Source organism: Nesoenas mayeri (genome assembly GCF_963082525.1).
Source record: "Nesoenas mayeri genome assembly, chromosome: 22".
NCBI classification, from domain to species: domain Eukaryota; kingdom Metazoa; phylum Chordata; class Aves; order Columbiformes; family Columbidae; genus Nesoenas; species Nesoenas mayeri.
Window position 1 is genome coordinate 5,692,936 of NC_137572.1, and position 265,665 is coordinate 5,958,600.

At 51.6% G+C, this 265,665-nt stretch overlaps 15 protein-coding genes across 21 annotated transcripts; 8 read left to right on the plus strand and 7 right to left on the minus strand.

The window, feature by feature from the left end:
- Window positions 1-5,816: 5,816 nt before the first annotated feature.
- Window positions 5,817-15,579, plus strand: POU2AF1 (POU class 2 homeobox associating factor 1; the record flags this gene model as incomplete). The annotated part of the gene is made up of 5 exons (XM_080357915.1): window positions 5,817-5,832; window positions 13,200-13,327; window positions 14,042-14,084; window positions 14,175-14,449; window positions 15,268-15,579. The coding sequence occupies 5 exons, from the start codon at window positions 5,817-5,819 to the stop codon at window positions 15,577-15,579; spliced, it is 774 nt and encodes a 257-aa protein (XP_080214041.1).
- Window positions 15,580-17,907: 2,328 nt separating this feature from the next.
- Window positions 17,908-26,417, plus strand: LOC308048713 (NF-kappa-B inhibitor delta-like; the record flags this gene model as incomplete). The annotated part of the gene is made up of 8 exons (XM_080357992.1): window positions 17,908-17,915; window positions 18,049-18,202; window positions 18,793-18,939; window positions 20,993-21,044; window positions 21,441-21,607; window positions 21,987-22,103; window positions 25,751-25,915; window positions 26,346-26,417. 8 exons carry the CDS (start codon window positions 17,908-17,910, stop codon window positions 26,415-26,417), a joined length of 882 nt encoding a protein of 293 aa, XP_080214118.1.
- Window positions 26,418-29,984: 3,567 nt separating this feature from the next.
- POU2AF3 (POU class 2 homeobox associating factor 3) lies at window positions 29,985-36,702 on the minus strand (the record flags this gene model as incomplete). Its single annotated transcript, XM_080357993.1, has 5 exons — window positions 29,985-30,323; window positions 31,195-31,421; window positions 32,981-33,038; window positions 34,877-34,971; window positions 36,696-36,702. The coding sequence occupies 5 exons, from the start codon at window positions 36,700-36,702 to the stop codon at window positions 29,985-29,987; spliced, it is 726 nt and encodes a 241-aa protein (XP_080214119.1).
- Window positions 36,703-40,355: 3,653 nt separating this feature from the next.
- On the minus strand, window positions 40,356-50,458 carry POU2AF2 (POU class 2 homeobox associating factor 2; the record flags this gene model as incomplete). The annotated part of the gene is made up of 7 exons (XM_080357994.1): window positions 40,356-40,757; window positions 41,385-41,680; window positions 42,384-42,426; window positions 45,644-45,753; window positions 47,541-47,593; window positions 50,071-50,275; window positions 50,326-50,458. The coding sequence occupies 7 exons, from the start codon at window positions 50,456-50,458 to the stop codon at window positions 40,356-40,358; spliced, it is 1,242 nt and encodes a 413-aa protein (XP_080214120.1).
- On the plus strand, window positions 50,272-59,157 carry HINFP (histone H4 transcription factor). 2 transcript variants are annotated; one of them, XM_080357963.1, is made up of 10 exons: window positions 50,272-50,619; window positions 51,499-51,725; window positions 51,888-51,999; window positions 52,459-52,611; window positions 53,106-53,183; window positions 53,277-53,397; window positions 53,508-53,646; window positions 53,944-54,068; window positions 58,474-58,677; window positions 58,801-59,157. In XM_080357963.1, the coding sequence occupies exons 1-9, from the start codon at window positions 50,457-50,459 to the stop codon at window positions 58,643-58,645; spliced, it is 1,290 nt and encodes a 429-aa protein (XP_080214089.1). In that variant the 5' UTR covers window positions 50,272-50,456; the 3' UTR covers window positions 58,646-58,677; window positions 58,801-59,157. The 2 variants fall into 2 exon arrangements, with proteins under 2 accessions (XP_080214089.1, XP_080214088.1); XM_080357962.1 differs by lacking the exons at window positions 58,474-58,677; window positions 58,801-59,157 and adding an exon at window positions 54,753-56,062.
- A 3,854-nt stretch (window positions 59,158-63,011) lies between these two features.
- ABCG4 (ATP binding cassette subfamily G member 4) lies at window positions 63,012-69,897 on the plus strand (the record flags this gene model as incomplete). The annotated part of the gene is made up of 14 exons (XM_080358036.1): window positions 63,012-63,240; window positions 65,354-65,471; window positions 65,555-65,687; window positions 65,946-65,996; window positions 66,181-66,326; window positions 66,624-66,747; window positions 66,995-67,109; window positions 67,373-67,512; window positions 67,828-67,926; window positions 68,121-68,289; window positions 68,841-68,941; window positions 69,138-69,296; window positions 69,453-69,571; window positions 69,672-69,897. The coding sequence occupies 14 exons, from the start codon at window positions 63,012-63,014 to the stop codon at window positions 69,895-69,897; spliced, it is 1,929 nt and encodes a 642-aa protein (XP_080214162.1).
- Window positions 69,898-75,698: 5,801 nt separating this feature from the next.
- Window positions 75,699-81,034, plus strand: NLRX1 (NLR family member X1; the record flags this gene model as incomplete). Its single annotated transcript, XM_080358083.1, has 8 exons — window positions 75,699-75,813; window positions 76,014-76,074; window positions 76,497-76,594; window positions 76,797-77,413; window positions 77,880-79,294; window positions 80,129-80,215; window positions 80,319-80,570; window positions 80,716-81,034. Exons 1-8 carry the CDS (start codon window positions 75,705-75,707, stop codon window positions 81,032-81,034), a joined length of 2,958 nt encoding a protein of 985 aa, XP_080214209.1. The 5' UTR covers window positions 75,699-75,704.
- Window positions 81,035-81,847: 813 nt separating this feature from the next.
- Window positions 81,848-85,229, plus strand: NHERF4 (NHERF family PDZ scaffold protein 4; the record flags this gene model as incomplete). The annotated part of the gene is made up of 9 exons (XM_080357996.1): window positions 81,848-81,863; window positions 82,530-82,557; window positions 82,875-82,939; window positions 83,143-83,354; window positions 83,511-83,697; window positions 83,784-83,920; window positions 83,996-84,200; window positions 84,389-84,585; window positions 85,185-85,229. The coding sequence occupies 9 exons, from the start codon at window positions 81,848-81,850 to the stop codon at window positions 85,227-85,229; spliced, it is 1,092 nt and encodes a 363-aa protein (XP_080214122.1).
- Window positions 85,230-88,925: 3,696 nt separating this feature from the next.
- Window positions 88,926-126,046, plus strand: CBL (Cbl proto-oncogene). Of its 4 annotated transcripts, none has more exons than XR_013923157.1 (18): window positions 88,926-89,234; window positions 96,162-96,409; window positions 104,526-104,672; window positions 105,982-106,138; window positions 107,658-107,779; window positions 108,773-108,910; window positions 109,737-109,824; window positions 110,356-110,487; window positions 111,352-111,555; window positions 113,041-113,172; window positions 115,015-115,392; window positions 116,324-116,418; window positions 116,925-117,080; window positions 117,566-117,669; window positions 118,105-118,287; window positions 119,672-121,603; window positions 124,902-124,991; window positions 125,923-126,046. XR_013923157.1 is itself a non-coding variant. In XM_080357847.1 (16 exons), exons 1-16 carry the CDS (start codon window positions 89,088-89,090, stop codon window positions 119,950-119,952), a joined length of 2,712 nt encoding a protein of 903 aa, XP_080213973.1. In that variant the 5' UTR covers window positions 88,926-89,087; the 3' UTR covers window positions 119,953-124,524. The 4 variants fall into 4 exon arrangements, 1 of the variants encoding a protein (XP_080213973.1); XR_013923159.1 differs by having other exon boundaries at window positions 89,185-89,234; window positions 96,223-96,409; XR_013923158.1 differs by lacking the exons at window positions 124,902-124,991; window positions 125,923-126,046 and adding an exon at window positions 123,069-124,524.
- A 1,246-nt stretch (window positions 126,047-127,292) lies between these two features.
- Window positions 127,293-136,624, minus strand: MCAM (melanoma cell adhesion molecule). Of its 2 annotated transcripts, XM_080357848.1 has the most exons (15): window positions 136,535-136,624; window positions 132,284-132,411; window positions 131,963-132,173; window positions 131,778-131,848; window positions 131,596-131,683; window positions 131,232-131,411; window positions 131,024-131,151; window positions 130,673-130,835; window positions 130,462-130,583; window positions 130,011-130,149; window positions 129,774-129,895; window positions 129,536-129,671; window positions 128,770-128,911; window positions 128,242-128,359; window positions 127,293-127,424 (listed from the first exon to the last, which is right to left on the minus strand). In XM_080357848.1, exons 1-15 carry the CDS (start codon window positions 136,599-136,601, stop codon window positions 127,395-127,397), a joined length of 1,845 nt encoding a protein of 614 aa, XP_080213974.1. In that variant the 5' UTR covers window positions 136,602-136,624; the 3' UTR covers window positions 127,293-127,394. The 2 variants fall into 2 exon arrangements, with proteins under 2 accessions (XP_080213974.1, XP_080213975.1); XM_080357849.1 differs by lacking the exon at window positions 128,242-128,359 and having other exon boundaries at window positions 127,325-127,424.
- A 9,301-nt stretch (window positions 136,625-145,925) lies between these two features.
- On the plus strand, window positions 145,926-147,353 carry RNF26 (ring finger protein 26; the record flags this gene model as incomplete). The annotated part of the gene is made up of 1 exon (XM_080357900.1): window positions 145,926-147,353. One exon carries the CDS (start codon window positions 145,926-145,928, stop codon window positions 147,351-147,353), a length of 1,428 nt encoding a protein of 475 aa, XP_080214026.1.
- Window positions 147,354-154,763: 7,410 nt separating this feature from the next.
- C1QTNF5 (C1q and TNF related 5) lies at window positions 154,764-155,585 on the minus strand (the record flags this gene model as incomplete). The annotated part of the gene is made up of 2 exons (XM_080357832.1): window positions 155,366-155,585; window positions 154,764-155,281 (listed from the first exon to the last, which is right to left on the minus strand). The coding sequence occupies exons 1-2, from the start codon at window positions 155,580-155,582 to the stop codon at window positions 154,764-154,766; spliced, it is 735 nt and encodes a 244-aa protein (XP_080213958.1). The 5' UTR covers window positions 155,583-155,585.
- Window positions 155,586-158,636: 3,051 nt separating this feature from the next.
- On the minus strand, window positions 158,637-162,444 carry MFRP (membrane frizzled-related protein; the record flags this gene model as incomplete). Its single annotated transcript, XM_080357997.1, has 12 exons — window positions 158,637-158,861; window positions 158,945-159,072; window positions 159,211-159,345; window positions 159,581-159,711; window positions 159,895-160,043; window positions 160,171-160,247; window positions 160,399-160,524; window positions 160,672-160,802; window positions 160,897-161,140; window positions 161,289-161,411; window positions 161,805-161,970; window positions 162,391-162,444. 12 exons carry the CDS (start codon window positions 162,442-162,444, stop codon window positions 158,637-158,639), a joined length of 1,689 nt encoding a protein of 562 aa, XP_080214123.1.
- A 2,282-nt stretch (window positions 162,445-164,726) lies between these two features.
- On the minus strand, window positions 164,727-174,869 carry USP2 (ubiquitin specific peptidase 2; the record flags this gene model as incomplete). Of its 2 annotated transcripts, none has more annotated exons than XM_080357897.1 (12): window positions 164,727-164,814; window positions 164,932-165,052; window positions 165,249-165,356; window positions 165,461-165,539; window positions 165,694-165,774; window positions 165,848-165,951; window positions 166,045-166,109; window positions 166,261-166,371; window positions 166,452-166,563; window positions 166,866-166,989; window positions 167,278-167,328; window positions 174,144-174,869. In XM_080357897.1, the coding sequence occupies 12 exons, from the start codon at window positions 174,867-174,869 to the stop codon at window positions 164,727-164,729; spliced, it is 1,770 nt and encodes a 589-aa protein (XP_080214023.1). The 2 variants fall into 2 exon arrangements, with proteins under 2 accessions (XP_080214023.1, XP_080214024.1); XM_080357898.1 differs by lacking the exon at window positions 174,144-174,869 and adding an exon at window positions 169,978-170,118.
- A 7,491-nt stretch (window positions 174,870-182,360) lies between these two features.
- Window positions 182,361-183,674, minus strand: THY1 (Thy-1 cell surface antigen; the record flags this gene model as incomplete). Its single annotated transcript, XM_080357916.1, has 3 exons — window positions 183,617-183,674; window positions 183,145-183,480; window positions 182,361-182,473 (listed from the first exon to the last, which is right to left on the minus strand). Exons 1-3 carry the CDS (start codon window positions 183,651-183,653, stop codon window positions 182,361-182,363), a joined length of 486 nt encoding a protein of 161 aa, XP_080214042.1. The 5' UTR covers window positions 183,654-183,674.
- Window positions 183,675-265,665: the final 81,991 nt, after the last annotated feature.

The window sequence follows — 265,665 nt, forward strand, 5'->3', positions numbered from 1 at the left end:
TTGGTGTGCACAAGCTCTGGAAGCCAGCAAGTCACCAGACTGGTGTTAATGTAGGTGGGGAAGTTACGAAGATGCCTGCTCCCCTTAGCACCATCTGCTTTAGCAGCCACTTGGTGCCCTGTTAGAGCAGAGAGGCTGTGCAACTGCTCCCAGCACCAGCTCACCTAAGCTAAAGAAATTTAACAAGGGAAAGTGTAGAGTCCTGCATCTGGGCAGGAACAACCCCAGGTTCCAGTATAGGTTGGGAAATTACATATTAGAGAGCACTGTAGGGGAAAGGACCTGGAGGTCCTGGTGGACAACAGGATGACCATGAGCCAGCACTGTACCCTTGTGGCCAGGAAGGCCAATGGTACCTGGAGTGTATTACAAGGAGGGTGGTCAGTAGATCGAGAGAGGTCCTCCTTCCCCTCTACTCCGCCCTGGTGAGACCACATCTGGAATATTGTGTCCAGTTGTGGCCCCTCAGTTCAAGAAGGACAGGGAACTGCTGGAGAGAGTCCAGCGTAGGGCAACAAAGATGATTAAGGGAGTGGAGCATCTCCCTTATGAGGAAAGGCTGAGGGAGCTGGGGCTCTTTAGTTTGGAGAAGAGGAGACTGAGGGGGGACCTTATTAATGTTTATAAATATATAAAGGGTGAGTGCCATGAGGATGGAGCCAGGCTCTTCTCGGTGGCAAACAATGATAGGACAAGGGGTAATGGGATCAAGCTGGAACACAAGAGGTTCCACTTAAATTTGAGAAAAAACTTCTCCTCAGTGAGGGTGACAGACACTGGAACAGGCTGCCCAGGGGGGTTGTGGAGTCTCCTTCTCTGGAGACATTCAAAACCCACCTGGACATGTTCCTGTGCGACCTCACCTGGGCGTTCCTGCTCCAGCAGGGGGATTGGACTGGATGATCTTTTGAGGTCCCTTCCAATCCCAAACATACTGTGATACTGTGATCTGGCAAGCTAAGCTTGGGAGATGCACAGGCGTACACAATCCACTTTGAGCACCTAGCTGCAACAAGAACCTGCAGTGACAAGGACTGCAGTGTGCATTAGCTACACCATAGCATGCCCGTGGTCCCAGGCTGGCTTTATGAGCAAGCACAGAAGCCTAGGCTGGTGGGATCATCACCATTCTTGGTCCTCTTGCTGGTTTGGTCAAGGTTAGTTCACATCTCGCCTGCAGCTGCAGTACAGACACAGGGTTTGTTATGTGCTATTGTTCCCTTTGCCTGACTCAGTACCAGAAACTTGAACTAAACGTGACTGCTACTCATTCACAGACAAACACCTGAGTGTGTGAGGAGAATGGGTGAGCTGCCAGCAGACAGTGCTGAACACGCCGTGTGTGTGAGCAGCAGGAAGGCAGAAGCGAGGACAGGGTAGGTCTGAGCTTACGTGTGTGACCACTACAAACAGCTTGCAATATTTGGCTTTAAGAAGTGGTGCAGTGGTTTGGTGTTTTTTTGGTTTTGTGTGTGTGTGTATGTGGGGTTTGTTGTGCTGTTTGTTTTCAAAACTTTTTAAAGTGGGGTAAACCAGTCGTATCTTGAAGCTCAGGAACAGACCAGATCATCTCCTAAAGAGCACAAAGTACAAATAAACCCTGCAAAGGTTTGTTCTACAACTTAGTGTGTGTTAGAAAACACAAGTGATTGTCCATGGGAAGTTCTCATCTCTCTAAGTGCAGACATGGTCTCAGTGTGAGAAATAGGGCTGGCTGGTTTGTTTGCTTTGTAACTTTTACTCTAGAACTCAGAACCTTCTTGAGGGAAATCACTTACGCATCTGTGTGCAAAAGTTCTGAAGGGTTCCATGCTCTGTTTTGTGCTGATGTTAGGCCAGATCAGTATGGGACGTTTCTTTGTATGAAAAAATATGTGCAGTAACCTTAGAGTGGATGTGGAATGTCCCGGGTTCAGATCCTCACTGTCTGAGAGGTCATGAGGGCTATGGTGAGTGATTTACGCTGCCCAGACTTAATCTCTAGTGCTGAGCGTATGCGAAGGCTGCATCATTTGTTCCTTATCAAAGCTGAGGTATGAATCAACCTGTTTCGGAGGGTGAAGTGGGAGGTGTGAGGCTCACATAAGAATTAAAACAAAACCAACCCAAAACACAAAAAAAACCCCAAAACAAACAAACAAAAAACCCACAAAAACACAACACTGAGTTTATTGTACTGTACTTGCTCCAATATGTCTTGCACTATTAAAAAAGGTGGAACACCCCTCAGCAAGCGTGATTAATGAGCGGTCTTATACACAGGGCCATCCCCAAAAGTTTGGCCCCTTTTCTTCTATGACCTTGAGCAGAAGCTCCTATCAGCTGCCTTAGTCAGTGTTGCTTGATGTGTATACTTCTTCAGTTTATCCTGCTTACCTGCATTTCTGCAGTGAGGGGAACCAGCAGCAATAGGTTTCTTTAGAGGCCGTGCAATTCTGCCATTTGCGGTGGATTTTGGTGAGAGGGGAGACAGAGGCAGCCTTTGTAGTGTAAAAGAATAACGGATGGATTTGTCTGCAACTTGAGTGTTCAAATGGAAGTCTTGCCCGCTGTTTGGTGGTGGGTGGTTTGCCAGCAGGGGTTTTCTGAATGCTGTGGCTGATGGGTTGGTTTTCCAGCTGGTATTATCTGATAACGTACACATCTCATATCTTAATGAAGAAAACTGATGCTGGCCATCTCCCCTCTACACTTGAATCGTCTTGGCTGGAAGAGTAGATAAGGCACCTGCAGTCTGAGTCACGCTTGCACCCTGCTCTTACCATCTTCCTGAGATCAGCTGCAGGGATCCACTGAGATCTGCTTCAACCCTCGACTGGTTCTTGCGCATGTAGAGCCACCAGCCCTGCTTAGGAGAAATGCGTCTCACCGCAGGTCTAAAGAGAAGGGTTTCTGCTCTGTACACAGTGTACAGGTGCTCTGCGTGTGCGTTTCAGCTGATTTCAGGTTATGCTTTGAACAGCCGCGTGTGGCAGTCAGACCAAATCATAATGCTGTCTGTGAATCTTTTGTTCTCTGGACATGACTCCAAATGCAGCCACTGGGAACATGACAAATTGTACCCTGGCTCAGGGCAGAGATGTTCCTTGCCAAGCCAAGATTTGATTGACTCTAACAAGCAGCCTGATACAGAGCTTGCTGCTTTGGTTTTATGGTGAACAGGTCAAGGCATGACCATGGGCAGCTGGATTTGCATCTAGTCATCTAGTGGCAAAGGCTGCAGTTGATGTTCTGTGTGTCTCTTAAAGGTGCAGCTCCCTTTCTGCTCCTGGTGCTGTTTGATCATCTAACAATAGCCTGAGCTTTAGCCATATTTATAGACTATAAACTTGAATAATGATTTGCAAACGGTCGTCAGAGGAAGAGGCATACTTGCTAAGCGATGTTTTTCATCTTTCTCACTGTTTTGTTTCTTCCTTTGGACCTCATAACAAAATAGTCCTTAACCAAACTGCATTCTTTTTCTGTAAAATGCATTAAATGAGAAGCAGCTTATACTTGACAGAGCTTTTATTTTGCTTGGCATGGTGTGGGATCACCAAGCTACGCGTTGTACCCCTTTACATCTTAATGTGTAACTGTGAAGTTACATTCTGGAGAGTGATTCTTTGTTAGCATGTCCAAAGTTTATCTGGTAACTGTGTGTAAATATGGACACGGGTATCAGACACTGACCTAGTGCTGGCTGTTTTATCTGTGGAAAACATGCTCTTTTTGCAACTTCCTCATTTTAGATGTTTTTTACATCAAGACTTTATCTGCCTTGTTTAGTATTTGTGAAGCATTGATATCAAGACCTTAAAAGCAGTTTAATCCTGGGTGATTTCATGTTATCCACAGCTTTTCTAAGCACAATTAAAGCATAGTTAAAGGTGAGATGGTATGCACGTATAGATTATTTTAATATGAGCCTGTATATTTACTTTTGTGTATTATGCAGTCTGCCTTCATGTATACATAAGACCTGGAGCATACAATTACAGAATCACAGAATCGACTGGGTTGGAAAAGACCTCAGAGATCATCGATTCCAACCCTTGGTCCAACTCCAGCCCATTAACTAGATCATGGCACTCAAATTGCGCTTCTACTACTCTGCATAGCACAAATGTAGACAGAGTGTGTCCTCATACTTAAAAATCAGGTCTTATTCCTGCCAGAAATATGCCTGAATACTTGATTTATCATGCTCTGTGATGTCAGAATTCAGATATTTCCAGAAGAAAACTACAACAGAGCACAGTTCTAAACACTCCCTGACATGGTCTCATGCTCTGACTTTAACTAAACTCCAGAATCTTCTGCTTAAGATGGTTTCAGTATTCTTCCTCGCTTCATTTGGCTCTATTGGATTCTAGCTTACCTGTCCATCTATGAAGTATTAGCTAACATTGTCTGCTATTACTAAGCACTTCAACAGCAGAGAGGATGTTATACTGTTGGCTGGTAGTCAGCATTAATGCAGATATGCAAAACATGGCTCAACAATGCCCTTGTGCCTGAGGACTGAGGAGGTGTGTGCTGGTTTGGAGGGCAGCAATTTGTAGGTGCACATTCCTTATTTCTTCCCACTCTGCTTGCTGTGTTTTTCCATTAAGCGCAACACTAACGGTATGTTACGAAATGGTCCCCAGATGGACCTACTTGCAAGAGGTGAAAGGATGAACTTCTTTCAATAGGCTCCTGGCCAATGAACTGACCAGATCCTGCCTTGTTCTTTGTATGGGAAGACAAATTTGTGAGAGCAAACTGGGGTAATGAAAATTCAGTGGTTAGAAACCCAATAGGAAGAGAGGAATGCTGGAATCCCAAACATAGTGTGCAGCCTCCAAACAACGTTTCTCTGGGAATGAAGCTCTGAAATCAGTGTTACTTGTGAAAAGTCATCACGATGATCTGATTATTTTAGAGGAAAGAATTTTGAGAGGCTGAAGAGGTTATGTTCATGCAACAGTGTGAGTAGGCAGGATATAATGGTGCTGTTATTAGTGCTAAGAACTTATTTGAACTTGTATGGCAAGTAACTCTCAGCCTTGCTTTGGCTTTGCAAGCTATTTTGGAAGAGCCATCTCTTCTTCAGTGGGAAGTGTTGTATTTTGATAAAAACAAAACAGAAAAAAGGGTTTCTTTTTTAGCTGGAAGATGTCCTCGTTTAATGAGGCTTGAAGTGTTTACAGGTGTTTCCTCATAAGTTCAAATTTAGTGGCCCCAGGGAGTTGAGATTCTCATAAGGCAGGAGCAAACACTCAAGTTTTGTATTTTAAGCGTTGTGCATTTAAAGGGCCAGGCAGACACGGCACGTAGGCTGATTCGGTCCAGCCGAGGTGCACGGAGCCATCTGAAGCAGCAGAATTCTGCCTTATGTGAAGCAAGACCATTCTTAGTGCCAAAGAAGGTCAAAATCCTCCTAAAAGCCCCTTGTGTTTTGTCTGCCGTACAACCTTTTGACTTAATTCTGTAAATCTATAGTAAAAGCCCTACGAGTGGCAGGTTCAAGGTTTGATGGTGATATCAAGGTTTGATGGTGATATCGAACGCCTTTTGGTGCATAATACCTTCCAGAGCTCACTGCTCTTGAAGGAACTGTTTACCATGATGAAGAACGACGGAGAGCAAGGGAAAATATAGAAGTGGTTGTGGTTGGAGGATGTGATGACATCACAGGGTTCAGCGGGAACATGGTGCTTTTAAAAAGCTGAAAGAAACATCCTGACAGTCAGTTGTCACATCCCCGTAAAGGAGTCAAACACACGTTAGCTATTAAAAGGCAAGCTATCTTCATCAAGGAAAATAAAGACTCCGTCCTCACACAGAATATGCACTGGCAAAAATGTAAGTGAGCTCTGATTTGTTTTTCATAACTGCAATGAAAGCTGAAGGTTGTGATGTGTAAGTATTAGCATAGCATGGGAGACAATGCTTGTGAAGAGATGCATGGCTCAAGAGAGATAAGTGATAAGGTATGATGCTGATTTTCCAGCAGGGATATTAGCGCAGGGCGGCATCGCTGCTTTGCTGGCATTCATCGCTATGAATCAAATGGAAGACTATGATTCATAAAAACAATAACAGGATGCAGGTATTATATCAAAGGTTACAGTGGTTACATACCAGAAAATTTTCCTTTTTAAAAGTGAAACCTGTGAGAAATCTTATTTCTGTGACTTTTTTGATATATATGTATTTTTTTCAACTAATAAAAAAGATAAGGAACAGGGCAGTTGAGGGCAATACAGTTATGACTTTACAGGAAATCAGTTTTCTTGTTTTCAAGATAATTTCACTCCTCTTGGCCCACCTTTGCTCGAATATTTGCTGATCATAATACAGGTAGGTGTTTTTTTCTTGCAAGTTTTGCATTCTCACTATATGGATCTGGAAATGATGCTCATTTTTGCAACTGTACTGCCATCCTTTGCCTTTCACCATGTTGTTCTGTTAACCTGGAATAATACAATACGCCTGAATTGAAGAAGCTGATTTCTTAAGCATTGCCAGGGACTTATTTCATATGGAACTAACATTAATCTTCCTTATATAATAGCTTGCAGGTTGTTCAGAGGTTGGTTTGCTATGCATGTACCTTTCTAACCTTATTGGCAGTTAAGTCTGTTTTCTCTATTACACCTTTCTCCTATTTTTTTTTCAGTTGAATGCTTTGGAAGCCCAAATGTATATTTGTGCAATTATATTGTAGACTGTAACACCCTGTAGCAAGAAGCTCTGACTGTTTATTCAATCACGTTTCAATTTGTCTGACGAGCATTAAACAGCAAGCGGAGCACTGCGGCAACACACCTGGTTTCCCCCTTTATCTCGTGCTGTTTTCAGAATCAGTAGATGTATGATGTAGGGAATACTGTAAGATGATTCGATTCAAAACTGGGATCTAATCTTCCATCTCAGAAGTCCCTTATTTTTTTCTCCAATGACAAAGCAATAGTAACAACCTGATGTTTTAGGCAGAACAAAATTGCTGACTGAATTGGTATTTTTCCTTTGCATTTTTCTTTAATGTGTGTAGTGCTTTCAAAGGTGAGCAGAAATGAGAGAAGAGGTCAAAACCTCTATCTTGATGTGAACCATTTCCCATTGATATTTTATAGACAAGCCAACTTCTGCATGGTTAGGGTTCCTTTACCGACATGCAACTGTTATCTTCTTAACCCTGCTTCTTTTCTATACCATTACAATAATGAATGATGTACTTTGGCTTTGAAGGTAGACAAGAAGAATGTTCTGATGACCAGGATGTAGGCAGCTCGGCTGCAATTGCTGGAGATCTCCCCTGCGACTGTAGGTAGATTGGTCAGGTCAGTACAGGTGTTCACGTGCCAGGTCCCAAAGGCTTCCGTTAGGTTTCTCAGTGTCTCTGTAAGTCTCCATTTGGTGTCTCCGGTGCACCTACATTTCCTTTTGCTGTGACCAGCTGTGGCCTCATGTTTCCTGCACTGTCTGGTTCAAACCACCTGTGACCACATGGCTGCTCCAGTGCTCCCATGTGAGCTATTGCCTTGCTCTACAGCATAAACGGATGCAGAGGCTGTGTGGGTGTCCAGGGGGCTTGGTATGTGCTTGTATGAACCCTAGGCTAATGGGAGAGCATAACAGCCCTGCTTCGCTCCCTACCAAAGAAACAGAAGGAGCTTTCCTCTGCCATGCAGAGAGTTTCAGTATAGTTAAAACCAAAATTACTTATTCAGGTGTTCTGGCAACAGGGCATCCTGAATAGATGGCAATAAATAAGTCTGTGGGAGGCTTCTGAGGAGTGAAGATTTTCCCCCAAGCAATGGGATAAAGCATCCTATAGTTGCTCTAGAGACAGATGGCTTTAATCATGGCAAGAGCAACTGTTTTGTTTTGCGTGCCCTGTGGTACCGTGCTTACGAGCCAGGTAAATGAGACACAGGCTGACGCTCCCAGGAACAGGTATCAGGGTTTGATGTTTCTCACCTGGCATGTAAACTGCTCTCCTGTGATCTAAACTGCTGAATTATGAACTAGCCAGACTAGAGAGGCACATGACCATGTACTGGGGCACATGTGAGAGAGACCTTTATCCTGCTTGGAAATTATTTACTTGGATTAATTAATTAATTTATTTATTTTTAGCAAGATAGGAGGTTTCAAAAGGAATAGTATGATTCACATATGTTTTCCCTAGCTATAAAAATAAAACAACAACAAAACGTCAAAGAATAAAGATCTCCTCTAAACTGAGAGCCCAAGAGTGACTCAAGAACTCATTTAAATAGGTGCGACCTCACCAGAGGGCATTTCCCATGGGCGCTTTCTGAAGGGCAGATTCCCTGCTTCTTCAGGGGGTGCTTCTGTAGAAAGCCCTGCAGGAACAGAAAGAAAACTAACAGACCTTGCCCTCAGCTGCTATGGTCAGAGGCTCTTGTCCTCCAGGGAGACTCGCATGGCTGGCCCTGCGCTGGCGATCGCTCCCTCGGCGTCACGGCACAGTGCGCTTCTTTGCAGGAGTGGGGCCCAGAGCTTCCGCTCAGCAAAACCCCAGAGAGTGTCTCAGCCCGAAAGCATCCCCTCCCACGGCAGGAGCGAAGTGACTGGTTGGGGCTTCCCAGCTTTTGGCAGGATTCTCTGAATGGAAGCAAACCCACTCTGCAGCCCAGCAACCCTACAAGGGTGGGAAGCTTCTAATGGGCAGCATCAGCTGCTTTGCTCTCATGTGTCTTTACGCAGATAGTTACCTCATGTTGTATTTTGAAAACAAAACGAAGGTATCTTTCATGCAAGTGCTTTCTGGCACAAGAGGGTATGCAAGTAGGTTGAAACTCTGCAAGAGTTTCACATTTCGGTGATGCTTTGGACACTCAACTCCTGTTGCAGTCCAGTGGGGTGTCTGCATAGTTCTGCTGACTGCTTGGATTCCCATACAACTGAGATACATTAATTCGCACCTTTGAAAACCTCTTCCCAAATGCTTTTTACGTGCATAAAGCCCTTTCTGCCCACAACAGATGTGGGGCTCTGTACAGCTTTTTTGAAAGTATCAGATAATGAGACTGAGAGGTGAAACTGCGATACACTGCACCTTGTGAGTTTTAATTTTGGTAAAACCCCACTGGGAAAGATGGATAGTATGAAAGCTGAGCCCATCCATGCTTTACAAAGCAGGTGGCAGGCTCTACGAATGACCACATAAGCAATTAAATGGAAAGCTTGCATTACTAAAATGGAAAGAGTATTATGGGCTGAGAGGAATTAGGACATGCGGGTGAGACTTAAGGTTAAGACACTTTCTGTCTATCTCAGCTTCCCCTTTGTAATAGGGGTTCTCTTGTTCTGAAACTGATAACTTTTAGTAGCCCTCACCACTACATGGCCAATGCATCCAACTCTCCTTTGTCACTTAGTGCTTTGCATTTAACTAAATCTTTATTGAAATACCTACCCGTAGTGTGACAAACAGTATAGACAACGATCCACTTCAGTCTAGTTTTGCTTATCAGGCTTGTCTATAAAAAATAATGGTAACATTTCAAAGGAGATTTGGGATGTGTCAGATGCACAAAAAGAGCCGCCTGTTCAGTCCATGATGTACTGTAGAACATTATCAATGTCACAGAACCAGCTGTTTCGTTTCTGATGTCAGCTCCAATCACAGGATTCATTTCCAAAGCAGTGGCAGACCCAATATATCTTTACCAATGTATCTTTAATACATTTAAAGAAGTATTTTTGAAGAGTTCTGTATTTGAAGTCAACATAAAATGCAGACAACCATCATGAAATATTTAATCGCTTGCTAAATGGGCATTGATGTCTTATTGTAAGACTTTGATTAGAGCCTGAGCAATCAAGTAGTGTACACAAAGCTAAGCCGCTTTTTGATTTTTATTACCCAAAGTTTACTGTGTGCAATAAAAACGTTGGCAGCTGCCTAATGCAATTTAGTCTTCAATATCCAAGCCAGAAACTCACTAGTTTGTGAACTGAAATCTGAATTTTCCTTGTTATTCAAGACTTGACTGTTTGCTTTTTGCTCTTACTGCAAATAAGAAAAAAGTTTTCTATTGTGTTTCTTTTATTATTTTTTTTTTTTATTATATTGGAGCTGAAAGAAGAAAAGAGAAAAATATTGACACTGTTAACGCTGATCAGTTGATAAGCTTATCACACGTCAGTGTGCGAGCAAAGAAACAGTAAATCTTCTGAAACAAAGGCAAGTGTGTCACTTGCTCTTGCAGGCAGGTTGGTGTGAAAACTCTTAGAGACCAGCAGTGTATTTCGAACTGAAAATCGGCCTGATGGGAAATCATTCTGACTTGTTTGAGAGGGTGAAGCTTAAACTGATCTGCAGTTTGTGTGTGAAGGCCAGTGGTGCTCATGTGAAGTTTAGTGATCTGAAACTTGTCATGCTTCAATGCTTGCAGTCTTCCAAGGGCTGTTTTGCCATTATGTTCCCTCCAGTTGCAGCAATGGTTAAATAAACATGTAGAGGGAGGTGCGTTTTGAATTGGCTTGGTTTAATTGTTTAGCAACGTCTTGGCATGCTTTCCCTGTCTGATCTTCTACTTCAGACCAGAATTTCAGGGATGTTATTATAAGTAGGAATCTTTAAAAGGACGTACATTGATGTTATACTGACAGAAATCTGGGGATGACAAATACCATGTTAAAAGTGGATATTGTTGGCTGTTATGATGCTGTGGATACTCCTCAGGTTCTCCAAAGCACAAACAACTGAAAGGCAGGGTTTATAGGTTTATCTCCCAACACATTAGTCTGCTGAGCATTTTGTCCCCCTTTGGGAAGGGGTCTTGTGAAGTGTGTTGCTGAAGCTCTTGTCAGCCCATGAGCTGGGGTTGGAGCTGCTCCCCAAAAGCAAACAGCAAGATCCACACTGGCTGTGCCTGCTGTGTTCAGCACAACTTGGACCAGAAGGAAAACCTTAACAACGATACTGATGGAGTTGTCTCATCTTCATCCAGAGTTCACCGAACCTTCAACCTTGTCTGTGCACTCTGGACACTTTCAGGCTGAGTTGTAGAGTGGTCTGGAAACAAAAATCATGATGTGCTTTCTTCTGGTGTCATTTGATACCCAGAGCTAGTGGGACTACTGCATTTGGTACCTTTTCATTAGCTGGTGTGTTACCCATCCAATTTGAAAGATTACTGAAGTCTTCAAGGTTTGTGCTAGGCTTTTGTCGACGCTCAACAAATACAGTATGTGATAACATTGAAAGGAGCCTGAGTGTAAATGTACACCACAGATTGGTACGGCAGCCTGAAAATGGCATTGCAATGAGCTAAAATATATTTACACGTAGAAACTATTGCAAAGCTTCCTGCTGTTTGGATTAGATTCCCTCTTTCTTGACTTCTGATGCTTCATACTGCTCCATTTTCAGAGACCAGTTGCAAATCAAGGTCCAGTGCCTATTAAGGAACAGCATATGGCTCATGTGGTCCTTGAATTGCCTTAGACAAGCTGGAACGCAGTGGGCACTTGAGCACACATGTTGTTGCTTTTATTTGTTTGAATGGAATTTGGGCATGAGGACCTTGGTGTTTTTGCAGCTCATGACTTAAACATATAGTTGAAACTTAGTGCAAGTCAGGGTTCATAGATTATTAAGACAACCCTTGTATGAAGAGTTGGAGGCTACTAAACCCAGGAACCTCCTTGGCAAGGTGATTTAAATTGTCATTATTTCTCAAAACGTTTTTATTTTTCAATGATCATATTGCTTTAGTTTTATGAAGAACTGTAGACTGAAGCCAAAAGCAGTTTTGCCATGGTTCATGTGTAACGCTCAGATCTGCTGCACACATGAACAGTGGAAAAGCAGCTGTGCTGTCATTATTTTTATTTCTGGAGGTCAGCTTGGGGGAACCGAAATATGTTCTGCAGACTTTGGGGTTTTGTTGTTTTTTTTTTTTTGGTACTCTGCTTACACCGGAAACTCTGAATAGGTATATTTGTCAGCTTTTACAGTAAATTTCTTCTTTCCCATCCCCCAAACCTGGAGCCAGAAACTGCCATCCTTCCCCACCCTAATTCTGCAAGGAGGCCCTTTGAAATCAGTGTGATGACTCAGGGATAAGACACCACCCAAGAGGCAGATTGCTGCCTCTCGTGCCGTCTGTAGCACAGCTCCTATTCGCTTTGGTGGAGTTGATGCAGCACAAACAACAGCAGCAATGTCCGACTCTGAAGAGCTTTTCAGTAAAGCACAAATAGATAATTTCCCAATATAAACGAATGTCATCGAAGGCCGAGAACACACATTTGTGATGGTCTTCATTTCAGATGTCCTGCCTAGCATTCAGCTCCTTTTCAGAGTTCTCAGTACAGCTCATACCACAGTACTTCTAAGCACTGTCTATTGTTTGTAAAGAAATGAAAGATTTAATCTAGAGACAGTGGGAACACCAGCATTTATTTCTTACCTCTCTGTGTTTTTTCTTTTTGACTACCTAGTTGGTAAGTTTTTAAGTCCTTTTTCGGGTCCCTTTATACTGTATGGCTTACTACTACTCTTATTTTGCTTGTCTGTACAGTATGTCCCCATAGGGCAATGGAAGTCTGTTGATAGCTGTTGCTTTTAGGAATGGAGTATTCGCCGCGTAACAGCAGCAACAGCTTTTTCCTTATCATACATCCTCCCTGGCTTTCATAAATGTCTAGAGCAATACGCCTATTTATTTAACAGAACATGTTCATTGCACCCCGTGCCTGATAGGGCATGGCTTCTGCAGAACATAGGAACACCTGCTGGTATGGAAGGGAAACCGCCAGCTCTGGCTTGCAGGCCATCACTGCTCTCAGTCCTGCAGAAGCTCTCATGCTGTAAATCATATAAAATGCTCTTCTGGAGGCAAAAAAAGAGAAAGGGTGAGTTTCTCGGTATTGCTGCAGCTGTTTAACAGCTGGAGAGAATTGCAAGCATGCTTATTTCAGGTTAGTTTGTCCTTGCGATCCATCTATGTGATCACAGCATCTGAGCAGCAAAGGTGGAGGGAGGACTATGCCATCTGAAGTCGTATGGGCCAAAAGACACCATTAGCTAAGGAAAAAATGTTTATGGCTCCAGCCATATTGACTAGTGTGACTAGTACAGGCCACAGACAAGCAGCCTGCTGTGGAGACTTTGGCTCTCTGCAAATGGCAAGGAAGGGAAATAGATGTCACCTGTGTGTTTTGGTTTTGTTTTTTCCTCTTCTCAGCTTCTGCTCCAGAACAGCAGCCACAGCCCCGGCCCTATCAAGGCGTCCGAGTCAAAGAGCCAGTGAAGGAGCTATTGAAAAGGAAACGGGGAAACGTTCATAATGCCAGTGCAACAGCACCTACGACGGTAGGACAAAAAACAGAGATGGAAAATTCTCCCTGAGTAGCTACATGGTTGGCAAGCCCTGTCACCAGCTGGCAATACTTTGGCAATGAAAGAAATCTTTGCATCTCTAAAGCGCTTTGAAGGCAATGCAGCCTTATGTTACCTGCAGGCACCATTAAATACATCTTCACTTCAGACGGAGTGTCTTTAGGGTGCTGAGTACCTCCAGTTGCCATTGACTTAATGGAAGACTTAAAGTGCTTTGCACTTGACAGGAGCTAACTCCTAGGAGGAGAAAGTGGGTTGGAAGTTGAGCAGCTTGTTCAAGAGCACAAAAAGAGATCAGCCAGATCCATCCTTGGCTATCTGCTTCTCATTTCAGCCTACCTCTCCCCATCTGCCCTGGAGGCTGCAGTTTGACTGACTCCTCTCTGAGGAGGAAATCCCCCTGCAACACAAGGCTTAAATACTGTTTAAGACCCACTTGAGCCAAAGAGGCACTTGGACTTTGGCTAGGGCTGTGAACAGAGCTGGAATTACGTGTACTGGCTGCCAGGCTCAGTTCTCCTGGCCGTTCTGCAGAGGCAGGTGGGAACATCCAGGCACTGACATTGAAGTAGTAGCTGATGATCAGCTGGTATTAGCTAGTATGCTCTGTCCCACAGTGCTTCTCAGATAGGATTGAGTTTAATGCTTGTGATCTTAATCCCTGGACATTTTTCTTCTCTCTTCTAGGTTGTTTTGCCCCATCAGCCACTTCCTTCTTATTCACCGATAGGTAATGTTTCCCTGACTTTCTAAGTGTTTGCCAGCCCTGCTGCAGGGAAGACTATGCTAAACTGACCTTTAATCTTTTCCTGACTTTTAGGCCAGCCTTGCATTGATATGGATGCTGCTGCTACGCCTGCATTGCCCGTCACAGATGAAGGAGCGCTCTGTTCTGGCTGGATCTCCCAACCCTCTCCCACATCCTTACAGCCCTTAACTCAGTGGACCACTTACCCTGACTATGTGTCCCACGAAGCCGTCAGCTGTCCATACACAGCGGATATGTATGTTCAGCCTATGTGTCCCAGTTACACTCTGGTTGGACCTTCATCTGTTCTGACTTACACTTCTCAACCGCTGATCACCAATTTTGCAGTAAGTCAAAAAATACCCAGGTATAAATGACTGCAAATTCCCTACAAGAACTATGGGGAGTCACAGATGTAACTAGTATAATTTATTTAGTTACTATAATGTTATATGTCTTTGCATCTATGCCACGTGTTCATTCTAGCACTGGCCCTGTCCAGGGATCACATCTTCCAGGTGAAACAGGACAAACAACTTGTCAATAAATTTCTCAAAAATTGCTATTTAAGGATGGAAGACCAAGGCCAAAATAGGATGCAAGTGTAGCAGTGTGTTTGATTTCAGGTTGGACAAAATCCACGTTACTGACCCAACATGAAGGGCAGCAAATTCTATTTCAGTTGAACTCAGGCAGCTTATTTTCCTTTTAACATTTCAGTTCAGCTGCTGAACCCGACGCAGCCGAGCAGCAAAGACCCATCCTGTGGTCTTCACCGGTGAGGAAGGGCTATAGTTTCAAAGCTGGCAGGAGCTGCCTTCAGCCTTGATGCAGCAAAGTTGTGCCCATGCACCTTGCAAGAGAGACTGCCAAAGAAGGCAGTTTTCAGCACAGGGTGTAGCTGTCTCATGGGCTTACAGTGAGGGAACAGAAAGCTAGAGGGAACTTCATGTGTGAGCTACTGGCAGCAGCAAGCAGCTGGGACACCCACGGCCACCACTCTCATGGGAGCCAGCGTAGGAAAACTGTCACACTCACTATAGCGCTTTACCCAGAGAGACAGGAAAAGGGATGTTAAAAGTGAGACTGAGCATCCTTAGTGTTGTCCCCGCACCCTACCCGGCCAATTATTTTATTGCGTTTTATTTCTCTTCTATTTTAACAGCCCCGAAGCACCACCCCTGCCGTGGTGCCTCAGCTGGAGGTGGCGGATCAGCAGCCCCCTCTCACGTACTTCCCATGGGCTCAGCCCCTCTCTGCGCTGCCAGCCTCCCCTTTGCAGTACCAACCAGCTTCTTCCTCGCTTCCCGGGCCACAGTTTGTGCCCTTGCCGATCTCCATTCCCGAACCAGCCCCCCAGGAGCTGGAGGACGCCAGACGAGTCATCGGCACGCTGCCCATTGAGAAGCTGCTTCTAGAAGATGAAGACAATGATACGTATGTTTTAAACCACGCTCTTTCCGTTGAAGGGCTTTAAGTTGCACATCTGGGGCCTGATCCTCATCTACTCAATACTCCACCTGGCAGCACAGCGGGTTTTGAGTACAGAGGAAAAGCAGGCTGGAGGGTGGGGTGGGAACTCTATTTACGGTTTTGTTGCCCACCTCTAGCACACGATGACATGCATCTTGTGTGAAACTTGCTTTGTTCTGGGGCCCAGCACAAGATTTCTCTGCTGTTACAGTTTCTGCTACCTCTCCCAGGTAGGCTTTTGATAGTCCACAGTTCTTGTGCTCAGCGTCAGCACAAGGTGACTTTCATCCTCAGACACGGGGCATGGTCTCAAATTGACATCCTATAGCGTAGCCATGGTCAACTGTAGCATTTGGTGGGGGTACACTTGCCTCCAAATACTGGCAAGACCCAGTTCAACAGGACTGCTTTCCGGAGCTCAGAGTAAACGCAGAATGTTTTTGAACTCTAAAATATCCACCTTCAAGATGGGGGGATGGTTTTCTAGCTGGCTGGTAATGCTGCATGTTTTACCAATGGACGGATCCTGGTCCCACTGAAGTCAATGGGGGTTGTGCCTGAGTCATAATTGCAAGGCATGGCACTCTATCGGGAGATCTTTGAGGACACAGGGTCTTCCAAAATCTCGGCTTCAGTCTAACAAGTAATTCATGACGTTACTACCAGCCAGCAGTACTTTGATTTGCTGTGCTGAGCCAGGGAACCTTAGTGACCCCTCTTGTGCTCACTGCTATCAAAAGTTCCTCCGTGCTGTAGTCTCCCAGGCCTGCAGGCGCATACATTTTCCTTATAGCTTTCCGATTTCTTCCCTAGAGAATGAGCAGCTTTACCTTTTCCTCTGATGCAACTGTAAATATTATTGTTGATGTTCAGGAGTGCCATGCCACAGGCAAATATATTTGCAGGAGATATATCCCCTTCTAACTCTGTTTATTTGTTTTCTTAATAAACAAGGGACTCTTGGTGGGTGAACACAATTTCTCTGGGTTTTTCTGCTTTCCAAAGCCCAGGATCCTCAGGTGATTTTGTTATTTGCAAGACTATCAGTGAAATAATTCATTGCATTCTTATTGCCTGGTGTCCAGCGCTCCAGTTGCCATCCAGACAATATTTCAAGTGACCTTATGGTTTATGCCTGAGTGAGGTTTGCAAGCTCAGGTTGAAAGTCTTGAGGACTTTAAAAGCATGTTTTATTATTTAATATTCACAAATCTGAAAGACGTAAGCAATGGATCGTGTAAGTGATCATCAAGTTATTTGAATGCAGCAGTAGTTCAGGTGCATTGAAATTAGTGGCTTACATTTGCAGAAAAACCCAGCAAAGAAATTAATTAGAAGGAGCTTACTTTGCCGCTGCTTGTTCCAGTTTTATAAGAACAAAGATATTCAGTAGGTAAAACTGGAACAATGCAGTTGTGAATCAAGCCTGTGGTTGCTAAGATTGCTTTTAAATTTCTTTCACTTCAATGTATGTAAATTCTGTGTGTGAATATAAAACAATGATGAACTGTTTCAGAATTTCTTTCTGGGTTGTTCTGGTTAGAAAAGGACAATCTTTTTCAATAAAGATCTACAGTAACTTTCATATGCCTAGAGTGTTTTATTTCCTATCCAAGAGGGTAACCCAGCATTGGTTTAGCAATCAATTAGTTCGATAACATATGTACAGCCTAGAACCACAGATTAACTGTTAGATTTTCTGCTAATTTTGCACATTAAGGCACACTAAGGAGGAACTCTGATCCAAGTGTGGCCTGGGGGCACTATGAACTCAAGCAGTCCTCGCTCACAAAAGCACTCCTGCAGCTCAGGTGTTAGTTCAATCGCTGTTATCCTCTATCGGCATCCCTGGGGATGTGTGGATGTGGGAGGATGGAGGTGGCAAGTAGCCCTGTGTAATTCCTTCCAGTTCCAGGCAACCAAAGTGAAGCACTGAAGTGTTTTCCCCATAGTTAAGGGCCATGTCACCTAAGCCCATAACCGCTATGGGTTGTGACAACTCTTATGCGCAAGATGAGAAGTCGGTCCCTCTCACCAGTAGTTTTGATACAGAAGTAGAGCTTGACAGGCTCATTACAAATACACCATTTAGAAGAGGCTGTTTGTTACCCTGGATGCTGAGATCTCACTAATGCATACAAGGCTATATCACCCCCGAAAGTGATACATATATAATGATATGGTAGACTGGGCCCCAGCACTAGGCTTTGTGAAGGGCTTAGATTCCTCTAAGCAGGAGGGCACATCTCACTTGAAATAAAGCCCTGAAGTAGAAAGGAGACTACAGCACATCAAAGCTGGGGAGTGCTGAGGGCTCTTGAAAGCTGCAGTTATGTCAAGGTAGGAAGCCCTTTCCATGGGAGTGGGTGCTTTCAGGGTCAAGCCCTTTGAGGGTTATGACATGGTTTTGTGGAACACTGGGTCTAAAACCCCCAAAATAGCTATGCTACCCCATAAAATTGTTTGCTTCCAGAGTGGTTCACAGCCAAGCAGTGATCAGTGTCTTTATTTACTGTCTTAGAATTCTACATATTTATGCAGCTAAAGGTATGAGGGCGTATACATTGGCAGCTGCAGAGCGCATGAAATTGTTGCAAAGACTTGATGCCAAGGAACACAGAGGAAAGGTAATGTGAACCACATTCTCCTGCAAACAGTGGTATTTGGGATGGGCATGGGCTTTGCATGACTGAGAGCAACTGATGCCCTCGAAAATCCGGCTCTGTCTGTTACTGCAAAAAAAGCCTTGAGTGTTGATATGACTTACTTGGGTGCCCCTGGCAGGATCCTAAAATTAGGTGGGATGAGAATGATATTCTTCTCTTTTCAGCCCATGGTTCATGGAGTGATTTAAGACAACAGTGGTCGAGGAAAATATGAGTATGTGGGCAGTAGTCTTTGAGGCTGAAGGTTTTATGAGCAACAGATTTATGCTAGGAGTGACATAAACATTGTTTCCAAAATGCTGGGTTTGGGTTGTTGTCCAGATCAGGGTTGAAGAGAGTTCAGCAGGAGCTGGGAAATGCCCCCGTTCTTGTGATGCCATGAGGCTTAATACGTAGGATCCAAAATCTGCCTGTGAGCTGTTTCATTTGTGCACCACAACCCTTGGGATTCCAGATACTGTTCATCCTAGACTGCCTTTCCCTGTTCCTCATTCTGTGACAGCACCTGCTTCTCGACTCTCACATTTTATCTGTTATACTGCTATTTTCAGACTCCTCTGCTGGTGGCCGTCACTGCCCGGCAGCCAGCTATTGTCTATGATTTGATCCAGACAGGAGCAGATGTCAACGCTGTAGACAACAAAGGGCAGTCAGCTTTACACCTTGCTGCAACATACGGGTACGCCCAAGTTCTTCAGGTAGGAAAAGCTTTTATTGTTTTAGTTGCTAACGATATAAAGTAACATTAAAATCTCAGTATTGGTGTCTTCAAATAATCTGCTCAGAAGGCAATATGTCAGTAAGCAACGAAGGCTGGTCAAAGTCTCCTTTTATATTGTGCTGGGAATAAACTTCTGAGGTTGTTCCTATTTCAGAGCTATACTTGCAGCTAACGCCAACCTCCTGTTAGAGAGGAAATGGCTTTAATGTATCTGGGCGGGGGGGGAATAAATCCCTTGTGCAGATCATAGCTCTAAATCTGCTGATGGCAGCTCAGAGTGGGCTGGCTCTGGCTTGAGCCCCCAGTGTTGTATGGATGCCTGCATTGGATGGGGCTCCCCAGAAGATGATGAAAGCTGTGGGTGTCAGGAGAGGAAGCAATAATACCAGTGTGAAACCCTGTTCCTGATGTCAGTGCCATCCAGACAGAAGCAACAAATCGTGTCCAGAATCCAGCCAGCTGAAGAGAGAGCAGATGTGACTGCAGACAGAGCCAGCACAGGGGTAGCCTTCAAAATAAGACACGTTTTTCACGTTTAAGGCAAAACCAAAATCCATTGCAAAGGTTTTCAAGGGTATGAGAAAAACTAGGCACTTCTATACGGCCAGAATCTACTAGAGCTTTTGTGACTTATATGACCAGATCTTTGCTTTCCTGTTGCTTCACAGATCTTTCTATAGACATCTAAATTGTGTGCCCACTGGACTCGAACAGCCCCCAAGAGAAAATTAGCGCATTAGAAAAGTCACTGTGGGGACATTTGGAAGGGATTTCATAGCAGAGATAAGCATACTGGAATGTGTCTCTTAAATGCTTAGCTACTGGCTATAAAATGGAATTAATAAAGCGTGCCTCCCTTGGTTCATGTCAGGACTGAGTATAAGCGGTTTCAATGCAGAGTTTCCCCAGAGGGCTGGCACAGGGTCCTCTGAGGATGAGGGATGTGGAAGTGGAAGTGCAGGGGGTGCTTGGCAAGCCGGCGCTCCAGCTTCGGTACTGTTAGCTCTGCCTCGCACATGCCCAGGGTTAAGTCATGAGCAGGCAGTTAATGTGTAACATCACCAGTTCTTCGGAAAGCAGGTGTTACATCCAGTGGGGGAAAGTGTTTTACATCCTGATGATCCTAACAAACCCTCCCCGAGTGCCTTGTGGTGGTTTGTGGGGTTTTGTTTGGTTTGGGGGGTGTTTTGGTGTGTTTTTTCTTTCCCTTGCCATAGAAAGGGCAAATGCACACAGGCTTGCCCCTCTCTGCAGTTACAGCCATTAAATGCTTTAAGGTTTTCTTGGTCGTTTTTGTTGGTTTGGAGGTGTTATGTTTTGGTTTGTTTTTCCTAATAGATTAAACACCTAATCTCTACTAATCAGACAGCTCAGAGCTACTTGTTTTTTATCTGTATACGTTGTATTAATATTCTTGTTATGAAAAATATACAAGCCCGAGCCACTCTGATACTCTTTCAGCAGAAGGATTCTGACCTGCTCCTTGTCCAGCTTGACGAGGTTTTAAGTGAGCCACTACACTGCAAAACTCCTCAACCATGATGCTTTAATGTGAACAACTTGCTTTATTCAATCAAGAGCAAAAAACATATTATCTCTAATAATATAGACAAGGAGCCACAGGTCAAGGAGAGATTTTAATTTGCCTTTGCCGAGGATAACCCAGAACAGATATGAATTGGTGTTATTGGTGCCTTTGCTTAATTCCAGGTAAAAGTGAGGAGGCCAGCTCTCTTGTGCTGGGGGCAGTGACTTAATGTAACTGTTCTAAACTGAGAATCCAATGGGGTACCATACTTAAGTGGGTTTTAGCAAACTAGTGAACATGTTTGTCTCATGTATTCCTGAACGTCCCTGTTGGGAAATAGATTCACAGCACTGAAACCGAGTGTCAAATGAGGGCTTAGTTTGTAGTTAAATGCTCACTATCTGATCGTGCGTTTTGCTTTAACATGTTGTTAGTTTTGACTGATTCTGGCTTGGGCAGTATTCTGCTCAACTAAATGTTTTCGTTTCTCTGTTGCTTCTAGGTTATACTGTCTCTAGGCTTCCCTCTTGATTTAGAAATGAAGGATTTCGAAGGTAAAAACCTTTGCACAACTATTTTCTAGTGGTATTAAAAACTGAAAAACTGTATTGGCTATTTCATTGACTGATGCTTGTTGGTATTTGCTGGTGTGCTAGGAGGACAGAGTGGCCTCAGCAACTGCCTGGGGAAGAGTTGTTGCTGTCCACTCAAATGCCACAGAACTCAATGGTGCTGATGCTTCAATGCACGATTGGAACCGAGCACATGGTGGAGTGCCCCATAAAGTGTCTATACATCCAATATAGCACCTTTTGAAACCAGAGAAAGGCTTGTGTGTTCACAACACAAGCGCAGAGATGCATCAGTTCTCCCCACCAGCCCTCGCTTCCTCTCTATACATTGGTATCTTTGTTGAGACTGTTATCTTCCTCCTATACTTGGTTTTCCAGGCCATACCCCACTCCACTGTGCAGTTCTGGCCCACAACACCCTGCTCCGGGAGCAGGGATGCCGGATGTTGACAGAAGAGCAGCAGAAAGATCTTCAGCACCAGAGCAGAGAGCTGGAGTCATGTATCCACCTCCTGGTGCAGACAGGAGCCTCCATCTACAGCCGGGTGAGCCATCGGCTCAGTTATCCCTATGCTGAGTGATTGTGTGGGAGCTCTCCCTGCCCTGCCTGGTGCTTGTCCTGTGCTCAAACTATAGAATTGGAGAAGGAACAAACTGCTGGTAGAAGGACCAAGCCTGTTCCCCTTTCAAGGGACAGTGACTGGTCGCAGAGTCAGTTGCTGCCTTTTGGAGTTATTTGCTTGCAGTCTGAAGCAAACACTGGACAGTAAGGGGGCAAGTGAAGGGAAGAAGGTGCTCCACATTAGCTGCAGAGATGTCCCGGACTTTTGTCTGATGGATTTATATGACAACTTCAGGTTTTTCTGCAGAATGTTTCTGGTTTTGGTTGGTTTTTTTTAGGGTTTTGTTTTGTTTTTTCAATAGGATGTGAAAAGTAACAAGACAGTTCTTCATTATACAGTCCAGGATGGGAACATCTCCCTGCTCAGATACTTCTTGGAGCTGAATGCTTTCAAGTCCAAGGACTTTGTCAACAACAAGGTGAGTCAGGCCACGCATGGACAGGGTTTGCGTACACATCCACAGGTGGAGGAGACACCAAGAGCAGTGGGATGAGCTTTGCTGCAGTGGGATGCTGCATGTGGACAGAGGTGTTAGATCGTGGGGTCCCACAGAAACCAGTTGTTCTCATCCCACACACACGTTTTTTTCTGGAGGGAAAGAACAAGAGTTTGCGAATATGAACTTTTCCTCTCCCTCTAACCTGAAACTGCATTTTCTAGTAAATAGACACCTCACCTGGAAATCAGTGCCTGGCTTGAACTCTGAGTTGTATCATGAAGTGCAGTCCCCTCTCCCAGCAGACAGGAGCTGTCAGGGTGAGTGAGACAGCCAGGGAAGAGAAAAGACATGGGAAGCGGTTACTTGAGGAGGAACATGAAGTTTATTACATTAGGCTGAAGATTGAGAAAACAGATCTGCAATGATGCAATGATTTGCTGTTGGCAGCAACATAATACTGAAAGACTAGTTTAGGACAGCTGCATATCATATCAAATCATATCAAAATTGCTCTCTGCAGGCAGGATGAAGTTCCTATTTCACTTAAGGGAGATGGTGACTCTTTCTGCCTTAAATGTTATTTGCAAGCCATCTGACTCTATGCCTGGGCACAAACTGGTTATTGTGATGCTGCCTGCATGTTTGAACCTGGAGAATCAAAATATCCACAGGGCCCACCGAGCCCTAACAGCTGCCAGGAGCAATAACAGTATACAGACATGCACTACAGGCAGTGAACTGGCGGCTGACACTTCCAGGCAGGTGAACCATGGGGAAACCAGCTCTTTGAAGCAAGGCAGCATCCTTGCTGAGCAGCAGGAGCCTCGGCACCATGGCAAGTAAACCATCCCTGACTCTGAGGGCACAACACTTTAGGTATTCTATACAACCCTCCCTACTGAGCTGAAGTTTTACTAATGTTGGTTTCTCCCTGCAGGGTTTCTGGAGGCCCAGCCACTCCTGGCTTTGTATAAAGCAAGCTAGAAACTTTCCCAGTGCTGCTGTTGTGTTGCCCATCCCCTTGCTGCCCCTTGCTTCACCTCTGAGCAAATATCAAGCAGTGACACTATCTTGCAGATGTATCAGCTTCACCCAGCCTCCTAAGCAAAAATCCTGGCATTCCTGTGCCTTAGCTGAGAAATCGCTCTGTACCAGCACTCAGAGCTTTGGCTCTTGACCATCTGCCCCCTCGCAGCAGGACTTGGTGGGTGGTTCTGGGTGCTGCTGCAGAAGGGTATCCTGGAGCAAGAGAGGACGTCGAGGTTAAGGCTGTTTTGAGAGTGCCAATGCATTAGCTTTTCACGTCAACGGCTTCATTCTCTCAGCCTCGCTTGTGCTCTCTAGTGCATCCATGTGCTTGTGACCATCAGAAAGGAATCAAATATTTTCTATCAGCTCAGTTGCTCACTTGGGAAGCAGATTACTGGGCAGCTTCACATTTCTTTTTCCCCTACAGATTTCAGTTGGACTGGAGGAAACGTGTTTTGCTTTGTGCATGTGGATAATAACACTGTGTTTCTCTCTTTCTGTATAGTGAAGGACCTTATGCTGCTTTTTCACTACATTCTTTCTGTATCTTTTAAGGCCCATTAGGCAGGTGCTAGCTTGTTTGTGGGAGTCTACTGTTGTCTCTTTATCGCAATAGTGCGAGAGCTTCCTACCGTGATAGGATCACTTGGAGTCTTCGGTCTTGTTGCTGAGCTGTCTGGACAGTGAGAAATATGATGGCAAGGTTGTCTGATACCCATCCTGACTTTCTAGTCCTTTCAAGTATGAAGATGACAAAAAGACCCAGAGATGAAGAAGTCCATTATTTTGGCTTCCCTGGCTCACCCACTGCTTGTTGTGGTTGTCTCATTCCAAATCCATTTCCTTGTGGATTTCACAATGCAAAAAACATTGAGGCATTTGAGATATATTTCAGCCGAAGGATTCCTAGCACCCAAATATTGGTGCTCTGGACCATTGTCTTGCATAAGCCCTATTAAATTCAATGGGAGGCTTCAAGATCAGGCATTGCCAGATTGCCTTGTTTTCTTAGCCCCATGGAAGCTGTCAAGTGCTCTTGCCACAAAGATACAGCAAATGCAGATGTTTCCATTTCAACAAGAAGTCATATAAAGAGTTTGTAACTATCCCTTGACTCTATGGGATAGTAATACTGACAAGGATCTGCTTGTTCAGGGCTTGTAAAAAGCGCCTTGTCTGAGGATTGTCTGCATTGTTAAGATTTTGCTATTTTGTTTTGTGCTTTGGTGTCCCTTTTGTCTCGGTGGTAAATAGGACCTGAAAATCATACGTATTCCTTTAAACAACTGGAATAGTAAAGCACATTGAAATATGCGTCCAGGCATTCCAAGTTCATGACAAACCTGTGACGTTTCTGACAGAAAAAAATATACAGCTGCCTAAATTATACCTTTTGCAGACTAAAAAAATCTTGCCTTATGCATTTGCTTATTAGGTTTTTCTCATTTAAAACCGTTACCAGTCATACCTGACCAGGCAGGGGCACAGATTGCTACACGGTTCGGTGATAGCACGGCTTCTCTGCAACAAACAGCAGCGTGTTCTGTCCTGCGCCCTCCCGTGGCTCCACGACAAATTGGGTGTATCGTTTCTGTGCAAATCCCGCTACTGAAAAAGCTGGAGGCAATATATGTTTAAGTAGGCTGTTCACCTCGGGACTCTGCTTAATGACAGCGCCATGAAAATGAAGCCAAGCACTACCCTCAGCCCTCTGGGGGGGACCCAGGGGAAGGTTTGGAGCCCAGCGTGATTTATTTTGTGTGCTGCACAGCCAAGCCCTGTTTGGTCCACAGTACACGAAGTCACTAAGAGACATAGGCTTCTGGACCTCTGGCTCAGTTGGACCATTGGGACAGCTTGGTACCTTTCAAATCACCTCTTTAGTGCTACAAGTTTGGTGACTGGAGGGGACTCTTAAAGTCAGAGATGCCTGATATCCAAAAGAATCAGTCTGAGCCTGGCGTATAATCTATACACAGTTAGATCTGGCTTTCACTTGTGTCAGGGGCCTTTTGCAACTTTCTGGGACTTGCAAGTGGTTGTAAAAGGGAATAGTGGAGATGCATGGAGCACAAATGGGTCTGCAGTTGTTGATCCTTGCATAGCCCATGTGTGATGGGTAACGCATCATACTGTGTTTAGTGTCGCTTAGGCTGATGTAAATGTTTCCCAGTGAAGTAGCTCCTGTTTTTTCTACTGGATAAATACGCATGTTATGTGGCCTCTATCCTCCTCCTTTTCAAATAACTCCTCAGGTCTCTGAGGGAACGATTTAGCAGGGAGTTGCGGAGTGATTAGGGATGTTGCTGATATAGCACTATTTGTTAGCTGTTAGCCCAAGCATTAAAGCCACTCAATTTGTAGTGCTGTATCAGAGAGGAAAATCTAAATCCACAAATGTCCTGCATGAGTGGCCATACATGGGAGAAACAGAGCAGGGATACTCCCTCACCTCCCAGTAAGTAATCGTGTGGCTTCTTCAGTTCTCATTTTACACGTCTCCATTTCTAGGACAATTCTGAGTAGGTGGCACAACTTATCAGGGAGTTTCTCTTCCCTCCTCCCACCTTCATTTTCTTTTTCTTCCGTTGCATTAGGCACATGGCAACACAGCTTTGCATATGGCAGCCGCATTGCCTCGTGACAAGAACCAGAAGGAGATTGTCCAGTTGCTCCTTGACCATGGGGCAGACCCAAGCATCCGAAACTTAGACAATGATCAGCCCATCCATATGGCTCCTTCTGGAAAAGCTGGGGATCAGGTATGTGATCTGCATTGCTGCTGTTTCCTGATGTGCTTGTGCACACCACAGCTGTCTGTCCTTACCAGGAGAACAGTGAGGACAAGCTGTATGACACAGTTCTGACATTGCGGTGATGTAAGCTTGGGGGTTCCCTGCTTCAGTCAATCTGTAATTGAGGAGCACAAAGCAGGCATTAGCTGATACTCCAGACACATCTGGGGAGGTATCAATGTATAGTTCTTTCATAATGCCAGCATATCTCAAGGGTTGATCAGGTTTCTTGCCTACAGGTGTAAAAAGGCTCCTGGAGCTCATTGTAGTATCTGATATGTTTATATGTGTATTTACTTACACATATGCATGCATATAACTGTGTGTATGTATGTATTGGGGTGTCTGCATGCACAGTTTCAGATGGTACATTACGAACTTGTACATTTTTTGGCAGGTTAGGCATTTGCTGAAGAAAGGGAAAGTTGCATCCGCATTCATCTCCTGTCGCCAAAAAGCCAGAGCCTAGGTTGCCTGCAATTTCTGGGACAGCTTCACCTGATTGCGCAAGACCTCCTACAAAAACTGTGGGGATGGCTAAATGACATGTCCCTGCTCCTAGAGTCTTTAAACCAGAGTGGGATGACAGCATTTCTCAACCTGTGGACCACAAGTAGCACGTAAGACACCAAAAGATGAGAATGGTTGAAAACTTTATTTTCCTAACAAAGAATACTAATAAACCCCAAGCATTGCTTGCAAGCGAGGAGGCAAGCAAAACTAATGGCTGCTGCATAAATAAGGAAATGTTTGACGTTCAGCCAACCTTTGATTTGGTGGCAACTGAAACCCGCAGTGGTGACAGAACACAAGATGGTAGTTTGGCTGTAAAAGGTTGAGAAATACTGCCCTAAGACATGCTTGAACTGTGCCTCTTGTTAGGCCCTGTACAGAGGTATTGGTTGAAATGCCGAAGCCTTGGTGATGTGCAATTACCTCCGTTGTTCCTGCTAGCCTGGGGATGCAGGGGCTTGAGGTGAGGGAAAAGACTGGATGGAAGAGGACAAGTCATCCTGAGGGGTCATCCATGGCTATATTTCACCTGAGTGAACGGTCATCCCGACTCAAGAACCCTACATGACGGTTCCTGCAAGCTGCTACTACCCCATTTCTTAGCACTTTGTTGAAGAAAGCTGAAGCAGCTGTCCATTGCCAGAGTCTCTCACCCCACCCCAAGCAAAGAAAACAGATGCTTGTAAGAGCAAGTACATGGGGCAGGTTCTCAGGTTCGTGTGTCTCTTAAGTGTTTCCTAGCGAAGAGAGTCTGTTTTGAGACATCTGATGCAATCCAAGTCTCCAGCTCTGCTGGCAAAGAATAACTCTGGAAGCAGCTCAGAGTGCGGAGCTAAACCCTCACTTGAGCTAATGCCTGTGTAGGAGGCAGAGGCTTCCTTTGGATCCTTAAGAGCTTTTGGGCATGCACAGAGTAGGAAACCTCTGCAGGGTCAGAGTGCAGTGTGGTAAGTACTCTACAATTCCCATTCCTATCTTAGGGTGCATTTTAATAGATCTTTCTTATCCTTTCTGTGAAATGATTTGTGAATTGCTGTGCAATCAGTTGCCAACAGGATCTCTGCGGGGTCAATAGGATTGAAGGTGGATGCCTGAAGGGAGTGAAAGCCGTGTTTTGACAGCCTTTTCACAGAGAGTGTCTCATCTTCAGTCCACATTATAGTTTGCTGATTTCTCAATGTTGCACACGTTATTTTTTCTACCAGGACTGAACAATAAGATGAAGGGCAGATGTCTCAAATCACTGCAGCAACTTCCTTGATCAGCCCCACTGACTAACTCAAAGGGGTTTTCTAAAGCATTTGTCAGTCTCGCAGGCCTGGGCTGTTTGAACAACTGTTTAGCAAACTTGAACAAAAGCTCTTGGGAAATGCAGAGATCATCTCAGCTTTCTCAGCCCTCCTCTTTACTGTTTTGCTATTGCTTCTCACTACATCATATCTCCAAGCCTGCCAACATCCACTGACAAAAAAGCCGACGTATTTGCATGTGTTTGCATAAATTTGCATGTATCTGGGCACAGGCCAGCGAAAGCATGTGTTTTCTTACTTTTAAGGGTTGTTTTAACAAGCCCTGGATTGAGTGATAACTGCATTAGTGAGTTAGTACTGCGTGTCAAGACAAAATGGACAATAAAATCTTAATTTATTGTACTTGCAAGCAACAAACCTGTAAAACTACGAGCAGCATGTGGCCCTAGGGAAAATGTAAAGAAGCTTTTTGCCGTCTAGAAATGCCTGTGAGATAAGAGAATTCCTTTTGCAACAAGTGAAAAAAAATCATGAGTGGCTTATCTTGTTATTGTGTCATCTGCCTGCTGTCGGACATTTGATAGAGTGATGCCATCAGTGACTTTAGTCTATAAACATCGCCATGTCCAGAATATCGGTTTGGGGAGGGATGGATGTGGCTTCATCCAAAGCATCCCTGTGGCAGCCTGTGTTACTCAGAGCTGAGAGATGAGATTTGCAGAGGGAAGATCCCATGGTGGACCTGGGAAGGATTTGTTCTCTCTACAGGCACATCTGTGTTGAACTTCCCAAAGCTCAGACATTAGAGACCTGCTGTACATATTGTCTTTGGAGTGGATCCACGAGACAGCTGGAGGCTGCTGCTCCACCATGCATGTAAAGCACCTTTCCCCCTCCCTGTCAAGCCAGCCAGCTCCTGGCCTCTGTATCAAGAAACTCCCTTTTAAGTCTCAGAGGTGGCCTAAGTGCTAAGTCTCCTGCGCTGGGTTGAATTCCATTGGTTGGAGCAGTATCTTAGTTCACAGTTAACCTCCCATTTTGTTATGCCTGTTTCATGGGAAACGTACCTTTTATAACCTTAGCAGCACTGGCAATGTGTGATACCCCTTTATTTGCACAGTTTATCTCTTCCTACCTGTGGTTTTGGATAAGTTGCTAATAACAAAGGCATCTTATCACCAAACAAATGTCCTGAAGTGGTACCATAGAAAAGCAGCCAGTCGGCTGGCAAGGAAAGCTTTTTGATCAAACACTCTGTGCCATTGCTAATGAGTCTGAAAAAAAGAACCTTTTATTTTCTCTATAACTGCGGGCTACTTCTGGCTGCTTATTCATGGCGCTGGTGAGAACAGGGTGATCCTCTCTTTGTGTAAACATGTGTGTTACATAGGTCGATAGAACTTCACCTGGCAGGGACTGATGAAATGCCAGTATTTCAGTAGTGCTGTACCAGCTGGATTGGAGATAAACCCAATCTACTTTCCTTTAAGCTCCCCTTCCTTTTCGTTTTAAGAGTGGAGAAGGTGGGAAGGGAATAAAGGGGGTAAAGAAAATTTTCCGTATAGCCAGAAAATACACAATTGAACTTTGAAAGGTCCTCCGTCTTTTCTTTCCTTTCTTGTGTCAACAAGACATCACTGTGTCAACAGCCAGCAAGCTTTTACTTGCACTGCGTGTCACCTGGAGCTATTGACATAGAGGTGGGGATCAGTGTTTGAAACATGTTTGCAGTACCTAGCACAGGGGATTGCAAAACAACTGGAGAAAGAGCAGCGGAGAAATAGGAAGAGGCTGCGAGAGAGGGAGGACAGAGCTACTTATTGGAAGCTCTTGGAGTTCAGAGACCCCAGTGCGTAGAAATGCTGGAAATATCCTTGTCCCAACAGCAGCCATAGATTCAATAATGATCCTGGATCATTAGTAGAAAAATGCTGATATTTAGCACATGAGGAACGAACAGACTTCAGCATACATACCAAATTATTTATTTGTATCAAAAAGAGCTGGCTTAATCACATGTATTTGGTAAGGCAGCTTAGGATTTCTTTAAAGAACAACAACAAAAACAAAGAGAACGAGAAAAACCCAAACCACCACAATGACAAAATACCCCTGACCATACAAGACAGGAGGAGTAATGTAGTGACAATGTCGTGTAGAAAATGTGTGAGTAGTGAAGGATAAATGGACTGTGTTAGGCAGCTTAACTTTGCATAGTTCATGGGCAATTAATCTGATTTGGATACAGTGGATGTGTAAAACCACAGTCCCCATTAGCTATAGCAGATGTCACAGCTCCTATCGCTTCTGAAGAAGTCATCGGCCATGGCCATGGGCGGTAGATAGTCCATGCAGTCCGTGCTGGGGCAGTGGAAGTACTGCGGGAGCCTGTTGTCCCCGTGCTGGGAGCCGCAGGTGGCACAGCAGCAGGCAGAGGTGCTGTATGGGGAGGGGATATGGCAGGACCACTCCTCCATGGGGTAGCCATAGGTCTTGGTGTCCAGAGCAGAGGGTGGGCTGTGGGTCACTGGGGTGAAAGGAGGTAGCTGAGGAGGAGAGCAGCTATGGTTTAATGGGCTGGACAGGTCAGGTGAACTGGGGGATCCAGGAGCCTAGAGTTTAAGAGAAAACAAACAAAAACCCAGGGTGTCATTTGGGGAAATGTGGACAGCAGCCAGAATTTACACACCATTGCCTTTTTCGCAGGAAGACCAAAGGCATCCTGGGGTGGGTTAGAAGGGGGTGGTCAGTAGGTCAGAGAGGTTCTCCTGCCCCTCTGCTCTGCCCTGGGGAGACCACATCTGGCATCTTGTGTCCAGCTGTGGCCCCTCAGTTCCAGCAGGACAGGGAACTGCTGCAGAGTCCAGCGCAGCCACCAAGATGCTGCAGGGAGTGGAGCATCTCCCGTGTGAGGAAAGGCTGAGGGAGCTGGGGCTCTGGAGCTGGACAAGAGGACACTGAGGGGGGACTCATTCGTGTTTACAGATATCTAAAGGGTGAGTGTCAGGAGGATGGAGCCAGGCTCTGCTGGTGACAACCAGGGACAGGACAAGGGGCAATGGGTTCAAACTGGAACACAAAAGGTTCCACTTAAATTCGAGAAGAAACTTCTTCATGGTGAGGGTGGCAGAGCCTGGCCCAGGCTGCCCAGGGGGTTGTGGAGTCTCCTTCTGTGCAGACATTCCAACCCGCCTGGACACCTTCCTGTGTAACCTCATCCGGGTGTTCCTGCTCCATGGGGAGATTGCACTGGATGAGCTTTCCAGGGCCCTCCAACCCCTGACATTCTGGGATTCCTTGAGACAGTTCAGCCCTTGGAGGCCCAAACTCACAGGCAGCCTGCATTGCTGTGGCTGTACTCCGTGCCCCTAAAAGCAGTGGCATTTCCAAGTCAGCTTGTGGTGTTCTGCCCCAGGATTTGACTCCCATCCCCATGTTCCCTCTGAGTGCACCTGCGGCTGCTCCCTTCGACACAACTCTTACCAGGCTCTGGTTAAAGCAGAGCGGGACCGGCTGGAAGGCATCTGGGGTGCAGTGTGAGGACGTCTGGAAAGCACTGAAGGCTGGGTCTGAGGGCACATCGGTCTGAAGACAGGAATCCACCAGCTGCTCCAGATAACTAGGGCTTTCTTCACAGGAGAGGCAGTTTGAAAACTGCCATGATGGACAGCAGTTGGGAACAGAAGAGGTGGGTTCTGAATCAAAAGGTGCTAGGAGAGAAGGTAAACCAGATGGTAGCAGATTATTCAATATCTCTTCACAAAGGGCAAGTGTCACCCCAGGTCAGGTTTTAGTACTCTCATATGTTCAGCAGCCCTATGGATTTAGATAAGGAAAAAGGTCCTTCAGGTTCAGAGTGAATTTTCTAGGGAAGCAGACACGAGAAGGAAGATGCTCTAAAACAAGCAAATAACTTGGGAACTTCAGTCTGCTTAGAAAACTCCACAGGTCTTTAAACATTGCTGGAAACTCTTCTGGCTCCAGCCATTTTGGACAGGGATCCAGCTGTAAATGCCTCAGACTCTTCACCCTCTGGCTTCCCTTCAAACGTCAACTGTTTACAAGCCTAGAAACTTGCCATGCAGTGATTTATGTTTCACAGCTTGGCAGGTGCCTTGCACCCTTCCCTCCCCCAGTCTCCAGGTGCAGGGTAGCTACATCTGCAGGAAAAAGGGCAGAACGGAATAATAATTTGCTCTTTTATCCTCAAAACAGCCAGAGAGGAGACAAAATGGAGCAAGTCAGTAATAACGTAGCACTGTGTCCACATAGTGTTACTGGTGGAAGCACAAGTTCTTAGGGTCAGGCTGTCACTGTACTGCACTGTACTGCGCTGTAGTGCACTGTACGCTTGCTGTGGGTACAAAAGCTCCCAGTAGAGCTGACTGTTCTGAATTATCTCTTTTTGCTGTATTCAAATATGGCCAAAATCAAAGCTCTGTCCACACGGAAGGGCACAGGTCTGAGGGCAATAGAATTAAACATAGGTAGAGAGTCAGACAGCATCCTAATCCTTTGCAGGTTCAAGGTGGCAGTATTTAGCTGGATGTGGGGAGGAAATGAGAATCACCCAAAATACATAAACAGACTCTCCAGCCTGAAAAACCTTTGGTATGTCTCACATTTCTGTATTAACATAAGCAAATGGATTCCCAAATATTGATGATTTAATCATTTCCTCGTCCATACAATGTATATATTCACACTTGCCCCAACCCTTTAAGTCTCTCTGCTTTGGCTGCAGAATAACTGAAGGATCTGTGAGCCCAAAGTGCTATTTCCCCCACCCCTTTCCCCTTTCTTTGGATAGTCACATACAGGAGGAAGAATCTCTTTGTGTTGCTGAAAACCTGACACTCATCTCGCTCCTACGGATGCTGCTGGGAGAGCAAGAAGAGCCACCTCTGCTGGAGCTCTGCAGGGCGATCTGACCCTTGGCTCCAGCCGAACCCACAGACAACAGCCTGGATAAGGTGTTATTCCCTAGGGGACGAGGGTCCCTTCCTGAAGGGGATCTCGCTCCTTGCTGTGGGAAAAATAACCTGCACAAATGAGAGCATGTGAGCATGCTCCTGAACACGGTAATGTGTACCCTGCTGGCCTCACGGCATCCTCATCTGCATTTCACGGGCTGCTTTCAGGTGCTGATTGGCTGCATTGCCGGTTATCTGGTAGCGCCTGCCTCAACCAAGGGCTGGAAAGACTCCGGGCTGTGGGAAAAAATTGGGAAGGGGGTGGGCAGGGACATGTGGATGGGCTTCGTACCAACCTGGGTAAGGAGGAGACACAGACTCTGAAAACTGGATGTTGTTGCTGCCCCAAGAAACCTGACCAAAGAGAAGGGAAGGAAAGGAATTGTATACACTGTAACACAGGGGAGCGTTTTTCTGCTTGTTGAGGTAAGTCAGGATTTCGCTTCAACCTATTTGTGTCAGGTTGTTTTACCTCATGGCTGTGACATGGAAAACTTCCCTAGCATTGACAAAACAAGATTAATGTATATAACATGATTTTCCCCTGAGCCTGTAAGGGCACGGGAGGAGGACACCACCAACCTGCTGTAAAGCCACTGGCAACCTGGCTAGTGCATTCTTCCCCCTGCGCTGTTACTATTAATTCAGCGGAGATGTGGCTGCCTTTGAAACTAACCTGTATTAATTTCTAGGACCGTGACTTCCACACTGGAGGGATCCCAGAGAATTTGTAAGGATAATTTTGATTGAAAAGGAGTAATTAAAAAAGCAGTAATTCTTGAAATGTGGCTAAAGACAATTGCAGGAATCGCCATGGCTGGGCATCGGACTGGGTCACTGTGCTCAGTGTTGCTCTCATTTGACAACCAGCTCTGACATCCCTCCCCAGTGTAACGCAGCTACGTGCCTCTCTGAAGATGGACAGCACCATTTTCAGGGCATGCTGGAACCTGGAGCAGACAGATCAATCTGTTCTAGGAACCTCACCTGCTAGAGGGGGAGAAATCCAGAATAAAAGCAGTGGGAGTTTTGGTGCTTGTTGTTTGGGACCAGGATTTTACTCCGCAAACACAAATACTGGTGTGGTGTGGTTGGTTTCTGGTTGGGTTCCCCCCCCCGCCCCCCCGAGTTTTAATTCAGACAAACTTCCACTTAATTTTTCTTTATTCAAAACACTTCCAAGTTAGTGGCTCATTTCCCTAGCAACAGCTTCCTAGTACATCCCTGTGCATTTAATCCATTGAATAGCGCCTATTCTGGGCTGACGTGTCTGTAGGACTACCCCTTTTCTCTTTGGCTGTGAATGGGTAACAAGGCAGACAGAGTTAGGCCACTACCAGCAGAAGTTTTCGGGTTCAGCTTGTTTCAATGCAGGGAGGCAGCTCATCCCGCCAGCCCCAGCCCCCGGGGCCTCTCCAGAACAACCTGCACCTTCTGCAGGTCACAAAGGTAAACTCCTGCATTGCCACTTTTCATTCTTTCCTATGTGGACCAAACAAGAGCTGTGTAAACTCGCTGCGGGAGGTGAAAACCAGCTCCATGCAGCCCTGTGCCACCTGGCTGCAGGGACGAGGCTGCTTCTGTTAGGGCTGCAGGGAAGGAGTGACCCCGCATTTCCAAAGCCCAGCACTTTTGTGTTTGCCCAAGTCTCTCTGCCTGTGGCTTGCGGGCTGATGAGCTTTTTGTGCAATCAGCTGCAACGAGGTGGGAGATGAAATCTAAACACCATCCAAAGCTATAATGTCATGAACCAGGAAGAAGTAATGAGTTACCAGCCTCTTTATGTAAATCCTTAGAGTGGCTGGAGCTAGAGGGCTTCCACAAAGACTGGATAAGTGACTGAGAGCGTGCACGTGTGTGTGTGTGTACACACGCACAGATCTCTATTTCCTCCTGGGGCCAGGAGCTGCCCGGGGGGACTGAAAAATGTTGGAGACATGAATTTTTCCATGTGGGCCTTCCAACTCCAAGCAAGTTACATTTCTGGAGCACCAGTTCTGCTTCCTCCCTGCACTGATGGCTCAGAGTGTCACCTGTTCAGATCCCTGTTGCACTAAGCCTGGTTGAATATCCCTCTTTCCCATCCTCACCAGCCCGCTATGCTCAGTCTTTGGCAGTGTCCTTGGCCCAGAGGTTAGTCTTAGTGAAAAAGATTAAATGAGACAAAGCAGACCGAAAGATTTTTGACTTACTGCTGCGCTGGTTGCTGCTTGCCGTGCTCTTCTCTGCTGCAGTAACTCCTTCACTGTAATTTTTACTCTAACACCTTGATACACCTTAGGCTTTCCTGGAAGAAAAACATTTGACAAGATAGGAGACCTTCAGAGCACACAGCAAGCCCAGAGTGTTTTCAGGCATGGTCTATGTGGAGTCTGCTTAAACAGACGATTAACTGGTCACTGTTAAGTCACTTGTAATCACAGTTTATAGCTCTCTTCAACACCTGCTAGTCAAGGTCATGACAAGCAGGTATTTATGAAAAAACTTGTGTTGATTATATGTAGTAATCATACGTTTTGTTTTGTTCTTTAATATCTCTTTCTATCACACCCTCCAGGTCTCCTAATCGCAAGCTCCATTTGGTGCTACTGTTGAATTTGTTTAAATTCCTATCATATTTGCCACCCTAAGGACCTGAAAATAAATGTGGGAAGCACTTCATCTGGCAGATAAAGACCAGGAGTAAAACAATGGAAATATGTGGGCAGTCATTCAGAGGGCTAAACAAAACACAAATAAAATTACTGCTTTCATGAATCATTTCTTGTAAAACCTAGGTTATCTCATTTTGCTCATTCTGTACAATTCCCATTTATTTCAAACAAGCACTTAGGATGTCTGAAATCCAGCCAAAACCCATCAGCAATCGTCAGTCACTTCCTGGTGAGGGATTTTCGATACAGGAAATGGTAAAGAGTTTACCTATTCTGAAAAATCACTTTTACTTGCCATACTCACGCCAGAAGCCTCTGGCTGGGTCTGCCCCGAGGGGAGCTTGCCGAGCTGTGCTCTCAGCAGCGAGATTATTCATCTCATTTTTTAATGTTTTCTTTCTATTCGACAAACTGAAGATGAGGAAAACGAGTGGAGGGAAGGGTTGGGTTTAATGAGAACACGCTGTTGACAAGGCCTCCCTGTAGCCAAGGAAGTTGTTGAGCTAGAAGCCCCTTCTGCAAGTTCAAGTTTGTACCGCATATGTTCTCTAGGCTCTGGTCTGCACAGATTCACAGACAGTGCCAGGGACTACACTATGAGCAACTTAAAGACAAATTAGCAGGTGAGGTATGGATGCATCTCTAACTCCCCCACCCCCATTTCCCACGCCAGAGCATTGTGCTTCAAGAATCCTGCTCTTCTCGCACCCCGAGGCCCCAGGGCGGTCTGCGTGCAGCTGAAGCATCAAGAGCACGACCAGATCTGCCGAACCGCCTTGTCTGTGGATGGAAGGGGCAGGGTGGTGAAGCTGGAGCTCCTCCGGGTCAAGGAGCAGGATGGTGAGGGCGGGCTGGGGGTCAGGAGCAGGGTGACAAGGGCAGGCTGGGGGTCGTGGTAAACAGAAGGTCGAGAGCAGTCTGGCGAGGGCACGAAGAGGTGGGAACCAGCGTGCGGGGGTCGCGTCTCCCACGCTGCCGCAGGGCTCGGGACGGCAGCGCTTCCCCGCCGGGAGCCACGGGGATGGCCGCCGGGGCAGCGAGCGGCGCCGGGCCGGTGTGCGGCACCCCGGCTCCCCCCGCTGGCCGTGCCGCCGGGCCAGCCCTGCCCGCTGCGCCCCGCTCCGCTGCGCTGCGCCCCGCTCCGCTGCGCGCCGGCCCCGCTGGGGCCCCGCGGCCGGTCGGGGCTGGCACTCGGCCGGCGGGAGCGCGTCCCTGCCTCCTCCTCCCCTCCTCCCCGCCCTCCCCGGCTCCTCCACGCTTGGGAGGCGAGATTGCCTCACTCTCGAAATGAGCCCGGCGAACCCCGAAACAGCCCCAAAATAGGGTGACGGGGGACAGGGAGCGCGGCAGGGCTTACCGGACATCCTGAGCAGGAGCGGGCAGCACCTCGCCGGGCGCCCGGTGCAGCGGCAGGGGTGGCCCTGGCCCTGGCCCCGGCCCCAGAGCAGGTGAAGAGGGCAAGAGGAAACAGGCGTAAAATTTGGGGGTGAAGGGACCTGCTTGCCCGGTGGCAATGCCAGGTGGATCCCGACAATATTATTGTTTTATCCCTACGGGTATAAGTTTGAGTTTTTCTCTCCTAATGCCAAGTATTTAAAACCTCTAGAAACCAATGATTTGACAATCAATGATTGCGCGATACTTTCAATTTGAATATTCAAAAGCTCCACAAAATGGGCTATCTTTTTGTGAAACTGAGCACATTCCCATTTAGCAGAGGGTCTGGAGGAATAAGATTTGGGGGAGCCAGCCCCCCACACCCTTTGCTTTTGGGACATTTGCAGGGTTTTGTCCATCTCTCCCCAAACAAAGCAGATGCCTCACAACCAGCTCAGTATTTTCCCCTCAGTCGCGCAGGCTGGGCTCCAGCCCTCTCATATTTCATTTGCTAACTGCAGAGAGGACTCTGCAAGGGACTGGGCTGCTTTTTGCACTTTTTTTTTCACATTTTAAGGCTAAACACTAAAGTTTAGGGGCCAAAATGGCAGTGGGTGGGCGTGGCATAACAACAAGGCTGCCCTGGGCACCCAGGTAGCAGAAGTTACCTGAACCCCATTACTTTCCACAGCACTCCCTACCATTTGCCCAGATGCTGGCCTTATATTGGAGCTTATTTACATTCTCCCCTAATTCAGATTACTTGCTCTTGCTGCACAAATTGGCCCCTCTCTCCCTACATGCCTCAGTGCTGGCCTGCCCTGTATGCTGCAAGTGCTGGGGTTTCAGCGTATGGTAGGATGATACGGTTTTTGGGTAACCCTCCATCACTATACAATACTGATGTAGTTGGGGTTTTACATTGCATTTAAACTTTTCCCTGAGCACCACAGTCTCTGCTGTGCCCCAGGAATAGCTGCCTGAGGCAGAAAGCAGGCCAGGCTGTTAATAATCTACTAGCAGTTCAGTTTGGCTATTGTCACAGCTGAATCTTTCCTTTTCCTTTCAGTTGAACAAACACACTTGATTTCTGTGGGGAGTGGTCGCAGCAGCAATGCCATTCCTTGCACTGAATCGTGCCTCTGCAGCTCCTGGTAGGCCAAGCCTTGCCCTGTGCTTCCCACAGGCTCCTTTGGAGAGGAGCTCTCTCCTCCCACCTGCAATGCATCAAGAAAAGGAGCATGCTGTGCTGGGGCAGTTACAGGGGAGTACACAGCCCTGCCTGGTTTGGGACCTGAAGCCGTAGTGTTGGTGGAGCTGCTTCCCACTGAAACATTGGTGGTGGGTGGGCAGAGGGTGCTGATGCCACAGGTGCTGTGCTGGGGAGCCGGCACTCCTGGGAATAGGGTCGTGTTTACCTCTGTAACCAGAGACCACAGAGCGGAGCATGCAGGGTGCTCAGCTTCAGTCGTGACTGAGCTGTATGCCTAAAGAAAACGTGACGCACCCGTGTTTGGGGTGTTTCTGCGTGTCCTGGATTTTGGAGCATTTTCAGACTCACAGAGACCCCGCCTTGGTTAAGAGCTGATTGCCAGAGTGGTTCAATCACTTCCAAGGCAACTCAAAAGCTTTCTGTCCTTGCTTCTCCCTCAGAGCCTGATGAGAATACAGCCAGACTGACCCTGGTGTCCCCATCCATGCAAGGCCCTCGAAGAAGCTATAACCTAGATAGCTGATGGTGACTGTTTCACCACTTTGTCAAACAGCAGCTATGGACACCAATTCAGCCCAACGATGTTGTCAGCTGTGGTGTGGAACAAGGCTGCAGGCTCGTGCAGTCCTCAGGTTTGGGGGCACAGGGGCTGGGTATGTGGCAAAGAGACCTGCACACACCCCGATATTCTCTGGGGGCTCCTTGCGTTGCCCTGGCCCGTGGTCAGAGAAGCAGCTCTGGCTGAGTGGGTGCCAGCCTGGGATGCTCCACACCTGCTGCTCGATGGAGTCTGAACAGCCAGGGAGGTGTTGTCTGAGTTGGGCTGAGCAAGGGGCTTGTATGGTTGCTGCGCGCACACCGAGGTGCAGAGACACTCCTGGGCTACAGGACGGAGTGTGCCAGCATTGGTACTAGGTGGTACACCTCTAAATAAACAGTTTTGTGTAGAGAACTGACCTGTCTCACTTCTTGCTTACAGTGGCCTGATATTGCTGCCTGTTTCTAGGTCCAGTACTGCATCCCCATCCACCTTCCCTCTGCAGAGAGGTGCCTGCACGCAGCATGGCATGAAAGTGATGCTCTGGGCCCGATCCTGTTACCCTGGTGCAATTTATGATCCCTTTAGGCTGTTGAGAAGGCTCCAAATGCCCCATCAGCCCCAGGATTTGAGGACAAAAGGCATGGAGGACCTTAAAACATCTCATCACTGGACACTCTCAGGCCCTGGAAAGCTCCTGTTCTTCCTCAGCGAGGTTTTTGCAACAATAACTTCTGTGGTTGCTTCTGTGGGTGCCGGGCTGAGGGACAAGATAGGGCAAAGGGGGTACCCTCTGCCGGGAATGAAGGCAGCAAGGGACTTGGCTGCATCTGCGAGGGTTGCGCAGGACGCCCGTGTGTGTGTGTTGGTGTGTGCAGAGCTACCTCTAGTGGCCATGGGGACCGGCCTGGCACTGGGACTTCAACTCAGCCTTGTTCCCAATCACAGCCCCAGGTGGGTGTCTCTCGGCAAGGGGCTGGGAGCAGTCTGCCTTGTGCCCACTGACACAAGGCTCTGAATCGCATCACTTGTTCTGATCTGGGGTAGGAAAGAGGGGGAACAGCTCTGTGTTTTCTTCAGGGCAAGAGGGCAGCTGGGGAGGGTGTGTTTTGTGCATTGCAGGTGGGAGAGATGGTGAGGCTTCCTCATGTGCAGATCAGCAGGCAGGATGGTGCCCTGACAGCCCCTGGTATAGTATGGTGAGCTTTATTTGGTTGTAGCCTTCTGTGTGGAAGGCTCAAACGTACCATGCCTTTGCTACTCTGGTCATAACTGTTGCCCCAGACAATGCCATGTTCACAGCACACCAGTGGTAGGGATGTACGTTTATGCCACTGGGTAGCCAGATACCATTATACAGACTCCGTGCTATCAAGAAGGGCTTCCCTCAGCTCCTGCCTTGCTCCCCTAGCCTTCCCAAATCTCTTCTGGTAATGTCGCTTTGTAGATGTAGCTTAAGGTTCAGAACAACCTATTCTCTCAGCATCTGAATAGAAGTACCTGAGATGCTTATTTGTGGGAAATAGATGTAGATGTAGCTTTGTAGATGTAACTTAAGGTTCAGAACAACCTATTCTCTCAGCATCTGAAAAGAAGTACCTGAGATGCTTATTTGTGGGAAATGCCCATAGAGTGCAGACATTTTTCAGGCTGTGTATTTTACTTGTAGCACAGCGGGACTGTGAGCAATGACTTTCATAAGGTGCTAGAAGACATCACTATAAGCTAAATGTGGTAAATCCAAGTGACTGTATTTCTAAACAGAGAGTAAAGCATTGCATATTGTTATCATCCTCTGTTCGAAGGACCAGTTCTAGGAAAAAGCATACAAGTAATTAATTTGCTTCAATAATGGTGCATTTTTCCTTTCCTCCAGCTCTTATCTCCCGTCAATAAGTTCTTCGGCCTTCATAAGCCCCCCAGATGGGACTTCCATCCTCTTTTGCCCAAGCTGAGTTATCATGAAGAGGCAGCATCTCTGAGGACTGCTCTGGTGAGAGGTGGCTCATCCTGGAGATAACCTCGTTTGACATAGTCATGAACGGTGAGAAGGAGTAGGGTGAGGTGGCAGCATAGCTGGGCGAGTAGTGGACATCTTCAAGAGGACGCAGAGGGCAGGGCTGTGCTCCGGGGATGGCTGGGGTCCAGCCTGAGCTGCGGTGGGGGGAAACACCTCCGGACTCCTGTGGGGAAAGGCAGCTGGCGCTAACAGGCAGTGCTTGCAGGGGGTCTGAGCACACACCGTCCGACTGGCTGAGACTGTCGGGTGAGGTCTGCTCCCATGGCTCTCTCTGCGTGGAAGTGGGGAGAGAAGGCAAGAAAGACTCTTAAGAATAAAAGCTTGTCCTGGAAGTAACAGCATGTCTAGCTTGGCTTCACTGAGCCAAGTTATCCCCAGAGCCTAGCTAGGAGCACTCAATAGTTTCTGTTGCTCTGGAGCTGTATTTGGTGTTAAAACTGTTGAAAGGAAACATCCCTGCTGTAAATAGTGGTCAAGGCTGGAAATAGGCTCCCATTGGGACTGACCAGCCCTGACCCTGCAGGGCTCAGGAGCTCTGTCCTGGGGGTGTGAATGGAGCTGGCTCCCAGGAAGCGGCAGAGACAGGGATAGGCAATAGCCTGGAGCCGGCAAAGGACGTTTCTAGAAACTTAAGGAGCTCTATGGAGTAGCTGTTTTGGGAGCAGGAGGGACGGTTAATTTAGGAGCTCATCTCCAACAGAAAGAGAGGACAATTAGATGGAGGATGGGAGCAAAGAGAAAACCAGTTCTCCCCCAGCTCGGGCCCATCTGTTGTGTGCTCTGCTGTGGCTGTCCCCCGTAACAGCCACATCCTTCCCATACAAGTCCCCTTGACTTAACCCCAGCTTTAAATTGGGTAAGCTCGTATTGAGTGACTGAGAGCTGTAGACTCACTCACTAGTAGGAAGTGCGCTGTGTCGTTAGGGAAGGATGGCAGGAGAGGGGGCACAGAAGAAGGGCTGAAGAAGGAGCTGGTCCCAGCTGTGAGGGGAGCACGGTAATCCCCATACTGGTTGGTGAGGTATGGGTCCAGAAGTGTTGGGTAGTCCTGTGTGGCAGAAGAATCACAAGAGAAGGGCTTGGACCCTAGAGGGGATGAGTAGACATCACTGACAAACTGCTTTGTGTTGTGAAGATCCAGCTCAGCTGTGAAGGATCTCTTGATGCCGTAGTAACCAGCCATGGTAGGTGAGCCTGTGGTGGTCAGAAAAAAGGGTTGGCTATAGGGAAACCATAGCAGCAGCACCTGGGGAGCCTCAGAGCTATTGGCACCTCTGCAGGTGCACAGTAGAGTCCTTTTCTCTCTAGCATTGCCCAGGGCATGAGTCAATCCCATCTTGGAACAGGTGTGTTCGCCCAAGTGCTTCCAGCATCTCAGACTGCCCTGATCCAGCTGATGACCTCCATCCACAGCAAAACAAACGTGTTTTGGGAAGCTTCAAGTATGAGGCTGGGCGATGGAGATTAGCTTTGCTGATCTTTGCTTCTTCATTGCTCTCTGCTACAACTCCTGGGCAGGAGGATGGGGGTACAGCTGCCAAACCACCTGCCCCTGTTCCAGCCTCACTCCCCTTTCCCTGAGCTTAAGGAACAAAACAGGGCAGCTCCTGGTTTCACACTTTCTTTCTTCATCTCCAGGTACAACTGGAAGCGGCAGAGGGAAAAGGAGGAGTTCTGTGTGGCACTTCTATCAAAAGAGGGGAGAACTGCTTTGATTACCTCTCTTTCCTCTCTTTGGCAACTTCACACAAGGCTACAGGAGCCTTTCTTCTATTATTGCTATTTCTGGTTTGGCTCTTTCAACTACTTTCCTCTCTCTGAGGGGTGGCCAGAGACAGGAGCAATGTCAGTTCTCCAACCTGCATTGAAGGTATTTATTAGGGGAGTAAAACCTCACCTGGCATTTGGGCAAATGGTGACTGTGATGTGCTGGTGCTGCCCTGCAAAACATAAAGACATGTTACAAAAGTGTCTTTCCGAAGCAAGGCAGCTCTCTAAGGCTGTAGCTTGGGAAAGTGTTTCCATAATTCAGACGCACTATTTCAGCCTTGGTACCATGAATATGAAGAGCTTAACTACAACATTTCAAGCCTGAGGCCTCTGAGATGTTAGCAGATGTAGGCTGAGATTTTGAAGGTCTTGTGTAGAGCTGATAACAGTAGAAATATCAAGATAACTGGCTGCTTTCTCAGGTACTGGAGGGTTCCCTAATACAGGCATAATGCTGAACAGTCATTTTGGTGTTGGCATGAAACACATCTCAAAAACCTGGTATCTAAGTCCTTGGCTGGTCAAAACAGTCAGAATCTGTGTTCCTGTGTTGTAGCCCAGCTCTCCTGCCACAAAGCTGCCTTATGTCATTTCTAGCTCCTGTTTTGGTGCTATAGCAATACTGATAATAATAATCTCCTCCTGGTCCCTAGGCAAGGGAGAATTAGCTCTGAGTGACCCATGGTGGCTAATTCCTTACGAAGCACTGTGGCAAAGGCATCTGTTCCTCTGGAACAAAGCTTGTACGTGGAGTTTCATTGAGTTCTATCTGCAGACCCATAAAAGCAAAATACAGTGCTGCATTTACCTCAGCTGTGCTGTCACCCTGGCCAGTGACGGTGGCATGCTACTTCCAGTTTGCATAGTGCAAACAGGAGGTTCCTACCATAGCAAGCAACCAAATTTAGAGGTTTAGATTTGAATTAAATTTGCCAATACTAGGACTTCCTTTTACTGCCGCGGGAGGTTTGCAGCTGCTCCCTGCTCAGTCATGAAAATGAGCTCTGAGCCCACACAAGTCACACGGGTTTGGGAGTTGTAGGAGGTGTCAGGAAGGAGCCCTTGGTTTTGCAGGCAGAGGAGAGTGTTCACATTGCAGGGTCAGGGCTGGGGCCTGCACTCATCTCTATCTGGGCCATTTTTGGCTGCAGACCTCAGTTAGTGGGGATCATCGCTGGTAATGCACGCTGCCCTGCAAAGCCGAATCCTCCACATGCAAATCTGGTCTCAGCAGACACCCCTCTCTCAGCATCCTCGTCACTTTAGTATTATCTTCTCCTCCTTCAGGCTCCTTATCAGGTGATGAATTGCTCAGCTTAATTTAAGCCCATTAGTTAATTTCCTCCCTGCATTACTTCCTTTCAGTGCTCTGGATCTTCTGCAACACATCGGTGTGTCTGTTTAGCATCACTTGAGCCCACAGCATATTCAGCTGTCGATAAGCTTGGTCTGTGCCTGCCTCACACATGACTGGGCAGAGATACTGGCTGGGGCTACTCCAGAGAGATGTGTTGCTTCACTGCCTTGATAACCCAGGAGCATCGTTCAGCTTACAAGGTTGCGTTGGGGGAGTAAATGCAAGGATCCAGGTCAAAATAATAACATGGTCCTGCAAAGGGAACGTGTGATGGGCTTTAATCAGACTTTGGCTTCAGTGTATCTCCTCTCTGGCCCAATCTGTAGCACAGTAGCTGAAATAATAAAAAGTAATAATAAAAAGAAAGCTTAATCTGGGCAGGGCACCTCACTGGTTTGCTGACAGCAAGTTTGCTGAATGATCTGTCCCTGGCTCTGAGTGCTGCTGGGCATAGTGATTCATCTGTGTATCTATCCGTTTTCTCACCTGAGAAAACAAGATAATCCTTTTACCACGCAGAGGGAAACTGCTGGTTCATACCTACATGGTTGATAAACCAGAGGAGATAATGTCAGACCCTTACTAAGCCCAGGACCAAGTCTTTCTGCCCCACAGCTGGTGGGAACTCAGAATCCTGAGCCCTGTGGTTTTTCATCACGGTACGCACTGGTTTACTACTATTTAATATGTGCCTGCCTGGCTATCATGAGATTTCTGCTCTTCTGCTGCCTCATTAAACAGCCCAGCAGCTCAGCTCTGATGGGCAATGACCTTTCCATAGCAACACAAACCTCCTCCATAGACCTCCCCTTGCACAACAAAGGCTTAACTGATTTTGGAGCAACTATCACGTTCAAACAAAAGATGCGGCTAAATTACACTGCATCATACATATACAAAGGAGTGTTCAGTTATCTGCTGTTTGCTTTGATTCTGGATTATATTATGCCAGATAAACAGAGTTCTGCTTATAGCTGTTCTTTTCATGATACGGATGTTTGCGCTGCACAATAATTTTTTATCTTTCATAGGGAATTAGCAACAGGGCTGGCTTTGATTAGATAGACACACAACTGCTAGGCTTTGGAATACAAACCAAAGGGCAATAAAGCAAGCAGCAGGTCTTTCACAGTTCCTAGGAAGCCATTGCAGCTGCTGCCATTGAAGCAGGTAGAGCATGATAGTCATCATCATCGAGGATGTGTCTTCTCAGTGAGTGCCAACACAGCAGTTGCTTCCTGCAGCTGCCCAAGCAGTTTTCCAAATGCCTGTGTGGTAAGAGCATATGTTTCCCAACGACTGCCCATGGCTCAGGGTGTCCTCTACCTCTCTGCATTAGCTGGAGGCCCTGGAGAGGTCTATGGCTAGGTCTGGCTTTGTTTGGTGGTGCCCATGCTATTCTGCTGCCTGTTTTGTTACACAGAGTTAACATGCATGACAGAAACAGTGAGAAAAATACTTGTAAATCCCTTTGAGGTCTCTTTGTTCTGCTAAAGGCAAAAAGCCTGAGGCAAACGGCTTGTGAGGAGAAGAGCATCAAAACTCCTAACATGTGCCTTCTGCTGCCAGTAATTCAGGTCTCTGCTCCCCGCTCTTTCCTTTCTGGACACAGTTTTGCTTTTCTGCCTAATAATTGAGAAAAAATAATGTAGCATACTATAATTCAACTTAAGTTTCCTGTTGCTATAGAACCACTTTAAAAAGTAATCATCTCTTACAAACTGGTGCTTGGCCTCTTTCCAGACCATAACATCACCGCATCTCCCCTGGCGCTCTACTATGCCAGAAAGGAGCTGGAAAGAGCACAACATTCATGGAACAGCATCTATTTTTGTGGCACTGAGTTGTTCGAGTGTATCTAGTGAAAAAGGAAGTTGACTTGGAAACGTGTCATCTGCAGGATGTGAAAGGAATGAGAAATTTAGCATCAGTGCCCTGAACTCAACATAAATGCACTTTAAATCGGAGGATTACATGACATGACTTTCCTGCTTAAAAAGGAGAAGTGGGGGTAGGGGGAAGCGACTTACACTGAAGCGGGAGCCACTGCTCTCCCTGGATCGTTTCTCAGCAAGAAGGTCTTTGACCGTGTGTTTCACTCGCACTCCTTGGTACACCCGTTTGCTAAAATTCGTAGGGACTGAGGGAACGAAATGAACATTAGAGGAGTTCAATGACAGCACAGAGCAGCTGGAGGAGGTTGTCACACAAAAAGCAAACTCATCGCCTTTGTACACCAAGTTAGGAAGGAGGCACATAAGACTGCTGTTATGAATACAGAATCATCCCTTAGGAGCCCAACAGTGAAAGCTGCTCATCTGCATAGAACAAAGACTGAGGTGCCATGTGGCTTCTGTGCTAGATATGGCTGGCTGATGGTTTCTGGCTTTTGTTTTTCCAAGAGGGCTCTGGAGGATCCTACAATTCCCCTTTGGGCCAGCACAATTTGGTTTAACCATACAATCCCTATTGCTTTCAGCAGGGATGCTGTGGTTTAGCCTCTCCTTGCCGTCCTGGAGCCGCTGGCTTTCAGCACATCGCTCTGCGAGCTTTGGTTTCAGTGCAGCAAAGGTGGAAATACCCCCGATGGTTAGTGTGGCACCTCTGAAAGGTGACGTGCATTGCAGTGCGGATCTCAGGAAAGGAAAAGGAGCTGACTGCTCAGCCTGCTTTGTATCCACAGCAAACACAGGGAGGTACTTGAGAACTCTGTTGTTTTATCAGGGTTATGGATGAAGGCACAAAGAGTGGTACAGTGTCTTAGCCATGTCAACAGGAGGCTGATGGCAGGCCTGGCTGCATTTGCTTGACCTGCCTGGAACACAGCACAACCTGTCCATAGGGTCTGTGTGATTTTTGGTGTGAGCCGTCTGTTCTTTTCCTCTGCCTGGATAAAGCTTTACAAGATCTGCCTTGTGTCCAGACGTTTTGGCACAAACGAGGGCAGAGAAGTACAAGGTACAATACCAAGCACACCTATTTTCTCCTGACTGTACCTGAACAGAGAACTTGCACCTGTGCAGCCAGAGAGGAGTGTCCATATGGGCTTTCATTGAAACCTCCCAGAGAATAACTCAACTTTGAAGCTAATCTCTTGGAAAACATGCAGCCAGATTCTACCAAGGGAAAACAAACAGCCATTCCACAGCTGATGTGCTTGATCTCTAAAACCGTGATCTATTGTTTTGCCCTTCTGCTTTTTGGGATGTGTCACTTGGCTCAATGTATCACTCGTTCATGTGGCGTTGTGTCCCCAGGTGTACATACACATGAAGAGATTAGAAAGGGAAGAGTTTAATAGTACAGAATTTAAATAACACAGGTTTAAATAGCACCGAATCTCAGTGCTGGCTTGGGGTTACCCCAAATGTTTTTTATTGACCTATAGCAATTGCAACAAAGAAATCTGCCTCCTATAGTCCCTTTTCAGGGCTGTTCTACAGAGTGCAGCTGGAAGCGGGGTACCTGGGGTGCCTCTGTCCCCTAACCCTGTTTCTAACTTAGCAGTCCAGCCTCATATAACTAAACCTGTTGCTTTCATTGAGTTATTCAGCAGGATCTGATGCTGAGGTATTAAAACTCCAGATAATTCTGCTATTGGCAGCATCGGGAAGGGAACGCTAATTTAGGCCTGAGCTCAAGCAAATTAAAGCAAACGGAATAATATTTCACACCACTTTGATCTAACTGCCTTTTGGAAAAATATTGCATTGTGAAGGAATATCGTTTCAGTCTAGAGAAGGCTGAACATGCTAATAGGTATTATTAAATTATTGGGACATTAAAGATGCCACATTGATTTTAGACAATTATTTCTTCTGATTTTTTTTTAATCTGAGCCTAAGGATGGCACAGCATGTTCTCGCCCTGGTATTTCCATGAAGATGCATCTTTATAGTTGTGAAAAGTCAAGGTGCTGAGACTCACCCGTTTCCATTGTCGTCACTGCTGACGAGTCCCAGTTCTCAGATTCTGCAGGACTTTGGAGAAGGAGCATCCGTCATGAGTTCCCGAGCGGAGTGAAGTCAGTGCTCATACTGCACTGGAAATTCCAGCTGAGCCTGATGGAAATGTGTTTTCTATGAATTTAGTGATGTCTCCATGATACCTGTTTGGAATTTGATTAAATGCAAATCTTTTGATGTGTGTTCCACTCCAATTTGCATGGTCAGTACGGACCATTCCCAAAAGCCTCTTTCCTGTCTGTGCTGACATTTCATGGATGAAAACTGAGCTGAGGTTGAGGTTTACCAACAGAAAAATCTTTGGTTAACGTGAAAGGCTGGTAAGTGTTGCAGTGACATGCCATCTCCTTACAGGTGAGGAACCTAGTTAGAAAAACAAGGTTTGAGACAAGAGTATCCTCTTGTGTAGGTGTGAGATGATACTCATGTGCTGTTGAAGATGCACACAGCAGATGTTACCTGGGGGGTAGCACTGTCTCTCTGGGACCCCACAGGCTAGCTTGTGCATTACACAGTTAAAACTGGATCTTTGGACACTGTGAAACCAGGAGGCACCTGCGGGGAGAGGAATAACGCTCAGCCAGGGACAGACTGCTCATGGGACTGGCAGGAGCACCCTTTAGCAAACCCACGTGCTTCTGGGGGGCCAGAAATCCCGGGTTTGGGTCTCTGCTATCAAGTGACGTGTCCCCTTTCTGAAGGTCTGGGGTTAGTCTCCAGTGAGGTGCCAGGAGAGGACCCGTTCTTACGCTCCTGCTGGACCCAGATTAAAGGGAACTTTGGTCAGGTTTGCTATAGCCATTCCTCTATCACCAGCCTCCAAACGGTAGCAAGTCTCTTCCTGCAATATCTGAACCAAGAAGCAGAGCTAAGCCTTTAAATTCATCTTTAAGCACTGTAGCTTATACTCTGCTTGTGAAACATACGCACATTTGCACAACCTATCAATATCTCTGCAGTGTTCTGTGTACAAGCAGAGCAGGCTGGCGTGGAGCATTGCTGTGCTCATCTTAGGTGAGCAGGACAAGACTGACGCCAATACGTTTCTCATAATTAAATATTTCTCCTCTTGTGGAGTCTGCTGCCAGCTTGCGGGTTTATTAGGTAGGATCCATCTCTCTTTGTAATTCTGTGTGCTTTCCCCAGCATCAGCCCAGAGATTAATTTGGCCTGTCATGTGAACTGCCTTTCTGGGGAAGGCTATTGGGGTTGTTAAAGTGTAAATACTCTTTTCCTTCAGAAGAAAAATAAAATACAAAGAGCAGCAGCTGGCAAAAGCTGCATCTGCTCAGGCCATTGAGGCAAGTGGGTAAGGCAGAGCTGAAATCACATCCTGAATAATTCCCGATATTCTTAACTTGCAGAATGACTCCAGTATTCTGCCTGCTCAGACACAGAGCTCAGGACCAAGAGGACACTGCACGATCAAACTCATGGATGACTTGAGCTCTTGTATACAGTCTTTCACCGTGTATATGTGCCCTCTTATATAAGACAAGTCCTATTTTGGCTTATCCATTCCTGGCCACCCCCTCCTGGTCCCCACAGGTGTCTCGGATTTGGCTAACAGGTAATAGAATGGGCAGGTCGGTGAAGTGTGGGCAGGTGTAGAGTCACAACAGAAGAGGGCAGTCTGTGCTTTGCCAGCAATAGGCTTAGTTTGCCACCTGTCTCCTGGCAGGCTTCCCGGATGGTTTTGTCTCCTGTGCTGGATATTTATGTACAATACTTTTGTTAGAATATACCAGTTAAATCCCAGCCTTATTCAAGCTAATAGCTTGGCGCTCTCTAGCCAGTCCAGGTGTTTTCCGTACTGACTACAGAATAATCACATTGAAAACAACGGATCCTGCAGAAAACAAGTAAACAGAGATGAGATAAAAACTCAGTCTTCTTTTAGATAAGATCTATCTCTTACCTTACATTTTCATTTGAAAAAGCATCAGACACAGATTTTCCATATAGTTTAGTGAATTTGGGTGTGTGTTTTCCATTCACATCAGGGGGGAGCCGGTGTGTATGACAGGAGTTACAGTAATAATGGTGTACTGGCAAGGCACACTTTGTGGCACATTTCATACAGCCCCATTTGGTTTTAAAATGGCATTTATCTGTGCCAAAACAAACTTTATGAGAATTGTTTCTCTATTTTGTGTTACAAAGGCCTGGAATAGCAGTCATAATAGTGAATATATATTTGTTTATTCCAAGCTGTCATTTCAATTTGTCTTCTCATTGCTGAGTAAAGAGAACACGTTGCATTATCTCACAGAAGGAACCACAATACTGACGGACTTTTTGTTCTGTGCTTGTCCAGGATGCCCAGTTGCGTGGGTTTGGCTGCAAGGACTCTTGTTTAAGTGAGAAGCTGTTCTGCAGGCACCAGAAATTGACATAGGTGGCAGTGGCAAAGCTTTGAGCTCCGGCACCGCGAAGCCAGGTCCCATGCCCGCTCCTATAAATAACAAAGGCGGTCTGGGCTCCTGGGATACGAGTGTCCGCAACCCGAGCGCGACTCGCTCCCGCGGGCCAGCCCCGCGCAGCGTGGGAACCTCCGTGAGCCGGCGCCGCTTCCCGCCGGCGCCGCTCGGCCGCTGCACGCGCGCAGCCGGCTCCTGTGCGGGGATTGGTCGGCGGTTCGGCGGCCGCGGTCGCTATTGGACGAGCGGGCGCGGTCCGTTGGGTTCCGGCGCCCCGCTGCGGGGCAGGGGCGGGTGCGTGGGGCGGGCTCCCGTGGGCGGCTCTGCCCGCGGTCCCGCTGCCCCGCACGCCGGGTCGCTGCCGCTGGGCCCGGGCTGGATCCGGGCAGTGGGGGACTGCGGCGGTGCGGGGAGCCCGCGGCCCCTCCGAGCCGCCCTTCGGGGCCGGCAGCCCGGCCATGGCGCCCGGCAAGGCCGGCGGCAAGGAGGCCTTGGTGCTGCAGTGCGAGTGGGACGTGTGCACCTACGTGGCCTCGAAGATGGAGGAGTTCTGCGAGCATGTGTCCCAGCACCTGCAGCAGCACCTTCCCGGGAAGCAGGAGGACGAGATGGACCCTCTCGGTAAGGAGCAGCCTGGACTGCTGCGGCTCATGAGCCCTCCGGGGTATTTAATGGTGAGAGAACCGGCTCTCCCTGAGCTGAGCGGCGCTGGCTCCCGCAGGGCTGGAATCTCCTGGGGGTGGGGGGGTGGAAAAAAGCCACGATGCTTCTCTGTCTGCAGGAACCTGAGCTTCGGAGAGTGCCCATCAGACCATTATGGCCTGTTGTCGAGGGTTAAGATTGCGGGGTGACAATAAAACCCTGGCAGATGTATTGTTAACCCCCTCTCCCCCCCACTTCCCCCTTCTGCCCCTCCCTCTCCCCCCTTCCCCCTCAGGAGAGGCGATTGGGAGGAAAAAAAAAAGAAGGACAGAGAGAAGAGAGTTGGAAAAAATTAAAGATGTTTTACTAATGCTACTAATAAGAATAGAGAAAATAATACAAAATATACAAAACCAGTCTTGAAAGTCTCAGCAACTGCAGAGCCAGCACCCAAAGTCCTGGATTAGACTCCACAGCCAACCGGAGCTGGATTCAGTCTCTCACTAGGCCTCAGTTCACAGGGACGACTAGCAAGGTCCTCTCCTAATGTCGGCCATAGGGAAAAGAGGAAAAAAAGGGACGAGATCCTCATGATCTCTTATTTTATATGAAGTATTCACGTGAATGGAATGTTATACACAGTTGGTCAGTTGTTTCTCGTCCCCCCTCTCGCGAGATGTCCATCCATGCTTATCAATAAGTTTGCATTCCATTGCTAGGTTTTACCAAAACATGTGTCTGGTTCTCCAGGAAAATGCAGTTAATATGAAGGCTTTAGCTGACAGGCAAAATTCACTGAAAGAGAAACTTGTTTTTAACAAAACCAGGACACCTGTGCGTCTCCTGTTTGTGTTGCAGAGGAATACACGTGCTTGTGGCAGGAGTGTGGTTTCTGCTCCCTGGAGAGCTCGGCTGACCTCGTTCGCCATGTCTATTTCCACTGCTACCACACCAAGCTGAAGCAGTGGGGGCTGCGGGCCCTGCAGAGCCAGTCAGATGTGAGCCATTGCCAGCTGGACTTCCAGAGCCGAAATATCATTCCTGAGATCCAGGAAAACTTTCTGTGTCTGTGGGAGTACTGCGAGGTGAGAACGGCTCGCCTGCGTGCCTGCCTATTGCTGTGTTTGTACCTGCGTGCCTGCCTATTGCTGTGTTTGTACCTGCGTGAAGGCATCTGATGTGCTCTGGCTGAGGCCAGCTCGTGCTGATCTTTTCACCCTGTTCTGTCTGTCTCTGCTCCCCAACAGAGATCCTTTGATAATCCTGAGTGGTTCTATCGACACGTGGAGGATCACAGCTTCTGTTCAGAGTACAAGGCAGCAGGGAAGGAGAACCACGTGGTCCTCTGTGGCTGGAAAGGTTAGTGGGTGCATGCAAGGCCACCTGCAAAAGTTGTATGGTAGAACTCTGCAGTCCTTGGCAGGGTTTCAGAGAGCTTCTTGAGCTTCAAAAATATGTCTGTGTGGTCCCAACAGTGAAATATTCCTGTAGAATTTCCTTCAGAGGATCCAGCTGAGTGCTTAATATTGAACTTTTCATTTATATTTAATTAGTACCTAGAAGAAAATGCTCCAGTTTAATATTTTGAATAGTTTCTCTCTTCTGTATTTGTGCAATTACCTGAGCTGCTTGCAGTGCGGGGAGCCCGTGCCGGTTGTACACTAGTGATCTCATCCTGCTGTAACCCTGCTCTGTGGGCTTTCTGGAGCAGGGAGTTGATCCTTGCTGGTCAAAACAGAAGAAGCCTGTATTCAGTCAGGCTGTGGATCGTGGCCCATGTGTGAAGGTTCGTAATGGTGTTCTGTTGTTTCCCTTTAGACTGCGATTGCACCTTCAAGGGGCGCTGCAAACTGCGGGAGCACTTGCGCAGCCACACGCAGGAGAAGGTGGTGGCCTGTCCAACCTGTGGGGGGATGTTCGCCAACAACACCAAGTTCTTCGACCATATCCGCCGTCAGACTGCTCTGGACCGTAAGCTCCTGCAGGCAGGGGGGTAGTGGGTTGTGAGCAGTCCTCTCTCCTGGGTGTTCTTGGAAATGGTCTGGCTGCTCTGATGGCTGGGAACTCAGACGCTGATGAATCTCTGAGTGTCCTCTTGCAGAGGCAGCAGGGTTGAAGGCTGACAAGTCTGCACAGGGTTCATACTGTTGCAGCCAGAGCTGTTCCTCCTGTAGGGACGCGGGGCTGAAGTCAAAGAGAGCAGCTGGGCAGCTGCAGCAGCACTCAGATTTGCTTGTTGAGTTCCCTTGTGCTGCGCTGGCAAGGACTGTGCACGTGTGATGGTTGCTCCACGCTTCCTGCGCTGGCAGCGCAGGGAGGGAGCGCGAAGGGGAGGCAGATTGGTCTTTGCAAGTGATTTTTGTTTGACTTTCTAGTCAGTGTTTGCTGCTCTTTTTGCTGTTCTCTCTGCTTTGATCTATTTTCTCACTACCCTCTCCCCTTTCTCCCTGGCCCCGATGATGCAGAGCAGAGGTTTCAGTGTTCTCACTGCTCCAAGAGGTTTGCCACAGAGAGGCTGCTCCGTGACCATATGAGGAACCATGGTGAGTAAAGGCCTGTTCTCCCAGGTGAGGCTGTGAAGAGCGTGTGCTGTCTCCTGCTTTATGGTGATGTTTTCCACCTGTTCTTTTGCACAGTGAACCATTACAAGTGCCCTCTGTGTGACATGACCTGCCCACTGCCCTCCTCCCTGCGCAATCACATTCGTTTTCGGCACAGTGAGGAGAGGCCATTCAAATGTGACTACTGTGATTACAGGTAAGGAGCAGGGCTTTCTGTCTTCCCAGACTGGTGATGGAGGAGCAGACAGAGGTGTGTGTGCGTGTGCTGCACAGTATTAAGCATTTTTCCTTACATTTTCCTTTTAGCTGCAAGAATCTCATTGACTTGAGGAAACATCTGGACACGCACAGCAAAGAGCCAGCCTATCGCTGCGAGTTTGAGGCTTGCAGATTCACTGCGCGTTCCCTCTGCTCCATCAAGCTGCACTACCGCAAAGTCCATGAGGTGGGAGGGGAGCAGAGGGCTATTCTGCTTTCTACTCTCTCCCAATGAGGCTGAGAACCACTAAGTGCAACGTGCTGTACAGAAGCACGAGGAAGAAAGCTAAAGTAATGTGAAGTGCCCAAGACTGAGGAGGGCTGTAAGAATGTGAGGTCAGGTTGCATTCCTGTCTTACTGCTGCAATGATACAGCATGGCAGTCTTCTCAGAGCACCTGATTCTTCCTTTCGTGCGTGTGCGTGGGTGCCAGGCCCTCTGATCAGGCTCATGGAGTATTCACATCCCTCTCTCTGCCCTTCAGGGTGACTCAGAGCCCCGGTACAAGTGCCATGTCTGTGACAAGTGCTTCACACGTGGAAACAACCTCACTGTCCACCTCAGGAAGAAACACCAGTTCAAATGGCCCTCGGGGCATCCTCGCTTCAGGTACTGCTTCTCCTTATCTCTTTACTACCTCCTCTCTAGTGCAAGAGACAGCTGGAGCTGCATCTTGCTGGAGCAGAGACCCGGCAGTGCTTTGGCTCTGACTTTTGCCTGTAATGCACTCAAGACCCATTTCCCAGTGGCTGGGAGGCGCTGCACAGAAAGCGTTTGGTGGGGTTTCGCACAGTGACAGTGCAGTGCTGGGTGGCAGCTCCCACAGTGTGTCAGAGGTTAGGGCAGCAGTGGCACCATCGTAACTGCATGTGGTGGGAGGCTTCTGAGCTTGGCTGGGGCAAGGTCCAGGTGTCTCGCTGTAGAGAGAGCTGCTGCAGTTCAATCTCTTTACAGATACCTCTGCTTGCTCCCTAGGAAACTGCAAAGTGTTTCCAGGGCCTAAAAGCTGGGTTGGGAAGAGCATAGACATCAAATGCACCCAGTGAAACAGAGTGGCAGAAGGAGATGGTCTTAGGAGGTGATAGAGGCCTTGGAGAAAGGTCAGAAACCGCCACAGTATGTAATTTTAGGGGTAGGGCTGAAGGATTTTTATCTTATTTGCCCGGTATCATCTGGGCATTGGAACTCAGAATATAGTGCTGCTTCCTTAGCTGCTGCTTCAGACTGCTACCTGTCCCTTGGGAAGGGGCTGCAGTGTGACTGGCTCCAGCAGTTCTGCCTCTCTCTGCTCAGGTACAAAGAACATGAGGATGGCTACATGAGGCTGCAGCTGGTGCGTTATGAGAGCGTGGAGCTGACAGAGCAGCTACTGAAGGACAGAGAGAAGCGGGGAGAGGCACTGGGTGGCTCAACAGAGTGCGTGGTGCTGTCTGAGGGAGAGGGCAACCTGCAGGGCATCATTCTGGAAGAGGCTCCCCTGGTGGAGAACAGTATTGCTGAGCTGCAAGGGGCCCTGCTGCGCCCAGCAACTTGCTCTGCTGACAACCCCGAGCCAGCACAGCCGAGTGCCGTCCCAGGAGCAGCACTGTCATCAGAGCAAGAACCCAGCACCCCAGCCAACCCCATCATCCGTGTGGTGAACCGGACTAATGAGCACGGGGAGAGTGAGACTGTGTATTATGTCATGGCTAGCACATCTTTAGAGGAGCAGGTAGCAGCACCCAGTGGGCTGACTACAGAGCAGGAGGAGAACGTCATGGACCGTCTGCAGAAGACGGCTGAGGAGCTGGGCATCCAGATCGTGTGAGCTGCTCACCTGACTCTCTGCATGTAGAAAACTTGGGCCTCTGTGGGATGTAGCGATGGGGAAGGTTGGGAAGTGACTGGGGGAGAGGGCTGGCTTGTCTTCACCTACCTGCAGCTGGCTAGCTTCCCCCTCTGCTCCCCTAGCCTCAGTGGCTGCTGGTTCTGGTCAGCATGGCGAGAACGGGAGGACTCCCTCAGTTGTGGGTCAAGTGATCTGAGATGGAAAGAGCTGTCTGTCTCCTCCCTTTGGGGATTAGGGACTAGCAAGCCTCCCACCCTTCCAGGAGGTTTGGCCTTGGCCTGGCACAGGCCTTCCTCTCTTGGTCACTCACTGGTGTTGTGGTCCCTGCTGCTGTGCAGCGAAGTGGTGAGCCCCTGCTGAGCCAGCTCCTCAGCTGGGGTCTGCCAGGCAGGCTGATGTGCTGAGCAGACCCAGCAGCTAAAGCGTTTTCCCTGGAGAGATGCGTGGCCCTTAGCAGGCCTGCTCTCCCCCATCCTTAACTTTGCTCTCCAAGGGATGACACGCTCTACCTCTGCCTTCATCAGCACCTCCCTGCACATCATCTTTCCTGGGTTGTTCAGCTGGTGGCTGTTGGTGTTTGCGCCACTGATCTCTGGGAGGAGAGGGCTGGAGGTGCTGTCCCTTGCAGGCCACCGCTACCCTGCAGCACTGGGGGACTGGGAGCATCTTACTGCTTTTGTCCTTCCCTGGGTTTCCTCCCCACATTGGGGCTTGGGTTCCTAGTTGGGCAAAGTGTACTTTGGCAAGACAAATAAAAGTCAGACTTCCAGGTCAACCCGTGTTTGGTGTCTGTTTATGCCCCATCCCCGCCAGCTGCTGTGGTGAGAGGATAATACCAGGTTGCCTGGGGCTGCATCATGGGGAGTGGGCACTGAAGAGCTGCCAGGATCTCTTGACATATCCTGCGGGCAGCTGCTTGGTGTAGCAGGTTACTGCTTTGGAGAGCGTGGTGTTCCACGTCCCAGAGGTGGTACTGGAAGGCCAGGTTTAGCTCTAGCACTCTTGTTCCCTGCTGCCCTGATGCAGGTTTGATTTTTGCCGCTTCCTTCAGGACGTGAATGCCAGCTGCTTGCAATGTCATTTGTTTTTAATATAGAGAATAGCCTGGCCTTGCGAGCAGAGCCAGCTTGCCCTTCATCGAGTGATTTGGATGAGAACAGTGTGAAGCTGGTGTCCCTGGGGTGACACTCAGGCGCTCGCTGCCTTGTGCATGGAGGTGATGCGCCCAGAGGGAGGCAGGGAGGCACCCTGCTGATCTCCTGGGTTGGACGCAGACTTTTCCCCCCTCACTTCCTTTCTCAAGCAGTTCAGCAAAAGCTGTTGGAATTCCAGGTTAATGGGGGAAATCACTTTATGCTAAACCCTTGGCCATCTGCTCGCTTTCTAATTACAAACACTGTGGGTGTGATTTGTGGCTGTGCCCTTGGGATGGGGTGAGGCAAGGTGGGAGGCAGCTGGTTGTCCCCGCAGCCCTGACAGTGGGCACTGCAGGAGGATGCTGCTGGCTCTGCAGGGAACATCCCTGGGCTGTCAGCATGCAGCGTAGCTGAGCCTTGCCCAGCCTTCCCTGTGCCTGCCTGGTCCTTGCTCCCTGGTACTTGGCAGAGCTGGGCCAAGGACATCTTGGAGAGAACAGCCTCCTGCCAGGTTTGCCTTCGCAGCACCTCCAGCTTGGCCCTCTTTCCAACTCACAGGCCCCCGGCCTCTGCTGCCAAAGCCACGCTGTGCTTGCGTTATCTGGGACTGCCGCACTCCTGCTCTACGTGAGTGCTGGGTGTTGGGACCGCAGGAGAGGCTGTGGTGGCTGGGAGTTGTCCCTTTAAACACGGGGTCCGGGGAGGGTAATCTGCCAGAGATTATCTGATGGGCAGAGGATTGGATTAAAGGGAATGTCTCCTCCCTTCGCCCGTGTCCTAAAGCATCCCCTGTCCTGTGTGTATGGAAACCAAGTTCACTTTCTCCTGACCGAGCAGAGAGTGGGGCCTTTTGATTTGAGGGCTAAGGGGAGGAGGGCAAAGTGTGCGCTATGGGACTGGCCCTCCTCTTCCTCGCTGTGCTGGCCACGCTGATCTCCTGTGAGGACCCAGAAGGTAATGGCGTGTCTGGGGGAAGAGGGGCTTACAGGGTGCCCCAGAACTGCTGGCATCTGGCTGGACGGGTCTGCCCCAGCAGGGAGAAAGAGCTTTATCATGTCCCTGCACCAAGGCTTGCGACACCGAGGGGCTGGCTTGCAGGAGGGCTGGGGGCTGTTAATGGGCACTGCCCTTATCACAGCAGGGGTGAGGGAGGAGGCTGAGATGAGCCGTCACTGGGCTTGTACCACCTCCCTGTGGGTCTTTCGGGGCTGGGGAGCTGCTGGGAAGGGTGGTCCTTGGCCCCCTGACTCAGGCCAGCCCTGCTCTGCCTTGCTCCCTGCGGCACCAGGAGACCTGGATACTTACTGGTCTGGCACAGCACCCATCTGCTTGGGGGGCTGCAAGGGGAAGCACAAGGAGCTGAAGAGGAGCCAGTGCGGGAATGGCAGCTGCTGCTGGCTGGGCTACAAGTCCTTCTGCAGAGGTACAGCCAGAGCGGGGAGACTGGGGCAGCCCTGGGGTTGGCTGCAGGGCTTGGCACAGCCAGCTTGGGGATGGCTGGTTTTGTGCCACGTGTGTGCAGTCCCTCCAGCAGCCGGGTCCCCAGGTCACAAGGGGATGCAGCCCTGGAGCACCCACAGATTCTGCCCAGTACCCTGGTCCTCACCCAGGCCCCACAACCTTGTCTGGGTGCATTCCCTTGGGCTGCCATTCTGCTGAGCAGGCTGTGCAGGGTGCTAGCCCCATGCTGCCCACGGGAACCTCCCTGTCCCCAGTGAACTGCGGGCGACCCGAAGCGGACTTCAACTCAGTGGTGTATGGCAACGACTGGTGGGTTGGCTCAGTGGTGCGGTACAGCTGCCGGCCTGGATTCCTGCTGCTGGGGGACCCGGCCAGTGCCTGCCAGTCCGACGGCCGCTGGACTCCCAAGCCCACCTGCCTCCGTGAGTATGGCTGGGTGCCATGCGGAGCCTGAGGTGGCACCCTGCTTGCGTGGGGAGCACGCAGGAGGGCTTCAGGTGTACCCTGGATGTCTCTTTTCCCTCAGCCCACTGTGGGAGAGCTGTAGAGCTGGTGGGCACCCTGCAATTTGTGTCCACTACTCTTACAGGGATCTGCTTGCGAGGTCGGATCGAGATCAGCGAGCGGGACATTACTGGGAGGTGCTCATCATCATGCAGCACCCAGGCCCACTTGGGAGCCTTCCTCAACCGTGGCTGCATCAAGATCTCAGCCTGTGTCACCAAGCACTCAGGCTGGGCTCGCTGGTTCCTGCGCTGTGACATCTGTGAGTGCGACTGCCATGTCCCGTGCGGTGAGTACCAGTAGCGGCTGCCACCTTTGGTAAGGGCCTGGCTCACTCTTTTGTGGGAAGGGGTGACCAAGAACTGGGGGTTGCCAAACAGCTCAAAATCTGCTGCTCTTGCTCTCCTTACAGGTTCCTCCAGGTAGAGCTGGGCGGTCCAGGGCTGTGGCCACTGGCCCCATGTCAAGGGAGGCTTCCACCCTGGATGTCTGCTCCCTTTGCCACATGTCTCCGGTGCTGCACTCCTTCCATAAACCCAGTTCATCCCAAGGTGTCATCTCAGAGGAGATGTGGACTCACTCTCTCCCTTCCTGCCTGGCCCCATCCTGTGACTCCCCAGCAGCAGGGGATGCTCTGTGAGCAGCAGGCGCTGGGGCGCTGCATGTGCTTCCTGCAGCTGGGCTTGGGGACTTTGGTGTCTCAGCCTCCATTTGCCCAGATACTTCCTAGAGGAGGCTTATATCCCCTTTTAGCGGGGAGGTAGCATGTGTGCCTGTTGGAGAAATATCTGTACCGTCTGTGCTGCAGGTCGTGATTTCCCCCTGGCCTGAGAGATAGACCTTTCCTGTGTGCGTGCTGCAGCTGTCAGGGCTGGAATGCAGGATCCGCCTGCTATCCCCACACCATGGGCAGGGCACACAGGGCAGAGCAGCCTGGCCAAGGCTACACCACCTATTGCTGAGGAATCAAACGTTACAGTGGGACAAACCACCCTACAGCCTCCCTTCCCTAAACTCTTTTTTCTCCCCATTGGCCCTTCACTTCTCACTGGGGAAATGATCACAGAGTTGCACTCATGTTGATGCCAGTACCTGACTCCAGTCAGGAACAACCTGGTGCTCCCTGGGGCTGCCCTGGCTCCCTCTGAGGCAGCAATGGAAAAGCCAGGCTTTGTATTCCCCCAGAGAAGGAGAAGGTGGTCTGGAGCATGTATGATGGGATTTTCAGCGGAGCTGGAGGACCAACAGTACCACCACGGGTAATTAAACTATGCTTAGAGGAAATCACACAGGTTTTCCAGTCATGCAAAGAGATTCTGTTGGCTGCTCTGTCCCTAGAGTCCTGGACATAAATAAAAGTGCCAGGACAGGCTCCCTCTGCCACTGATGCTCTCCTGAACATGTGAGCTACCATGGGGACACAGGTATGGTCAAGGCCACCATAGGAAGGTCCTAGCTGGGGACCACATGAATGCTGAATGTGCCCATGGGCACTGGACTGCTTTCTGGGCACCGGAGTCCCATGCCTGCTAGCTGTTCACCTCAAAGTAACTCCACAGCAGGAACTGCTAGTTGCTGTATGGCCACCAGCTTGGTCCTGACCCAGTCCTGAGCAGCTGAGAAGGAAGTGACTTTAGCATCAGGTGGGTTTGCTCCCAGGCCCTGTTTGTGCTCATGGGGATGGGAGTCAGCAAACTGGATTGGTCTGGTGTGCCTTTTTCTCCACGATGACTTAAGATGTCACTATGGAGCTTGGCTCCACAATACCTCCTTGTGCCCTCCACGCGCTCAGCCTGCGAGCTGCCCTGCCCCACAGTCTCTGCTCCGCCAAGGGAGCAAAATCACTGCCCTGAGCTCTGTGCTGGCCCAAGGCTGGCTGTGGGAGGGGAAAACTTTCCTTGCCTCAACAGATGGTTTTTTAATTAATACTCCTGTTAGTGCCACCCATTTCCATATGTCTTTCATGTTTAAGAGCTGTGGTGGGTGAGAGGTGTGAGTAACAGCGAGGATGGAGCCAGGCATGGTGCTGCAGAGGGTGGGGGTGCAGGGGGATGGCAGGTCCCCCATGAAGAGCTGTGGAGTGTATACTGGGGGCAAAACCTTGATAGGGGGGGCATGCTCCTTCGTTGCCAGCTGCAGCCCCACCAGCCCTGGCTCTTGGTCCCTGGTGTGGGCTTCCCAGGAAGTCCTCTGCATTGCAGCCCTGACTTCACATAGCTTGTGACCCATTGGGGTGACTCTGTGGTGGTGCAGCCCCTGTCCCAGGTCAGTGCAGGGCTGCGCAGGGGCAGGACCACCCTGGGCGGGGGTATATTTAGGGGGTGTTAAGCCCACGGGGTTTTGAGTGGAGGTGGCAATGGAGGGAGTTGCAGTGGGCTCTGCCTCGTATGTGTACAGGAGCAGGCACTGGGAAGGGGTCCGGGGGGGCTGCAGACACAGGGCTGGTGAACACCAGGTTTGTAGGGTGGGGATGCTCAGGGCCTTCTGGTTTGCAGGGAGACGAAATAGGGCCGGCCCCTTTAAGAGGATTTTTCGCTGCCTGGCAGTGCTGCCTGCCTGGGCAGCCCATCCTGCCGCCCTGACAAGCAGCAGCAGCAGCAGGGACAAAGCTGGCGGAGACGGCCACCGCCGGGCAGCCGGGCTCGGGGGGCTGCTAGCCGCTGCTGGGCTGGGGGCACAGAACCCCGCTCCCGCGCTGCCTGCCCAGCCCAGCCCAGCCCGCTGTCCAGCCCAGCCCTGCGGAGAGATGGGGAGCAGACCCCGCCTGGGGACCCTCGGGGGCATCGCCTAGCCTGGCTCCCGCCGCTGAGGACCGACCGGCCGCCACTGAGCCACTCCCTGCCCGGCCGAGGCTCCGGGCGCCGTCCCCCAGCCCCCGCCGTGGGCATCGCCCCTTTGTCTGCGGAGGAGGGAGGCGGAGGGCGCTGCGGCGGAGGCACGGCCGGGCGCTGGGCGCGGGGTGGCTGCGGGGCACAGTCGCTGCCGGCGGGGAGAGGAGCCGCCGCGCCCGCAGCCTGCCAGGTGAGCCGGCGGGGGGAGCCTGCGGGCGCCCCTTCCCCTGCCGAGAAGGAGCGGTGCGAGGCTGGGGGCGTCCGCGGCGGCCGGGGATGAAGGCAGGGAGGGAGGGGGCCGGCGGGGAGCCAGGATGAAGGAAGAACATCCTCGACAAAGCTGCCTTCCCCACCCTTCGCATCGGGGACGGGCTAAGCCGGGGAGAGCGGCTTGCGGGATTTAGCGCTCCTTGTAACGCCCAGCCGAAGGAGTCAAGGTGAGCCCGAGGGCGCTTTGTGCCTGCTGCCTCCTCCCGAACCCCCGTCCCCGCTGGCCCGCACCCCGGGGCTGCGCGCCTCGGCGGAACGCCCGTGCCGAGCCGAGCGCGCCCCAGACCTCGCGGCTGCGGAGATGGGGGATCTGAGCGCTGGGATCCCGCAGCCCTCCTTCCCACCTCCTCTTCCCAAGGGCTGGGGCTGGCCTTCTTCCAGCCGTGAAAGGGATCTGTCTGCAACGGGGAGAGGGCTGGGAAGATCTCGGTGCAGCTCCTCGCGAGGTCGGTTCCCCTTTCGGGGAATTGCGTGTGTGTGCATTGCAGCTGTAGCGAGGAGCTGCCTGCAGACTGTGCCTCAGCAAAATGTAGGTTAGCAAAGCATTAGGACCCCAGTCCCGGAGGTGAGGTGCGTGCTGGGCCCAGCCTGCTCAGGCGCTGCTTATGTTCCTTTTGCTGGTGCTGTGGGGATCCCCAACCCCCTCCCAGTCTTTGGTGCTGCGGTGGGACCTGGGGTTAGCATACCCCCTAGCACTGCAGAGAGTCCTCAAGCCAAGTGGAGATGCAAGGAGCTTGAGTGTGCTGCAGCCAGCTGTGGGGAGGACTGCAGGCAGAAGATAGTGCCTAGCAGGAGTGCATTTGGGAAGGTGTGTGTATTAGCATCATATACTGGCCTGGTCTCAGAGACTGTGCTGGTAAGAGCCAGGAAGGTGAAAAGAGCCAAATGAGGCAGAGAACAATTAGCACTAGCAGTGCCCACTCTGTGTTCTATTCAGTCTGTCCCAGCAAGCCCATGGAGACCCTGGGGACCAGGTGAGTGTCTAAGCTAGCCAGGGCTGCTCTGCCCCAGGAGCCTGGGTGATGCACGGCATGCTTTGTCCAAGAAACTGGCTGGAACCATCTGCTTGCTTGGGACCCCACACCTGTGTCCTGCAAACCCTGGCTATGCCAAGCATTCCACCTCCCATCCTGCACCCACCACAGCAGGCAGGAGCAGGGCAGGGGACCCAGCAGCAGCAGCGCCGGGGAAGATGAAAAGCCTGCCGGCTCTGCAGCCAGAGCTGGACCCAGCAGGGGAGGTGCCTGAATTATTGACTGTGGAGCTGATCGGCTGCTCCTTGCTGTGAGCCCCTTGGTGCAGGCTTGGCTGCCCTGGCCGGGTCCATCTGTCCATCCAGATGTGACTGCCAGACCACAGCTGGGCAGCGTATCACAGGGCAGAGAAGGGCAGTGAAGCCTGGAGCCAGAAGGAAAGGGTGCGAGAGGACTTGCTGTGGCTGGACCCTGGTCCCTGCACTCTCTGGCCCTGAGAGAGGGGCCCACTGGAGTCAATTCACGTGCGTTTTCCACAGATCAGCAGGATGGCAGAGAAAAGTATGGATCCCGCTTGTGTCTCCATTGCCCTGGAGGACACGGTGTGCCATGCCAGCCCCCCAGATGCCCCACTCCTCACCACCCACTTGAAGAAGGTGGAGAACCACATCACAGAGGCTCAGAGGTTTTCCCACCTCCCGAAGCGCTCAGCTGTCAACATTGAGTTCATTGACCTGTCCTACTCTGTGCGTGAAGGCTCCTGGTGGAGGAAGAGAGGTAGGAGCTGCTGGCTGGGGAAGGGAAGGGGAAGGGACCTGCAGGGCTATCTCACCCTTCTCCTGTTCTGCATCCCTTGATCTCAGCCAGGTCCCCACCTGGCCAGAGCTGCATGAGGGTGATGAGGCAGCTGGGATGGATGAGTTTCCCCAGTGTTGTTGTTTGGGATATGATGGCTGTGTGTGACGTGCCAAAAGCAGGAGACTCCAAAGGGTGCCCCAGCTCAGAGCTTGGCAAGGAGAATATGTGTGGTTTGCAGGGGATTTCCTCTCTAACCTCTCCCTGTGCAGCTGAGGCCATGGTCCCCTTTCCTGTGTGTGACTCTGGCCGAGAGCTCAGGGAGGTGAAAAGGGAGGAAGATGGCAGCTGGTGGGTGGTAGTCTGCTTTAGTTAGCTCTCTCAGTTAATGGGATGCCAATCAGGCAGCCCTATGAGATGGAGAGGGAGCTGATCTGCAGAAGCTGAAGGCAGGCAGGGATGAGCGGGGGCCTGGAGTGAGCACAACAAGGGCACAGGGCTTGCTCAGTGCAATGCCCTGCCAGTCAGGAGTGCTGGATGCGGCCTCTGACCCTGCCCCAACCAGGCCCTGCAGCTGGGGAAACTGAGGCACTGAAAGACAGTGGGACCAGCCTTGACATCCCCCTAGATGAGGTCTGCCTGTTTGCATGGGATGCTGAGGAAGCATCCCAGGAGGAGCCATGGCACAACCATGAGTTCCCCAGGGCACAGAGTACTGCAGCACTCAGTAGTCCTGCGAATTGCTTGCTGGTGGGCCGGTGCCCTGCACGGAGGGAGGGGGAAAGGCTCGGGTAGCTGGACCCAAGAGGAGCATGCTGAGGGGCGCTGGGGTTCCCGGGTGGTAGTGGGAGGGAGGCTTCTCTCCCCTACACCAGGCACAGGTGGAGGAGCTGGCGGGGAGCTCCAGGTGCCTTTGGCTACAGCCCCCAGGATCCGGCCAGGCTGCCCTGCTCTGCTGAAGCAGGAGGTTACTGGCAGTCAATGAACGCGAGTAACCGCTGCGCAAGCTGCAGTGGCGCCGACGTGAGCAGCATGCGCGGTGCTGGGTGCGTGCGCGGTGCTGGGTGCGTGCGCTCGGTGCCGGCGTGTGCTGGGGGGCGCTGCCGGGCACGCTCGCTCCGCTGTCGTCACGCACAGTCCCCTGCCCTCCCCTTCCAGCCCTTGCTGCCCCTCTGGCAGTGGGGCCCGTGTGTGGGTGCAGGGTGCCTGACTCTGAGGGGTGCAGAGGAGGAACTGGGAGCTTGCGGTGCTGGATCCCCTGTTCTGGGGATGGGCAAGTCAGAGGAGCTGCACCCCTAGTGTGGTGGGAGGTCTGTGAGCTGGCCTGGCCCGGAGGCTTGCGCCAGCCTGTGGGCAAGGGATGGATGTGTTGCCCTCGCCCAGCAACAGCTGCTGGCACGGGGGGGGCGAGGGGGGACATTTCCAGCAGGCAGATGCTCAGACTCGGTCTGTGGTTCAGCATGGTCCAAGTACCCTGTTTGCCATTGCTGTCCTGCCATGGCTGTGTTTTGGGGGCAGCTTCTGAGAGCCTGGGGCTGTACCTGTTCCCTACTCCCAACACATGATTTTCCTTCTGCCATAAAATGCTAATCAGCTGCATCTAAAGCAGAGATAATTCTAGGTCTGATTAGCAGTGGCTGCTGCTGGTGTCACAGCCTGAATGCCAATGAAGGCAACAGCTGAGCATCCGGTGGGCTTCGGGACTCATGCTGCCTTGCTTCTTGCTGCCCTTGTCCACTGGCCCTAGGGACTGGGATCTGACAACATGCCCAGGACCAATGTCACATCCCAGTAATCTTCCTCAGCAGCTATGTGCCCTGACCCAGGGATTTCCTTGGTCTTTGCTGTGATCTGGGACGTATGTCTCTTTGGCACTGGAAATAGGTGGGGCCAGCCAGGGACCGGGGTGAGGGATCATGCTGGAGGTGACAGCTGCTGTGGCTATAGCCCAGGGGCCGCTGATGGAGACTGTTTGCAGGCACATGCAGCCCTTGACATGATGCATGGACGTCCTGGGGTCCCCCGGGTGCTGGGCTGGCATCACAGTCCCTGTAGCACTGCGGAAAGTCAAACCTGTGCTGCTCTCTCCCTCCAGGCTACAAGACTCTTCTTAAATGCCTGTCAGGGAAGTTCTGCCAGCGGGAGCTCATTGGGATCATGGGGCCCTCAGGTGCTGGGAAGTCCACGCTCATGAACATCCTGGCTGGCTACAGGTGAGACTGGAGGGAAGCCAGCGGGTCTGGAGGTGCAGGGCTCAGTGCCCTGTGCTGCATTCCCCTACGTCTCTTTCCTGCAGGGAGACGGGCATGAAGGGCCAGATCCTGGTGAATGGCCGGCCACGGGACCTGCGTACCTTCCGCAAGATGTCCTGCTACATCATGCAGGACGACATGCTCCTGCCACACCTCACTGTGCTGGAGGCTATGATGGTGAGTGCTGAGGGAGTCAGGCAGCCTGCTGTGCTCTTTGGGGCATCCTGTGGCCTGTGTCCTCAGGCACTGAGCCCACACCGACATCAGCCATTTCCAAGGGCTCTGGGACATGGGTACAAAATCCTGCTGTTCTTGCTCCCTTCATGCTGAGCCACCATGCCCAGCCCTTGGCTGGTCAGTGATGGAGCCACAGTGCAGCCAGTTTTGTTCCCTACACCAAAGAGTTGTGTCTCCCTGCCCATCCTTTTCCTGCAGGTCTCTGCTAACCTGAAGCTGAGTGAGAAGCAGGAGGTGAAGAAAGAGCTGGTAAGTGCAGAGGAAAATGGGCCCAGGCCCCATGATCTCTCCCCAAGGCAGAGATAATAGGGAAGGGAGGGTCCTGAGGGGACTGGGGGTACCAGCGCGCTCCCAGTGATGGAGGTCTGAAGGGAGGTGGCAGGGATGGGATGAGGGTCCATGGGAGCCCATGGTGAATGAAGCTGTCTCGCAGGTGAACGAGATCCTGACGGCCCTGGGGCTGCTGGAGTGCTCCTACACCCGCACGATCTCGCTGTCGGGGGGCCAGCGCAAGCGCCTGGCGATCGCCCTGGAGCTGGTGAACAACCCTCCGGTCATGTTCTTCGATGAGCCCACAAGGTGAGGCTGCAGGGGCTGGGGCTCCTCAGCACTGCCTGCCCAGCTGGGGGGCACCAGGGTTTCTGGCACCCTCTGGAGGGCTGCGAGACATGAGGGTGGGATGTGACTGTGCCCACCAGGGCTCCAAGAGAGCTGGGGCTGCAAAGGGATGGATGCTCTTCTCCATTGACCCAGAAGGAGGGTGCCCACAAGGGGAGGCAAGTGGGGGCATCTTTAAGATGCATTTCTTCTCCTCCTAACTCTCCACGTCTCTCTCTGCTTTCTCTTTCTCCTCCACCCCATCCTGCATGATCACAGCGGTCTGGACAGTGCCTCCTGCTTCCAAGTGGTTTCCCTGATGCGGTCCTTGGCTCAGGGTGGGCGCACCATCATCTGCACCATTCACCAGCCCAGCGCCAAGCTCTTTGAGATGTTCGATAAGGTTTGGCCTGAGCTAGGACACAGGATTTTTCAGTGGTGTGGGGTTCCTCTGGCCCCAAGACCCAGGAGAAAGGCCACGGGAGGGATGGGCTGCAGGCATTTGACCTGGGGCTAGTGTGGCACACAGCCCCTATAGCTGGCATCTGGCAAGGCTGCCTTTTGTCACCCTAAGGTGGGGAGGTGGGGAGGAGCAGGTGACAATACCCCTGGCTGCTCTGCACCTGCCATCTTCTGGCTTTTCCTTGCAGCTGTACATCCTGAGCCAGGGCCAGTGCATCTTCAAAGGCATCGTGACCAACCTCATCCCCTACCTGAAGGGTCTTGGCCTCCACTGCCCGACATATCACAACCCTGCCGACTTCAGTGAGTGGCCCTGCCGCAGCTGGGGCCGTGGTGGGGAACAGAGGGTGGCAAGGTCCAATCCCAGTGCACAAGCCATAGGGGCTGCATGATGTTCCTGTGGGCTTCCCAGGGTGCAGAGCTACCTTCCCGTTAGGTGGGGTATCATGGGGTGGCGGTTGTGCTGGGCTCCTACCCCTCTGCTCCACAGTGTCATGGTCTTGGCCAAGCAGAGCGATGGCGAGGGCTGGCTCAGTGCCTCTCAGGGGTCCTGTCTTCCTCCACAGTTATCGAGGTGGCTTCAGGAGAGTACGGAGACCTCAACCCTGTCCTGTTCCGCGCTGTCCAGAATGGCATGTGCACCATGGCTGAGAAGAAGAGCAGCCCTGACAAGGCAGATCCGTCATGCCCGGCACACTGTGTGACGGTAAGTGCAGATGAGAAGGGCCTTTGGTGGTGACAGGGTAATAGGGTGCCCATCCAGGGACACCTCAGTCCTCCCTGTCTTGCAGCACATAGATACCCTGTGATGCCTAGAGTCTCTTGGACATGGTGAGGAGTATGGAAGTGTTCATTTGCCCTCCACTTTCCTTGAGTGACAGCTATGTGCTTGTGGCTGGCAGTGCCACTTCTCACCAGAGGTGCTCACAAGGGGCACCCTGGGAGCATTTGGGTGCCGTCCTAGTCGGGAGCCCCTGTTGTGAACTTGACCCATGTCCATGACTTGCCCATGGTCTTGCAGGATGTGGACCACATTGAGAGCCACACGTTTGCCACCAGCACTTCAACTCAGTTCTGCATCCTCTTCAAGAGAACCTTTATCTGCATCCTAAGGGACACGGTGAGGATGGGGGTGGCTGGGCAAGCACTGAGGGTGGGGCCTCTTGGTCACTGGGAACAGGCAGAGACAGGAGTTGAATTGAGGATGGCATGGGGCTCACCCTTGAGGGGCATGCAGGCTGTCCTTTGCTCCCCTGGGATGCTCATGGGATGCAGCCCTGCCTCGCTGAGCCCCTGTACCCTCTCTGCCTGCAGGTACTGACCCACCTGCGGTTCATGTCCCACATCTGCATCGGAGTGCTGATCGGGCTGCTCTACTTGCACATTGGCAACGATGCGGGCAAAGTCTTCAACAACACGGGCTTTCTCTTCTTCTCCATGCTCTTCCTCATGTTTGCTGCGCTGATGCCCACCATCCTCACCTGTAAGGAGCTCCTTCCCCCAGCACCCATTCGCTGCTCCCAACCCTTGGGGCAGTGGGGTTGCTCCAGATGTGTGGGGTGGTGTAGGCTGGGGCCAGATGAATTGGACAAAAAGAGGGAAATAAGAGAGGAGAGAAAAAACTTCTAACAAAGAAGAGGGGGAAAACTTCTCTATGGCTGTATTGCAGCGTTACCTGTCGTGGTTGAGACGGACAAACGACAGTTACACTTTATTTAATGTTGGGCTATAACGTACTGCTGAGGAAATGTCTGTAAAGCTGCATTTTCAGCTGCTTCACCCCTCTTCCACTTCCTCAAAAAGTTTGCCTGAAAGCCCCCAGCCAAGCTGACTTTTCCATGCAGGAAGTTCCCACATAGGTCACCGAGTTTTCCCCTCGGTGACGCTGTGAGCAGCTGCTCATGGTGCAGGCAGGAGGATGGTGTTCTGCGCCAGGGCAGCATCGCGTTTGCCCGTGCTGAGACAAGTGGGAGTATGGGCTGGAGCAGCCCAGGCCAGGGCACTGCTGGCTGCTAATTTCTTGTCTCCACGCAGTCCCCCAGGAGATGTCTGTATTTCTGCGAGAGCACTTGAACTACTGGTACAGCCTGAAAGCCTATTATCTGGCAAAGACCACGGCAGATGTGCCCTTCCAGGTGAGCTTTCAGCTGGACTAAAGTGTGGCCCCGATGTTGATGTGCCTTCCTTGGCACAGCCAATTGCTCAGCTGCCCCAATACCCCAGTCTGGCCTTTGAGGGGTCCCTGCAACCCTCCACCCCCCAGGGAAGGTCTGTGGGGTGAGGGATGGCCGTGGGTCCAGCAGAGCGGTCACTTTGTTTGCTCCTCTCCAGGTGATCTGCCCCATCGCATACTGCAGCATCGTGTACTGGATGACAGGCCAGCCACCCGAAGCCGCACGATTCCTCCTCTTCTCTGCCCTGGCCACTGCTACGGCCCTGGTGGCCCAGTCCCTTGGCCTCCTCATTGGAGCTGCTTCCACTTCCCCACAGGTCAGACGGGCCCCCAACTTTACCTGTTACGTGGAGATGGGGGAAGAGTTGCAGAGGATCCCATGACAAAGAGGGGTAGAGGGAAGTGTTGCCCATAGGCAGGTGTGTGACTGCCTGGGGACAGTGATGTGACACCTAATGGCCTCTGCTCCCCAGGTGGCCACCTTTGTGGGACCCGTCACTGCCATCCCTGTCCTGCTCTTCTCGGGCTTCTTCGTCAGCTTCAAGACCATCCCCACCTACCTGCAGTGGAGCTCCTACGTCTCCTATGTCAGGTGAGACTCCAGAAGCTCTCTGTCCTGGGCTCCCATGGGCTGGGGAGAGGATGGGGCTACCTGGGGCACACTGTGACTCTCATGGTGTGCTCTGCCCTAGGTACGGCTTTGAGGGTGTCATTCTTACCATTTATGCTATGGAGCGCGAGGATCTGGAGTGCCTCGAGGACTTTTGCCCCTTCCAAAAACCCATCAAGATCCTGCAGGAGCTGGACGTGGAAGAGGCTAAGCTCTACCTGGACTTCCTCATCCTGGGCATCTTCTTTATCATCCTGCGGCTCCTGGCTTACCTGGTCCTCAGGTACAAAGTCAAGTCAGAGAGATAAAGGAGCCATGGGACCCCCCTGGTGCTGTTCCCGGGCCTGGCCTGTTGTGAGAGACATTCTGCAGAGGGACACAGTGCTCCCAGCAGGTCACGGACAATGGTGGAGGCATCGGTAGGTGCCAGTCAGGTCTGGCTCAGTCGAGAAAGGTTTTGAGACGTCTCGGAACTGTTTTAACCTTTCCACACACTCTTCATTGCAAAAGTTTTGTACAGCCCTGGCATGTGCCATCCCCTCCCCAGGACTGCTGAACCCCACGGAGCGCAGGTCCCTTCTTGCCACCCCTGCCTGGCACTGACCTTCTCCACCAAACACGTTGGGACACCAGGGACAGTCCCGTGGAGGTGGCTGTCTGCCGAGCAAGACCAAGAGGTGCCAGCTGCTCTGAGCATCACCCTGGGGCTGCCTGAGCCTGAGGCTGAAGCCGGAGGAGACATCTGCATAGCTCGGATCAGCAGCGCAGCACATGGCCCCGTGGCTCGCCCTGGCCAGCAGCATGTGTGTCAGTGCTAAGAAGAGCCCAAAGATGCAGTAGGTCAAGTTGCACAAGGCTTTAGTGTTTCCTGTCTCTGTAGCCACAGAAATTGCTTCATCCCATTTTTCTTGCTGCGTAAATCCTCCATTTTTTTTCTTTTTTTTTAAATTTATTTTATTTTTTTTAATGATCCCCAGTGCTTCCCACTCTGCATGGAGTGGAAATGGAGCCAGCAGGCAGAGAAGGACTTGGGGCTTTGTCTCAGACTTCTGCTCAGATGCCGTCCTCAGAGATGGGATCTTCAAACCTGGGGATGTGTCAGGGTCTGTGGGAATGGGACAGTATTCTCAGACCTTAGCAAGTCTCACATTCAGTCCCTGTTGTCTTTGGGTTCTGAGCCAAGAGGATAAAATCAACAAATGTGGAGAGAAGTGACTGGTCCCTCTAAGTGCTGCACAGACTGGGGAGGATTTAGGCCAGTACCAGGTGGCTGAAAAGCAGGGCCGGGCTCAGTCGTACCATCACTGGACCTTCTGCTGGCCCTGAGCCCTTCCCTTGCACCATCTCCCTCCTCACTCCTCTCCCCCTGGCACAACTGTGTGGCTGTCTCAGCAGAACAGCGAGGATGAGCCTCACTCAGCACCATTGTTGCAAGGAGGGGATTCCAGCCCCAGGGACACCTGGCCTTGCAAACCTCCCAGGGTAACGCTGTGCACAAGAGGGTCCCAGCAGCACCAGAACTGGAAAGCAGCTGAAATCTTGGAGCGGTATTTTGCATTGGGTGACTCTGGTTCAAGTGCAGTCTGTGAGACGCTGCTGCCGGCAGGCTCTGAGCAGCAGAGGGTTGCAGGGCAAATGCCAAATGTCAGCAAAATCCTTGGGAGACTCTTCTTTGCTTTTACTGGCTTGTGTTAGGACTGTTCCACACAGCAGGGTCTGGCTGGCCTGCACATGGATGGCAAATGTATTGCAGCACTGATGCTGGGCATTCAGCAAGGTTGCTTTTTCACCTGCCTGGGCAGCATTGCTGAGAGGAGCTTGGGGGGTCTCCTGTACAGAGGGTCTGGGAGCAGGACATGCCCTGATGCCCTTTCCGTGCTGAGCACTGGGGTTTTCCTCAGGGGCTCTTGTCTGACGTGCTGCTGTCCCCCACAAAATTCCCCTCTGCTCACAGATCTTCCTTCACTGACAGATCTGCGCCGTGGTCTGCAATGGAGCTGGGCCAGCCTGGGGAGCTGCAGTCTCCTGGGCATGATGCTGCCAACTTGCAGCCGCAGGGGCACAGAGAAATACCACGGGACAGGCTGCTCGAGCTCGGTGTGGCCAGGGGGAGACTGCTGGGGCAAGTAGCTCTGCGGGTGGCTGCTCAGACCAGCCTGTCTGGGACAGGGCAGCTGGCAGCACCTCCAGGATCTCCAGGGCGGTTCAGCACAGCCTGTGCCTCCTGTGCCAGCGAGTGCATGGGTTGCAGCGTCCCAGCTGACCAGGTATGTGGGGCAGAGGACTGGGACAGGCTTTGGAGATGGAGGATGGCTGTGTCCCTCAGAGGAAGATGGGCACCAAGCTGGGCTGTGGCAGGACCACTTGGCAATAACACTGGTTGTATTGTGGTGTGGGGCCAGGGGTGCTCAGGCTGGGTCTTGGCTTGTTCTGAATGGGTGGGCAGCACCCGTGTGCTGTGCTGGCACGCAGCAGTGAGGATGCACTTTATCGGAGCAGGGGAGCAGGGCTGCGGGTGCTTCTGGCTACAGGAATCCCACCAGGGAATGTGTCGGGATAATCGTGAGGAGCGTGATGGAGGAGAGCAGGCTTCTTCCCCCACACCTCCTCTGCCCTCCTGCCCCCTGCCTTCCTTCGCAATGCACTTTGAATGGATGGTGATGTGGTTGAGGCTGTGGCTCCAGCTCCCTGGGAGCACTGGTTGAACCTCAACCCATTTGAAACTTCTTCAGCCCCTTAGCCTGGCTCCTTCAGCCCACAGGCATGGTTGTATCAGGTACTGCCCCTCCCCGACACGTGCTGTGAATGCAGGTAGGCAAGCAGGGGTATGGCCTCTCACCTCCACGCATGTCCAGGCCACCTTTGTCACACACATGAGAAGCGCAAATATATCATCACCCAGCTGGTGCTAGGGTTTGCTTGGAGGGGAGACTGAGCTAGTGCAAACAGGGGATGTGGCTTCTCCCAGGGTTTCACCCCTCTCTCAAATCAGGCAATAAACCAGTGTTTCATTCTCGCTGTGTGTGGACACCATTTGTCCCGTCCCTTTGCCATGGCAGTTCCTTGTGCCACGGGCAGCCTGCAGCTGTCTGGGATCTCTTCATGCACCCCTGCCATGCTGGACCCTGTGGTTTTCGAGCCTTCACCCTCTCCACATGTTCAGAGGAGGTTGTACCACGGGTTCCATGTGTGACATGGGACAGGGGCGGACCGTGTAGAGAGGCGCAGCTGTTGAAACCCGTGCTCCCACATGACTGGAGGCGAGCTGCCTTTTTCCTGGGACATTTGCCAAAATAAGATGCGGATAACAGCTCAAAGGCCGAGGGAGTTTGCTCGCACAGCCGTAGCTCTGCCGCGGTAGCCACGCGTGGGTAGCGTGTGCCTGAGTCCTTCCGCCTTGCTGGGGAGAGGCTGCGAAGGTGAACCAGGGCACTGCTGCCCACAGCTGCGGCCTGGGGGGGACCAGGCAGAGTGGAGGTGAAGCCCCTGGGCTCTGGGAGGAGAACAGCGCTGCTGGCAGGATCCTGATGGCTCTCAGGGCTGTGCTGCACATGCAGGTAAGTGCCCTGCAGGGACAGGGTGCCAGGTCCCAGCTTGCTGCTGGTGTTCGCCGGTGTCTGGAGACCCCCAGAAGCTGTTGAGCAGGCAGAAATGTTGCAGCTTGTTTCAGTCTTTCTGAGATGCCAACTGTACTCGTTGGATTTCACACATCAATAAAACTTATATTTATAGTGTACTGCCTGGATGCCTCCCCTCCATGAGCAGCCAAAGAGCATGCATGCAACAGGACGTGCATTTCTGGGTACACCGACAGGCATCCCTGCCTCAGGGTGTGAAAGCGGGTGTTGGGGGGCAGCACATGGGCAGGTGGCTACACATATTACGGGGGACAGGTGCTGAGTGTGTTGCAATGCGTGCAGGGACATGCATGCCCCTGTGGGTTCTGTGCAGGTCTTTGGGGTGCAAGTGTGGTCTCTGGGATTACCCTGTGTCCTAGCAGCCCTGGCTCAGCACTGGCTGGGGTGGGCTGGCACTTTCCAAGACAGCCCCCAGGGACTGAGCAGAGTCCGTGCAGCCACACAGATACCACTGGCTCTGGTTTCAGCACCGTCTAATTGTGTTGCCAGCACGGATCTGCAAGCTGCGAGAGGGTAGGTGTATATATGTGTGTGTGTGCACGGCCATGTGAGTGTTACACAGCCAGGCAGTGCTGGGCTGCCCTGCCAGCACGGCTTCCTCCAGGCTCTTTTCCCGGTGGGTCTGCCCTTATCCTGCTCCCTGCACCGTGCTCTGTGTGAGGTGACGGGAGCTGAGCACAGAGGGGTTCACTCTGGAGCAGCCCTTGTCTGTGCGGGCTCTTGTTGCACAGCCGGGCAGCAGCTGGGGATGCAGAACCACCAGATGTGTCTGGAGGAAACGTCCCCTCGCAGCACTGCTGGTAAGACCCCCAAGACCCTCCCCGTACTGTGTGTGTCCCTGTGTTTGGGGGTGTTTTTCCTTGCTGCCGTGCCTGTCAGCCCCTCTGGTGAGACCCCAAAGAGGGGCCGTGGCTGTTCTCCCCACGCAGCCTGGCGGAGGTTGCGGCTGCTGTGCGCAGGGCGTGATGGGACAGGACGGCGTTGCAGGAAGTTACGGCTGCAGAACAGCCGCCTCCGGAGAGGAGCCTCTACCTGTGACAGGGATGGAAGCAGGCGGCTGAGCACCACCGAGCTCTCCTGCGCAGGTTCAGCACCTGGCAGCGCAAGCACAGGGAGACGTGGGCTCACCCGCCCTGGCAAGGAGTCCTGCTGGAGGTAACCCCGCTGCTTTCGGCACAGCCGTTGCTCTCGCCTTGCTCAGCGCTAGCCTCCCCATTGCCCTGTGCTCCAGGTTCCCACACCACCAGTGCTTCAGGCACCGTGCTGTCCCTGTCCCTTCGGACTGGGAAGCTGGGGAAGCTGGGAGGGGGAGGCAGTAACCAGAGAGCGAGGGTGTGTGGGCCAGTCATGCAGCAGGGGTCCCTGAAGGGGGACCCCAGCAGGCGTCAGCGCAGGACCCTCTGCTTGGCGACATGCCCTGGGTGGCAGAGGGTGCTGTGACCTGGGCATGGGACACATCGGGGTTCGCTTGCTCCGAAGGCCTCGAGGCCAGGACACCCAGGTTCAAGGTCAGCTCCACTGTGCTCCACCCCTGTGCCTTAGTTTCTCCATCTGGATAACACGATGAGGGACTGCAAAAAGCCCGGGCTGTGGGAGGTGTGAGCAAGCCATTGCCCTGCTTGTACTCTGCTGGGGGAGGCCAAGCGCAGAGAGATTTGCATGCTGTCCCTTCCTAGATGCTGGGGATTGCTTATACCTTACTGCTTCTGTGCCTCAGTTTCTCAGGATGTTGGGGGCGGTGAGCCCAACCCGTGCTCCCGAAGGATCATCCTGCTGAGCTGGGATGGGAGGATGAATCATCTCCGGCACAGCCAGTTCTACCAGACTGGACCGTATCGGTGCAGGTAAGGCTGGGCAGCACTCTGCTGTGCTACATCCCTGGGGATCGGAGCTGCTGACCCCGTCCCGAGCCTGCCCTCTCCCCAGTACTTTTGCTGTCTTGGTTATCACAGTTGTCATAGCTGTGCTATTACAGCCGAGTCTAGGTGAGTGAGTTTCGGCTGCTAACAAGGGACACCATCCCCTGCCCCTTGTGCCCCCAGTGGATGAGGTGGCTGATCCCAACCGAGGCACTGGGAGGTGGTTTGGAGGGGCGGTTTTGGGGGGCAGGCAGGCGTGCCTAGGAGGGTCAGTACCCCCTTGGGGCTCTGCTCTGCTGCCCTCTTGGCCGTAACCTCCTGGCAGCAGCCAGGTAGGTCTCTGAAGGGTGCTGGATGTGGAGCCTGAGGTGGGACGTGCTCCTGCCACCTCCGCTCTGCTCCGGCCACCCTGCCAGCCAGAGCACCACTGCTTCCCATGGCCAGTGGCTTTGTGGGGTCATGCGTGGGACTGGGTCATTCCTGATCTAGGCATCCCTGGGCTGGAGTAGGTACAGCCTAAGGCTGCAAAGCTAGGCTGGAGCGTGGAACCAGCAGGTCCAGGCACCCAATCTGCCTTAGGGCTGTCCCCTCTCTTTCAGGCAAAGGATGTCATGGGCCATGCAATGTCAGAGCTGCCTGCCCTGGGGCAGCTGGACGCAGCTGCACCGATCCCTGCCAGGGAGCAGGGGGACCCGGAGTGTGTATCTGTGTGCTGCTTCAGTGACAGGTGAGCTGGGCTCTGTGCCTGTGGGATTGTGACTCTGAATCTGCCTTGTCCCTGGTGCACATCCCTCCTGAGTTGCACAGTGGAGCCTGTGTAGTCCGTGGGTCCCCTCTGCAAGATGTGAAGCCAGCGAGCTTGGTGGTGTCAGCTCTGCTGGGCTGGAGAAGGCCATCCCTGACCATATGAATTCTTCTTCTTGCCAGGTACTGCAGGGAGCTACTTCCTCAGGAAGATCCTTTGCACAAGCAGCATCTCCCTCCCCAGGTACAGTGCCATACGGATGGGACCTGGTCCATTCTGCCCTGTGGCTGTTTGCCATGGGACCTGGGCAGCTGAACTGACTGCCTTGGGACCATCAGGGCTCTGTGGGCAGAGACACTGCTTTGCCTCCACATAGAAAATAACCCAGACCCAGCTCCCTGCCTACTCTGAATTCAGCCCAACGTCTCTGCTTCACCACGGGCTTGCTGGGGATGCACGGCGCATGGCTTGCTGACCTTCCTTCAGTTCTCAGTCGTTGCCCTTGTCCCAGCCCTGCGCCCTCCCTTGCTGTTGGGAAGGAAGGGGTGAGCTGGCTCTACTCCGCGCTTCCCATGGCACTCACTTGTGATCTGCCCACCCTGCCCCAGGCAGCGCTTGGAGCTGCTGCCCCTGTCCTCCTTGTGACGCTCTTCCTCCTCTTGCAGGGGCTGTGTTCGCTTCCATGGGGGGTCCCAGGAACACTCTCTCCAGCCCAGATCCTCTCGCCATGGCTTGTCCCAGCTCAGGAACGTGGCCTCTTCTGGTAAGCTTATAGCTCTGTGCTGAAGTGGATGGAGGGTCCTACATGGCAGGCTGAGGGCAGCTGCTGTCCTGGGCAGCGTAAGGGTTAGCAAGAACTAGATTCTGTCCTCCTCTCTGCAGCCACCTCACTGCAGTGGCTTGGGGCATGCAACGTCCACAGTCCCCTGCCAGTGAGGTCTTTTCCATCACCTTCTGCTTCCCAGATGCCATCAAGAAACACCAGAAGACCCTGTCTGCGTGGTTCAGTCACCAGCCCAATGAAGAGAGGCAGTTCGGCCCTTCCTTCTCGCTGGACGCCGTCCACGTGGACCCAGTGATCCGGGAGAGCTCCCTGGAGGATATCCTGAAGCCCTCACCTGACCTGACCATCCACAATCAGCTCCAGCAGCCCTGCAGGCAGGTTATCAGCCTCCAGAACCTTTTTGATGTAGATGCCTGTGGACGGCAAGTGAAGAACGTGGTGCTATATGGCACTGTGGGCACAGGGAAGAGCACACTCATCAAGAAGATGGTGGTGGACTGGTGCCACGGTCGCCTGCCCCGCTTTGAGCTGGTGATACCCTTCTCCTGCGAGGATCTGTCCCATAGTCATGCCCCCATCTCCCTGCGGCGCCTCATAACTAAGAAGTACCAGCACCTCCGGGATGTGGTACCGATGCTGGGCGCTTCCAATCTGAAGGTGCTTTTCATCCTCAATGGCCTGGAGCGCCTCAACTTGGACTTCCGTCTGGCTGGTACGGAGCTGTGCTGTGACCCCAATGAGCCAGTGCCTCCCGCTGCCATCGTGGTCAACCTGATGCGAAAATACCTCCTGCCAGAGGTCAGTGTCTCCCTCCAGCTCCTTCATGCTGGAGAAAGGCTGGGGGTGAGCCCTGGGGCAACGCAGGCATGGCCATTGTGCTAATTGCTTGTAGTCCAGTTTGGCCGTGAGTGAACAGGCAGTCTCCACTTCTGGAGGGACTCACCAAGGTGGCCTCATGTCAGTGTTACTGGTTTGTCTCTGTGGTGTCTTTGGGAATCCTGGTAAGGCAAAGACAACAGTCTGCTAGGCTGTGATCTTCCAGACTTGATATGTGTCTAGTAGGAGATGGGGACAGCTCTTCCATCCTCTCCGCTTGGGCCAGATTTGAATCAACAGCCTTTGGGCAGCAGCTTCTTGAACCCCAGCCTCTGGGTGGTAGGATCCTTGTGCACCTGTATGTGGGTTATGTGCTTGGGACCCTGCTGAACTTAGCTCAAAGCCACAGAGGGAGCAACTCCAAACTCACCCAGCTCTCTGCTTCCAGGCCAGCATCATTGTCACCACACGCCCATCAGCAGTGCGCCGGATCCCTGGCAAGTATGTGGGTCGCTACGCTGAAATCTGTGGCTTCTCTGACACCAACCTACAGAAGCTGTACTTCCAGATGCGTCTCAGCCAGCCTGGCTGCGGTGGAGAGAACAGTGTGCGCAGGAGCTCAAGTGAACAGGAAAACTTGGTGGAGATGTTGTCGAGGAACTTGGAGCGCCACAACCAAATAGCAGCTGCCTGCTTCTTGCCTTCTTACTGCTGGCTGGTGTGCACCACATTGCACTTCCTCTACTTCACCAGGACGGTGCCTCCCAGCCAGACCCTGACCGGCATCTACACCAGCTTCCTGAGGCTCAACTTCAGCGGGGAGGTGCTGGACAGCACTGACCCCACCAACATCTCCATGATGAAGTATGTGGCCAAGACAGTGGGCAAGCTGGCCTACGAAGGGGTGATGTCCCGCAAGACCTGCTTCTCAGAGGACGACCTGCAGCAGTGCTTTGAGGTGAAGATGAAGACTGAAAGCGAGCTCAACCTCCTGGAGGTCTTCCGCAGTGATGTCTTCCGCTTCTTCCTCACTCCATGTGTGCAGCCAGGGAAAGAGCACACCTTCGTCTTCACCATCCCTGCTATGCAGGAGTACCTGGCAGCCCTGTATGTGGTGCTGGGTGAGAAGAAGACCCTGGCACAGAGAGTAGGCAAAGAGCTGTCAGAAGTCATTGGGAAGGTGAGTGAAGATGTTGCTGTCATTCTGAGTATCATCTCCAAGGTCCTACCCTTGCGCTTCCTGCCAGTGCTCTTCAACCTGCTCAAAATCTTCCCTCGCTACTTTTCCCGGCTGAGCGGCAGGGACCGGGATGCTATTGCCCACACCATGGCAGAGGAGATGTTCAAAGAGGAGGACTACTACAATGATGATGTCTTGGACCAGATCAACTTCAGCATCCTGGGCGTGGAGGGCCCCATGCGCCACCCTGATGAGGCCCCTGATGATGAGGTCTTTGAGCTCTTCCCCATCTTCATGGGTGGGATACTGTCCCGCCGTAACCGCGCCATCCTGGAGCAGCTGGGATGTTCCATCAAGAACCTGGCAGCCTTTGAGATTGCCAAGGCCATGAAGAAGACAGTCATCAGGAAGAGCCGCAAGGGGCTGCCCCCCTCCGAGCTGATGGACTACCTCTTCTTCCTGCATGAATTCCAGAACGAGCGCTTCACAGCTGAGGCCATCCGCTCCCTCCGGACTGTCAACCTCTCATCTGTCAAGATGACCCCTCTCAAGTGCTCTGTCCTGGCATCTGTCATGGGCACGACATGCCATGAGGTGGAGGAGCTCAACCTGACCTCCTGCAACCTTGACACGAGCAGCTTGAGGATCCTCTTCCCCGTCTTGCTGCGATGCAAAGCGCTCCAGTGAGTACCACCTTCTTCTGCCACTAGGCAGAGCTCAAAAATTGGTATTTCTCTCACTTCTGCCCATCACAGGGAAACACTAGGAGCCCGAGTGTGGCAAAGGAAAGGAATGGCATACATGCCCTTGCTTATCTTCAGTGCAGACTTAGGGGAATACAGCTTCCAACATGCAAAATTCCTCGAGCAGCCCTGCTAGGGCACTGCATGCTGGGATTTGCATTCCCAACGCACCCTCCCATAGGACTCTTTGGGCAGCTCTCTGCATCTGGTGCCACCGGCTGGGCTGCCATCGCCCCTGGCAGACTCAGGTTCTCCCATTGCTTGGCACTCAGCATCGCCCTGTAGCTCTCTCTGCTGCTACTAACTCAGTGTAGGAGATAGGCAGCCCACGGGTGGGAGTCTGAACCGTGCAAAGGGCTGGGTTCCACTCCAGTCCATTTGTGGAACTGCGATGTTCCTGTTGCCCAGGGGGTGGCGAGCCTGCTCAGCAGAGCTGGATTCACTGTGCAGCAGGGCTGTGCACCATTTCTTTCGTCCAGATGCTCAGGAGGGCTTGGTGGGCTCCTGATCCCTCCTCCTTAGACCTTCACCCACCCACTGTGGTCCCTGCACCTCCTTTCCCTCCCTGGTGATGGCTCTGGTGGCGATGCTACCCAAGCTCTGGTGCAGTTTCACTGTGCTTCCTTTTGGAGAGGAAGCGTTGCGTGGCTTTATCTGGGGAACCCGGGGAAGGTGGTGATAGTGAGGGCCAGGGAAAATGGAGAAGGCAGGGTTGCCAGCCCCATGGGTAAAGCCATTTCAGTCCTGCCACCCCCATGTCTCACTCTGCATCAGTCTGCAGCTCAACAGCCTGGGCTCTGACGCCTGCAAGGAAATCCGTGACCTGCTTCTGCATGACAAGTGTGTGGTGAGCAGCCTGCGGTGAGTACTGCCTCTGTCCTTGCATTAAACTGCCCCTGCTGCCTACCATGTGCCCAGCCCCCCTGTCCAGCCTTGGCATCCTCCTAAACTCCTGTGTCCACAGGTTGGCAAATAACCCCGTGGGCGAGCAGGGGGCACAATACCTGGCTGAGGCTCTGGCGGGCAACCGCTCGCTGACTCATTTGTCCCTGCTGCACACCGCACTGGGGGACCAGGGTGCCGAAGTCATTGCTCAGCACCTGGCCAAGAACCAGCACCTCCAGGAACTCAACCTGGGCTACAACTCCCTGACGGACACAGCTGCCCTGCATGTGGTGGAGGTGGCCAAAAAGCACGCAACGCTGGACAAAGTGCAGTGAGTTCACTCTGCCCCATCTCTTCCCTCTTGCAGGCGATGCCCCTGAGCAGGTGTCCCTCCCCATGGCAGTGAGTGGGAAGTCCCTCTCTGCCTCTACATCCCGTCCCCAGCCTTCACAATGTCTTCTGTTCCTTTTCTGCAGTTTGTACTTCAACGACATCAGTGAGGACGGCAAGCGGGTGCTTCACAGCCTGCGCATGGACCGGGATGGCGTCAGAGCACTGGTCTTCCTTACAGCAGGCACCGATGTCTCCGACTACTGGTCCAACATCCTGAACGTGGTGCAGAAGAACCTGCCTTTCTGGGATCGTGAGCGGGTTCGGCAGCACCTTGCCCTCATCCTGCAGGACCTGGAGAGCAGCCGGAGGCAGACTGCCAACCCCTGGAGGAAAGCCAAATTCCTACGAGTCGAGAGTGAGGTCAAGAAGATGCTAGGGAAACTGCAGCATGGGACCCTCTAACCTGCTGTCCATGCACCTGGCCAGGGAGGGAGCAGAGCTGCTGGGGAGAAAACAATAGAGTGTGTCCCAGCAGCACATCCCCTGTGCCCTTATCTGCCCTGAGTTGCCTAACGATTGAGTGCTACCAAAGTGGGCAAAGGTGCTGAGTATGTGGTGCTCAGCCCTCCTCTGCGGGCAAGGCTGAAGTGTGGGACAACTGTCCAGAGACCATGCAAGGAGCAAATGGGACTTGTTCTTCTGGGTTTGAAGAGACGCAAGCCCTGCACGCTGGCCATACTGGCTCAGCCACGAACCACAGCGGTAGCAGAGGGGCAGGACTCAGACTTGCTTGTGAAACCTTTTGTAGCATTAAAGTGCACCGCTTTGTTTCCACTGAAGCACACGAGTGCCAAGACGTGATCTCCCCTGTGGGTCCGTCCTCGGGGGAGGAATGTGGAGGCACCTGGTGCTGCCGTCCTTCCAGCAGCTGGAGTGGAGGACTCTGGCCCTTCCCCATCTCACAGGGCTAGCATGGGGCAGCCTGCTTTTGCTCCAGCCCATGCCAAACCAGTCAGTCTTCCCCACCATGGGCTGCCCTTAGGGGCAGCTGAAGGCTGGGACACCAGAATCTGTTCCCAGGCTGGGTGTCCCAGGGTGCCGGTCCCTGCTCCCAGCTCTGCTGGGCAAGGGCTGGCAGTGTCCCGGAGCTGGAAGGGCAGGGGAGACATTGGGGCTGTTTAACCATTAAACCTGGGGCGTCTTGGAAGAGGCGGGGACACTGGCTTCCCTGCCACTTCACCCTGTACCTTGCTCCCTCTCGCATTTCCTGGAGCCATGAAGCAAACAAAAGGTATGTGCCAGGGCAGAGGGGCTTCCTCCTGTGGAGACCCCTCCCCACATGCATGGTCCAGGACCTGCTTCTGCACGGAGCAAGGCAATGTCCAATCGCAGGCCACAGAAAGGAGCTAGAGGCACCCAGGAAAATGCAGATGGACATTGTGGGGGTGCTTGGCAGGAATTCCTTCTCCTTGGTTTTGGGGATCCTTGTGCTTGGAGAGGTGGGGAGGGGTTTTGTGGGGAGATGTGCAGCAGAAGGCTCTGCCCCCATCTCCCGACTCCAGCAAGCTCTCTGGGGCCCTGGTGATCCTTCTTATCCTTCACTCAAAAGCCCCAGGACTAACCTTGATGTGCATACCACTGCCTGGCCCTACTTTGCCCTTGGTGCTACAGGACCCCACTGGGCCGGGCAGTGGGTGCTTGTTGGATCCAAGCAGCGGGTGTCCTGCTGCTTTGAAATGCAAGAGGACACAGGTATCAGGACCAAGCTCTGAGCTGTGCCTGGCCATGGGGTGTAGCTGGGGACAGAGAGGCCAGGGGAGCTGCATGGACTTGGCAAAGCCATTTCACCTGGCGTGGCATGCACAGCCTGCGAATGGCCAAGCCCTGAGCGCTCGAGAGCACCGGCTCTGCTCCCAGCTTGCCAACATCTGCACTGACCTCTCCTCTCACTCTGCAGGGCTCGAGGGTGACAAGGAGTCCATCATGTAAGTGCTGAGCTCCCCCTGGCCGGGGGCTCGTGGCCCCAACACGGGGCTGCGCTGGAGTACATCCTCAGCTGGGATGGTGCGGGTTGCGGCTGTCAGTCCCAGCCGTGTGCTGCAGGAAGGTGTTCCCTGAGCTGTCAGCTCAGCACAGACGTGGGGGACAATTCAAGGGAGAGATCTCCTCCTGGCTTTCCCCAAGGAAGAGGAGACACTGGAGCTGTGGCCCTGGCTGGGCTTCTCACAGAAGGGCTGGGGAGGGTGGGAGGAAAGCCACGCTGCTGCACTAACGTGCTCTCTCCTGCCCTTTATCATTTCAGAAAATTTGAGTTTAACCCCAAAGATGGGATAGACAACCCTGCCTTGTCACTGTCTGAGGACACGGGTAAATACCCACATCACCCCAGGGTGTCCCTGTGTCAGCATGGGGTTCTAGCAGCAGGGCATCGCTGGGGTCCTGGGCTCTCTCGTGGCGAGGAAGTGAACATGTAAGGCAGAGGAGATGGGGAGATCACAGCCCAGGATGGGGTAGAGAAACGCACGTTAGGATCCCTGCCAGAACTTACTCATGGGCTGTGCCCCATGCAGATGGCGAGGGTGTGTGGGAGCCCCGCTTCTACCTCCTGAGCAAGGACAGCACAGAGACCTTCGGCTTCTGCCTCCACAAGGAACTGGGCTGCGAGGGCCACATTGTCCGGCAGGTCAAACTGGGGGGGCTGGCTCAGCGAAGGGGGCTGCGGGATGGAGACCGGCTCCTGCAGGTCAATGGCCACTTTGTGGATGACATGGACCACCACAAGGTAGGCTGAGAGCTCCCTGAGGCTGTGGGAATGCCCAGGTCCTCCCCAGCTGGGGGCACAGAGGGTGCGAGACCCTGCTGCCCTCGGGGCTTTGATCCCACAGGCTGTGGCTGGAGGGGCTCCCTGCCTGGGGGTTCACAGCCTGGGTCCTTCCAGGTGGTGCGGAAGATCAAGGCCAGTGGGAACCAGGTCCTGCTGGCGGTGCTGGATGGCAAATCCTATGAAGCAGCCAAAGCCCTGGGCAGGGACCTGTCCCAGATGCTGCCAACCGATGTCCGCCCACGCCTCTGCCACATCGTGCGGGACAAAAGCGGTTTTGGCCTCAGTGTGTCAAGTCCAGAAGGTAAAGCAGGCGGTGGAATGCTGGTGCTGTGAGCTTCCCCGACACAGTACCATGCTCTCCCAGACTGCTGCTTCTCCATCCTGCAGGTGTGCGGGGCACCTTCCAGCTGTCGGTGCAGCAGGACGGGCCAGCAGCGAGAGCAGGAGTGCCACCGGGCTGCTGGCTCCTGGAACTGAACGGGGCCAGCGTGAAGAACTACTCACACACACAGCTTGCGCGAAAGGTGTGTGGTCCTGGCACACGTGGGTGGGAGACCAGGGCCGGCAACATCACTGAATGCCCTGCGCTTTCTATCCAGCTAAAGCAGAGCGGCAGCAAGGTGACGCTGTTGGTGGCATCCAGTGCTGTGGAGGAGTTTTACCGCCTGCATGGCCTGAGGGTCACAGCTACCTTGGCAGACACCTCCTGGCTTCCCTTCAAGGTGCGGGAGCTGCACATGGTGAAGGGTCCAGCTGGCTACGGGTTTCTGCTCAAAGAGGATGACTGCAGCTCGGGGACCACAGGTAAGGGGACTGAGAGGGGCAGTCTGTACCTCGGCAAGGCTCGTCTGAGGGTTGGGAATAGCCGCAAGCCCTGTGCACACAGCGGGACCCTGCTCCTACCTGCACACAGGGGTCAGCAGCGCCAGGTCCCCTCTGGCTGAGTGCCTCTGTGAGCATCTCCCCACCTCCCCTCTGTCCCGCTGCGGCAGGCCAGTTCCTGTGGGACGTGGATGACGGGCTGCCAGCCGAGCAGGCAGGGATGAAGGAAGGGGACCGTCTCCTGGCTGTGAATGGTGAGAGCATCGAGGGGCTGGACCACCAGCAGACAGTGCTCAGGATCCGTGCTCGTGATGACCAAGTGACACTGCTGGTTATCGACCCTGCTGGTGATGAGTTCTACCAGTCGGTAGGTTTCGGGGACCAAGCATGGTCCTGCCCTGGCTGGGGAGCCCCGGGGTGCTGCAAGATTGGATGATGGGACAGGTGCCTTGTCTCCAGGACTGCACAATGAGGTCCCCAAGGGACCTGGCTGGCTGTGGAGGGCCAGGAGCTGTACAGCTGCCCCTCTTCTGCTCTTCCAGATTGGGCTGTCCCCTCCGCTGTTCCTTGAGGACAATGACCTTGCCTCAGGTTCCCGCACAACCTCTCTGCCCTCTCCCAATGGTTCCCCTGGACTCTGTCCTGTTGAGGTGGCACCAAAGGGACCTGTCTCCTGGCTGATGTCTGCTGCCAACAGTATAGAGATCACACAGGTAATCCCTCTTGCCAGGCCCTCATGGCAGTGCTGCTCGCAGCCCAGAGCTGCTCTGGGTGCTGGCACCCTCCTGTCCTGCCAGTCCTAATATTTCCCTGGCACCTGTGATGCTGGAAAGAGGGGGCTCTGCGGTCCCCTGGCCATAGGGGCCAGGCAGAAAGACCCCTCCAACCTGCCCATGGGACAAAGGTGGACTGTGGTGGGGTGGGTGGACGTGTGCTGCCCACAATGTCCCCACTCTGTCCCCGCAGAGCTCACGCCAGGTGGAGCAGAAGAGGCTGCACCAGGCGTTCTAGCAGCCCAGACGTGTCCTGCCTCTGGCCAGGCTCCCCCACATAGTGCCTTGACCCAGGCCACATCAGCCCATCGTGCCCCCCACCTGGCTCCCTGGAGAGCACAGCGGTGCCCAGCACGGCCTTTGCACACACAGCTGCTGCGTCTCCATGCCCACGGCGAGGCTTGTGGCATCACACCTCCAAGAGAGTCATCTCCACTGGCCGAGCTTGTATTAACTGTGGTGGTGGCTTCTAACCTGAAGACAGATCTGTGTCTTTGCTTGCCCGGCTGCCTCTGTTGCTATGTAGGGACATTGCACTGAAGCCCTTGCCCAGCTCCAGGCTCTGGGAGATCTCAGGAGAGCCAAGGCACTGCCCTCCACACCATGACCCAGAGAAGGGGGAGCCTGAGGCTTGGCTCAGCACAGGGCTGGCCATATGGCTGCTGTGTGAAGGGCAGGGGAGCAGCAGAGGCCAACAGAGTGCTGGAGAAACCCCTCACCCCTCAGCCTGTTGGCTCAGGTCTGCACCTGCACGGATGTCTCACTCGTGTTCCTCCTCTCATCCTGTCTGTGAACCTGGGGGCAGCGAGTGTCTGCTTCCCACCATAGCACTGTTCCCGTGTCACCCACTCGGGGTGCGATTAAAGGACAAATCCACACTGTTGCTGGTGCGGGTGATGTTATGGAGGGGACTGTGACTCAGCAGTGCATCCCCGAGCTCTGCAGCTGAGTGATGGTCCTGTCCCTCTCTGCTAGCGCCTGGGTGGCAGTCTCCTGGCTCTGCTGGCTTCCCCAGAGCCCAATGGCTGTCAGGTGCAGGGACAGATGCAGGGGATTCTGAGTACATAGGCACGGGAGCCTGGTATGGCAGAGGGCTCTGGGACAGGGGCGGGATCACAGCATCGCCTGTACAGTCAGCATCTCCCAAGGTTGGGGATGACCCTGGGAACCGGGTCAGGCTTTGTTGTTCAGCTGCTGCTGTGCTGAGAGCACAGGGTGAATGAGTCCCATCTCCCCTCACTCCACCCGAAATGCACTTTGCTACCCTGGAGCGAACCCCATCCCCACCCACCGGAGCGGGGCAGGCATGTTGGGGAGCCCTACCAAGCTGTTCCTGCAGACTCTTCACCTTGACCTCCAAGCACTGGCTGTGGGCTGCTGTCTGCTTCTGCAGCTCCTGGTATTGCTGGGTCCTTTTGGGAACCAGGGAAGGGAGAAAGGGACAAACGTGGTGACTGTAGGAAGCACAAGCAGGTGGTCCCTGCACTCAGAACCCATCACCTGTGTCCCGGCAGGGGCTCCAGCAAGGCCTGACCTGAGGGCTCCCTTGCAGGGTGACGCATCAGAAGCAACGGTGCGTGCACCCTTTCCCTGGTTGGCAGGGCTGTGACAGTGCCGGGGTGGGGGCAGGAGGGAGCCCTGGAGGGAAACTTTTACCTCTCTGTTGAGCGTGGGAGAGTGAAAATGAGCACGGAGTTTTGCATGTGGCGAAGACCGCAAACCTCTGGCTGAGGTTTTACCTCTCCTAAAATCAGCCCCTTCTTGAGCACTAACGGAAACAGTGAGGCAATGACTTTTACAGGCAAAGAAGGCTCTGATTCTGTGGTCTCCTCTGCCTGTGCTGAGCGCAGGCAACTGGGGTGCATGGGACTAGCCAATGGCAGGGTGGTTTAGGGCTGAGCAGTCAAGGCCAAAGAGAGAGGTGAGGTTCCTGGGGCTGGGCCAGGGACAATGGTGGGGGTCAATCCGCTGTGTACAGGCGCAGAAGCTGGCGTGCAGCTTGTGCACACCCATGCACACGCATCTGAAAGCGCTGCCCCGCCACGCAGAGCTGCACAATCAGAGTGTCAGCGTGTGTGCGGGCCTGGCAGCCGGCTGACAGACACTGCGGGACACACAGAAGAGAAGGGGAGCACACACCCCAAGCAAAAGCAGCCTTTGCTTGAAGTCTCACACATAAATATAGCCATGACTTGGAGTGAATCGTGCCCAAAGAAGCAGATAGTTGGGAATGTAATTGCTCAAGCATGTTCCTTGATCCCTCTGGTTTGGGGGCATGGTCATTTTTACTTTTGGCTTGACAAAGCTGGTGTAACCCTCCCAAGCTCACTCCCCAGGTACTTGTGGTATTCTGGAGCTGGCTACGGTACCCTCCGGTGGTCAGTTTGGCTTGACTATTAGCCAGAATCCATTAGCATCTAATGGGAAAAGCCTCAGGAACACAGCCTCAATAAATGTTGACATATTTGAGGTCAATATAATCCTTAGGAAAATTTGCCCAGGTAATTAAAGCCAGACAAGGAATCGCCCATCCCAGAAATATTTACCAAAGGCAGTAAAATCAAAACAGAGTTTTATAACCAATCTATGCCAGACTGCCTTGCTATACCTAGTGCTGCATGCTGCTTCCCACTTGTCCGGCTCATCTGACACCTCAGCAGGCTGTGTGCTACACAGGAACCCATCATGAGCCATCAGCTAACAGAGCCCAGGTCCCGAGCAGAGATTTGTGGAAGAAAGCAGCCCTGGAGCCGCTGTGGTGTGGGGCAGCACAGTGCTTTACCATGACACAAGCAGGTCAATGTATGATGAGCACACGCAGACGAGGCAGGAACAGGAGGAGATGGTGGCGAAGGGGAAGCAAAGGGGTTCATCTCCCGTGTGGACCCCAGCTCCCCAGATGCTGAGGCTGTGCTGTCCAGCTTTCAGTCTCTGGGCGCCTACACTCCCCGAGGTGTCACTGGCGAAACTGTAGTATTTGCCAGTTTGTTTTCTTTCCTCCTTGAAGCCTGTGCTGTGAGACGGACACAGCGCTGTACCAGCCTCGGCTGTTTTTGCACAAATCAAGTGGTTTTCTGCCTGGTAAAGCGGCTGGAAAGAGCAGCGGTGCTGCAGGAGAGGGCTGCGCCCCCGCAGCAGGGCCAGTGCCCGGGGTTCTGCTGCGCCCTGCACCGCAGCAGCGCGCTCGGGGTGCTGCCCCGCTGGCGCCGGGCTGGCTCGGGGCCGGTTTCTCCGCAGCGGTGGCTGGCGGCCCCGGGGCCGAGGGCTCCCGTCTGGGGTGCTGCCCCCGCCCCTACGGGGGTTCGGCTCTTGGATTCCCACGGCTGCGGCGAGTGAAGCGGTGCAGGGCGAGGACGTTTTGCCGACCCGGTGCGGGGGAAGGGCAGGGGCAGAACGCAGTTCCCGGCGCCGCTTCCCCGTTTTCGGGCTGGGCATCGGCCGTTCGAAGAAAAGGGAACCCAGCTGCTGGAAAGGGGAAACGACCCTGTTTTGCAAACCTCCGAAACCGGCGCTGCGGGCCCGCGAAAAGGACTCGCGGGCGGGTGCTCCGGCCGAGCGATCCGCCACCGACCCCGGGTCTGTCCCGCCGCGCTCCGCGCCCCGGCAGATCGGGACAGCGCGTCCCGGGCGCCGCCCTTCCCATTCCCATGGCGACCCCGCCCCACCCCGCGCCCCGCCCGCCCGCACCAAACATGGCCGCCGTGCCGCCCTCACCGCCGCCGTGCGCCTGCGCTGGCGCGGCGGGACGGAACCTCGCCGCCGCACCGCCCCTAGCCCCTCTACTCCCCCCTCCAGGAGAGGGTGTCGACCAATCGGCGCCGGCTCCTCCCCGGCGGACGGGGCGGTTCCGGGCTCGCGGAGGGGCGGCTGGCCAATCAGCGCGCGGCGTGGCCGGGGCGGAGGGCGGAGCGTCGCTGTAGCCGGGCGCCCCCGCCGCCGCCACCGCCCGTGGCTCCCGCTGCCGCCGCCTGCCCGGCCCGGCCCTGCCCGCGGGAGCGCCCCCACGCCCGCTTGTCCTGCACGGCCGCGGCCCGGTGCCGGACGGGGGCGACGGGCTGGGTGAGGGCGCGCTCACGGCCGCCGCCGCGTCGCCCTCATGTCGGCGCCGCTGAAGAAGGGCCCCGGGGGGCTGATCGGGCTGATGAAGGACGCCTTCCAGCCGCACCACCACCACCTCGGCCCGCACCAGCCCGGCACCGTGGACAAGAAGATGGTGGAGAAGTGCTGGAAGCTCATGGACAAGGTGGGCCCGGCGGGAGCGTTGGGCCGCCTCGGGCGGGCGAGCAGGGCTGTGGGGCGGCTCTGGGGAATCGGGATGGGGCGGCAACAGGCCCTGTGTGTTCAGGTTGGGCTGGGGCAAAGGGCTTCGGGCTGGGTAGAGGGGCTGTTGAGGGCCTGGAGTCGTGGGGGGCTGGGCTGAAGCACTTGGGGAGGAAGGGTCGGGATTGGGGTAGGGCAGTGAGGGGCAGGGTGGATAAAGCTGTGCGGGGTTGGGGTAGGGGTGGGCTGAAGGGTGCGGGGCGATGGCGAGGCCCTGTGGGGTAGGGTTAGCCGGGAGCTGCAGGGTTCTGCAGGGCTGGCTGGGGGAGACAGAGCTGTATGGGCCGGGGTGGGGCTGGGGTGAAGTGTTTGAGTGGGGGGGCGAGAAATGTAGGGGCAGAGAATAGGATGCAGCGTTTTGGGAGGTAGGATGCCGGAGCTCGCGGAAGGATGCACAGTGGAGGAGAGGCCAGGGGCAGGGTGGGAGTGGGATGTAAAGATTGGAAAGCGTGGAGGGTGAACAGCAGCGCTGCAAGGGATGAGCTCTGAGCGGGGCTGGGGGGGGAGCAGGTTGGAGAAAGAGGGGAAGATGCTCAAGAGGATCTGGGGTTTGTACTATCATATTCCTGTAGATACTGGGGTGGGCACTGGTGGTGCTGGTGGGGGAGAGGCTGGCTATGGGTAGAACGTGCTGGGGAGCTGCAGGTGCATCCTGGTAGCATCAGCAGGTCCTACCTGTGTATGAGGGAGGAATCTAGGACTTGCTTGTCTGAAGATGAGCCTCAGCCTGCAATAGACCCTGGTGTGTGGGTACGGGATGGTGAGGCTGAGCATGTGCCTTGTGGCAGTTCAGATCATTCGTTTCTGAATGAATAAGGATGTATTACTGAGCTCAGTACAAAGCCTTTCCTTAAAACTGGGAGCCTGGTAAAGGTCTGAATAAAACCCTTTGCGTATAAGAAGTACAAAAATCTGATGTTAAACAACAAAAAACTGTGGTATGGGAGTTGGAAAGGCCATCTTCCAGTCCCATGCCTTCTGCGGGGCACTGCACTCTGGGGTCATTAAGGCTGTCCCCTCCTCCACCTTTTAAAACGCCAGGAAATGGCTATTGCCGGGGGCTGGACACCAGACCTTTTGGCCTGGTGGTATGATGGGATATGGCAAATTATTTACTAGCCTGGCTAGGTGTGTTGGTAAATCCATTGTTTTAAGAAATCCTGGTGAGCTGTAGTGGATGCTAGCGTTATTTATGGAGTCATCCAGTAAGTGGGCATAAAATAAAAGTCTTCTAACGTTTTTCACGGGATTTGGATTGATTTTCTAATGTTATTACTGTTCAGCTCTGAGAAACGAGGCTAGGCTTGACATGTTGAATTCTGAAATGTGCAGTGCTTGTCATAATGCTGGATTCAGGGCCCTAAAAGTAGTACAGAGTTAAGAGCATTGCCAAAGGTGCCTGCAGCCCTTGGGGCATGTCACCTCCTCAGCTTCTTCCCCTCTGGGAGCAGAGCAAGCTGGGCTGGTGGGCATACATACCTCATCCAATTACCCTGCAGGCTTATGCATTTCGACTTTCCTTTTGCTTTTCACTGCATTGTTTATGCATGCAGTGTCTGAATCTCCTGCAGTAAATGCTAAAGCAGGCAGAGTAGATGACTTTATAAAAGACATATTAAATTATGTTCATGCCAAGAAATCACTTTGTGTTGGCTGGCTCAACAGAAGACATGGTTTATAGTTGTGCCCTGCTGTGCTTGTGATGAGCTTTGATCACCTTCTACAGAGTGAAATTGGGATAAAGATAAAAGTCCTTTGAGAAGTGCCAGTGGCCCTCTTGAAAACATTGAGGGCAAGCATAAGTGCGAATGTGGGAAAGGTAGTTTGAGCGTGGAAACGGGATCCTCTTGCACGTACAACTTGTAAGAATGCACATCTTCATTCTCGTGCATGTGATATAGTTGTGAATGTCAACCTGTGTTTGACCTCATAACCTGATCTGTTCAAAGGAAAAGGTCGGCCTAAGTAAAACTTGGATTACCTTGCAGTGGGATGGTTTTTGGGGGATATACTTTCACAGTTTCAGATCTCCATAGCCCATCTCCACCATGGTATCACTGACAGAAAAGCCACGGCCACTATTGTATTTGTCACAAGTTAAAGTAACCTCTTTTAAACATGCACTGACTTCATAGTTTTGCTCATGGGCAGCGTTCAAAAGCTTTTAGATGTAGGCTTAATTTTTGAGGTTTTACAGAGTTAGTTATTGAGTCTCATTTGTACAGGAGGAAAGATCTGGCTGTGAAAAGCCTTTCAGATTTCAGTTAGACCTTGGTTATGCTTACGCACACTTAAGAGAACGCATCTGAATCAGATATCTTTTAGTAGGGTAGCAAACTGACAGGCAAAACTGTGCTTGTGAAACCGGTGGTGAGAAAGGCTAAAGGAAGTTGTTGAAAATGGGTTAGTTTTCTGGGCCAAGTAAACAAAATTACAGTTGCAAATAAAAAACGCCACTCGTGTGCATGTTTAATAGATGATGTGTTTGCCTTTCAGAAACGTGTGCTCTATCTGTGTGCATACGGTACCTTCACAACCTGATTGCTTAGTCTGTGTAATTAGCTGGTGTTGTCAAAGCATTTGTGCATCTCTGTTTTCAGATGTGACTGATGAGTTTCCTATGCAAATATTTTACCCATAATGTTCTCCATAAGCTGCCTGATATATTCCTGTCTTCCAGATTCTTTCGCCTGAGGTTCTAATTTTTGTCAGTACTAACCATCCTCTCTGCAGTTGCATGTGGTCACATATATTATGGACAAAGAATAGGCCTTTTCATCACTGTGCAGCAGGATGTTCACCTTATGCTGAATTAGGTGACATTTATGTATTTATCCACAGAATAGAGCTGCACATGTTAGATGTCTTGTGAGCCTGTTAGCTTGCAGTGACAAACAGCGAAGTCATTTACTTGCAGTGTCCTAATCATAGTAAAGTGTGTAGATTGCTTCAAGTAGGAGGAACTGCTCTTAGTTTGTTTTTATTGTGCTTGCTCATCTTATCGCTGTCTTCAGCAAATAAAGCACTGCTTAGTATGAGAAAACATATGATGTGTTGGCTGGTGAAAATGATGAGGATGAGATTACAAATCAGTTCTTGCAGATGCGATGTGGGCAGCAGGTGATGCAGACCACTTGGCTTTGCTGCTGTGGATGGTATTTGAAGAATAGGTGGTGCAGTCCTGAGCTGCTCAGGATGAGGTTATAAGGGATGGAGCAGGAGATTGGCAGCGTATATGTAGTGAGCCATGGAGGAGGAGGATGAGCTTTGACATAAAGCTTCTCGAAACAGCCTACTGATGCTGTTCAGTTTCCAAAACTGCTACAGAGAAATGCCACTGTAGGTCACCCTCACTGTGAGCAGAAAAGAGCCCAAATACAAATTCAGCAGGAGGTAAGAGAAGCTCAAGTTGATTTTCTTTTGCTGTTGGCTTAAGATGAGATGAGATGTGATTTCAGTGAAGAAGTTAGCTATTTTTCCTGAATGCTTCTTCCTTGCTTCTACTAACATGTACCTAATCCAACTACATTACCTGCCTGCAGTATTTAAAAGGGGTTCTTGCTCTGTGTCTCAGGTTGTTCCTGTGACAGCACTCCCTATATCGTGTCACTGCTTTCCTACGCTGGCTACCCCATTCCTCTATTTGTGCAAACCTGATGAAACGGTGCTGAAGAGAAGTATTTTAAATTCAGAGATCAGTCAAGGCAAGCTGCGGAACCTTGAGGGCAGAGATTTGATTCTGGGCCTAGAAATTCTGTGTAAGATACGAGAAAACGGTTTATTCCTTCAAAACTTAGGGAGGAAACTGGGGTTTGATTGGTTTGTCCTATTGAGTTTGGAAAGTGAAAATTAGTGAAGTCACTTTTTAGGGTTCTCCACAGGCCGACCTCTTAGAATCCTTGTGCTAAGCTCGAAAAGCTTGGTTGGTATTTCCAAAAGCCCAAGTGTCTCTGTAAAAGGCTTGTTCCGGAGGGAATGAAGCATAAGCCAGGCCAGCTTTAGGTTTGGATAAGAGTTTGGAAATGCGGATTGCTTGTGTTTGTTGCCATCACACCTACTCAGAAATATTTGCTGCTTTTTGGTCATTTTCCTTCCAGTTGCCGGTCTGTGGAGGGCAGGGGAGCTGGCAGCGGGTCCCAGGCCTGGGAGCGTTGCTTTTGATGCTGATGATGTGCTGCAAGTGCACATGGAGAGAAACAAGCACAATGCGCCTCTTGCTGCTGTCTTACAAACCAACCAAGTTCGCTCAAGAGGCAGCAGTTCCTAGTTGCGTGGTTTAAGCGCTTATCTTAGCTACTTTTGGTCTACTTGGTAAATAAAGCAGCTCATTTGATAATCAAATGACAGCAGGTTTGGCCTTGCTGTTCATTGTTAGCAGGTCGCTTCTTGGGAAGTTATTTACAGAGGCTGTGAGAATGAGTGGTTTGCAGAACTCGCTGCTGCTGTGAGGAAGTGCTTCTAATTGTTATTGAAGTTCGTTATGTTACTGACACAGGCGAGTCTGCTGCTTCTATAGCTGGATATGTTCAAAGGGTAACAGCCTAACTGTTTTCTGTTACAGCTGACTGAGAAGCGCATACTCTGACTTCTATGCTTGATTAATGTGGCTTCCTCCTCAGAGCTGACTGTGTTTTTATTAAGGCTTTAAACTCACCATGCAATAAACAATTTCTGTTGAAGAAGGGATTTTGCTATGCATAACACAGTTCAGCTGCATCTGGGGAGGATGTTTAGAGCCTGTTTATGCTGCATAGTGAAACTTGTTTTATTGGGGGAACAAACGTGTTGACTCAATTTGTTGATATGGTTCATTGTACAATGTCCATGGGCTCCAAGGAAGCAGCAGTTGAGGCATCAGAATCAATTGGATAAGTCAGTTGGCTGATGATCCATCTCCTTATCTAGACCTTCTAATCCTTGGCAGTCTCTCTGAAACGGAAGGAAAATTCTGGTAGTTTGTTTGTTTTGCCCATGTATTCTTGCGGAGGCTTTTTTGGGCATGTAGTTCTTTTAATGGCAGTCAGATTTTTCTGCCTGAAGTTTGATGCTCTGGGCTGCCCTTCTCTTCACTGAAACAGAGTCTTTCTGAGTCAGCTCTTATTAGAAGCTCTACTGTAAGTCAGGTGTAACTGGAGATGTCACTTAACTGACAAGGTTGCTTTTTGCATATAGCCTGAACGGCGGAGTTAAATGCTAAGGCACCGTTTTAGAATAAATGACTTTGTTTACCATCAACATGTATAAGGGAAGTAGGTTTTTAAGTGTACGTTGTAGGGAACTGGTCGATTCCTCTTGAAGGTTTCACAAGATTTTGTGGAAGTGATGCGCTACAAAAGGATGTTAGATTATTCTTCTACCTATTGTTATCCACTTCCCTTAAGCTTTGCGTTCTGCAGTAGTACTCTTTGATACCCATAATACCTTTATACCCAACCGTGTCGTTAGCTTCAGACCCCATTCATGTGCTTTTATAACTGCCATTTTTCGATTGCCACTTGGCCGTTGTATCTCCCTCTTGTTTGCTCAGTCTAGATAATGGAAAATTTTGGCTATGGTGGATGGTGAAGTGACTTCCTTTATTGTCCCCTATCTTACTTACTTATCTAACTTACTATCATGAACTTTTGGCACATAAGCTCTACATTCATGTACGCTAAAGACCTACATTACGTTCATCCTGCGTCTTGATTTGTTCGTGTGCAGGTATAACACTTGTATTGTTAGTGAGATCTGAGCAGGAATCTTCTACTTGTTATTTGTGCCTTAACGACGTAATGCAAAATTATTAAATGCCTAAAAATTGAGCTATTTTATTGATGATCCAATACATTCGCTGTATATGGCAAAAATTTGCTTGGTAGATTCAAGGTCTTTGAGATTATGTGATCTCGCTGCTAAAATAATAAATAGAGAACATGTCGATGGGAAGGAAGAGAAATTAGATGTTTAGTTGTATGCCAAGTGGAAGACAGGTTGCGGTCATCTAATAACCCTTTAATCTAATTACTAGTGTCACTGTGGATGTGTTGTTACTACAAAAACCCCACAAGACACAACAAAACCAAAACCACAATAAACCCCCAGAAATTATTGCGAAGAATCTAATTTGTTATGAGATTTATCTAACAGAAGTTAGAAGCAAAGTTGACGTGTAACTGGGGACACAAGTTCTTGTGCACTAAACTTTCACCCCGACTTCCCTCACTGTTCCCATTGTGCTACAGCTTATTTGTTTCTCTCGCACAGAAAAATGCCTTTGCATTCATTCTTTCTCGATGGTTATTGTCATCCATAAAATCCATGGTTCCTCTTAGTCCTTGTAGGTATTCAAGGAGGAAGAAAAAGAGATTCTTGTAGCATTGTTGCCTTCAAAAGATTTTCAGCCTGGGAACATTTACTAGCATCACTAATATCTGCAGCAGTGGGCATATTTGTCCCAAATACATGGGTTGCTGGGAATAGTCACTTTTGCAGCCAAAATCGGGGCAGCTGGGCAGGTAAAGTTCTGTCTATGGGCATGTTAAGAGCCTGAAATGTGGTAGGAAATGCTAGACGTGTATGTCCTAAGTTACTTCCTTGCCATTCACAAACTCCATGTTGAATTTTCCCGAATTCCGTTTTTGAAAATGCACTTGGAGTGAAACGCGACCTCGTGAAATATAATATGAGCGTTGAGTTTCGTCAGTCTGCGTGCGCTTCGGTCCATAGACTGGATGACGTTATGGTTGCTGGGCTTAAACAACACACGCGGATTGCTGAGAGTGAATGTTTCAGTGTGTTGTGTTTAAGTGACTGATCACTACTTGCTGTTGTTAAGTTTTCAAGATGGTGTTTTCTTCGTTAACCGTAGGTGGTGCGTTTGTGTCAGAACCCGAAACTGGCATTGAAGAACAGCCCACCCTATATCCTAGACCTGCTACCTGATACCTACCAGCATCTCCGAACCATCCTGTCACGCTACGAGGGGAAGATGGAGACCCTGGGAGAAAACGAGTATTTCCGCGTGTTCATGGAGAACCTGATGAAGAAAACCAAGCAGACCATCAGCCTCTTCAAGGAGGGCAAAGAGCGGATGTACGAGGAGAACTCTCAGCCTAGGTAACGGCGAGAAATGTGTTCAAATATTTACCATATAAATTGATGTGAACAAGCGCTGGAACAAATATCTGCTGGTTGTTACGTTGTCTGTACATGCAAACAGACTTTGAAGAGATTTAAGTACAAGTGTAGAGTTTTAAGTAAACTATACTTGGCTATATTGAAATCTGAGAGCAGAGTAAGTGTTGAAAGCCTGTATAGCCATAGCTGTTGCGTACATCAGGTATGCTAGGTTAATATAAAGAAAAGTCTGCTGTGAAAAGATTTTGCAGCCCTTTGCATTCTCACATAGAAAATGCGTTTGGAGAGAGGATGGAAAGGTTCAGGATGCTGATTTTAGGCAACAGGAGAATATTTCATGTTACATAGCAAAGCAGTTGTCCAGACCAACATTTCTTGTTGAGGCTTTGCAGAACTTTTTCTGGAAATAGAAACTGTCCAGTATTCTGGAGGGGGCCCAGGAAGTGCCCTTGTTTTGTGGGAATAAAACACCTTACTAAAACCCTGGAACTTTCATACATTGGAAGCTTCATATTGAAGGTAAATTCTTCATTGTATTCCTGCAAGGTGGACTAAGGCTGAACGGGAGCGCAGCTGCAGAGAACACGATGTCTTGTAGATGCTTGTACTGCTTGGAGAGTTCGTAATAGCTGCGAGACGTGTGTCATCTAGCGTGGAGTGGTTTGGTTCGCTGTGTTGTGTATGTGCTTAGTAGAGTGTGTGGGAGTATAATGCGGATGCTATTTGGTGTTTTCTGTAAGGCAGGCAGTTTAAAATCCAGTAGTACAAAACAAGATTGCAGTTGCCTGTTGAGTGTTTAAAGGTGTACCTGTAAAGAAAACATGCATCTTGATTCACTGACTTTCAAACTGTGCTGGAGGAGCGGAGGTGCTGAGAACAGGGTCGGGAGAGGCTGGTTTGACACTCTATGTGGGTGAGAGTTTGTTCCTTAACTTTTAAACTGGTAGCAGAATCCCAGAGTGTCAGGGGTTGGAAGGGCCCTGGAAAGCTCATCCAGTGCAATCCCCCCATGGAGCAGGAACACCCGGATGAGGTTACACAGGAAGGTGTCCAGGCGGGTTGGAATGTCTGCACAGAAGGAGACTCCACAACCCCCCTGGGCAGCCTGGGCCAGGCTCTGCCACCCTCACCAGGAACAAGTTTCTTCTCAAATTGAAGTGGAACCTCTTGTGTTCCAGTTTGCACCCATTACCCCTTGTCCTGTCCCTGGTTGTCACCAGCAGAGCCTGGCTCCATCCTCCTGACACTCCCCCTTTCTATATTGATCCCCAGCAATGAGTCCCCCCTCAGTGTCCTCTTGCCCAGCTCCAGAGCCCCAGCTCCCTCAGCCTTTCCTCACACGGGAGATGCTCCACTCCCTGCAGCATCTTGGTGGCTGCGCTGGACTCTCTGCAGCAGTTCCCTGTCCTGCTGGAACTGAGGGGCCACAGCTGGACACAAGATTCCAGGTGTGGTCTCCCGAGGGCAGAGCAGAGGGGCAGAAGAACCTCTCTGACCTACTGACCACCGCCCAGGTACCAGTTGAATTTAGAGGCTCAGTGGTTACGTTGGAATACGTTATTTCTGCTGCAGAAAGGTTTTACTTCTCCAGGCCTCTTCCTTGCACACAAGAGCTGTCATTCATCAGTTTTGCCCACTACATACATTTCTCATTGCAGCAGCTCTTTTGCAGTTGTATAAATACCTTATACTTTATGTGGCAGGACAGAAAAATAGCCTGTTGATCAGTAGACAGGGATAGGACTTGTCCGTTACTTGAGAAAGGATGGGTTAGCCTCAAGAGTCCTTTTTCTCACCAGTGAATCAAATTTACTGCTTATGTTAAAGCAGTTTATTATGAGGGAAAGTCCAGAAAACTTATTTTGGAAATAAAATCAGCCCACTGCGAGTGTTTCCACATGAGAATGCAGCAATGGAAGCTGGCGGGTCGGGGTTAGGTGGACGGGTGAGGAGAATAATCGCTGGGGATGTGGACTGGATGCTTAGGAAACAGCACAAGTGATTTTACTCGTGGAAAGCAAACTGTTAACAAACCTGCTTAACAAAACTAATGTGTTGAGGAGAAAACAGGGATAGGCAAGGAACCATCGCTGTAGAACATGGAGTTGCGGAAAAGGTTTGGGAAGCTGGTCTGTATTTAACTGTTGTCTTTCTGACAATAGCCTCATGGGATGCTGGCTCAGCAGGATTTCACATTCTTCTCCAGCTCCAATGTGAAGACTTAGTCATTTACTCAGGAAAAAGCTACCAATATTTAATGTCTACTGGAAATGAGCACGCATATCTCTAAAGGGGAAGGAAATGCATGAAGAATGTCTTGGGGGAAAAAATATATATATGTATATTTTTAAAGAGGAAAAAGTTGGAAAACACTTGTGCTAGAAGAGCCCTCTGGGAGGAGGGGGGGCGGGGATAGTGTTCTAATCTCATGTTTTAGAGTGCTTGCACGTACTCCTGTCCAGTGAAAAGAGACGGTATGAGCTGTGGGGCTCGGGCGGTTCGTGGTCTGCGGGTCCTCTGCGGCACTTCCTTCCAATACAGCTAAGACTTGGGTTCTTTTTAAACAAAACCCACTAGTGTGGAGTCTACATCTGCATTTAAATTAGAACATCATAAAGAAAAGACCAGGCTCCAAAGCTGCCCACAAGAAAGGTTTCCTTGCCAGGCTTCAGCATATGAACACTAACTAACTGCTTATTACCCAAGCAGAAATTCATTATCATTTAAATGTTGTTGGGGAGAGGAATGCGAATTATTTGTTTTAAATTTGGCTTTAAATTGCTAGTTGTGGAACTTAAGTAACATTTAGCGTAATTGGCATAAGCTCGCACTTATTTTAGTTTCCTTTCCGTGAAAAATCGCACCACTGTCTTGAAAATCAATTAATGGGCAATGTACACTTTCGGATAATAAAGTAGTACGATTTTTTTGTTGTTCTTTGCTCTCAGAGCCTATAAAATTGTAGAGGTTTATGGAGGACTAACGCTATGGACTCTGTGGATGTTGTGGATGGAAGTGCAAGTGTGCCATTTAGTTTGTAGTCATTTGAAATGTGGATACATTTCTCCATGCTGGCAAAAATGCGTTACTGCTTGGCGACTGTGCCGTGTTCCTTGGGTGCTTGGCTTGTGTATTAAGGGCCAAGATGCCGTGTTTTGGAATTTGAAGCCCGCATTCATGGCCTTTTCAACCAGAAAACAGGTTGTGTTTTGGTGCCTGGAAGCTTTTTTGAACTATAAGGTAGTGTTGGAAAGCTTGCTGGAGGGTACTGAACAAAGCTCAGCCAGCTCCTTCCCAACAGTTTGGAGCAATATATCCATCCGCATAACCATATGAATATGCCGAAGGTTTCTGGCTGTTTGTGGTCTGCTGTACCTTTTGTGTGACACTTTAAACTGATTGGCATTTACTTATAGAACTCAAGGTATTTAAATACATAAGTGTGTGAGTTGAAAAGTGCCAGGATTCACAGGAGTGTAAGGAAACGTATCTATTTTGTGTAATAGTTCTGTCCTGTAATGTCTAAAGCACTGATGAAGGAATTAGCCTATAGAATTTCTTGCTTCTTTAAAGCTATTAGAATGGAAAGAAGTACTGCATGCAGCGAATGCCTTTCACTAGTTTACTACATTTTTGGCTGTAGACATAATTAATTGGTAAAAAAGGGTAAGGGAGGGAGTTGGCAATTAACAAGAGGTGATAAACGTTATGTGCTTATTTCCTTTTTCCCAAAGGACGAGCTGGTCTACAAAATCCATGTAGCATTAGCTGATGGTGTAAAATTCTTTAGTACCAGCAAATTATTTGCTGATTCTAAAATGTCTGGTTTGCTGTTGTTCTGCTGTATCAGTTGGCTTGTGGAAGTGCTGTGGATGTTAGGGAGCAGCGACCCTGCGTAGCAATGTGAGGTGACTTCTGTTGAGCCAGTAATAGTTAAATGGAATTTCATTCACTTCCTGTGTTGCAAGTTTTGTTGAAAGTAGTTCCGCTGTTTCTATTTTTAAAGCTGATTACTGTGTGTAGAGGACTCCGACGCTGTCTCAGAGTCACAAAAGACATCTTGGTGTCACCTCAAGTGTTTCCACTTACTGCCTATATGCCTATGCTGCAGTTTGATGTGAAGATGAGGAGCGTGCAGCAATCTTCTTGCTGATGCAGTAGCAGGATATAAGATACAGTTCTTTCTGGAACCAGATGCAGCCACTTATCTCCTGAAATTGGGTTGAGCTGCTCATGTCTGCTGCGTAGTTCGTAACATCTGAAAAGCATGTGTTGTATGATAACCTCACACCTTTGTGGTTTCTGAAAGGTGTGTTTTACTTGTTGGAGAATCCTTAAAGGAGCTGATTTTTCTCTTTTGTTAGCTCTTAGATCTTTGAAATGTCAAACTGTAAAGTAGTTACAGGGAAGAAAAGTTCGGCTGTTTGCAGGACCCAAGAACTATGACTTGGGGTGGTGGTGTTTTTGTTTTGCTTAAGTACCGGAGCTTGCATTTACCTGTGATGGATGCTGACCCCGTCACCTAAACTTCATCTTGCAGAATCACAGTGTCAGGGGTTGGAAAGGACCTGGAAAGCTCATCCAGTGCAATCTCCCCATGGAGCAGGAACACCCAGATGAGGTTACACAGGAAGGTGTCCAGGCGGGTTGGAATGTCTGCACAGAAGGAGACTCCACAACCCCCCTGGGCAGCCTGGGCCAGGCTCTGCCACCCTCACCAGGAACAAGTTTCTTCTCAAATTGAAGTGGAACCTCTTGTGTTACAGTTTGAACCCATTACCCCTTGTCCTATCACTGGTTGTCACCAGCAGAGCCTGGCTCCATCCTCCTGACACTCACCCTTTAGATATCTATGAACATTAATGAGGTCACCCCTCAGTCTCCTCTTCTCCAAACTAAAGAGACCCTGTGTAACCTCATCTGGGTGTTCCTGCTCCATGGGGGGATTGCACTGGATGAGCTTTCCAGGTCCCTTCCAGTCCCTGACATTCATTCTGTGAACGTTGCCTTGAGGTAAGAAAGGTAAGAAAGGCATCTCAGCCGTGAAGCGCATTATGTGCTGTATGACTTTGTAACATGAATTCATTTAACTAACCATGTCCATGTAGCTGGAAGAGGCAAAGCTCTGATTAAAACCATGCTCTGCTGTTAACGGTTTAGCAAGACTGCACCTATACTGTGGAAAAAAAACCACTTTTGTCCAGCAAACAGGAAACTAGAAAGGGAAAAAAACCTCTTCCCTACGTCTGGAGGAGGCACCAGCACCAGAAACCCAGCTGGAGCGCGGCCCGCGGGGTCTGCAGCGAAGAGCTGCCGATGGAAGTGCCTGCTCGACCTTTCGGCTTCCGCTGAGACGTGTGGAGCAAAACCAGCCGTGGAGCAGGAAGGAAGTAGCACAACCACAGTGGAAGGGGCACGGAGGAGGGAGGCCGAAGGAACATGCCTGTTCAGCCTGAAGAGTCGCCAGCGGCCCCGGCCCGGCCGAGCCGGATGATTAATAAGCACTGGGTAACTGAAGAAACAGTCTTGCTTCATGCTGGTTTTTGTTCCCCAAAGTGGTTGCTTGAGACATGCGTCTTTAGAGCCCTGTCAGTAGCGCAGTTTTGCAGGCGGATGTAATTGCAGTTGGTGATGTTTCTGCGCTGTTAAAGAAACATTTCTCTGTTGACATTGTGCGTACAGAAGGAATAATGCCTCCACAGCTTCTGCAGATGTTTCTTAGTAAAAATATTTGCTTACTGTATAGAGTGGGAAAATATTTGGCTTTCTAAGCTTTCACTTTTTACCTATGTTGTTGATTCACTAATAATAAACTGAATACTTTGCAGGTATGTGTGAAAGCGCTCACAGCAGAGTGAAATCAGACTTGATCTGTAGCTGTTGCTGTGCCTGTGGATGTCACCACCGAACACAAACATGCCGTCGTTTTTCTTTTGAAGCTGGTGCAGGTGTTGCCTTCAGCTCAGTTCCAAGCAGCAAGAAGAGCCGACTGATGTGGCCTGTGCTCCCTGGGCAATGTTTGCCCAAGTGCTTATGTGACAGGTGTTTAAATTCCACCGACTGCCGGTGGGGTTTAGGTGCCTAAGCCAGCGATTCCCAAACTGTGGTTGGCGTTCCTCTAGTGCAACTCTTGGTAACAGTATTTGTGTTCGTTGCTGTGTTTAGCTAAAAGTTTGAAACGGGGCCATCATAGTCTACATAAACTTGGGGGATTGCTGGAGGTCTGTGGCTAAAACTGTTTGGGAATCGCTGGTCTAACTCACTTAAATGTTCTTGGAAAAGATCACCCTTTTTCCCTGAGAACACTTGCTTCTGTTTGGTTGAAGCAACGAAGATGAGGGCAGTTGCTGATGTTACTGAAAATAAAACGCAATCGTGATCACTGAACTTTGATGTGCCAATTAAAAATGTTCATCAGATCTGCAAGCTTTATTTGGTCTCTGTTAATTTACAAATGTGCAACCTGGCTTTTTAAAATAAAGGAGTGCGCTCATGAAAGAAAATGTTCTGTTAGCACAGGATGGGTAACTCGTTGCTCTATGTAAAAGCTGGTTAGAAACGAAAATATCCTGCTCTTCATGTTCACTTCCTGTGTTTTTGCTGTTATTTACCTACGATACAGCTGAATATTTGTAAAAGAAATTATTATGACCTTAAGAATTGAAAATGTTGTGTCGGAAACTATTGGAAATGCATTCCCTCAGCGCGTGTGTGAAATCATTTGTTTATCCATCCCTAAGCCTGCGGAAGTTATTGCTTCTCTCACAAAATGATCCCAAAACTCAGCTATGGCAGAAGTGATAAGCAACTGGACTGAGGAATCTACCTTGTCTTCTTGCACTAACTGCTTTGTGTAAACCATGCGCTTGCTCCAGGGCCAGGAATGCATTAGTGTGTTGGTCATACCCATATTTTCACAGCAATAGGAGAGTATACACCTGAAAAGACTTTCCTTCCACCTCCCACTATTGTAGATATTAGTTTCAAGCGTGCTTAGAATTTTTCCACAAATAAGTCATGATTTTTTGTGTGCTAGCAAGTGCCCGCCAGCCTGTCCCATATACCCGAACAGCTTTAGCATTGCTGCCTTTATGGAAGCCCCTTGGCATTAATGTACAGCTGCGGGATGCCACTTTACCTGCTAAGGTTGCCCACTAACCCTTCAAGGAAATGATGCAGAATTTCTTACCTGTTCATTCCATGTTCGTGGAGTAAAATAATGAGCAGTTTTTCCTCAAGCCTCCGTTTTTATAAACTCAGCAAAACCAAATGCTGTCTCTTTTCTGCTTGAGCTGTAGGTGGGTTAAATGATTCGTAAGAGCGTGGTCTTGGCTTTTTTCCCTTGTGCTGCCATAACCCGTCATCATTTCTGTCATTTTATGGACGTGAGGGCTTTGGGAAGGTGGTTTGGGCACCAAATCTCTGATTTGTCGTTTTTCTGGTGTTTGTCAACCAGTGGCATTGCAGGGACGGGGTGGGAGCTGGGTGTGAGTTTACAGTTAAATCATCATCTCTGTAGGATCAGCAGTGACTGTGCCTCTGAATTCAAGCCTTCCCCTGGTAAATGCAACCATCTCAAGCCTGTCCAGCTTAACGTAGAAGTTGTCCCTTCCCACATGATACTAGTTCCCTCTTTTACCTCAAGTATGTGATGTGGGGGTGAAAAAAACCCTCTGGCCTAGAAATATCCCTGTTTCTCTTCAGGAGCTCCATGTTCCCAGCATCTGGAGAATGTAATGGAGTGGAGGAAAAGAGGCTCAGGCTTTGTTTGGATAAAGGAATGAGAGAGGTGCCGCAAGTGGATAGATTTTGGTTCTCATTTCCAAGTAGAAAACAGCCTCTCTAGTGTGTGATAGTGCTGTTGTTTGACTCTCAAGTAGGACGAGTCTTATTTTGGTGTTCCTGTACTGCTACAGGCACGGATGCTTTGAGCTTCCCAAGGTAGCTCTATTTCTGCATAGCACAGTTATAACATAGAGCTTTACTTAAACATAGAGCTTTAGCACAGCCGCTAAGACTACGAGTGTGAAAGAAGCGAGTTTTTCCTAAAACTGTGTTTTCTAAAAGAAATGTTTGGTTTTGCGGTCGTTTGCAGGCGTAACCTGACGAAGTTGTCCCTGATATTCAGCCATATGCTGGCAGAACTCAAAGGTATTTTCCCAAGCGGCCTGTTCCAGGGAGACACGTTCCGGATCACCAAGGCAGATGCTGCAGAATTTTGGAGAAAGGCTTTCGGTGAAAAGTGAGTTTCAAACTGTGCTTAAAAATAGAGATGTGGGGGAAAAATTGTACATAGCATTCAGTATTTCTAAAAATTCTGGTTTGTGGCTCAAATGGGCCTTTGTCAGGTTAAAATGGAATGGTGGGCGAGACCTACCAGTCATTTGGTCCACTCTCTGGGATGAGATACAGGATTGTTCCTACATTGTATTTCCCACTTCTTTGTCCCGTCTTGTTTTACACGTGTCAGGTGCTGAGTCTTTCCCCACTTTCCCTAAGAAACTCTTGTCACAGTTTCCCTCGATTATTCAACTTAAATTTTTATCCCTTTAATTTAATTCCTTAACTCGTAAGCAAGCTCCACAAACTATGGAAAATAATTTGCTTTCTTCTTCCAAAGGTTGCTGTGCCCCCAATATTAGTTGCCTTTTAGCTAAGCCATTATATTAAATCCTTTTCATCTTCCCTTCAGTTAGTCTTCCCAACTACGTAGTCACCTTTCTTAGGGCTTCTCTGAACTTCCATCAGTTTGCATAATGGGTTTGTTAAGATACAATGGAGACGAAAGTGAAGTGCGAGGTATATTTGCCTCTAAACTGTTAAAATGTCAGCTTTCATTTTTGTATCTAATAAAACGCTGACTAAATGAACCGTCGACGTGTTCACAACAGCGTTGGAGGATTGAAGTTCATGCAAATGGGCGCTGCTTTCTAACTGAGGTAACTAAGGTACTTGACCTAAAGAGTTTAATTAGTAGCTTTCAGAACAAAAAGCAATAAGGTATTTACTCATGAATAACACAGTTGTCTGGTTAGGCATGTTCTTTCTATGTTTCTATTCCACTTGGTACTTTAAAAGAGAGAAAATATTCCTTTAAACAGGAGCATCTCTTTTGGCTTCTGGTTATCTTACTTCTCCGGTTAATCCCTCTTCAGAGAATTGTTTGCAGCTCTTTGTTTTTACTGTCTAGACCTCTACTAAAAGACTTTCTGTTAACTCCTTCTCCACCAGCTGCAACGTTATGATATTCTTACCAAGTGCTGGTGCATTGACATGACAGGACTGCAGAAAAGGGGAAAGGAGAGAGCAAAGCTGGACTTCACGTTTCAAAATTTTGCATATGCAGAGAAAATGGTCTAAAGTTGATTTGGCCGCTAATTTCCTGCAGTACCAAGAAGTCCTTTGCTTGCGTAACATGAATAAATCTGTTGTGGCTAGTTTTTATTTTCTTCTCTTCCATTATCACGAGGTGCATACTCACCAAACAGCAGTAGAAGGTACGTACATGGTGGTGGTCTTCAGACATATCATATTTACTTGGTTTTCCTCAGGACTATCGTTCCTTGGAAAAGCTTCCGTCAAGCCTTGCATGAAGTGCACCCGATCAGTTCAGGGCTGGAAGCCATGGCCCTCAAGTCAACAATCGACTTGACGTGCAACGACTACATTTCAGTATTTGAGTTTGACATCTTCACGCGACTTTTTCAGGTAAGAATTGAGGAATGTGAATCACTTGAAATGTGTTTCAGTGCTTCGGGTTGGACTCTTTTCCCAGGATAAACTATATTTTATGCAGTAAGATGATACGATTTGTGGTGTAAGGGATTTGATCGTCTTGCCCTTCATCCCGTGAACACCTCTAGTAATACTTAGGATGCAATATTGCAGTAAAAATGTGTGATACTTCTGTTTGTAGGGGATGAATTGTCTGCACTGCAGCAGTAAGGCACGCTCAGTATGCTCCCTGGAATCGGTTTTTCGCTTTCCAAGGTCACTTTTAGACTGAAGTTGTGGCACAACTTCTGTACGCCAGGAAACGTGCAGCTGAGTTTATCAGTCTGTGTTTCCTTGTCCTTTTCTTTCATGTCAGATTTATTTTCCATGGGGCGGGGTTTTTCAGGACAGAGCACAATCATGGAATTTCGGGCTTCCTAGCTTTTGAACTGACACAGAGAGGATATTGTGAACGTGTCTGTGTTCGGTGCACAAGAAATACTTATATTACTGAAGTGATGTTAACAGTAGGTAAAACCCTAACCCAGGGACTTCAGTAGTGCTAAACTGAAACACGCAGCTTCTGGTGGTGCAGTTGGGTATTTACAAGAACAAACACTTACTTCTTTGGCTCTGACTTGCCTTTTCCCATGTGATAGGGTGGGTTGTAATTAAGATACGTCTAGATGAAAAATTCCTATGTTCGGTGTTGCAATGTAGCTGATCTCATTCAGTACTTTTTCCAACTGTAGTACACAAAGAGCAAGTTTCGAGTCTCAGCAGTTTCCAAGAGATGCAAAATTCTTAGGGAGAGCCGGTATCTTCCTTTAGACAGATTGAGAAATTAGGAAAAATGGATGAGATTTAGACACCCAAGCCCTTCTCAGGATTGAAAGCGTTCAAACTGTTGTGATGACTTCTTGTGCATCATTTTAAGGAATATTTAATGTGTATGTGCTGGTATATTTATTCAAATCTCAGACTAGCCAGCAATCCTCGCCACACCCAAGTGAGGTTGGGTGGTTAAGAAATAGTCATGAGCATCTTACACACGATGAAACCGAGACAGAGAGGGGAGGTCACTTTCCTGAGGCTATATAGGAAGCTGGTGTTAGAGATCAGACTAGCTATGGTTTCTGGTCCTGTGCATAACCTTATTAAGCTCCTGTCTTTATCCCTGCCTCAGGAATGAGTCATTTTCTCTGCAGAGGCAGCACAGATCAGTAACTATTATTGAGCTGTCTTTTTGTGACCTCAGCGACGTCTCCCTTGGCATTTATTAAAGGAGTTTTGATTAAGGTCTGTCTTAGGTGACGTTTCTATCATCAATAAGAAACTCAAACGCTAATGTTGCTGCGTGAGAATGTAGGGTTTCGTTCCTCTACTGGATTTAAGGTGGGATAATAAACTTGCTTCTTTAACTGCAGAACTGATCCCTTTGTTTAAGGAATATTTGGTGTGTTGATAACTTTTAGAAGTGCATGGTTAATGTATTTCTTTGTTGTTTCTATAGCCATGGTCCTCTTTGCTCAGGAACTGGAATAGCCTAGCGGTGACTCATCCTGGTTATATGGCATTCCTAACGTATGATGAGGTGAAAGCCCGGCTTCAGAAATTCATTCACAAACCTGGCAGGTTAGTGCTCGGCAGCATTGGCTTTTTGGATCGTTCTGGCTAACGTTGCTGGTTACTGCGCTGACTGAGGAGATTGGTTTTGTTTTCTCTCTGTCCTTTGTCCTTGCTCTGAAATTTAAACTGTGAAAAAACAGAGCTTGCCCTGTATTTGGAGATGATCCTCCATGTGGTGACTTAGCTCCTGCTCACCCCACAATTGTCACAACAGCTTCCTCGGGCATGAGCAGAGCATAGGGGCAGACACCGCCTGTGAAGGAGCGAAAGTATCTATAGGTCCCATGACTCTCCTGGTTTTAGGCGTATACACCAGAGCTGAGTGGATTGCAGCGCCCAGAAGCAGTATGTACATTTGAAGCCAATTTTGGACAGACAAGGTAGCCGACCAGTGTTTGCACTGGCAGAAAGTGCCGTAGTAGGCAGAGTAGGCTGCAAGGTAACGCTGCACGCTGGGCAGACTTCAGAGGCTGTGGGGAGCAACACAAGCTTCTGGGGGGCCTGTAGACCTGAGCACCTTTGGGCTGCCTTACCTGGGTAGAACTTGGCCCAGTGCAACAAGGCTAACAGATTTCTCTCTATGCAGGAATGGCCAAGTGTTCGTTTCCGGAGGCTGTTACTCTACTGTTAGTTCTGCGTTGGTTTTAAGAAAGGAAATCCTGCATAGTCTGTTGGTTCTGTTGTTTGTTGGTTTTAATTTTAAGTTAATTCGAACAAGTTATTTTAAGGATGCTAGCTTGTCTTGATTTGGATTCCGGGTTTAATTTCACCTGGAGGCCAGCGCTTGGTTGCTTTTCTCACTTCGTATCAGATTACAAGGCTCTCCTTTGATCTGCCTGGGGGTAAACTGAGGAAAGCTGGTATAAATCATCAAGTTATTCCTACCAGTTTTTATTTGGTGTCTTGAGATAGCCAGACAGAGGGCTGCATACCTGACATTCAATCTTTCCTGTCTGTTCCGGTCCAAACTCAAGTTTCTTTTCCTTTGTGTTTTTTCAGTTATATTTTCCGATTGAGTTGTACACGACTCGGTCAGTGGGCCATTGGCTACGTCACTGCAGATGGGAACATTCTCCAGACAATCCCCCACAACAAACCTCTTTTTCAAGCACTGATTGATGGCTTCAGGGAAGGCTTGTAAGTAACTTTATCCAAATGAAGTTTTTGCCCTTTTGCCCTTTTTCACGGTGGGTTTGTTTTATAAATCTTAATCCTGTGGCGAGGTCTTTAAGTCAGTTGAACGGTAAAATATACCCTCTGGTTTCACCACACGTTATTACTTCACAGGGGAGGCAGCATGTTGCAGAGGTCAAGCAATCACTATTGGCATCACTGAGCCCCTTTTGAACATGTCTCAGCTCTTCCTTTTTATTTTGACCTTGACCCAGCAAAACAGTTCAATCGTGTGAATAGTCCCATTGATGGCAGTGGGATCCTTCATGCACGTAGCTGTTTTGGCACTCGAAATGCTCAGACATCTCTCTTTTGCACTGGAGGGCTGTACTGGCTTTTGCAATAGCAGACAATAAGTATGGATGAGTGTTCCCCTTATCACAGATCCTTTTCCAGTCCAGTCCTTAATTTGAGTCACTGCAACTGATATTATGGCATTAGTTTTCTTACTCTGGGTAGTACCCTCTCACTGTAGGATGATTTAAGAAGAGTCATCTGGGACCGTAACATCCTGTTAAAAATTAGAGTTGCTTCCAGGAAGAAAAACAAGCATCTTTTTATTTAAAAATGACATATCTGATTTTTGTACAATGGTAACATTTTTCCAAAACTTTGTTTGAATTCAGAATACCTTGGATTCCCACCCCTCACTTCTCACCATCATTCTTTCTGGCCTCCACCATCCCCAAAAGAAACCTTATGTGTGCATGTGTGTACGTGTGTCTGTGTATGTATGTATGTGTGTAGATGCACATACAGAGAGAGCTTTCTTTTCCCCAACTGCTTATAGTTATTTATTTCCTGATGGCCGGAATCAGAATCCTGACTTGACTGGCTTGTGTGAGCCCACACCTCAGGACCACATTAAAGTTACACAGGTGAGCAAAGCATTTTATCCCATCCAACTCGCTTTCTCCCTAATTTCTAGGCTCCTTAGCTCTTTATAGAATGTTGTCATACTTGGTATCCCCATGGCTTGTTTTTAAGGCTGATGTATTGTATTTTACAGGAGTTGCAGAAATGGTAAGAATGGGCAGAGGAGATTGCAAAGGTTAGCTAAAGCTTTATGCAGAGCTGACAGATTTTAATATTTTTTAGAATGTTCTGCCAAATATTCATTCTTTTTTACTATCCAGCATGTCTTGAGCCTTGCTTTCCTAGGCTGTACCTGGGACACCTAAATGAAAACGTGGGATGACTTGAGATCCACTTTTTTCAGAGCTTGACAGGTGTATCTAGTACATAACATCACAGAGAAATCTTTGCAGACTTCTGTTCTCCTTTGCACTGTGTTCTTTTGTTTGGAATTCAGTTATTCCTGCAAATCTTGTGTTTGGTTCCTTGTAGCTATGACTAATGATGCTTGTTATTTTACAGTAATCAACCGTGTTTGTCTGTCTTTCCCCAAGGAACAATACGAATTGTATTGCGAGATGGGCTCCACGTTTCAGCTGTGTAAAATATGTGCTGAAAATGACAAGGATGTGAAGATCGAACCGTGCGGCCATCTGATGTGCACGTCCTGTCTCACTGCATGGCAGGTGAGGCCTTGCCTCTTGTTCATCTCTCTGATTGAAGCTAGTTGCTCTGTTACAGAAGCAGTATAGAGTCTTCTCAACGGTTCAGTTTCCTTCAGGTGTGGATAGAAGATAGTCCAACGGTAATATCAGGTTTACCAGCATAGGGAGAAGCTGGTTAGATGCCTGATCTCTTAATCTAGAGATAGTCAAGAAGTGCGAGGATGTGTTAAAAGCTGGTTTTCTACCTCAGAGAGAAAATGTTCCATATTCATAGCACAGTTTGCCTTTCTGTCTTCCTCTCAATTGAAAAGTACCTGCCAAAAAGCAGGTTTAAACCTCTTTGCATATTAACTATGTGTTTCATTTCTGCATCTTAGTGGCTCTTGTAACATCTATTAGAGTCATCAAAGAATGGTTTGGGTTGGAAGGGTCCTTTGAGGTCATCTATTTCCACCCCCACTGTGGAGAGAGCAGAGTAGAGGGGCAGAATCACCTCCCTTGACCCGCTGGTCATGCTGCTTTTGATGCAGCCAAGGGTGCGGTTGTCTTTCTGTCCTGCGAGTGCACACTGCTGGGTCATGTTGAGCTTCTCATCAACCACCATCCCCAAGTCTTTCTCCTCTGTGCTGCTCTCAAGCCATTCTCTGCCCAACCTGTATTTGTGCTTGTGATTGCCCCAGCCCATGTGCAGGACCTCGCACTCAGCCTTGTTGAACTTCATGGGCCCACCTCTCAGGCCTGTCAAGGTCCCTCTGGACCTGGATGGGATCCCTTCCCTCCAGCGTGTTGGCCGCTCCACACAGCGTGGTGTCGTTGGCAAATTTGCTGAGGGCAACCTCAGTCCCACCATCCATGTTGCTGACAAAGGTGTCTTCGTTCCTGCAGGAATCGGAAGGCCAAGGTTGTCCTTTTTGCCGCTGTGAAATCAAAGGCACGGAGCCAATCGTAGTAGACCCGTTCGACCCCAGAGGAGGAGGAGGATTGTCACGACAAGGGGCAGAAGGAACTCCCTCACCTAATTACGACGACGATGATGACGACAGAGCTGATGATTCCCTCTTCATGATGAAAGAACTCGCTGGTACCAAAGTAAGGTCACGAGAGTAGATGTGGCAGTATGTACAAAGACTGCATGTTCTCCATCAGTTTTCTGTGGTCTTAGCGATTTGTGCATGTGAGGGTTGCCAGACCTTGGAACAGGGAAGATTTTCCTCAATGTGGAACGTGGGGATTTAGGTTCAGTTTTGTCAAGTCGGTTCACACTGTTAGTTCTATGAAGCAATAGTGATCACTACTTGGAAATCTTTGCTCTTTTGTGCGTTGTCTTGGAAGAATCCTTAGAAGGGTGAAAAGGCTGGCTTGACCTATCGGAATGTAAGATCTAGGTTTATAACACTTCTCTGCATGCTTAGCAATGCTGCTTTTGAACCACAGTTCACCCACATCAGCAAAAATTCATCCATTTTCCCCAGGGATGAATACAGCCAACGACATCCAGTCTTCCCAGGGTCCTGATGACTGGGCAGGCTGTTTTGCTGAGGAAATCAATTTGACTGTCATGTTTTTGTAAGGTGTCTGATAAATTTGTGTGATAACTCCCTGCCATTAGTGCTACTTCCTTCCAGGAGATGTGTACAAGACAGGCTTTCTTTACGAATCCCTGCAGGTTTCTCCTAAAAACGTGTTGCTGCTCTTGAACATTTGCATTTAGCATTGTTTTACTGCATAGGGAAACAGGTTTGAATTTGCCTAATTTTGAATAGTAGGATTCACTAAAGTAAGCTGCCTTTCCTGGTCAGAAAGAGTCCTCTACACTGTTTTACCGATGGTCATGTTTCTCTTTAGCTTTCACCCTGTGAAATAGTGTACTAAACAGTAAACCACATTCCTTTAGGTAGTTTTTGTATACGTGGCTTGGGGAAGCAAAGCAATTGCCCTCGTATGACATCCTGTTGTGGTTTGCAGCAGGCTGGTACTCTGTTGGTGGCAGGGAGTTCAAACCCGTGTAAAGCTTTTCAGAGTTAGAAAACACTGGACTCACTTGTAGACATTTACAAAAAAAACATTTATGAAAAAGAGAACAACAGGCGCCGTTCCTGTTTGTTTGGTGGAAAAACAGCTTTCCAGGGACAAAAAATTGAGGTTTTGGTGCACGCTAGTGATGGCTGCAACAGCCATGATGCTGTGGTCAAGGTAGTTTGCAGCATTTGCAGCAGATCGTGCCCTCTTGTGTCGAGAAGAAAAGCAGCTCGCTTCTGCTCAGGGCCCAGCGAGGCAAGTTTGTTACTGCAGCCAAGCTGCTTGTCTTCTATTGTGTCATTGATACATGTGCATTTTCAGTTGTGTGCCATAGCTACGTCCATTGGTGGTCTTCAAGGCGTGCTGCATGTCAAATGCTGCCGTGCTGTGAAGTCGCCTTCATTTACTGGTGTACGATTGTTACTAATACAGTAGTTAGTTACCCGTAGCAATATGGAAGCCAACACAAGTCATAGAGCTTGAAAGGCTCTCTAGAGAAAAGGAGTTCCGCTGGATTTTGTCATCTGTTGATTTTCCTGTTCTTTTCTTTCTCAGGTTGAGCGTCCTCCTTCTCCGTTCTCGGTCGCTCCGCAGGCCACGCTGCCTCCCGTGCCACCACGACTGGATCTTTTGCAGCAGCGAGTGTCCAATCCGCCTGGGGCTTCCAGCCCTGGGACCACTTCAAAGGTCGAACACGGCTTGCGCTTTCAGCTGTGATTTTGGCGGGGCAGGCAGGACGAAGGGCATTCTGGTTGTCGAGGGTTTTGATTGTGGGGTGACAATAAAACCATGGCAGATGTATGGTTAACCCCCTCTCTGTCCCCCCTTCCCACTCAGGACAGGCGATCGGGAGGGAAAGAAGGACAGAGAGAAGAGAGTTGGAAAAATTAAATATGTTTTACTAATGCTACTAATAAGAATAGAGAAAATAATACAAAATATAAAAAAACAATCTTTAAAATCTCAGCAACTGCAGAGCCGGCACCCGAAGTCCTGGACTGGACTCTGCAGCCAACCGGAGCTGGATTCAGTCTCCCACTAGCCCTCAGTTTGCAGGGATGACTAGCAAGGTCCTCTCCTAATGTCGGCCATAAGGAAAAGGGACAAGATCCTCGTGATCTCCCACTTCTATATGAAGTATTCACGTGAATGGGATGTTATACTCCGTCGATCAGTTTCTTGGTCACCTGTTTCTCGTTGCCCCTCTGGCGAGATGTGAATCTGTCCTTATCAATAACCTCACATTCCATTGCTGTGTTTACCGAAACATGTATCTGGTTCTCCGGGAAAATGCAGCTCATATGAACCTTTAGCTGATGGGCAAAGAGAAACTTGTTTTTTAATAAAACTAGGACACTGGTGAACACCACATGTTCTCTGTGACATCCCAAAGTACTTTCACAGATGACTTTTTATCCTCACTTTTCTGTAGTCCTGTTAGGCCACTTTCCTTCCATTCCTCACAATAGTCTGTCCTGAATGCAAATGCTTCCTCTGGAACCCATGGTAGGAGAGTCCCTTTTTGCTGATTAAAGGGCCCATCTTTTCGTCAGATTCATCCACGCAATGCTAAAGAGAAGCTGGTCCTGAGCTACGTCCACTGGTGGTCTTCAAGGCTTGCTGCATGTCAAATGCTGTCGTGCTGTGAAGTCGCCTTCATTTACCGGTGTACGATTGTTACTAATACAGTAGTTAGTTACCCATAGCGATATTGAAGCCAACACAAGTCATAGAGCTTGAAAGCCTCTCTAGAGGCTCTTTGTGACTGCCGTCCTGTTGAACTACTAAGTTATTGTTATTACCAATATCTCCACTGGTTTTCAGCCTCAGCCGCTGCTGCCCGCGTCCTTTGGGCTGGTATTTTGTTCCAGCTGGCAGGCAGCGTGTGAGAAGGTGTCATATTCCTGTCCAAACTTGTCTTCACAAATTTTTCCATCGAGCGTTTTTTCAGGTAGAAAACTAAGGAAGGAATTGGAGTGTGTGACTGAGAAAGTGGTTTTCTGATTGACTGGCAGGAGGCAGCAGTGCGATCTTGGTGGAATTTGGTCATTGACTGTTGGGATATGGCAGTGGATCTTCAGCTGGTTTGGATTAAGTCATTAAATTATGCTTGAAAGTTCAGACAGAAGAAAACATCCAATTCTATGAATGTTCATTGCTGACTGATGAATTGTTAACTTGCATAAGTAACCCACTATTTAATATTTTTAAAAAATTGTGGGTGTCCTTTGTTTGGAATCCAAAGTGATGCTGCTGTAAGCTTGCTTTTCCTTCAAGAAAAATAATCTGGGGTGTTTAGTGCCCAGCTGTAGCTGCACGTAATTACTGTGTTATCTCTTCAGGCCTGTAGAGAAGGTGTCTCTGGGGGCTGGTGCGGAGCATTATCTCCACATTCTTTGAGATAATGTCTTGTAAAAATAGATAAAACGAAAACCAAAACTCACCCTTTCTGCCACCCGCCTCCCTCCTTTTTGTTTTGTAGCTACTCTGCCCTCGTTAAGCAATGTTTTACATTCTTCTGCCTTCCAGGCTGCACCTGGGACTCTTCACAAGGATAAGCCTTTGCCGATCCCACCCACGCTCAGAGATCTCCCACCGCCTCCACCTCCGGACAGGCCGCATTCCATAGGGACTGAAGGTCGACCGCAGAGGCGTCCCCTGCCCTGCACGCCGGGAGATTGTCCTGCGAGAGAAAAGCCACCCCCCGTGCCCTCCAACCGTCAGGCGGATCTGTGGCCATCCAGGCCGATCCCAAAAGCCCCACCTGTGGCTCTCAGCCCCGCTGACCCTTGGGCTGGGAGAGAACTGTCAAACAGACACTCGCTTCCCTTTTCCTTGCCCTCGCAGATGGACTCCAGGGCCGACAGCCATCGGCTTGGGAGCACGCTCAGCCTGGACAACCCAGTGGTGAGTAGGCATGTTGGAGGCGAAGGGAATTTGTGAGGAATTAAGTCTTCCAACGTGCCGTCTTCTTATAGTTTACATCCGAATAGGGTGAGCTCTTCCCAGGGGGAAGATGGAAAGGAGCTGGTGAGCGCAGGGCAAAGGGGAATAATGGGAGGACTTCTTAGGGAAGCGCTTTCGTGCCTCTTGGGAGCAAGGCTAACATACCAGTTTGGGCAGTCATGAGCCACAATTGCATGATCACTGTTGACCTTCAGTTTTGTAAAACTGAGGATGTTTTGTATTGGGAGCTGGAATGCTGCAAACATGTCGTTTACTCTTCTCAGTTTGTAGTCCTGTAAAACCTGTGCTAGCTCTGATAAGTTTAACCCAGTAAATCTGAGTTAAATTTGGATCTGTTACTATTACCAATGACATGATGTGTAACTTAGTAGTCCAACATATTGTTGCCTAAAGGAAATCCCAGGCAGTTTTGCTTTCTTTTGTTCCATCCCCCTAATTTTTCCTTATAAAACCTCCAGCTTTCTAAAATTGAAAGCAAGCACATTTTTTAGCCAGACGGGCTAAGAAAACGGCACTTGCATGGTTGTCATTCTGTTTCTGTGTGTGTGTGTTTGTCTGCATCCTGTTCTTCTTGTCTCTCATTAACATTTTGGCTTTCTGGTCTGTTACATCTGAATTCACCAAAGCCGTTGGAGTCTCAAAAGATAAGGAGTTCCTGCAGTTTTTGTGTAGACAGGAATTTGGCTACAGAAGAAGAACCCTGCTTGTGCCCTCACTGGGGAAAACTCACAGACCTCCTGGGTTTCTGAGGTGCTTCAGAATAGTGGAGATGCTTCATTCCCCCAGAGGACATATGGAATGACTGATGGCTTTGCGACTGTGCTGGTATATGTGGTGGTTCTGATTTCTGGTCTCCAATTTTTTCTTTCAGAATTTAAACACTGCTCCACCAACAACCCCAGAGTGCGAACACCCCAAAATTAAACCCTCCTCATCTGCCAATGCGATCTACTCCTTAGCTGCCAGGTCTGTTGCTTTCTAGCAAAAGTATTCTTCAGAATGGGAATTATAGGGTTCTCTGCATACTGGTGCCAGGGGTGGAATTGGACCCAACTCTGTCAGCCTTAGTTTCAATCTCTGACAGATTCAAAATATACAATGTAGAGAAAGCAGGTGAAATCAGCATCCCAGAGATCTGTGGTTAGTGGTGGTAGTTACCCTTACCTGTAGCACTAAGAAACAGGCTACAGTTGCCATTAGCTCTCCTATGAATTCACTTCTGAGTTCGTCTTTATGTGAAGTAGGTGCTACAGAATGTGTATGATATTGTCAGCTTCCTTTTTGATAATGGTCAGTGTGACCTTGCAGTTGGGCTGCTGAGCATCCCGAAAGCCACATCATTTCTTCAGACAGAGTCACTGTAAGATGACTGCTTGCTACGCACACTGTGGATTTTAAAAGCCACTTTGATATTAATCAGATTTGGTGTAAATTACTTTCTGATGTTTGTATCTTCTTTCTTCTGCCTGCAGACCACTGCCTGTACCAAAACTGCCTCCTGGGGAACAGTCTGAAAGCGATGAAGACACTGAATACATGTCACCATCTTCTCTGCCTGTGGTGCCTCCAGGTCCTGCTGTACAAAAACCAGAGATCAAAATGCCTTTGGAAATGACTCAGAGTTTACGGTGAGATTGTGTTTGTATGAACTGTGCTTCCTGTCACAGCTCTGGGAAAGCACATTTGTTTACTAAGGTGGGGATTTTGCTCGCTCGGTTCGCTAAATCTCCCCCGGTGATATTCACCAGATATAAACTACCACAGCCAGCTGAAAATGAAATGTGGCCGCTGCTCTTTGGCAGAATCCTTATACACTATTGAAGGAGTCAGTTAACCACTCCTGCCTCTTTCTGCTGGTAACCTGTTGAGAGCAGCAACAACTGAAATTCAAAATTCTTTTTAAAACGTGATGTTCTGGTGGTACCAATTAAACTCTTTAAGCTGTTATGCTGTATCGTGATAGAGCATTTTCTGGAACAAATATTCTTTCCGAGAGCAGTGGTGATATGACTTTGAAGCAGGGATCTGTGCAGTCTCACTCACAGGGAATAGGTGGCGGTGATGCTTGACCACTGTCACTTGTCAGAAGGGAAATATGTGTTCTCTCCCTCAGAGTTTCAGACTGCAACCAGCAGACGGACGGCTCTATGTATGAAGCAATGTACAACATCCATTCCCAAGCAGCATCCTCTGCTTTCGAGCCTGTCAACAACGCCGGTGAGTGAGTGTGCTAAAAAACAACTCAGAAACTGAGGTACAATGAATCCATCCCAGTTGGAGCAGCACTTTAGGCTTGATTAGCTGTTACTTGCTTTCGCTGTTAGAATAGCTAGGATGTATGTGGAAACATCTGGGTCTGTGTGCTGCACACTGCGTGTGGGGATGTTGTTGAGAAGCCCAGTCGGAATGCACTGGAAAAATAGTCAACAGTTGTTAAAATATTGCTGGTTTTGAATTTTTTTGTGTGTGAGGCAGTCGTCAGCCCACATCTAATACCACCTTCTGGAAAGAGCTTCCACTGAATGTGGAGTGCTGGCAGCAAAACCTTAGTTCTGTGTCCTGTCAATGTTTGCGGACTACAGGAGAACAGAGTGCCTTGGGAGACAGAGGCTCTGTTCAGCCCTGCAGCTCACAACGTGCCTCTTATTCCAGATGAAGGGGATCTGGCAGCAGCCGCTGCCAGCAACGGCCCCGAAGAGTCAGAAAATGAGGAAGATGGTTATGATGTCCCCAAACCACCGCTACCAGCTGTTATTGCTCGTCGCACACTGTCTGATATCTCCAATGCCACGCCTGCCTTCAGCCGAATGTCTTTGGAAAACGACCCTGTAACAGGTTAGAGAACACCTTTACTCTTCATGTTGTAGCGGGTACTGATGGCTTGCCATGCACGCTCAAAACTTCTCCCTCCGACTCAAGGTTTTGTATGAAAGCTGTAAAATCAGGTTTACAAGACAGACTTACACTGGTTCTTAGTTGTTGAGTTTGGTTTACAACTTGGAATGCACTGCATTGGTGCAGCAAATCACATTTAAATCACAGCTGGGAAAACCTTTCCTTAGCTTAAAGGATATTCCTTAAGCCGCTGTTTCCTGCACGACATGGCACACCGTTCATACCAGGGCGTGAAACACAACTTCAGAACGTGACTACCTATCCCTGTTCAAGCCAAAGGTGACGTGGCTGGCCTTGCACAGCTCCTGTCTCAGTCTCAGCTGCAGTCATTGCCAGCAGATGGCACAAGTGAACCGTTTGGTGCTGTCAGTTCCCTTGAGCAGGGACCCAGTGGCTCAGCAAGGTCAGCGTTTTGTCCCTGGGGAGCAGAGGACATCTTGTCCTTCGGGCCGCAAGGCACATTCTCTGCGGGAAAACCCAAATCCTCACCTCTCCAAGAGCCTTTCTGAAAAACACTTGACTTATTTCCTACAACTACACAGCAGCTCTGAAGGAAGCTCTGAAACTCTTCCTTTTGGGGGGTTTTCAGCATGTCTGAACACCCTGACAATTTGTTAAGCAAGAGGAGTGAGTTTCTTATTCCTTCTCAGCCTCCTATACCCAGGACCACTTGTCCCAGTGAGTCTTCTGTTCACCTGCTTCACCATTTTCCCTTCTTGCTTGCCCTTCTTTGGAGCTCGCTAGTACAGAGAGGTTTATTAGCTTTGGCACTCCCTGCCTCACTCCACGCTGGTCCCTCTGTCTGCAGAATGTGGCAGACAGGGATAAGAAGGGGCAGAAAGAGCTCACACCCTGCTCACAGGTAAAGTACCGGGCTTAATCATTGACCGTTCCTTGTTTCTACAGCCCTGAGGTAGCAGTACTGTTGCCCTGCTTTGTCACATTAGGAGATCTGCTCATGAAAAGTGCTGTGGAGGTGCTGATTGTTACTGCTCTGGGAACCATATGCTGTCTTCTGAAACACTGGGTATTGGCTACTGCCGAAGCCTGGTGCTGAGCGAGCCTGACTAGTATGGGATACACTTTGGCAGATTTATGTTGTCACGCATTGTGCGCTACAGTTTAGTTTCTTAATCATTTACCAAAAAAGCTGTGATAGTAGTTCCCCTTGCAAATTGACCCATGGTCTCTGAAATTGAATCAATTTCAAAAGACAGTTGGTGGGAGAGAAGTCGGTAGTCCTTTTTCTCAAATGGCAGTCTAATGTCTTGCTTTGTTCCAAGCAAGAATCACTCTTAAGTGATGCATTGTTGTTTCCTTCCAGGCTTTGCAGATAGCTCCCAAGCTCCAGAAAGGCCACCGAAGCCACTACCACGGCGAATAAATTCCGAGCGGAAAGCAGGGAGCTGCCAAACAGGCGGAGCTGGCAGCGGGACCAGTGCGGCGCTGCAGCTCTCCAGTGAGATCGAGAACCTAATGAGCCAAGGCTACTCATATCAGGACATTCAGAAAGCACTGGTCATTGCACATAACAATATTGAAATGGCCAAGAATATTCTCCGGGAGTTTGTTTCCATTTCCTCTCCTGCACATGTGGCCACATAGCACATTACCTCCACACCTTCTGTGGACCAACTGCCTGGGCAGCTGTAGCCCAGCTGTGCACCAAAGGGGAAGGGGGTTCCTTTAGAGACTTCGTGCTGAGGTCTGTCCTGCCTCTTACGAGAATCAGTTATCAGGTTTTTGTGGTTCCAGATTTCAAAGCAGTGGAATGAAATGGAGCAGAATGGTCTTTTATACAGTGTATGTCTTGGAGTCCTTTACCCCTACCTCTTGTTTGAGAGAACAGATTTATTTCCAGGGTGTTGGCAGAGAAAGGTATCGCAACAAGGGATCCCCGAGCTGATGCCCTGGAGGCTGGGGGGAGTGTTTTGTGCTGTGAATTCTAAGTGAATGCTCTGAGAAACAAAGTCTCGAGGTCAGTGTGGTGTGTCCTGTGGTTCATGGTACTGGGTCTGGATCTGTTTGCTGCTGTGTGTCTGGCTCAGGCTTTTTAGAGCGGCTGGGAGGTCCTTTTCTGCTGGGAATAAATAAGAGACCTTGGAAGAATCTTTTGGTTACTTCCCGTTTGCCGTGGCGTTTCCTTCTTGCCTGTAATAATAGCACTTACTGCTTATGATTCAAGTCCTCCCCTTTTGCCTGAGATAGCTTCTGTCAGGCATTTTGATCTTGGCAGTGCTGGGAGCTGGATTTCTCTCCCGTGTCCTCTTGCCAGCAGCACTGGTAGCACCAGATTCCAGGCAGCCAGACGTACTGGAAGTTTTAAGTGTTTTTGAGAGGTGGGAGAAGGTGGGAATCATTTGAGTGAGAGCAAAGAACTGGCTGCTGCTTCTCCTTTTTTAGCCTCGAGCATTTTGTGCCTCAATGCTCAGACTTGACTGTGGCCCTGCTGGGCTTGAGCAGCTGTCACTGGACACTCCCATGCGCTCTTTCTCTAGGAGTGTTGCACGTGGTAAATATAATACTTTATTTATCTTAATTGTTATAAATGAAGACAAGTCTTTGAGCCAATTGATTAATTTTATTAAGCAAGCAAATTTAAAGCAAGCAGTAATTAGGCAAAACAGCGCTGGGTGACCGGGGGAAGCTCAGTTCCACCGACGGCACACAACTCAACTTTTCGTATGTGCTTATATATGTTATACACTTGTTCACGCGCTGGGACACCCTGATGAGTTAGCTCCTGGTTGGCTAGTTGACCATGAAAGATGTTGCTGGGTGTCGCTTGGTGTTTCTGCCTCTGGAGTTCTGTTATCTATTGCACCATCTGGGCGCTCTGTTATCTGTTGCACCATCCGGCCATTGGCTTGGTTGGGGCCCGGCATCTGGCCATTGGCTTAACTACTATTTTTTACAAAATATAATGAAACTTGCACAAGCGCAATTACTTCTTACAACGATATGCATAATATGATTGAACCCTACTCGATTTGTTCGACAACCTTGACCATATCTATTACATTAATTGCATGGTGGCTGTCTCAGACTAGCGGCCTTCACGCACATTCCGTCATCTCCTTCCGAGAGCTCTTGCGGGAGCCAACTGTCTTTGTGCCGGGCTGTTTTGTGGAATCGGTAGATGCGGCTGATGTATTCGTTGGTGTCTTAACCTGCTTTGCAGTAAAAGAAATGCAGCAGTTCTCTGCACGGCTATCAAAACAGCATGGGGGGCTCTTTCCATTGCCACGACTCTAAGGTATTGCCGCAGCTTGTGTTAAAACAGATCTGGGAAACTTGTGTGTTTGTGAAATGATCACATGGCTTTAGAAATCAGTATTCAGCTGTTAGTTTGGAAAAACCTGACTTGCATACTCAGCTCCTTGACTCTGTTCATAAGTGCTTGAAGTGCGAGAAGTGCATGGCTCCTTTGGAGAGGATTTAAATGAAGTAGGGATACCTGCATCACAGCCTGACAGACAGACGGGTGCTCTGTGTATCCTGAGGGGCTATTAGCCTTTTGAGGCATGTCTGGCGTTATTTGCATCTAAGAGCAGCAGCAGTCATTAGGCAAAGAGTTGCAACTTGAAATATTGTTGGAGTGGTTATGGCAGTTGGATGCAGTTTGGCCTTTTAAAGAACCTCATAGCTGCGCCCAGATTTCAGAGAAATGACTTGCAGGTGGCAGAGAGGATTTAACAAGTATTAGCAAAGGGAGCTAAGCATAAAAGGCTTGGTTTGTAGGTTTCTCTCTAGAAATGTATAAATTGATGTGGTGGTGTCCAGGCAGTTTAAAAGCATGAGCTTTACTCCCTGCCTCTCTGTAGTAAATAAGATGTTCTCTGAAACTGTAAGGAGATCTCCTGCAACACTTCCAGGCCATCACCGCTGTTGCTATTTTGGGGTCAAGGCTGAAACTAAGCAATGCAGCACACTGGTGAGGTTGATGTCAGCGGGCGCAGTGCTGTGCAGTGCTGCAGGGGTCAGTCAGGCGCAGCCAAGAGCAGGGGCTGAAGGTGCTGAGTTACACAGCAGGTGATGCCAGTGCCTGTTGCACTCGAGGAAGAAGAGCTGTTCTTCTTCCTCGGCGTGTTGGTGGGAGCTTCCAGAGGAACCCAGCGCTGGTGCTGCAGAGGCAGGAGCGCGCGACGGCTCCGGTTGTTCTCTCAGCGCATCGGCACATTACGGTTGGGAGCGTTAGCATGCAGTCCGAGTGTATGAAACATATTTCCTGGCTTTGTCCTGGACACCCAGGTAAAAACGCTTTTGCGAGGGAGCAATATGGTTTTATTTCCCTCTTCCTATCTCCAGTGTTGTCTGTTGGGGTTAGAGCCACTTCGCTTCTCACTTGCTGTGTAAACTCAGTGCGAGTGTGACTGGTTCTCACAGGCAGAGGTTTCGCTGCCAAGGCTGTTTAAGAGCCAAGTCCAGCCAGCTAGAAAGCCTTAACTCTTGTCTTGCACAGTGTGTGTGATCAGAGTAGTGATGCCCTGTCCCTTTATTACAGGCTTGTTGTAATGTTAAGTCACGCCTAGAGCTGTTACAGGCCTGTCTTTGGGGTTTATGTGCCGAGAGATGTTCCTATGGGTATTGTTCCAGTTGTTAGTGATTAGAGAGAGCAGTCTGTGGCATGTATCACTAATTTTTCTGCATGTGTCCTTTCAGTGCACTTTTTGTGTCTCAAACTGATTTAAGAAACTTAAGTCTTGGCTTTTCTTCTTTAGACATACGTGCAGCAGAGTCCTGACCATGTCTTATGGCTGTGCTCTGTGAAGTCAGTCCAGGCACTGTACGGTGTATTTTTCTTGTTGTTCTTTCAGAAGGGTAAGCCTAAGATTGATTTATCCCTTTTTTCCCTTCACCTCCTTGATCTTTATTCTTAAGAAGTTAACTTTATGATGCTAATTTAAAAACATCCACAACCAACGTGTGTCTAGTGCCTTTCTTGAAGAGAATGCTGCATTGCTAGGCTGGATCTGAGTATCCACCCCCTGTGAAAATGATGAGCCCAAACTAGAGCAGCTGTAAAGACGCCTTTGAGTGCGAGACTGCTTTGGAAGGGGTGAAAAGAAGGGGCGAGAAAGATGGGCAATTGTCACTTCAACTAGGGCACTGTGTTTTGGAGTATTTCAGCTGTGGAGGTTCCTACTAACAACCACTGGTCTGGACTGATGCTGTACTAAGCTTGGCGTGAAGACAGTAGAATTGTAGGACAGGGTTGGTTTTGCTTGTAACAAAATACAAGTTCTGCTCGTAAAAAATGTCGGGTTACCCCCTACCTGTCAACTGGGACGCCAAGCAAGAAAAAGACATTTTGTACAGGCAGAGCCGGGCACAAAACATGCGGGACCAGCCAAAGCGAGCTGTGGAAAGCAGGCAAGTGTAGTTAGTCTCTTCTGAATGGGGTTTTTGGCTGCCTTGGTACATTCAGCGCTGCCGTAGCTGGATGGGAATCTGAGATGAGGCGTATCCTGGCAGAGTGTGGGGGATCCTGCCCAAACGCTGAGCTGGAGGCGCAGGGTGCTGGGAGCCAGCGGACCTGCTCTCGCTCCCAGCAGCTTTCCGCATGCCCTTCGCTGAGCCTTTCCCTTGGGGAGCCGCGCAGGCTCGGACTACAGCATGTCGCTTCCTGCACTAGACCGATTGCATTACTGCAGCTAATCCTGAGGCAGGGTCATTACTGTAAACGTCTTTTTTTGTTCATTTTCAGTTGAGCAAGAAACAAATGCAACTCCCAGGGCACTTTCTTAAAGGTGCCGCTTTAAAAATGAGTGGGGAATAAGGACCCTTATTTTTAAAGTTCCTAAGAGAACTCTCTTTTTAAATTCCCAGTGGGGGAGGAGCAGTTTTTCTCTCTCTTGAATGACAAATACCGATTTGTATGATATCAGTGTTAAAAATGTTGAGATTTCCACAAAATATTTTAAAAAAAAGTATAATAGTGTCATTAATATAAAATATAATAGCAGTATTTAATCCTTTCAGATCTGTAAAGAATAAGGAAAAACAGAAGGTAAATATTCTTACAGAGAGTAGCTGAGCTTTAAGGTTCACTTGGTTTAAAGTCCTCGTTTTGTTTGCAAATGCATTGTTAATGTTTAGAGGTTATACTAATGTTATTTATTAATTGTTTCCATTCTTGTATGCTGCCCACTAAGAGCTCCTTTGTTTGGGTTTTCATTCACCTGTGTCAGTAAAAAGAAAACAAAACAAAGTTTTATTTTTAAATAAAATTTCCTTTGTTGTAGCATATTGTCCGGGTTGCGTTGGTTCTGTTGCTTAGATCTGGCCACAATTTAAATGGTTAACTTGTAAAGCCTCATGGGGTCTTATGGCATCGATTGCTGGTGTATCTATATGTACCTATACTCTTGAGAGCCAGAAGGGTTGTACCTGGTTTTGGTGATGCCCTGTCTGTCCCTCAAAACATAATGTGAAAATCTGTTGAGGTTTAAACAGATTCAAACTCAGAGGTGGCAATAAACTGGGACAGTTGCTGATTGAGGAAAATGTTTTCGATTTTAAAAGGCAATCTTTGTTGTTTTCTTTCCCAAAAGGGCCTTTCGCAGGAGGGAAATGTGAGAAAGTTTAGACCAGCTCCTCTTGCTCTATTGCAGAAGTTGGTGACTGCTCCGAACCATGCTAAGGTATCTCTGGTATTGACCATGCTGCTCAGCAATGGGGCTAATTGCTCTAATGGCGGTAATTGGGGTCACATGAGGACACAGGTCTCAAATGAAGACACAGGGGTTAACTGAGGCTGTTGGAACCTCAAAAAGCTGTCACCATGGGGTCAAATGAGGGCATAGGTCAAAGGACACAGGGGTTGGCTTAGGTCATTTGAACACCTAAAAGATGTCACCATGGGGTTAAATGAGGACACCGGGGTCAAATGAGGTCGGGCAAACCCTGGTCAAATGAGGACAAGGGGGTTAAAGCAGTCAACTGAACCCCTCAGCGACATCACCATGGGTTCAAATGGGGACACAGAGCTTCGAAGGAAGATGAGAGGGGTTAAGTAATAGGAACTAGAGTCAAATGCGGGGGTACATGGGCTCTGCTGGTCTCAAGCCCCATCAATCCAGTTAACTGAAGCCAAAGCTGCCAGGTGAGTCACAGTATATGAATTACAGTTATAAACTATTCGAATTCTCTAAGGGGAAAAAATCCATTAACATCTATTAGTATCTGTAGGAGCTATCAATATAATTATCTGCTATAATGTCTTGTTATCTATCCGTTAGAATCTAGTGACAGACTTAGCTCTAAGTAGTTATTAGTATCTATATTAGTATCTATTAATATAAGTATCTAATAGATTCTACTGTTGGGCTCTATTAATTTCTATTGATAGTGCTACTCTTTTGGTATCTACCCTCACTAGTAATATAATTCTATATTACAATCTAATACTACAATCATCTATCAGAATACATTAGTAGATTTATTAGGAATGGTAGTTATTAGTGTCTGTATTAGCTGATAATATTAGAATAGATATAGATATTAGAATCTACAGACTTATTTACCAGCCATGGCAAATAGAAACATGGCATCTGATTGAAACCCGTGTCCTAGGTGAAAGTCCCAGCTTTGGTAACCTGCTCCTGAGGAAAGAAGCCTTGAAATCAAGCAAGGACAGCGTAGACATCCTGGTGGGACTGCTACTAGCGAGAACAAACTCAGAACCGGCTTTGATCTTTGTACTTTATTTTCACATATATATATATAAAAAAAAAAACCCTTGCAAGTATCAGACAAAACTTCTGGAAATTTACACACAATCCAACAAAAATATATATATAAACCAAAGCTTTTGCTTGGACAACACTTGTAGCTTATGAGTATAGCTCACCGCTTGTTAGGTCGCTGGCTGCCAGGCTGCTGCGTGCTCCCCGCCACCGGCGGAGGATGCTGGGGGAGCGCCAGGGGACATCTCTCCTGTCACCCGGGTTTGCCCCTTGCCCAAGGGGCAGCACAGGGCTGACAGTACATGACTTAGGGGGGTGATATCTCCAGGAGGAGGCAGGAGGACAAGGCACGGTTGCAGGCTGGGATAGCAGAAGCTAAAGGCAGGCTGCTTGTCCATCTCCCCTCTCCACCACTCAGCGGCTGTAGCGCTCTGGCTGTGGGGCCAAAGGCGCCAGCAAAGCACAGAAACAAGCCAGTTTTACCTGGGGCTGGTAATTATTCAGCATAAAAACAAACAGACAAAAAACCCAAACGAACCAAAAAAAAACACCCTGAGACATCGCTGACTGGCCCTGACATCATATTCCTTAAATTTGGAGGGGGCCTCCAGGACCTGCTGTTGCCAGCAGCTGTAAAGCCCTCCTAAAAGCAATCCAATTCCCTGGGGAGTGGGGAGACACCCTCCTCCTTGCAGCAGCAAGGCTACGCTGCAAACCAGTGACAATGAGCCCTTGGTCTGGCATGCACCCAAGACATGGGCACCCCTGCCCAGGTACTCGCCCCCCGTGGGATCACAGGTACCCAGCAGAGCCCCCTGCCCGCACAGCACTGCCGAGATACGCCGGGCTCCACCAACAAGACAAGAAACAGCTCAAAAGGAAAAGCAAAGCACTAACACCTCCCCAGCAGCTGGCAAACACCGCTCTAGCACACCACGGCCATTCTTCGCTCATCTAGCCTCACCACACCACTACATCTAAGGTGCCTGTCGCATCCCAAAGGTAACGTTTCACCAGCTTTTCTGAGCAAGTTCGGGTTAAAACACATCAAAACCTTACCACACACGTACAGGACAAACTTCCTGCAAAAGTCTTTTTCCGCTGGGGATATTTCTTTCTAATATTGCTGTTGGCTTCTCTATAGTAGTAAGCGAATCCAAGGCGCTGCTGCAACCTGCAAGCCCACGGTTGAGGTAACAGAGAGGTGAGTCAGTGGGGTGTCCCTGCATATCGGGGCTCAGCACTGCGACGCAGTAATTGTCTCTGGCTGTGCTCCCCAGGTACTGGAGCAGGAGTGGGACAAGGCAATCCAAGAGCAGGAAAGGCTTGAAGGAAGAAAGCACTTAGTAGATTCCCTCTCTAGTTTCTCAGATCGATGTATTTCTCGCTCTTCAGTCCGACAAAACAGAAAGGGAGGGGAAAAAAACAAAGCAGTTAGGGGTGAACATAAAACCAGGTCCTTCACTGCAGGTGTCTGCATGATGGGCAGCAATGCGATGGGGCAGAGCTGCTAGCCCGGGCTGAGGATCTGCCCCAGGGCAGGAGGCGCTGAGCAGGAGCTGCTTGGGCAGCAGGACCAGGAAGAGGTTATCTCTTGCTCTAAGGCAAAAAAACACCCACTGCAAGCTCAGGTGCCACATCCTGTGGCTCTGCAGGACACACAAGCCCTGCCTTAGCACAGTGACGGTCTGGCACCGATGCTGTGAGCAGCTGCTCAGGCCCCTGGCGGCTCTCAGTCCCAAGTGCAAGACAAACACATGGCCTGGGAGACTCATCTCATCCTGCACTGAGAGCTCAGAGATGCCGGAGCGGGGCCCGTTCCCGCAGCCTCCACTCCCATTCCGGCCCAGAGATGTTTGTATAGTTGTCACAGAGTCCCCTGGGGACCGTCTCTGGCTCCAAGGAGCGCGGAAGAAGGCAGTGCCAAGCAGAACGGCAGCGTGCTCCCGGGAGGTGCCAGGGGCTGGCACAGAGCAGAGCGGCACATGCGCAGGGGAGGGCTGCTCTGGGGAGCTTTGTCACCTCCCCTCCCTCCCGCGGCCCCTCTCGAGCGCTGATGGTGGATGATGGAGGCCCATGCGGGCTGGAATTGCGGAGGGGAGAGAAGCGTTACCTCGCAGCGCCCCCGTGCACTCCTCACCTCTGCTCCCAGCGCCGGGAGCAGCCCTGGCCCTGGGGAAGGGCAGCGCACGACGCTCTGTCCTACCTGGTCAGCGGCAGGTCTCTTCTCACTGTTGGCACCCTGCAGGAGCCCCGCCTCTTCGGAAAGTTTATCTGACTTAACTTCAACTACAATCTTGTCTTTACGTGCCTCTGGCTTTGTGCTAGGGGAGGGAGGTGACAATTTTGAGACATGTTTGCGAGACCAAAGAGGGCACATGGCCAGTTGAGTGAGGCCAAGCCCTTGGGGCTCCATCCCAGGGGATGCTCTGGAGTGGGGCCGGGGCAGAGAAAGGCCAGAGGAAGCTTTGGGTTGCCCAGTCCCGCCCCGGGAAGGAGTCCATCGGCTGCTCTACCACTCTGCTGTCCTCCTCATCGCCTCCCTGTGCGGACCCCAGGCTGGGGGAAGCTGGAAGCGGCTGCCAAGACTCCAGCACAGCGCATCCCCCCCACTATTGCATCCCCCCGCACTGGGCTGGGAGCAGCTGGTGCTATGAGATGGGAAGCATGAGTAATGGCAAGCACCTCCGGCCCCAAGGACTCCCCGGGAGGGCAGGCGGGCAGCAGTGCTTACATGTCCTGTTTCCCAGAGCGGCCACACGCGATCTTGCCTTTCTTGTGCAGGAAGTAGATGACAGACGCCAGCACGGCCACCACGAGGATGCAGACGATGATTGCCACAATGATCACCCCTTTGCTCTCCGATGTCTTTTGATCTACACACACGAAGAGTGGAAGAAATTAACACCTGATGTTCTCCAGCTTCTGCATTACCGCACCCCCTTAGGGGCAAGAGAAGGACCCCTTCCTCCAAAAAAGCACCATGGGGACTCCAGTTCTCGGTGCTTCTCCAGCGCCCCACAGGATGCAGCTGTCATTACAAAAATTCTCTGTTCGGGCAATTTCTGCATGAACATGCTTTGCATTCTGCTCGCATGCCATAGGAGGGTGTCTTACAGTGTTTCCTGCAAGACATCAGGCCACCCCTTTGCTTTTGTCCCGGGCTGCAGGAAGCTGCACTTGGTGGCCTCGCTGGTCTACAGGCTGAGGCAAAGCAGGCAGCTTCCGCACCGCTGCAGAAACAGGAGACAGAGTCTCCGTGGCTCGGCAGGGGGAGAGGAGCAGTGAGATGCAGCGCAACAGCCAGCAGGCAACGTTCTCTCCGCACCCGGAGCAGTGAGGGGACTGACCTTTTCTGATGGGCTCCACTGGTAGAGCAGGAAGGGAGGCAAAGAGACAGAGCTCAGCAGCACAGCACAGCACAGCACGGACTGTGCCTGTGCAAGGGTGACCAACGTGTCTCTGGGTTCCCGGAACAGAGGGCAGTGCCTGAGACTCACCCAGTAGCTGGATGTGCTTCTCGCTGAAACCCAGCGCGTTGGAGACCTTGCACATGGCTCCCGCCCGCAGCAGGTCATGGTTCACACGCACTGTCAGGTTGCTGGCAACGTGCTGGTTTTCAATGTACTCGTGAGCCTGCGAGGGGGAGATTCAGGAGCAAAGGATTCAGTGCCTGAGGCAATGGACCTGCACCCTCCCCAGCGCACGGCCTGGACCTGCACCCTCCCCAGCTCTCACCGTCCCGTTGACGTTCCAGTGGACAGAGGGCCTGGGGAAAGCGATGGCCTTACAGGTCAGGTTCACCACCTCGTCCTGCCGCACATACAGCGGGGAACTGATGTCCACAATCCGCGGCTTCCCTGTGGAGAGGGCACATCAAACACCCCCAGCTCTCAGAGGAGAACAGGACCGATGCTGGGTGGGCTGGGGCTCGCTCTGGCAGGGCAGCACACCCGCACACATGCCCGTTCTTACCCTGAACAGTCACGGCCACCTGCTTGCTCTGCTCCAGCCCTGGCACGCTTGGTGCCATCACCTTGCAGCTGAAGTTGCTGGAGGTTTCGAAGGTGAGGTTGCTCAGGAAGAGCTGGTTCCCTTCGGCGACCTTCCTGCCCTGTTGGGAAGGGATGCCCCCAGCAATGAGCCCCAAACACCAGGCCCTTCTGCACCCAGCTCCCCATGTTCTGCTGCCGTCCAAAGGGGCTCAGCCCGCCCTCCTACACACCGGGAGGGAGCCTGCAAGCACAAGACCTCTCTGCAGTACTGGCCAGGAGGTGAAGAGGTAGAGATGCACAACACAGACCCATGCAAGGGGGAATCCTACCCCTGGCATCTCTCAGGAGAGATGAAGCAAGCTCCTGGCTCTTCCCAGCTTGCTGCAAAGCCCCAGCTCACTGACCCTGAGCACGACAATATGCCTGCTCACCTTCTCATCCCTCCACTGGTAGTCCAGGGCCACGGGGCTGTGGGCACTGCAGCTCAGCCTCACGCTGTCCCCTTCCCGAGGGGATGAGGATGGCTCCATCTTCACATGGACCCCTTCAATGTCTAGGAGAGCGATGCAGACCAGAGCAGGGTGAGTGGGAGGGACAGGGCACCCAGCACGAGGGGCGCAGGGTCCCCCCGCTCCGCCTTACAGTTCACAACAAGCTCCACATCTTTCTCCAGCTGCCTCATGTCATCCAGATCCAGCGTCTGGCATCTGTACAGGCCACTGCTGCTCTTATTCACATCGTGCAGGTTCAGCACCCCGCTGTTGGGGCCCGTCAGCGGCGTCAGGTCCTGCCAGCTGTCCTCCAGCTGGAGGCAGCGGGGAGAAAGCAGAGCCCTTAGGCCCACACAGCCACCCTCCATTCCAGCCGCTGCAGCCCATGCCCCACAGCCACCCTCCATTCCAGCCACTGCAGCCCATGCCCCATGGCCCTCCGGGCAGGGGACAAGGAGCAGCCAGGACACAAGCTGTCTGCCCGGGTCCCCTCCAGCCTCACCTCTCTCTTTAAGAAGCTGAAGACAGGTGCTGGGTTCCCATCGGCCTCGCAGACCAGCTTCACGTCATCCCCTTCCTTCACTAGTGTTGAGGATGGCATGACCTGCAGCTTCAAGTGCTCCGCAGGGTCTGGGGAGGAGGGAGCAGGGAGGGTTGGCGCAGGGTCACGCAGCGCTGGGCAGCAGGCATGTCCCCAGCCCCCAACTCACAGAAGATGGTGACACTGACTCGCTGCGACTCCACGGTGTGCCTCTGTCCCCGCAGCCAGTAGTGCACGGTGCACTGGTAGAGGGAGTTGCGGTCCTCCCGGGTGACACGGGCAAAGAGGGTGCTGCTCACCGTGTACAGCCCGCTCGACTCGCGAGTCCGCGTGGCCGTGATCTTCACCACTGCAGGGGACACAGCCATTGTTCCCAGCGCACGGGGAGGCGAGGAGGGCTCTCTTGGGAGCACAGGGCTGCTTGGGGTGGCCGTGGGCTGCCAGCCCCCAGCTAGTGAAGGCCCAGACAGCTCAAGTGCCCCAGCCCCTCTCCCAGGCAGGCAGGCGCGGTTCCCCGTCCCCATGACACTCACTCTTGTCCTCCTGCTGCAGCTCTTGCCCGTTCTTGTGCCAGGTGATGTTTGGGGCTGGGAAGCTGTTCTTGCTCACGCACTGGGCAATCTGCGTTGGCAGAGAGAGCTGTGAGCACAGCACGTCCCCGTGGGGAGAGGGGAGCCTGGAACAGCTGGGAGCCCCACGCAGGGCCCCTCCTCACCTGCGGGATGTCACTGCTGTGCACGGAGATGCCCGCTGGGTTGGCCACAATCTCAGGGGCCTCGGGAACCTCTGGAAAAAGAAGCAGGCAAGGGAGGAGAGCCCATGTATTAGGAGGGATGGGATCCCCCGCCGGCCCCACAGAGCAGACGCACAGCCGCCCTGCTCTCCTGCCCCATCACTCACTGTAGACGTGGAGCTCAGTGCGGTTCTCGCCTGTGCCATGGCTGCCTGCCCCAACCTGGCACACGAAGGTCCTGGCATCCTGCGTCGTCACCCTGCTGATGGAGAGGGCCTTGTCCTCGCCCACCGACAGCCGCCCTTTGTAGCCTGCGTTTTCTTCCAGGATCTTGCCATCCGCGATGTGACACAGCTTCACCCAGTTGTTGCGGTCAATCTGCAAGGCAGGAGTTGGAAGCTGGGCTGACAGGGAGCCCAGGAGAAAGCCACGGGCTAGCCTGCACCCCAGCCCACCAGCCACGGCCCCCGCTGCCGGCCAGCACTCACGTAGAACCAGTTGATGTAGGTGTAGGAATCATTTCCAGGGATGTAGAAGTTGCACTCGATCCTGGCTGTGCCCCCACTCTCCACTTCCACCACCGCCGGCGTGGAGACTTCCAGCTTGCTGGCTACAGCTGTGGGACAGATACCATCACGGGTGGGAAGCACAGGGAAGCCGCCACGTCTGAGCGAGCAAGAGAGCTGAGCCCAGGCCTGTCCCGGTCTCCGTCCCCTGAAGGGCGTGGGACAGAGCCATGTCCTGCACCAGCATCCCCCAAGCATTATGTTCCAGCCCAGCGGGGGTGCCACCCAGGAGCACAGCCCCGCTCCCGCCACCGTGCTGCCTTCTGCATCCAGAGAACCCGCAGGCTCAGGCCACCGACCCTGTTCCCAAAGAGGGGCCAGGAAACACACCAGTAGTCTCCCTGGGACACCAGGAGATAATCACTCACCCCATTGCCAGACTTGCCCTCCCCATGGCACCTCAGCCTTGCTGAAATGGGCAGCTGGACCGCTCAACCCCCAAATCTTCCTGCACACCGCCAAGACAGGGAGCGCTGCACCCCTGGAGAGCGGAGCCTGCTCACCCCACCTTCCACCTTCCCTCCCGGCTCAGCTGCCCGCTTGCCCGCAGCAGTAATGGAGATCCTGGCCGTGCTCCAGAGCAGCAGGGGAAAGTAATGGCTATCGATCCAGGGCAGGGAACAGAGCAGCTTCCCAAGGGGCTGGCAGGAGGACACCCCAGCGGGGCGCAGCACAGACAAGGGCTGTGCCACGGGAAAGCTGGGAGTGCCATCGCTGCTGGCCCCGCGGGTAACAAAGCAATGGGCATCTGCATGCAGCCCTGCAGGAGGGGACAGCAGTCTGGCCCCCAGCAGCATGGTCAGCCAGCTCAGCACCCACGGCCCAGCGCAGGTGTGGGAGCTGCAGACAAGAGGCTGGAGGAAACCAGCTGTGTCAACAGCTCCCTTGATAGCGCTGCTCAGTAACAGCCACGGAGGATTGCAAGTGGGGCTACTTCAAAGGGCAACGCCGTGCCCATAAAATACTCTTTGTCTGGACTGGTTACGTGTTGCCACAGCCCCAAAATGCAGCCACGAGCGCTTTGCCCAAAACAAGGGTCCTGGCTCACAGGACTAGCAACCTCAGAACACCCCAAAAAGCCAGCTTTTGGCCATCACTTGTCCCTTGGGCAAAATGCAGTTGGCACCAAGTAAAGAGGGATGAGAAAAGTTCTGCACAGGAAAGGAGGTACTGGAAAAACAGGTGAAAGCCCAAGAGATAAGCATGCACTGGGGTCAGGAAGCTGGACTGAGTGTACACAGGAAAAGATAACTTTGCATCGGAGGTACCTGCCCACCTGTACAGCCACAACTTGGCTGCCTGGTACAAGCAGGAACCTGCGGATTTGGGCATGCCTGGGGCCGGGGTGCGCCCCGGCTGCCCCCTGTGTCCTGCCTGAGCCCTGACCCCTCTGAGCCGCAGGCAGCCAGGCCAGACTTTGCCCCCTCCATCATTTTTAGACCTTCAGCACGAGCCTCAGGCAGAGCTAGCCCTGGGGCAGGGAGAGTCGCTGGCCTGCCCCACCGACCTGTTCGGCATGAGAGCCCTCACCCAGGCAGCGAAGCAGCACAAACCATGAGCTCAGAGCTGGGGAATGGCTGGCATCTGGGGCTGGCATGAGGCGCACGTCCCTCCCACCCATCCACTGCCCTTGAGGAGCTGGACATGTATGCTGCAGCCCCCACTCTGCCTGGAACAAGGGCTTGCTGCTCCCCACCTCCTCCGGGGCAGGCTGAATACTAGCCCTGCCCGAGGCTGAAAGGAGCACCCAGAACGCCATGAGTGTGGCTAGCTGGAGGACGCAAAGCCCCCCACAACCCTGGGGACACAAGGCTTCCTCCTGCAGCTCCAAGACCCCACAGCCTGCGAGGTGTGCGGGCCGGCTAGAGAGGCACTGTGCACAAGCACCCCGGCATGGCAAGCTCTGGAGACATGGCAGTCCACCCTTGCACCCAGCATGACTGCAGCCACCAGTTTGTTGAGGGAATCTAGGAAGGGCTGGAGATCCACTGGCCACGCATGGAGCAGCCCGGCTGCAGAGCTGAGTTCCAGCCCGCTCTGTGCGCCCCAAGCCCCTGGCACAGCTCCAGCGGCAGACCTAGAGATCTAGAGAGGACGTCTGCAGCAAGCAAGCAGGGAAGGGAGGAGAGCTCCCGTGCCTTTCCATCTGGCTGGCGGACAGCCGGCCGGCAGCCAGAGCTCCACAAGAACAAAGATTTGCTTTTAGAGCCGGAGAAGGGGGTGGGGAGTAGCACAGCCCCTCCGCCAGCCTCCTGCGGAGCCGAGGTGTGCAGGGAGCGCGGCTGCGCTGGCGGCGCAGAGTCCCCAGCACAGAGCCCTCAGCACAGAGCAGTGAAAGGAGGGGCACCACGGAAGCCTAGAGCTGCACATGGGATGCCTGAGGTTTCCGAAGGTGTCTACTCCCCTCTCACAGAAACCAGCTGTGGCCAGATCCCTCCTGCTCTCAACATGTTCTGTGCTGCCCTGGCAAGGCCACCCTGCATAGGTCCCCCAGCTCCTGTGAAGTGGGATCACCTGCGCCCCTTCTTTCTCACAGAGAGAAGAAACAGGGCATAGAGCCCCAGCCCTGCAGCAACAGCACCACCGGCAGCACCCAACAGCCTCCGCCCCAGCCCTCATTGTGCTGAGGACGGGGAGGGAGCCAAGGCTCTGCTGCAGGAGGGGCTGGCACCTTGCACACCCAAACAAACTCTACCACTCCATCAAGACCCAGCCATGGGCACCGGGAGAGGAAAGGCTCACGAGCCCAGGCATGCAGCCGGGTAACAACACCCACAGAGACCCAACAGCTGGAGACGGCAGCGCAGAAGGGGCCAAGGTGGCACTGCCAGCGCCAGTGTGGGCTCAGCCCCCTGCTCCGGCAGCACAGTGAGCCCCCCTGCCCGTCTGGGGATGTCTTGGCTGTGGCCCCTCATTCTTCTGGAAAGCATCAAGCCTTTCACTGCGACTGGGCTTGCAAACACACCAATGCCGCCAACCAATAAACACCTCGCTCGGCACATGTGCTGTGAGGAAGGGGATCCCAGCGCGGGCCAGCGGTGGAAGCAGCCTGCCTTTGGCTTTAGTGTCCAGCATTCCCACCGCGCCAACGCCTTGGCCAGAGCAGGCTTCCCCAGCGCCTGGGGCCACCTCCGCAGCACGGCTGGGCAGGGACAAGGTGAGAAGGCGTTGGGGAGCAGCCACTCCACCGGGACAACTCCCTGGCCCCCGGCCAGGGGACGGCATGCTGTGAGGAGCAGGACAGGTCAGGAAATGCAGCTCCCTACACCCCCCCCACCCCTCCCGCCCGCCCCGCCCTGGAGGTGAAAATTGACTGGAAAGTGGATAAAAAAAGAAAGCGTGAAAAAAGCCAAGAGAAACAAAGCGCTCGGGGGAAAACTCCTTAGAAGGAAAGGGGTGGATGCTTCCTAATAACGACCAATTCACCCTGCTGCACATTGAACACACGTGGGGGCACCCCGGCACCCTGCCCCTCACACCCTTTCCTCTGCCCCACGGAGCACGGCCCCAGCAACCTGCCTTGCACCGTCCACCTTCCCCGGCCACCGGACCAGCCTCCCCGGCGATGCAGACGCCATCCCGCACCCTGCACTGCCTTAGGGGGGCTGCAAAGGGTTACCGAGAGCAGAATGGGGCACTCGCGGCTCCCCACATCCAGAGCCGCCGCCGCCGCGAAGCCCGGGGACGCACAGCCGAGGGCACAGGCTCGAGGGGCTGCTCAAACCCAGGCCCCCCGGCACCACAATTTTGGCATTCCTAGCCCTAAGCCAGGCAGCACCCCGAAGGCGTCAGCTCTGCTGGCTGCCTGGGCTGGCCCCGGGGCGGCTCTGCAGGGCAGCCCGCGCCGGCTGCACCCCTCGGAGCGCGCAGCGTAGCGCTAGGAAAGGGCCGGGCAGGGCAGAGGCCGGCCGACCCCAGCGGTGTTCGGCTGCAGCCCGGCGCCCCGCGGGGCGACGGCAGCACGGGGGAAGGGGCAGCCCTGCCCGGGGACTGCGAGGCCTCTCGCCCCGCCCCGCCGGCGGCTGCACCCGCCGCTCCGCAGCGCAGCCCCTGCCCGGCCGCCCCGGAGCGCTCCGCGCCGCCGCGCCCGCAGGTGCGCCCGCCCGCCCGCGGCACGGATCGGCACCGCCCGGCCCGGCACGGACCGGCCCCGTCGCGCCCGGCGCCACTCACCGCAGCAGAGCAGGAGGCAGCAGCCCCAGCCCAGGGCGAGCCCGGCCGCACGCCGCCCCCCAGCCATGCCCGCCGCCGGCCGCCCGCGACTGAGTGGGGCCGCGGGCTGACGTCAGGCAAAGGAGGAGGAGGAGGTGAAGGAGGAGGAGGAAGGTGCGGCGCCTGCCCACCGCCCGCGGCCGCTTGTCACCCCCCAGCGGCAGCCGGCCGGGCGCCGCCGCGCCGAGCTCCGCAGCGCCCAGCCCCGCAGCGCCCAGCCCGGCCGGCGGGGTGCGGACCCCGCCCCGGGCATCGCGCGTCGCCCGGGTGACACATCGCGCGTCGCGGGCGCCCGGCTCTGCCAGAAGGTCCCGTAACTCCGAGTTCCGAGCAAATGCTCTCCCCGTCTCGGTACAGGTCGTTTTCAGGCATTTCTAGCTCTGCTGGAGGAGTTCGCTCCAGCTTTACTTGCAGACCTGCAGTCTGCCAAGTCCTGCCTGTCCAGGCTTGCACGGGCTGATAGGAGCAGACTGCCGGGCGCTGGAGGTGGAAATCATTAAGCAGGGGAGGGGGCAGAGGTGTGGGGTCGACCCAGCTTCCACAGAGGCTTGCGGAATGCCAGAAAGGGGTCAGTCCCCAAGAGTCCCACTTCCAGGGGTCAGTGGATCTGGCTGGCAGTGCTTCAGGGCAGAACTGACCCACTGCCTTGCTCAGCCCTGCTCTGCCCCAAAGCCCAGCCACAGCTTCTGGGTTGGCTTTGAACCTGCAAAGGCAAACTCAAAAACAGGGGGACCAAAACACTTTTCATCATTGCCTGGGCTCTGAGAGACACATGGGGACAGTGGGGTCCCCAGGAAGCAGCAGGGACACGACAGTGGTGCTGTCTCAGGCAACTCACCAAGTTCTACAGGGCTTGCGCCCCAGGCCCTGCTCTGCCTTGGTTTCCCTGCATGTGCTGCCCTCAGCCCTGCAAGGACGCTCTCTGCAAAGCGCCGTCCCTGAGGCAGGGCCCCAAGGCACGGCCCCACTTTGTGGTGCGCAGCACCCCTGCACAGCTGTTGAACAGAGCGGCTGTGGAAAAGCCGTTAGTTGCGGTGGCCAGAGCAGCCCGGCTGGCTGGGGGCCGGCCCGGGGGCGGAGGGGCTCTCAGGGCTGCACAAGGCTGCTATTATCGAGGGGCAAACACCCAGCCCAAGCACAACGGTTCTCCTCCTGCAGCCCAAAGACGGGCCCCTATGCAGGCGTGGGGGAGCACAACAAACCTCCCAAGGTGTGGCGAGTTGCCCACAGCCAGCATTGCAGGACACCTGGGTTCAGTGCCCCTGCTCCATTGCAGCCTGGTTCTGCACCTGGGTTAATCAGAGCCGTGGGGTTGTGTTGGGGGACAAAGCACTGGCCTTTTCTTCTCCCTCAAAGCCCTCCTCTGCCTCCCATACATTCCCTATTCACACAGGACTCCCAAAGCTCACTGACCCACGTTCACCTCACATGAGGACAGGCCCAGAGCAGCCTCAGCATCTCCCAGGAGCAACAAGAGTGTTCTCCTCCAGCTCTGGGCCCAAGGACTCTGAACCTTTGCATATCCCCTTTTCTCCTCTGCTTGCTTTTCCTGCAGCATGAGCTGTGCTCTGGGTCCTGGGCAGCCTAGACTGCATCTCTCCAGCCACCCTGAGTCACTCCGGGGCCAAGCTGCAGGTTCCCCTGTGCCACAGCGTCCTTCCTGGGTGTCCCCAAGCACCTCTCACACTGCCAGCCCCAGCAACCCTGTGCTGGGCCCCAGCCCCACTCCCCCACCGGTGCCATGCAGCGGCCCTTCCCATGCCCTCCTCCTGCCTCCTTTGCATGCCTGGCCAGCCCCCCCCCCTCACTTTCCCAGCCAAATAGACTTGATGATTCATCGGAAATGATTACATTTTTTCCCCGTGAGATTACTTGCTTAAAATGGCAATGCTGGGCAGTGATAAGGCTCTTAGCCTCCACTTTGCTGTGCAGGAGGGCGGCCTCCTCCCGGGTGGTGTGTTTGCTGGGAGTAACAAGTGCAAGGGAGCTGTGCCATCAGGCGCAGGCTGCTCACGATCTGTTCTCTGGCCCCGCTGCTGCAGGGATGCTCTCACAGCCACAGTGGCAAAAGCTCCGTGCCTGCGTTGGGAGCAGCCACCCCTTGGAGCTGATGCCCCAGCCTTGGGGACCCCCTGACAACATGCTCACACTTTCCTCTCCCTCCGAAGGGGAGGATGCAGCACCAGAGGAGCCTCAGGCTCTGCTCCCCTTGAAGGAGGGAAAGGGATGTTCCATTTTGTACAAACACTGCAATTTAAGCCCCACAAATGCCACCCTGTGAGGCAGGTGGGCCCGAGGGGTCCTGCTTTCCCGCGGGAAAGTATCCACCAAGTCAAACAAACAAGTGGGAGAACTCAGATGACACAGCGCTCGCGCATTTTGTTCTGGTGCTAACTTTTATTCTGTGTTTAAAATAAAGCTAAGTGTTTCTAATAAAACCTCTGCAGAAAATTCCCAGCAGTTGGAAAGGGCAAAGTTGCTCTCTGGAGAAAAGAGGCTGGCCAAGCGCTGCAGCACGGAGCATGCCACCCTGAAATAGCTTTTTCTATTACTGCAACAGCCATGCCTCCAGTTGGTCGGGCTTCTGCCCTTCAGACTGTTTAGCTTTGAAGAAAACTCACTTTCCCTACCAAACTAATGTTTCTGGGGAAGATGGGCAGGATTTGAAAGCAAAGGCCCATTCCCCTCAGAGCCAGCATGAAATAGTCCCGTCACGCTGTGTGTGGCACCCATAAAGCTTGGGGTCTCTGCCTGGGGAGCACAGCAGGCTGACCAGCTTCATCTTTCTTCTCCGACGCTTTATCTCACGCCTTCTTATTTATTTGCTTGCTTAATGGATTTGGCTTCAGCCCCCGTTCACAGCTATGCAAACAAACAGTGTGGATTAGGCTCCCGTGTGTCGCGGTCCCACACACACAACCGGGGTGGGAAGGTCAGGGCACGCAGGTCCAGCTCCAGCCAAGGCACAGGGCTGCTCTCAGCCTCTAGCAGCTGGGAGAACACGGGCATCTGGACCGCCATGGCTCTCAGCACTCTTCTCCTCCGCCGTCCATCCACCTCTGGGGTCAGGGGCTCGCTGGCCCGATCAGAGCTGCCCCAACAGCCACTCTTCTCTGCTGGAAACATGGGGACCATGGGGCGAATCATGGGCACAGCCTGCCCAGGGTAGGGCTGATTGCCCACGCGTTATCTGAGCATCACCAGTTGCAGGCGCAATCTGGAAGCATGTAATTGCATTTGCCTTTCTCCTTTGGCTCCTGCTGAGCCTGGCTCTCCGCAGCCAGCGAGCAGAAGTGAGCGTGGGGCTGAGCACAGGCTGCATCACAGCACGCCCCTCGGCTCCTTCCACCTTTCCCTGCCCTCCCAGTGAGACCCCCGGGGCTGACTGGGTCCTGCTGGGGCTGACTGGGTCCTGCCGATGCTGCCGGAGCGAGTTGGCCCCAGTGAGGGCGGTGCTGTCAGGCAGCACTCCGCTCCCTCGCTGTGCGTGCTCCAACATGCTGCTCCGCATGCCCCAGACGGGGATGGGGGCCCCATGCCCTCCCCAGCCCCTGAGCATGCTGATGGGGCCCAGAGCAGCCCAAGTGGCTCCAGGTGTGTCTGTGGGGTGCCCAGGTACCCATGTGCCGGCTGCCTCCCATCAAGCCCCCTGCCCGTGCCGGTGAGCGATGAGCTGTCGCTCCCGCCGGCTTCCTGCGCGGCTCTGGGGTGGATGAAAGGCAGACGCGCAGGGTGGAAGGCGGCTGCCACATCCGCCCAGGCCTGCACCTCCTCACACAACACCGGCAGGGCCGAGAGGGGCCCCGTTCCCCGGGGAAGGGACGGGATGTGGGCCAGCACCGTGTTTTCCCACACTGCCCAAGAACAGCCCGCTGCTTCCCGGCCGCTGGGGCACAGCAGCGCTGAGGCTCACGGCCTCGGGGCACAAACCCCCGAGGCACCTTCCCACTGGCTCCTGGTGCCGCATTTTGGGGTGCTCTAGGGCTCACACAATGCGTCGTGCTCGCGGTAAGTACAGTGACCTGCCTGTGCTATCTGACCTCTGGCTCCCTGTTTCCTGGGCAGGAGACCACAAGGGATGTGGTATCAGATGTACCATGAGGGCAAAAGGCTGCCCTGGGGTACCTCCACCCTGCCCATCTCCGGGAACTGTCTTCGAAGCCCCTGTTCTAGAGCTCAGGAAAACGCCGCCTTCCACCCCCTCTTCCTCGCTGTACTCCCAGTGGCTTCTTTGTGTCTCCCCTCTCCTTCCTCTCCTCTTCTGCAGGGCCTTTATGTTGGGATTATTAACCATGGCTACGGAGCCTTTGTTTAGCGGGGGCCTGGAGTGGGAGCCGGGTGAGGGGCTGGGCAGGCAGAGGAAGGAAGGACGTGAGCAGAAGGGGGGAAGGAAGGTGACATCTGGATTTCTGCACCGGAGGAGCACAACCTCCCGGGGCAGCTGCATGGAGACGGCTGCGGGCTCACCAGATGCGGGGCAGTGGCAAGGCCCTGAAGAGGACCCGAGCTGCTGAGGGTCACTCACCCCCATGCCATCCAAAGCGCTGCCCCCAGCACCCACCCCAGTCATGGTGCCGCTGTCAGAGGATGGACCCAGGAGCCCCAGAGCTCCAGCTCCCCAGTGAGAAATGGCTTGTGGCATGCAAGCAACATCATAGGCTTGGCCGTGCTCTGCGGGGAGCAGCACAGGGGTGGCGAGGAAGGCTGTGGAGCCATGCAGCCCTCCCCTCGCACCCTGCTCCAGGGGCCTGGCCCTCGCTGTCTGCAGGATGGAGGGACAAGGACAGCTGCGGGGGCAAGCACTCGTGGGGAAACCTTAGCCAGCCCACAGCCACTGCCAAGGCTCAGGGGAAGGAACCCTCTGCTCAGGGCCTGTCACTTGACATCCCAGGGGTACAGACTCCCCACGTCCTGGAGCAGGTGCAGCCCTGGGACAGCATGCAAACACCCATGTCCTGCCCTTTTGCTTGCACGTGCTGGGTTGGCCACGTATTTGCCCCAGTCTCCTCTCCCAGCCCCACTGCATTGCTGCCCTGGTGTGGGGAGCAAGCTCTAGGGCTGGGTGGGATGGAGGCTGACGGGGCAGCAGGGGGAAGCTGGGAGCCCAGGGATGGCTATTTATAAACTGGCCTTTTCCTTTGGAAGACTTCTGAGCTCATGTCCCCCCAGCACCGGCCGGAAAAAGGTCCCATTGTCTCAGCGCCAGATGGGCTGGGGCCGGGCACTCACCCACACAATGGGGTGGATTATGCACCCGGCCAGCGGGGGTCTGGCAGTGGGACACCCCGGGAGGAGCAGCTGCCGTCAGCGCCCACGCGGCAACCCCACGACAAGGGCCGCTGGGCAGAGAGCGAGGCAGGCAGGGGTCCTGGCCTTGCTCATTCATCACCCCCGCTAACGCCACAGCCCTCGCGCTGCGGCTGCCTGGAGGAATTGGGAAGAGGAATGGGGAGGAGGAATGGGGAGGAGGAAAGGAATGTCCCTGCCCTGTGCTCTAACTCACCTAGCTTTCCTGGCTTGCTGCAGTGTTGCTGCCAAGGAAGGGAGGACAAGCCAGCACAGGGGCTTGGCATCACCCCCACGCTTGCTTGCAGCCCCAGCCAGTGAAGCCTTCCTCCCAGCTTTGTCTGCAAGGCTTGGGGCTCCCCCAGGACAGCTCATTAGGAGCAATTGCAAGAACGCATAATGAGAGATTAGCCTCAAGATCCCTTTGGAGGGGTTTGGGGAAGGATCCCCACTGCGGCGAGGGCACAGTGCCCATGTCACGTCCCCCTGCCACTGGCCCTGCACCTTACTCAGCACCACAGCACCGAGGACACGCCAGAGCACCAGGGCCCAGGGGAGCTGTGGGGCTGGCCGGACCGAGCAGGGATTTCTCCTTGCAGGACTTTCCCATGAAAGAGGAATTGCTTTTCCCAGGGCCGTCTGGCTAAGCTCCAAAGGAGAGAGATATCCCAGCTCCCTTTGTGGGGAACCACACAGCCCTCCAGAAACATAACAGGCAGCCCTCGTGCTCCCACTCTTCCACCAATCTGCAGGGCAAACAAAAGCAGGGAAGGTGCTCACTGCTGGGGACACTGGGAGAGATGGGCACCCTCCAGATCCCAAGACTTCCTATGGGCTCTCCCCAGCAGCCTCGACCATGTAGCACGCATGATGCCGGCTGTTATTCCCTACCAGCGGGGATGCGTGCAGTGAGGGACACCACCACCTTCAGCTTCAATGCTAGGCTAAGGCCAGAGGAAGAGCAACCCACGCCGTCCTGGAGCTGAGCCCGAGTGGGGATGGGGACTTTCCTGGAGCGGATGCACCGGAACAAGCTATTGTTCCAGCCTGCCCTGCAAGCATGGGGCTGCAGGCATCCACCACCACGCTGAGGTGTCTGCCCAGCCCTTGGAGAGGGCATCTTGAGGTGACCGGAGGTAAGGCTGCTGGCAGCGCCTAGGAGGACCACGCTGGCTGGCTTCTCCCAAGCAACGGGGCTGCTGCATGGTCTGGGGTCCACAGGCACCCTGGGGGTGGTCTCAGCTGTCTGGCCAGCTGCCAGCATGCTGGGAGCGCTGGTGTGGTGCTAGCAGGACCCAAACCCCAAAAACACCCTTCCTGCCTCAGGGCAGCAGCAGGGTAGGACGTGCCCCTGCAGCATCGGCCTAAGGATGCAGAGGAAGGTGCTGGGGAAGCTGCACATCCCCCTGGAGAGGCAGGGAGCCATGGTGGTCCCCAGCACCATCTCCCTGCTGTGCAGCTGCAGGCTGTGCTGCCAGCCCTTTGTTCACCTCATTTTTCCCATTCCTCTGCCACCCACAGCCTGTTCGCAGCCAGTCCGCTGGGACCTTCACACGGTGTGATACAAGGCAGCCCCAGCACTGACAGCCTGGCCCCAGGCTCCACACAGCCTGGACCCCAGAGCACAGGATTCTGATCCCACCCAGCAAGCATGTTGGGCTCCAGAGAGCTCCTCAAGCACCATGACACCCAGCCCAGGGAGTGCTCCCTTCCTCTCTCTGCTTCCAGCTAAAAGCTGCAAGGATGCAGCAGCTGCAAGGGCAGAGGCAGTCCTACTGCTGACCGCCCTGTCTCCCGAAAGCGCAGGGCAGGTGCCCAGCTGCGGTGAGCTCAGCAGCAGCAAGGCAGCTCAAAGGCGTGATGCAGCAGCCTGTGCTGGGCTCGGTGCCAGCACAGCCAGGACACTGCCCAGCCCCTGGCCACCAGTGGGTCTGCAGGCAGGGGTGCGCATGCATCCCAGGCTCCTGCACCCTCATGATGTGCTGTGGTGGTCCCAGTCAGCATCAGTGAAGCCCAGAGACCCATCTGCTCCATGCTAAATGGGAATTGAGAGGCTGATGAGCAGAGGGGGCACACAAGCATGGCCCACCCCGTCCTGCTGCCAGCAGCTGCCACAGGCACAGCTGGGAATACAGTGGCATCATGCCCAGACCTCCAGCAAGTGTGAGGACAGCTGGGGGGACCCTCCTCGCAAGGAGGAGTCCTGGCCATGGTCCAGGTGCTGAGCACCCTGGCAGGGACCTCTGATGCCCCCCACAGGGCCCCAGGGAGGCATTTTCCATCCCCGCACCACAGCTTCACAGCCCCTCCACCAGGAGCCCCATTCCACTTTGCTCCAGCCAAGTCAGTGGTCCAGCCTGAACCTGATCCCTTGAGTGCTCCCAGCCTCCTGCACCCTTTCTCGTCCTGTGCCGGTGTGCCAGAGCCCTGCGCCTCTCTTCAGACAGTCTGAATGCTGTGGAGCTGGACACCCTACAGCACAGGAGAGTGGGCACGGGCTCTCCTTTGCCCACCGGAGCACGGAGCAACAACAGAGAAGCCCTGCTATGGAGCTGTGACTTCTAAACCCTGCCGCTGTTCCTTGCCCCTCTGTGGCCCCACAGCGGGGAGCCTGCGGGGGCACGGTGCCCCAGGCATGGCAGAGACCTGGGCAGATGCTGGGAGAAGGGAGGGGGAGGCGGGTGCACAGGCGGAGGCAGCGAATGAGTGGAATACACTCAGCCTTGGCTCAGCTCTTTTTTTTCCTTCTCCTGTTTGCTAAGGCAATGAGAAATCCAAACATTACCATAAATGCTGAAAGCATCCTGGCTGTCACGTGAGCACAGGCGCACACACTGCCAGGGGGATCCAGGCACCCGCTGGGAGGGAGTCCACAGCCAAAACCGGCCAGGCAGGGAAGGGAGGGGGCTGGCAGAGAGCCAGCCGGCAGCACAGACCCCAGGTGGGCATGGACAGATCCCGGGCAGGGACAGACAGACAGACACACATGGATCTGCTGTCCTGGCAGCTCAGCCTGTGCTGTGGCTCAAGGAGAGCTAGATAGCACCAAGCAGCATCAGCCCATACCAACCGTGGCTCCTGCCCCAGCTCAGTGTTACGGGGGAAACACGCAGGGGATGGGGCAGGTGGCTGCAGGAGGGGGACTCCTCGCTTGCTGCCTGGCAGTGCAGCACCTCCCTCCTTGGCCCTGTGCTGGGCAGTGCCTTCTGGGGCTGCAGATGTCTTTCCCATGGATCATCTGCTCCACTTGCTCTCTGCTTTCTTAAAAAGCCCTGGGTTCCAGGGCTGGATCTCCCTGAGCTTGTCATCAGCATCAGGGCGGCGGGGCTGGGCCATCTCCTGGGGGCACAGCAGGGTGAAGGCCAGAGATGCTGGCAGCCCCACAGCCTGCCCAGGAAGCTGGAAGGGATGACAGGAAACGCTCTGGGCCCATAACCTTGGGCCAGGCCAGGGCCGTGGGTTTATTCTAGGACCTCCTGCAGGAAATTGCTTGGTGGGGTGAGAGCAGCGCTGCCCTGGCCTGACCCTGTCCCTAAGACTCCCCAGGTACCCCGCTAGCAAGTGCAACCTCTCCCCATGCCAGGGCTGAGGCTGCCACAAACTCACCACGTGTGCGGCTCCAGGGACCCTGCGGGTGGTGGGTGTTCCCTGTGCTGCTTGAGACCACGGGTGAGGTGGCTGCTCACCATGCCCCGGCCGCCCCGCTCTCCCCCCATTTCCTCCCGCCCCGCTGGGAGCGGGTCCGCACTGCCCCGAGCTCGGCGGCTCCGCCGGTTGAACGCGCGCCGCTGGCCCTTTAAATGCGCACCTGTGGGCGGGGCCCGTCCCGGCGGCGACAGCCAACCAGAGGCGCACCGCCCCACAACGGCCACGCCCCCAGCGGCCGCGCCTCCGGCGCGTCCTCCGAACCGCCCAATGGGCGGCAGGGAGAGGCACCGCCCTCGCCGCCGATTGGCCCGGCGTTGCGCGGCACCGGGCGACGATGGCGGCGCCCAGCATCGCGGGGCCCCGAGCCGTCCGCGGCTGACGGCGCCGAGCGGGCCCCGGCGGGGCTCCTGCGGCCGCCATGGACCTGCTGTTCGTGCTGTTCCGCGGGCTGCGGATGGTCCTGGACCTGCTGCTCCTGGTGCTGGACGTCAACTTCTTCCTGGTGTCCTCGCTGGTCTCGGCGCTGCTCTGGCTGCTCGCCGCGGCCTGCAGCCTCCCCGCGGCCGCCGCCGCCGGGGCTCTGGCGTGCTGGGACGGGCTGCTCCTCTCGCTGGCTTCCCTGGCGCGGGCGGCCTGCGGCCTGGCGCTGGGAGCCGTGCAGGGCCTGGCCGCCCTGCTGCGGGGCTGCTGCTGCGGCCTGGAGGGGCTGAAGGTGGCCGGGCACCTCCTGTCGCACCTGGCGCTGCGGGGCAGGGAGCTGCTGCACCGCGGGCTCTGCGGCCTGCTGGGCTGCGGGCAGGCCCTGGCCAGGCAGCTCTGTGAGGGCCTGGCCATCAGCACCAGCCTGCTGGCCTACCTGGTCAACAGCCTGGTCAACGTCTGCCTCATCGGCATGCAGAACCTCTTCACCCTGCTCGTGGCCCTGTGGGACTCCGTCGCCGGCCCCTTCCTCAGGGTCACAGACCTGCTGGCTGCTTTCCTCGCGCACATCTCCAGTGGTGCCATCGCTGTGTCCATCCTGCTCTGGTCGCCCTGCCAGCTGGCCTTTGAGCTCCTGGTCTCTGTCGCAAAGCTCTTCATCAACATCTTCTTTGTAAATATTTACGGCCTGGGCTTGTTCCTCCTCATTATTGCTGTCAGCACCGTTGTGTTCAACCCTGGGCTGCTCTGGACGCTGACAGGCTACGTGCTGGGCTATTTCAACACACTGCCCTCCTACCACCGCCTGCAGCGGGAGGTATGGCGGCTCTATCAGATGGCAGTCCTGACACTGGGTATGGCCATGGCCTCCCAGACCTGGCGCAGGCTGGTGGACTGGAGCCTGCAGGTGACCAACTGGAGCCGCGGAGGCAGAACAATGAACCGGGAAAGCAACCAGCGAGGGGCAGCCATCCCTGTCCTGAGAGCTGCAGCTCCTGGCAGGTTGCCGCTGGCGGGGTTTGGCCAGCTGCCAGCTGAGCATGAGGACCAGCCGGATGCGGAGCAGGTACCACCAGCGCGGCCTGCTCTGAGTCGAAGCGCCGCAGCAGGACAGCGTCTCCAGCCTCCCAGGGACGAGCCAAGCACTTCCTGGAGGAAAGCTCCGAGGAGACAGCAGCTGAATGCAGCAGCTGTGGATGGTGAGGACACTCTGGATGATGACCCCTGGATGCTCCTGAAAGAACAAGAGGAACGTAAGAAATGTGTCATCTGTCAAGACCAAACCAAGACAGTCCTGCTTCTGCCCTGCAGGCACCTGTGCCTGTGTCAGGAGTGCACGGAAGTCCTCCTGCAGCAGGCCATCTACCAGCGCAACTGCCCGCTATGCCGCCAGATGATCCTCCAGACGCTCAATGTGTACTTGTGAGCCCAAGGGGCGGGTGGCTTGGATCATTATTCCAGGAGCTCAAGGGCCCTGTCTGCCTCTTGCCAGGAAGCAGAACTTCCCAGGCCTGCCTTGAGAAGCTTCCAAAGAACTAAGGATGGTGCTGAAAGGGCAAAAGGCTGTTGGAGGCGTCTGCTAGCCACATTTGCTACGTAACCAGATTGTAGCTCTTGCTAGCAAGCACAATAACTGATGTCTGCAGCAGGCAGAAAGATTTACCTTTTCTTTGTTGACAACTTCTGCTGTTTCAGGGCCTGTTGCCTCGAGCCTGCAGTGTTCTGAGATCCAAAGCAGAGTGCAGATAGATGCTCTGGTATCTCCAAGCCAAAGCTGATGTGTCCTGGGAATCACAGGGGCTGGTGCAAAGCAAGGGATGCTTTTTTCCCCAAGGTCTGACCAGAAAACTACCTGGCAGACTGCACTCAGGCCTCTTGTTTCCTCCTTCTGCCGTCTAAATGGAGGAGCTGCCTGAGAAGGGAGAAGTGTGCCCCTTTTGCAAGGCTGTAGGAGAGCAATGAGCACACTCAGGCTTTTTAGGCTTTGCTACCAGAGGGCTGAGCCTGGCTCTCAGCTGGAGGAGAGCAGGGTTTCTGGGGTGCTTCAGTATCCCAGCCACCATGGCTTTGGTTTTTCAGCTTCCTATTCCCCTTGTCAGGACAATGAGGAGCCGTGAAGAACACGGGCTCCCTGCAGGCCGGCTGACTGCAGAGCTCAGCGTTGCTGCCGCTTCCACGCATCACCTATGCAAGACTAACAAGTACACATCAGGTTACTCGCATGGGGAGGCTGGAGGGAGTTACTCTTTGTGCTCTGGTGCTGTTTGGGGAATCTGAGGGGTGACTGGCTGGCCCGTGCTCGCAGCCCTGGCAGCAGCAGCACGCATCTGAGCCAATGCTGGAGAATCCTCTTTAGACAATACATGTTTTCTTCAGGTTCAGAGTGCCGTGGAACCGGGCGGCTCACAGCAGTGCTTGCTGCCTCCCAGGCTGGGCTCTCTTTGGGAGGAGATTGCACTCCCCAAAGCTCCTGGGAGCCCACTGAGACATTCCAGCTCCACACACAAGTTCTGCATAGCCCTGCTGTGGATCTACAGTTGTGTGCGTGGAGCAGTAGCAGGACCATGGCTTTGTTTAGGGCAGGGTTACATTGCTGTTCTGTCTTACTGTCTGTCAGAAATGTAGCTAATTTCATTCAAAAGTGTCCCCTGAAGTCTAATGGTGGCATCCAATCCTGGCTGGGGGGCGCCTGAGGTGGCTCATCCCAGCTTGGTCAACCAGCACCATTCCAAAAACATTGCTGGGCTGTGAGAAGGCCTTGCACTAAAAAGCTTTTCCTTTTCCAGCTGCTTGCCTGAGGTCAGCCACGTGCCGCAGCCCGTTTTGGCTGGAGCCAGACTGGAAAGAGTCTTGACTGCTGAACTGCAAGCCAAGAGCCTGAGGGCGGCTGGCAAGGTCTTCCTTCTCTGTTCTCCTTGATTAGTGATGTAAGCCAAAACAGAGGCAGCAGAGAGGCCAGGCCATGCTGGGAGACGCCTCTGTGCTGTAAACCTGAGCTGTGGCAAGATAATTTCTTATTGGAGAGTGGCTTTGCTCTGGGAGGCACCGCAGGGTCTGGTTCCCCCCCTTGTTTGCTGAGGGAGCCCTTGGGCCAAGCTGGGCTCCTCACCATGACAGGGTGTTACAGGGTCCTGGCCCCAGGGCTGTGAGGTGCTTTGCTCAGAACCAGCTCATGAATCTTGGGGTGCAGTATTTCCTACATGAATTACAGGGGGGGAAGGACACCTCTCCAGAACTGCAGGTTTTTTTCTCCAAACACTTTGTATATTATAGCAGTCACGCTTATTGTTTTAGGGCCTGTTTGTTTGCTGCCTGTTTATAAAAAAAAACAAAAAGGAAAAAAAGAAAGCTTTGCCTTAAGTTTAACTCCTTGCACTATGGGTTAGATACTGAGCAAATTAAAATCTCCTCTACCTAAAACTGCCTTCTGCTTCATTCTTGGGGAGGGTTTTCTCTGGAGGGATGGTGTCTTCTCAGCCTGGGATCCAGAGGAATCCCCAGATCCCCACCAAGGTTGGAGCTGGAGGGACAACACCACCAGCAGGCTCAGGGGTACTTGTCTGAGGGTGCTCGTACCCAGAACAGCAGTGCTGTGGGATGCCCCCGAGCCAGGCTGCTGCACAGAAAAGTCTTCACTCCTAATTCGTGCCACTTTGAGCAGTTTAGTGAGAAGCAAGAGGGGCTTGTACCCACAGCTTTGTCTTTTTTTGGAAGTAGTACCTCTTTGTACTGAAGTGAAGGGATTCATGCCCCGGTTCTCCAGAGCTGGAGCCCCCCAGGGCCTGAGCAGCTCAAAGCAGAGGGACTGTGGCTTCCCTGAGCATGTGCAGGGACATGTAATCCCTGCTCCCACATGTCCTTGGCACCTTGATGTCCCGCTGCTTCCAGGGGAAGGTGGTGGCAAGCCTGACTGCCTTGGGGATGCAGCAACCAAAGCACCAGGAGTTGAGGAGCAGCCGGCAGTATGTGGCTCAGTCTTGCCTCGCAGAAAGGCTGTGGCAGGCTCAGCTGTGCTGGGCTACTGATGAGCAGATGCATTCTCTGCACAATGAGTTGCTCCCTGGCCACAATCTGAGCTCTTGGCAGCTTGTTGTGTGCTTTTAAGCACTCTCTGCTCCTCCAGCATCCTTGTAAATTGCTTGGAAAAATGTTTTGGGACCCTGATGGGCAGAGACCCCAGGAGTTCTGGCTCACCCTGCCCTGAGCTCACCTGCCTTGGAAGGGCCACGCCAGCAAACTAACTAATTTTAACCAGGATGCTTTCACAACCTGGCTGAAAATCACTGTGTGGAGAAGGGGGCTGTGGAGGTGCCAGAAACAGATGGACATCTGCTGCAGGAGCACAGCTCATGGCTGGCACGACACAGGCACAGCACGAAGGGCAATGCCATCTGCCCCCCCGAGCCCTGTGGGGGTCTGGCTGCAGACGGGTGACAACTGGGGAAACTGAGGCACTGCTCAGCCTTCCTCTCTTGCTCCCAGGTTGTGAGAGCTGAGGTGGGCTGGGCACCCAGGGGCAGGAAGACGGGGCAACATCTGCCATCTCCTGCACAGGCAGGGTGCCCCCAGCCCACCAGTGCAGGACAGAGAGGGTGTCCAGCTGCCTCAGCCCGCTGCAGCTGAGCCTGCCGAGCAAGGACAGGATGTGAAGGACACAACCTTCCCCCGGGAGCCATCCTGCGTGCGCTTGGCTTGCTCAGTGGCCAAGCAGCAAGTAATTACAGGAGGAAAATGCAACTACCTCCCAGCTGATGGGCAGTGCATAGGGCCCCCCCGCCCCGAGACTGATGGTCAGCCGTGCCAGACTTGCCTGCTCTGGCACTGTGGCTTTTGGTGCGGGGCTGCACTGCCTGGGGAGGGTGTCCAGCAGCAGCAATGCTCACAGATCAGTCCAGGGCATGAGATCTGGAGTCTTCAGTGGTGCTCCCCTTTCAGGGCTTGCTTGGAAGCCTCATGTGTGAGTCAAATGGAATGGTCTCAGCCTATCACTATGCCAAGACCCTTCTCCCTTCCCCAAGGAGGGAGGAGCATGATGCTGCTAGGTTACGACAGTTTGGGAGCACTGGGGTGGTGGGGGCTGACAGCTTGCTGAAACCAGGGCCCCCCAGGCCCTGGGAAAATCCCCAGGATTCCTTTGTCAGCCCAGCTGCAACACCCCAGCCTTAATGAGCCGCTAGTCCCAGTCCTGGAAACAACAGTCATCGTCTGCCTGACAGCAGGGAGCTGGCATGAAAGACTCTCACTGCAGATGCACAGCAACACGAGCAGCTAATGATACCAGGCCGGCAGGGAGGGAGCAGGTGATGATCAGCAGCTGAACCACGGGGGGCCTTTAGGCTGCTTCTGCACGCCAGCTTTGCACCCTCATTAGTGTCTCAGCATGGGGAGCCACGCCGGCTCCCTGAACACGCTGGCAATCCCAGCACCCCAAAGCAGCAGCGCTGAGGCCTCAGGGACAGCGTGGCTGAGGCTGGCAGGGACCTGTAGATCATCCAGCACGGCCTCCTGCTCAGGCAGGGGCAGCTAGAGCAGGTTGCACAGGACTGAGGCCAGTTGAGTTCTGAATATCTCCATGGATGGAGACTCTACTGTCTCTCCGTGCAGCCTGTGCCAGGGTTTAACCACTGCACTATCTGTGTCCCTATGCTGAAGTCATCCCCCGCTTCAGTCTTGTTTTGTTGGTAATAGCATCCCAGCTGTTCACACCCCTTGAGCCCTTTTCTTGCCCACCCAATCTACCACATCCCCACCTGAGCGAGGATTGTCCCCTCTGCTGCCATTCCCAGTTTAAAGATCTCCTTACCAGGTCAGCTGGCCTGTTGGCAGAGTTCACCTGGAGATGGCTGTGGAGTGTCACGTCATCAGGAATCAGGGTGCTGAACCTATCCCATACCCACAGGCTTCTGAGTGGAGCAGGAGCCATCCTGCTGCCAGGAGTCACCAGCACAACACTCACCAGTGAGGACATTCCCACTTCCAAGCCTGGGAGGCACACTCTTTGCCACCATAGCTGAAGGTTCGGGCTCTACATGTTGTAGGGTCTCAAGAGATGATCCAGTTGATCTTTTTCATGCCCTTTCTGATGCCACACAGCCTAGTGACCTCCTCCAGCAGCTCCTGCACTTGGCAGCACAGATCTGCACAGTCACATACCCCTTGCAGGCTGCTGGCCAGGTGCACCAGCCCCACTAAGAGGCCTCAAGCACCCTCTACAGGTCAGGGCTGGCCAGGCTGTGTCCTCCAGCACTGCAGGAAGAGTTGCTCCAATGGCTTCTGGGGACTGTGACCTTGGTGTACCAAGGACCTGTGTGCTGCTCTGAGAAGACGTGCTGCCTCTTTAAAAGGCAACACCACCACCAAAATAAACAAACCCACAAAACCTACCTTCCTACACAAACTGCTGCCTCTGTCAGCTGCACTGTGAGCTGAGCCTGGCTCTTACGTAGGCTCCTCTCTCACACTGGCTAAGGGATGCTGGCTCCTTCCTAACTTGGGTTTAGCTGGAACAAGGGCTTTAAGTACTCTGCTCATGGGCAGCTGGTAGAGCTTGTCAGAAGCATCTGGGGCTTACTAGAACTTGCTAGAAGCCCAGGTCTCCTGTGGCCCTCATCTTTTCTTTATCCTCATCCCACAGGGGCAGCAGCAGGCACCCTCATGTTCCTCAGAGGTTTCCCAGCGGTCCCTCAGTGATCCCAGACAAAGTGTCCAGAAGAACGAGAGCATCTCAAGGAAAGCAGAGCGCAGAAACTGCTGTGTCAAGTGCTATGTCTGTGGCTGCCGCTGCTAGCTGCGCTCCCCCACATTGTGATAAGGACCAAAAGATGCTCTCACCCCCCCCTTCCCCCAGCCTCATCTCAAGAAAAGTCATTTTCCTCCTCCCGGAATAGACAGCACCAGACATCGATCTCCTCTGCAGCGTTGTTTGCCCCTGGGCAGCTCTGCTTACAGAAAAGGCCATCGACAACCCAAACAGACACTTCCACTGTAACCCAATCCTGCAGCTGGGGCTGGCAAGAGGAGCCTGCAAAGTGGCCAGCAGAGTCCTTCTGCGCCCCAGCGGGGAGCGAGGCTTCACTCTTCATGCCAGCACCTCCGCCTGCCCCTATGGGATGGGGGCAGCCCTTGGCACTGCTGGACAGTTCATCCTCCACAGTCACACACAGCCAGGCAGGTTGCAGTGACATGCCCTTGGCCCCAGGTCGCTGAATGGAGGCAGGCAGCCCCCTTTCGGTGTGGCACTGGCCCTCCATAGGGGCACACAGGCTGGCCGAAGAGCTGCTGCCAGCTCGCCCCAGCTCCCAGCCAGGGCAGGTGAGCAGGACTGCAGGGTTTGTTCGTCCCAGATGGGCACGGTTGCAGTCCTAGGAGCGCCATGCAGCACGGCTTGGGGAGCCGGCCCAGAGGAGAGGTGGCTATCTGGCTGTGTAAGGGGGGTCCCGGGCTGCTGAGCACCTGCAAGGTCCTGCTGGCATCATCAGGAGAGGAGCCCAGCCCAGCTGCCACGCCACGGTCAGGCAGAGCATATGCTCCAGCAGCAGGGCCCATTAATGAGTTCGGCCACTGGCCAAAAGCCCCCTTCCTGGCTGGTCCCCGCAGGGACCTATTTTGGGCAGGAACGAGGAAGCTCTTCATTCCCCTGCTAAAAATAGGGACCTTTCTCAGAGGCGGGTCACCGCGTTCACACTGGAGCGCGGAGCTGGCAGGGGGGCAGGCAGGAAGGGGGCCCCGCAAGCCCCGTCCCGGGAGCGTGTGGCCAGCGCTTCCCCCAGCCTTCGCTCCCCACCGTGGGGCCAGGGTCCCCGCTTCGCCCCGGGCGAGCCCGCTCCCACCGGGGTTGCCCTGGAGGCAACGGGACCCTCACGCCCAGCAAGGCATCGGTCCCCGCTGTCCCGCCGCTGGGAGCCGGGGCACCGCGTGGGGGGGTCCCCCATCGCCACTCCCCTCCCGAGGCTTTGGGGGGGGTGCGCGGGGACCGTCGCAGCGGCGGGTGTCCTCGCCAAGAGATGCCGATGCTTCCACCTAGCGGCTCCTGCGGGCTCAGCTGCAGCGGCCGGCGGCCCCGGACTGTCCCCTCCCGTCCCCCGGCCCGGGACCCCCCGCAGGACGGCGAAGCCTCGGCGGCACCCGGCACCGCCAGCACCCCTCGCTGCGCCCGCGGGCCCCCAACAACCCGGGCGGCCCTTGCCAGCCGGGAGCAGCCTCCCCAGAGGGGTGCCAGCACCCCGGAGAGCCCGGTACAGCCCCCCCGGCATCCGAGAAGCCGGCAAGACCTGGCACGTAGACACGGGCGCACACGCAGCAGGCACACGCGTGGCTGGGGAGCCTTTTATTGAGGGTGAAGGAGGAGAGGGAGGCGCTGGAGCTGCCGGAGGGCAGGGAGCGGGGTGACTGCTGGCCCTGGGGGATGCCAGGACGGGCAGACGGGCCCTTTGCCGTGCCAGCGGCCGGGCAGCCCGGGCGTTCCCTGTGCGCGGGGACAAGCTGGCAGCAGGGGCTTGGTGCCATGCCGGTGGGGCATGCTGCATGCCAAGGTAGCTATGGCGAGTAACATACAACCAGGTTATTGCGGCTTCCCGGCATGGGTGCCTCGCCCCAGAGGTGGGCGTACGAGATAATACTTATGTCTTATACAGCGCTGCTGAAGGGATGCTCCCTACCACCTGCGGGGTGGCAGAAGGGCTGTATTCCCACCCTGCGCTGGGTGGCAGCAGCAGAGCAGGGTGGATGTCCTGGGGTCCTGGCTCCCACACCGCTGGACCCCAGAGCACCATTCCCTGGGGTGCTGGTGACCGGGAAGGGGCACATGTCCCGGCTCCAGCCGCAGCTGAGAGCAGGCTCAGGCAAAGACAGCGGAGTTTTGCCAATAGGAGTAGACAAGGAAGCCGGTGAAGGTGCTGTCCGTCTTGACGCTGGCGTAGAAGCCGATGTAGTCCCCCACACCCACCTGCACCCACACCTCATCCTCGGGCTCCAGGCGGACCAGGCTTCCCCCTGAGAGTGAGGTGGGCTTGGGCCAGTTCCCATAGTACTGGAAGAAGGAGGCAATGGATTGGCCATTCTTCATGATGTCAAACTGGAGGCTGGCACGGTAGACAGTGGCGTGAACGGCAAAGTAGTAGAGGCCGGGCACCTCGCAGGTGAACTTGCCCGTGGTGGGGTCATAGTGGCCCTGCTCATTGATGAGCACCACATCGAAGCGGATGGGCTGGTCAGCCAGCGGAGGGCTGCGTGACTCGGAGCGCTTGGCGCTGAAGGCTGAGCGAGGGGCCACCGCACACTCACCCTGCGCCCCCTTCTCACCAGACCTGCCATCCACTCCGGGGCTGCCCATCTCCCCACGGGGACCAGGCGCTCCTGGGGCAGACAGGAGGGGGACAGGGTTACTTTTAAGCCACAAGCACTGGCATGTGCAAAATCCCCCTCCCCAGCCTTTCTTACCAGGAGGGCCCATCTCGCCCTTCTCCCCCGGCATCCCCATCGCCCCATCTCGTCCATCTCGTCCATCTCTGCCTGGCAGACCCTGGCCCCCATGCAGGCCTGGGGTCCCCGGGATGCCCGGCTGCCCTGAGCACAGCCCAGGGATCTTGTTGTCTTCAATCTGCAGGGAGCTGGTGACAAGGCCAAGGAGGAAGAAGAGGAGAAAGAGCTGCTTCATCTTGTCTGCCGTGCAGGGGCTGGAAGGGAGCAGAGAGGGGAAACAGCTCTGGGGACCTCAGCGAAGAGGGCAGGGAAACAGACTTGCAGTGCCCAGCAGGGAGTGGGTGCCATGGGTCGGTGGGGCACAGTTCCTCCTTTTTTTCTCCCTTGCTTTTTCGGCTGCTCCACACAGTAAGGTCTGACTGCTGGCTGCACCTGCCACAGCATCCCCATCGCCAGCTGTGCTGCTGCACCATCCCGCAACCCCCAGGCATGCCCTGCCATGGGGCGACTCGTGGGGTTATGTGGGACAGGGAGCTAGGGAGGGAGCTGTGGCATGTGTGGGAAGCAGCAGCTCTGTGCGTACAGATGCGGGCCGTTTAGCTGCCACATCGGCAGCATGCCGGCTATGGGCGTGCTGGCGGGGGACTGTCGAGGTGTCAGCCGGAGGGCAGCGGGTGAGCTGCGAGCCGTGCGTGGGGTGGGGTTGTTGCATCCGGGCGGTGCGTGGCGTGGCGGCAGCTCGGGGAGCACAGGGCTGCATCGTGGCCCGGCCCTTGGCAACATCTGTGTTGCCGGCAGCTCTGCTCCACACCCGGCCGGTTCCCTGGGGCACGGCTGTCTGGGCTGCAGCATCCCCGGCTGCGCTGGACCACCCTGGTGTCGGAGACCACCCTGCTGCCCGGGCTGCCCCCGGCCCTTCCCACATCAGCACAGCGAGCGCGGAGCCCCACGGCCAGCGCTGGCACCCTCCCCGTGGCCTTGCCCAGGGAAAGCTGCTCTCTCCCCGCTCCTGAACGCGACGGCTGCAAGAAAGAGGAAAAGGAGGAGAAAAAGTGCCTCTCCTCCGCCCAGGCGCCGCAGCCAGGACCCCAGCGAGCCCCAGCTCCCCCCGGCACAGGGCGGACAGAGCTGGGTAGCCCCACTCACTGCGATCCCGCGGCTCCTGCCTGGCTGCTCTCCGGCGTGAAAGGGCTGTGGCTCTTCCTGACCACTTTGCTCTGACGAAGGCCCTAGGAAAGGCAGCCTCTCCACCCCCCCTCCTCCTCACGTCTCTCCTCCCAAACTCCAAAGGAAATCAAGGGCCTTAGGAGCCAAAAGCTACAAGACACGGGGAAATAGAAAAATAATCCCATGGTGTCAGAAGTACTGTAAGCAGGGGGAAGGGAGAGCAAGGCAAACAGCCTGGCAAAGGGGGAGGAGGTATGAGCTTCAAACCACTTTGGCTGAACACGTCTGAGCACCCAGGCAGCAGGATGGAGGGAAGGAAACGAGAGAAAACAGGCAGCAGAGTGCAAGTGGAAAAAGAGAAAGGCCAAGGGAGGGAAACCCAGTGAAGACAGGGAGGGTTGGAGCAGCAGAAGGAGAAAAGGAGCCCTTGGAACATGCGGGTCCCCTGACTGGCAGCCTCAGGGCTGTCCCTGGCAGCAGGGCTGAGGCAAGGAGGATGGCAGGGCATGTGTGGGATGGCAGTGCCAGCCCCGGGAGCACCTGCAGGGAGCTGGAGGGGCCAGCTGGGGGTGCCCGGGGGCAGGTGCGGAGCTGAGCAGGCAGGGATGCGCTGGGCAGCAGCAGGCAGGTCACGCCAGGCAGAGCAGCGCTGCGGTCACGCCGGGAAGCAGGGCTAACCCTAGGGAGCCACAGGGCACACGGCAAAGCTGGGACCGTGCCGGGCTTTCGAAGGCACTCCCAGCTTGCTTTTAACTCGTTCCAGCACCGAGTGCATCCAAGGGACACGGTCAGGCGCTGGCTGGTGGGGCGGCGCTGTGGCTGGGGGAGTCCCCGTGCCCTGCAGCCGGCTTGCAGCAGCTGGACATGCAGGAAGCAAAGGAGCCCGGAGGGCTCGAGTCCCCTGCTCAGAGGTGGCGTTGTGCTGGCTGCAAGGGCAGAGTGCGCCGGCCACAGAGGGTCCTGCTCCCAGTAACCCTACTTGAGCACGGGACTTTCCCACAGGCCCGGGGTGAGAAAGGGCAGCAGGAAGCATTCTGGCGCTGCTGCCTTTCTCCTCCCTGTGTGTGGGTGACATTGCTGGCTGAGCATTCCTGCCCCAGATGCCCAGGGCCAGGCTGCACGCTGGCAGGGAGCTGTCTGGCTCCTCTCTCCCAAGGTGTGAAGGGGCTGTTGTTTTTGGCCAGCTTGGAGTTGGTTTGTGGCTGCAGAGTGTTGACAGGCTTGTGGCCATCAGGGTGGCCTGAAGCCAGCATGGCCAGAACTCAGCCAGCAGGGTCACGGCCCTTGCTGGAACAGGATCCCCTCCGTGCACCATAGGGCCACCAGCCTGACCCACTTTAAGACTCATCCATCTCTCTGGGTCCCTGCAAGCCCCCCAGTCCATCAGGGGCACAGCCAGCAGTCCATTCTCCACTGTAGCCAGGCAGTCTCTCCTGTGACCCTACATTCCTGCTCGGACCTCCCCATTTCAGCTCTGGCTTCCCTCCCTTGGCCCATATCTCAGTTTACTCTCAGATCTGGCACAAGCCACAAACAGACCCTCCCCAAACGAGGCAACTCCTCCATCTGGTTTGTCAGCTGCTCACACTGTTTATTCTGCTGGCTCTGGGGCTGCAGGACACAGGCAGGTCTGGGCTTTTCTTCTGCCTGCAGCCTGGCTCATCTCGGCCCAGCTTTGCCCCCTTTGGGGACCACTAAATGTTCCCCTGCTAGGCTAGCAGCTACCTGAGGGCTGCTGGGAAGAGACCGCACACAGCCTGGAGAAGCTGAAGCCGAGAAGTGGGCTGGGAACATCGCACACCTCTGGCCAACACACCTGGGGATGGCTGAGGATGGAGATACAGCGCTCAACCCTCTTGCCTCTGTCCTTGTTGCTTGGCAGCGGGACTTTGCATGGGCAAAGCCCCTCCAGCACAAGCCCATGGCATCCAGGCACTGAGCTGAGGGCTGAGCAGAGGGGCTGACCTCAGGGCAGGCAAGGAGGAGCCAGGCAATGGGGTTCCACGGATGGGGACAACCCCAGAAGCTGGGTGTCTGCAACAGGAGGATGGGATGGACTTTTGGGGTGGGGGGGTGGCTCTGAGCAGGCTGCTTCAGCCCCTGCTCTTCCTCTCTTGCTGGGTCAGGGCTGGAAGCACTCTATGGGGTCATTGGAGTCGGGCAGGATGTTGCAGTTGATGGGCCAGAGGATGCCGAGGAGGCCAAGGGACTGCTGGCACCGCAGCTCAGCAGCCAGGCACACCGCTCGGCAGGGCTGCAGGACACCCCCATCTGGGGTGCACTTGGGCACGAAGAGGCTGCAGATGAGGAGGCGGAGGTGCTGGTAGCAGGCGAGCTCCATCAGCGTCTGTGGGACGGTGGCGGTTAGCATGGCATGGCATGGCATGGTGTGGTGCGGGCAGACCCACGTGCAGCCCCCAGGCAGCTCACCTGATAGTCCTGCAGCACCTCAGCGGCTCCCTCCTGGTCCGGGATAGCCAGCCAGATGTTGGGGAAGGAGGTAGCATTGTATCCCAGCCCCAGGCACATCTCCACTTCCACAGGCTCACAGACAGATCCTGCCACAGGGCAAGGTGCTTCACTTCTTATAGCATCAGTGATGCCCAGCAGGTGTGCCTTGGGCAGACAGTAGCTACAGGGCAGGTGGGCTCAGGTGGGGCTGAGCGCTAAGCAGAGCACGCAGGGGTGGCACTCACCAAAGGGTGGGTAGGAGACCCCAGTGCAGTTCAGCTCATCGGTGCCATCAGGGCAGTCGTGCCAGCCGTCACACACAGACTCCAGTGCCCGGCACTCACCGTTTCCACAGGAGAACTCTGCAGGGCTACAGGTCTCTGTAGGATGAGAGGGGCCAGCACAGCAGGACGTGGGCTTGGGCATGGGGATGGACAGAGAGCAGGCTGGTCATGGCTGGGAGTCAGCCTGTTCCCATGCTGACCACCCCTGTCTCTGCTCTTCTTAATCGAGAGCATTTTTTCTGGGGCTTTATCCAGTCTGGCCCTGAAGACCCCCAAGGACGGTGCCTGCACAGCCCCTCTGAGCAGCCTTCATCCCCGCTTGGCTACCTACTCTCTGTGGCATTGCGGGCTTGGTAGGTGGCAAAGAACCCATCGTCTGCTACTCCCTCGTCTGCCACGAAGAGGACAGTCATGACATGGCGTGAGGAGGTCAGGGTGGGTAGCATCTGGTGGCCACAGAACCTGCCAGGGTTGTGGGGCAAGGGATGGGGCCAGGGTGGGCAGCAGGCTGACCAACACTTGCCCAAACCCTGTCCTCCCGTGGCTCTTCCTCACCAGCCCACATCGCGCCTCAGCTGAGCCACCTGAGCCAGGTGCACCCAGGTTGGTGCAGCAGGGCTGGAGGTAGCAGGGGTGCGCCTGTACCTGCCCATGAGGCTGGCGGCCCCTGTGCCTGCGCTGTCGTGCACCTCCACGAAGTCGAAGCTGCAGTCCTCGTGTGACTCCAGGCTGAAGTTGTGGAAGTGCAGGTCGATGACGTGGCCCACAGGCACTGAGATCTGCCAGAGGCACAGCTGCAGGGCAGGAGGCAGCCAGCGACACCCGTGAAGCCAGACAGGGGCACCCAGTGGGAGGTTGCCTTCCTCCCTGCCTGCCCGCACCCTCCTCCCACCTCCATCCTGCCCGTGTCCCTTCTCTCACCTGCTGGTGCGGGTATGGCTGGGGATGGCCTGGGGTGGAGAATTGCCCCTCCAAGGCGGTCAGCGGCCCCCCACACTCTGGAGAGACTCACACACATGCAGCTTTACCCCCTGCCCCTCTCCCTTCACCGTTTCCCCGCTCCCCTGCCCCTGCATCCCACTGCCCATCGCCGTGCCCTCTGGCCAGGTGCCGCAGGGGCTCTGGGCTGCAGGTAGGGGGCTGGCCCACCTTTGTGCTTCAGGCTGCAGTTGGCCTCATCGCTCTTGTCCGTGCAGTCGTGGAAGCCATCACAGACGAAGCCCAGGTGGAGGCAGAGGCCCTGGTCACACAAGTGCTCGTCCCAGGCACAGCTCTCTGCAGCATAAGCAGAGATGGCCAGGCTGGTAGTGGCATCCTACTGGGCAACTTCCCCTCCACCAGGTGTTATGGGAGACCCCCCGGTGCTACCCCCTGCCTGCCCGCAGCCAGGAGTCCCGGCAGCGCCTGGGTGGGGGCACTCACTCTCACTGGGGGCCACGGCGCGGTAGCGGGCGCTGAAACCCGGGGCACCCACACTGCTGTCAGAGACGAAGGTGACGCGCAGGTGGTTGGAGTTGGTGTTGAAGGTTGGAGGGGCCACATTGCCACAAAACCTGGGGGTACAACAAGGGATGAGACAGCTCACCCATGGACATGCTGCCCCCTCCCCACTGCACCACCATATTCCCTGAGTATCAGGAGCCCTACCTGGTTGGGCCCCCCTGAGCCGGGGTAGGATTCGTGCTGCCAAACTCCTGCTCTTCATAGAGCTCCACACGGTCGAAGAGGCAGGAGGCAGTGCCCTCCACGCTGAAGGTCTCCATCTTCAGCTGGATGGCGAGGCCAGGGCTCACCTTGATGTGCCAGATGCAGAGCGCGTCGGGTGGGTAGGGGCCGGGGTAGTTGGGGGAGCTGAAGGAGCCCCCAGGGCCGCGCAGGGTCCCGCCGCAAGCTGCACGGGGCAACAGTGTGGACATGAGCTAGTGCCGCGGGGCACTGCCATGTGGACATGAGCTAGTGCCGCGGGGCACCGCCATGTGGACATGAGCTAGTGCCGCGGGGCACCGCCATCCCAGCACGCTGACCCACATGGGACTTACCTGGTGCCGCCGTGCTGGCTGTGGGCAGCCAGCCCTGGGTTGGGATGGCAGCTGTTTTGGGGGCTGGGGAGTCCCCTCGGGTGGGTGCTGCGGTGGTGGCCGCAGTGCCGCGGGCGGGTAGGGCTGCAGCCGGGGCACTGGGTAGCTGTGGGGCTGTCAGCTCTGTGCCCAGGAAAGAGCAGGGACAGCTCAGCCCCAGCAGTAAGAGATGGCTGCAGTACAGTGAATGGGCTTTGGAAGCCCACCCAGCCCCATGTCCCGTGCTCCCACCCTATCCCACGCATGTGCATGTCCCAGGGGATCCCACGCAGCTCTCATAGGGGTCAGTGACCTTGCCACATCCTGGAGAAGTGGAGATCCCCCTTTCTCCTGCGCATGGGGGCACTATCTCATCAGGATGGGCAGACCCTAGGAGGTCCCAGGTAGGATGGACACTCTTGCTGTGCCCTTGTCCACCTCCAAACTGGTTCTGTGTCCCCTACCCCATCCCCCAGCTCTCCCTGCTTGGGCACTCACGGTGGATGACGATGCCCAGCAGGAGGGCGATGAGGAAGAGGAGGACGGCGCTCATCAGAGCCACGCAGAGCCAGGTGAACTTGCAGTCAGCACGGTACTGCCAGCCTGCCTGCCCCCAGAGCTGCTGACCTGCGGGAAGGCGAGGAAAGCAGGCAGAGCCAGGGTGCTACCAGCCTCACCCCCATGCTGCTTCCTCCCTGCATGGCTGGCTGAGCCCTGGCTGGACATGTCCCAACCTCTTGTCCCTGGGGTGCTAGTGGGTCCCCTAATCAGCCCCAGAGCCCTGCAGGGAACTTGTCCCACCACCCCACTCCCAGAACTCCTGGTGGCCCTGTGGACAGGCATGTGCATACAAGCCCCTAGGCGAGTACCGAGGCCATCCGGGGATGGCTTGGGGCTGGTCCTGTCCTTGTCTGGTGGGTGCTCCGTGCTTAGTGCTCCCTGAGGCTCCTCGCCCTCAAAGACAGGGTTGCAGAACTCAGTCTGTAGGAGAGTGAGCACAGGTGGCACCATGAGAAATATGCTGTGGGAACCTATGGGTGACAAGGTGGGGACCCCTAGGTAGCACCCCCACCCTCAGCCCTACCTTGCTGTGGTCCAGAGCCTCAGGACAAAGCGTGATTTCGGTGCAGTTTTTCATGGCAGCCGATGATTCCCAGCGCAGCCTGGCTAAAAGCCTCCCCAGCACACTCTGCCCCCCGGCACCGCCGCCTGCCCCACCACCTGCGCCCCCCCAGCTGCCCCCATTGCGGCTTGGGGTCCCCCACTCCATGCAGCAGGGCAGAGGTGGTGGCAGTGCCAGCTGTGCCTACACGTGCCACCCCAGTGCTGGACCCCACAGAGCCTCGGGAGCCATGGCCACCCTGCCACAAGTGTGGGGAGCCCCAGGAGGCTGACAGCCCCAGTCCCTTCTGCAGGCCCCTTCCCCCTCGCCCCGTTAATCCAGCTCAGCTGAGGAAGCCGAGGTCAGGCTCTGGCACGGAAAGCCAGAGTCTTAAAGGGGAAGGCATGCTCGCACCTGCCTCGCAGGGACCCCCGTCCCACCAGGGACCCTGCTTTCAGGTGCACAGAGGGGCTGTTGGCTTGCCTGCTGCCTCTGGGCTCCCTGCCAGCACAGGGTGGCACTGAAGGGGCTGTGTTGGGGAGCCTGGGCTGAACACGTCCCTCCTTCCCTTGTGCCTCCCCAACACCGAGCTCCTGAGCCCAACTGTCTGCACTCCCATTGCCCCTTAATGCCTCGGTGCCGGTCTCCATCCCTAAGCAGGGGAGAAAGGGGCCATTGTTCAGGGGCTTGGGGTGAAGAGCATGAGCACCGGGAGCTCTGCTGGGCAAGAGGAGGAGGAAAGGCTCCCACTGCACCTGGGCATGCGTGGCTGGATGAGACAGACTGCCACCCGCACCCACATCTCCATTGCTTCAGGCAAACTCCTGGGCGTGGGTGCCCCTGGACCCCCGAAGTCACGCATGGGCAGACCGCTCCGGCACTGGTGGTGGTTCACCTCGTGTTGCAGGAGACACGGTCACTCACCGGCCAACACACAGACAAGCACATGTACACAGCACCCTGTTCAAGCTAAAATTTATTCCTGTGTGAGTCTCACGTGTTTGAGACACTTCCTGCCCACCTTGCTTACACAGTAAACAAGCCAGCCGCCAAGCAGCAACGCTGCCCCCGTCCGGTACCTGCCGCGGGCAGCCCCTCCATCCTGGCCTGCCCTCCCTTGAGCCCCCCGGGATGCTCCAGGGGCGGTGGGATGCTCACGGTGTGAGAGTGCTCAGCCTGTGCCCACAGGGACAGTGAGGGCAAAGCAGGACAGGCTGCTGGATTGGATGTAGCTGCCTTGCAGACTGGGGCTGGGGTTGTGCTGGGTTGGGCCCATCTCTCCTCCCGCTGCACCTCAGGCAAGGCAGGAGAGGGAGGAGAATAAATTAGAGAAAAGGCTAAAAAGGCCACTGGCGTTTGCTAGCTAAAGGACAGAGAAGCTGGGTGGGTGGGGACGCACACCCCTGGGTACCCAGCGGGGCTCCTAGTTGCAGGGAGAAGAAAGCCCCGACTGCAGACAGTCCCAGAAAGCCACTGTCCTCCCCTCCCTCTCCTCTGCAGGATGGACACTCTTGTGCAACCCCAATGGCCTCCTGCTCCCCTAAATGGTTTAAGGCACCGTTGTACGAGGAGGCAGGTAAAAATCCACCAGAAGCACCCGCCGGCACAAGTCCCTGGAGAGCCAGGAAGCGGTGAGGCGCTCCAGGTTGAGCAAAGTCCACTATAAATACATGTAAATTCCACAAAATGTTCTCATCCGTCCTGTCTGTAGGTCTGGCCCTGAACACAGGCTGTTTGGAGGAGTGTGCGGGGGCAGCTGGTGGGGACGTGCTGCCTGAGACAGGATGGAGGCAACCGAAGGGCTGCGGTCCTTCGCCAGGAGGTTCAGAAGCGCCAGGAGGAGCCCAGGAGCAGTTCGTGAATCCTCTGGGATGGCCAAGCAGCAGGGGAGCGCCAAGAGGCCAGGAGAGATGCGGGAGGCTCTCCTGGGTCCCCAGCATCGGGTGCTCCTCCAAGGGAGCGGAGATTCTGGCTGTCAATGGGGCAGGAAGCCCCATGCCCGCAGAGTCCCTTGCTCAGTGTTTTTATTACACACTAACAAAACAAAAAAGAAGAAGAAACTAAGGTAAAAAACAAATGGCAGCAATCAGGAGGTGCCTGAGCTGCCCTGGCCCTGCCCTGCCACGGGCTGCCCTCCTCAGTTCGGAGTGGAGTGTCCTTGCCTGGGGTCTGCTCCTGGCCACCTCCAGCCTCCCGCTGCAGCCACCTCAGGTTCTCTCCTCTTCGCCTCCATCTTGCACCTGGGGGGGCAAATGGCCAAAACCTGGAGGAGCTGGCTCTGAGGGTGGTGCAGCGCGTCCCCAGGGAGGCAGGGCTGGCTACATGCGGGAGGATGGGCTGGCCAGCTCGTAGAAGAGCAGGTAGGCATCGCTGCTGCGGATGTGGCTAGACGACATCGGGGTAACGCTGCGGAAATGGGGAGATGTGCTGTGAGCAATAGGGACAAGGCGTTGGGATGTCTTTGGCAAGGGGTCTCTGTTTGCCCCAAACCTGAAGCTGCCCCCGTCCCATGCTCAGCCTTACCGGGAGTCGTTGAAACTGTGCCACTCGCTGGAGACGGGGTTCTTGCAGTAGGCAGTGTAGTGTCCTCCCATGGTGGTGCCCGAGTGGTTGGAGACGGCATAGAGGTTGTAAATGGCGTGGTCTGTGGGGAGCAAGAGGGGTGCTCAGCAGTGCTGGCTGCTGCCCAGGCGCCCCCAATGTGCCAGCACAGAGCTGCGGCCAGAAGGGACCGGCACAATGGATGTCTGTGGTTCCCACCCCCTGTGCTTCTGCCCCCTATCACGGGCTCAGCACCCTGGGGGGTGCGAGGAACACAGCCAGGAGACGCCAGCACTCACTGCAGCTCTGGGAGGCAAACTCCCGGAGGTCCAGGTCCTTCAGCTGGAAGTTAACAAAGGTGGTGAGCTTGCTCGTTCGTATCCTGGCCTCTGAGAAGCGCTTCAGGTCTTGGGAATCATGTTAAGGAGCCAAGGGACAAACAGGAGCCCATAAGGAACCACATGCCCTCCCCGGCACCAGCCCCTGGCCCGTCCCTCTGCTTGAAGGATACGAAGAACAAGGATCTTGGGGAACTTCTGGATGCTGAATTTCTTTGTGCACCTTGTCCTGGCTTTGCAGCGACAACATGTCTGTGGGAGACAAACAGCACAAGCAGGAAGGTGAGAACAGAAGCCAGTGCCACCAGGCATTGAGCCCACAGTCCTGGCAACACAGGTGTGGAGGGAAAGGGGCCCAGCCTGTACCAAGGCAAGCCCACCTGTCTCCATGCCCCACACCCCGTACCGGTTTTTCATCCCCATCCAGCACATCCTCTTTGGTGAAGAGCCGTAGGCAGTCCATGAGGGTCACCTCCCCGTAGCTTTTCTGTGGGAGCACAGTGTGGGTCAGGGACAGCGTGTGCGGGACAGGGGGACGGGGGTTGGCAGGCACCCCTTACCTTGGGGATGGGCAGGGAGAGGTCCCAGAAGGGGTCGAAGGCTGTGGAGCAGTAGCCACACTCACTGCAGGTCAGAGAACTCTTCAGCTGCCCAACGAAAAGGTCTAGTGGGGATGGGACAAAGTAGGGTGAGACCCCTGGCTCCCAACCTCATTCCCAGCCCAGCCCTGCCCTCCTCTTCTCACAGCCCTGCTCACCACTAATGCGGCTGTCCTCCCTCTCCTGGTACCTCCTCCACATCTGGCGGCTCTTCTCGTCATCACTGCAAGAAATTGGGAAAGAAAGCAGTACTGAGTGTGGCTCAGGGGATGCCAGACCCTGTGATCCATCCCAGAGGGCCCCATGCCTTGGCTTGCAGGCAGTGAGCTTGTGCATGGGGCTCGCCCACAGCCTCTGGTCCAGCTGTCACTTACGGGAGGTGGTCCAGGGTGTCTGTGCTGGCCCGTGGCCGCACAAGCACGCGGTTCACCTCGCTGTGCAGCCCGTCGAGGAGGAACCGCAGGAACTCCTGTGCATCCTGCTGGCTGCAAGACACGGGGCACAGCCAGTGAGTGGCGGCAGGGACCCGGCTCCCCCCTGCCGCCCCCACAGCGACAACACTTACTTGTAGCCAACAAAGCGGGGGGCATATCTCTGGATCTGTGTCTTGAACTCAGAGGGGCTCACGCTCTCATTGGGGGATGAGGTCCAGAGCAGCTGAATCAGCTTTGCAAACTCTGTGGACAGAGGGACAGGTCAGTGGCACAGCTATCCCCGGCCAGCCCTGGTGGCGTGTCCTCACCGTGCCCCCCAGAGAGACCAGCACTCTGCTCCACGGTCCCCATGGGACCCGGTCCTTCTGCTGGCTGGGTACACGCAGCACAGCGCCTGACCCAGCAAGGCTGAGGAGAAGCACCAACCTCTGGGTAGGGGTCCTCCAGGACACAGGGTGGCCCAGGGGATCAAGGGTGTGCTGCAGGGACGGGAGGCATGGAAGCCCTGCCTGGTTTGGAGCCAGGGGCTGGTGACTGACGGTTACCTGACATGAGCGCAGTGCGCATGCGGCTGTTGTTATTGAGGTCCCGCAGGTACTGGTTCTGCAGGCAGTAATCCCGCAGCTCCTTGGTATTACTCAGGCACTGCAGGATGGAGTTCATGAAGCACTGGGGGAGGCAGAAGAGAAAAAACCATGGCAACGGGAATCAGAGGGAGGCAGGCAGTGGCAAGGGGACACCTGGGGTGGGTGGGCAGAAGATGGGGATGAAGCAGTGCAAAGCATGGGAAATCCTTCCTCCACCAGCACCATCAGCAGCAGGGAGTTGTCAGGGTGAGAGTGTGGGTGCTAAGGGTGAGGCAAAGGGACAGGGCTCCCCACTGCCTCATAGATGTGCCCACAGAAGAGCACTGGGTGATCTGGGGCTGTGCAGCCGGGTGGCTTGGTAAGCACTCACCGTATTGCCAAGGTTTCGCAAGCCAGTCAGCCCCTGCACTGCCTTGGAGCTCTGCAGAGAGAGAGAAAACAGGACTGAGACAGTGCCCAGTGCAGGCTGGCTGTGCCTGTGGGCAGCCCAGCGAGGCCATGGTGCCAGGAGCATCCTCATGGAGCAGACCCTCAAGTGCAAGCAGAAGCCCTATCCCCTTGTGGGCATCATTGGCAGAGCCAGCACCACAGCTTCTCTCTGCACCGGCTGCATGCAGGACCATGGCCAAGGACCCGATAGGAAGCCATGACCGGCCTGACCCATCGTACTTGCACGGCTGCTGCTGCTGCTCAGCTCCCTGGTGTGGGACAATGAGCAGGGCTCAAAGTCCTCCCTGCCTGGTGACAGTGCTGCCCCATGCCCTGGGCTGAAGGCCAGGCCAGCCACCCCCACTGTCTCCCCTTGCCAAGCCTGCGTCCCAGGACACTGGGGGGTTGCAGTGCCTGATGCCTGCCTTCCAGCTGCAGCAGTGCCCCACCACTGCTCACCCTGTCCACTCCGGCTGTCCCCACACGACACCCTACACAAGCGCAGCCCAGACATTGGCACAGCTGTTTTGCAGGATAAAGTTCACCTGGGAAAGTGCAAGCCCAGCCCTGAGTCAGTGAGCCTGAAGGACGGGGCTGCACACCCAGCGGTGCCCTCCCAACCACCCTCTGACCCGCTGTGCTGCGCCTGTGCTGTGGGGCTCTTCCAGCTCCCCAGGTACTCCCTGAGCCACGCAGGATCACGCCAAGAAGAGACAGGCACAGGCGACCGGGCACTGGGGCCAGGAGGCATCGCCACCCTTTGCTGGAGACACCGAGAGTGCAGAGGGGTCTGAGGTGCCACACAGTTGCCCACCCGCTCCCAGTGTAAGGGTGGGGATGAGAGGTGACAACCCAGGGGTCCTGCTCCCAGCCCTGCGTGTGAGCCCATCACAGAGGACAGTGGTGGGGTGAATATCCATGGAGCAGGGTCCAGGGTTGACAGGGATTACGGGGTCAGACTGCTGATCACGCCCCTCCAGCTAACCAGGTTTTAAGGATCCTCAGGCAAACACCCCAGCTGCCCACTCCAGGCACAAGGAGGGGGAGGAAAAGAGGAGGGGAGGGGTCCCAGCAGCTCGGAAATAGCAGCAGCTGGTGCGTGTGTGGGAGGTGCTGAGCACCCAGCCCTGACAGCAGCCAAAAATAACCCAGATCCAGTTACACGTGCTCCTTAGCGACGGCGCAGGCATCACCCACCACACGGGGGACCAGCATCAACGGGGACCAGGCTGCCCTGTGTGGGCACACGCAGCTCTACCAGACCCACCAGGTGCCCTGTGTGCCATGCAAGTGCCTCTGCAGTGCCCAGCACACAGAGGTTACCCCAGCTATGGGCGGCTGCAGTGCTCGGTGCTAGGGGGTGAGCAAAAGTGCCAGGTAACCCCACCACCTATCCCCAGGCAAGGACCTCCAGGCTGGGGTCAGGCTCAGCTGAGCAAGGGGTGCCAGCGGGCTGTGGTGCCACAACATGGCTGGAGGAACTGGCCTGGCTCTGGTCCCTGAGCAAACAAAGCTGAGCAGGCACCAAGAGAGGTGGGTCTGTGTCCCAATCCCTTCAAGGGGCCATTCCCCCAAGGGCACGCTGCTCGTGTCCCCACACTCATTGCAGGGAAGGTCATGGTGTCAGGGGGGTAGCAGCAGCTCCTGGGAGCTGCCTCAATGTGCCACCGTCATCCCCACCAGGACACTGCTCATCTGGCTGCCCTGGTTGGGCGGCTCCTGCCATGTGCTAGGAGGGACTGGAGTGTCCCACCAATGTGGGTGCAAACCTCCCCACAGACCTGGCACTCACCCACTGCCTGGCCAGGCCAGGACCTAGGCTGCCCACCCAGAGCCTGGAGCAAGTCCAGCAGAGGGTGAGGGGAAACCAGGCACTCCCATATCAAGGCACAAACCTGTGTGCACTGAGGTCTTCTTTCCTCCCCCCCGGCTCCCCCGGTTTTCCCTTCCCTGGGTGACTCAACTCCAGCTAATCCCCCTCGCCCGTCCAGGGCTTTATCTAGGACACGGCACTGCTCAGAGGAGGAGAAGGAGAGCTGGCTCACGCGGCAGCGGCTGGGGAGTCCCTGAGGCTGCACTGCAGGAGGACGGGGACAGGGGATGGGGACAAGTGACAAGATCCAGACTGGCCTGCCCCATCCAGGTCCACATGCCAAGTGCCTGTTGGGGCAGCAGGAGAGCCCAAGCAGATAGATTTACATAAGTGCCCAGACTGTGCCTTCCCTGCCCCTTGTCGCTGCCATTCCCGCAGAGGGAGATCTGGCTGGCTCCAGGAAAAGCCAAGCTCAGTCTGGTGACACTGTCAAGGGGCTAGCGTGGCCAGGACCCCCTATCTTGAAGCGGGTAGGATGGGGCATGGGGACTTGGCCAAGGTCACTGCAGGGCAGGACTGGGAGAAGGACCCAGGTGTCCTGACACATGCTTTGACCTGCTCCCTGCCCCTCCTGCAGGACACTGGGCACCCCAGCCTCACGGCCAGGTGGGACAGGCACACAACCCAAGGCACCCCATCCTCCAGCAAGAGGGATGCTGCGAGGTACCCCTTGCTCCCCAGTGAGGACAGGGGCTGCCCCCTCCCCATGCCCCATTCTCTGTCCCCAAGCTGGAGGGCAGGGGCTGCAGGCAGCTGCAGGGCTCATACCTTGGTCTTGTTGAGGACGAGCCCAACGAAGGTGGAGACCAGTAAGGACCCCGGCATGGAGGTACGAGGTCGCAGTTCCTTGTGAAGGTCGGGGAGCGCAGGGGGCTCCTCGGGCAGCGTCACCGTGTAGGAGTCCCTCATGATGGCCCTTGCGGACACAGCCAGACGACAAGGGCCAGCCGCGATGGGGGAATGCCGGGGGTTGCCGAGCGGGCACCCCTTGCCTCGGGCTAGCTGAGGCTTGGGGCAGGGGGGTCAGGCTCCCCTCCTCGCTGGGGCAGCGCCGTGCTCAGGCGTGCAGTGCCGGAGCCGGTGCCGGCTCTGGGGCTGACGGCACCTGAGCGGCGCTGACATCAAATGGGTGGAGAGGCGGCAGCCGGGCTCCGTGACGGCCAGCCCCCGCCGCACCGCGTGGTACAGCCGCGCCGACGGCTAAGGGGGCCCGCGAGGGGCGGCGGTGCCCGCGGCCGCGCTCCCCGCACGCCGAGCCGCTGGCGGCAGCGCGGCCCCGGCCCCGGGGGGCTCCGGCGAGGGCGCGGGCGGCGCGCCGGTGCAGCCCTCTGCCCCCTCCGCCCCACCGGCGCGCCGCAGCCCGGCAGCTCTCGGCAGCGCTGCTGCCCCGACCCCCGGGCACTGGCACCGCGCTGGCGTCCCGGGGCCGGGAGGGCACTTAGTGCAGGGCGGACAGCCCCCCATGCCACGCACCCGCCTCCTGGGGTGCAGGACTGATGGGACTGGCTCCCCGGGCCCGGGGAACGCTGCACCGCCAGCACGGTGCTGGCCCGAGAGATGAGCGGGTGCTTGGCAAGACACAGGGTTTGCCTCAGCCGGGGCTCGCTTGCTGAAACTGGCTCAGTAAAAGTGGGACACTCGCACAGCATGTGGGTGACTGGAGTGCCTGTAACCAGAGGCCGATGGCTGTGTGAGAGGGATGTGGGGCTCTCAGGCACATGCCTTCCCTATAGCGCTAGTGCCAGGCTCCCAGGCAGTGCCATTTTGAGGGAACTGATCGACAGCAGACAGCGAGTGCATACCCCCCCTGCTCTGGGGGGTGTATTTGCACCGAGCTCAGAGAGTATTTCAGTGCCTTGCTTCCTTCATTGGGGAAAAACTCCCTGAAAATCCTGCGTGGAGCAAAGACCCCATATGGTGTCTCCCCTCTGAGCAGTGGGTAAACTGAGGCAGGGAGCCAGCAGGGCTCCAGCTCTTCTCCTGCAGCAAGAGCAGATGTGAAGTCTGGCAGGGAGCCCGGGTGTCCTGCGTTCCAGTCCTGCATCTCCCTCTGTTTCACCCCTCTGACCGCAGCAGGGTGAGTGACGGAGGCTTGAGACTGCTCTGCATGCCCAGGTGTCTTACCCAACCCTGAGGGAAATTTCCATGGGCAGCCAAGGCAGGGAGTGCGGTCTGGCTGCTCCAAGGACAGCCAGAGCCTCCAGCCTCACTGAGGGACTGGTGGCACCGAGCAGAGTCTGCTTTTCTCCCACTCAGCCCCCACCAATACACCTCCAGCCAGAGCCAGTGGCTGCTGTCTGAATCCTAATTGCCGCAGATGCAGCCTCCCCTGTCCGCCGAGCAAGCTCAGCACAGCCAGTGGAGGGGCTGACGGGGCGGGGAGGGAGGGAGACTATTTTTGGAACCAGCAAAAATATCTGAGGAGGCATCTTGCAGCGTTATTCATCTGCAGGGCCACGGCTTTTTGCATCACAACGGGATGCTAGTCATAATCCCTGCTTGCGTGTGCATGCATGTGTATATGTATACACACCCTGTGGTGTGTACACTGTACACACACAGGGACACAGTGTGCACATGGGGGTGTGCACCCCACCAGCCTTGTGCAGGCTGCGTGAGTGCCCTGCAACGCACTCCCACAGCACCTGCAGGTCACATCCTGGGCCCCGGGGCCGTGGCACAGCTCTCCGGTGTGTGTACTGCTGTACCACTGCTGTGCACATCACCCAGGGCTCCCCCCATCCTGCCTGAAGCCTGATGGGTGGTCTGGGGGCGGATTTGCCCCGGTGCCCAGCCTGCTCTGAGCACCACGCAGGGTGCTGGTGCAGCACTATCCCTGGGGATGTACCATGCTGGCAGAGACAGTTCCAGGGCAAGAGGAGTGGTGTTCAGCTGAACCTTGTGCCCTGGTGACATTGGACGCCCTGGAACAAGGACCAAATTCCCCTTCAGCCAGAGCAGCACTTGAGATCTTGGGGCAAGGCTGGAGCACAAGAGAGAAGGGGAGCCCCAGTGGAACGGCATTGCTCAGAGCCAGCTCCCTGCCCGCAGCTGTCCCCTCTGCAGCGGTGACCTTCTGCCACGGGCAGAGGTTGCCACAGGCCCGGTTAGCACCGTGAAGGCAGGCAGGGCTGGGACTGGCTGCAGGCCAGCGATGTCAGCTGCTCAGGATGGGACTGCAGAGAGCACCTGGCAATTTTGTGGGTGGCTCTAGCCCTCTGACCCTATGTTCACCCAGGGTGTTTAATGGGGCGGCACAGCTCCGGTCCTGCCCTTCCCAGGAGCCAGCACAGCCCCGCATGGAGCCGGCGGCGGAGCAGGCATGGCCACTCACTGCGGCTGCACACGGCTCCCGCTGCCCCGCGGGACAGTAAACTGAGGCACAAAGTCACCGTGTGGGTAGGAACAAATGCCGGCACCCTCACCTCCTGGCTGCAAAGTCCTCTGGATGGTGGTTCACGTAATGCCGAGGCAGGAGGCGACTGGGGAAGAAGGGATGGGAAGCAGCACTGAGCCAGCGCCACAGCGCACTGGCTCCAGTGGGAGCGTGTGCTGCTGGCACTGCCCTCAGGGCTGGGTAATGGGGCAGAACCAATGGCAGTGCCGGGGCTGCAACCTGTGCTCGTTTCCGGCACCTGCCGTGACCGCAGGCACCCCAGTCTGCTTTATGATTGGTATGTTTGCTTCCTGGCTTGGGAAAGGAAGGAAAAAAAGCACGAGAGTGGAAAATAGCAGGTGCCCAGGGGCATGGGCCAGACCTCCAGGCTGCCACTGCAGCCGTTTCCTCAGGGAGGGATATGGGGCACTGGCTGAGAGGGAGAACTTCCACTCCAGCTACAGGGAAGCAGGAAAGTATCCACCAGCCTTTATTCTCCTGGTTTGGCGGATGATGGTGGGACAGAGCCACAGGGAAGCAAAGGGCAGGTCAGACCCTGCACCAGGGCAGACCAACCTCCACCGTAGGTAAATGAAGGCTGGCTGGAGAGTGGGACATAACACGAGCAGAGCCTGACCAGATCTTGGAAGGAAACCTGAGTGGAAAATTACCAGGCTGCTCCCCTGTGTGCCTGAGCTGGGCTGCATGTGTGATGCCTGCTCCTGGCCCGGGCTGAGGCTCTGCAGGTGGTGCAGCACCAATTCATACCTGGGGCACCAGGTGCTGTGCCACCATGTGTTACATGGTACAGAGCAGCCACTGCCATGCAGAAGCTGCTGCTGCCCTGGCTGTCCTGGGCCATGCTGGGCGCTGGGGCACAGGGCCCCAGGATGGCAGAGATAGACTGTGCCAGGCATCAAACATCACAGAGCACCAGTGAAAAACCCGACTGGCAGCTGGTCACTGTGCCAGACCCAGCACCAGCCAAACCAGCCTTCCCAGCTGGGTGTCTCCAGTGGGGGAAGTGCCCAGCCTGGCCATGTCACCTTCTCTAGCTGGGATGAGGCAGCAGGAAACCTGCTTGGCACGCATTGGGCTGGGGCCAGGAGGGAGCAGAGGGCAGGGGGTGTGGGCACAGCCAGCTGTGTGGGGACACGTCGCATGGTGTGCACCTGTGCAGGTTTGCATGCATGGGGGTGTGAGTTTGCCTGCGTGTACCATCACCCACTGTCCCACACGCATGCACACAAGGCACCCATAGGGACCCCCCTGAGCTGTGCTCCCAGTGAGCACAGCCCCTCCAAGGACACCCACCTGCCCGCACAGGACTGTCACAGCAGCTCTGGCTCAGCAAGCTGTGCCAGCAAGAGTAGCTCGAACGGTCAGCAGCCGCCCTGCGTGGCACAGATGCAGAAGCTGAGGCACAGAGCAATGCACCGAGATCCCCAGGGAGAGCACGCAAGGTGCCTCAGGCTCCCTGGCTCAGCACAAGTGGGCACAGACCAGATAACCCAGCACAGCGCGACTTCCTCCCGCAGCCCTAGCAGGTGTCACGTACCATGGGGTCCCGGGTCGCCATGTCACAGTAGCCGTCATTCCTTTCGCAGGGCTGGCTGGAGCAGCGGGTGCCCGAGGGCGGCAGGGCAGAGCCAAGGCCAGCTTGTGAAGGGCTGAGGGGGCTCATGGGGAGGTTGCTGGGGCTGTTTTTCCTCCCATAGCCATCCAGGTATCCGCGGACATAGTCAGAATGTGCAGCAGCCTGGTAGAGATCCTGCAGGCCACCATGCTCCTGGCGGTTCCAGGTGCTAAGGGGGCCAGGGGTGGGCACGTAGGCGCTGTCCGAAGCGTGCAGCCCTGAAAATTCCCGTGCCAGGTCCGAGTGGCTGATGGATTTACGACGGCTGAGAGACGATGCGGTGGGCAGGTAGCCTGTAGGGCTGCTGGGAACCCCGGAGAAGGTGTAGCATGCACCCCCGCTCAGCCCACCACCGGGTGACCGTGTCTGGGTGCGGATGTACGTGGGGCTCAGGTGGATGCTGGAGTCGGGGTACAGGGACAGCCGGCTGCTGTCGTAGCCACTGTTTAGGGGAAGCCCTGTGTGACGGTAGCGGGGGGAGGGCAGGTAGCTGGCTTTGAAGCCAATTTTGTCACTGTCTGCATAGGATGTGGCCAGGGTAGATCCATAGGTGTAGGAGCTGTAGCCACCGGGCACTTTGCTGTAGGTGGTCTCGGCATAGCGGGATGAGTCGACGTACCGCTTCAGGGTGGAGGAGAGCTGGGACATGCTGGAGGATGGTGCTCAGAGGGCGCTCCTGGAGGCATTGACTGCAAGAGAAGAGCCGAGGATCAGCTTCCACAGACCATAGTGGGCACAACGGGGTTCTCACCACCAGCGCACACCCAGTAGCTCCTTCTACCTTGCTCAGAGACCCTAGGAGGAGTGGGCAGGCAACAGTGGGAACCCAGGGGATGAAGGGTGCAGGGGGGCTGTGGGGTGCAGTATGGCCATGGCTCCAGCCAGCCCTCCTGGGGACCCTGGAACAGCAGGGCCCAGGTGGCACTGCCGTCTGTGTGCCTTCGGGTACCTTGTACTACAGAAGGGACCCTGGGGCACAGCCAGCAGCACCCAGCACACCAGCACCCCCTAGTGAGGCGGCTGCTGTGTCCCCGCCAGCCAGGCAGGACCAGCCCGTAGGGGTGGGTGACAGCCCAGCACTCAGTCCCCACAGGGAGCGGGTGGCTTCGGCTGCATGGCGCCCATATGAGGCAGGAGAGAAACATACAGGAGGACAGGGACAGAGGTGCCCAGAGCACATGTGGAGCCAGCCTGGGGCCAGCCCAGGGCAGTGTGGCAGCCAGCAGCCTCCAGTGCTGGCAAATGTGGGCTGTCCAGAGCCGGAGGAAAGTTTGTCCTTGGCATCCATGCGGGCAGGCTGATGGCTGGTCCCCTACCTGTCCTGGGGCTGCAGCTGGTACTGCGATGGGCAGGACCCCAGCGGTTCCTCTGTCCTGGTGGTGCTGCTTGGCTCCCTGGGTGCCTGGTGTCCCTTCCCTGGCAGGACAGTGGCTCATGTGGCTCGGAGAGTCTCTAGTCACCCAGGAGATGACCCTGATTCAGAGGTTTTTCCCAGCCCAGCTGGGCGGGCTCTGGCTCAGCTCCAAGCCGGGAGGTGACCTGGGCCAGCCCTCGCACAGCCCTGGCAGCGCGCAGGATGCATCCAGCCTTGGGGATTGGCACCAGATCCCTGTCAAGATGAGCCACCACAGCATTTCTCCCTGCCTGACCCTGGGGGAGACCCAGGCTCCTGCTCAGAGCCCCGGAGTCACCAGGCGTGCCCGCTCCCCTTGCCTGGGGGAGCCAGCAGGACCGCTCTGCAAGCGTCACCCTGGGGATGGGAGCTGCCCTCAGCCTCCCTGCTGTGGCCACAGCCTGTGTGCCAAAAGTGATCCCCGTGACACTGGAGTGGTGGGAGGGAGCCACACATCGTGGGGACAAGCCCTCTTGGCTCCACAGATCCTGGGGTGGGGGTGAGGTGGCTGCGGTGCCACCCTCAGCCGCCCCTGTCCATCTAACTCCAGCACGGAAATACACTGGGACTGCTCATAGAAGACAGTGGTGAGAAGCACCATCCAGCCACCGTGGCCTCCTGGCTGGCAGCTCAGCTTTCTGGCCAGCTGGATGCATCCCTGTTGCTGTTGTTACTGCCCAGGGAACAACCATCCCACACTGGAGAGGAAACTATTTACAAGCAAGAGCAAGGTAGAGTGCACAGACCTGTTTGGGAACGGAGACTGAGGGGTGAATAATTTGCTCCCAGGCAAGTACTCCATGAAACATCTGGCTCTTCCCAGCCAGGCTGCGGCCACCGTCACCCACACTGGGAGAGCCCAGGAGTGGTTCTGCCAGCCAGGATTCAACATGCACAGTGGGGAATTTTGCTCAGAGGGACGTGGGACCCCAGCCAAGGGCCTGGCACTCCCCACAGGTGCCACGGTGAGAGTGATGAAGCCCCTTGAGTCCCAGGGAGTCCACACCTGGCTGCCTGCCTTGCTGGGACACGCAGCAGCTTGGCACAGGGACTCTCTTTGGGCTGCTGCTGCTTTCCATCCCCAAAGCCAGCAGCGATGATCTGGGCTCAGGGCAGGCACTTCAGTGCCAGAACAGCCTCATGCCATCACCCACTGCCAGCAGCGCCTGTGCTCTCTGACGGCACACCGTGCCATCGCCCGCCGCCACGGCACCCATGCCCTCCCGCCGTGCCTACCACTGCTGGCACCAGCACCGGCTCATCGTGGCTGCGCACAGGGCACCTCTGCCCCCAGGAGAGATGGTGGCTGGGGAGCAAGAGGGCAGCAGGTGCTTTCTGGCAGCAGGACAGGTCTCTGCAGGGCAGCACATGCCCTGGGGACACGGGGGAGCTGATGGAGGGGGAACCTGCCCCAGACACAGCAGCTAACCCTTTAGCATTGTGGGAAGCGAGGTCTTACCATGGAAGACTGTTGCATCTGCTAGAACCTCCTGTGCTGCGGAGTCCCCATTCACATCAGAGCAGACCCCAGGGCTGTGGGAGAGTAGAGTGTGCCAGAAGCCAGAGGAGCTGACAGGGTGTGAGAAAACCCCGGATCCTCCCGTCCCTTCCTGGCCTGCCTGGCTCCTCCCTGCCCATAATAGTGCTGAGCTTTCCTGCTGCCTGGCGAAGCCCTGGGGCTGGCATGGCTGACTCAGGCCTCCTGCACCCTCGTCATCCTCCCAGGGTGTCAGGGGAAGCTGAGGCACAGGAATGTCCGGTCCACCATCACGTGGCCAGGCAGCAGCCAGCACCAGGACCGGGGAGCTGGATGGAGCACCGCAGGGATGTTAAGGCTGCTGGGGAGTCCTTTCCCAGCCTCCAGCTCCAGCAGCCTTCCCAACAGCAAGCTCAGCACAAAGCTGGGAGGCAAACCCTTCACCCTGGAGGCAGAGGAGCAGAGACCCCGCTCCTTTTCCAGCCACTGTCCCCTGCTGGAGCCCTCCTGGCCATGGCCCGGTGGCAGCTGTCCCCTCCGCGGCCGGCAGGCTCAGGTTACACAGCTCTGGCTCTGTCCAAGGTGTTACAGCACAGCTGCTTCTCGCTTACGCAGGCTTGGAGCCGTGTCCCCTGTCCCCTGAGACACAATGTCCCAGCACGGAGGTTACATGGGAGCACCCAGCCCTCTGCAACAGTGCGGGCAGAGGGGGGCACACTGTGAAGGACCTTGCCTGCTCCGGTCTGCAATGGGTTTGGGGTAGAGGGGCTCTGTGTCTGCCTGACAGTGCCAGAGGCATTAGACAGCCTCCTGCCCATTCCCCAAGGGGGACAAGGCAAAGAATCCCTCTGAGTATCTGCTTTTGCCTCTAGGAATGATTGCTCTGAGCAGACCTGGAGGGAATGTGCTGCAGAGCATTTCCTCCCTGCAAGGGACTGGGATCACAACGGGGTGCTCTTGATCAGCAGAGAGACACCCCAGCACCCCGGGGTGCTGCCAGCAACGCTTCTTGTGGCTCTGCTCCAGCACTCAGGGAGAAGCCACCCCGGCTCCAGCTCTGTCCCCTCGCTGTGTGCACACCCCAGAGCAGCAGGACCTGCCCAAGGTCAGGTGTGCAGCTGGACCAGCCCCTACCAGCCACGGGGCCTGAGAACCCTCCAAACTCACACCACACGTGCTGGCCAGGAGTCATCACCCTGGACTCCCTCTTTGCTGCTGACACATACCCACCCAGCTGTAGAATCTGCTACTCACCGCTCCCGCGCCACCCCCCAGGCAGTAAAACCCGACATCCCCAGGGAACCCTAATGTAAGACCGATAGCATGTTAGTGCTTTGAGGTCTGTGGGTGGGAAAAACGAAGGGACCCTGGGGAAGTGCCTGGGCACACATCTCTGCCCACGCTGGGGGATGAGGAAGGTGCTGGCGAGCGGGGCTTGCTGGTGCAGAGCTGCCAAGTTTTCGTTAATGGATTCTGAACCTGTTCTCCAGAGATGCAGAGCCTGCAAACCTCTCCTCCATAGTTTTACCCAGCTGAAGGAAGAGGGGGGTCAGTTTTACCAGCAACTCTGAGCCTGTGGTGCCGCAGTCCCCTCCTCAGGGCCAGCGTCCCCTTAGCACCCCTCCACTCACCTGTGCGTGGTTCGGTGGGACAGGTGGCCGGTGGCTGGTCAGGGCTGCGAGGCTGGCGTGGCAGGGGGTGAGCAGCTGGCCATGGGGTGATGCCTGCGGGGCTCAGTGCGAGGAGCCCAGCGCGCCACCACAGGGCACTTCCCCCGGGGCCAGGGGACAGCGAGTGATGCCGAGGGGCTGACAGCACCCAAACCCTTCGCAGGGGACAGGCCACCCCACAGCTCAGCTCCTCCACCCTTCAGGGAGCAGACGCAATGGCTGGAGGGGGCCGAGCTGGAGGGCTGTGGGGCCGCATAAAAACGCCGCCACAGAAATTCACGGCTCAGGTTACCAGCTAGATAAATATAGTGTCTTTATCTGACCTCACAGGGCGCCGAAATGCTACTCTCACATTCCAGCTTCAGGGAGGCTTAAAGGGGACGTGAACCCGAGGGGGCGCATGGCCCATGGCAAGGGGGTGCTCGGCGGGGAGACCACCGAGGTGGGCTGTGGGAATGAAGAAAGATGACTGAGGGTAAGCGTGGGAGATATTTGAGGAGGGAGATGGAGGTCCAGAAGAGAAAGGATGGACAGAGGATTGAGAAAGGGAGTGGTGTGGAACACAACGGGGCTCAGAGCGGCAGAACGAGGGGGTGCCCATGGCTGCCAGGAAGGTCTGGAGTAGAGGATCAAGGTAAGTGGAGAAGGTGGTCCAAGTTTTGCCCTCCCTGGGCCAAGCTGTAGGGAGAAAAACCCCCAAGTTTTGCCCTCCCTGGGCCAAGCTGTCGGGAGAAAAACCCCCTAAGCCTGCAGCAAAGGTGGGCAGGGGACACCCAGGATAATGGTGCGGGCGGGGGAGCACCCACCCCTCGTGGCACCCAGCCGGCGCTGCTCCCCGACGCCTGACCCACCCAGGGCGGCACAGCCTCGCGGTACGCTGGCACCTGGGCAGCCGTGACTCAGCGAGCACCTGCCGAGTATAATGAGGAGGGATGCAATCATGGTGGCATCTTCCTCCCTCCTGCCTGTCTCCAGTCCTGAAACAGGGAGGGCCACGTGAGGGATGCGTCGGTGTGACTCTGGGAGCCTGCTAAGGGGTCACCAGTGATGTTTGCGGGTGTCATGCCCTGCGGTTCCCAGCTTCTAGAGCGGCACCTTGATTCTAGGCAGGGGGCAGTGCCCAGCTGCCCTAGAGGATGCGGGGCCCCTTTGCAGCCCCACAGGCAGCACAGGGGTGTGCAAGAAGGACCCTGGAATGACAGGCACACTGCCCTGGGGCTGGGAGCTTCAGCACACGCACACATCCAGTCCTGCTCCCACACACACTCCCAGCCCTGGAAATTCCCTTCTCGGAGGACGGCTGGGCCCCAGGGTGCCTGCTCATACCTACCGTGCTGTGCCCCCCTGCCAGCGTGGTGGGCAGCCCTGGCCCTGAGGTCACAGTGGGAGGAGCTGGGGGCCCCCGCAATGGAGGGGGGGATAGAGGCAGCAATGGGATGGGGGCACAAGGGTCTGTGCTCCAGGTGGACAGGATGGGGTTGCCCCCCAGGGAAGGCACATGTTGCCCCTGTTGGCTTCTCTCCACAGGGCTCAGGATGCTGGAGGCCTGGGGGGAGGCATGGTGGGGGCTGCCTGGGAAGGGTGGCTCCCCCCTTCCAGAAGGCTGAAGGCTCAGCCCAGCGCTGCCGCCACACACAGGGGTTGCTGTAGCTCCAAAACACAACCCAGGGTTCTATCATGCAAACGGAGGAACACTCCTGGAGGATAGGGTTTTTTTTGTTGTTGCCTTTCACAGGGTTCTTTTTTTCCCCCCCCTCCCTTTAACAGAATTTCTTTTACAACAAGCTGTGGAAACAACTACAAATGTTCACAAAAAAATGAGACTCGAGACGCACCCGTGCTGTGCTGGCTGGGCTCCGCGCCTGCCCCGGCGCTCACCAGCAAGCCCGGGGAGCTGGACGCAGCCAGACCTCAGCTCTACACGGCCTCAGCAGCACTAGACAGCAAGCGAGCAGGCAGGGATGGGCACGGGGTCAGGAGGCACCTCGTGGTGTCTGGAGAAGGGCGAGGAGTGGGGAGCAGTTGCTGTGAATTGCTCTCAGCCATGGTGGCACAGCCCAGGCTGCTCAGCGGGACTGCGGTTCACCCCATGGACCTGCCTGCACCTTCCCCTGCCACCGTGCGCTCCCGCGCAGGAGCGGTGGCCCTCTGGTCTCTCTCCCCATAGCTGGCTGGGATGTTCCTTGCCCAGGAGCTGGCAGGTTTTGGGGATGCAGCAGCCCCCTGGCTCCTCAGGGTTCCATGGGCCATGGGGCAGGCTTGGGGTGGCAGAGGTGGGCTGTGCTCGGCATCCGTCTCCCCGCTCTCGCTGACCCCTGGGAATGTCCTGGGTGGCCAATAGCTGGGCTGGCATTAGGCCCTTTTCTGCTCTCAAATGGAGACAGGGAAATGCTGAAAAGGAGAAGGGAGGGGGCACACGGGCTCCTCCCAGCAGCATGGTGGGACTGGAGGAAGACTGTGCTGGCAGAAGGCTGCTGAGCCTACCCAGGGCCAGGCACTGTGTGCCATGAGGAAGGGTCAGAGCCCCTAGATGTTACCTTGGGGAAAACAGGGTGACGGTGCAGAGGGGTGCCTGCAGAGACCTTGGGGTCATGCTCCTCCCCACCAGCATGCCTGGATCCTGCTCCAGGGGCCTCAGGGAGGGAACAGGGGCAAAGGCAGGGCTGTGGCTAGCTCAGAGAGGCTCTGCTTGCCTCCACTCAAGTGGCTGCTGGCAGCAATTCTCTCGTCACAGCTAAGGGCTGGTGTCCGGGGAGAGCAAGTGGTGTCTTGGGCTTGAGCAGCCCAAAGGTACCAGCTGATGTCTGGAGGAGGCTTCACTTCCAGCTCAGCTGTGAAAAACAGATTAGGAAAAATATTTGCAGTGAGCCCCCTCCCAGGGCCCCTGAAGAGCCCTAAGGAGGCAGGGGCATTTGATGGGTGTCTCCCAGACCTGATCCCCTCTCTCTTCCTATCCTGGCCAGGCCCACCATCGTCCCACGCTTCCCTTGCTCCCTCTCTCTTCCTTGCTTGCTCTGAGACAGGACTTGCCTCACGCCCCCTCCCAGTCATGGCATCTCGGGGTGACTCAGGGTGAGAGGAGCAGGCTGAGAAATCAGCTTGCCACCCGACTAGTAGGCAGGGCAGGCTGGGGACACCAGCAGCCTCACCTGCTCCATGGGCTGTGGGCACACCGCACCTCTGCACGCTCTTGCATCACCTCTCTCTTACCTGCCAGTCCAGCTGTCTTTCCCCAGGTGAGAAAAGGCAAACCCCAAAAGTTAAGGGGATGGGAGAAGCGGGCTGTGTGGGGCTGAGGCTTCAGTGCTCCCAGCACGAGCAAACCAGCCAGCCTACCGAGCAGGGAGGCGCCATGGGAGAAGCAACACTGCCTAGCAAAGCCACCATGCTTCAGAGCAGGGCACGTGTGCGTGTGATGGCAGGTCTCAGCACAGGATGGTGGTTAGCATTAGATATACGGCTATATAGAGATAACACGGAGAGAGGTTTCACTTGTTTCAAACGGTTCAGCTTCTCTTTCCCGGGGCTGCGTTCTGGCGGGGAGGTGAGTTTGCTGGGGTACTCGGTGTGTGCGTGCGCGTGTTTGTGTGCTTTTCCTTTCACAGGGACACGAAGTCTACGGCTTGCAGGAGAGGCAGGGAAAGAAGAAGCAGCAGGAGCCATGAAGTGTTCTGGATCAAGAGGCTGAAGCCGGCGCATTTCTCCAGTTTGTCTGTGAGGACAGGGAATGGGGAGGGAGAGAAGAACCACAATGAAATCGCCCAGGAACGGTGACCAGGCTGGGTGTTATAAGGGGTACTGGGACTCAGCTTCCTGCCTTTTCCACAGAAATGTACGCAGTCCCATCCCCAGCTTGTTTCCTCCCACCTTGTGCCCAAGTAGCAGCAAAGCTTTTTGGGGCACAGAGACCCCTGGAAACATAACTCTGTGCCTGACTGAGGTGACAAGGGGATGGGCAGCAGGTAAGATGAAGTGCTGTGCTACTGCAGGACTGCTCCTGCGGGACATAAGTGTGGCAAAATCCCCACTGTGCTCCTGCCCCACACAACATACCTCCTCAGTCTTTCACCAGCAGACTCGTCCCCTCTGCTGGGACTGACTATGAACCACCCACCACCTTTAGGAGGACACCTGGGCAGTGCCCCTGAGGCAAGGCCCAAAAAAGGCAGGGTAAGCAGTGTAGGATGGGGCACAGTAAGTCCATCTTTGGGGCTGACTGCTCTGCCTGTAGTGGGAAGGGCACATAGGGGCTGGGAAATGTTTATGGGACTCAGGTAGGGCTTGGGGATGCCATAGGGGGTTGTGGATTTCTCTGCTGGCCCTGCCAAGCCAAGGAGCAGGTGGGAAGCAGGGGCTGAGGCCAGGCGCCACTGCCCGTCTCACCTTTGATGACAGTGATGTTCTTTATCTGGTTGCCAGTGTAGTCGTTGGTGGCCCTCAGCTCGCACATGTAGACACCCTCATCGCTGGTGGTGAAGCTCTGCAGGTAGAGGCACACCAGGTTCTTGTGCATGGTGACGTTGGCTCGGCTCCGGTAGATGTTCTCGGACACACTGATGGTGCTGTGGATGACGTGCTTCCTGTTGTCCTTGGTGATGCTGAACTCATAGGTCAGGGGGTTGCTGGTTTTGTTCTCATAACGGCAATCCACCCGGAGGCTCTGGCCCAGCAGGCAGGCACTCAGGTCCTTGATCATCTGGCAATTGGCAGCCTGGAGGACTGGGAGAGGCAAGGAGGGGTTGGACAGGGAACAGAGAGCACTGGAGATGCCCATGCAGCCTCCCAGCCCCTGCCCAGCTGCTCTGGGCTGAGCTCGCTGGAGAGCAGGGAAGAGATTTGCATCTGCCATCTGTACCTGTCAGGATGACAGCGATGCTGATGGTGGGGTTCATCTCTCTGCTGAGGTGCCCAGCGGTGGCTGTCACTGAGAGGGGAGCCTGGGCAGGGAGAGAGAGAAGCAGTCAGCCAGGCTAATGCCCCAGCACTCGGAGGCGGGCACCCGGGGATACAGGCACACATGGCACAGGCAGGCAGGCTGCCTCTTCTTGCACAAATGATGCTCAATAGCCTGCTCCTCATCGTGACATCTAATCCACTGGCCCTGCAACGAGCTAAGGGATCAGGAGCTCTGTGTCTCCCAGCATCACCTTTGCATCTCCCCAGGCCTGCCAGCCCCTCTCCAGCTCCAGCGGGTGAGCTCACCAAAGATGACTCATTGCGATGCAGTGAGGGAAAGGGGCCAAGGCCAGTGAGGAGGGACACAGCAGCTGGACAGGGAGCCAAGACTGCCGAAAGGTGGCACCATGTCTCCAGAGGCTGAGTGGAGCTTGCCCGGCCACAGGATGTAAGAGTTTTGGGGTGGCAGAATCCCACCTCTGCATCTCTGGCCCAGTGCCTGTCTCCCTTCAGGTTGCCTCCTGGTCTGTGTCGGTAAGGGGCCCGCAGATGTGCCGTGAAAACCCTAGGGCTGCCTACAGTCCAATCCAGCTAAGAGGAATCAATTAAAGGTTTGCAACCCAGCCAAGCAGCCGCATGGGGAATCCAGCCGCAGACATGCGGAATGGAGGGAAAGGGCGGGGGAGCAGCAAAGCAGATGCTGGGACTGAAGGACACGCAGACCGCCCTGCAGTTGGTCCTCCAGGCTGGGGATGTGGGCCAGGTCCAAGCCGGGGTGGTGAATTACCGCCCCTGTGGGACTCCAGGCTGGCAGAGAGAAGAGCAGACCCCCAGGTTTCTCCCTCTGAGCCTGGCTAAGCATCCAGAGAAGACGTAGGAACTGCCTGCACTGCAGCCAGCTGCATTTTTCTATTTAACATTTTTTGGGTCTTTCATATAACGTTCTAGGAGGAAATACCAAGCACATTTGCTCACCCTGGAGCTGTAAAAGATCCCTTTATCCAAAACCCCAAACCCTGGCCAGGAAGAAAAATATCTTTTTGTTTGATCTTGACAACCAAGAGCTTGCAAATGGGGGCAAAGGCACGATGGAAGAGATTACCCGCATCTCCTCTGGGTTCCTAGAAACTGGACCCTGTCCCTTGCTTTGTCATTTCCCAGCTCTGACCCACTCCTCTTTGAATGTTCTGGGACACAATCTAGGTCACAGCCAGGCTTTCCTCCAGAAGATCAGTGCAAATAACCTCCCAGAGAGGGGGACTTATTCCCATTTATATGCAAAAGCATGTGGGTCTTCTAGGCTTTGGGTTCGTGAGCCCTTGGATCACCTATACCCCTCCTCTCCTCCGGACAGTGGTGCTGGGAACAGAGCTGGCCAGGTAACCCTGGTCCTGCGTGATCCCAGGGGCTGTGCGCAGGGACAGGACTCACGAGAACAGCAGCATTAGGGAGCCTCCAGCCCTCGCAGAGTGAAGCTTTCTGGCATGGTCTACCACCTGCTGGGACCACGCCATCGTGCTACCTCTGTGCCCACCGCTGTGACAAGCTAAGGGTGACAAACGGGCTGCGGGGGTGGTGGAGGCGTCAGGGAGGAAGAGAGTCAGACTGATGAGCTGAAAGAAACCAAGAGCCCCGGAGGGGTCGGGGCACCAGCTGTCCCCCTTGCAGGGAGCGGGTACGCGTGTGGAGGCGCGGGGCGCGACGAGCGGGCTGCGTCCGTGCGCACAGGCGTGCCCACGGAGGAGGAATGCCGCAGTCCCGCTCCTAGGGAGGGGGGCACCAGTGCCCACGTAAAAAAATTGAGAGCGTCTCCCGCGCTGACCGCCGCCTCTAGAACCTCTTCCCGGCGCCCAGGGGCGGGCAGAGCATCCCGCCGCCGGGCGGGGACGAGAGGCTCCCCCGGCGCTGCCGCCTCTCCCGGGGGCTGCGGACCCTCCCCACGTCCTCCCGGCGGCCGTCCCGCGGTGCCGGCGGCATGTTCCCCCCGGCCGCCGGTGAGGCGGGGGCGGCAGCCCGCAGGGTCGCGCCGCAGCCCCGGGGCTGCCCGGGCCGGGCGGGGCCGTGCCTACCTGCTGGGCGCTGTCCGGTGCTGCCCGCTCTGCCGCCCGCGGGGCTGCCGGCGCTGTCCGGTGCTGCCCGCAGCGCTGCCCGCTGCTGCACGGCGCTGCTGCCCGGCGGGGCTGTGGGCGGTGCGGCGCTCCCGCAGTTTGGGAAGGGCCGGGCGGGCGGCCCCAGCAAATCAGTGCCGGGCGGCGTCACGCAGGCTCGGCCCCCGGCCCTGCGGCGCGGGGGGGGGGCTGCCTCTGCGGGACTGCCCCCACCCCCGCCCCGGGATGCTGCCGCCCCGACACCGGGGGGCTCAGCCCAACCCGGGGACGCCAGGGCCCGGGGAGGAAGGAAGCCCCTTGTTGGGGGGCATGGGTGGTATCGCCGGGGTAGCCCCTCAGCCTGGCCCGGCTGGGGCATCACCGGTGCAGTGGGTGATGTTTGTCCCCCTTGTTCCCCCTCCCCGCTTCGGTTCCATCTTTCTGCAGACTGGAAAGGGTGACAGATCCCCATTGCCATGGGAACACCACATTTTGCAGAAAAGCTGCCAGCCCACATCCTCCCCAGAAACGTGGGAGTTGTTTTGCTGGGAAAAGATGGTGTTTCGGAAGTGGAAAGAAGAGCTTGGCTTGGGCTTTGCTGAAGAGGGGGGAACTATTCCCTCTCCCCAAATGAGTAGAGCTCAGGTGCCCAACAAGGCCAGCTTGCACCAAGTCACCAAAGACCTGCGCAACATAGGTCTCCCCTATGTGGGAAACAATGCTGGGGATAGTGGGAGACACAGCTGAAGCTCTGTGATGCCACCGGCCACACACCTTAAGTTTTAGGCCCAGAGCTGGTGACAGTGACTATGCAAACAAGGGCTTGCTTGCCACAGGCTCTCATCACCATGGGGTTGGGAAGGAACTAAGCAGAGTTGCTTCTGCACAGGCAAAGTGTCTTTGGACCTGGAAAGCAGCCTGGCAAAAGGGTCTCTTACCTGCTCTTGGGGCAATGTGGAGATGACAGGAGAGGAAGGCAGCATCAGGGAGCTGCTCTCCCTGAGAGTTTGGGTCCAAAGGCACCCTGGGAAGCAGCAGAGGCACGCAGGATGGCCTGCCCTGTCCTCACCTCCTCCTACACCCCCTGGCTGGGCTCTGCAAAAAGGGCTGGCACCGTGAAAGTTGATATGAAAAGCCATATTCTGTTCCAGCAGAACCTGATCGCAGGTGATATTCAAGTGCTGAGGTTTTGCAAGCTGGCTGTGCAATGCGGTTTTGCAAGTTCTGCAAAATGAGGGCTCTGGGTGTGCTGCCCCAAACAGGACCAGACACCCAGGCTGGCTGGAGAGCCCACGGTGCCCAGGGAGCGTGCAGCAGAGCTCCCAGCGTGCTGCCATGAGGAGGGAAAGGCCTGACCCTATCTGTCATGGCATCTGGGTATAGAATGCACCCAGGCTGTGGGCTCATACACAGCTGCATGTGGACAGCAACACAACTATACTGATGACCCAGGATGGCACGGTGCTTCCTAAGGATGGGATTAAAGACATGAAAACCTGACACAGAAAGCCACCATTAAGTCAACCGGAAGAAGATCGATGCAATGCAAACAGACAAACACAAGAGATGTGTTGCCACATTGTCAGGGTGCAAAAAATCCAAGCATGAGATCCGGCATCCAAACACAGCTGTGATGTGGGGCACATGTAACCATGTGCACACACGTGCACACACAGGGCCCTTTTACATCTAGTCCTACACCTCCCCAAGCTGTATGTCCTCTGCATCCCCACTCTACTGCATAGGAAACCAGGGAATTTAAGCTCAAAGGACTGGCTTTTGGAGGCATGCAGTTGCTCAAGTCCCATTGCTAGAGATTTCAGATCACTTTAAATCTCTTTCTGGTCATGCTGTATAGGCAGGCATGATTGTGCAGTTTCTGGGCAGTGTTGGCAGCAAACATCCTGCCTAGGTATTTGCAGGAGGCTCCTTGCAGAGTTTACCCAGCTGAATAGTCCCATCACTGCAGATTGCAGCCTGGCTGCCATCCATAAACCAGAGAAAATCAATCCCCAAGTTGCACCTACTGCAGAGGCCTCCAGATAGTGGCTAAAGGAAAACAGTGGGGAGAGGAAAATCTAATAATGGCAGACAGACAGACAAACGGAGCGGGGGGACAGGCAACTTTTGCAGTGACCTCTGTCGGGCAGAGACAGGCAGACAAGCACAAACAGGGGCAAGGAGGTAACCAAACAGAAACAGTGCAGCACAGTAGTGCAGATACCAGCAAGTGTGGGTCGATGCAGCAGGACAGACAGGCAGAGCACAGACAGCCTTCTTAGGAGCTGAGATCAACCAAACTGCCCCCAACTGGGGTATTTGTGGAGTCCTTCTGCTCGACTTGAGTGTTTCGGGGCACCACTGCTCCCGGTAGCTCAAGAACCGTCCCCAGTAGCTGCAGGCGGCAGGCTGGGAGCACAGGCACTGAGGAGGACCGTGATTTGGGTGTCTGGTGCTGCTGCAGCTCTCGTGCTGCTGCAGCAATTAAAACCTGGCCTTGGCCAAGGACATCCTGCTGCAGGGAATGCCCTTCTTCTAGGAGGAAGGTGGGTGAAGATACTTCCCAAGAGGAGCATCTCTCCCCTGCTCTCAGCCTACCCCAAAACACAGAAAGAAGAGAGTGTCTCTTCCTCCTGCTCGTGAATCACTGCACAGCAGTACACTCTGGGTCCTGCCGAAAACGTGACAGCAAGATGCCCACACAGCAGCCGGTTCCTACCAGCAACCATTTGCTTCCCCACTGCTAATTGCTGGGGAGGGAAGACGTGAGGTCCCAGCCACCAGGACTAGAGGGCAGCAGTCCTGAGAAGAGACTCCTGGCATCCTCTCCAAGGCCATTAGCTTTGGGGAGTTACTGGACAAAGGAACGAGGGAGGGCATATGTGAGAATCGGTGTTATTGATCTAGTGGATCTGGCAGAGATCGCAGCTCTAGGCTTGACTGTCAGAAATACTCACCTGCCTCACAGTGCAGTGCCTGCCCCTTCACATCCCCACATCGCCCCACAGCCCCAGAGGTCCAGTTAGCAGAAGGGCTGCTAAGGACTCATGCTTCTCATTGCACTAAACCAAACCTGGGCCCTTCCCACCCCATCTTTGGGGGACAAGAAAGGGAGGCTGCAGAAGAGCTTTGCCCTTGTTTGGAGAGACAGAATGGCCTCTGGGAACCCAGTGAAGCCCCATGGATGCTATATGTAGCGTGGCCCAGATACAAAGCCCCTGGGCTTTGTGGCACCACTGCACAGAGCAGGGACGGAGGAGACTGCGTTCCCCTCCTTTCTGCATGCAGCACACAGGCACAGAAAATGGGGACAGGCAGGGCTCCTGCTGCAGCGCTGGCCTGGGGTCTGCTGTGCTTCGAGCAGCCGTGTTAGCCTAGCAGAGATGGCTGGCTGGCACAAAGCCCCAGCTCTGCCAGGGTGCTTTGTCTGCAGTGTGCAGGGCTTGTCCTTGCTACCCTCTACCTGTTTTATAGCTGTGTCCTGGGTACAAAGAAGTCCCAGACACTGAAGAGCTCAGTCTAAAAGGGAGTGATCCAGAACTAAGAAGTGCCAGTGAGGAATCAGCTTCTCTCCCTGCGGTGATACACCTGCCAACAGGAACATCCCTTCCTCCCTCCCTGTTCACCCACATGCTCTGGCTAGCAGAAAGCCCTGGCTCTGTGCTCCCCCCCAGTCATGCAAGAGTGCCTCAAATTGGAGATGTTATGCCCTCCTGCTTGAAGGGAGGCTTCTCTGGAAGACTGCTAGTGATACTCACTACAGCGTAGGATCCTGCACAGTAAATCCCTGTTTCATCTGGCACTGCTGCCTTGCCACCCTTGCTGGAGAGCCACCAGGCAAGATCGCAGCAGTGCAGCCCTCCTGCCCAGCCCCAGCAGAGCAATCATCCTTGCAGCCTGGTGTCTGCCTGGAGGAGTGAGGAACCATCTCAGTCAGCCTCTAGCTCCTCCTGCCCAGAGCCACGAAAATCTTCCTGCAAGAGACTTGGAAGTCCTTGTGGGAGCCAAGCAGGACATGAGGAACCAGCTCAGCCTGGAAGAGAGGGCTGACTGAGGCACAGAGCGCTCAGCCTGCTCCATCTGTTCCCAGACTGAGTGGGAGGGGTGCTTGGCTGCCTGCTCCAGCCTCCTCCCCATTGCCTCGCATTGCAACTAGTGATGCATCCTGCTGCTGCTTGGCAGGGGCTTGTTTTTATCCCACACAGTTCCTGGGATGAGAGAGCTGCTTTCTGCACCATATCCCGCAAACCTGATCTCTGCTGAGTTTCGGGGAAGACTTGTCACTTGGGGAAGGAAAAATCGAGGCAAATACCTACAGGGGCTAATGCCAGGTTGTGCAGTGTTAGAAGCCCCTGACAGGCAGCTGATTGCCAGAGCAACTTCAGAGCCCTTTGTTTTGGGGAGATTTAGCTGTGTGGGAAAGGAGAAGCCCCTAGGAGCCGCCTAGGAAGATGCTGCACAGGGAAATGGGTGTAGAGCACAGCACTGCTTCTGCTCACCATCCCTGGCCTAGCTTTCTCCTCTCCGTCTCAGGAGAGATAAATAATGCAAGCTACAGAAAATGGAAATAGCTTCCCTGAATTTTCTATTCCTATCTGCTGAGGCGTAATGAATAGAAACTGTTTATTAGCATTCCTTATTTAGGAAGAAACCATCAAGCCAAGATGGTTAACTCTCACCATACAGGTTCTTGCAGATAGTTCCATAGCAAAAGAACCACTAGAAACAACTGCCTGCAGGGTCCCTTGTGGTCCAAGCCTGCCAGAAAGATCTTCACTCTGGAGAGAGGCAGGTTAAATAAAGGCAGGCAGGTCTGCCCCTTTCCAGCACATAATAGAACCCAGATCCACACTGGGGCTGCAGACTGCCCGCAGGACTGGTGAAAGATGGAGGAGCGGTCCTGGCTCTCACCCTGGCAACGCTGGAGGGGCAGGAGCTGTCACTACAGCACACACAGTGCTGCCCTTTAGCAGCCAGCCAGCTGCTCCTCACGCTTGGGTTTGTGTCATCGGCTCTAGCACTTGCTCATCTCCCCCATTGTTAGTGGAGACAATGGGAGTGTGTACCCGCGCTGAGTGAGGAACGGCTTCCCCTGCTCCCTGCAGCTCATAGGAGCAAGCAAGGCTGTGGTGCTGGCACGGCACCACAGCCCTTCTGCCCCAACAGACCGGAGAGCCTGGGCAGAGTGGGACACAGCACTGCCCACTTCAAGCATGATGCCAGCTCTCCTCAGCACGCAGCAAGCCCTCTCTGCATTACCCTTCTGCTCAGCATCGAGCCACAAACACCAGCATCCCTCCAGCCACAGGTGGCCACGCAACCAGAGTCGTGCTGGCCTTGGCCACTCAGCAATCGCTCTCAGTCTATAACGATTAACTGTTTGGAGCAGAGCTTTTCAAGCACATCTGGAGCGGGTCCAGGGAAGAGTAACACGACTAGTGAAGGGACTTGAACATAAGACCTATGGGGAGAGGCTGAGGGAGCTGGGCTTATTTAGTCTGGAGAAGAGGAGGCTTAGAGGTGACCTCATCACTCTCTATAACTACCTGAAGGGCAGTTCTAGCCAGGTGGGGATTGGGCTCTTCTCCCAGGCATCAGCAATAGGACAAGGGGCCATGGGCTTCAACTCTGCCAGGGGAAACTGAGGCTGGAGATTAGAAAGCAATTCTTTACAGAGAGAGTGGTCAGGCATTGGAATGGCTGCCCAGGGAGGTGCTGGACTCACCGTCCCTGGAGGTTTTTAAACTCAGATTGGACATGGCACTTAGTGCCATGATCTAGTAAACGGACTAGAGTTGGACCAAGGGTTGGACTCGATGATCTCTGAGGTCTTTTCCAGCCCAGTCGATTCTGTGATCCCAAGCAGCTTTGTAGCCATTGTTGCCTGCTTCTGTTTGCTTAAAAGGCTGAAGAATCTTGGGTTTTTGGGCTCCTGAAGCAGAGCTAGGAAGCCAGAGTCCCCCATTCTCATCTCTTCTACAATCTCCTTCAGGAAAAGGAAGTGAGTCACTTGGTATCTCTCTGCATTGGTTCTACCACAGAAAAACATGTCCTGAAGATATGTCTTCCTCTTTTTTTTTGTCCAGACCAACCCTCTGATTTGAACTACTGGTCTCTAAGAGACAGAGAACCGATAACAACAGCACAGTCAAAAGAACCCACTGCACTTTCATAAGGAGGAACCCAAAGCCACAGATAAAAGTTAGAAATCAAAGAGAAAGAGAAAAATTGATTGTAGTAGTAGAGAAATTACTCAGGCAGCCTCTGAAGAACCGTGCTGGTGTGAGTGGTCTTCAGTTTACTCACCAAGTTACTAAAAGCACCAAGGTGACAGGCTGGGGCCCCCCAGCAAGTACAGACACAATCAACAGCAAGTGGTTTCTGGGAAATTTTAGTTACAGATTTAGCATGAAACTAATTAATTAAACCCATTAGTAGCCTTTAATTTCAGAAACCAACTCCCAGGTAAACTTCTTCTAAAAACTGCCAATAAAACATTTCATCCATAGTCAAATCTCAGGACCTCTTCTTGTACTGAGCACAAATTATCATTTCTAAGCATAAGCTGGCATCAAAATATTTCTTAACTCGAAGTATCATCATCATTTCCCTACAAAGATAAGCCTTACATGCCGTTTTGGTTTGCGTGTTAGAGAGATTAGCTCCCCATCATGATTTTGTCATCTTTCTCAGATATTGCTATGGTATCTAAAGCACTATTGACTGAGCAAGTCAACACTCACATCAAAAATGAAAGAGCTTGAATAAAGGTCACTGAAATGACACCAAAACCACTCCCCAAAGAGTTTTGTATCAGAGTTCTCAGAAAACAGTGGTTTTTCTTCCAAAACACTCGATATTTTTCCAGGGTAAAGCAGATGGATACCAGATGCTGGGAAAGGCCGAGCTGCTCAGTTTAGAGGATCTTTTCTGTTGTACTGACCCCTGAAAATGTATAGAGCTGTGTACTGTTACTACAAATAAACACGTAACACTAACACATACAGAATAAAACTCTGCAGCTTTTGAAGTCTTTATTGAAAAAGGTGAATATCCCCACTTCACTGGAAGGAAATCCCTCTCTGTGGCTTCTGCATATTCAGAATGAGAACCTACTTAACTCACTTGGCTAAGAATTTGTTCCCAATGGAGTCTGAGATCCTGCCAGTCAGCATGTGATTACAATTAACTTACTCTCCCATTCTTTTAAAATGAGTTAAGTGGTTTATTAACCTGTGTGTTGCTTCTAACAGCAACATCCAGTATGTTAAATGCACAGCTGAATATTTTTCTAGAAACAACCTACTTGGCAACAGGTTGTGGAATCATCAGCGTTGCAAAAGCATCACCTGCCTTGCAGCATATTCACCAAGCTCATGCGAACAGCTACACCTGATCCCAAAAATGCTGCAGGACTGCCAGGCAGCCCCCAAAATTGCCCCTCAGTTTTTGGTACGTTGTGATGTCTGTTTGGTAATGTTGTGAATCTCTGTTTTGAAGAGATTCAGATTTCAGTCAAAAAGTATGTTGGGCAAGATACTTCAAAAAGGAATGTTTGAGAATGTGACCACAATCTAGGCTAATGCTGGGAAAATATACTCCTTAAAATACATGTCATTAGAATCTTTCTATTGCTTAACTTAAAGGAAGCACTTAAGGTATTTCTGAGGCCACACATTAATAAACTGAAAACCAAACAAAACCCCCAAAGAAGTTATTTGCAGCCAAAAACTGGAAAGCTCCGTTGGTGAAGAGGAGACAGGGACAGAGAGATGGGCAGAATGAGAAAGATAGGGCAAAAATTAGGAGGAAAACACGTACCATCAGAGGAAAACACTGCCCTATAATCGTGCATGCAGATACAGGGGAAAGCTCTACTTAAGTGCAAACACCTACTTAACAAAAGGGGCATTTATTAAGCATTATAAACAATATAATCTGTTGCTTACTATACAACTAGTAAATAACTACTAGGAACCAATCCCCAGTATATTGTATTGTAATTCCAGCCTGTGCTGGCAGACCAGGGCTACATTTCTGAAAACATATCACAAATAAATCACAAAAGGCTGCATTCAAATGAAGCAGAACTTTCTAAATATGGATTAATAAAGTGTGAAAGACCAACAAAAGCTGACCTGAGGTCTCCGTGTGTCCTCCTCACATGAAGCAATTTCTTAATAGAGCTAGCCTCTCCCTCCAATCCCTTTAATACTATACTAATTGCTTTTGCTGTGGAGATACATGAGGGAATTTACACAGAAACCAGCTGAAAAGAATCAGAAACAGCTTTAATAAGGGGGGGTGGAAGTAAACAGCTCCCTGCTTTGTACAGGTGAGTGTGAGCACAACCTCTTACACCTTGCTGTGTGTAGTTGCTGGCTTTCCAGGGTAAAGCTGGTTTGCATTATTGGGGTGAGGAGGTGGGTTGGCGAGCACGGTTGGTCTTCTGTTTCCTTTGTAGTACCTTAGGGTGGTATGGCTCTCTCGACGGTGAAGCTGCATTCTGCAGGTATGTTGGTCTGTGTGGAGGGATGTGGGGAAGCAGCCTGGTGAGCACCCTAGCCCTGCAGCCCCTGTGTGAGCTGCGGTGAGCAGCAGCCAGCCTGTTCCGCAAGGCAGCGCCAGGTGGTAGCATTGCCTCTTGCTGCGCTCCGCTTGTCGGCACCAGCGTGGTGCTGCTGCTTTCCCTGCATTGTGAGGCTCGTCGGGGTGGAGGGGGCTGGATCCCAAGGTCCTGCAGTGGTGTCTTCTTTCATGTGATAAGAAATGCATCGTAGAAGGCAAAAGTCCTATGTTTTGTGTATGGACCGCAGTCCATTGTTAGGGTGGTGTTTGTTGGGTTTTTTTCTTCTAAACCATCCTTGGGTTTTCAGGGTTTAGCTTTGTCTTGGTAGGGTGGATGGGGGGGTGAAAGTGAGCTTTTTGGACTCTTCATGAGTTATACAGCTCTATTTTATGTATATTCTAGCAAGCCTAAGCTACTGAGGCAGAGCTTTACTAGAAAAGCACAGGAAGGAGTTATAGCATTGCTGGAAAGCCAGACTGGTAGTGACTCTCAACAGTGTTAAATTCTGCCACCTTTGTCCTGAGCTTTCTAGGGCCAGCGACGTTGTTGATGTACCTGTGCTTGCTGGTGAGGGTGTGAGAGGCTTAAAATCGGGAACTCGCATGGATTGTTATTCCAGGACTAATGTCTTCCTCGTTCTGCAGGTATGGGATGAGGAAGGACCCCAAACCTGTCTGGATGGCTGCAGACCTCAGTTGCATTGTGCTGGCTGCCTTGATGTATAAAATCATTTTCAGCCTCTTGCTAAACACGATCAGTAACTGTTCTTTGATCACGTAAATGTTTTGCTGTCTCCCATGTAGCCAAGATCTGTCTTTTTGGCACCATTTATGACACAGAAAAACTTCAGGCAGCAGAAAAGAAATTGTTTCATTGTTGCAAAATAAAAGGAAATAACACTTTGCTGCTCAAGGGACGTTGTTTGCCCTGCTGCAGCTTGGAGTCAGTTTTTATGGGCAGGTTATAAACCCCTGCACAGCAAGCTCTGTAATGTTGACAGACCTTTCAGTGTAGCTGCTTTAATACCTCTGCTCTGATAGCAACAGCACCATGCATCTCAGGGGATGGGATCAGAAGCAGACAGATATTTCCAGTTATTGGCAGGCTTGTGTGTACTTCGCAGAAGCCTTTCTCTTGCTAAGGAAGTCGAGACCTTTCAGTGTCTCTCGGTGAGGAGAGGGGAAGAATTCAACACAAACAAGGCCAAGCCATTCCAGTCCTGCCAGAGCTGCTGTTTTGCGCTGAGCCTTTGGTTGCCTACAGCAAGGACTGTGTCTGTGCTGTGGGACAGTGACAGCATCCTGCTGCAAAGGCAGCTGCATAATCTTCTACCCACAGCACAGTGTGGGATCCTTCTGTGAGCGGCATTAAGGGAAGGTAGGGCAGAGCTTAATGAAGCGTTTGTCACCTGGTTTCCCATGCAGTTTAATGGGATGCCTCATTAAATGATGCTGGAATGTGGTGAATACTTTCTTGTTTGGCCTCCTGCTTTAGATGTTGTGGAAATATAGCAGCTTTCAAGGTCACTTAGCAATACTGGCCAGTAGTTTGGGAGCTAAATGCTGTGAAGTCTGCAGTGTTAGCTCAGCTCTGACTAGGGGCAAGCACCTAAGCAAACTCTTCTGTGGGGTGAGGGAAATAGGGTCTGACTTACCCCTCGAGAGGCTCTTGAGGGGTAAGGGGTGTTAGGAAGGTGAGAGCTGCAGTATGTCATGCTCACATTCTGTATTGTTCCATCAGGGAGACTAAGGAAGCAGTGAATTCTGCTGGAGGATGGGGGGTTAGTAGCTGGCACAATATGGAGAGGGGCACCTTTCTCTGTGGGGGGCAATTTAGATCCCTGATTGCTGGAAGGTGGGGAATTTTGATGAAACCCCTTGCCCCTGGCAGCCTGCTGGTAAACTTTCTCCAGGGACATACCTTCGTATGATATATAACAGAGAAGGTGCCAGCAGCCAGGAAGCAATGGGGTGAACCTTATTCTAGAGCTGTCACCTGGCTGGTGTCCAGCCACTCGTGTCACAGCACTGGGGACCCGCAAACACCCCTCTGCGTTCTCTGTGCCCTCTCCCTGCAACTTTTGCTTCTGCAGCCTTTGGTTCTTCCTTATCGTAAATCCTCTAGGATTTAACTTCCAGCTACTGATCCTTTTGACATTAATGGACCATTAACTAACTAGACATAATATTGAAAGTGTAAATCCTTCTCCCTTGGGGAATTAGAAAGCGGGTTTAGGATGCAGGCCATGAAATGCAAGAGTTCATTGTAATCGCAAACAAGGCCTGATTAACTCGGTCTGCCCGGCATCCCCAGATCTGTGCCAGCTGATGAACAAGAAAGCAGAAGCTGAGGTTAGTGCTGCAGAACAATTTGCATCTGCTTGGGGAAAGCCTTTAGTCTTAGGGTTTAAGCTTGTTTATCCCATTGCCAGGGTCTTCCCTGTAAAACAGGAAGCCAAGTTTGGGCTGCTAAGGAACTATCTCCAGAGACAGGTGCTGACCCTGATTGCAAGCTTGGTGTGGGGCTTTTTGTTGGGATAGCATGAGAAATGAAGACCAGGAGCTTTGCTCACATCACAGGTGAGGGTGAAAAGCACCGTTTTCTCTGTCCCAGGGGAATGGCCCCATTGTCTCCCCCCAGGGAGAAGGATGAGGTGGTGCAGCAGCTCTGCAGGTTGGTGTGTACAAGTGCATTAGCCAGCACTTTCCCTGGGATCTCCAGTAATGAAAGAGGGCTCTGCTGTGGACCCGTGGGAGTGAGTTTGCTGTTGACTCTGTTCTCTGGACCTTGAGATCAGTGCCCACTGATTAAAAAAGTTAATTACTTTCCTTTTGCAGGAATGGTGCTACTTTCAAGGTCTCCCAGGCCTTTAATTAAGCATCTTCCTTTGAAAGAATTTTCGATTGAATTTGCAGTAAGCCCTCATTAGAGCCAGGATGGACAGGTCAGAGGGGGACAAGTTCAGAGACCTAAATGGGTTCTACTTGTGGTGAATGGAGTGGTCCTAAATTCCTCAGGAATAAGTGCCTAGACCAGAGAGAAGAGGGGAGAAACAGATTCAAAAGCAGTTTAGTTATGCAGAAACTAAATATCTTGAGCAGTCTGCATACCACCTCAAAATTATACAGGTTGCAGTAGAAAAACTAGCAGCATATATGGAGGCTATTTGGCATGGGAACAATGTGGGAGAATGAGAGGACCTGGCCTAGATGCAGTAGAGGCAGTTTTTACATTACTTGAGTGCTCAGTAATAAGTAGTTTGAAGCTTTATCTTCTCTGTGCGATGTTTTTTCTTCAGGGTCTGCTTTGCAACCACAGAGTAAGAGGATAATTTGCTCCCCAAGCGCAGGATTCTCCAGTAATTGCCTTATTGTAGAAGCTGCTTTGGGAGGGACAGTGCTGGCAGGGGGCTGGCAAGGTGCTGCATGGCCATGTTACCTCCCATCACACTGCATGTTGGTGCCTGTGCCATTCATCACGCCAGCAGCACAAGAGCAACCGGAGAAAGTGCCTGGAATTTATCACCTGTGGCACCCTGTAATAAAAAACCAAAACAAAACATTTTCCCCCTCCTCTCTTCTAGTGCTTTCCCCCTTCCCTTCTCTTGTTATTATTATTATTAAGAAGCTTAATGCCATATGTCTTGCTGTTTCACAAATAACTCTTGTAATCAAACAGCACTGGGTAAATGGGCAGTCCAGCTTGTGCAATTTGTTTGACAAAATGAATCCAGAAGAATATGAGTCTGTGGAGGAAAGACAAATCGAGCAGCTTGGATGAATGTGTTAACCAAGAGAAAAATGGCTTGGCAGAGTGGTTGATGCTATATTTATCCACACGAATGGAGTTCAGGGCTAATTTATTAAAAATAGAGTGCGGAGCTTGCCAGAACGGTCAGTGTCTCCTGGTGGGGACAGCAAGAAATGTGGCCCTGCTGGGGTCATAGAGGGGAGCTGTGCTCAGGCTTGGCCGGGGAGATGAGGTCTTTCTGTGCTGCAGGGAGGCAGGGTGCCCCTGGGCTGGTGGTCCTGGCAGCCAACTATCATCAGATCACAGAGAGATGCCACAGAGCTACCAACTTGAGGCTCAGCGGAGCCAGCTCCCAGCTGATAAAATCACAGAAGATGTGGGGTAGCCAGGATTTGAAGCTGTAGCCCTTTCTACTAGCTCTGTCTGGCCCTGGGGTGCGTTCCTTTTATCAAAGGGGAGCTTTGCCTTTCTCCTCTAGGCAAGGTCCAGACCCTGCATGGCTGCTCACCTTCCACTGACTTCAGCTGGGTTTTCCTAAAGCAAGGCCAAGGCTGTAGGTCAGGCTCCCCTCAGGTGCTGCTACAACACAGTATAGATGATGGCATTTCTGCCTCATTTCCCTCCAGCCACTTCCGATAAACAGCAAGCATCACGCACGCAACAGTGAAAGCCTTTTGCCTTTCTGAGAATTCCCCTAATGCTTCCACACGAGGAACTGGGCAGTGTGTGCACACAGCAGCAGCCCTTTGATGTGTCTGGGTTTGTTGGGAGGAGAGCTGTGTCTTCCTGAGCATCCCTGTACCCTGCTGCCGGACGTATCGGAGCGTATGAGTGAGCTTCTTGGGGCAGGAAAAGCTGAAATATGTCGTTAGTCGTCTCCTGTAAGGTCACATCTCGTAATGAATGCTATCTACAGTCTCTTCCAAGTGAAATCCACCCCATAAGCTAGTGAGAGACTGCTTTAGCCCGGGAAAAGCAGCAGCTTGGAGGAGAAATCCCTTCATACTGCAGCATGGCCATGCTGCTGCTTCACCATCAGGTGGCAATGCAGGCTCTGGTGACTGGCGGGGTTGGGATGCGCCCAGAGCCCAGATTTTTCACTGATGAGAAATATCTTAGCTACTGCTCCCTGCACCTCCCCTTCTACAGGCTTGCCCCTTGGCCTTGTCAGCTCAAGAGCTGAATTTTTCATCAAAGAAATGATCGTGCTTTTAGGCAAGAGGTATGTGTGCAGAGGGGGATGTTTTCCTACCTCCAGACCACCTTCCTGCCCTCAGAGCACCTGAGCTGTCTTTGCCCTGACTTTGCAAACACAACGCGGTCCTGCAGGCTTGAAGGGAAGCGTGTGGGATGACCTGCACGCTGGGATGCAGGGTGGGCGAACGCAGAGGCTGCTGCTCCTGCAGACCTTTGCTGGGCCTGAGCAGCATGCGGAGGGAGCGGCAGGCGAAGCTGCAGCGCAGGAGGCTCACGTGTCAGGCTGCACATCCACCGGGAGCGATGCTGGCTCATTAGTCAAGGAAACACCTCTCTCCTGTGTGCTTCCCTTCCCCTCCTCCAAGTAGGAGTTCAGCTCCCCCCCCCATTCATTTTCCCCTTTCCTGGTGTGTGTGAGTATTCTTTTTTAAGTGGCAAGCTGAATATTTTAAACAAACACTGCTTAAAATCTATAATTTATGGGCAAAGCTTCAGAAGAGGAGATCAGTTGTCTCTGTGTGCTGAGGGTGGCTCTCCGTCTGCAGCAGCCCCACTGCTCCGTTTCCAGTCAACTGGCATGGCATGAGGGGTTAGCTTTGGGCAGGGCAGCCACCTAGCAGCACCCAGAAAACTCCCAGCTCTGAATGAAGAGAAACTGGATTGTCTTCTCTTGCAGGCAGGAGCAATTCTGAGCCCTCTCCCAGCAAGCAGGCCCTGTCCTCCCACCAGCTCGCCTGGGAGCAGGGTTTGGCTTAGAGCTGGGCTATTTCAGCCTGTGCAGCTCTTGGAGCACAGGGTTGGGAATCCACAGCCCTCCTCCAGGCACTCTTGGTGCAATGTGTTGGATCCTGATTGGGGTGACAGGGACCCCCTGACCTGACACGGGACCTGAACTTGAGCTTAAAGGCACTGCTGGAGAGCAAGAGACCCATAGTCCCTGGGAACAGACCCTGCCTGTGCTCTTCTTCTCCCTTCTGTGCCCCAAGCTGAGCTGCCTGTAGGGAAAACCCAGGCTTGTTCGTTAATGGGAGTGGAAAGACTTTTGCTTCGATTAATTAATTTGCCGCTCTTCCCCATTTTCAGGACCATCTTTTATTCATGGCCAAGTGGTGCAGACACTGCTGCTTGCTGCCGTCTCAGGATGCTAACATTAATATTTCATCTCGGAGCCCGCTCATACTGAAGAGAGCTCATGTCCCATATACCTGCTTCTTCCCGCTGATGTGCCCTGGCCCAGCTCGCATTCCCCACTTCCAGCCCCAGACCGAGCCCCTCTGTCCCTTTACCAGCTCTAAAGTCTCTCCTCAGCTCACATTCCCTGGCAATTCAATGTGCCACACTTAGAGATGGGGCTTGCAGCTCGCTCTCTTTGCCTTCTGTGACACTGGGGAACCAGCTCTGTGCAGAGGGCACTGTGATTACTGTGGCAATAATGGGATCTGGGAGCAGCTTGTTTTGATATCAAGCAACAGGGAAGAGGAGCGACCCTTATTTTTCTGTCCTCCTGCTCCCTACCTGGACCTGTATTTCAATTGCCTCCTCTTTCTTCACCCCTCTCCTGGCTCCTGTGCATGCACTCTCAGGCATCACTTAGCTCTGCGGAGCTCCAGGGCCAGGAGCAGCCTTTGCCTGCAGCTCCATAATCCTCTTCAAAGAAAAAAGACTGAAATTTCTGTGCTGGATGCTGGTGGAAACCTTTGCATTCAGGCAGGTGGCACAAAGGAGCATCTCCTTGCCGGGTATAGGAGTTCCTGGGTTTGCTTGGGCTTTGTTATTTGATTATTTGTTTTCTTCTTCACTAGGAGCTTTCAGAATTCTTCAGAGGGCCTGATAGCTCATTCCTGGTTGCCCTCTTCAGGACCAATGTAGCCTGTGCACATTTTATTCGGTGCTCTCAGCAATACACTGGTCTCAGGCTGTTGCAGTAGAGGAGGCAGATTAGTTATGGTTACCTTTGTTACAGCTCAGCTGTAGTTTCCAGGGATGCCTTTCATTTCAGAGTGAGCCTGTGATGCTTTTGGAAAGTGCAGATGTGGCACTGGAGAGTCACCGTCCTCACATTTGTCCTATGGCCTGAGGAGCCTGGGAGAAGGCACAGGCAGAAAGGGGAGTCGGAAGCAACTGTTCTGCAAAGAGTAGATTGCATTGGAGAGCACGTGAGTGTGCATTTGTACATGTGTAGTGGGACGTGTTCAATTAAGGGAATGTGACTGCAGGTTGCAGGATGTGGAGGCTGCAAGTGGCAGAATCTCCACAGCCTCATTAAACTCTCATGTCCAAATTAAATGTCAGATTTGCATATCGGTTCTGTCTTTCCAGGCCCATTACACAGCAGCCAGGGGGAAGCGCATGGGTGGGGGCGTTGAGGAAATCCAGCAAGGAGTGCAAGCCCTGGTGTCTGCTGGATCAGAACACACCATGGCAAGTGCCCAGCAGGCAGGAGAAGGAGCTGGTGACAGAAATGTGTGCAGGGCAGTGGTGGGCTGCAGGTGATATTTGCAGGGAGGAGCAGCCTGTACTCTTCACTGGTGCTTTTCAAAGCAATTTACCAAGGAGGGCATGGGACCAGACCAGTTTGTCCATCTATGCCTCATTTTATATTTGGGGAAACTGAGGCACGGGGAAAGGACGTGACAGATTCACCTAGCAAAGCCTTTCTGGGGATAAGGCACAGGCCATAGCACGTCTATGAGTTGCCCTCACAGGAGAAAACTGCAGGGTGCTCAGCACTTCTGCAAACCAATCCTTCCAGCTGAAGACCATTTCAGTGCAGCATGGTCCTCTCCTTGAAGATTCTGAGGTCCAGCAAGCCAGTCCTTCCTTCTTCCAGAGAGATGTGCATCCTGGCCACCCCTCTGCAATGGGAGCACCGAGGATGCGTGGTGATGCTGAGAGCAAGCTCCAAAGCTGCCCAGTAGGAGCGAGCACCATGCAATGCTCCCCTGGTTCTAATCCTGGCTGAGGGGCTGTACAGGAGAGAAGAGATTGCTAGCTTGCTCCTGGGAGCCCTGCAAAGCCAAGCATGTGAAATTTTATGGAAAATGAGAGACTAAGCTTGGTTTTACACAAGTCAAGGCTTTCTTATGGCTACCTCCATTCCCATAGGTGGAACGGAGAGCTGCGTGTGATGAACAGTGTTGTGCTGAGACATCCAAGCAGCTCTGTGGCTATGGACAGGTTCTCAAACCAGCTTCTGTGGGTTTCTCACTTGCCCCTTTCTTTCAGGAGATGGAGAAAGGGCACTGCACTGCCTGGGCTCTGCTTGTAGAGCATCACCTCCAGAAAGCCCTTTACAATTTCCCCCAGGCTGGATTCCAGTAAGATCTCATTTTAATCTGGATTTAATTACCTGTAAAGACAGACAAGCCTCTTCCTTGCCCCTTGGGAAGCCCAGCCAGCAGGGTAGCTTCAGGTATTGGTACAAAGCCAAACTGCAGCCAGGTTGGAGAGCCCCTGAAGTGCACAGGAATATCCGCTGTGGGTGGAGAGGGATGAATGTGTCAGGAGGGTGAACTAAGCAGCACTCAGAATCAGAGATAAAGCAACTGAGAAGGGCAGATCCCCCTTCACAGGCAGCAGGAGGTTTCTTCCTTCAGAAGAAGACTCGTGGTTACTTGGGTACTCTGTTGTGTGTTGCCTCAGAGTCCCTGTTGGGACCCGAAGGAGTCAGGCAGACTGTGTGTTTTTGAGTTCCTGAAAAGAGATAGTGAGCAAGAAGGAGGAATTAGGTCTGTATTGCTCTGCAAAGCCCGTGCCTGCTGTTCTGCACATCTGCAAAGCACGTCGCATCCCTAATGGGCCAGATGCTGAAAGATGCTGAACATCCTTAGAAGGTCAAATTGAGATGACAGGAAACACTCCTGGCTAACTCTGAGACATGGAAGTGACAGGGCCTACTCGACAGGAGACGCCTGGAAGGCAGAGCAGTGTCTGAGTCAGCCATCTCCAGAGGAAGATCTGTCAATGGCTGGGCTAGTTTTCACTAGTTGCACAGCTGGTGGCGGTTTCTGCGCTTCATGCGAGAAGCATCTTGTGTGGCTGACATGCTGGTCCCTGGAGGGGAGCCAGGGGGCTGAGACCGCTCCTTTCTCACTGGGGGCTGATGCCTATGGACCTTATCCAAGCACTCTTTGCACTGCAGTAGCATTTCCCAGGAAGAAAAGTGATGGAGGACTGGGATAAAACTCCGAGATGTGCCATAGACTCCCGGGAGGACTGTAAGTCAGTTGTACAATTCTGTCCCCTCGCAGTTCTCCTGTCCATTAAAAGCTGGGCTGCCTCCTGCCGTGGCTATGAGGAATGCAAAACTTCCAGGGCTCAGACTGCTCCTGCTGACCATCACAACAACCGAGAGAGAATGGAGTCCCACATGCTGCTCTGCTGACTGCTCCAACCCTGGCCCTCGGCTGGCAAAACTGCCCATGGAGCAGAGCTCACGTTTCCCGTCCAAGTCTCCAGCTGTAAGACAGCATCCAACTCCCTCAGCCCGCAGTAGCGTTAACCAACAGCCTCTGCGTTCTCCTGGCATTCCCTAGTGTGTTCTCTTCCCTGCTGGGAGGAACAACAGCCACCCACCGCAGCAGAGCAGCAGAAAGGCTGGTGTGCTCGCTGGGCGGTGCAGGAGAGCATCCTCCATGGTGCACCAGGAGCAGTGAACCGGGGGCTTCTGCAGGTGGAGAGCAAGCCATGCAGGACAGCCGAGGTCGTGGGGCTCTGAATGGGAACAGCATCATTCTTTTATGTGCGTGATCTTTCATGCTTGCCTCTATTCATGCCGGGAAGGAAACTGTTTTTCCTGTATCCATCTTTCTGTCAGGAAATCCCTAGTGTCTGAATAGATTTACTCTCCGATCCATAAGCTGTTTAGCACCAAGCCTGTCTAATGGAAGGAGGTGAATGAGTCCGGAGGGCTTTATTGGCAGGATAGTGCTCGGGAGAGGAGGCTGGCTCGCTTGTTATTGATGGGACCCTTTGCTGGTGCAGAGAGCCTTGAAGATGGGGAGTCGGGCAATGATGGTTAGCCCAAGATTACAAACTTAGCTATAGGCTTGACACTAAGATCTGCCACTGCCCCTCTGTCCTGCACCCGCGGGCAAACCCCCAGTATCCACTTTGCTTCTGTAACACTTGATTTTCTGTAAAACACAGTGAAGTGCTCATCTTTCTCCATGGATGATGAAGCAGAAGTCTCTTCCCTTGTGTTTAAGGTCCAGAGCTACTCGACTGCATCAATAAGTAGACAGGTAGGCTGTGGAAAGCATGTCACAACGGAGTGCTTGCTCAGCCTCTGCTTTCTGTCATTGCAATGACGGTGTAGACAAATCCTTGGCTCCTCTGGCTGGATTCCCCAGAGGCAGTTGTTAATGCTGTTCTCCCGGCTCTTCCGCTGAGCTGTCTCTGCCTACTGCATTTGTATAATCAGAAGTTGTAAAGCCACTGACAGGTCCATAGACCAGAATGGAGATTACATGCAACATTAAAATTAAAAATGGGCCAGACTTACCAAGCTGTCTTCATTAGGCAGCTGTGTTTTATTTGTGGGTTTTATTGCCAAATAAATAATCTTTCAGGTGAGTTAGTTAAGCTGTCCTCAGGAGCAAGAGGAGGTGGGGGAGCAGAGAGAGTTCTGCATAGCCACTGGGGATTCTATCACAAATCAGGCAGTCTGGGGTCTACAGAACTGGTGTAAAACCAGGATGAAAGCCTTAAAAACCCAATACACCCTGAATCCTCAAAACTACATAGAACAATCCCTTCCAACCAAACCCAATGCAGAACAGGCTTTGGCACTGAGAGTAAATTCAGACATTTGAGCTTCTGTTGGTTTCATTTCTCTCCTTTTTCTGTGAGACTTATAGCTTTAGGAATGGTCCTAGAGAAAGCATTAAGAGAAGGCACCGTTGTGGGTAGTTAAAGGCAGTATTAGAAGGCAGTGTATTTGTGCCTTGGCACGCTCCAGGACTTCTATGGAGAAAGTACACTGGTAATACAGTCACCCAGGTTTCAGTGCTCGTGGGTTGTATTTCACACGGCTATGGCCAAAGTCACAGTTGCTGGCAGAAACTGCAAAGCATTAATCTCTTGGTTTGACTTTATATCAGAACCAGCTGAAGTCTTGTGTTCTGCTTTTCTAGAATCTTGAAAGGAGTGACATTTGTTCCCCCAGAGATCAGAAAGTCTCATGCAAGCTACTGCAAAATAAGAGAAGCAATTGTGCCAACACTGCCAGCAGAGAGTCAGGGTGAAAGGAGCTGAATTTCTCGTTTGCTTCCTGCCTGTTGTGGGCTGGGGCTCTGCCACCCGGACTCCCTGACATGCCTGGTCCAGGATCATGGATAACACAGAAATCCAGCCCTTCCACTTCTGCAGCTGGCACGTTGTGTCAGAAAAGCTCCACAGTACTAATGAGAGGAGATGAGATGTAACTAGGTAAGGTCAGGTATCCTCCAATTATCTGTTTCCTCATCAGAAAACTGCTTTAATGAAACTGAAATTCTTTGTGGAAAACACTATTAAAAATATTTTTTTACAAGAAATGTGATAACAAATATGTTTGTGGGAAAGAACAGTGAGTCATCCTGTTTTAACAGTTCCAAAATGGAAAAACTGTGCCACTTCACATTAGAAGACACCATTTTGCTCAGAAATGAAAGCTAACTGATATTACAAAAAAGATCACAAAGGCTGAGCTTGTATGGGTGTAGATAGTGAAGGAGCCCTTGTCCTCCTGCTCAAGGATTTCACACTGAGCTCAGCTGAATGAACTCTATCCTTTTAATACAAAGCAGGTCTTTTTCCAGTCCACCCTTAGACTTTCCAATACCGTTCAGTGCAAAACCATTTCTCTGAGCCAGTTCATTACACATTTTGCACATCACATCAGATAACAGGTTGAAAAATAAACAGTACGGGAAGTGGGGCCTCAGTAATCTAGTCCCCAGCAGAGTGGGGACCTTTCCCTTCGTGTGTGGCACAGCTGTGCTCAAGTAGATGTAGATGCAGAGGTCGACACTGTTGACACTGATGCAGGTTTGTTTCTAGGCCCTAGTTTTGTTGTTTAGATTTGTCTGTGTGTCTCATGTCCCCGTCTGGAAAAAATGGAGAAAAGCAACTCATGACACCCCTCCCCTAGATCACAGAATCACAGAATCAACTGGGTTGGAAAGACCTCAGAGATCATCAAGTCCAACCCTTGGTCCAACTCCAGCCCATTGACTAGATCACGGCACTAAGTGTGTGATAGGGATGCGTGAAGCTCGCGAGGAGCCCCCCTACAATATCAAAAGAGGTTATTTAAGCCTTGGAGATGGACGTGGTTTCACTGGCACAGATGTTAGACAATAATAAATCCACCATGTCGGGCTTGTGCGCTTCACACGAGGCGGACGGCGGGAAGGATGGTGCTGGGCAGGCCTGGCCATGCCCCTGCTCCCCATGCAGCCTTCCCCATGAGGTGCTGTGCACAGAGCCTGCCGTGGACACGGAGAGAACTCCCCCAGCTCTCACCAGCAGCGAGTGCCGAGGGCTCAAGTGTTCCCTTCATGCTGCTTTGCTCTGCGTGTGCCTATGTGTGTTGTTTCCCTACCAAAAAACCCTCTTTCTTGGCTCATCTGTCAGGCGTGAGGGAGTTCCCGCCTTTGCTGCGCGGCCTCCCCACGAACGGCTTGTCACCCCACACAGCACGGATAACTGTGCTTGCCCCCAGCTGTGCTTTTAAGGAGGCAGTACTCATTTGTGTAATGCCCTATTGTTATGGGATTCAATTAGCTGTGGTTTGTTCGCTCAGCAGACACAAATGAGGTTTTAATTCTTTGTGTATGGTTGCGAGGCGGTTTTCGTTGATCGCATCAGGAGCTCTGTGAGGACTCCCATGGCAGAAACTGCCTCCGAAAGGATGGGACAGACCGGACACAACTGGGATGATATTCCAGAAGTGGCAGCGTAGATGGCAGCTTTATAGGAGCCGGGGTTATTTGTCACAAACAGGTGCTCTCCCAGCACCCAGGAAATGCCTTTGTTGCAGAATAACATACTGCTGGGCAATGGGTGGCTTTGGAAACCTGTCCTCAGCGATGGTGCCGAAAAGATGCAGGTTTCCTAGGGTCACACACCATACATGTGCTGGTAACAAACCATGTAGACACACACTCAGCTCAGTAGAAAGCGCAGAAGGAGGTGCCCAGCATGGGAGAAATTCCTCTGGAAATTCGGCAGTTGGTTTCATCCAGCCGTATTTCATCCAGCAGTATTGGAAGAAACTTGTAAAAGCCGGTCGAGAAAGATGCAGTGTTATAAACAACTGCACAAACCTTTTTTTTGGTATTACTTTTGTCCTTTTCCTGCTTTCTACCTTTGCCACCTTCCTTTGCGTCTGCAGCCTTGCTGTCTCCATCAAAAAGACCCAAGTAATCCTTCCTCCCAGCAAAAGGAGAGTGTGTAGATGCTGAGAGGGGCTGGGGAGCAGTTCTAAGTCTCTTTAAAAGTTTCCAGAGCCTCTATTCCTTCTGCTTTACATTGTCTCTCCTCTCTTTTCAAGCACTCAGGAGCAAAGTGGAATTTACTTTGTTGCTCAATGTCAATATTTGCTTTCCTTTGGAACTGTCTGCTTAATAATAATTCTCAAGCACAGAGAAGAGGTGACGGCCTGGAATCAGGTCTGTGAGCTCAGACTGGGGGGGGTCGTGTTGGCATTCATGTTTTCTCTACTTTCTCTGGACAATGTTCTCCTGGGGTCGGAGCGGTGAAGGGAAAATGCCTTGACTATAGGATCCTCACACATGCTTGAGATAGACTCATTCATTTCCTGCTCCCGTATGTTTTTCCTCACTCCCTTTCTCTTTGTGATGAATGCTGTCTGCTGGACAGGCAGCTGCAAAGGGAGATGCAATTTTTCTTAGCTTGCCAGCCATCAATCTCCTGAACAATACTCAGCTAATGAAATGGCAATATTATCACAAGCCTGTCGCCATCAGTAACGGGGTGATCGTTAGAAACTCAGACCAGGCAGACAGAAAGCAAGAAAGATTTCACAACTTGTCTGCAGCGTGTGACTCCTGGTGAACTGCTTTGGAGGAACGCTGGGCACCCTTTAGCAGGGAACCAAGAGCCACCTTGTCCCATCTTGGAAGGAAATGCCTTCCTCTGTACTGCAAGAGAACAGAAGCGTCCACACGTGAACAGCCACCGTCCTTTATGACCACAATTTGTTTCCATCCGAATTCACAATGTGGCACCTGTGGTCACCTAAGACAGCACTTTCTTCTTTCTCCTTTGAGAATTAATGTCACCAAGTGGGACACTTCTTCCTTTGAAAAGCAAGTGGTTTTGAAGTGGACAGGCTGTGGACAAGTATCTGGCTGAATGAACACTGAGGAAATCGGTAACAACTCCAAATAGTGAGAAGTGCTAGAAATATAGGTTGTTATGTACTCACTCTTTCTTAGTAGCTTCTGTGTGTAGCAGGTGTAAGTTAAGAAAGTGCTGGGGGTGTCAGGCCATGCAGAAGCTAAAAACCACAAGATCCATTCAGCTAGTGCAAATCTGCTCAGTGCACCCAAGGTCAATGCAGCTCCCAAGATTTCTGCAACAGGTGGATCCAGACAAATTGCTTCATCCTTTAGAAACTGTGGTTTACATGACTTCTCCCATTATAGGTCTTGGCTGGGAGAAAAAAGCATTCTTTTTTTTTGTAATAATTGTCACTGAACACTGGAAAAAATGAGAAATGACCAGAATAGAACCCCATGAGAGTACTGGAAAAAAGTCGTCGTTGTTTATTTACTCTGGGAAAAAGAAAAATCAAAGAGAAGTTTAATAAGAAAGCCAAGGCTGCGATGAGAGAAAAACACAATTTTCTTTTTAAAGCTCTTTCTGATTTTAAAGTGACATAAGGAAAAGTATAAATGGTTCTAGAAAACTTCAACGAAAACAGAGAGAAAAGAAAATCACTACAATGAAGGGCAGTATATTGTGGGTCATATCTGCTTTCATCTCCTATAAAATAATATTTGCTGCAGCAGAGGCATGGATAGTTTAGTTATTTATTGTCGTGTCAGCTACAAAATATTAAGAAAATAAAAAATTATAATTTAGCCTGGCTGTAGTCTAGAGGCTGAGAGAACAAGGCTGCCCCGGAGCATCGTACTGGAATGCACAAGCGAGCAGGGGTGCGGAGAGCAGACAGCTTGGAAAGCCGGCCACACGCTGAAAGGAGCCATTGCTGGATGGAGTTATGTGGAAAGGAGTTGGTGACACAAGGCGTGGGGTGGTGTTGGAACGTGGGTAAACCTGGGTACCCCATCCATTGCCCGCATCCGTGGTCACATCCTTCCCAGCGCAGTCCTATGCAGAAAGCAAGTCCAGGGTCAGTTCTGGTGAAAAGAGCTTCTGAATGAGAAAAGAGGGGCTGGTCCCTCTTCTCCACCTGAAGCTGGTCCAGGGAGAACAGAAAGGTGCCAGGGCCAAATGAGGAAATGGATTTATTTAGAAAATGACAAGAACATTGTTCAGTTTACTCCAGGTTTTTGCTAATTGCTTCCACTTGTTTTCCCCACTTGTTCAGAGTCAGGGCGTCCTTATGGCTAATTTCTGCCTTTTGCTCTGAGTTACCATGCAACCGGTGGCATCAGGTGCCTCGCAAAGATGAGAATGGAAGAGACAGCTGTGGTGCACTTTGCACACCCTGCAAGCTGCTAAGCACAGTGTGGCACCCCATGCAAGAAGCTGCAACACCCCACCGCACTGCCGGACAGTGGCAAGAGGAGCCCCGGGCAGCACTTGTTTTATCCTCCTGGTACCTGTGCCCAGGACAAAGCCACAGTGCTGGTAACCTGGGAGGTCTCAGCTGCCCAACGGGGGGATTATGGCACTCCTGAGGGTCGTGGCCACCTCAGTGAGGTTTGTGGGGATCTGGAGGTGGCATAAGTGCAAGGAAAAGAGGTCCTGCAGAACAGGCACGGTGGCTGACAGCACCTGATGGGAGAGGGCTAAGCTCCTCCAGGCACAATCTCACCACAGATAGACACTGATAAGCGAGATTTAAAAGTGCCAGAAAGCCACCACCTTTTTCAAGTGAGTATGATGTCAGCTCTTCCTCATCCCACTTTGTGGACTGATTTTTATCCTTCAATCCAGCCTACAAATCATTTTATGTCTCCTCTTCACGCAGTTGGTATTTGTCATTAACACATTTTATTAGTCTTTGTTCCACACCCCCAGTAAAAAGAAAAAAAAAAAGTCTTAATAAAATGCCAGAACACACACTGAGCAGAAGAACAAATTGTTTAACATGTTCATTAAACAAATACACTTTTCCTCTCGTCTTTGGATGGAAATTAATTACCCTCCTGAAACCTCAACCTAGATGTGTGCTCTGATTGACAGCTGGAGGTGGTATCTGAATCCTGGTTATTTAGGGGCTGAAGCAAAGCAGGTTTTCTCTTTATCCTAGAAATGAATTGCCCTTAGACCCAGCCAGATGCACAACCCCGTGCACAGGGAGTTGTAGCACCTCTCTGGCACATCAGTGCCTGCAGCACCGGAGAAGCAGCTCCCAGGTCCAGACCCAGCATTTCCCACAGGGCCAGACTGGCCTCTTGCTACTCGCTTAGGCTGGTGACATTTGTAGGACGTGTGATTGCTCTGTCCCATGATATGGGTGCATTACTAGTCCACAAGCATGCAATAATGGACCTTTTAGCTGGGAGCAGAGAGGGGGAGAAAGAAAGAGAATGAATGAGCTAGGAAAGAGAGAATGACTGTGGATTCAGTTAGTTAATAAAGGGATTGTGGAAAGCAAGGTGAAGAGACAGTGGTAATTTTATGCACTGCCAGTCAGGCCCATTTGTCCTGGGAGCAGCTCCAATTTTTCTCCGAGCTGTTCCTTTTCCTTAGAAATGGAGCTGTGAAAGGGAAAAAAAACCCTGATTAAAATCAGCACCCAAACTGGCAGGGAAAAAGCCATTTTAATCTCTGCATCCTTAGGTGTATCTTCTCCCAAATAAGTGAAACAAAGGGGAATTTAGAATACCGGGCGGTCATACAGAGAAAAGGCTGAAGTCATCCAGAGTTTGGTGATAGTCTTGTCATGTCCCAGTCCTAACTATAACAGAAAGCCAATTTCATCTTTAAAACTATTAATTCCCGCTCATCTACACATCTGTCCACTCCACCCTCATTCCTTCCCCATTCCTTCATGAGCAAACCTCCATTAAAACTTATTAGCACTGTAACCTTGACACTACGACTGGTTCAAATCTTCTTCATGCCATTAAATATTCCCAGTGCTGCATCATATCTCACAACCCCTGCCTTAGCCTGAGCTGAACCCAGAGGAGGAGATGGCTGCTATTCTGCAAGCACCACACAACCGTGCCTCTATTTCTTTTAAGCTAACCTTTTAGCTGGTCTGGGAGCACCGAGGAGTGAGATGTATGTGATGGTGTTGCATAGAGATTCAGTTTCTGATTGAGGAGAAAATGAAGTTATTTGGGTAAGACAGCTAAGAAAGGCATTCTTGTGTTTAAAAGCAGGCATGGATTTTCCCCTGCAGTCAATGGGGGCTGATTGTGAAAAGGCTGGTTATACCTTAAGAGCACAGGATGGGGACGTAAACAGGAAAGTGTAATTATTAAATTCTGACTCAGCTCTGTTTGGAAGGGGATGGATGAGAGTTTTGCAGCCAAGTCCAAGCTATATGGCCTAGTCAGAGGAGACATTAGCTAAGGCAATAAACCTGGGCACTCAGGGCTGTGAAAGAAGCTTTCAGGGCTTGTCTCCAAGGGAACACACAGAAAGGTTCAGGAGCAAAGCCAGTGCATTTCTTAAAGAGGATTAAATCTGATGGAGTTGCCCCTAAGCACAGGTGCTCATATGTGTATTTAACCTCTTTTAACTTTCCTGCCTCTACCCCTTTAAGTGAGTGACCACAATCCCCTTGTCTTGATTACTTAAGTGCAAAAAGCTGTGTGATTTTTTTTTAACTGAGGTACCAGCAGTGTGTGCCCATTTCTCAGGTTCACAGAGGATACAAACCGCTCATCTGAAAGCCAAGGACTCTTCATTCTTGCATTATTCCTCTTGGAGATGAGACGCGTGGGACCTGGGAAATGAAGGTAAGTGGCCTCGCTGAGTTTTGTTATAAAGGAGAACGAGAATTGTTCATGAGAAGAGCGGTGTTGGGGCTCGGTGAAATAAGGTGTTTTGTGTGATGTGGCTCAAGCTCGAGGAGACACAGAACTCCCAGCTGTCCTGTGTTTTTCTAACAGTGGTCATGTTGAGTCAAGGCTGTTATTCAGCACAGTCCAGCTCTGGCACAGAGGTCCTGCTCCAGTAGGTGTCATTACATTATGGAGAATTATCAGGTGGTTGCACGTGGCATAGAGAGCTCCAAGGAGGCACAGGGGTGCAAAAGGGAAGTTACAGCACTGGTAGTTCATGAAATTAAGAAGTTTATGGGTGCCAAATGCATGTGCTGGAGAGTAAACTGAGAGATGGAACAAGTCTAAGTGAAATTTTGTTAGTAGGTAGGACAAGGAGATGGGAGTTGAAAGCACCATAGTGCCTGATTTGCTTATCTCTCACCTGCACCTTGGCTGCAATTTCTGCTATTAGGGGTTTGTTAGGCACCCTGATAAATATATGTATTCTGTGGGTTCTGCTTGAGGCAGAAAGCCTGTCTGGAGAGATATCAGATTAAGTGTCCTTTGTATCGTATTACAAACAAAAACAGAAGAGGGAAAGGGACAAAGAGTTGTAATGTGGGCTTCATGCATGGGAAGGTTGAATCCTGCAGCTTAAACTGCTTATGGATGTTCTCTCTTAGAGAGAACTGCGAGGGCCTGGCACAGAAGTATTGCCAGAGGAGCAAGCTAGACAGCTCGGTGCAAAGCCTTCGGGGCACCTGTGCAAGCTTTGGTGTTGGAGCCTGGGGTGATGGAGAGCTGACCTGATGCTGTGGCAGGCGGGCTTTGACCTGCCTCTGAGAGCGGAGCAGGACAGGGCAGCCTGGAGGTTACGGTGGCAGAAGAGGCATCACTGCTGCTGTGTTCTCCACATGTGCCCCAAAGAGTGGCTGCTCAGCAAAAGGCCTTTCTTAAAGAACAGAACATATTTGCTTCTGTGAGAAGTGCTGGAGAGGGGAACAGAGCCCCTCACCTCTGTGAGCAGCGTCTGTCTTGATGTGCTACCCAGCAGCTTTTTGGAGAAGGATGGTAAGTTCTCCTGTGTGCTTCCACCTAAGCTTGGTATGCTTGCAAGCAGAACTGTTATTTGCATTGTAAATGTTATTGGGTTGAACAATTTCTATTTGAAAGGGGTCTGGACAGTACCTGGTTGGCATGCTGCTGTTGGCTTGATATAATAGAGGCTATGCTGGGGTGTAGGGCAGGGTTTTTCCGGTGTGAAGTGTCTGCTGGACAGGAGTGTGTGAGGAGGGAAGGAGAGGTCAGTATCCCTCTGAAATACAAGACCTTGCTGTTTCTGAAAGAAGGGAAGGAAATGTTTGGACAGACCTCTTCTTGCAAAGCTGTGCTTAAGAGACTCTTGCTTTCTGTTGCTGCTGGGAGGGAGAAGGGAGACTCATGGGCAGCCCTGCAGCTATCTGGCAAGGAAGCTGGCAGAATCAAACAGGTTCATGAAATGCAATGAGTGCCTGTGGTTAGTCCAGGTGTGCCAGTACATCAGGAGACCTGCTCAGCTGGTATCAATGTAGAACATTCTGGATAGGTCTAAGTCTGTAAATAATGCTGGTAGATGGGCTGAGTTTTTACTTTCTGTGTTATAAAGATGGACCAGTGTGTTGGTTTTACCTTGAGAGTGTGTTCCTGATTTAAATCTGAATCTCAGGACAGTGGGTTGATTTCTCCTTGGGTTTCAGAGCCTACTGTCTCATCTCCACTCTTCCCTCAAAGGAAAAAGCTCCATTCTCCATTGAAGTCTGGAAAACTTGGTATCACTGGGCACTAATCTATATTCAGATGCTGGCAGCAAGTGCAATGTAGGGTCTGGTCCTGTAGATCCTGGTGCTGACTGGAGACAGTAATAATATCACGACTTGCTGGTAGTTGCACAACAGGAAATTGGCGTAGTAAAATATTTCCCTCCTCACTGCATCCCATTTACATGTTTATAATGCAGGGTTTTAAGGCCCTAATGAGAAAGAATGCTCATTGCTGGGAGAGGATGATTAAAGCAGAGACAGACATGATTGCAGACAATAACAAAGGAATGTTAATTACATCAAAGGAGCCAGGAGGGCAGCGCAGCTGGAGTGGTTGCTGTTTGCCACCCTGTGATTGGGGCTGACCATCTCCCCCCATCCTGGCACAGCTGTGCTCATCAGACCTCAGTGAAAAGCAGCTGAGATGCAGCTATGTGTAGGTAAGGACAAAGCAAAGGAAAAAAGCCCAAACAAAAAGTCTTCTTCCAGCTGCATCCTGCAACAGAAGGAGGGTGCTGGATTTGTGCATGGAAAACTGCCGCCTTGTGCTGGGGAAACCAGCAAAGCTGGCCTGTGTCTGCCTGTGGGGCAAGTGAGCAGTGTTCAGAGCAAGAACAAAGATGCTCAGGAGAGGCAAGAAAAGGGGAAGAGCCCTGGAGACATGGTTGGGAGCTCAATCAACCTGCTAGGCAAGGTGGGCCAGGTAGTGAGTTGATGAGGTGCAGATTAATGAGCTTCTGTTGGGTGCATATAAATCAGAGCCAGCCTTTGAAGCTATGCAGAGGTAGCTGTGGTTGTTTCTTCTTGGCCAGGCAGGTTATCTCTGAGTTCTGATTTCTGCTACCTTGCTGGTGGAGCAATGCCCCAGGGAAGTATCTTCTTGGATGGAAATCTCCATCTGCCTTCCTGTGAGAGTATCGAGCACAGTGCTGTTTTAGGAAAGGTGTTTGAGGAGGTGCACAGTTGGTGACAGGAGAGAGACAGAGAGAAAGGGATAAAGGAAAGTGCATAATTCAGCATAAGCAAAAATAGGAGGGAAAGGAGTGAATTAATGGAAGGATGCATGAATGAGTGAAAGAACAAATGAAAAAGAGGTCTTTAGCAGTTGCATAGGGCCTAGTTTAAGCAGAATAGTCCAGATATTTTCTCTTTAAATAAATAAATCAGCAGAGCCCACAGTGTTTGAGTTGGTCCCATTCAAAGCCTCAGTATCAAGCTTTCATCTATTCTTGACAGAGCAATTAAAGGGAGGGATATAGGCTCTGAAATGTAGCCCAAAGGAGCAGACTGAATATTTTATACAGTTCCAGGCTTTGAAAGTCCCAACAAATCAGTGGAATGAGGAAGCTGATAACAGCTTTATCTTAATAAGGAAAAGGAGGGAAAAACCTCAGCTGGCATGCGTTCTGCAGAGAGGGAAGGTCTCATTATGAGGAGAGGCAGCAGTGCTACTCCAAGGTGTGGCTGGGAGCATAAACACCTGTAAATAAAGGACAAGAGGGATGTGTTGACAAACACAGGGCCATTCCTGCAGAGCAAAAGGGAAGCAGGTAGGATTGCATGGTTACGCTTTTAGTCACGTTTGACTAGGGCCCTTATACCGGAGTGAGGAGTGTCTCTAAAAAACAGAGGGGGAGAAACAAAGCGTCAGTCCTTGTAGGAAGGCTTCTTGCTCATAGGCACTGTTTATGCATTACTGAATGACTCTGGACAGTGACTGAGGTCAGGTTAGTGAGGACCCTGGCCACGGGCTCCATGCCAGTGTCAGCACCCCCTTTCAGAGGCAGCAGAGGTGTGTACCTTACCTCCATGGGGTGCTGTTCCTTAGCAGTGGGTCTGGCGTGCTATGCCCTTCCCAGCCCAGCAAGTGCCTGCAAGAGCCGACAAAGCATCATTAGCTCCAGTGAGCCTTGGGAATGAATGACTGAGAGTGAATCAATGAGAGCTTTTAGCCCTTGCACAAAGCCTAATGTAGAGAGAGCAGTTCAGTTCAGCCTAAGGTGCATGAATAGCCCAGGGTCATTCCACCCTAGTTCTATTTGCTGCAAGGAAGACACTGACTTGCACTTGCCATGGCTGTGAGCACAGCCTGTGCTGTGTGTGATCCCAGCCTGGGCCCCGAGGCACCTGGAGGGGAGCCCAGCAGAGCAGCTCAGCACCGAAGGAAGCTTTAGACCAGGCTGTGTCTCGTGATGCTTGTGTTTTGAGTTTTACAAGCATCTTCCCTGTTTTGCTGGTGGAAGGCTTTTATTTACCCCTATGTCATCATACATGTAACCTTCATGGGACTGATGGGCACTGGCCACTCTTCCAGCTCTGGATGCTAGAGAGATAACCTGACATGTGTAGCATGCCTGGGGCTCTCTGAGACTCTTTCTGTAGTGCTAAAGGTATAACAAAATACCCCAGGGCTTCTTCCCCACTGCTGAGGGCCACCTCTTTGTCTGCAGCCTTGGATCAGCAGCTGTGTGTCTCTGGCAGGAGGTGACGGTGAGAGCTCGTGGGGGAAGAGAGGAGAGCTGTGAGTTAGCATGCAGGTTAGCTCAGCTGCCGGAGCTAAAGCAACTCATTAAAGGGATTAGCCGTCATCTCTGACTGGATTAGGGATGGTGGCTGTCGTTATCAATACGTAATCTCGTCTCCAGTGGTTTGGGGAAGGCAGAGAGAGGACAGGATGGGGAGGAGGGACAGTAAGAAATAAGAGGGATAAATTAAGGGAAGTGCTGGATGCAAAAGAAGTCATCCCTGAAGGGAAGATGGCTTGCTGACTGGCTGAGCATCACACTCTATTCCTGGATCAGTTGGCAAGGCCATGGAACCTGCAGCTGTTTCACTGGTTGCTCCTTCCCCAGAGCTGGAGGTGCTGAACTGCAAAGGATGGCATTGAAAAGGCAAGCTCTGGTGTGGGACCCCCCGTCAACACATTGCACAGGGCTTGCAACCATCCAAGTCAAACTTGCTGGAAGAGGATTGTGCTGTGCGGTGACTGGGGGATTGAATTTTGATTAGCTCTGACACAGTCACTTATAACCTTTTCATTAGAAAATTATGTTTAATAGAAATTGTTCTGACACCTCTCAGTGGCGTTTTCTCCTAATTCATTACAGACTTGCATGGTGGGAAGGGAGGGGAGCTAAATGGAAAGGTATCTGTTCAGGCAGTTTGTTTGGTGGCAATATTTACACTAATCAGGCTGTGGTGTGAAGTGACTGGAGAACAGGAGGTGTTAGTGGGGGGCGGAAGGCACAGGAGCACAAAAGATAATGCTAGTGAGGATGGTTTCCTGGAACCCTGAGGGAGAAGAGGCGAAACAACCCAATGCACACAGCAGGGAAATGTAAAACAGCTGGTGGATACAAAAACCGGACAGACAAGGAGTGAGGAGCTGCTGCAGCAGCACAAGAGCTCGTGGTGGTTTCACAAGGATGGCTGGTGCCAACAGCAACTGCTGCACTTGGTGATCTAAAGCCCTAGTGAGCGCCCCCAAGAAACTACCTGCTGATCTTTCTGCCGGTGTGTCCTGCCTTTCACTGACAATTACTGCATGTTCATCTGGGCATCCACCTGCTTATCTTTGCTTCTTCTAGATCCATGTTTATCTATTCATCCGTCTACAAAATCCATCCATCTCTCTTTTGATCTACTCACCTATTTGCTAACTTGTCTGTTCCCCTGTCCACAGTATCCATCCAAACAGGGGATGAGGATGTCTGCTTCCTGTTCTGAATTCCAATCCAATGTTACTCTTTCCTGTGAAATATAATTTTTTGAAAGAAACATTGTTTTAGGCCAATCCCAGTATTTCTTTTCAATTGTGCTTTGAAAAGATAATAGTATAAAAGCCATGTTCTGACACGGTAGGTCTTAAAATGAAAAATGAAGGTGTTACTTTCTAACAGTGCCAAAACTACGATTCTGCTTTATCAAAAGGCATCTCTACTTTTTTTTGTTAACCAAAATTTCTTCCTAATTGATGAATGTAAGAGTGTTGGGAGTAAAAGCAACAGAGAAAGCATGGAGAATGTCTCCATGTCCTTCTCTGCATGAGGCAGCCTAGTATGCAAAAACAAAGGCACACATACAGCTTATGCTTTGGTGTGAAGGATGCATGCAGGGGTGCTGATGTGTCCAGCCTAAAATGCCAATCCAGATAAGTGCCCTGTGGGTCAGTACATGGTGTGTCTGCGTATTTTGGGTTTCATAGAGTATAAGAGAGATAAGACTTGGCAGAGAGTTTGAGCTGGTCGTAGCAGTGGCAATGCATTGGTCCAATTATTAATACAAGGTGCTGTTATGTGATTATTTGCATTAGCTGGCTTCAGGTACAGTAGAGACTAGGTTCCTGCTATAGTCAGTGCAGAGAGGACTCTTCAAAGGGCATTTGTGTCCGTCCTTTTTTTCATTAATGTGGAAACAACTTGGTTAAACTAAGCTTAATCTTCAGTCCTGTAATGTTAATATCTCCCCTAGACCTTCAGCTCTTCTTTAACATCTCAGCCAACAGCAGATTTTTCCAAGTTCATTGCAGCTTCTTGGAGAGGTCATGAAGAGTGCTGGAAGCTAATCCTCCTGCCCTCTTTTTCCCTGACACCATGTACGACACAGAGCAAATGGTGTCAGCTCAGCCTCTATATCCGTATCTGTATGATGGAAGGGAATACCACATGTGGGAACATAAGGAAGAGCAGTTACTTGCATAGCTCTTTGAGATCCTTAAAAGGAAAACACTGGAGAGATGTAAAGTATTATTATAAGGGCTGTAAGTTCTTTTCAGGCAGTTAAAGGGATAATAAATTCATTGCCCAGGAGATCTGGTAGTGTAAGTTCTGTACAAAATACAGCAAAAAGGTAAGACTGCCGGAGACCAGGAGCTTTTAAAGATGGATACAGAGCCAAAGGGCAATATAGCCAGGGTTACCAAGTTGAGGGTTATCTTGGTTTTGGGTTCAAATCAGTGGGATTGGAGCAGAGTCTGAGAAGGGTCAGTGTGTGTGTGTGTTTGTTTGTTTTTGGGATGGTCTGTTCTGTGTTTTAGCCCTGAGGTCTGAGTCTCAATTCCCTCCCCAAGGATGGGGTTGTGTAGCTTGGAGAGGGAATAGGTAGATGCATGGACAGCCAGGAGCAATAGCATGGGGCACTTGTTTATCTTGCTTGATAACATGTGTTCAGCAGTTTGTTCCCTTTAATCCTGCCTAGGGAAAACTTGAAGCTTTTTCTAGTTCTCTGCTTCATTTCTAAGTAAAGAGAATGAACAAGAGCCCACCAACTTTTTGTTGGTTAATGCAGCCCTTTCATAAAACACTGAATGTGTCTGGGGTTTAAGAATGTGCCATTCCCCTAGCGATTTGTTAGTATTTAATCATATTGTGGTCAGACATTTGAGCCTAATTTCTCATTTGAATTTCTTTGGCTTCATATTGCAGTCATTGGATTGTTCTTATGTCTTTTTTGGCAGATTAATGAGGCCTTTAGTACCTGCTATTGTCTCCTCATGATGGTTTTCATCTGTTCTAGTCAACTCACTTCTCAGTCTCTGTTTTAGAAACTAAATGACTGAGCTTTTTATGTCACCCTCCAGGGAGCAAGGGATCGGTGCTCTCAGCATCCACCTTTGGTCTTTACCAAGGAAAGTGGTTTTTCAGACTGGGCAGGAACAACCCCAGGTTCCAGTGTAAGGTGGGGAATGACCTATTAGAGAGCAGCATAGGGGAAAGGGACCTGGGGGTCCTGGGGACAGCAGGGTGACCATGAGCCAGCACTGGGCCCTTGTGGCCAGGAAGCCAATGGGACCTGGGGTGGGTTAGCAGGGGGTGGTCAGTAGGTCAGAGAGGTTCTCCTGCCCCTCTGCTCTGCCCTGGGGAGACCACACCTGGAATCTTGTGTCCAGTTCTGAGCAGCCCTGTTCAGTGAATTCCTGCTGCATGGATGCTTGCTAGCCTGCAAGTTCTCCCAGCCAGGTCATTTGTGAGGCATCATTTTCAGTATCCTTTGGAGAGCAGAGTGGGAAACGGTGTGTGTTTGCTCTTGTTGGAGCTGTATCCAGTGGAGGAATTGCCGCTCTGGTGCTCATTCAGCCGGGGGCTTTGAGCACCAGCTGCTGAGTTACTCACCTGCATCCTGCCCCTGCTCGCTCTGCTCTGCTTGCTGTTCCCTGTCCTGTGAAGCTGGAATAGGCCCATCTTCCTGAGCGATCCAGATCTCTTCCTGAGCAATTTGTCCTTTGCCATATACCTCTCCTTTGATCTTTTGGCTTTTTGCGAATTTCATTAGTAGTAACTTGAATTTTTGTATTTAGGAAAATTGACTCCAAGCCTAGTAGTGTGTTAGTAGCACGACCTGTGCTTTCCATCCTTGTTTAGTGATATTCCTCCATTGACAATCCCTTTCTGAGAAACTGCCAGAAAGCTGATTCTTAATCCATTTAACATGTGCTTTACTGATACTGTATAGCACTAATTTTTTAATCAGAAGGCTGTGAGATACAAAGTCAAACATCTTACAACAGCTAAATATATTACATCTTTGCAGTTACCCTTATCAACCAAACTTGTAATCTTATCAAAGAACGAAATCAGATTTGTCTGACAAGACCTATTTTCCATAAAACTGTGTTGACTCAAGTTAATTATATTTCTCTCCTTTAATTCTTTATCAATTGAATCATATATCAACTTTTCTGACTGCTTTGGCAGAAGCAGATGTTGACTGGCCTAGATTCCCTGGTTCATTTGTGTGGCAGTTGTGAAAAACAGGCACCATGTTTACGTTTTCCTTTTGCCATTTCCTTTGTTTTCCAGGGAACTGTATAGCCATGAGCTCTAATGTATAGGAGAGATGGCTGGGGAGAAAAGATAGCAGTCGCTTTGTACATATGTAAGGGGGGGGGTGGAGGTAGAAGCCTATCTCCTGCTTTGGCTACTTGATTTAATGTTCCTGTCGCCTTCATATTGCACCTGGTTGGCCTGGTGTCCCATATGGACCGGGCAGCGTGGATCTAAGTGATGGCATTGCCTTCATGCATTGCAAGAGATGAGGCTGTGTAGCATGGTGGTGGCTCTACCTGCCCTCCCCGAGCAGGAGAAGGTGGTGGTCCAGGCAAACGCACACGAAGCCCATTATTTCAGGGCTTGCTTTTGACTCTGGAACAGAACAAAGGGCTTTTCCCTTCTGGGCTGCAACATTTTTCTATATTTCCCCATAGATCAATGCTCCTGGATCTCCCCAAAGATTACACCAGACCCGAAAATGCTTGTTCATACTTGGAGATCAGATTTATCAGCTGCTAGGTTTATTCCCACTGAATGCACAGGAGACAAGTCATTTAAAGGTCTTTCTGCTTCGGGGCATGGCAAAGTGCTATTAAACCGGTGTGAAGGAGTAGCTGCAGCCACCCTGTAGCTTGTAGGTGTGATCTATCTTTGGAGCTCATCGCCTCAAGATGTGAAGCGAGGTGAAATACTGACCAAGACTCATGCAAAAGCTGCCTGGGTTTGGAGGTATCGAGCAATCCCACAAGTATGTTAGAACTTATTGTGTCTATCGATCCGCTTATCAACTACATCCTAGTTTCATGCTGCGAAGGTGCAAACTGTGCCTTGCTTGGCAGGATTTGCTCGGCGAGGGAAATTCTGTGGTTTGGTGTAAAGCAGCGAGTACCTTTCCCATGTCACCAGATTGCTCTGATGCATGTCCATGCTGCTGCAGCGCTTCTCCCATGAGTTTGCAGACACCTGAAGCAATCTGCTATCTCCTACTGCCTGACAGTGTCAGATTGTTTTACCTCTCCCGATAAGAACTAACCTAGCATTTTACAACTGTGTATCTGAAATTAGTAGCAGCTTAATCTCCCTCTGCTGGATCACTCAGAGGTGTAATTGTGCAGAAAAAAAGGGTATTAAAATGCAAAACACTCTCCTACACTTTCTCATGTTAAATCCCTTCTTCCTTCTATTCTTTTAATTCTACAAGAGGGTTTTTGCTTTTTTCCTCCCCACATGCACATGTCTGTGCGTCTTTCATAAAGAGAATGAGCTGGGCACGCAGAGAGAATAATTTTAATTTCTACATAAATCTCAGAAATTAATACTTAAATTCAAGCAAAAAATACATTCTTACACCTTTAATTTCCTCTCTATGAAGTATAATGAAAAAGCCTGATTATTTTTAATTCTTCCCTTTAATAATTCAGCAGTAGAGTGATTTAAAGCTGGGGATGATAATTACCTTTTCACTTCCCTGGTAAATGGAGTTTTAATAGAAATGGAAGCTCAAATGCTGGAATTAATTCAAATAGGTCAGCGTCAGGTCATCCATAGCATCTTCTGTATGAATCATTTATCCGAAAAATAGCCTGCTTCTCAATTTCACAGGAATCCCTACCCAGAGGCTACATTGAAAGAGAAGATGCGATGTTTATACCTTGTAAAGCATGGAGGGGTTGGAAAAAAGTGCAATCTACATCATCTTGGAAGCATTTTTTAATGCAAATTAAGCTGCTGGTTGAAGGACAGGAGAGCAGTAGCTTGTCTAGATTAGGGAAATTCAGCTGTAGCTACAATGATCATTTACTGTGGAAGCTTATATAGATCACATTATCTAGGCAGTTTGTGCTACTCAGCCTATTTATCTTCATACTACAGCTGCTACAGCCATGGTATAGATGAGGGCTGGAGGTGAGCGCCCTCATCCGGAGGGAGCGGAGCAGCTGACACTGGACCCCCAAAATGGCGATAAGCCCCAGGCTGCTTCCAGTTGAGGTTGGTGCCTCTGGGCGTGGGGGATGAGCCCAGCACCCTGTTGAATTGGGAGCAGCTCACAAGCAGGGTTTGGCTGCAATCAAGCAAAGCATCTAGGGGTTAAATTTTCCATGAGAGCTAAACATAAGCTAACTGGTCTCTAATTAAGCATCAGGACGATGTAACTTTAAAGCACTCCAGCTCTGATTTGCCACAAGTGCGTGGTAATGATTTCTTTTCAAATGTCAAGCAGTTTTGTTTCTATTTCCTCTCGTAAATAATTGGTGCTGAGCTGGTGGCAACACCAGCATGCAGCTGGCATGGTGATCCACTGAGAGCATCCAGCCATGCACCGGGGCTGATGCAGCATGTCCCAGGAGTGCGGTGGGGCTGCTCCACCCTAAAGAAAAAAGGGAGGATGGGGGGAAAAAAGCCACTTTCCTGCCCTCAGTGCAGGCTGCAAGAAGCCATTGCAATTTCTTTGAGGTTTCCTATTTCATTTTATCAGGTCTTTTGCTTTCACTAAGATTAACCCAGCATTTGCGGAGTGTGCTCATGGCACTGAACTCTGGCTGCACACTGTGGGGATGGCAAAAATGTGCTGTTCCACAGGAATAAGGGGACACTTATGCCTGAGGCCAAGGTGAATGCTGGACAACTTTTGCTCCAGCACTGGGTCACAACTGGAGAGGAGAGGAGCATGGAAGGGAGAGCTGGGTGGATGGATTTTTTCCTATCCCGTGTGCTGGGGAACAAGCCTGGTTAGGTAACCTGCTAAGGGCCATCCTGCTCTTACTGCAGTGGTGAAGCTGGTCACGTAACTGTCTTTCAAAGGAATACATGGAGTTCTTCTGGTTCCTGGACCTATCCAGCCTAGGAAAGCAGATGCTTAAGCTATGATTTTGCTTGCTTCTTACCGTATTCCTTATTTAGCGCAAGAAATATTTGAAGTGGCTATGCTGTCTATTTCAAGAGGGAAGGAGGAAAATAAATTAGACAAAATAGAAGCTGGGTTGTCTGCTTAAGGCATGTTAGAGAACTGTGTGCTTGGCCGCCTGTCTCAGCTGCAGGGCAGTGCCATGACCAATATCTGTTCCTTGCTCCCATGTGTCAAACACCTGCTGGGGGCAGGTGTCCTGTGTGAGGACACTGGAGACCTGCATCATAGGCATTTCACTCACAGACCCACTGCCTGCCTTATGTGTAGGAGAAGTCTATGCATGCCCTGGTGTCTGCCAGTGTGTGGCATATACATGTATAGCGTGCATGACAGCTATATCTTCATGCATGTGTGGCTATCCCATATAAACCAACTCTGTTATGGGAAGAAGCTGAAGGAATGCAATGGGATGCTTGTTTGTCAGAGCTATTCCCCTGTGCTCTCTGAGTCTCTGCTGGGTGCTTTGCTCCGGCAGGGCAGCTTGCAGCCCCTTGTATGCACAGAACTTTCCCCTCTCCTGTTGCAGTAATGATGTGGATGCACACACAGCCACTCTCCTGCATTTTTCATGGCCTTGCTCTCCAGAGACAGTGCAGCCTGCTAATCAAACACCACCAAGCCAGGCAATTGCTTCTGCTCCCTGCTACAGCTGATAATTACCCTCCTTTCCCTGCAACAAGCTCTGACAACTGTCACCATGCTGGTCACTAGCCACAGATTTAATTGACGGGTGGTCTCTTACCTCTGCTCACGCAGGCTCTCTGAGCATTAGGAGAAGGTGGATGGTGGCCTGTCCATCTCTGAGAGAAGGAAATAGGCTGCGGTGTATTGCTGGTACCCAGCCACCAGTGGTGTTATTCATCCTCTGATAATAAACTCAACCCTTTCCATTATTATCAGAGACACTAATGTTACATATACTCCTTTGTATTTTCATCCATCCACCCAGCCATGTCTTCCTCTGTATAAACACAACTGTCTCCCCAGCCATCCCTTTCCATACTTGGCTTTCTCCCTGTCTTGCACGCACACCTCACCCTTCCTGTGCTTTGCCACCATACTGTCCTCAGGTCTCCCTCAAGAGCACTCCATTTCAATAGGAGATGGGACCTGGGAATTTGGCTTTAATATTTCATTAGCTTCCTTCTAAAATGTAAAGCATATTTATGTTATTTGCATAAACCACCAGGAAAACAAATGCCTTCGATTTGCAAGCAGATCCTAACCTGCTGCCCATTTTGCCAGGACTTGAGCATAAATAACACAGTTTATTCAAAGGAACCCTTTCTCTTATTTACATTTATATTGAATAATTTAAATCAGCTTTCTCCACTTCCATAAATTCTTCCTTCTAGGCTGGGGGAACCTGTCCATGTGTAAGGAACGTGCTTCTAAGGGGAACTCTTAACTACACGAGCACACATATGTTTGTGAATCTGCTCATATTAATCATATCCATTCTCCAGGGTGGACTGACCATACTGAGCTAAGAAAGAGGGTGCACTTAGTGTTGGGATCCTAGAAGCAGGGGATGCAAAAGTGAGCCCAGGAATGAGGGCTGCGAGTTGGATCATCCTGAGGAAGAGCTTTGATATAGGACATTTAATGCCAGGGTGAGGCAAAACGGCCACTCTGGTCTTGCACTGATAATGTTGTATTGTGTGTGTTTGTTTAGGACAGTGGGAAGAGTTTGTGTCTCAGAGGCAAACTGGCACTACGGCTAAGAGAGCACAGGGCCAAAGATCATCTGGCTCTTTCCAGATTCTGTTCCTTCCTTATTTTGTCCCCATCTGAAAATGGGACATGCAGTGACTGCATTACAGGTCAACACACACTGATGCAAGAATGTAATGCAACAAACTCAGGGTCCACAGTCTTAATGCTGGAAAAAGCTTGTAGGATTCAGCCTGAAGAATGTTAGGACTGAGCTGCTCCCAGCAGCATCCAGGGAGCCATATCCTCAGCTGCTGCCAATGTGTGATGATCAGTGGGTTGATTTAAACGCACTGAACACTTGCCCACTTTCATTTCCTCTCTACCTGGACAGGTTTAGACTCTTTGTCTCTTATCTCTTTCTAATAATTTATATTTTCATTACTTTCCCTTCCTCAGGGTTTATTTGGCAGCATTCTCTTTACTCTGTTTGCTAGATGCAGAGTTAATGTTATTATTCTATACTGGCTTCCAGACACATGGTCCATCACTTAAGCGTGACAGAGAAGTGAGCCAAAAATGAATCAAGCTATCACACCTCAATGGACGGGAGAATCTCCCTTGGAAACCCAAGCAAGAGCAGTCAGAGGAAATTCTATTGCGAATCTTAGTATGGGAGTGGGTGTCCAGATTAACTAGTAATAGAGAGGGTGGAATTTTGTCTAAAGTCTAGCTGCTTAATCCACAAGCTGTAGTACAGTAGGAGGATCTTCCGTGGCTGGAAAACTTCCTGAACTTACCTTTACTAAATGGAAGTTTTTTTACTTGAGGGGAAGCCAGAGAAGTGGAGGAGAGTCCTTGAAGCAGACCAAGGGGGTGGTAATTGGTCATGCAAGATCCACCGCTCCTCTGTGGTAGGAAACTCTGAGTTTTAGACTTGCAATTTGACTCAGTGTGTTTGGAGATGGGATGCTCGAATGCTGGAAAGTGCTGTTGCCTTAGCACAAGTGAAAGGAAGAAATTTTGTAGAAGAGAGAGAAATTGTAAGTCATTTGCTTATCCTTTGGGAATAATTCATGCAAGCATTGACAAAAATCATATGTAGCTTTACGGAGAAGCCCAGGAAACTGATACAAGTAGAGAAATGGACTGAAACACCAAACAGTGAGGGTAGGAAGTCTTTTTCACTGCAGGTTTGGTTTGTTAGCAAGAAGGTATTCAGTCCCTCATTTGCTCAGTGTTTGCTTGACTGAGAAACTGGTCAATTTATTCCAGAGAGAAAATAGATCTTAAATTATGGACAGTCACTGGCTGGGCTGAGACCTACACAGCTGGGTTAGAAAATGCTCAGGGGCCACAAGAAGGCTGGAGTCTCTTGTTTATGTTCAATGAAGGTTCAAGGGTGAAGGTTTTGGGACCCCAGATAAGAAAATCTATAACTCATCATTTTAAAGGAGAAATTTGACTGATGACCCCAAGATGATTTGTACACAGACAGAGTGGATCAGATCACAAAGGGATGGGAGCTGGTCATGTTGGGCTGTCCCAAAGCAAGATCCAAACAAACAGCATGAAATGCTGTCCTCTAGTTGGTGTAAGTTAAGAGTCATTAAAATGAAGCCCAAAGCTCTCATGAACTATTCAGATAAATACCCTTTTAATCTGGTGTGTTGACTTCATTAGTAATAGAGGAACATAATTCCTGTTTGCGGTACAACTAGAGAATGGTGCTGGCAAATCAAAGCTGATAGAGTAAGTGAAGTGTTAGTCTTTTAATTGAAAGTGCAATAAATCCACCTGCATAAAATACCACCTCAGAATGTTCCTCCTTAAAGATATCTTCCTTTTATTTTCTCAGTCATTACTAGAATTTCAAGGTTAGGGATTAATTGTAATGGTAATATTACCATTTATTTTACCGCCAGCTGTACAGGGAGAATAAATCTAACTTGAAAATTGTGATTACTGTGTCCACGCTTAAAAGCTTGTGATACTGCCTCCATATTAATGAAATATTATTGACTAATTCTATTGAATTGTGTAAAAGCTCTCCCTTGCTGCTTCCACTGCACTAAGGCACAGATCTTGGAAAAACAAGATCTTGTTTAAACAAGAGTTTGACTCTGAGCATCTAGCAAACTGGAACGTTAGAAAAGAAAATGCTGAACACCCTTTCCTTCCTCCCCCTTAATCTAGAATAGCTTGTTTCCATTTCCTCTTCTTTGGTCTTGTTTATGTCTCTGAAATCCAACACACAGCAGGTACCTCCTGGAGGTGTTTTATGTTGGAGGGCGCAGAAAGCCATTTGATTAACTCCGTAATTGTATGGTGACTGCTGGCCTTCACATTGCACAGTAAGCAGCAGATAGGTTAAGACAGTAATTCCATGTTTTTATTTCTCTTTCCTGACTGCTGGTCTCTTAGGGACAAATTTGAGTGTCCCTTGTGAAGCTTGTAATGAGGCAAAGCCCAGAACCTCTGCACATGGCTATTGACCCCGTTGTTAATGGTATAATGCAGGGAGATGGAGCTTCCTACTCAGGGCTCAGCAGCACCAAGGGCCACATGGCAGAGAATCCCTGTCTCTTGTAGCTTGTGATATGAACAGCTGGCATGGGGAAACAGAGGCAGATGATGAGGAAAGGTCTGATTCATTTATCAGGTGCCTTGATAGGAGTGTTGTCCCTTCCTCTGTAATACAAAGGAAAGAATAACTTCTGAGGATGATCCAGCCCATCTATAGAGCTGAATGGCCCTCATGGAAGAGACCGTGACTGCATGAACGATTGGGGTGAAGGGGAAGGCAGCTCTGATTTCTCATGAGCTCTGCTCCATCTATCCAGCAGCCACCTTGCTGGTGGAGGTGAAGTCATTAGGCTGTGCAGGGGCAGGAAGGTGCTCACATCAGCCATAGGGAACACTCTGAATAGCACTGGAGAGTTGGGAGAAAACTCCTGCAGCAGATCTAGGCCAAGGCAAAGAAAAAACAAACTCTTCTCCTCCCTATCTTAGCACCTTTTTCACTTCTTGCAATATCCTTGCTTGTGTAACTGCCTGATTGCTATACCCTTGTATGCAATTATGTCTATCTGAAGCCATTCTCATAACTATAAAGACAGATTTCCCATGAGCTGCTGACACTTAGAGCTGTGGTCTGCAGGCAAGATCAACCAGGAGCCTTTTGGGGAGCTGCAGCTTTGTGTTACAAGGAACAAATCCTATATAGCTGCAAAGCATGAAGCTCTTGGCTTTATTAACACAGACAACTTTACTGATACTTGGCTTGTGATGCCCACAGAAGAGATTGCCCATTAGCTTGGTAAATTGTGTCAGGAAATGACAAGAAGTTCTCTTCTCCTTTGCCAATTCTACCAGTCCATCCCAACTGGTGTGTTATGATCTTGATTTTTTTGTTTCTTTTTTGTTAACAAGCAGCTTACATCAGATGTGAGGGTTTAGAATCTAGAGCTGCATCAGAAACGACAAAAATCAGAGGGATTTCACCATCTCTGACTCTGGAGCTCATGGAAGACTTTCCCCCATTTGACTAGACACTGTGTCAGGACTCAGAAAGGATTAAAACACAAAATAACAGGAGCAGAATGAGAAATTGAAATGACTCTCAGTGAGCACTGACTGATTGAAGCTAGAGCAAAGCTGAGATCCACTGGTAGTTTCCATTGGATCTTCAAACTGTCTTTACTTATGCAAACACCTGGGAACCATATGGTACTGATGGCACTTGCCACAGAGCTTGATGTACTGGAAGTTCTGTTCAGAAACCAAAATAAAACCTTCTTTCTGTATATATTGCTTAAAGACCAAAATTGTGATATCCCTTCAAGCACCAAATGGGGGCCCATTTGAGTACTAGTGTTTCAACATTTAAAGCAATTATTCATGTTCATCCAGCTCCGAATAGCTACCAAACACCATGTGTTTTTCCTCAGTGTTAATAAAAACCTAAATGATTCTTCATTAAAAAGCCCATTAAGATGACTGCGGTTTCCTTGAAACTCATCAGAGGATACTCTCACCGCTAAATTATCACACTAGAGTTTTATAGAAGTCTGAGGAAGATGCCCTGTTGTGATTAATTCATGATAGATTTTCCTGCCCTTGCCTGCAGTTTGTTCCCCAGACTGAATGTGCTGAAGCACCCATGGGCAATCCCATGGAGATGGCACGGAGGCTGAGAGCAATGGTGCTGAGCTCTGCCTGTGCTGCATGGAGCTCTGCTCGCTGGGCACCAAAGTCCCACACTGCATTAACCACACACCTTCCTCTTCTATTGAGCTGGGACCCAACCTGCTGGTTACCCCTGAATTCTCCCCTGTGACTATTCCATCTCCAAAATACTAGGATCAAGAGCAGCCTTGGAGGCAAAAATCTGAAGGCAAAACAGTAAAAACAATAGCAGATGACATAATTATTGAAGCTAAGTCCATGCTCGTTCAGTTTGTTCTACCCCCATCAGGTTCTCCCAAACCCTGTGGCAAGTTGTTGGAGCTGGGGATAACTGAAGTGTGGGAACAGAGGCTGCTTTAACAAGACAGAGCTGCTCTAATCTCACACCGAGCATTAAAATCTCATTTTATGGTATGCTATACGCTTGGCCTTTTGAACAATCAGGGACCATAAATGGTGTTTGCATCTTGAAGCCAAATCTAGGGAAAGACAAGAGAATCTGTCTGGCTGGAGTGGATGGAGTGGGAAGGGCCAGCGCTGCACAATTATTTATGTCCATTCAGGAACATAGGGAAATTAAGTGCATTAACTGGACTGCCAGGCTCTCCTCAGAATGGGACTTTAAATGATATTGATGTGGTGCTAATAGGTGCACAGTTTGTCTTTTTTTTATTATAGCTCAGGGCTTAGAACAGGACCTTGGATAGTGAGTTCAGGCATGTTCTCTCTCTTCAGGAGGATTTGTTTCTAGGGATTTGGAGTTTCAAAAAGCTGCAGAACCCATTTGACCCAACAAGAGGATCAGGGAGGTATCCAGATTACCCAGGTGCTGTGCCTTCCCAACCCAGAAATGCTGATCTTGGCACAGAATTAGAGGAGGAAGGGCAATACTGTGATTTGTTTTCTTGATTTGACAGGTGATTTTTCAGATCAGGATCAGAAAGCTATAGTGAAAGTTTTGGAAGAGGCTGTATTTGGGTTTAGCTTTGGGGGAGAAGTGTTATTTTTACTGTAGTTTCAGAGAAAAGATGCGAGAGTTCATAATGTAGTGGCAGTTTTTAATGGTTCAGTTCTATTACTATAGTGTCAACCGAAGCTATCTGAGACCAGAGACCAGTCATGCTATGTACTGCAGAGGCATGAAGCAAACACAGTCCCTCCCTACAGAGCTCAGATATGCTACCAAACAAAGAATAACTGAGCAAGTTAACCATTGAGTAGTGAATCACAATAATGGATGGATGCAATACCTGTTTATTTTAATTCCTTTCCTGATTTGAAGAGGTAAACGCACCACTTAGATGAGCTGAGTGAAGCTGGTCTGCTGTCAGAGGAGTCATTGGGCCACATCTGTGCAGTGGCCTAATCAGGGTAGCGAACTTGTGCACAGGGTAGTTTAAAACATCTGTTTCTTAAAGGAAAACTTTCTCCAGATGTCTTAGGAAAAACAGCAGCAGCCAAGATGATTAGATGGCAACTCAGACCCAGGCAGGAGCCAGCTGGACCATCTGGCCACGTGCTGCATATGGGGTTTTTCTCTCTCCTTCTCTCTCTCTCTCTTCATGAGCTGAGATAATTATTTCTGTGTATCACGGTTCTAAAGTGAACATCCCTGATACCAGTTCTGCCTCTTATCATGAGGCAGCTGCAAAATTGCTTTCAAATTGTTCTACAATTGAATTTTGCTTATGAACCTCTTGATTGAGCAAGGCGAAACTAATATGAGAAAGGCATTTGGGAAGGAGGGAGCAGAAAGGAGGCCAAGAGGTTGAGACTGGGAAGGCTGAAGAGATGACAGGAGGGATGAAAGATGCTGTTTTCAATAGAAACCCATGGGTCACAGTGGAAGGAATGGCTTCCGTAGCCTTTCAGAGTGAGAAGCAGCTTGTGTGCTGTGCAGATGAGCGTTGCTGCAACCCTGTGTCCATGCAGAGCCTGGCAATAGTGGGTCTAGCACATGGTTAGAGGGGATGCAAACTACGGCAGGAAGGCAAATATCTTTGTACCCATAATACCTGCCTGCATGTATTGGTTAAAATATGACCAGTTGTTTGGGACAGACCCAGCATCCATTTAGCCTGGTGTCTTTTCTCTAGCAGTGATAGGAAAAGGGGAGTCACAGCCACTGCGCAAGGAAATATGGAACCTAGTAAAAAAATTAAATCCTCCAGGTGAAATTGTGTCCTCTGAGAAGCGAAAAGTAATTTTTCTACTGACTGCATCTGACCACAGTTCAACCCCCCCATCAGATGCTCGGCCACAGTTTGCGCTGTTGCCAAGGTATTTCCTTGCAGTGCAATAAAAACAAAATACTATCTGATGCAGGAATTCTGACAGCAGTGACTTTGTTTAAGCAACTTTATAATGAATCCTAGTTCTTATCTCAAGAGATGCCTTTGCTATGATATCCTGGAGTAGCAATGGAATAAAATCAGCTTTTACAAACTCATAAACACATAGAAGGGAATGTAAACCAATTTCTGATCGAGCTGAGGCGCACTGAGATTTTACAGAGTGGCATGAAGCTTGAGTGGATTCTGAAATTGCTCTTGAGCCTGCGAACCCATCTATCTCTCTTCTGCCAACAGAGATGTTGATCTTAACCTGTTGAATGCTGTCCATGTATTCACAATTTGGGTCTTTCTCCTTCTATGCGTGCGCTGTACTGTCTTGTGTGTATGTTTGTGCAGGTAAACCCTAGTATGCACATACACAATCTCCCAGGGCGTTTTAGGAATGAAAGCTCAGAGAACCCAATTTTCTTCCTGTATAGTTAGACATCTCTTGCTCCTTTTGCAGAGCAGGTTTTGGTTTGGTGTCTTTGCCTTGTCTTGGTTGTTTTGCATGCTCTGCTGTCTGCAACGCGGCTGCTTCCGCCCTAGACATGGCTTTATTGCCAGACAACATGGCCAGGCTATTAAGTGCTGCGTGTTCCCAAGCATTGCAGCATCTGCTGGAAAAGCGAGACACGTTCTCATTATCAGTCTGTCTTCACAGGAAACAAATGCCCATCCACTGTGTGATTAACCCAGTTAACAGAGACATTGATGCATGATAACTCCATGAAACCAGCTTATTATCTGCACTGCTAATTAGCCATGGGAAAACAGACATGAGTTTTATGAATATCTGTTTAAGAAGGGAGGAGAAGGAGGAAATTAAAACCTGTTGAAACAGATGGGTTTTTTTTTTCCTTGGGTTTTTTTGTTGTCCCTCCCATTCTTCCTTTTCCTTTTTAAAGAGAGATGAAAACAGAAACAAACTAAAGGCACCCATGCCAAGGAGAGATTGGGTTGATAGAGCGGGACATTTCTTCTGGCCTCCACAGAGCGAAGTTCAGTTTTCAAGGTTTCCCTTTCAAACAGCCAGCTGCCAAAACACCATCAGAGGCTTTGCTGCTGTGCATGCAGCCTGAAGGCCTGCGGGGTACAGCACCGCAGGGAGAAGGTGAAGATGGAGAGGAGAACTGGCAGGTGGAGGGCCCCATACCTTTACTGGGCTGTGCATCCCGGTTAGTGCAACTGGAGATGGGAGACGCGTTTCACGTGGATTCTTCCACAGATGCCAAAATGTGCCGACATGAGTAGGGTCGCTGCCTCCCCAGCACGCATCCTGCAGGGAGGGGATGCTGCAAGAGGACTTGGGAACAAACCATCTCTATAATTTGGTATAGTCTTCACTTGGGCATGTGTTTGCCTGAAGTGCAGAGGAGGCAAAGCAGGAGTCTTCCTCCAGCAAGATGTGAGGCTAATCTCAAGGGCTGTTATAATATAGGATACTCAAGGCAAGGGAGGACAGGGAAGGTTTTTGTACTTACTAGCAAGCTGTAATTATGCTGGAAGTCTGTATTGCCAATTACGCTTGTTCCGCTTGTACAGCACAGGGCTGGTGGCTTGTTTAACAATGCACAGTGCATTGTTCTTGCTCCAGCCCTCAACGCCACAAAATTGATATGACTTTTCCACAGGCGCGGAGATAAGACGTGTTTAGTACACTGTCAGGGCTATGATACCATCGCCACATGGGGAAATTAAAAATCTTGACGTGGCAACAAAACCCCCCTTCCCTGCTCAGCGCATTGCTGGGCAGCACAGAAGTTTCCAGCAGGAATAGTGAAGAGGACAGCAAGACGGATTATGCCATAGGGGACATCCTGGGGCTGTGGGAAAGGATGGAGCTCCTTCTGCATAGGAGAAAGAACAACTGGGTATCATAGCTGTTAGACAAGTTGAAGTTGCACCTGAGATATTGTCCGTGTAACTTTGGGCTAAGCATTTAAAGCAAACAATGGCTTTTCTGCTTGTCCCATGCCAGCTCTCCAAAATACACCCTCTCTTTAGCTGGGACACACCAAAGTGTGTTTGTATGGTGGAGGGTGGGAAGGTGTTAGGAGCTAGTCAGGCATGAGGGGTGATTAAGAGGCAGTGAGAGAACTGGAAGGAGAACAGTGAGCATGAGGTTCCCACTGTTCCTGCCTGTCGGAGGAGATTTTTCACTGCAATGCATTTTTGTCCTTCACTGAAAAGTGCTGATTACTTACAGCAGAACTGCTCAAGATTAGGAAGCGTTCATGATGAATTTTCTGGGTCAGAAAAACATAGTTTGAAAATAACCGAGGCACTCCAGTCTCATATAATCAAGGCACAAAGTCTAGGGGAGTCTTAGTTGAAATTTACCATTTCACTGGAAGTTTAAACTTGTATACTTCCAAATACCCTGAAGCTTTAGATCAAAATGGAACAATCTAAAGTTATTAGAGTGAAGTGTGGAATGACCCAATCTAAACTGTATTTCTACTGGTCATCTTGGGAAAATTGGCAATCCTTTGATTTCTTACCTCAATTTGAGATGCATTTCTGTCAGTAAGAAAGGGTTTTGCACCCCATTCTTTTTTCTCTCTGTTGGTGTGACACAAGCACACTGAAGGGTGTACCCGTGGTACTTGGCTATAGGGAACCCTGTAGTCTCTGTGCTCGGTGCACATCTCTAGAAGAAGAGCAAAGAAAGCAGCAAAGCAAAAGGGTGGGTGATCCACAGGGTTATCCCCAAATCCATCTAATTGTTCTGACTTGAACATAAGGAGCTTCCAAGTTGACCCAAAAGAGAAATAATCAGTTTCTCTGTCTCATGCCCAGAATATATGATTTCTCCTGTTTCTAAATCAAATCAACCCAGTTTTTATGCACCTTCAGCCAGTGAAGATGCTTTCCCCAGGCTTGCAGGAGGTCCAAGAGCGCAGCAGGGAGGCTGAAGTGTAGGGGTTGTGTCAAGCCCCATAGGCAGCTCTGCCTCCTCTTCCTGAAGCCAAGCAACTTGAAGACCACGATCAGTACTCCATAGTCTCCGCTTTATGCCAGTAACAATTCTCTGGAGTATTCTGTTTGCATAGATTTACTGGCTTAATGCTTTGTTAGAATGATAAAAGCTAGTTAATTATCCCTTATGAGAGACTGCCTCCCCACCTGCCTTACCCCTCCCCACCCGCAGCATCCCCATGGCTATATATTTATCTTTTGTTTGTTCATTTGATTTGGAGCTGAATAAATTGGAAAAAGCTGGAGTGATTCATGTACTGTGGATTGCATATTGATCTGGCACACTTTCCTCCTTAAAGCCCCTATTAGTCATGCCGATCAATGGTTCCTTCTGGCTGGGCATCTGTGTTTGCGGAGCCAAGAGAGGAGGCGCAGTCTGGGGGAAGGTCTGTGCACTTCACAGCCCCTGCCCAGCCCCTTCTATTTTGCAGCCTCTCTTGCCAGAAATTTGCATGCTTTAAACTTTGTGGAGGTGGGATGGTTTTGCTACAGTCATGCCTCCCAGAATGGACAAGCCCATGTTATCTGGAAAAGCTACACAAGAGGCATCAACACAGCTTCAATCTTGAGAAGTCCTGGCTCCAAGTGTGGTTTGAGCAGGGTTTCAGATGCTCTAGGAGACAGCCTGCGAGGGGCTTGTGCCATATGTAACCCCATTTCTGTAGCACTTCTAGAGATCCCCTGGCTCATAAGAGTATTCACCACCTCTGTCTCCATAGTGATGTCTTAACCTTTACCTTCATCTCCTGGATGCTCTCCTGAGCTGGCACCACCTGAAAGTATCCACTAGAGCAACTGAAAATGATGTTCTAACTACACTAGGTGCAACAAAATACAATTCCTCCTTGCCTGCTACTGAGATACCTGCTCATAAACCCAGGTGAACACGCACGTCTCCAGGTTCACAAAAGGAATTAGTGGTTGAAGCAAAGACTTGATCCCAGCCACCCTGTGCACTCTGTTTAGCATTTCCATTGTCAGATGATGCATCAAAAAAGCTGCTCTAAGGGTTGATTGTATCTCTGCCAGTGCACATTTCTGATGGGCATCAAAACTCAGGAGGTGAAGCGAGGTGTTATTTTGTGGGCTAGTAGGGAAATATTTCCTCCTATGTGGAAAAACACAAGGTTTTCCATCAAGGCAGTTTGCTATCAAAACAATATCACTCTGCATCTTCCAGCAGAGCTCCTAAAACACTTCACTGTGATACAGCAGCATGATCATCCTCAGATACAGGCACAGCTGGCATCTCCACAGCTAAATGGGCCATTTAGAGTCATCAGACCCTCAGCCTCCTGACTCCCTGGTTTTTGTCTGAATCACTTTCACATGTGGCTGGGTAAACTGTAGAGGAATCTGGATCTGTAACACATTTTTCAATCCCCTGGTGTTGTGGAGCAGTTTTCAGCTGGGTGCTGAGGTGGCAGACGTTAAAATTCTATGGGTCGGTGGTTTCCAGCCTGTGCTTTGAGGATTGTTGGGGGTCAACAGATTAGATCTAAGGAGGTGCAAGAAGCAACTCAGAAAAGCCAACTTTTTCTCAGCAGGTCTTCAGGGGTCAGAGAAACTATTCTTTCTTGGGAAACTTAACAGGCTCAGAAATCAAAAGAAGACTGCGAGCTCAGTATGTGGCTGAGGCTAAGTACTCAAACATGGGGATAATGCAGGGAGAGTCTTTTAGTCTAAGCTTTTTATATTTATTTGTTTGGTTTTTTGTATTTTACCCATGCTAGCAAAGCAAATTCAATTGATTTGAGTTGGGAAACCTTTCTCTGCCACTGTCTCAGCCTTGGGCCATGAGTGAGTCCCCTGCTGTCTCTTCAGGTCTGGTCTCTATTGGGAACGGCAGCACTGGGGGCAGGAAGGAGCATTTGTCCCGTGCTGTTTCATGTGCTGCAGCCCTGGTTGGGCCCGGCAAAAAAGATCTTGATGCATCTCAAACTTAACTTGTGGACTCAGTCTTGCCCTGAGGCTGCTGGGAGCTGATGTGTCAGAGCTACATGTGGGCCTGATTGTGTCCATTCCATAGGATCTCCTTCTGTATGTCTGTACCACATACACAGCAGAAGGGGAGATGGGTCTGCCTTGATCTGTCAGGCTGATGAAATCCTTCAGCAGCTTCAGATGTGCTAACACCTTCTGCCTGCCAAGTTCAGGATGATCAGAGCATCTGGCAGACAGTAGCTTCCCTGTGTGTTAAACATTAATATCTTTCCGGCTTTGCCTCTGGGTTTTCTGTTGCTGAGACCTGAGCGGCCTCTCTAGAGATGTCAGTCCACAACAGAACAATTGCTGCCCAAGGTCCACCCTTCTGAACAAGCCCAAGGGCTTTGGCACTGGAAGGGAATGGATTGCCCAAGAGTGATTAAATATGGAGGCGTGAAGGGCCTGAATTGAGGTTGTGTTGTACAGGGTGGGAGCAGCTGCCAGGTTTGTAATCCCTCTCTGCTGAGGAAGATGAGTGCTTTGACTTCAGAGAGGTGTTATCTCCAATATCTGATTACTCACGGTAGCTTGGACAAAAACTAGGGCCATGGTCCAATTTTGCCACCGGTTTCATCTGCTTCCTCTACTCCACTCATTTTGAACAACTTTCCAAGTACTCATCTGCATTCTCACCTGATGTATTTGTGCAGACTTTTGGCGCTCTGCTCTTCTCCTCTGCAGTGATGCTGCTTTTCAGGGAAGCTGCCTAAGGATGTAAATACAGCAATGTTGTATAAAGTCTCAGCAGCTTTTTTTTTTTGCCTTTTCTTTTGCACATGATTCACAATTTTGTCTTTCGGGAAAACTCATGCCAGTGAAATTTGTCTGCTCTGTGTTATTTCACCAAGCTGAGGATTTTCTTTGAAAATATCTCAGACTGCAAGTGTTAGAGGTTTTGGTACAAATCTGCCTTCATGATGTTCACCATTTGGAACTGGTCCAAGGTTTTCTTCATAGCCACGTGATCTTTCACATAGGAGAGACTGGAAAACAAACTCATCTTCTCTGCCAAAGAGGGAGGAATCCTTTCACAAAAACAGGATAAGTTCCAATTCAGCAATGATCCATGTAAACACAAAAATATAGGGTGCCATCTTTCATAAAGCTAGGCATTAAAAAGATCAGCTAACAGAAAATGGCATGGTTGCTTTGAAACCTACATCACTTGCACTGTTGGATGGAAAGACACGGACACATGAAATAAAACCAGCAGAATACAGGTGTTAATTACTAGGGAAACAGTCCTTTCCTAAATAGCGTGTGTTTCTGTAGGTCTCTTTCTAGCTCTCTTGCTCTCTCCCAGCTCATGAACCACAAAGGTGCTTTTCTGCTGGTGCTCCATGTGGAAGACACCAGCTCGATGCCTGAGCTTGGACCTGCGGGAATTGGACAGTGCAGACTCAGTTGAGCCCCCTACTGGATCTTTTTGCTGGTCCCATATCACTTGTCAGCATCACAAGACTGTGCACAGACTCGGTGTCACTACTGGAGGGACAGATGCATTGAGAGGCAACAGGAGTTGCTGAGCAAATGCAGCACGGGGACTGAGCAGCTTAGGGGATGGGGCACTGCAACTCGCACCTCTGCGGCATTCACTCTGCTGTGAGAGGACCAGAGCGCTAGGGAAGGGCCTTGTCCACATCTGGAGGTCTCACAGTGAAATCCTAAGCGCTGATTTTACGGATCTTTGTGTTCTGATTTGAGTGTGATTCAGATTCCCTGGCAGAGGGTTTGCCTTGTTCAATAGGGAAGCCCAGCTGCCAGTTCTCTGACTGTATCAGCCTTGGGTTATTTGAGGAGGCAGGGTGCCTTGGAAAATACATTCCTCTTCTTGAAATGCTGTTGTTTATTTATTCCTGTTGCAGAGTGGTGCAGATGGGCATGAGCAGAGAGGTGTGTGGAGCGAGGGGAACTCCAAACAGCTTGCGGTTTGAGACGTGGATTTAGCCTTGATGAAAGCGCTGGCTCGGGTTGGGACAGCTGCGGCACAAAGTGAGAACAAGCTCTCTGTCATGCCGATTCGCATCCCCCAGTTTCTGGGGGGTGCACAGCAGCAGTACACGTGTTTCTGCGCCGGGGAGCTGTGTGACACTCGTGTGCTGGCTGTGGGGTACTGCAGGATCCCCCTTCCTGGTCACAGCTGGGACAACATGAAAAGAACGTCCACCTGTGACCCAGAAGCTTAGTATGAAATAGAAACCCTGCAAGTTTCTCCAGCCTCAGCAGCTTTTTGCAGCAGAGGTTTGAAGTGACACCATCATCCTCTTCAGGGAGTGTGGCGAGGCAGGGGAAGCAGCATGTTACGTGGTGCTGTGCTCAACCCTAAGCCCTTGCAGATCAGAGGGGCTCAGCAGACCCTTTCCTCAGCAAGGAGAATGTCCCTCTTCTCTCCTTTTCTGCTCAAGGAGGAACACTGAGCCTTCCCTGTCCCCATGTCCCCTTGTTCCACTCAGAACATGCATTGCCTGACTTCACTTAGGAGTCCTGCCCATAAGTATTTTTATAGCTGTATGCAGACTCTGAGGGATTATATGGCCTAATGGTTCCATCCATTTGCTTTTGTAATAGTCATATTAGAAATATTGCGAGTGCTTGGAGTCACAGATAAATCCTGGTGCTATAAACCTACTTCTGCATTTCATGCCACAGAGCCCTTTTCACTCAAGTCACTCCTCTGGCACAAAGCTCTCTCTATCTCAAGGCATGGATTGCTATTCTCCAAGGCCCCAACCAAAACAGAGACAAGACCTGTTGCTTTAGTCTGTAGATCAAGTTTTCCTCCACTGTTTCCCCTGACACGCTTGCACTTCATTACAGTGCAAATGAAAATGTCTATTAATTTCTCACTCTGTTTATCTGGTGAAATTGTTAGAAGGGGAGAGAACAGATAGGTGCTGTCTTGAATGAATGAAAGAGCGAGCCTGTTTGTATTTCTTTTTGTGGCAGCGAGGGAGTGGAGGCTGATAGTTGGAGCTGTGATGGAAGGGGTGAAGAGACTCGGGCAGCTGAACATGCTTTCCTCACTGTAAAATACGGTGTGTGAAGTTCAGGAGAGCTACTTTTAGGAGATCAATACTGGATGGGGTCTGGGGAGCAGATCCAGAGCACCAGGACCTGTCACCACCAGACCTGGGGGTGAGCTGCAGCACCCCTTGGTGCCTCAGTTTACCCCCGTGGCCAGTGGAGCTGGTGGGGCAGAACCTTCCTCAGACCACACTCATCAATGAAGAGCCCCACCATGGTGCAGAGTCACTTTGCACGTGGGTGGTGCTGCTCTGACCGCATCGCTGCTGGTACTGGGTCTGGATGAAAACCTTCTCTTGCCATGGTCTCATTTTCCAACATGACCACCCCAGCTATTTAACCTTCCCTGGCGAAAATAACTTGGAGGAGATGAGAACAGAGAGTAAAAAGGAATAAGGTTACATGTTTACCAGCTTGTTAATATTTATGAGGACGATGAACCAGATTAATTTCCATGCACCATTTCACCTGCAATGTTTTCCTTCCATATTTATGTAAGGGAGAAATAAACAAACAAACAAAAAGAAATCCAAATATCTTGCTGCTTTTAGATGGTGCGTGAGCCATCTGTCATTTAAATCAGAGTGCTCTGCTTTGTGCAGATGGGGTCTTCCTCAGCATCCTTTTGATTAATGGGAATCATTTTCCAAACTTCAGGCCAAGGGGTAGCTTTCCTTCTGGTGTTCTGCAGCCACCTCCTATGGCAGCTTGGGGATCAGCAGCTCTGTATTTTCCCCTGGCTGTATGGATTCGTGATTTATCTGGTTTTTAGGATCCAGAGACCCACTGGGATGTTTTGGGAGACCCAACAGCAGTCGCTGCACTCTCTACAATGGATGAGATCCCATGCTAGGCATTACATCAAAAAGAGCGAGCATTTGCTGCAGCAGCAGCAGCAAAGGGCTGACAGTATTATTACAGGGGCAAGTTAGCCTGAGACTGGGCTTTTCCTGTGAGTGATACCATAGAGACCTATGGGAAACAAGACCTACAGGTCAGAAATGGGTGGGAAAGAGCCATTCTGAGTCACAGAAGCGGCAAAGAGCAGGGCTGGTGACAGCCCATGCACTGCATTGTCCCTTCATCTGCGCTTCTCCCACCTAATCCCAGTGGGTTGTGGATTCATCATTCAGAAACTGAACTGCTGCTGTTTGGATACTCCCAATCCCCCAGGGAAAAGTTCTGTTATCATCTCTAGCAGAAACATAGTCAAATCTGTTTATAAAAGTAGTTATTGGGATAAATTAACACTTAAAACCCCCTACAGTTTATGTTTGTGTTTGTAAAATCTTCTGTGAGGATTATTTGATAATGCAAGTTCTCATCTGCAGCCTTAATAGACTCTTCAGTGTTGGGGTGGATTTTGATTTCAATTGCTTGGTTTTTGCCTTCTTCTAGCAATAGGATCTGCTATACATATGACAGGTTTTTTTCAGTGGAATTTTAACAAATAATATTAAATGAACTTTAAATGCCGTTTGTACCATCAGTTTTTAACTTGAAAAGTGTCACCCTATTGCATTTCGTGAATATGTAAATTAACAGCTCACCCACTAAACTTTATGGGGGCCCAACGTGTCTAGAATCCTTTCCGCTGATATTTCTGTTTATTTAATCCTTGCAATCTAAGAGGAAGATTAGCTGTTCGTATTTTGCTTATTTGTTTTATAATGGCTCGAGTTTTTCCATTAATGAAATTATTTACAGTTATGCAAAACAAGATACAAACTGTATTGGAAGTTGACTATGAAATATACAGCTTTGGGGTGGAAAACCTGGGCTAAAGAAACAGGAGGATAGTGCTGTTCAACAGCATGTAATAACAGTCTTAAAAACCTCTTGTTTTTCTCACTTTACAATGAGATACATACAAAAGAGACAGTGACCGCGCTTGTTACATCTGTAAGGAGCTAATCTGGACATCCAGACTCTCTTCTTATCCTGGTAAACCACTGTTCTTCTTTGAGAAAGAGCAGTTCTCACATGGTTCATACTTCACTTACTTTTTATAAGTGTTTAAGGACCCCAAAAACACACCACAGAGTCTGAAACTTCATTTTTGGGGAAGCTTGCTTAGAATTGTTAGTAATTCTCTCGGGGAAAGGGAACAGGAAGGATGATCTTTTCAAGTGATGGGAGCGACGCAGAACTAGAATGAAGCTGTGATGGGGGACGTGGAGAAAGTGTGGAAGACTTCATGTGGTCTGAAAAAGTGGGTGAATTCCGCTTTCATCAATTAACCCACAATTTCATCAATTTAAAATTAATTTAACCAGGGAGAGGTGCATCCCTCATAAATCTGTCCAAATGAGAGAGCTTCCCCCTCTCTTACAGGCCATCACTTCTTCTCCCATGCAGTGGGAACTTGCCAGCAAACTTTCAGGAGCATGTCCATTAATTACCATAAGCCAGCTAACCACACAGTAATCATAAATTCCTCTTATTTGTTACTGGCCAGTGGTTCCAGCAGTGATTTGTTCAGATGTAGGCTTGAGAGGCTCTTATAGGATGCTTTGCCTTGGGAAATCAATACCGACACTGGTAGAGAAGGCCAAATGGGGAATGTCTCTGTGGGTGTTTGTGGTTTGGTGGCTCAGAACGTGGCATCAGGAGGAGGGCTGTGCCCTGCTGGGACACAGCCAAGAGCCCAACGTGTGCTCTTCCCTCTCACCCAGGTTTCTTGCCTCTCTAACCTGAGGCATTGAAATAGGTTTATCCCTTGAACTCAGCTCAGCAAAAGGCTGAGATACAACTTTTCCCAGCAGGGAACATAGGACATGAGAGAATTGGCAACTTCAGGGTGTGTTTTGAGGTGTGTGGATCAGCCCTTCTCTGAGCATGGGGTCTGTCACATCACTACGAGCTGGCATATATAAGCACACAGTGTCCCCTCAGTGCCACCCGAGCGGAGGCAGCAGTGACAGACACATGCAGACATAAGCACTACCTTGCACTGGAGTTCTTGTTTCTGCAGGAACACGGCTCCTTTACAGCTAGATAAATAACTCCCTTTGGATCATTTTGCTACACCAACTTCATGACCCGTACCAACGTGCTCAAACACAAGGAAGGATCGTCATGTTAATTGCAATCCTCTTGTTATGCAAAGTCATCAGCAGATTAATGTCCCATGTTATTACCAGGAACTGCAGACACTTCAATTCAAACAGAAGCCAGGATGTATGCAAAGACAGACCTGAGACCTATGCCTGGCTGGCATCTGGCTCTGCTCGGGGTACCTTGGGAAGGCAGACAACTCATGTTATTGCTGGAGTTAGTGACTGTGACAGCAAAGAGGAACCTGTGTTTATGACTGAAGGAGAACCAAACACCCTCCTGCAAAAGCCCGTCTGTTGTTCTGCAGCGTTGTTCCCCAAGTCTCTGTTTCCTGAGGTGTTTCCACTGATGTCTGCTAAGCCCATAAGCCACTCATTGTCATCGTTGCCCTGAGATGTTGCCCAGGCTGTGCAGCCTCCATTCTTGGAAGTTTTCAGGACCAAACTGAATCAAGTCCTTAGTGACCTGCTCTGAACTCACAAATAGCCTTGTTTTAGGCAGAAAGTTGGGCTGGAGATCCCCTGGGGTCCCTTATGACTTGAATTCTCCTATAGTCAAAGGTACTAAGCCAAAGATGGGTTGTTAAGGCCTCTGCAGATGAAGAGTTGTAAAAATACATATTTTGGGGTCACTGGTTATTTTCTGTTGCTATTTCACAAGAGCTGAAGGATTTATTTGAATAGAAACAAGCTGGTGGGATGAATTACACTTGTCTGTGGTGTTTTCCTGCCCCAGCACTGGTTTGTAATGGCAATAGTATTCCCTGGAGGATCATTTGACTCCTGGAAGCAGCTTTTGATGTGCTGTAGCACATGGTTTTGGGAGAAGGAAGCTGGAGCCAAAACAGCCGCCTGTGATTGTGAGACGTACCAGCTCTGCATTATGCTGTTGATCTCATTCATTCTAAGTGAATATAAGGCCTTTGAAGGACATACATTAAGTAAGCAGAGTGTTCTGCTCAATCAGAGACTGTGTGTGCTCCTGGGAGAGATGGACCCAGCTTCTCACACCCAGAGCAAGGTGAGTGTGCTCTGGGTCCCTCTTAGGGAACCACAGTGCAGTGAGGTTTGACCAGAGGAAAGACCTCAGACACACTGAAGGATGAGCCCCCTATGGTACCTGCTGTCATCTATCATGACAAACAGCCACTGGAAGAACACTTTGGGATGCAATAATTCAGATTATTTATAGACAGATCCCCCACCCTCGCATATCAGACAGAATGGTATTCAGAAGAGTCCTCTGAGTTTCAGCCAGAAGCTCTGGATGAGATATTGCTTGTGTACAGTGTCAACGGTGTCACAGCAGAATTGGTGGCAAAGTGGAAGGGCCAGCTTAGCAAGGCCTAGATTGCTCTCAATGTTCTCTTCAGCTCAGAGCTCTGCATAACTGGTGATCTCCCAGACAGTGGGAGAGACACAATTAGACATTTACCTTCCTTTCTTGGTCTTTCACTCCCTCACTGTCCCCCTGCTCACACACTTTTGACACTTATTTCCTCATCTCTTCTTTTCTCTGAACCTCCCTTGTCTTTTTAAGCTCCAGTTGGGTTGTGGGAGCTTTCAATTTCCTATTCAGTGCATCATGGAGCAGTAATTTTCCACACTTCCATAATTAGGGGAATCTTAAGCAAACTACCCTGTGGATGATTACAGCCGGATTCATTTTCCGTTGCTTTGATCACCAAAGGATGAAGACGGTGCTTGAATACTTGGCTATGTGCTCTGCCTGAAGAAGAACCTCACACCAGCCTTTCTCTCTCTCTCTTTCCACCTCACTCCTTTCAGCTCCCATCACCCCTCCCTAACAATTCAGATACTGTCTTTATGGTGCTTCTTTAACTCAAATGGGACTAAATGTCCCTTCCTGAAAGATGAAGCTATTAAAATCAGGGTGTTTCCACAGCTAAGAGGTAGCACGATCTGGTTGTTAGAGCATAAAGAAAGCATAGTCAGGGGATTGAATTTCTAGGTGTGCGCCTTGGTTTCGTCATATATAAAGGGATGGGGTCGAGGGACAGGGCATTAATTTGCTGTTCTACTTTTTAAAGGCTCCTATATGCGATGTTCCAAGTGCAAAATGCACCCCTGATTTCTTGGGTCTGCAAGATGGTTTGGGAAACCCCATGATATCAAGGTGTCTTTGAAGTGATAATTGGTTGTTCCTGTTTTTATCAGCTTTAACATCCAGAAACAAACACGAGACCTTTTGCCATCAACTTTTAGCTTTAGCCATGCTTTAGTTATCTCCCTGATCATCTACTTTACACTTCAGGGCTGGGAATTAATCCAGTCTATCTAATCATTTTCAGCTCCAGAGGTGGGGGGAATGTCAGAACGTGGTTGCAGTGGCTGAGGACATCCTGTTTGTTTCCTGAGCCTCCACAAACATCTAATGAGGGCTGCATAGGGTGGGAAGGATGTAGAGATGTAGGGAGATTAATTTCAGGATTTAAGAAGACAGAACAGAGGGAAAGGATTGGAATGATCTATAGATTGGGAAACAGCAACTTCACTCCGGGTCGCATACATGGATTGTGGTGGGAGGTGAACCAGACCTGCCACAGCCCTTCCCAGCACAGGGGGGGTCAGACCTCACCTGCCGCAGGTAGCTATCGTCAATGGGAGATCACACCTAAGGATGCTCTGTCTTCCTCTTCCCAAATGTGAGTGTGATAGGCTGTCAGTGCTGGTATATTAATAGACTATTAATGCTTCCAAGTTTCCTGAGCTGTGTGTATGGGTTTTGCGGAGGTTAATTAGGCCATATTTCAGGATAATTACAGCTGTATATTTCTACGCTAATTAAGTGGCTTTAAAACATACCCACAATGTGGCTCAGTGAATCATAATTAAACTTCCTCTGCCTCCTGCTATACACTATGGAACTAATACCCATAAAAGACCCAAACTCTGCTCCTTGCCAGCAGCAAATTAGAGCTCACAGAAATAATCTTATGGAATGTATCTTTTTTTATAGAATCATGTATGAATTAATTCAAAATGAATATTACATGAGTCATCAGAATGTTTCAGCTTCCCTGTCTTTATTTATATTTATCCTCCCACGTGAACTGTCACCTGGGGGAATGGTGGAGAAGCAGGGCGAGGGGAGAGTGACTCATTCACGCAACGTTTGCCGACAGCAGTGTGTTTTCCTTTTCCCTCTCTTCGTGCCTGGGAAAGTTGAGGGTCCATGGGAAATTCGATGGTGAAATGCATGCTGATTTCTTCCCCTGCTGTGTGAGTCTATGTGCCAAAGGACAGCACAGGCTGCAGTTGTATGCTGGTGGGATAAAGGAGATCAGTATGGCTGTTACTGCCCCTCTGCTAGATCCTGCAGCTTGGGAGGTGAAGTGGGTTGTGTGGGGCAGCCAGAATCAGACCCATGCAGACCAGGCATGTCCAGGAAATGAGTGACCAGGGACAGCAGGTGCAGCCAGTTTGGTCCTCTCCATGGGCTGTGACCTTCTCCAGCATGGAGAGCATCTTCAGCTTGGTTATCTGTCCTTATGAATACAGTGGATCTGGTTGCCGTGATAGCAAAGAACCTCCTTCTTTCTGGTTTAGCTGTAGCCATGGGTGTTTTTCTCCATTTGCCCTCCTCCTCTGTTACTGTTTAGCTGGAGGACTGAAGCTCCCTCCTTGTTTTTCCTCTGCTGTTTTTCAGACACAGACATCAGATACCCTTTCAGCCTTCATTTGTGTGAGGCAAAAAAGCCAGCCCCTTCTCTGCAGGGTTTGCCATTCCCTAAATGATCTCAGTAATCTCTTCTTTTTACTGGTTTCCTTTATGTTTCTCAAGACATGATCTACCTCTTTCATTGTGTCTTGTCCCAAGGTATTATCGCTGCCTCCTGGAAAGCTGCTGGTGAGCCCTTCAAGTCTTGTCAGCACAGTGTCCTGACACTTGGCCGGAGGCTCCCAGACTCTCCTGCAATACAAATAATGATCATACTCTTCTCCATTACATCAGATTTTGCCATTTGCAGTGGAAAATTGTCACCCTGAGGAAATTTAAACTGTCATTTATTTTCACCCCCACCCCCTTATGAATTTTTGAATGTTGTGCGGTAGTTTAAAAGGGCCTGGGAAACTGGAATTAGACACAGGGAATTTCTTGGCCAGCAGATTTCAGACAACGTCCGTTTGCATTATTCATCTGGTTTGCTCTGGTTGTACCTCCTTGCCTTTGATGTGAGCTTGCAGCAAGCATGCTAGTGGACGAATTAATAATTAGATAGCGGAGTGATGGTTGCTCTAGAAATAAAATTATAGAAATAGACGGATAGATCAGCCTGACTGAGAGAAGTGAATTTTAAGCAATGTTATAGCACATTAATGGAAATCAAATGTGATATTTTTATTCACCCTGGAAACTCATTCCAGGGGTTGAGTTCAGCTACTCGGGAGACAGACAAAACGCCACGTGGGCAGCATAGCCAATACAAAAGAGCTCCCCTTTTGAGTCCTGATTTTTTGCAACTAATTCCTGCTGCAAAGAAAAGCAAATCCAAAACTTCCACCGGGACCAGGGTTTCACACGCACAGTCCAACTGCTATTCTTATGAGTAACCTCACCTAATGAACAGATTCTGGGAGAGACATATTTGTGCAGTGAGCTCCCTGACAGGAATGGAAACCAAATTTGTAGAGCTATTGATGAATTATTCAGCCACCTCTGCCTGTAACACTGGCTTGTGAGTCAGTAGCTTAATGCCCTGAGGCACCACATTCATTGGGGGAGTATGAATCCTGGAGTGCTGGTTTATAACCAACATATTGCATAAATGCTTCTTGCTTGTGCAAATCAATTTTCTCTAGGTCTGAGGCTTTAATCTCAAGTGCCTCCTTCTTGGGAACAAAAAATGAAGTTTTGGGTGCAGCTCGTTCCCTATGGGTCATATCAAAAGTTCATATTGAGCAAGAGGGGGTGGAAAAACTGCTTGGTTCATTACTTATTTATTTTTAATGAATGAGAGAGGGAAAAATGCAATGAGACGATTCAGGTGAGGTATAAGGAAATGCTTTTTAATTGTGAGAGGAGTGAGGCAGGGGAACAAGTTATCCAGGAGAGTCATTGCACCTCTTCCCTCAGAGACTTAGAAAGGTGGGATTATCAGCATCTGGCAAGGGCGTTTTGGATATTTATGACTCTGCTTCAGTGAAAGAGGGAGGGATGTGATATTCTCCTGAGCTCCCTCCCAACCGTACATGTCGAAGACAGAAAGGAAGGAAATTAAGTTATGGGTCAACCAAGACAGGCCTCGGTTGCGATGAAGATGTTTCAGAAGCATCACTGAGTGTGGGAGACATTAGTCTTGGCAATATGCAGGTTCCCCAGGGTGAATGAAAGCTGCCTTAATTCAAGCTGGAGAGGCCTTGACCTGTGACAATGATCAGTGCTGAAGGTGGCTTTCTTTTCAGCAAGGAGAGCAAAGGAGGGAGTTCAGCAGATCTTAGAAGGCTTCCACTTCTGTCCTGTCTCTTGGAGGCCAAGTTGCAGGTCCAGCAATAGCATAGCAGGTGTAAATCCCATGTAAATCTGCCCCAAGCCTCACCCCAAATCCTTCAGGAGTTACAACAGCAGTGTCTTTAAAAACCCCACTGAAATTAGGTCACTGTTAGATGTGCAAGTGAGGATTTTCAAAGCTCATTGAAAGATTTGGGTGCCCTGTTCCAGTTCATAGAGGAGTCAGCCTTCCTTTCTACTTGCCCACATGGGTTTCTCGCCAACACTTGCCACATGCCATTAACCCAGCTTTCATGTTGCAATCCCCAGGATGCTATTTTCCTGGCTCTGGAGGAAAAGAGGGGCTGTATTTTGATACAACCTGCTAAGTGCAATACTTAGGCTGGAAGGCACTGTATAAAATGTCAACCATTATCATTAATCGCTCCTCTATGTTGCTGCTGACTTTTATATGGCAGGCGCTGCAGTCTGTAACAAGCAACTGTCACTGTAAAAATATTCCTGTACGTTTGTGGCTGAGCTAAAGGCAGAGCAGGAGAAGGGGAATAAGCATCAGCAGCTGCTGGAGGGGTGAAGGGGGCTGATGTTTTGGCAGGGGTGTGGGGAAGAGACAAGGCTGGATGCATCCTCAGCAGGGCTGGGACTGCACCAGGCGGTGCTTCCAGCGGGTTTGCTGTAATAACTCCATCCCTGAGAGCAAACACAGGAGGGTTGGCTCTCTGAATACAAATCGACTTTATTGCCGTGTGGATGGCCTGAGAAAAATAAGTTACAATTTTTCCTGGAGCTGGGACAGCAAGAATATGCCTGAGGTGACTCCACGGGACTGTGGCTTGACTACAGCACTGAAATCCAGCTGTGCTCCCAACTCCTGTGTCTCTTCCTGCTGGAAAGGGGTATGATCTCCCAAACAAGCCACAGCCACTTGTTTTTGTCTTGTGAATAGAGCTGCTAACAGATTAAAGGAGAGAGTGGAAGGTTTGTTCTAGAAGAAATGCTATCACCTTGGGCAGTTTTAATAAACTGATAATCAAATAAAGAACAGACAACAATGAATTAACATCTTTTACCAGGAGCTAGGAAAGACTGTCCTTTTAAAGCTGTTGTCAGTCTTGTAGCTGGTGAGAGGAAGGAGGGAGAAGGAGCAGTTGAGGGGAAGAACTGGGGGGGGAAGCATTTAACCCCGCTTGTTAGACATGTGAATCCCGCGTCTCTTTTCCAACAGCCTTGCACCATGTGTGAGAACTGATAAGGCCCTGTGTGAAATTGTCAGCTCAGTCTGAGGCATCTATCTGCTAGAAACCATGGCTTTATTGCAGATAAAGGAGCGAGGCTGGCTGAGCGTGACTGTGTGATTAAACTTTCCATCTGAGAAAGGAAAGGTGAAGGAAGAAACACCTTCCTATTAAGGCTGCTATTAGTTAATGAGCAAGTGTGCGTGTATGCAGTGATACAGCACTTGCACACAGACACACCTGGTCCCAGGTTGCGTCTGAGAGTGGAGCAGAACAAAGGTGGAAAAGCATGATGCAGGGAATAGGGGCAGTGTGAGCATCGTGCAACACGAGGCGGGCTTGGAGATGTGTGTAAGAAAATGAGCGTAAATAGGGAGCAGTCTAGGTGCAAATGATGTTTTGGCACAGTTGGTTGTCTCTGTGAGGATGGGCGTGTGGCAATGCTGGGGGATAAGAGCATGGTGCTGCTGCTGCCTGATGGAGCTTGGCTGTGAGGGTTCTGTGCTTTGGATACCGAAACTCTGACAGCTTTTCTAGGTGGTGTTATGCCACCCATAATGTGTTTCCTGAGAGTCTTATCCCTGCGCTTTTGATGCTGCTTTACATCTAATCTACCTCTATCCCTGGTGATCAGTAGAGCGAGTAGAAATGTAAAGCCCCTGGGCTCTTCCAGCTATGGATTTCTGCTCTCCTTTGCCCAGCTAGGGAAGGTCCTGGACAGTGGCCTAACGTGGCACTATGTGGCTGGCAGCAACAAGCCCTGTCCTCACTGCTAATGGAATCCAGTGTAGTGGGGAGGAGGGAACGTGTGGCCCAGAGCGCTCCAAACACTTGGACTGGAGCAGGCCTGTTAAATCAGAGCAGATGGCCACATTAGTCCTGCGAAAGAGCAGTAACTCTCCCTTGTTCGTCACTGACCCCCATCCAGTCTCAACCTTCCAATTTTCTCTGCAAGCCTTTGGCAGCTGCTCCCGGGGAAATTGCACTCGCGTGGTGAGCCGGGGTTAGAGAAACGTAGCCCTCGCTTCCGTTTCGTTACCAATAAGCATGAGCTCCCTTTGTCTTCTAAAGCAATTTCATAGCCGGTGCACAAACACGGAGCCATCAAAGGAGCCTTTCACTGGGCTGGCACGAGAGACAATGGGAAGCAGATACACCTTCATCGACAAAGAGGCACATTTCCATTTTGATAACAAATGTCTCTGGCTCCCCGTTGAACACCCACATCTTGTTTTCTCTCTGTTTTCTCCTTTCCTGAGCCAGCGAGAGGAGCCCGCCAAGCAGAATGGTGCGTACAATAGCATCTCGCCGTTCCCTCCCATTGCTGGTTGTCGCGCTGACAGATCTGATAGGCTTGCCTGCCACAGTTTGCCTTTCATTCTAAACAGGAGAGAGAGAGAAAAGCAGGCCGTATTTTGCTCCCTTCAGTGTTATCTTCTTCTTTCATGTTCTCGTTACAATACCGCCATGATGATAGAAAATGGGAGGTTCAGGAGCTGCCAAAAGAGCCACCAGGCATTTTCTGCGTGTGCTCTCCCCCCGTGTGTGTGCATGCTGGACAAAATGTGACACCTGCAGGAATAGAGCGTTCCCAGGCTTGCACCACAACTAAGTGTGACTCCCAAAGCTTGTTATTATAACTGGATGCAGGTAGGGGAGGAACAACAGCCGCACAGACACAGGACTGCTAACCAACTGACCGCATGGGCATGCAGGGCTGCTGTCCTGTTAGGACTGGTGAACGCGGCATTCAGACTCCAAAACAACACGGCTCTGATGTTGTCACGGCTGTCGAACATCACTGGGGATCTTGGGAAAGGCAGCAGAGGGAATGAAGAGCTCCAGCTCTTTGTCCTGAGGGGCACTCTAATGGAGCTGTGCACAGCGAGGCTGAGTTTGCTCATTCCAGACTCTGCTGGGAGAGGGTCCTGAAAAGGGCTTGGAAACGAGATGTGATGTACGGGTTCCTCCCGTTACGGTTGTTGAGTGGCGGAGTGTCCAGTGCCAGGAGCTGTCCAGGATGCTGCTTAGTCTGTTGCTTTGCCTTAGTATCCACTAACAAAATGCAAACGAGCAGAAGCAACTCCCTCTTGTGATGGTGAAGACCACCTGCATGCACTTGCTGCTGGTCCTCAGCAGATGAATGGGCTTTACTTCCCAGAGCTGGTTTTTATGGCCATTATCTCATCTATCAACATTTCTTGCTCTGGCATAATTTCCAGCCTCAGCAGAAGAGCAGTTTCCTTATCAGACTCATCCCAAGAGGATGAACAGATGCCTTCTTTCATTGCGGGTGTCATGACTTGGTGCAGGGATTGAGAGAGAAGCAAGGCTGGAAAGGGGCAGCTGATCTGGAATAAAGAAAGAGAGAGAAAAAGAATGGGTGGAAGACAACCTGAGGAGAGAGAGTGGAGTGTGAAGATAAGGAAACACACAGCAGACCTTTTTAAAGGTGGGAGGGAATGAAAGAGTGGGGAAGTGATGAAAGCAGAAAGGGAAAGAAGCGTTGCATATGATGGATTTTTTTTGCCAGGAATCCAAGATCAAAATGCCAGCTAAATTAGGGTATTATAGGTCACTGAACAGAGATTGCACAATGGCTGAGTCTGTAACAAAGTTTAAAACACAGAACAAAGACAAATAATGACACAATCCGGAGTCAGTGACCATAAACTCCAAAGAAAAAGGAGGGCATTGCACAGATGATGGGAAAGCAGAAGAAATCATTGCTTGCAATCAGTGTTCAGCAGGCCAGACTGAAGCTAAAGTGTGCTTTTAAATCTCGAATCCTAGATATAAATGCACATGCAGGCTTGACAGTGTCTTTCAATAAAATTAATGCACTTGAAACAATCGTTAGGAATGAGAAGCCAAAGTTGGATTAGAGACAGACAGAAACATGCTTAAAATGTGCTGTGTGGCATAAGAACATTAGAACAAATGAAGTAAATCCTGGTTTCTCTGAGTTGCTGAATACAACTGTGTGGGAATTTTTCAGTGAAGTCTTTGGAAAACAACAATTTAGTTAAATTGAAACCCTTTGCATTGAAAAGGGTAGTTTTGCTCAACTTCTGGTTTTGAAAACATTTACAGCAAACAATTGAAATGGTTGAAGTATACCAGTTTTCGTCTGATTTTCTAAGGAAAGGGAGCTTACGAGATGACACAACATATGGTAGGAGTGAGAAAAGGCAATTGCTTTTCTGTCCCCTGCATACAACTCTTGAACCCTTTGACAGGCTTCAGTCAACTTTGACAAAGGGATAGCAGGACTCAGTGTTATTAAATGCTACACAGGTTTGTGCAAGAGGGAGGTCATGTAGAACAGATATTGAGGAAGCAGCTGGGTTGTGACTTTAATCACCAGCACCCATTTTGGGGCTGATTACTCTGCTCTGATGATGAATGAGCCTTGGGGTCAGTGGCACAGGTAGTCCCCATTGCTGGGGGGAAACACAGCCTATGGTCCCTGTGGTCTCCTACTGTCCAGCCCAGAGTCCCAGAAAACCTGTCTCCCTCTAATCTTATACATAAACCATCCCTGCTTTCCCAGACAGGCTGTCCTCTAGGTGACTTTTGGGGTTGCCATGGCAGCAAAATTGATAACTTTCATCTAAAAAGGCAATTCAGTGTTGCACAGGAAGATCAACAGCATCTGTCACCACTACTTCAGCTGAATTTTTCGGAAGACCTTGTAGCTGTACGCTGTTGGTTGGGCCATCCTATGAAGAAAAGCCGTACCCCTGCGTGTGGGAAGTGAGTGAAAGACATGCAGCGTTCTTGCTTTGACACAGATGTTTTACTTCACCTTATATAGATCTCAGTAGGGGGTGGCTGTGACCGTGGCTGCTGCTTGCAGGTGCTCAGCAGTGCACTGCTCCTCAGGGTAATGTTTTGGCTCCCATGTATGCGAAGAGATGTTCCTTCAGCTTGTTCTGCTGGATTTCTTTAGGGTACTCTTTTTAATACCTCAGGTCTGCCCGGCAGCTGATGAGGTTATATAAATAGAAGGAATCTAGGGATGGAAAAGATGGAAAGGCAGGCGTGTCATGTGTGGCATAAAACCACTATGTTATCTTTCTCTCCAGACTGAGGGCAGAGATGGGAGCAATTCATCCTGCAACTGTCTTCCAGCAGCTTCAGATCTGAGCCTGACAACTCTCCCTGCAGATGCAGGGCCAGAGAGTTCGTCTCTAAGGTTGTTCGTTTTCCTTGACCCTTCCTGCAGACACTGGATTTAGCACAGTGCACTCAGGGGGCAAAGGTCCTTGGTCCCTGGGGTCTGCACGCTGGTCCTATGGAGGGCAGCTGCAGCTCACAGTAGCTATATTGACTAGGGAAGCAAAGAAAGGGAGTGAGGAGACACACATGAGAGTACAGTGTGGCTATAAAACCTCCTGGCTGCAGAAAATTCAGGTGACAACAGCATGTGGATGATCCCTTCACTGCTCTAGACATTTCTAGGGTCACCAAGTCTCACCTTTTTTTGACAAAGTTGTGTCTCTGTGGAATAACGTTAAAAGCAAACACTACCTTTCTCCTCTCCAAAACCTCAGACAAAAAGATAATTTTGAGATCCAGCTGCTTGTACTACAGCACTTAATACATGTTGGCACTTTTACAGAAAGAACTGTCTCAGTGTTTTATTGGTGTTATAAGATATATATGTATATATATGAGATCTACACAGGGTTAACAGAATCCCCGAAATTGTTCTTTCACCATATAAGTAAAGGCATATTTGGTCTTGCTTCTTATTTTGGACTGGATGGTAACTCTCCTTTGCTTTAATGCTGAGATGATGGACCAGGGAGGGGATTAGCGTCACCTTACACCTGGTAGCCCCCTCCCAGCAGCAGGGCCATGCTGCCTGCTCTGTTGCTGAAGCTGTTGCTGTGCTGCTCAGCTCCTGCTCAGCTCTGCTCTTATTTTCCCTTTTGACCTGCCTTATTTTTAGCTGCTTCTCACAGCTCTTTGAGCTGCATATTTCTTCAGCTTTGATTGTAGCAGCTGAGGTAGCAATAGCAAGTGCAATTTTCAAGCTACATTTCATGGACAGTTTAGTATAAAAACCCTGCATTAGCTTGAGCAGGCTCCATAGCATTCACAAAGTGACTGCTTATCATGCACACCTACTCTGCTCTGCCCTTTCCTCTCTCCTCTGCTTTTAGGATTGACACCATTAGCTGGACTGGCCAAGAGCCACTTTTTCTCACCCATGTAGCCTGAAAACAAACTTCTTCAGTGGCCTCTAGACTAGGAAAACAACTACTTTGTACTTCAGCATCCCTCACCAGTGATGGAGATGAAGGCTCCTTCTCTCCTGTCTGAACCAGTAGCTCATCCTCCATCCCACATGGGTACCACACACCAAGACCCTGCCTGCCTGGTCTTGTGCTACCTGCTGCACTGTCCTTCTCCACCATCAGGGTGTTGTCTGTGACAAATGTCCAGTCGTTCCTCTGGAAGTCTGTGAGGTGACAGCAGTCAGCTAAATCTGCCCAGCCCTGTGACCAAGCCAAGGACATGAGCTCTTAATCATCACATACTGAGTATTTTCCAGCCTGCACTTCAGCCCTCCTTCCTGCACCTCTCCATGGTGGAAGAACAAATAACCATGACAAGCCACAGGATGATAAAGGCAGGCTCTCATCCCCTCCTAGGACTCATCCGTGCAGACGCAGTCACCTTCCTCTACATTAATCCCATGGAAGCTCTGCAAAATGCTGCTCCACAGCCCCAGCACTGGTAAATCTCTCTCTCTTGCTCACAGCTGTTTATTCCCTGGTTGGAGCAGCTGTGATTTGCAGCTCTGTAAAAATCTCTGAGCACCACTGGGACCCCCAGGCACCCTCATGAATAACACTACTCAGTATGGAAATTATCTGTCTGGGAGGAGAGCAGGCAGAGCCCCTGGGCTGCCATTGTTGCCTCTTGGCTGAGGGGACCTCATCTGTCTGGCTTCTCAGCACAAAGCCTGTTGCTCTTCATGATGGTTTTGTACATGACATTTCACCCAGCACACGAGGATGAAGGAGGTTTTCACCACAGCTTCCTGCTGAACCCTGTCCTTCTCAACTCACTATGTACAAAGTCCCCAGCACCGTGTACCCAGGCATAAGGGGGTAGATCCATTCAGCAGCAATATCACGTATAGGAAATACGTAAAGAAACTACATAACGTAGCTGGCTCACCACCTTTCACTGGCAAGCCACTGAGGGCCTTCCTACACAGCAGCTTCCATACTCCTCCATCTAGTCATTTGAGATTCTTAAACATGTCTTTATTACAGGGATTATTATTGTAAGTAGGTTAAAACATCATTGACAATGCCAACTACCCTGAGGTGAAAAAATAGTGACTTGGAGACAGGTGATTTCAAGCAGATGCCCACCTCCCAACCCCATTCTGACTAATTCAGACCTCAGGCAGATGCCTCTTGGCTGTGATCTGCAATGCACAAAAAAAGCCTTATAAATAACCACTATTGTTCCATCTCTGCCTCTCGCTCTTTCACCCTCTCCCTAAGGCAGGTTCTGAGGCCTCCATTTGTTCTAAGGAGAAGCAGGGGAGCCCTCATCTGCGGTCAGTCTCCCTTCCAAATTAACTTCAGCCCTTCTGGCCTGAGGGGCTTAATGCAGATGGAGATGCTGGTTTTCTGCTTCCCCCTGCATATGAACAAAGCGGTTTCTCCCAGCTTGGTTTCTCTGATGGGAGAAGATCAGTACCTGTTTTCCAAGCAGGATTTCTAGAGAAGGGCAGTAGAGAATTCCCTGGAGCTAGTTTATGGTAGTTTTCACACTTACCAGTTGTTTGCACATGAAATTGTTTCACGCGATTAGGCAGGTAACAGCACCTTTAAGCCCTGTGTCAAATATTATTGCGCAATAAAATAAAACCCTGAAGGAAATCATCTTGACACACAGCTGATTTACACCCTGCACTGTGAAGATAATTACATTTCACTTTGATATATAAAAGGCAGCATAGGAAGCTTGTGAAGAAGGTGAGCTTGCCACAGTACCTGCTAAGTCAGAAGTGTCTTATTAATCATTGTTTTACAGGAACCAAACAAACATTGGTGCAAAGAGGGACTAATAGGCCTGATCTCTAGGAGGGCTGGGAACAGGGCTGATAGGGAAAGGCAGCTCATGCTGAAGGGGTAACAGGGAAGGTGAGCAGCGTGATGTTTTCCCGCCTCTTGATTTCCTAAATAAGTGTATAACACTCATTTATCTCCTGTGCGGTGCAATCTTCTCATCCCCATTCCCAACAACAACAAAAAACATGGTGGAATGAGTGGTTGCAAATGTGTTTGAAGGTGTATTAGGCTGGTGGAGAGAAGGGCCAAGAAGGGTGCATTTGCTTGGGAGGAAACTTACTAAGAGAAGTGAAAGTATCCCTATTCCATATTCCCAGAATAAGGGTGCTGGGATGTGCTGAGGCTTTATTCTGCCTCTGACCCAGTCCATGAGAAGGAGAAGTACTGAGTTTAGTGGACACTAGATCTTATCTATAGTCCATCTTTACCTTGCCTTAGTGCAGAAAGACTTACCTTCTTTCTCATGGGGAAATCCCAGGGAGGAGTGAGATTTAACCCTGTCTTATTGCCAAAAAGCTCATGCCACGAGTTCAAGACTGTGCTGTTTTTTCCTTCTTTCCTTTTGCTCAGAGGCTGGTGAAACTGTTCATTTCAGGGCACAAAAAAGGGCAAAAATGCCTGAGGCAACCAAAAGTCTCAGTCCCCACGTCCTTCCCCAGTAGAGAAGCTGTGGCCTGAAAGTGCAGCTCTCTGGTCTCTAAGCAGAGCAAGAGTCAAGAGAGGAGCAGTATGTTACGTGGACCATCACTAGCTGAAGTGAGCTGTGCAGGATGTGGAGCACTTCATTTCTCAGTGGTTCATAACCCTTCAGCCTCGGCAACCCCTGCAATTCATTGCTTAACACAATGGAATATGTATTAGAAATGACAGGTAGATTACACTCTGGACAGAGCCAAACCTCCTTCGTTTGGGTCTGGAATTGGTTTTAGGCTTCAGGGGACCTTGACAGTGATAGATAGTTGGTGTGGTGGCCACTGCTGCTTGCACTTGCAACTCGTTGAGTCGAGTGGGTATTTCATTAGCGTTATTTTATTAACTACCCAGTGATGAGAGGCATCAGCCATCATGTTGACTAGAGAGAGCACAAGACAAGCCAGAGATATGGCTGGAGTTCCACAAGGTGCTGGTGCACACCCAGCACAGCAGGATTGGGACTCAGGAGAGGCAGTTCGGAGGGGACACCAGTGCTGGGGGAGTGAATGGGGAACATTAAAGCAAAAGAGCATTTGTTGGGAGGACAAGCTGAAGCAAAGCCAGACCTGCTGTGGGGTTGTCCCAGAAGCTAGGGCTGCACTAGCAGGTCTATGGACTTTGCAAGTAGAGCCTGGAATGGGGGCAGTGGAAATGAGAGAGCTGCTGATGTGAGCTGAGGAGAGCAGACTGAAAGCTGGGATTAACTAGATGTTGCAGCGTCGAATTGAGTTCTTTCCCACTCTAACATCTTTGCCTTTTTGCTTGTATGAACATAGGCGTAATAAGCACTGTGATTAGAAAAAGAAGAGAAGAGAAAGAAATTAATTACTCATAAGAAACTTTTAAGATCATGGGTTAGACACTGCCTTCTTAAAAGTCTCCAAATCCCCATGAAAAGCCAGGTCCATGCAATGCACTTTACATACTAACAGACTCTAATTCCCTGTCTGATAAAAGCAGAAGGAAAGATAAAAAAGCCTGAAGGCAAATAGGATTAATTGTGTGTCAGAGGTGCCTAATTAGAAAGAATGATGGACTGGAAGGCAACACACAGGAGGCACGAGCCAGCCCAGGCTTCTCCTGTGTATCCAGGAGCATCAGCTATATGCAATATAAGTGCTCTGTTATCAACAAGCCCCTTTTACTGGTCCATCCCTTCACTCTGGGAGCTGGAAAGCCCTTCTCTAGTAACTCACATGTGGTCAGTGTGACCCTAAGAAGATTTCATCCAACCACATGCTTATTTACTCTATTTACCTTTCCCCCCAAAAATCAATGTTTTAAAAAAATCTTTCTCCTGTTTCCCTTTTCCTCTTCATTTCAGTGTCTGTCCTTCATAGCCTTTTCTCCTGCAAGTATTTTGAGCATCTGGAATTTCTGAGGCAAATCTCTCTCCTCACTCTCGACCTTAGGGGATCCCTGACTCCCTGGTCTTCTACAAGGACACAGAGCTTTCTTTATTGGACTTGCCTCATGCCAGTGAGAAAGCCAAGATGCTCAAGGGAACTCACAGTCACAGGCAGGCAGTAGAGATGGGGAGAAGAGCCCTTGACCCCTGGGATTCTGTTCAGAGTGTGGATCAGGCCAGTCCAGCTGACACAGCAGAGAGATCAGCAGCTGGCTGGACCAGAGATACCTCCTGACAGCATCCCACATGCCTTCAGGAGAGACACTGCCCAGAGAGAGAGGATGGGTTGCCATAGCAAATGGAAATAAATGGCCAGCAGTGCTGCACTGGAATTTTCCATACAGGAGAGCAGCTGGAGGGGATCCGGCTGTTCCATGTGATGGACAGGTTCCAGTCTCTTCTCCTGCTCGAGGGCTCAGAGAGCGTGAGTGGCACTAATTTCATTTCACCTAAAGCGTTCAGTGAATCTTTTTCACCGTGTAAAATCCGTTGCAGTTTTCTCATTAATCCTCCAAAGTACAGACACTTACTCCAGGCCTAATCCCACTCTGCTATTGTGTTTCTCTGCTGCAGCCTTCCCTCATCAGCTTAACAAATTCCCTCTATTTCAATAGAATATCCAAAGCTGAACATGCTGGGCGTTAAACTGAAACCGTCTCCCAAGGGCTGCTGCATCTCCTTCATTGGCAGCCTCATTTCCCAGCCTAGGCAGGGAAGAGCCCTGAAAGTAGACAGGAGAGGCAGAGGTCACGAGCTGTGACATTAAAAAATTGCTTCTCTGAGCCTGTGTCAGGTGAGACAAAAAATGTATCATGTCCCGGGCAAATTAGAATTGATCACAGCTTGGTTTGGGCTTGAGATTTATTTTTTCTTTCCCTTTTATCTCGACTCTGGGGCTGATTCTAACCCAGGTGGGGAAATATCTTGAGAATCCATGCTGGCGATAAGGCGCTGAATCTCATTAAAGACTTTGTCAAAGGGCTTTGTTTCAGAGGTTCTGCTCTGGCTGCCAGCAGACCCCCCATCCATCAATTTGAAGCACAGATACTGTGGCCCAGAGTGAGCAATGCACTGAGGGTCTCTTAGACCCCCAGCAACCGGCCCTTGGTCCTTCTGCTCTTGTTAGACTGGCAATGACCTCAGCACAGAGCTGCTCTTGGGACTGGATGATCTTTTGAGGTCCCTCCCAATCCCTAACATTCTGTGATTATGTGTGATTCTTCTCCAAGGACTTTTGTTTCTTCTAACGTGGGTGCCTGGTTTCTTTCCTCTGTGTTCCTATTGCTTTCCTTTCCTCTTTCCACACACAGGCAAGACTCCAGGTTCCTCTTCTATCTCGGCTATTGATTCAGGGTCAAGCTATTTCCTTCTGTGCATTAGTTTGTCACCTCTAAAATGGAGAATACCTACCCTCCCATTTGCTGGAGATCCTGAAGTAAGGGCTGAAAGATGGCTATGTTAATATTTTCATCTGCAACCGCTTACGCTTTGTTCATCCATGTAATTGGAGCAGCTGTTTCCTTGATTTACACCACAACATCACGTTGTTTTCTCCTACTCCCCACCTGTGAGCTGTCGCAGAGAAACGTTGCCTTAGCGTTGGGGCAGTTGCCCAGTTGGGGTGGTTGTTGCACAAAGGATTTGAAGCCAGGAAGGACTAAACCTATCCCTGACCCAGCGTCCGTCATGTTCCAGGCCACAAAGGGCCTTCTCATGACTATTCACCTAAAGACCAACTAAAGAAATAACTGGGAATCCTGATTCAGCTGTAACCTGCCATTTACCAATTCACAATTTACTGGGGACCTGAGCTGACCTACACAGCTCAGTTTTCCTATTCTGCCTGGCCCTGCTTTAGCTCTTAGGACGCACCCAACATCTAAATAACATTCAGAGATATATCTGTCCTTAGACCACTTGTCAATAATACCAGCTAATACCATTTGCCATGTTTCCATTTATAAGGCGTGATTCCCATGTAAATGTTTCCTTTGCTTCTGAAATTACTTTGATCTCTTCTGATTTTTTTCATCTCTTTTCAGTGCATTCTGGGATCATAATCCTGCTTTATGTCCTGGTTTCTTTTGGATAGGCCAAATGCCTGCATGCATTTGGTTTCCAGTCTGGCATTTTCACCGTGCAATCGCTACATGAGCGCACTTCTGAGGGAGAGATTCACAGTGGAAATTAAGCACAAAAGACTAAATGCTTCTGTTGAGCTATGAGCTGTTGTGTTGCTTTGTTAATTTTTTAAGAGTATTTGGATGGAAATAGTCCTCTTTTTTGGTTTAGGTTTTACAAATCTTCTCTGAGGAACCATAGCAATCTTCTGGAATATGCAAGAAAGACTTGTCTTTTTTAATAGAAGTTAGAAGGGGGAACAAAATAAACCCAGAGGCGGCTATATATCCCCTGAAATTAGCAGCATCGCAGGCATCATAGTAGATCTAATTTGGGAATGATGGTGTGACGTGCACAGAAATGGGGGAGAGGCTTTTTATCTCATCGGACATGCTCTAAACACAAGGCTGGGTAGAAAGTCGGTGGTCTTGCTCTAGTTATACACAGCCCCTGTTGTGATCTCTTTTGTAGAGAAGTGATGAACTCATGCAGTGGGAAATGGACACCATTGGTGTGAGGCTATATCCGAGAGAAGAAATGTAAGAATCAAAAGGGCTGGGAAGAAAGTCTGAGTGAAAACTGGGATGGGAGGAGTTGAATATGGTGCAGAAGGGAGAATGTGTATTTGGCACATTTTGTGTGCCTGTGCTGTGAGAGAACAAGATCCTCTGGTCCATCTTTGCCACATTCTGATTCATAAATCAAGCTCACCCAGCCAAGGGGATTGTTTTACTGCTGGCCTCTAAAAACAAACACACAACACAAACCCAACCAACAAAAAACCCACAAAAACCAAAACCTGTCCATAAAGGACCGGTCTGAAATCCCCAGCATTAACTTGGTAGGGACTCACGTTGCCATGCAGTGTCTCCCATGTTTTATTTTCTTGCATTAGTGAGTCGCTTCTGCTCCCTTAGATTCAGGATGGGGTTTAACCTGCACATGCATGATTACTTGGTGAAAAGCCACCTGAGGTGTATGGTCTGCCCATTAGGTATGCATATGATCTTGATTTGTGCCGTGAATGGGTGCTGAATTTATACAACCAGCCTCTGATCAGACAGCCCTGAGGCATTACTGGAACATAAAACACAGGGCAGGCCTGGGGAATCCTAAAAGCACAGGCTTGGCGTGATCAAACCCATCTGTCCCTGTGACACTTCAATCCTGTCTTCCTGTAGATCTTTCATAACAATGTACAGGCAGCAAGATAACCACGTCCTTAGATAGACAAAGCACCTGCGGGTGCTGGCTGTGAACAACGCATTCGATGCTGATTGCGACATTTAAAGGGAAATTGCTCTTTCTCAGCTCTTCCACCAGCTCTTACTGGCAGAGAAGGTGCGATGTTAGCCCCTTGTTTTCCCTTTCCCTCCCTCCCTATCATTGCAGCAAGTGGAATGTTTCCACCACGTACTTGAGTTACAGAGTTATGGTTGTTATTAAGTTTGCATATTTTTATAGACTTCTCCACTTACAATATACAAGCATGCATGCACAAATGACCCTCTTGCTTTAATGTAGTTCTCTCCTTACCTGCGCCCCATCAAGTGGCTTTGAATAAATGACCGAATAAATGCATTCAGATAGTGCTGTAATGGAGAAAAATTCAGTGTTTAATGAAGAGATGGTTCGTACCCTGAGACTGTAAAGATGAGTGATGGTGACTACAGTTTGAAAACTCTTTTTAGTTGAAAATATTGTTCCTTGGTAAGCAAAAAAGAAAGAACAAAGAACAAACATATAGTTTTTAGCAGGAAGGAGCTGCATGCACACAGAACTGTTGCAACCAAAATTGCTTCATATATCACAGACCAGCACCAGGCAGATAATGGGAAACAAGTTCTGATCAGGGAGCGATTATTTCTCCGTGCTCCAAGCACTGATGTGCGGAAAACTGACTACAGCTCGATTTTCTTTAACTCAAATGACCTTTTGAGGTTGGAATTAAGAACGTGATCACATTGGCCAGTAAGATGAGGTGCCAAACTGAAGGAAAATTCATAAGAGAAGTCAGTCCTTCCCCTCTCTCTCGTGCTTATGTGTTCTGTTTGAAATGGATTGTCTCTTGATGCACCTGATGGAAATCTGTGGTCACATTAAGTTATCTGAGTCGGACCCAGGCAGCAATAGGAAGCAGAATGGAGAGAATTATGCTCTCCCGTGAAGCTGCAGTGTGTGTGTGTGTGTTTTGCCAGTGCAGAAGGGTTGTGAACACAGAACAAAAGGCTGCTGTGAGTGATTCCGGAGCAGAGGTGCGTACCAGGGGACGCATTTACAGGCAAGACACAAGGCCTGTTAGTTCTGTGTCCACTGGCCGGGAACGTGTAAGGATGCTCATCCTTCTGGCCAGTCCTGCTCAGCCACACAGGTCTTTCAGAGAGGATATAAACCTCAGCAGACACCGATGGACATCTGCTCTGTGCCATCTGCTCTGCTACAGCCCTCTGGTTGTTAGCTCTGTTTCCCCGGACACCGCTTCATGCTCTTTGCTTTGTTTTGCTCTGACTGTACTGCTGATGCTTACAAACACATTCACACTTTTCAGCCTCAAAACAGACACCACGATCCAAATGCTCTGGCACTGGATGTTTTGCCTGGAACAGGGAAAATGCAAAGGCAGGTCTTGTTCTGTGCCACTATGATGTGATCACACGGGATCATCAATTAGCCCGTTTGGTCAGGCTCAAAACTCTTCCCTTCTTTCAACATTTTGTCTAGTTAGGCCGTATGAGTTCAGAACAGGGACAGTTCCTCCTGGTGCAGCACCTGCAGTGATTGTCACAGTGCAAATTATCAAATGCAACAGTAGAGTTCTGTGCACCAGCAACAGAGCTGTAGGTGCATCTCTCCTCCACCCCTTGAGCAATGGGTCAATCTATTCAGTGTCAAGCTAGATTTGCAATTAACACAAACCTTTTACTGTAAGCTTGTACTGTTTTTTCTTTGGCCTGACATAAGCATAGTCTCAGAAAGGATAGTAAGTTGGATGAGCCCTGGGGTTGGTCAAATTTGATAATTCCTATGTGCCTACCATTAACATTTCACTAGTGGAGAACAAGATCTCAGCTGAGAAAGACATCTAACGCTTAAAGGAGCACTGTGGGGGCACAGCTCGACAGAATGAGATGCAAGCACACTACAAGTACCAGGAGGTCTCCAGAGAAGGGGTAGGCAGTGAAGAGGGAAGCTCAGATTTCATCCTTGTCTAGGAGTTTGCATGCTATGCGATTTGTTGTGCGTCTGGTGGAGAAAGCTAAGCCTGAGTGCCTCTTCCTACAGTGTAAATGTAAATCTAGAGTCATTCCTTAGAAGCCAAATGGGCAGGAGCAAACAGAGTTAGACCCGGTGTATTCAGTACCAAAGTCTCTGAGATGGAGGGGGGACAGCGTCTCAGGCTGTGTAGTGATAAGGTCCATCTGCAGCTCCATCCCCTGGCAGAGGGAAAGGTGGTTGTGGGCTGTCGAGGAGGAATCTGTCTGAATCTGCCCCTTCCCATGCCCTTCCTGATGTCGACAGGGCTTCGGGCTCTGGTGTTAGTCTGCCAGACAACGCTCCGAGGGCAGAAATCAAGGTGACCAGGGTTATTCTCAGGTTCAGGGGTCTATGGCATGTCACTGTATTGGGCTGAGTAGTTGCTCAAGATGAGTCCTGAGCGGGGGAGTTCAGAGTAGCAAGCAAATAATACAAGAGAAGTCCCACATAGACGCATCCCTTGCCACCAAAACAACAGGCAGTCAAATCTTCACCTTTCATGACTAAGGCAGCACATTAAAATTGATTGAATGAGCCCAGCTTACATGAAAAGGATGCTTTATGACTGTTTATCTGAATACTTCCTTCCCTTTAAGATGCTTTTGTGTCATTAATCCAAACTTGCGCTGCATATACTTTCTTGTAAGGCACAATGAGACACACAAGACTCAGGATCTGCCACCGTTCGTTATTAAGTTTGCAATATGCAATTGTGGGAATGATTATAATATCACCAGCTGGATTTCATCTGTCCCCGCACGTTCAAACATGCAAGCTGAAATGAACAGTGACAGGAAAATGTGCTTGTTTGCACACAAATACTTTAATAACTAGCAATTTCAGAAAGAGAAAGGTAGGAGGGAAAAAAAAAGTTGAAGGACAAAGAACTCACATATTAAATTCTACAGTGAAGTTAACTCTTAAAAACAACAAAATTGAGGCTTTCAATGTGCCTTGAATAGTAGTATAAGCAACAAAAGGGGTTAAATCTCCCCATAAATCTCTCATCCCACGACCACTACTTTGCATGCCTTTTAAGGCATTCAGAAAATTATATTAATTTCTCTAATGTGTGCAATGCCATAAGTTCTTCTTTTTAATTATGATGATCAAAATATTGCTTAAAATTAAAGGCAGCTGCATTTGTTTCTGACGGATATCATAATTGCAATTGTAAATTAGGAAATGTAGTGTTTCCTGGTGCTGCTGTGAGTAATGGTTCTGAGATCATTATAGATAGGTAGATATAAATATACCAAGAGATATGCAAAAATAGAGCAAA

Coding starts and splice junctions, on each gene's coding strand:
- HINFP (XM_080357962.1), top strand. CDS start 50,457: ATGGCGCCCGGCAAGGCCGGCGGCAAGGAGGCCTTGGTGCTGCAGTGC. Junction 52,612..53,105: donor CCGTCAGACTGCTCTGGACC/GTAAGCTCCTGC, acceptor CCGATGATGCAG/AGCAGAGGTTTCAGTGTTCT. Junction 53,398..53,507: donor TGTGACTACTGTGATTACAG/GTAAGGAGCAGG, acceptor TTTTCCTTTTAG/CTGCAAGAATCTCATTGACT.
- CBL (XM_080357847.1), top strand. CDS start 89,088: ATGTCGGCGCCGCTGAAGAAGGGCCCCGGGGGGCTGATCGGGCTGATG. Junction 111,556..113,040: donor AAGAACTCGCTGGTACCAAA/GTAAGGTCACGA, acceptor TTTCTTTCTCAG/GTTGAGCGTCCTCCTTCTCC. Junction 113,173..115,014: donor GCCCTGGGACCACTTCAAAG/GTCGAACACGGC, acceptor TCTGCCTTCCAG/GCTGCACCTGGGACTCTTCA.
- MCAM (XM_080357848.1), bottom strand. CDS start 136,601: ATGGCTGGGGGGCGGCGTGCGGCCGGGCTCGCCCTGGGCTGGGGCTGC. Junction 132,412..136,534: donor CTGCCTCCTGCTCTGCTGCG/GTGAGTGGCGCC, acceptor TCTGTCCCACAG/CTGTAGCCAGCAAGCTGGAA. Junction 128,360..128,769: donor CGCTCTGGGAAACAGGACAT/GTAAGCACTGCT, acceptor TCCCTCCCCTAG/CACAAAGCCAGAGGCACGTA.